Source organism: Aptenodytes patagonicus, chromosome 1, assembly GCF_965638725.1.
Source record: "Aptenodytes patagonicus chromosome 1, bAptPat1.pri.cur, whole genome shotgun sequence".
NCBI classification, from domain to species: domain Eukaryota; kingdom Metazoa; phylum Chordata; class Aves; order Sphenisciformes; family Spheniscidae; genus Aptenodytes; species Aptenodytes patagonicus.
The window spans coordinates 78,682,447-78,970,804 of NC_134949.1; the positions used below are offsets into that span (position 1 = coordinate 78,682,447).

A 288,358-nucleotide genomic window follows, 5' to 3' on the forward strand; every position below is an offset into this window, starting at 1 on the left:
ACCACCGGCCATCTGCGAAGACAAATTTGGTTTCTGAAAATAACATGGCATTTGAATTGAGGCTCCTTTCTAATGTGAATTTATATGTCTGGAAAAAAAAATCCCGGGATTACATTTGCCAGCCATTCGATTGATTTAGTTGAACTGGCGCAAGTGTTATCGCTCGGTGTCTGCTGGGGAGATCTTCCGTCCCCAATGCTGAACGCTTCATTTATGTTTGGTGACAGGCTGATAAACATCACTGGGCAGTTTCATTCTCTGCACCGGGGCAGAGGGATTAAAGTGCGCGAGTGGCTTAGAAAGATGAGACGTGGCAGGATTTCACTTTTTGAAAGGGGAGTCCTGGCTGATGGCTGCTCAGTGATGTCTAAAAAGTCTTTAGTGAGAATATGTAAAGAGACAAAGCTAATATATGAAGACCGTTCCTCTCTTATTTCTGTACAAGCCCTGTTATCATCCCAGGTGAAAACACAACCAGTTGCTTGGTGGTAAAGCGTCGGGCGGTGGGACTGCAGTATCCCCAGGAAGGCAGTGAAGTTTTTCTGCTAAGTGATGATGTATATAAAAGGAATAAGCTAACCGTCCTTTCTAATCCCAGGTGGAGCGCTGGTGGGTGGTAAATGACTTTCTGAATGATCCCACAGGCTCGAAAGAAAGCCCGGGTGCTGTGTGTGCTGGGCTGGGCGAGCACAGGAACAGCCAGCCTGGGGGGACGGAGGCTTCTCCCTGGCCGGGAGTTTGTCAGCGCAGGTCAGGCCAGTTCAGCAGCTGTTGGGGCAGGCTTGGTCCTGCCTTGTGCCCTGGACACAGATGAGGTGACCCACTGAGGTTCCTGCCAGCACTGTTTTCTGTGGGTCTGGGACTGGCTGTATTTAGACTTAAACTCTGCTTGTCTGCCGTGTGAGACGTATTTCAGTCCAGGAATTGGCTTTTTTTACCTCTATTTTGCTTTCGATAAGCTGGCGGAAAACTGGCAGTAAGAAGGGGATTTTTTGTTGTTTGTTTTTTTGTTCTCAGTATTTTTTCCTTTAGAAATGAAATGCTATTTAAAGGTGACATGCTGCTTTCAAAGTGTACTGTGTCTGCATTAAAAATTTTGTAAATACGGGCAGAATTGTGTTCAGCTTCGAGCTGTATTTAATCACCCATTAGCTATCATTAAGATATACTATTACAGCAATCCATGATCTGAGAGTTTATTAATGCTCCAGGTAATCCGGGCGTGCACAGTGGATGGGACGGAGGGGCAGAAGTAGGGTTTCTCTGTCTGTGGCTTTTCCTGCGCGCAAGCTTGCTGGAGTCTGATTGTGTTACAGTGGAAACAGAAGAAAGGAAATAGGCCGCAACGGGGGAATGTAACTCTCCTTTAACGCTGCTAGAGGACAAATCCATTCTTTTTGGGCAAGTGTTTTAGAAGCTGCAGCTGATCTGTATTGTGTTGCTTATTAGTATTCCAGGACAATACTAATTGATATGTCTTTAGCCTGATGCCTTACTTTTCTTTATACATGTAATGTAATCCTTAAAAAGCTTTGAATATTGATACAGTTATGCAATTGAGAAAAGAAGGCAATAAAGGGGAAAAGAAAAAAAAGATTGTAAATAAAAAAAAAGTAAAGGAAAAATAAAGTGGATAGGAAAGAGAGGACCATTTCCTAATACTGTCAGCAATCTGGTATGGAAAGTCACAGGCGATGGTTATGACTCCACGGCAAACGGAAACCCTGGGGCCACGTGGAGGATGCTGGGCCGCAGCAGGGTGCAGGGCACCTGTTGACATCTCTGCATCCCTTGGAGGTTTTGAAAATCCCAGTGATCTGGGGTGCTGCTTCACACCCAAGTGATTTCAGTGTGCTTCTGTGCCACTAGCAAACCCTTGGAGGACATGGATGACGGGAGGCAGAGGATGGCTGCTGCTGCTGCAGCTGAGATCCCAGCATTGGGCCCGGCCAAAATTGTTTATCGCTGAAGGTAAGGGGCACTGCATGGGTTCTGCTCTTCCCCTGCGGTCTGTGGTGCTGCCAAGCCTGCGTGCAGCCTGCTTGGGGCCAGCTGGGTCCCCGCCAGCGCTGGGACTCGATCGCGGAGCTGGTACAGCATGGCACGGCCGATGTCACAGCCCAAGCGACATGGGGACGAGGGGGAGACGGCTGCACCACACACTGCCAGCTTTGCATACACGCGCAGTCTCAAATGTTTGCTTGTTCGCCAGCATCTTATTTTCATGATTTGTTGTTTTTGCTGTGCAAGTGAGCACCAAATCAGACTAAAAAGCGAGCACTGCAGAATGCTCTGTATGTTGCTGGAAAACAGCCCGATAAAATAAACAGATGCTGCCATAAAAAATAAAGCAGAAAGTCTGTTAAATGCAGCTTCCCTTGAAGAAAAGGAAAACATTTCATGCAGCACACATTGAATTTTCTGGGGTTTATTTTGGTTATTTTGACCTGTGCAGTTGCTGAAGCCTCAGCTGGGTGTGCGTGTTGCCATGAGGCTGCATGTGCTTGGAAGGGGTCCGCACCCAACACTGAGAAACTGCAGTGGCTGAATTTTTCAGCGATACCTCGACGTCGGCACATTGTGTGCTCTGGCTTTTCAGAGGAGCTAGCTATTGAGTTTTACTTGCAAAGAAAAATAGTTGAGGAGTATCTAGTTTGAACTCAGAGGACGCTGACTAGTTTTTTAATTTTTTTTTTTTTATATTTTACGAGAAGACTGCTTCTTGCAGTCTGCTTTCCTGCAGAAAACCTGCCAAGATGAAATTGGTAGAAGATGTTGTGAGGAGTAGGCCAGTTGCAGGGGGGATGCTGAAATGGAAACCCCGCTGCTTCGGGGTAGCCTCGGCTCTCTGGAAGTAGGAAAAGATGAAGACAGCATCAGCCTGTGATACTTCCTGAGGATAAATTTTACAACACTTCAGAGGATGCTGCAGAAGAGCCTCAACAGATTTGGGAGCAGTGTCTCGAGGAAGCCTAGAAGATTGGGAATCCTCTTTTTCTCAGTGGTCTACTGATACAACCCAGACTTTGACATTGTTGAGAAGATGTCCGATGATTTAACCCGTACTAAACCTTCCAGTTTTATGGATACGTGTCTTTGATATATGGCTGAATTACTGCACTCTGAGGCAAAAGCAGCAGCAACTATTAATAAGCAGAAAAGGAGGAGGTAGAAGTGGTATTGTAACAGTGATCCAGGAATAGCACCGATATCTGAGCCTCTTTTCAACCACCTCATATCATGTCATTACTAGTTTTAGCTTCGTTGACACGTTATTTTGTCCAAGACGTTCCCATTTTAAGGTCTTGCACTCTGTGATTGCTTTTTTTTTTTTAATTGGATTTTTTGGTACAGCCTAAAACATGTTTGTTATAACTTAGCTATAGTACGGTTAGCAGTCCATTGAGGTGCTTGGATATTGCAGTGTCCTGGCACACCTGGGAATGTGTTTCTCTCTTTATGTAGCATTTTTTAATACTTCCTTAGGGGAGGCTGGTTTGGATGTGGTTAGGCTTGTGCTCTCACAGTTGCCCTCCAGGGAAACTCCATCAGGCCTGAAAAACCAAGTAAACAAATTCATGTTTCAAGATTTCTCTGATAATTGTTTTTACACATGGTAGAGGAATTAATTCAAGAACTTCTGTGATGTTTGAATTTCCCATTCCTTGTCAGCACTTCAACATCCTCAGAAGTTTTTGATCATCCTGAAGAATTTTCCTAGTAAATTGATGTTGGAAAATCTTTCCCTTGTTATTTAAAAAAAAAAAAATAATAAACAAAAGTGGTGTAAGTTATAACATTTAAGGCTGATCTTTTTACGACCCCACAAAAGTAAGGTGATGGAAAGTGTCAGTCCATCCTCGTTCATGTGCTAGTTACTGAGAGGGAGAACTCACAACCTGAAAGCATGAACTTCTTCAGCTCCAATTAAACTCCCCTTTAGCTGTAACAGATATGTGTTTTCTGTGGCTCAGCAGAGAAGGACTTGTGTAGTATCTAAAGGTATATATCTAGTAGTGTTAATGAGAGAAGAGATTGTTTCACTCTGCAAAAAAGTTGAGATTTGGGGGGGAGCTCCCCCTCCTCACTCCAAGTTAAGCATTTGCAGAGACTGTGTGCAAGAATTCATTTTATTTCCATTTTAAACTTTAGAAGAAAATGTAATATAGTACATATGGCTTGAAATTGTTTTTTTTTTAAAAAATCCATTTTGGAATACATCTTTCTGAAACATTTGTGATAGAATAAGGACCAACTTCATTTTCATGAGATTGTTTCACTCTGTTTTCTTCTAATTTTGGTAGAATTGAAGCAGCATTTTCCACTGAAAAAACTGTCAGTGAAGAAATGTCTGGATTCTGGCCACCTCCTGTGTGTACCCACCTACACATGGATGTCATGATGTGGTAGCAGTGCTCTTTGGTCAATGGACTTCTCTTTGGTCCATGGACTTAACCTTATCCATACATCTTGGGCAGGCCAGCGTTTCTGCACAGCCTTCATTTAACCTCCCACCACACCGCAGATTTTCTCTGCTATTCTGTGGTGCTCTTCTGGAAAGTTATCCTTGCCTCTGTTTACATTTTTTCCATAGAGTTGGAAACAGGTTCCTCATAATCTCAAAAAGAAAAATACGTTTTATCACAGGGCTTATGCAGAGATTGTGACTATTGTAAATCAAAAAGTTGTTGTTGGTTAATTAAATGTGGAGGTACAGTAACTCTGCTTTAAAAAGTATATTGTTTCTTTTTGGTAAGGAAGGGTGATACTTACAGTTACCAGTGTCTAGCTGTGTACTATGAAATGACAGCAACTTTTTTTGCACTGAAAAAAAATTCCATATGGTGAGTACGTAAATGAAAGGTTAGAAGTAAAAAATAGTAAGTTAAACCACCCAGGCTGTATTTGGCAATGTATCAAGGAATCCAGTAAGGCCTAGAAAGGTGCCTTAAAAACTGGCATGTCAAGACCAGATCAAAGTATGCTTGTTGGTGCCATCTTGGTTGTTTTTTTCTCTCTGTTCTGGTTAAGGATGTTCATCCTTAACTTTTCAGCTTTGATACATGCATTTGTATGTTTGGTTTTTGCTTTGTGGTGTTTTGGTGAATAATTTTTTTTGCCAAACTAGTTAGGCTTTTTTGTTCTAGACTTTTGTCTTTAACCTTCTACAAGGGCCCCTTCCTCCAGTGCAGCTCAAGGGATAGAAACCAGCTGTGTCTTGTTCCTTGGAGCTGATGGTGGGGCTCCTTGTCTATGACACCCACAGACAGAAGAGAGTGCCACCAGAATCTCACTTTTCATCTCAGTCTGTTATTGGGATATAAATCATGTTTACTGTTACTGCTTTATATGCTTTAGCAGATGGCCTTGCTGAAGCATACCATGGGGATCAAGTTAATTTTTTTTTTTCTTTAAGTTGCTGTGGGATTTTGGCAAGTTGTTTTGATTGTCTAGTCCCCTGATTCAACACCAAACCACCCAGGGCAGAGGTGGCACCTCAGCAGCTGTGAGCAAGCCCACTGCGACTGGCTGCAGACAGCTGCGTGCCCTGCTGCTGCATCAGGGCTGCTGGAGTCCCCAGCTCTATGGGGCTCTGTTGGCAGAGGGGTGGCCGCTTGACGCTGTTTGTCCTTATGTGTTGGGCCCCCTGGCCAGGACCGCTGTGATGGCATGTCTCCTCTGTGCACTGGAGGTGGGTGGCTTGTTTTGGCAGTGGGCAGCATGTCGGGATCCCCAGATCCACCATGTTTCCTCCAGCTGCCTGGCAGGTCTTGCAAGTGAAACTTTGATGCCAGAGCCAGCTGTGGTGGAGCCGTGCTTTGCCTGTTCCCATTTTCTGTTTGAGAGTAGAAGGCCTGGCATGATGACGCTGGGGAGATGCCCCATTACCGACATGCCAAACCCATGCTGAGCAGTCTGGGACAGGGAAGCCCAGCCCAAGGTCCCACTCCGCATCTCTGGGGCTGTGAGCAATGCCTGTTTGACAGCTTGACCTCCCCGCCCCAGTTGCCTGAAGGATAAAATACATCTAACCAAAGGCTTGGCTTGCTTTGGCAAACTGATGAGTTAATTCAGATATGCTGAAGCACCTTCCCCGCCACCTCTTGTGAGGTGGTACAGAGATGCCAGGGCAGGGAGAGCTGCCAAGCCAGGTGCTGGGGAGGGATCCCTGTGCTACGTGGGGGGCAAGCACTTGCTCAATAAACGTCCTTCCCCAGGGGCACAGGGATCGGCTGGGGTAAGGAGGGCACAGGCTGAATCGAGCGGGTTTGCTCTGCCACACCACACCACGTCCCACTATCACAGCCCCTCGGGAGGCAGCCAGGGGCGAGGGTGTCCTCAGAGGGATGAGGTGCATGGGGTGGCAGGGCCAAAGGCGAGCATGTGGCACAGTGTCTCTCAGTCATGTGGGAGCTTAAAAGAACTGGCAAGGTCGAAAGAAATTTTAGCCCTGCCTCAGGACTCGCTCATCACAAACGCAAGCCCAATGATTCAACAGAGCCTAGTGAAGGGTGTATTTTTCTGCAAAAGGTTTTAAGGGGTTTGCTGGTATGAGGTGAAACCATTAATGTCATTGGTAGCATCACTTACCATGCTGACATTATCACTACCCGTACCACGCAGGCGATCGGCAACTTTAAGCTTCCAGCTATTAATCCCTTTAATCTCCTTGTGTTCTAAGCAATGCTATAAATTAGCAGAGTACCTTTTTTCACCCCCCCTTTGTTTTTTTCCTTTGGAAAACAAATTCAATTCACTTTATTCTTCCAGAATTAAAGGCAATGTTGTAGGAATTGTGTCCGAATTGAAATGTTCCTTTTTTTGCTGATATGTTATTGCCAATAGTTGTTTGTTTGGTGTGTGTTAATTTTTGGATAAAAAAGAAAAGTCCAGAGACAGCTGGATATACATTAATCTTAGCTAAAAGCTTTTCAGCAGATTAACCCTGGAAGGCAAAAAGGATGTGAACACAGCTGGAATGAATGATTGTTTTCTATTTCAAAGGAATATCCCTAAAGCTCTTTATTTTGGAGATTCACACCGAGTATTACAAAATTATCTCTTTCTGCCTTCCTTCAGACTTCCCTTTACAAGTGTCCCAAGAGTGACTTACTATATAAGTTTATTTCTGTTGAGCTGCTGAAATACGTTGCCCGAGTCCTTCCCACATCTGTTCTAGGCTATCGGTGGTAGCTCTGATTTCTTAGGGATTTTATCTATTTATGGTAAATTTGCTGGGAATTCATTAGCAGTAAGACCAAAATCAAGGATCATGGGGCATAACGCATAGCTTGGTGCTTGTGCCACACTATTGTAGTAAGGCACCTGTTGTGTATGGTAGTTTCCTAAAAAGTGCATTTTTTACTATTTGGTCCTGGAGGGCAGCCAAAGCCCTTACTGGGGCATGGGGTTTAACTACTGAGCATCCACCACCAGCCCAAAAAAAAGAGTCAGAAATGAAATGTCAGAGTTTCATTTTGGAGGCAGAAACTGAGAACAGGAAGAATATAGGGGGGAACTGAAACGAAACTTCCATCTTGGACTTGGAGCGAAACCTTTTGCTCTCCAAGTGCTGCAATAGGCATGTGCGGGTGTGCCGGCGCACACAGGCAATGAAGATGAGAAGAGTTTTGATTCCTCTGCCATGGGGTGTTTGCCCAATGCCCTGCCTCCACGAGGGAGGAGGAGACAATCTTGCGTTCATGTTGGCTTTGTTCTGGCAAATTTGACCAGAAAACCAAGCCCAGATGCAGTCAACCCCAAGCTACCTTCATGTTTGGTTGGTTTTGGCAAATAAACGTGTGAAGGAAAGGGGGAGAAAGGTATGTGCAAGCCACCGCCTGAGGGCTGGCTTCTTTCATTGAAATGCTGGATGTGCAGCTCATGCTTGCGCTGAAGTCGGTGCTGTGCTTGCGGGCAGATGATCTCTCCCCCTGTGCTCAGGCTGTAATGTTGGAGGCAGCGATGCTTCTGACTCCCTGATATCACAACTTGCACCATGCCCAGTGCTAACAAACTGAGTTCTGGGTGGGAAAGGTGAAGAGTTCCTTGAGTAAAATCGATGGGCACATGTGAACATGCAACTCCGCCGAGACTGCCGCACACTCCAAATCCCCCTGGGCACTTGGGACCTTTCAGTACTTTGCCCCTCTTCTGCTTTCAATTAACAATGCCAGACAGATCCCACTATCACTGTGCTGCTAAACGACAAAGCAAAACAAAGCAAAAACCCAAAGAAACCCCCAACCCTAACCCAGAAAGCAAACAAAAACCCCCATTGCTTTGATCCTGAATGTTTCTACCTCCTCTTTACAGATCGGTGACTTCTGCATTTCAGCTGGCTTCCAAAAAGGCTCATTGCAAAGTAGGCTGTTACAGCAATTCCAGTTGCCTAGAAAAGGCAGTTTTCATGTGTCAGCTGATGATGACGGACTCTAGCTGCTGCGATGCAAGCAAAGAGTGCCCGGTACTGCTGTGATGACGCATGACCCGTGGGGTACGTCTGCAGTGATTGATGGATGCAGCACTGAAACCTGAATGTCGCAGCTGGGCTTGGGGGACTTTGCACGTGGAAAGGAAGCAGACACTTGAAAAGGGCACGTAGTTTACAGAGATGGTGTAATGGCTCCTTTCACAACTTCATCATGTGGTGCAAGGAGCAGATTTGGTATCCCTAGAGTGTGGAAAGGAGGTCTGGACAAATGCACTTTAACTTAAATTACTGCAAAATTTATTTTTTTTAAACCAATGTCTGCCTGCAAAGTCTGTATGGACTGTTTGCCTCTCTCTGTCGTCTTCATCACAGCATCTGAAAACTTTGTAAAGATTTCCAGGTTGTGCCCTTGCAATGCCGGACTCAGACACGCGCCTTTTGTTAGGGACCTGAGATGGTGTGAGAGAGATGAATTGCGCAGCCCAAGGGCTTACAGAGAGCTTCTGACAGCAAAAACCCACCCGACCTCTAGTCGTGGTCTGGTGTGGGGGCCATAAAACCTGTCTGCAACATTCATGATGACAGATTGCATCCTGAGGAAACATTGCCAGGCAGATTTGGAGAGAGGGTATTTTAGATAAAAGCGATATTAAGAAGTACTCTGAGGCAAACATCCAGGGGTGACTGGATCTGTAGTTTGTTTTCCTACAGTTTATTGGAAAAACAAAGGATAATAATAAAAAAAAAAAATTAAAACTTTTACTGCCCGTATGACATCATATTTCCTGTTGAGCTAAGTGTTTTGATGAGAAATATAGCAATTAGGTTTTAGTTGATTCTTTAGTGTTGTTTTTGTAGGGATTAACCATTGCAGCTGACTGAGGATGCGTGTGCTTGAGCTCCCACTGCTTTCTGCTGGAGCTGCGGCTGCTGGGGCTGGCAGGGGAGGAAAAGTTCCTCTGCTTGACAGACAGTCTATAAAAATCGGAGAGCTCTTCACTATTCTAGAGCTGGAAAATGATAAGAAAAATGCTATGACACCTACCTAACCTGCAGATCCTTTTAGTCACCTCTGAGGAAGCTGGAGACCTTTCCTCGTGCTTTTCTCTCCCTCCTGCGCGGAGCACATGGGCTATTGCACACCTGCTCCCTGGCACCTGGTCACACCATCACGGATGTCCAGGCAGTGTCCGGGCCATGTCCACGTGGTGTCCAGGCAGTGTCCAGGCGCTGCTTCAGAAGGACAGGTCTCTGACCCACCCTCCTGCTGCACCGGCCAGAGAGCGCTGGGACCTTTAACTTGCTGCCGGGACCCAAAAGCACATGGGGTGCAAACTGCTTACTGAATTTCCAGTGAAGAAAGAAGCTTTCCCTATTGTTCATTTATCAACATTATAAGAAATGCTTTGAGCTCCTTGGGGAGGGGGACCTCAATATGTTCCTACAATAGGGCAAGCCCATAACAAAATTTTGGCTTCAGTTTCACCGTAGGCATTTATCTCCTTTATGCATTTCAGTCTGAGGGAAACGGGGAAGAAAAAACTTAGACCATCTCTTTTATTCTTTCCTGGGGTTTATTAATCACCAGAAAGCAAGCAACACTTCCTGTAGAGTGTGGTTATTATTGCTTTGTTCTTGCTTCTAATATAAACATTTTTGAGATGTCCTGCTCTTCTAACTGAATATGCTTGTGTTAAATCAGTAGTTCCATTTTGTTTATTAAAATCAAACTTTCCCTTATTGAGTATTGTTGTAGAATTAATTACCACCTTTTTACTGAGTTCCTTTCTTTTTCAACAAGGGAGAATTAAAGCAGCAGACACTGGAAGTTTTCATAAAGCTCTGACTGAGGCCTTGAATTTGCTGTTTTGTTACACACGTGTCTTGACCTAGAGATTTTCTGCATCAATGCATTAGAAGAAATCCCTCATATTTACATCCAAGAAGGCCCTACTAGGAGGCCCTGAAAAGAAGACCATGCAATATTCTGCAGGGTGGGCATTTTCTTGGTTTCCTCCCTCTGATACAGTCTATGGCAAGAAGGAGCTCAACTACTTCTTTATACTTGCTTTATACTCTCTTCTGTGAATGCCCTATAAACTTCAGGGCCCATGCTGACTTGTGAAGAACCAGTTGCCACCAAATGTAGTCCACCCAAGCTCTGTGCATGTTTGTCACACCCTGCTTTCATGCCTTGGAGCCGGCCAGCACGTGGAAACCCATGGGTAGGTCTGCTAAAGCCAATGGCTTCAGGTATGCCCAGGTAAGTTTTTTGGCTGAGAAACCTGGCTACTTGCCTGAAATGGCAAATCCTGCAGTTGCTTTGGCAAAAGCTTCATGTTTTTGCAGAAGCCCCACCCGTGCCATTCAATTTTATATTGTCCTGTGAGTTCTGACATTTTCTATGTGTATTTCAGTGAGTAGCCATTTTCCTATAGCAGTTCTGGAGGAATTAGAGATATAACTTACGCAGGCTTGAACAGGATGGCCGAGCCGATGGCTTGAGCTGGGAGATGGCACAGCGAAGGCGAGCCAAAGTCCAGCAGACCTCAGCCAAGCAGGCTGAAACCTTCTGGGTTTGGGTCAGACCATTCTTAATGCTTTCAGACACATCCTTGGTATGTGCTCGCACGTACTGGGTGAGTGGCTACTTCTTTTGATCTGAGGCAGTCTCTGGATGTTTGACTTTGCAGTGGAAAAGGAGGCTGGCTGAGGTATGCAGCTGCTACGTGGATACGTGCAAACAGCTGTGCAGACAACAAGAGGAGTTTGGGTTCCTTCTGGCTTAGAGGGGTCTCGGCTCACATTAGCAGGCACGCAGCTTGGCCTTCCTTCAGACTCTGCTATTTTTACCCTACTCTGCTCCAAAGTTTATTTGCTGGTTGCCAGCTCACCGAGGTTTGTCTCCTCAATTCATCTCAGCGGAGCCTGGGCAGCAGCAAAGCCAAAGCCCAACCCTGCGGTACAAACTGGATAGCAGAGCGTGGTTTCAAATCGCAAATGCAAAGCACTCACTTAAAAGTGTTTTTAGTTTTAACAACCGCTTCCTTCCTCAGTACAGGTGATGTTTCTGGCTCACGGGATAAAGGAGGAAAGTGCCTCACCTGCGACAAGGGAAGACCTGGCAAAGGCAATGGCAGTGTTTCAGGAGTTGGGCCCTGGAGGAGAGGACAGCATGAGGGACCCTGGATCAAACCTCGGGAAGTGGCCACAAGCAGTGTAGAAATCTGCCCGTAGCGCCAGGCTGCAGGAGTTTATCACAGTTCTGACAGAGTCTCTTGGGAGCAGGCCTTGGTCCAGAGCACGCTGGACCTCCAGATGGGCCCTACGATGGGATCTCGTCTAGGAGGTCTGAACCTCTAGTGACTACAAATGTGGGGCTGCATGGATTGCAGGGGAGAACAGGTATTTTGCACCAACTGGAGAGAGACGGTTGAGTAAAGACCATGGTCCAGCCAAAATATCCTTCATTTAACTGTCAGGGAGGAGAAATGAAATGGAAAACTGGATTTGCCCAATTTGTCCGTTCCTGCCAGCAAGAAATGTGTGTCTCTGCAAAAGGATGCTGGAAGCTTTAGTGCAGAGAGGTGATAAGTAAGGAGATTTCTTAATATTGGTGATTCTCCCCTGTAATAGCATGGCCTGATTTCCTATTTTTTGAGCATTGGGAAATGGGAGGAGGAGTTAAAAGAGGAAGACACCGTGTTCAAGTAGTCCAAGTATTCCTATTTTATTTCAGTCCTGAGTCAGTTCCAGTTTTGGGCACTTCTTCTGAATGTCTGTGGTACCCCTTCTGTTGCTGTGAGGCTGAAGTACCAGCGAAAAAGGAGCAGGCCCCCAGCCGAAGCCATCAGCTGATGATGTCTTGGCTGAAAAGAAAAGCATTCACGTGCAGACTAGGAGGGACAATGGTTTTAGAAGGTGAAGTGGTTGGTCCTTGCAGCTAGGTGTCTGCTTGCTCAGTGCCAGGAGGCATGGCTGGGTCTTCGGGAGGGTGGGGAGGAGCACCTGCAGGTGTGTGAAAAAGCACTGCCTGCTACAGTTTGAACGGTAGCTCGTTGTCTATGGGCAGTGCTGGAAAAAGATATGAAATGGAGGACTGATGACTACACAGCACAAACAACAGAAGTCACCTCCTGTGCTGCTTGCCTGCAGCCCAGGAACTCAATAAAGATTTGTCTGTGGGCTTAAGCGGTGCTTTTTATTCACGTGGCATTTTTATGGGTAGTATAACAAAACATAAAATCTGTGAGACTCACAGTATTGCATGATTTCTTTTCCTAGGGTTTGGGGCTTTTTACTTTTTTTATTAGCTAGAGATAAGTTGCTTTAACAAACATCCATGCGGTTAGCGAAGAGAAAAGGGAAAGGCTGTGAAATGTCTTTGAGCTCCTGTATCTACTTAATAATAGCAGATATAGCACAGGGATGCTGTGTCTCCTTGTTAGATAAATTCCCAACTGGCTTTTTCTAGTAGCTGCTTAGAGCGTGTTCATTCAGGGAAAGAGAAGGTGTACTGTGTGGTTAAAATGATAATGGAGTTTATACAGCAAATCCCAGCTATCACTTACTCACCAGAGGTGGTACTTCCCACTGCACTACCACCTACCCCAGCAGCATTTTGTGACATAAAATCTTCTAACAAAATCCGGGCATGCTAGAGAAAGGTGGCTTTGCAGTGAACAGTTTGATATTGCACAATACTAGTTCTCAATGATATAATATTCTTGATTCCCGGGCCAGCAAATACTGGAGAAAGGAGCTGTTAGATCCTATGCTGGGGAGCAAAAAACTCGAGGTCAAATGCAACATACCTTTTTAGATGCTTCTAAGATTTGAATTGTTTTCAGTAGTCCTACATGGAAAAAAGGCATTTTTCAGCAGTAACTGTAAGGCAGTTAAAACCAAAATTAATTAAAAAAAAATTTATTTGGGAGAATGCCTTAAATTAAAACTGGAGCTTAGCTGGCCAATAGGAGAGTATTCTCAAATATTACCTAGATCAAGCTTTTTTTGTTTGTTTGTTGTCAAAGCTAAGGATTTAAACCCATTTGTCACTGGTAGTTCTCACGGTGACAAAGCAGCTATTCGTGTTCAAGTGCTGTCACTTGAACACGCCCAGAACATGTCCTGAGACTCCCAGCAGCTCTTATCAAAAACTTTCCTGACGCACGCAGCCTCTTCCTTTTAAGTCTGCCCTGCCTTATGGGCTGGTTGTTCTGGATTGTGAAAGACTCAACAGTGAGACGAATAGCTCATTCCAGTGGGACAGCACTGCGAGTGATAAGGAGGCAGAGAGACGACTGAGAAATGTTACGTTAATATTCCCTAGCTTAAAAAAAAAAAAAAAAATAGAAAAATAAAGCAGGCTTGCACGATAGCAGAGGTAACTATACAGGCACACACCTCATATTAGAGTATGTTGCTTTAGTTTTCGCGATGAGCACAAGACACTGGGGAGGTGTGGACTGTGTTCCCACTGGAAAGCTGGGAGGGCGCGTGCTTCAGGAGGGATTTATCCTCCAGATTGCCGTCCTCTACAGTAGGGGTGCAATAGGGAAGTACAGGCATCTCTAACGGGACGCTTTGTTTCCACTTTGTATTTTGTTGGAAAAATATAAAAAAGAAAGATGCAAAGGCTAGCTGATGAAAGTATAGTGAAGAGAGGCAGAAGAGTTTCCCTCTCTTTAGATGACTTTTCAGCAATTTATAAAACCTTACTGATTCCTCATAATCCTTACAAATAAACACCAAGGATGAAATGATGAACTCAAATTTGAGAAGAGCTTGAGGCTTTGTATGGTTCAGCTGTTCGAAGAAGAGAGTTAAAATTCTGATTGCGAAATTCAAGCCATTATATGCTTACACATTGTAACTCCATGCAACACACGACCTCTCCTGTCCTGAGTAATGACCATAACAGATGGAGCCCAAAGTCATGGACTAAATGAACTCAGTGGACATTTCGTGGACGTTTGTGGACATTTATGGACATCTTACAGACATTTCACAGGGGTGGTCCATAGGCTAAGAGAATGATATCTGTGTATTATATCAAAGGATGGGAAGGGTGGTGTGGTTAATGAGGATGTATTGGACAGTGTGAGACCTGAGCATGATGTAAATGGAATGGAATAAGGGGTGGAGAATGTGCTGGTTTTGGCTGGGGTAGAGTTAATTTTCTTCCTAGTAGCTAGGATGGGGCTATGTTTTGGATTTGTGCTGGCAACAGTGTTGATAACACAGGGATGTTTTCATTACTGCTGAGCAGTGCTGACACAGAGTCAAGGCCTTTTCTGCTTCTCACCCCACCCCACTAGCCAGTAGGCTGGGGGTGCACAAGAAGTTGGAGGGGACACAGCCGGGACAGCTGACCCCAACTGACCAAAGGCATATTCCACACCATGTGACGTCATGCTCAGCATATAAAGCTGGGGGAAGATGGAAGGGGGAGACGCTCTGAGTGATGGCATTTGTCTTCTCAAGTAACAGTTACGCGTGATGGAGCCCTGCTTTCCTGGAGATGGCTGAACACCTGCCTGGCAATGGGAAGCAGTGAATGAATTCCTTGTTTTGCTTTGCTTGCATGCACGGCTTTTGCCTTCCCTATTAAACTGTCTTTATCTCAACCCATGAGTTTTCTCTCTTTTACCCTTCTGATTCTCTCCCCCATCCCACTGGGCGGGGGGAGTGAGCGAGTGGCTGTGGGGTGCTTAGTTGTCGGCTGGGGTTAAACCACAACACACATCAATGCCCATACATACCTAATATATTAGTATGTTTTTCCCCCCCAGTCTCTATTTTCTGCACAAATTAAATTAACTGTTGAGAATAACTTGGGTGAGAGGGACAGGGTTTTGTTTTCTTGGAAGTAAATATCAAAACTGAGATACCTTTTCTCTCCTTGTCCTTCTGTACGTGTGAACGACAAGCAGATCAACACACTCTCTGCTTTCCAGTAAGACCAAACACTTAATTTAAAGGAACTGGCTGTAATGCTCCTGTTTGTTTATGATTTGGTGATAATAGCTTGGTAATGGCAGTCTGTAAGTCACTATCAGCATTTTAACATCTTCTATGGAAATTCCAGAGATATTTAATTTGCTCACTTGGTATATAAAAGCTCTTCCTGCTGAGTATAATGTGTTGAATATAATCCTTACTCAATTACTAGAAGTGCGCTGTAAAATGGTTGAAACTTGGTAAGGGAGCCGTAACACACCCAATATGTCAGTTTACAGTTTCTGTTCTCATTTGTCTTGTAAATTTAGCTGTTTTCATAATTGCAAGTGCAGTTTGAGAAGGGGAGTGGGTTGTGATTATTTCTATTTGTACATATTTATGTGTTTTTAAAACTGTCTTTTGTCCTCTCTTTCTTTCTGCAATATGTCCCCGTAAGTCTTAGCACAGTGGGATGTAATTGTAGCCTCTTACAAGTTGCAAAAAACCTAAGAATTATTGAGGTGTTGCTTTAATGAAAATGATCCTTTTCCATTTTTGAGCTAATGTGCATAGTTATAGAAGCTGCAGGAATGAACTATGTTACATGAAATAACTGACATTACAAAGGATTTCTCATCTTTTTTTTTTAAATTTGGCTTTAAAATTTCTGTATTTTTGACTGTTTAGGTGTATTCCTGCAGCACAGTCTCTAGTCTGGGGTTAGCAATCTCATATTGAAAGCATAATTTCTAATGTGAAAAGGTACATTCTGTGTTTGTAAATGCCAGCGTTTCACTCGGACATCAAAGATTCGGGATGAGCCAAGGAGGACAACAAGTGCTGGACAGGACAACAGATGAGGAAAACTTATGCTTGGGAGCCGCAGGACAGAGAAGAGCAAGAACTGTTTCTGTCTCGGGAAGTCACCCGTACTGAGAGGCGAGAAGCCCCCCAGGACTCTCCCTCCTGCCCGTGCACTGTGTTAGGACCTAAGACTCCCCGTGTATCTTACTGACATTTTCTTGAGGAGTGGGTGGATGGAGGAGAAGCTTTAAGTATAAGCAAAGCTACCAACAGAAAACAGCAACTGTTTTTTGGTTGGGTTTGTGTTTGTGTGTGTGTGTGTTTAACCCAGTTGTCAAAAATGTTCCCTTTTACTAGTCCGAAAGCCAAAATTTCAGCTCAGCATGCTTAATATTTTTGGAATGTGGGCAATGATGCCTCCTAAACGATAGGTGACAAAGCGACCTGAGAGAGCACAGTGCATTTATAAAGTCTAAACCTTTCTGGAAAAACTGTCCAAATCCTTCAGCCTGGCAGGAAAAAGAACCCCCAAAACTCTTGCCTTTGTGAATTGTTGGTCCTGCCTTTTTGTACAGAGCAAGTTAAACTGTATTCGCCCCTGCCTCAGCTGGGTAGGTGGACCTACCATAACATCCTTGTGGGACAGAGTACTTTGTGTGTGGGAATCAAAAATGTTGCTTTCTTTCTGCTCAGCTGCATGTTTGGCCTTCTCAGCTAGCCTTGAGTAGTGGAAAGATTATGTTTATTTCTTAGCAGTCTCTGTTCAGTATCCCACACTTCCCTCTTAAGTATCTGGAATTAGCAACTGCTGGAAATGTGATGCAGACTAAATGGACCATGTATTTATTTATGCAATGGCCTTAGCCATTTTTTTTTTGGTGTGGTTTGGTTTTTTGGGGGCCTTTTTTTTTTTCTTCTCCAAATCCAAGCATCATTCTTTCCATTAAATACACTCTTTTCATTTCCCCGTGTATAAACCACTTGTATAAACTATGGAGTATTGGTATCTGGGGATTTCCCTGCAGACGGAAAGGAAGCCATGAAGTTTGAAGCTACTGGAAAAAGTGGAAACTCAAATCTCTACAGCTATTCCAGACAGTCTTTGAAACATTAAAGCAAGTTTTATTACAGAGATTAGTTTACGTTACACTCATTTATTAAAACCTAAGGACATCTTTATAAAAACTACCGTATATAAAGACAAGAGCAGTGCAATAGCAGTGTAAAACACATTTTTGGTTTACTTGGCAATCACTTTAGAAAGACAACATGATTCATAACATGAAGTTAGAGAATGCTGCAAAAAATAGGACAGGATTTGATCAAAAACTAGATTAGCAAATCACTGGACACTGGCACATATTGATTTCAAACATTGAGTGTTATGTAAACAGTATTATTGTCAGTGTATTAATAAAGAGTGAGAAATCACTGTAACCCTAGAATTTCTAGTTAGCTTAATTAGCCTAAAATTTGACTGCAGACTATTAAAATAGACTATTGTACTGTATATATTATCTTCTTAGTGATTTACTATTTATGTAAAAGGAGGACTAGAAGAAATGCCTGTCTTGTACAAGAGAATTTTCAAGGCTGAGAAAAGATGTTTCTTCCTGGCGAGTGGGTGAGGTTTTGTTTTTGTTGCTTTACTTTTCATACGCCATCACTGGTGGCTAAATAGAACTGACTTTAAAAATCAGTTTGACATGTTACTTCATCACTTCTTCAAGTGGACAGTCCTCATATACAAATTACAGCCATAATAAAACTATTAAAAACAGTTATCTAAAATAGCTGCTACAATGTGCTGAAGTATGCATTAAGAGGCCAGATTGTTTTCACTCTGTGTTTTTGTAAGATCGATAACCAGGCACGAAAGATGGTTAATTACAACACCAAGTCCGGCACAAGCTTTATAACTTATCTTTTTATGTCCTACATTATACACAGCAATTATTAAGAAGTTGGACACTCAGTAAAACTGAAGAGAGAAAATGAGTGGGACAAGGAAGGAGGCTTCTGGAGCACGAAGGTCGTTAATAGCCACTGAGACAGACAGCTGCCATTGTTAATAGGGTGTACAAGGGAATTATACACTTCTGTAAATGTTAATTTTATATCCTTTATTTTTCCAACTATATGAGGATGAACATAGAGGAAAATATATTTCTTTTGGTCCAGGTCTTTTCTTTTAGAGAGATACTGTGTTTGAACCAGTCTCTTTCTGCAGAAATAATTGAAGAATTCATTGCAGTTTATCTGGTTCACCATAATTTTAATCAGTTAAGTGCAGAGGGATATCAGAGCACTGCTACACAGATGGCTGAGATGTTCAGGTGACTGTTTGTCTAGCCAGTGCTATTCTACAATGTCCCAAACGCTAAGGGAGAAGGGCCGATAGCGATGGTGGTAGGGAAACATGTGTGGTGCTCTATCTCCCTTTAGTTGAAGGCCCAACAAGCATTAGTCTTATTCAGGATCCTATATTCTGCTAAACTAGAGAGGCTATCAGATGATTATAACAACACAATCGATGAACAATTGTTCATCAGCTACGACATGGATTTATCCATAAATTAATTGGTAGGCAAAATCAGACTTTCAGCCAGAGAGTATCTACCTTATATTAACTGGCTCTGTATAGAGAATAAAAGAAAACAAACAAAAAACCAAAAAGCACATCAATTACAAGGTATACATGTACTAGAAGTAAAGCATAAAACTGCTCATTAATAACGCACAATTCCCAAAGGGAAAAAAACCCTTACAAAATACAGTAAGTCACACAAACCAGTATCTAATACAAATTTCTTCATGAACATAAGCTTTTTACAAAGCTCTCTGTGGCGGTCATCACCTCACAATGAAAGTAGGTGCTGGTAGAAGGTAAAAGGAGCAAACAGTTACTGCAAAGCGCCGAGGTAAGACTGATTACTGTAGATATGTACTTTGTTGGGTGTCTGCAGGGGTTATGGATCTTGGAGCCGATGTGGGAGTGTGAAGAAGACGTGATGCTGGCAGAGGCATGGATGGCGCTGCTTCCAGCTACTTGGTTTCCTTTGCTTTTCTTCCAAGTTGGCACTAATAGCACCGCCTTACATCTCATAGGGTTAGCTCTCCCACCACCAGGAGCACTGACCCTTTCCCTGCCGAAGCTCTCATCATCAAGGAGAGAGCAGTTTGGACTGTCTGCCAGTATCTGCAAGCTACTTACAGCGTGTCTTTGCTGGAGGTCCTTTTTGTTCCCAGCTGAAGTGTTTTGAATGGTTCTGCAATGCTCTGATGAAATATTCTTTTTGGAAAACTAGAATCTCTTAGGTTTAGTGTGAAACAAGGTTTAAAAAATACTAACTCAATTTTATTTGAAGTGCTACGTTTCTCACAGCGTAAACCACCCCAGTTGCACTGTGGCAGCTCTGTTACAGCCCTACAAGCTGAGCTGCACGCAGAGATGCGTACGCAGGAGCTTCTGTGAAGAGTGAGAATGGGCCAGGCCTTAAGCTTACCTCGGACAGGATGGAGTCTAATGCCTGCAGGGTGGCACTCCCACCTGTGGCATTTGAATTCTTTCTTATTAGTTGTTGCCCGCCCTTACTCAGTGATACTCGGCATTTTTTACCAGTTGCTTTGCAAAGAAAAGGGGCATGCGCATATTGGTATCCTACTCAGATTGGGCCTTCTTTGAAGACTGGGCACTCCAGTGGTCTCCAGCCTTGTTGGGTCCCCCAGCACTATTTATTCCTGCATGGCGTTAGTTCACGTACCATCAAGCACTCCGATAGCCGTGAATTAGCTCAAATCACTCAGTAGTCTATCCCTTTTGAGTTCAACAGAAGACTAAAACTCACTCAAAGCAAAGAGGTACAAAAGGAAAACTTGATTGTTCATTGACAAGGTGTTCCTCATGTTGGTTATACAGTAAAATATATGGTTATTTTAAAGTTATTCAGATTTGCAGGACAAAATATTAGGCATGAAGGATTAATTTGACATTATCGTGGCTTTGTGTTATGATTTCTAGATGAACTCCTCTGGTTGTCATTGCCAGGTTCTCTATGTATACATCTTAAATAATTGAATTTCACAGGATTTGCTCATGTAATTGATACTGTATGATTTTAAAATAAACCTGTCCTGTGGAAAGTTAAGTCAAGCTATTGCAACCTAGTCATCAAGTACTCCACATGCTTCTGTGGTAGCATCATTGCCCTTCTGGCTTACAAATGAATTCTTAGATTTGTGAGGGGTAAACTCTGAAGCCAGTCGGTGGCTGAAGGAATTGGATTATTGCCTTGTAAAGCAAAGGGACAACGGTATTATTGCTTTTGAAATATATAGTTTGTCGATTTTCTTCTGTTTCTCTTTCAGCTTCAAGGAGTATGGGGGTGGAATGGGGTGTCTGTGTTGCTTCTTAATAAAGTTCCCCTCTTCAGGAGGGTGTGTGAAGCTGAAGCCAAGATGTGCTCAGATGTTTGATGTCTTAGCAGAATCATTGCCAATGATCTTAAAATGTGAATTAAGGTTGAAACGACTGCTACCCTGCAGTTTGACTTGATGAAAGGGCTTCACTTACCTTGTAATGCATATGACAATACAGTTAATAGTGATGGGGATTGCCAGCATCTACCTTATTGTGACAAAATATTCACCAGAGAACTTTGGAAAAACTCACATTCAGTATTCTGACACTTAGATTAGGCTCAAATGGCAATAGATGGATGGGGAGGCAAAGAAAAGTTATCTACCAAAGGTTTGTCTTGTGATCTTTTTCCACCTTTGTGTGGATTTGCCAGAGCAACTTAATTTTCTTCCTATTGAGCATTTTCTCAAATATGATGCTTCCTTTCAGAGATAATATTGTCGATCTAGAATTAAAATATTGCTTACAGACTACTTTCTTCTGGAGACTCTTTCTATATCGTTTGCCTATAGAAGTTGTCTGAATGGTGTTTCTCTTCAGGTGACTTGCTCAGTCTCCCTCTTGTAGCCTTTGTCTCTCCTGCTTATCCGTCATTTTTTCAGCTCTTGTCATTTAGTTGATTTTCTTGAAGGCTGCTCCTTGAAGTCTGATCTTACCTCTCCCATCTTGAGGCACATCAATATAATTTTCTGGAAGACATAAACCACAAATGTTCCCATAATGTTTCACAAGCACACAATATCAAAGTATTTCCTGTAAAGAAAAACCTGTAGTTTTCCCAGTTGTGGATTTAATTTGGGGAGGCAAGAAAGAGGAAGGAAAAGTGTTAGAAAGAAAGCAGAGGTGTTAGGAGGCCTCCGCCTTCCCTCATTAGCTCCGTTTGGCCCAGTGTGATCTTGTGTGATATGGATGGTTGCATTCTCCTCTTTTTTTCTACATAGTCAGAGCGGGAGGCTAACCTTGTTTCTCCCTGTTCTTATTAAACTGGTCCTGGTTCTGCAAAATATTAATCACACAGTAGGTGTGCAAGTTGCTTATTCTTACCTGTAACCTGGGGGAACACGGGGTGCTGCCTAGCTCCTGGGTCTGGGCGCATACCTGAGGTGCTGATGATGTGCCAGGCCAGCCCCTGGGTGAGCATCATCAAGAGGGAACCCTGGGAATGTAGCAGGGAGGGAGATGGGATGCTTTCCTGCAGGTCATGGAGCTTTGGCTGCTGAAGACAGCAAGGCTGTATGCTACATGACAAAAATCAGATTTCACCCCAAATCCCTCTTTCTGTATGCAAACCAGTGTACCTGTTCCACATTGTTGTGTTGTCTACTACCTGTGAGATGAAAAGATCAAATACTTGCCTGAAAAGGTGAAAGAGGAAATGCAAAGAACTGCTAAACTCTTCATTTCTACTGCTTGTAGTCTAGTCTGAAAGTACAAAGTGCAGAGGGCTTCCTTCTGCAACCATAAATTTACTTTGAAGTAAATCTCATTTCCGTGGACAATCTCACCGGAGCTGTTTACATGAGGAAAGTGTGCCTGTGACCATACGGTAAATGCCTTTATCAAATGGCATGGCGTCTTCCTATTGCACTCATTACCAGGGTATGCATCAGACGAAGCATAGGCTCCTTACTCTAACCCCTGTTCCTTTCATATGATGAGAAAATGCACTTCTATTTCCACATATGTAAATCAGTAAATATTATGTTCATGTGCTTTCCTCACATAAGTGGTGTGAGTATTCATCATTTTTTGCTTGCAGTGCCTCCTGGACGTAACAAATGCTTTAAATCTGCCCATTTTCACCTTGTGCAGTGTGTGTGCGTGTAACTGGCTATGTGATCCGTCCATATATGAACTATGGCAGCGTGTAGGTAAATTGGCTGAAAACCCAACTAGGGAAGGTTTTGAGGTAGACCAAGATTACTAATCATACTAATAAATTAAAGCAATCCATCTGTTTGCTCAGGCAGGCAAGCATAATGGTACGAATATAAGCTGTTGGAGGCACAATTTGGTATTCTAGTAGCAACAATACTTAATTAACTTCTCCCACCAGACAGAGTTCTTTGCATATTGGGTATTCCCAAGTCTACGTGCTACATTATACATATTGCATTCCATTAATGTATAAAATATAAAGAAACATCTGGTTCAGACAGCAGAATATCTGTGGGAATCAGCAAGTTTGAGGTTATTTAGTGTTTTACCCATCAAATCTATTCAGTATACAAGTCTTCAGTCTCAACTTTCACATTGAAGTTGCAGTGGTGACTCTGCTCAGAAGTGCAAGGTCGGGTAGGCAGCCACCTGAGCTGTAGCTCAACTGTATTATCTTAATTCAGATTTAGGCATTTCTCACAATACTGTTAGCCAGGGAGGACCTCTGAGCAGAAATACACAATTCTCTTGTAACTAACTCTGAGGATTTAAGCCTTCACCCAAAACTCAATCAAATGAAACCTATGTCAAGGTTTGACAGTTAATTGCTTTCTAATAATCAAATAGCCTAGACAGCCTTATTCGTGTTAGAAATACCAAAAAATTACTTTGCATTGTTTTGTTCTGTCACTGTCCTTTTTTGACGTTGGTACAAATGGATACTAACAAAACATGAAAACCTGCCTCTTGTGAGGTCTGCAGGCAGACGAAGTTTAAAACAAGTTGTTTGTATCCAGAAGAGAGTCTCCTGAGACTTAGTTATAACTAATTTAAAAAATACCTGGGGAGAGAGAAACTGAAGAGTATGAGCACATATCACGGCTTGGAGCCACCTACGTCCTTCGCAGCACCTTCAGTTGTTTCTTTTCACTCTTCTGTAGAGTGCTATGTGTGCTTTAGCTCAGATGAAACGCTTTACTGATCTACAATCTGCATAATTTAAATCACTAGATTGTTTGACAGGATGCAGTTTCTTTTAGTTATTTATTTATTTTTAAAGAAATGTTTAGAGATGGAGCAGGTAGAGCAGGCATTTGTGTGCTCCAGGACAGAATGCAATTTTAAATGTGTCAGACCCACCAGCCAGTTACTCTTTTCCTGTACCTGAGAGTCCCAAAGTTGCTCCTGGCCAGATGCTTCTTCCGAGGTTAATGTAAAATCAAGAGTGTCACCAAGGTGGTGTAAAATGAGAGTTCCCACATCCAAAGACCATAGGAAAGTTTATGAATATTTGTATGCAGCACAGAAGATAAAATATCACTCGTGCGAGTAGCTTCAATTCTCTGCCAGTTCCCCTAACGTGTGTATAAAGCTATGGGAGAACGAGTGGGAGGATGTGAACAGCAGAGCCAGCAACACACAGACCACACTCAGCTCTGAAAGCCTCTTACATCAAGTGTGAAGTATTCACACTGCGTTTTCCGAGCTCCGGGCTGAGCCTGGTGCCGAATCAATAGCTTCTGCCTGAAACTGAGCCCTGACAGGACAGATGCCAGGCTAAAAGGTCTTCTTCCTCTAGTGAGAAGTGAAGTGGGGTGTGTGACTGACTTATTGATGGCTGGACCAGTAAAGTTGAGAGGTACTGCTTCAGATCGTTTTGCAGTAGTGGGATCGTTGAAAATACTTGCATTTTCCTAAGAAAGACGAATGCTAATTTCCATGTGCAGTTAGCCAGAGTATTATATCCAGGCCTCTCAACACAGCATGCTTGGCAACAGAAACCCCATATTTGTCACTTCTGGTCCCTTCTACAGGATTTTAATGTATTTAGAGCCGAAGCATGTGCTCTGGAGGTGGCTCAGGTTGCTCCTACTCACTAGCAAAGGTTACCGTCATTGTGTAGGACCCCAGATTGCCATCGCTGCTCTACCTGACTGCTCAGTGAACAGCAACCAGTTAAGCCGCATGGATTTTCATTGCCTGGCAAGGAAGTAGCTAACTAAAAGATTGCCCTCTCTTCCACAGCAATGACTTTGCACAGCGGCTTATTTCCGCTGGAAAAAAAATGACATCCGTTAATAATGAAAGAATGATTCAGAGCCTCTGGAGACAAGTTTTTTTCAGGGACTTTTGTCATTTTCTGACAAATTAAGTAAACAGTTGCCGCATTCACCGTTCCAGGGCCTCTTGCTAAGTTAGTGTTCACATAAAAATGCCATCAATCACCACAAACCCTTCAGACCTCAGATAACAAAGCAAATGGTCTCCGCAAATGTCCAGATCTCGCTCTGGCATAAAATTGTATTACACTGATGTAAGCAGACCTGCACAGATCTCCGCCTGTTGAGGTTCTGCTGCAATGCCTTCAAATCTGGTCATGCTGGGAGTGGAAGAAAAGCTTTCGCTCACTCTGTTCATAGGAAGAGCTTGGATACCAGGCTACCAAACAGCTTTCTGCAATAAGAAGCCCTTGGCGGATACACTGATTATTATAGGCAATAGGAATGTCCTCCTTCCCCATAAATGGAAGGACAAGGGAGGACAAAGCACAATGCACTAGATTTTGAAAAAAGCCTCACAAGATTGAAAGGAAGGATATGAGAAATGAATTGCAGGACAAGCACCAAATGAAAAGCCATTCAGTTGTATAAATATATTACAAACCAGAAAGAAATAGAACATAATCTAATCCCTCTGCCTGTGGAGTCTGCCAAAGATCAGGGAAATAATTTTCATAGCTTGGCATCTGTACACTTCTATGGCTATATTATACATAGCATATAACATTATATCCAAAATGCATGCTGAAAGGCTGCTCGGGTTACCAAGTCTAATTCTTAAAAGTTATGAAATGCCAGAATGAACGCTGCTGATGCAATCTCAATTTGGCCCTCTTGTTTGCATGAAAGAAAGCGGAAAGTCTCAGACTTTTTAGGTGGGGCTCATAATCTTTTTTTCTTTGGGAGAAGATCAAAATAGGTGAATGATTCGGGTTTTTCCGATGTAGGGGAAACTTCAACAGTAACTTAAATTTGCTTCTGGTTGGCTCAGTTCTGAAGAGGTCGAATATTTCAGTTTTTTGAATTTACTAGGAACACTTCAACATTAAGCAGTGGCATTGGATGTTGCCACCTTGCCATAAAGGAGCAGTGGTTTGGCCCCCATTTTCATCCCCAGGCTGAGTGATCTTTTACTGGGTTACATCACCTTTGATGCAGCACAAATTCTCCTCTGGTCTAGCTGTGAAATGCATCACGGCACCTGCATGAGGTCAGATGAGAGGACCGCCTTAAATGGTGGCAAATCAATTTTGTCGCAGCCATTATGTAAAATGACCACCATCACCGGTAGGCATGAAGACAGACATCTGGTGCTTAAGAGTTTAAAAAAACCCCAGGCACTGGAAATTTTCAACTTGAAAAACCGACTCCGAATTTTCAACTCAAGTGTTATTTCTACCGTAGCTGACAATTCTGCAAAGGTGGAGAGAAACGTCAAAATATGTTTGAAAGCGAATACCTCAGGAAGGTGTTAGGACTTAAACAGAATAAATGTGCAACACATGCCAGATTCATCAGAGTTAAGCAATCCCTTACCTGCAGATCTAAGAAAAGATGACGGAAATACCTGGGATGTGTTAAGAACGAAACCAGAAGCTTGTGCCCTGGTAGGTGTGCTCTTGGTGGTTGGAGGACGCACAAATGGGGCCAACTGAGAGAATCCCTTTGCTAAGTAGTCAGAAACGTCTGGGACACTTCTATCCATCAGTTGTTAAGAAACACCGTAACAGGCCTGTAAGCCCCAGGGAGGCACAGGACAGATGGGCTTGTTAAATCTTGATATTCCATGGGGACATTTTGCAGCGGTTCTTATTTCAGGGCAGGTACCAACTGTATTAAGCTGGCGGCCCGTAACTTACCTAGTGCAGGTGTGAATGGCAACTAGAAAGGTTATTACGTGCTCTGGATTAAGCATAGATGGAGAACTGTGAACCACAACTCGTGTGAGTCATGGATCCAGGGTGTAGCACCAGGATGTGCTACAGGAGATTAAGCAGTTCCCTGTCAGTTCAAGAGAAGACTTTCTCAGCAGGATTTCTCTGCCCTGCTGCTCTTTTGGAGGACATAACCTACCGTTTTGCTGTCATAGCTTGTGAATCACTGTCCTTATTTAAGAGCATCAGGCAAAAGATAGGTCAGTTGTAACAATGAGTGGAAGAACATGCATGTAGCTGGTGTCTTCTGGAAAGATGAGGCCTACTTACAAGTCTTCTGCGACGTGCCCTGAGCAGTGCTGGGATGTGCTATGTATTTCAACATACTCAAGGCTATCAGGAGAGAAAGGTTTTGCTGGGGTGGGTTAAAGATTTTACTAAGTTCTTAGCAGTCCTACTGAAGCACCAGAAAGCCTGCTTTCTGTAATTGATGCTGGAAAAGCCACGATCACGTGAGAGATGCTGTCTGCTCACATTGTTGCTTTGCAGGTGGGAAGAAACCATTTGGATTGTATGAGTTTCCTTTGGATTGTGCTTACAGCAATGTATTTGCTCATGCTGCAGTGCATTAGCATCAGTACGATGCGTACTTGATGAGGAACAAGTCAGACATAAGGCATGAATGGGACCAACTCAAAAGTGCAGGTGGAATAGGTCCTACCTACCAGTCACTGGAAATGGGGCTGCATGTCACCTGTCAGACTGTTCTCCTCCCTTCCACCTGGGAAATATAGGTGGGAAATAGACATGTGCTTACTTCCCTTGCGCTTTCAGAGCAGAATAGCCTGTCCGTATTATGGAAGCTAATCATCACCTGAAGGCTTAATATGTTCCAAAAGTGAATGCTGTCAGCTGTCTGTGATATTGGAGCATTGTAGAAATATATTCAGGAGTAGCAACGAGTGTTTACAATGCTTGAGAAAGGGTTACTAGAAAAAGTTCAAGTGCACAATTATGAAGCAGTGCAACTTTTAAGAAATTTCCATTTTAATAATTTGTTGTGAGTGTTGGTAAATCTGCCTTTTAAATTGCTCGCTCCATTTCTTAAGAATCTTACCTCTTTTAGCCTGGATTAAGCTTGTTTAACACCCATAAGGACTGGGGGATATAAAACAAACTGCACTTCACAGCACCGGTGAGAGCTGCTCACTGGCTTTAAAGGAGCTTTAGAAACTGGGAAGATCTTGCATTCCCAGGGGACAGGCTGGCTTGGGCACTTGTATGGGAGAAGGAGCTGCTGGTGGACGGCAGGTACCTGCTGGCCAGGTCCTTGGTTGTACTGCTGTCCTGCAGAGGAAAGGTTGGTGGGTAAGATGAGGTGCAGGGGTACTCTCCACACCAGAGAGACATACAGCAACTTGAAGGATTTACACTCTACTGGTATCTATTTCCTAGCTAAATCTGAACCCAATGCTAAGACCTGCTAATTAATGACAGACAATTAATGACAGTCACATATGAGATAAGGTTAGTCACACCAGTGGAGGGTCTTTGCCTCTTTAAATTACTTTTTAATTTGATTCCATGACTTCTTGTTGCTAATATAGAGTTCAAAAATGGTTTTCAGAGGAACACTTCGTCTATAGCACGTGTTTGGGTTTCCTACTGGTGGGTCCACTGGTTTGGACTGGCATCTAGGGCAGCGCTCTGAGCTGGTAGCCAGAGAGCTGGGAAACAAATTGCAACCAGTTAGAAATTGCCTGCCAGCTCTCCCTTGCAATGAAGGGGAGGGCCCTGCACCAGCGCTGTTTTTGGCACGGCGTATGGTCTCGTTACCGATGGTCTGGCTGCTTTTTTGGTAAGTGAAGCTTGGGATCCGCTCGGATCCCAGGCCTGTCTCACAGATGGATGCGGGAGGAGACTTGGCACTTGGAGTGAGCCTGGAGAGCTGCTGCAGGCGAGGACTTGTCTTCCCCACCTCCTCCACCAGAATTGCGGGTGTTAAAACAGCAGCTGGCTTAACTTTTGTTATTAATATGGCTGCCTGGCTAACAGATCAAAGCTAAGAGAGAAAACGGGTTTCCTGTAGAGTTTCTGGAATATCTATAATTGTACAAATTAAAAAAGTCTTTTGTCCCATCAACTGGGTTGGGTGGGAGAGGAGTGAAACCACACAGGATACAATTTTCTCTATTTTTTACTAAAGGCCATATTTTACAATTCTCACTTACAAAGAGCAGTGATGTGAAACCATTAGGGTTGCTAACATAAATAAATATTACTTACTGTGAATAATGGTTTCTGAAGTAATCCTATGCTTCTGAAGTCAAGTATTTTTCAATTAGTAGCAATGTTTTTCATTTGATAGTTCCTGAAATGGTTGATACTCCTGAACACAATTCTGGAAAGTAAAACTACCCAGTTCTCTTGGAGAATTTCTGAGGGTTGTTTTTAAAGGAAATATGAAGCATTCAAAGTTCTGATTTATGAGTGTTGAATAGACGAACAGATGAAGGTTTGAGGACATAAATTGAAAGATGATCGCTGAAAAGCTGCATGCGTCTTCCCTCACTGTAGCGTTGCAGTCTGATTTTTAATGACCTGAAGTGTTTTCTTCCTCCTTTTAAGGTTATTTCAGAAAAATACTCAAAACACCCTGGGCCTTCCAAAGCATCTTAAAAGTGTGGATGGTGAATTACAAGTAAAACTAAAAGTGAGCTGGACTTACTAATTTGCCAGACATCTACGAAACCCTCGAGTCACTACCAGGGTGCCTGAATCAGATGCATCACTTGAGGCTGAAATTCATCCGGCTGATTGTTGCCAAATTTTCCTGTAGGTTAATGTGTGGCAACCATTAAATAACTGATACACCTGAAGGCAAATTAATCTGCATGGTTCACAAAAAAAACCCCTGGTTTCATTATGCATACAGTTTGAACTGCCTTCATTTTTTTTCAAGACCTCAACGAATCACGATGCCAAACTGAGTAGGGCTATCATGTAACAAACTCAGATGTCTTGTTCCACTTGAGACCGTGCTAATTTTCACATATTTTCAGCTAACTGGAGTGACCAAATAGCTTTAATTGCATTCCTGTCATAGAGGAAGATGACTTGAGATATTTAGACACGGAGAAGCCAAGAGGAACTATTGCTAGAGGCAAGATAGTATTTTTTGCCTGCTTCTTTAAGGTCTGGGGTAGGCATGTTGCTTTGGAAAGGAGATTATTGCTATGTGGAATTTAACAGCATAGATACTATAAGTGGCTTCCATCTCACCTAACTTTAGACATCAAAATGGTTAGACATCTTCATTTCCGAAGAGTCACCTCAGGCTCCTTTATTGTCAACAGAAAGCAACAGGCACCTCTGCAGAGCTACTCTCCTCCTCCCGGGGTAGGCGTCAAGTTGGGTGAGTGATGCTGCGGGGACTCCCCTTTGTCCATACTGGCTCCAAAAGAAGCCGATGGGTAATCAGTTCAGGTGCAGGTGCCTAAAAGTCCCATGCCTAACTTAGGGAATGAGTAGTCCCACTGCCCCCAAAAACTGATTTATAAAAATGTGTAACGGTAGGATGGATTTCTGTTACCATCATGTTCAGTCTCATACTGCCACATGTAAATATATAATCTTCTATGTAAATATATCCAACTCTGTGCTATTCACAATCCAATACCACTAAGTGGAAGTTGTTCTGCAGTCTCCATGTTCGGGTTAGAAACCTTCCTCCCTCATGTTTATTCATAAGCAGATTTGATTCATGTGTTCAAGACCTATAACATACTAAAAGATTTTGATGGAAAAACCAAGGCCTGTAGGTATTTCCTCACATACAGCTACCTCTGGAAAGAAAAGCAGCTTCTTACCCTACATGTGCATGTGCAGTCCCAAAGATGATACTTTTTTTTCCCCTTCTCTCACGAACTTCCATTGGCTGAGTGGCAGGAAAGGTGCATCCCTGAGGCTTGTGACTGTAGCACCCCAAGAGGTGCTGCATGCTCCTGTGGATGGGGTAATAGATGGGCACTCTTTGGAGCAGGGCTTGATACTCAATTTTTTTTGCACAGTGAAATCTCTTGGTACTGCTGTAAAAGCTTTTAAAAAAAATCAGTGAACCTTTGAATATTTCTGCATCAGTGGTAAGGACTGAATTATCTGAATGTCTCTGATTTCAGCTCATCCCAATTTCCCAAAAGCTGATGTTACCAGCTTTCAAAACCTGTTCCCACAAAGGGGCTTTGACATACCTAAGACACTCAAGTATTCTTCATGTTTGCTGAGCTCTTACACAGCAGAGTCAACCCATATGTCTAAGATCCAAGAGAGCACAACGAAAAGTACAAGAGGCTTCACAAGAGCATGCCCTTCTATGTAAAATTCAGGTTCATGATATGAGAAAAAGGCCTCCTTTCATGCTGGTTGACAATTTGAATTTAACAGGTCCGCTACAAATTGAAAGCCATGTTTAAAAAGCAAGCAGTAAAACTTGCCATGTTATTTATGACGTAGCTTGCTAGGACACTGCCATTCCCTGCTTACGCCATCTCCTAACGCACGCAAAAACTTTACTAGGGATATTTTAAAAACAAAACCACCAAAACTTTGGTATAACAGTAGTGCCTGATTCAGAAAGAAGAGCAGCTATAGAGTGTATTCTTTTATTAAGTCTAGCAACTTTTAATTTTTTTGTAATTCCTTTGCCATACAGTGACCAATAATTTATTTATAAGTGAAGGACATAATTTAAAAGGATGTTTATGCAAGCTATACTCAGCGTAGAGTATCTTTACTCATGTGGATGGTCAATTCTAAGTGTTGTGACAGGTCTTTGCAACTTACAGCTGAGGTTAAATGCAGCTTTACTATACAGGATGATGTATGTGGTTTGTACCTTGACGTTAATTGAGCTGTACAGAAAAGTTAGTAAGTGAAGGAGAAATGTGGCCATATGTAAGGAACTATGTGGATATTTGTATAGTGATATGAGTGCACATGCACGTGTTTATGTATATGTGTATATATGTATCTATTATTTACTTATCTGGCCCACAGTTTCTGTATATAATCTGCCACATTTTATATATAACTGTAGCTTAGTTTCTTCGTAAAATTCAAGAATGAACCACTGAGCTAAGCAAAAGTAGGCCAACCTACATCAGGTGAATATCCTGCTCCTTTTATTATCTCTTTTTGCCTTGGCGCTCTTTGCCACCTTGGCATCAGCAAAATTCAATCTATTAAAATTGCTGCCTAGCATGTCCTGAAGTCTAGCAGAGGATAAAAACAAACACGTTCGTGGAAATTGAACTGTTGAAACATGCTGAAAGGGGGAAAAGGGGTTAGCCAAACATTAGATTTGAGTGTTTTGGTACCATTTCAGAGCTTCAAGGTACTGACTTCTTTCAAGGCCCATGGAAGTCAGTAAAACCGAATGCCACTGAGATTTCAGGGGATTTATGTTAGAAGCAGAAGAAGAATTTTTTCTAGATTCCATTTGAAAGAAGGCGGCAAAGTTGGTTTCCAAAGCAGATCAAATTAATATATTGCTTGAACCAGATCCCAGCTGGATCACCCACAATTCCTAATAACACTATGAAATACTCCAGGCTCTTCACTCCCTTGGTAGCAAGGTGGGTGTTGCAGGGGCAGAGGGGACAGAGCAGTGGCTCTGAAGAGGAAGGTGGCCGGTTCCTGTGCCTGTATCTAACAACTGCCCAGCAGCAAGGTAGGTGGTGAGCCCCTCTGGACGCTGCAGCTGCTCCTCAGTCCCCACCTAGCCTCTGCATTTCATTTGACTTACTAAGTTACTCCCCTTTCTTTCTCCCGTTTCCATTTTTCTCTCCTGCACATTAAAACCTTCTATAATAACTGCTGCTTCCTCCAGGAGAGCTGAAACAAGATGCGTGTGCTGCTTCCCTTAGCCTCACCAGAGGCTGAACTTGCTCCAACTGCAGAACAGTCTATTTAGGAGGGAGGAATCTGTTTCAGCACTTGAATTTTGATCCCCAAACCTGTGGTTTAGCCCAGAGTTGTATACTTACTCGCAGTTAAATCAGCTTTTTTATTTACTGCCACACAATACAGGAAATTCTTCCATTTCTGGAAATAAAATGCATATTAATGGCATATGGAAAAAATTGTATTTCTTGAAATAGTTATTTCTTTTACCAAAGAGCCCTATTTTCTACTTTCACTTTTCAGTATTAAGAGGGCTAGTCTTCTGAGTCAGAGCTCAAGAAAAAATACATAGTAATTACTGTGTTGCGAGCTAGATTTCAATGTAGGATGAAACAGTCATTGTGTTTCCTGTAACTGTTCTTTCTGTGCATGATTTTTTTTTCCTCAACTGAATTTGTGTGGCTTTTCTAGCAGTATGAAATCTGAAACTATTTCTTTTAAAATAAATTTCTGAAGATCCTTCCAAAAAAAGCACAGAACAGCTATTTAACATTAACAAAATTATCAACAATTAAAAAAACAGGAGTAAAGCTGTTGCAATTTAATCTGGTTACTGTTTGACTTCCTGTTGTAGATCCAGTGTATGTTTCTTTGCACGTAACCATCTGAGCAATAAATAATCTTTAACTTTGTTTATTTGTAGTTAGGAGCAGAAGGGTAACACCCGCAACACCATCACTGGAAACAGCACTACATGCTGGAAAAGATGTTAGAAAGACAATTTTATGCAGAAATGTCTCTTCCCTCTTTCCTCCCTGCCTTTGCCATGTAAAAAAACATAGGAAAAGTTGAGGTGTGTTGAGATATGGAAAGAGAAGAGGCCGAGCACCCTGGGCAATTTCAGCAGAGTGCAAGAGGCAAGAAAACAATTTCTCTTTCGTGGTTATCTGAGCTGTATTGCCAGCATTACAAAGAAACATGCTTTGACGCCAGTGGTGGAACTGTGGCTGGTTTATTATTTTTAAATTGTCTCACAGCTGCATCTAGATATTGGTCTGCTGGGGTGTAAAACATCCTTTGGCTGCACTAGGATCTTTGCGCATGGCTCAATGACAGTGTATGACCCCTGCTGAGTAGCATTTCTTGAGTCACAGAGAAAGAAAAACAGTGCTTGCTTGGTGTCATTGAGCTGAGGTATTCCGCTTGGTATGGCTTGGTTTGAATGATAATTTATGAAGCATGGAAATTTTTGTTTTGAACAATTATGACTGTCAGCTGGTGGGTTATTCTCTGTTTGTTCTACGTTATTCTTCATTATTTACTCATTTTTTTGCATGTGTGTGCACATTTTGTATTGTGCATCTGTTGTATGCTCATTTTTTCATGACAGACATTCAGGCTTCTTGCAGTTGCCCAGTGATGACTGCGGTTTTCAGGTATGCACCTTAATATTAGATGAGGCAGAAAGACCATAATAATTCAGAATGAATAATTCAACAACAGCTATCACATGCACGCACTGTAACAGAGAATCCTGCTGTGCTGTGTCAATGTTCTTGTGTCCACTATAATCTTACAGCACTTCCAAACAAAAAATTGGAAGCCAGTTACTTACACACAAAAACAATCTTCACCTCTTCAGCTCTGCTACCACCACTGGCTTTCTGTGCCCGCAGAACATGAAAGACAAGGATTTGGCAGGTGGTACCGAGATGAGACTTTGCCCAGAGATTTCCATTCTTTGGTGTGATTAGGCAATCACCGTGCAGTCCCTCTGGCATCAGCAGCTATTATAAAGCAGCTGCATAATCAGGCCTTTATTGGAAGAGGTGGGGAGGAAGGCCACATGTTTGTCCCCTATGTTCCCTAATGGTAGAGGATGAAACAATTGGAAAAAGAATTGTGTGATTTTTGATGTGCAGCTGTTGGCCCGTTTTTTCTGACTCCTCTGTAAGTCCGATGAGAATGTGATGCAAGGAAAATGTGATGCTTGGGTCACAACAACCCCATGCAGCGCTACGGACTTGGGGAAGAGTGGCTGGAAAGCTGCCTGGCAGAAAAGGACCTGGGGGTGTTGGTCGACAGCCGGCTGAACATGAGCCGGCAGTGTGCCCAGGCGGCCAAGAAGGCCAATGGCATCCTGGCCTGTATCAGAAATAGTGTGGCCAGCAGGAGTAGGGAAGTGATCGTGCCCCTCTACTCGGCACTGGTGAGGCCGCACCTCAAATACTGTGATCAGTTTTGGGCCCCTCACTACAAGAAGGACATTGAGGTGCTGGAGCGTGTCCAGAGAAGGGCAACGAAGCTGGTGAGGGGTCTGGAGAACAAGTCTTATGAGGAGCGTCTGAGGGAACTGGGGTGGTTTAGCCTGGAGAAAAGGAGGCTGAGGGGAGACCTTCTCGCTCTCTACAACTACCTGAAAGGAGGTTGTAGCGAGGTGGGTGTCGGTCTCTTCTCCGAAGTAACAAGCGATAGGACGAGAGGAAACGGCCTCAAGTTGCACCAGGGGAGGTTTAGATGGGATATTAGGAAAAATGTTTTCACTGAAAGGGTTATCAAACATTGGAACAGGCTGCCCAGGGAAGTGGTTGAGTCACCATCCCTGGAGGTATTTAAAAGAGGTGTAGACGTGGTACTTAGCGACATGGTTTAGTGGTGGACTTGGCAGTGTTAGGTTTACAGCTGGACTCGATGATCTCAAGGGCCTTTTCCAACCTAAATGATTCTATGATTCTATGAAAACTGATGTTGGTGTGAGTCTTCTGGGAACACAGCCTCACACATTCCCCTGATAAATCACATTTTAAAGAGCCATTCTCCTTGGGGTCCTCAGTTTGGCCTCCTGTGCAGACCTAGTTTCCCGTCCAGTGACTCTTGACTATATTCCATGAGCCCCCTTGCCAGTTTTAAAATCACAAGTAATGGGTATTCTGCTGCATCTCAAGACATTTCCTTAGTGAATTGCCAACTTTGAAAAGAAATGTACACTTAGGTGAGATGAATCTCACTGTCAAACTTCAGCTGGTTAAATGTTAGTGACTTGTATAAGCTCATCTTCCAGCACAATGTCAAAAAATCAATGAAGAGAAGCTTCCAAGTGATTCAGTCCATCCTAAGAGAGGTGGGATGAATAGCCCTCTGGAAATGCCTCTTTCAATGTGTTAGTGAGGATGCCTAAACAACTAGTAGATGCTCGACTTTTAGATGGCTAAACTGACCGAGGTTAATCCTGCTCTTTATTGCCAGTCAAGATTTGTATAAATTGATCTTCCAGGTATTAGATCTTTTTCTGTCTTTGTTTGCTACAGTACTCTATTATCTGAAATCTCCTTGCCATGAAGAATTTACAGACTGGGATCAAATTGCCTTTTAATGTTCTTTTAGCCTTGAGCTTCTTAAAACTTCTTACAGTTTGACAGACTTGCCAAAAGTCAGATAAGCTCTGCAGCTCTTTCTGAATGCTTTCCCATCTGCCATTACAATTTTTTCTGCTACAGGCCCTAGTGAAGGTGACGTTTCCCTCTAGCACTCACCACTGCTAGTGAGATAACAGCTCCCTACTTCTAACTGGCATCTCCTCTTCATATACTGAAGAATTTCATTAGCTTGCTTAGCCATCATACTGTATAGGAAACTGATGGTGGGTAGTTACCTATTGTATTACTGAATATTTCAAATGGTTCCAGGATACTCTATGTCAGTGATGCCTACAACAGAACAGTAGAGAGTGAGTTGTGCCATTACCCGAAACTTATGTCCCTATTTCTACTATATAATGTAAAATGTGCAGTCTTAGAGTTGTGAGGCAGGAACTTTGTTGCTCAGATAGGTGTGCTAAGTTTCAGATACCAAAGCAGAGCACGGTATAATCAGTCTTTAAGAGCTAGATTACAGCCTGTTGTATATTTGATCTTTGTAGTGCATTTGCAAATTTTTATAGAACTACGGGAGACTTATGTAGAAACTGGATGCAGTGCCAAAAGTTTGCGAATCCTTTAATGACCCCTTCATCTTCTCTTAGACAGTCTACTAGAACCTTGCCAAAGCACTAGATTACGTGCTGCACTGTGCGAGCAAATCTGCTCATGTCCTTCCATGTGGTCTCCTCATAGTATGTCAGGTAAGGTGCAAAACCCAACTAGAAGAATCAGTGTTCACATATGTTTGTGTGTAGAGCAGGCTGAACCTGGGACTGTCGGAGTCCAAACCCACAGACTTCTACGTGCCTCCACAGTCCCAGGATTACTGCCTCCTAGATATGAAGGAGGTACGATCCTCTGGAAACTGCAGTATGAGACTGGGGGTGGGGGGCAATTTCTTGCTCTTACAGTATTACAAAATTTACAAAATTTTACACAAATTACAATAATGGAAGTATTGTCAAGTACTTTCAGTGTGGCCCTCAGTAACCAGATAAGCTTTTCTGTCTCATCTGTCAAATGGAAGTAACAAAACTTGACTAGCTCACATAAGCACTGTGTGGACAAATACGCCACAGCCTATTAAGTACTCATTTACTTCTGTAGTATATAGGAGCAGCACTAACTCCAGCTATAGCCAGTGGTCATGAGAACTGCCTTCAAGAAAGATAGGGAAATGCTAGCCAATCCCTAGCTAATTTTTACTAATTTTGTTTTTTAAACACTCTAGACCATGTTTGCACTAATCTAAATAGAATAAAGGAAAAAAGAAAATGCAGAGATTGCCCTCACAGGTGAAATTTATTAGTGTAACAAACACTGGAAGATTAGGACTTAAAGTGGGAAGATGTGGATTACTCGTCACTATCCTAATGCTTAAAAAGCTCTTTTTTCTGTTATCTCACTTGTCTCTAACTCCTCTGAAACGTGCCCCTTACAGCCAGCATCATCTTGTGGACTTAAGTCTTATGTATGGTTGTTGGACTGGTTCAGGTATTTTTACTTTTGCTTTAGGTATTCCCAGGGAAAAGACAGGAAGAGTCAACCAGAGCAAGAGTTGGCAAATGCCGAAACAAGATTTTTTTTTTCCAATAGCATCACAATTAGGCTGTATTTTTAACACATCCACAAAAATGCATCCACATTTTTGTCTTCTTTTAGTTATTCATGCAAACAGTGGGGCTCTTTTTAATTGGGATGCCTTTTTTTCGTTGTGAGCTCTGAGAGGCTTCAGTGAATAGTAAAAAAATAAAAAGTCAACTCCCAGCCCCTCATGTAATGTTCTTTAAAATGTCTTAAAATGCAAATTAAGCAGGCGTTTTTCTAGTTGATTTCAGTTGTTAACTTCAGCAGCATAAGAGAAGTTTGGGAGGTTTTTAGTGATCCAAAAGGGTGAACTCTGGCTGCTTTCCAATCACAATTTCTTTAGAACTTTTTAGGTGAAATTGTGCTGGAGATGAGCTGTTAGCATGAGAATGATAAAAGGTGCTGGGTTCAGCAGCTCTCTGTGACTCATCACTTTTCAGAGATGAGAAGTTGGGAATGCGATAGAAAATAACTTGCCTCCCTCATCTGTGTGACTGATTAAAAACTGTATCACTAATCAACGTAGAATATAGTTAATGGCTGTTTAATTAATTTACTGTAATTTTTGATGAAGCTTGCTGCAATTATTTTTCCACATGCTAGTAATGGTTTTCAACAGAAAGAAGGCAGCCTGTAGCATGTGTCAGCTCTCAGAGCAGCATCACGTTAATGACTGCAAGGAATTGCTGTAATACAGAATTCAGCTCAGAGATATGTTTAGCTAGTTAATACACACAATTCCCGTAACTACAAAGGCTCCTTTGTGCATAAACTACCCCAACTATGTACTAGAGCACCAGTCCTTCAGAAAGGAAAATTGTGGCTGGACCTTGTCCCCCTTTAGATTTGAGCCCAGCAGTCATTGTTCTGCCACGTGATCGCATGAACTGCTGTACAAACACCTTTCCATCGCTGCTTTTAACACTTACTGTAAATGGTTATGTCTCCACAATCATTCCAATTTGAGATTCTTTTGAGCCTAAGGTTACCGGTACATACAAACACCAGGAAAGAGATTACCCTGTTGGGAAGTAAAGTGAGGTAGCTTATTTCTTTCACACATAACCACTTTTTACAGTTATTTTTACCCTCCTGTATGTTATGATGGGTCTCCAGTTTCCACCATTTATTCCTTTGATGCTGCTCTGTGGAGGCTTCATAGTGCTGCGCTGATTAAACTCATTTCTCTGATGTTTAAAGTAATGTGTCCCACTTGTTCTGTTTTGGGATCACGTTATCACCTGACATGGGACTAACATTAGCAGCATTTCTAATTGTGTTCCATTGACATTTGTCATATTCCTGGCATTTAATGTCTTAAACTCATTTTATCTCTTTAGCATTTCCGAATTCCAAGAAACTTTTTATAGTGGATTTCAAAGTTTTTTCAGAGGCATGTTTTTTCTGCAGTGAATAGATTTTCTTCACAATTACGGTTGTAGATATCTGTGTATATGTATTTATGACAGTGTTGATCATGTAACTTCTCCAAAACCTTTTAAGTTCTTGAAAATTGTTTGCTGATTGACATCAGTGTTCTCTCATGACTTAATGAACAGTAAAATGACTCTAATGTTTCTCAAATTTCAACGCTTTGATCTGTTTTCCTTTTGAGACTTAAGCAGCCATATATCTGATATCTTCCTAATGATGAACAAACTGACTGTGTCTAATTGCTGGCCTTTTCTTGAACTGTGCAGTGAAACATCATTATAAAACCAAGGTCATACAAACATGTTTTATCACTTTTCTGATGAAATGCCTAATTGCTTGCTAATCAGGGAAGAGTGACAATAAAAGTAATGGTGTGGTAGATCCTTGACCTCAGCTCTCACTGCAAATAATTGTCTGATGTTACCATTTATGGTCATGCATTCAGCATTATCACATAAGCTTTTGATGATTTCATTACTGTCTGGTATTCCATAGTATGCCATTATTTCATGTAGAAATTTTAGCATACTGCAAAAGATCTTCTGCAACCCCATAAAAGGATTATTTATTACATATGGCTTTCTGTTTAATAACAACTCTGAAAATAATAAATTGGTCTGTACACGATCTTCAGCTCTACTACCTGCTTGTTCCTCCTTGCTTTAGGGACATCCAAAATATATGTTGGGAGTCGATTTTCCAAGACACTGAAAGCAATGGGATTTTACTTCAGAGACTCTTAGGTTTTTTTCTTCTTCTTCATTCTCACTTCTGTTAAAAGCACCAAGTGTACATAGATAGTTGTTTTGCAGGTGTTTCTAGAAGTTCTCTGGGTCATAGCCTACTTAAGATGGACAGTATTCTGTCCATGATTTTCTTTCTTTTTTTTTTCCCCCCTTTTTTTTGAAAAGTGCTTTCTTTCAGTTCAGAACTCTGAGTTACACTAAATCTCCTACTTAGAAATCCTGTTGCAACTTTGCATAAACATGGGAAGGCTTGCCTGTTTAGATCATTAACTCCAGCTCCTTAAGACCTCCCCTTTTACTTCTTCTACCACTTGCAATATCTCTGGTGTTTATTCTCCCTGTTGTTTGCTTGTCCATCTGCCTTATTTAGTCTCCAGAAAACTAAAAGCAATCAGTTGAATTTTATCAATGTAATAAAAGCTTTGGTCCCTGCCAGTTAAAGCTTAATACAGCTAAGTGCATAATTCAATACAAGGTATGGAAGCTACTCACTGCTTCATACCTTTGCCTTCGCTACTCTAGATCCAGCTACTCTTAAAGGCATGTCAGAAACAACTAGGCTGATTTTCAGTTACATTTGTATTTACAGATCTAAATCAGGAGTGACTGTGAGCGCCTGACTTAGCTTTTTAAATGCAAACGTGAAAGTTAAATCAGCCAGCCTGGACACCTTTGATGTGCTATTGAGAGAAATGGCCAAACTGCATGGATGTATGTATGAGGTATGTATTCAGGTATTCATGATGTATGAAGCTCAGCTGTTGCGCTCAGCTGTATTTGCAAAGTGGCTGGGGCTGTTTTGAAGTTTCTCTGTGATACTTCAGAATCTAAGTGAGGAGTTTTAGAATAACCTTGCTATTTTATTTTTCAGTGCATATATAAAATGCGTAAAATGTGTGTGTGCTATTACAACTTCTATTGAGCATCTGGCACCTAAGAGGATGTAAGGGGTAGGAGTTTTGTAACTACTAAAATAACTACAGAGTCTTTTAAAATTAAGTGGTTTCTATTGTGACAGAGAAGATGGAATTGGTTGATAAAACTTGGGATGTCACCCTCATTCCTGTGTGTGATGCTGTAGTGTTGTGACATTATGCAGTGCAATTGTGGGCTTAACTGGAGTCTTCTGATTTTACATGAATTTTACTCTGCTATCTGCTACTTCAGTAGTGTTATTCCGGATTTGTTATAATGTAGTTGTGGCAACAATCTCGCTGCGAAAAATTCTACTCAAAATATATGAGAAAATTTAAATATGGAAGAAGTTCAGAACTAGCTTTCATTTCTCAGTGTGCAGAGTTCATTTAGCAATAGTCTTCAGATAACCTTTTAACTACTCACTTTTGTTCTAATTGCTATTTTCTGACAATTCATTACCACATTTAAGTTAAGTTAAATCACTTCAACTGTACAGTCCATTTACAAGAAAGACTTTCCTGAAGCTGATGAATGTGACAGTGCCAATTTGATGGAAAGGCTGAGAAACAGTTAAAATAGCGAATATCAGTCAGCTCGTAACCAATGAATCTGCAGTTAACAAGAATGCAGAGAAATAAATGTTGCAATATGGGGTCTGTAATTTACAGAGCAAAAGGAAAAGGAGAATAAGGCATGAAATGAACAATATGTATTACATATGCATCAACAAAAGATGCAGTGTCTATCAATATACACAAAGATTGCCTATATTCAGATTGAGGGGGACAGAAACCTTGCATATTGGCTTAACTTTACACGCTAATAGTGAATTTCTAAATACAAGGAAGAAAAAAAGTACTCGGTAACATATATTTTGAATTATTTAAATGCAAATGATAAAAATCAAAACTAAATCTTCCCATTTTTTTGCATGATTATAGCACTGAGGCAAGTAAACAAGACTCATTGCAGATTTTGAGGTGTTCGGTTCCAAGCCCACTGCCTGTTTTTGCTGTTGGTCTCCTGCCCTGACATCAGATAGGAGGCCAGGCAGGAGAAGGGATATGCAGCGCAAAACAAGTTTCAGCATCTGGCTCTTCTAGGAGCAGAAAGTGATTTCCTTAGCTGTGCTTTTGTTTTTAAGCAATTTCTATTTTTACAGTTATGCAGTTCCTAGCAAACAGACAAGAATATTTAGAAGAAAATATATTCAACAATATCTGTTATTATAACACAATATATTTTGAAGGGAATGGAGGCACACATATAATGGTAGATGTGGCTCAACACACCAACGTCTGTAACCAGACGGGTTCTCCGGATGATGTTAATTCCCAGACACTTCTTTCATAAAAGCACTATGTAAGTATTCAATTTTATTTCTTTCCATCTTTTTTAAAAAATACTGTTGGTGCTCTGGTTTGCCATATTTAGTCTGAGTATAATATAAAAATCTAGGTAGGGGCTGTAAATAAAACCTATGCTTTGCCTTATGATGCAAAATTTTGCATCTTTAAAATAATATAATCGTATTCCTGTTTAATGTAGCAATTTTGCAAATGTAAATTTGGGATCTTTCTTATTTTCAAAACGCTTTACTTAAAATGGAAGGAGGCAGATTTTGTTCACTTTTTTACTGTAAATATCTTGTATCAAGAGCAGCCTCTGCACAAAACCCTCCCACCACCCCAGCACCTAATGTTTTTGGTGGACTATGGCCATGTTCACACTGCACAGCTGACCCACTTCAGTGCCAACGTCCCAAGCTAGGTGATGCAGGCAAGACTGTATGCGCAGGTCTGAGAAATTATTGAAGCAGAGGACCTGCTGAATGTGGATATTTCACTCCACTGATAGTCTGCATCCTCTTTCAAAATTTGGTATCAAAGGGAATTCTTTCACGTAGCCTTTTTAGCCACCAGCAAAGTATTTATTCCCTATGTTTTTTGCACAGTTGCTGTGGACTTGCCCAGTTACCTGCTGGCTTCTAAACTTTGCCAATATTTCTATAGGCTTTTTTCTCTCTTTGTTTATAAGTGCTTTGGTAGTCATTTGAAGAGGTGTCAAGTAGCAGGTGAATAGCAGCAGGCTAAAAACTGTTCTGTTTGTTGTCTGAAAGACAATGTGACTCAGAGGAATTCACAGCAAAAGCAGATTGCAACATCTAATAAGGGGAAGTAAAACAGACTTGCCTTTGTCTAGCCCATTCCAACTGCATAAATGAAATAAGCACGGGCTTATCCTGCTGGGCTGATACTTTTCCTGATTCTGGATAACCAGCAAGTTTCCAAAACCGTGAGTCATGTAGCATAACGTATATGATCACATACAGAGCAGACATTGCCTCTGCGTGCTGTTGCGCAGAAAGGCGGGGAAGAGAGAGGCAAAAGTTAGACTTCAAGACAGTATTCCCTGTGATTTGCATCCTTGATGGAGGTGGGGAAGAGTTTAACATCACCAGAGCAAGGCAGAGAGATCACATTCATCTGTTCCCCTCTCACATCTGGAACACAGCACAGCAACGGAGAATCTGGAGAAACTCTGCCAGGCTGCCCTGGCCCACATTTCCTCTTAAGTGATCTTCCTTGCTAGTCTGACCTTTTTTAGTCATTATTAATTAACAATATTCCCATGGTTGTGAGAACAAGTTTTTTCAGTAGTCAGGATTTTGATTCCTCAACTTACAATATTTCATTTTATCGCCTCCCTGGCTTGTACTTTGTTGAGCAGTAGTAACAATTTGCCTGCTGCTTGTTGCTGTTTGATCTCCTCCTGTTAAAAGCTCGCTCAGGCTAACCAGACTGCAGATTCTTACATGGACCAGTGAGCGTGGGAGGGCCCAGCTCATGTACCTCAGCCACGAGCTGGAGGAACCGCTGTGAGGCAAGCCACAACCATTTAAGCTCATTCACTTGCAGTCTGTGACGGTGTTTGGGTTGCAGAAGGTACATCCACCAGGACCTGCAGACCACACAGGCCTTTGGACAGCCTTCAGATGGTTTCCGTACTAAAGAAGAAATCAACATTAGTGGGGCCGCAAAATCCGTACACTACACAATGAAGCAACATTATTCTAAATCGGGCCCAATGTTTCTGAGATTAATGATTTTCCTTTCTGTCCCTGCACAACACTGCAAGCTCTCCGCAGAGCAGCCAGCAGCATGTATAATGGATTCCAGACTTCTTTAGCGATAATAATATTATGGCTATACATGGTCCTCTTTGTCTCAAGTAAATAATAAAGTGATGTGCTACAACAAAATGTTTAAACATCTTGAGGATGGTTCTACCCACTATATACTATGACTTGCTTGATTTTTCTCTCTGACATATCTGTTTCAGTCATTGGTTTCATTGCCAATTTATAGCATTTAAACTAGGAAAAGAAAAGAAATTATAAAATCAAAGGCACTTACATATTTTTTTTAAGCCAGGAAGATCCCAAACTGCTTTACAAACTATAGGTTAATCCTGCCGTCTTTCTTGGGATAGTTTCTTAAACCGTCAGTTCTCTGCAATAAGGATACCTAAGTCTTTGGTGTTGCTGAGATTCTTGATGTGCAAAAATCACTTTCCTATTATCATCACCTAGTGTCTTCTAGAATGGGCATGTTTTTTAACTGTATTAGGATAAATGTAGTACAGGAAAGTAACAAGTTCAACAACATCTGTCAACATGAAAACTTGCAAACTGTTTTTAACAGTATTTAAGTTTTTATGCCCTGGGATATATGCATATCTCACAGGATTAAAAAAATCTATTTTGTATTTTCAAAAAGCTCATCTGTAAGCATGAACTGTTTTTATGGTATGATACCACCAATATATATAAAAAATAAGTGTGTTTGTGAGGTGCTAAAGAAAAATGCTTATTTTCTCTATGGAGGGAAAAGCCAGGATAAGTTTAGGACATGTTAAAAATGCCAACACAAACTGAAAAGTTGATTTTATAGACTGGAAACCCGCTGTTACCAAAGCATCTAAGAGGTTGGTGTCATCATCTAGAATAATGGAAATTCAGGTATAAAGTACAAAAAGTTATTAATAGATTAGGCAACTTTAAAATCAGTAACGGAAATTATAAATCCAGTAACTCCATCGCACTTCTTCACTGATAGCATGATTACATTTTGAGAAGACAGTACTGAGGTCATTCACCAAATACAGACTGCAGCAGAACCGGACTCTGAAACTAAGCTTAATTTCTAGATGGCAAAATTACCGTATTTTCATGTATATAACCTGCAGAATATCTAACGGAGAAATAAACAGCCAGGCAACCTCCTCTTACTCCCCACTGTCTTAGCAATTGCTGTAGTACACAAGTCTGTCATTTTCTGAGGGAGCTGTTTACTCAAAAACCTCTTTCACATGCTAAACACCTTGCCTGTGATCACCAGTGCCTACTACCTTTTTCTTGGTATTTTTTATGTATCCAACTCAGTCTGAGTCATCTATGCACTTAGTTAAGGGCCTGTGAGTTTCAAAAGTTGCAGGTTATAAGTTTGAAAATATGGCATCTCTTGCAGTGTTTTACATGCTGAAATAAAAGGGATAAATGTGGTAGTTTTGCTAAGGAAACATCTACTTATTTCTTCCATTGAACAATGAAAGGATTAGAAAAAAAAAGAAACAATTTTGTGGGAACTGAGGGGAGCACAGACAGACGGTTCACTGGGGAAGGGGTGAAGGTTACTGGAGTGATGACTTATCAGTGCTCATCTCCTGCAAACACAGGAGAAGGAGCATATGGGATATGCTCACCTGATCCTAACACACATTCCCCGCTTAATGCTTAAAAAAAACCAAAGAAACAAAAGAAACAGAAGAGAAAAAAAAAGAAAAAAAGAAAAAAAAAAAAAGAAGAAAAAAACAAAGAAACCAAAGAAACAGAACAACAAAAGTCAGTGATGGAAAGTGACCAAGAATCTTTCAAGAATTATTGAATACTTTCCTTTAATTTGTAATGGTATGGTGGAATTACCAAGTGGTATAACCAGGCTAATATTTTTTATATATAGACACATATTCATGCAGTCATTACATTTTTATATACACACACACACGTATTAAGCTAGAATACAATTATTGTACTCCAAATGTTGGTCTTAACCTGTATGGCAATTCTGACTGAAGACTGGGAAATCAACGTGCAAAAAAGCTGAAGGAATTAGAAGAAGAAAAATGGAGAGAAGAGGAAGAAGAAGTGAAAAGAAGAGTGCTCACAACTAAGCACAAGCAAGTCTCTATCTTAAGTAGCACTGTTAGATTCTTCTGTTTGGACAAGGCCTGCTAGAATGGTCCTTAAGTCTGATCCGCACCGGGTACATCCAGTATCGACCTCTATGCCAAACGACCTCCTCTTTCACTGATACTTGTCCTTGGGTCAAACTATCACTACCTTTTCTATTAAGAAAAATCTTCAACCCTATTTGCTCCAGATTTACACTTAAAATTAAAGGGCAAATTATGAAATAAAAGGACTATCCCTGGAGGTATTTAAAAGACGTGTGGATGAGGCGCTTAGGGACATGGTTTAGTGGGCATGGTGGTGTTGGGTTGACGGTTGGACTCGATGATCTTAGAGGTCTTTTCCAACCTCAATGATTCTATGATTCTATGATTCTATGATTCTATGACTACTGCTATCATCATCCCACCTACAACACAATGCTACCCAAAGGTTTCAGACCAAGCTCAACATTGTGGCTTTACATGCTCTACAGCTTCAGGAACTGCTGTCATCTTTTTCACCCTACTCATTCTTAGACCACTTTATTTGCCAAAACTCAGCACTCGGCCTTCTAGAACACTTCTAAAATACACTGGTGACTCTGTACCCTCTCTGCCCCCTTCCAAATCTTTATGCTCTCTTGCCAAGAAAAAAGTCCCCGCCTTTCTTGACACCTTATTCAGAACATCGTTTTATTCAGCTCTCTTCCTTTGCTTCTGTTTTCATTGTCCAGAATCATTCTGGCTATCAGTATTCAGTTTCTTCTATTTATACTGCATGTTCTGCGTGCTCCTGAAGTATGTGTCTCCCATTTGGTCTGGGGTTTTCAGGGAGTTTTGTTTTGTTTTTGTAGCATTTAACTTTACAGTAGCCTACTTGTGTCACTCTGTCAAATGAGATCAAGCTATGCTTTTTTGGCTATGCATATGAAAAAACTAACCTGGTTTTTATGTTGTTTCTGTGTCTCATGCCACAAATAGTGGCATCAATGTGACATCTCACATTGAAGCTATTTCAGTGTTGCTATTTATACAATCTTTTAAAACCAGACCAACAGATACATAGATACACACAGCAATTAGTCTTTGAACCAGATTAAAATTAATTTTATAACGGTCGATGTAGAACAAAGATTTGTAGTTTATTTGTACCACAGAGTAGTAAAATTATTTAGCACTGAAAAATGGCAGCATCTATTTCTCTGAGAACAATATTAAAAGATGACTTAATATATTCCAGAGTAAGAAATCACTCCTAAGCAGTAATTCTGTAAGACAGTTCATGATATAAATAATTATGTGCTAGAAATGGTGCCGTTCAGCCTGAATTTACAGGCACTTCCAAATACAGGTGATTGTTCACACCACAAAACAACAGAGTCAAAAAATATATCACAATATGGCTTAACTTACTTACCAGGCAGATGTACTCTGAAAAGACATCAGGGGTGGGCTTAAAGCATCTCCTTTTAAAGTATGTACTGTCTGTGATGTTTGAGGCTGTGGCTGGGTTTGAGGCTGTGTCTCTGGCTGAGGCTGTGTCTGTACTTGGCTTGGATCCTGAGCAGGGTTAATCCATCGGCTCTGTCCCTGTGTCATCCACTTTCCCTGGATTCCCCACCGTGCCAGGTAAAATTTGCAAATATCATAGTTCATTGAAGAGTAATATAAAAGGTCCAGTACCAGCAAGATCACCACAAAAAAGCCGTAGATCCACACTCCTAACAGTGCACTGTAGTTGCTGTGAAAGAAAAAAAGGGAAAACAAAAAAGGTATCTCATGTATCAGTAATGGTCATCATGCTAGTTTATCAAGGTTGTTTGTTTCATTACTTATATAAATATAATATATAGATGGATGAAACAAAAATTTTGTTCTAAAGCACGCGTCCGTAAAAATTATTTAGTATTTCAATCTAAATACTGCTATATGCATGACATGGGAGGTTTTTAAAAACTAAGGCTCCATGTCTTACAAACATTTTTATTTCTCCTTCTCATCTGTGTATTTATATCAGCACGTAAATTTGGTGTACAATTCACTTCAATGCTTTAAGTGAGACCACTGATATGTACATGGTTGATGGCTCATATGTCTTATTCTGCAAATTCTCACTCCCAGAGAGTCACCATACTGAAAGTGACAGGGCATTTATGAGAGTGAGGGTTAAACATATGAAAATATGCTGTAATAGGGACCGAGGAGTGTCTATACTATTGAAAACATTCACTGCTGACACGCATTATAAACCACTTGTCTTAAAAGATATTTAATGTGTTTGGATTTGCTCTGAATTTAGTAACTAATTATTGCTGTATACAGAAGATACTAGTAGAAGTATAGGCTTTCAAGAGCAACTGCTAAAGATCCCCTAGTTTGCTGGTAATAAATTTAGGAAGGAAGAACATTGACAAGATCATATTATACAATGCATTCCACAGGAACGAAAATATGTACTACATTTATACGTATATGTTGGTGTAGTTATAATGTGTATATATAGGTAAAGGCCATGAAAATTATCAGCTGCTGACATGGTGCACAGAGCTGTAAAGCTATGACAGGTGACTAAAGATATTAAAAGAAAGGGGGGGTGGGGAAGGAGGAAAAGGTATAAAGGGTCAAGAATTTGGAGATCAAAATGGGGAAGAAGTGCTAAAGCGCTGCTGGAGATGCAATATTATTAAAAGAAAAATGACTGTCAGGTGTAAATGCAGTTAGGATTGGAAACTGCAAGTGGGGAGGAACAGAGAACAGAGAAGGAAAGAAATGGGTAAGAATGAGATTGTTAGGTATACAGCACAGAAGGCTTATCTAGACCTATGAGCTAATGTGGAAGTATGTGTACCAGAGACTGTAAAAACAAGAGCAGGCAGAAGGGATACTAGTAAAAAATGTCACTAGGAAGACAGTCTTGGAGAAAAATTATATCAAAGTAATAGGTGGGCAACCCACATCTACATGAACCTGAATTTATACGAATAAAATTGAACACACACTTAACCATGCTCTTTCACAGACATTCAGAGAAACTTTGAGGGAACTTTATTTTATCAGAACATTGATCAAAATGGAAGTGCTGTGAGAAGAAAAAAGGCTGAGAAGACATATTATAGATGCAAGCCAGAAAGATATTTTGATATTTTAAAAACATGTCCCAAGCCTTTTCGGATCTAAAACATGTCAAGTCTCTGCTTTGAACTTCATTTTCATTTCAACTTTTGTACGACTCTTTCATTTTATACTTTAAAAAAATCAGGATTTGAAACAAGAAATTAGATAAGAAATCAGAATTTTAATTTCTGTGTTGCTGCCCATCAGCACTTAAGAAGACTGATTCTCCTCTCCAGGGAATGACTTTTCCACTACACAGATATAACGCGCTTAGATTAAATGAGGTTTCATAGCAAATAACTGTAAGTAACAAGACGAAGGTCAGAGCTGTTAATGGGTCCCTTCCTGTGTAACTTTAGGATTATGCAAGGCTAGGATTTAAAAAAAATTTCAGTAAACTTCCAGGAGGATTGGAAGCAGACAAAATATAGTGCCTCTGAAAACCCTTAACTCAAGAGTCTTTACCTCTACTAAAGACTTACACATGCATGCCTAACTTCACACAACAGTGGGTAGACCTTTGTAATGCATTAAAATCTTTGCAGTCCAGGCTCCTGCAAGTATCACGGGATCTGGTTAATCCAGGCTTCTCAGCAGTGCTACTCTTGACTTTCAGTGAATTTATTCCTATTGGGGTAAACTCTTCTATTTTCTGCTGATATAAATAAAAGGGAAGTGAAGGCTGGAGAAGTCAGGAAGAAATCCACTGTAACAAATTCTGTTCTCCTTCATCACTAATGCCAATAGGATCCATTTTACAAATAGGTGGGCTGTGTTTGATCCATAGTAAGAATGGAAATATTAGAAAACGTGTTGTCTTTGTTTTGGCAACAGTGTGAGGGGCAGGAACATTTCTTATAGTTAAGTCAAAAGAATTTGTTTGTATTTTAGGTATTTAGTTTCACCCATCAAAATTTTGGTTAGTGAAAATCAGAGCTATTTTGAGTGTTCCAATTTAAAGCAACAATTTATTAATCACGCCATATGTGAGTTACCCATCTGCTCCTTCTAAATAACATCTGTTTCTCACAAGTACAAAAATGAAAGACTGCTTTATTTTAATTAACAGACAGTGGGACAACAGCACTATCAAAAGGGCCTTGTGAAAAATCACAAGCAAAATTAATAAGTAGCATGTTTTGAACACAGAGGGAAATTCCATACTTTGATGTTTTCTGTTTCTCAAACTATTAAGATGGTAGAAAATGTTAATTTTGCTGATGGCTACTAATTACAGTCAAAATTAAAACTTCCCTACAAACTAAGAAGATATCTTAATTAGAAAATAAACAATCTTACTTACACTGAATAACAGTAAGGCCAGAGACACAGAAAAGATCTGAGAATCAAAAAACTCCTAGGACTTGCTCTCATTTCATTGAACTGAACAATTGTAAAAATTTCATCTTGCAATCTGATTTTCCTGTACTTTTGTGCAGAAGTTTCATTTCAATTAAAAATAAAGTGTGAACAGATTCCAAATTTACTGAGATTCAAATTATAGGGGTTTGTCCCTTCACAGGGACAATCAAGTATATTAAGTTGTCTTGGTGTGGTGGTATCTCCTCTCCCCTTCCCCTGGAAAGCTTGCCCTGCCCCTCCCAATCAGTCACTTTGGAGGTTTCTGTTTAGGTTCAACACAAGGTTTAGCAATATAACACTGAAAAGGACTTCTAAAGCTATGTTGCCCAGCCCTCTGCTGCTGCTGGCACACAAATACAAAAGCTAAATCTAGAGTAAAAGTTACAAGACAATTTCCTTTTAGCTTCTCTGTGAAACAGGGTAATTCATGGACCTATCAGAAAAGCTTAGTAGCTCATTATTTTAAGATACTTTGTCTTTTATAGAAATACAATGTATATATGGTATAGCCTTGATACAGAGCCCACTTGTGTAAATGGAAAGATTTGCTCTGACTTCAGGGAGCCTTGAATTGGGCTCTCTGAGAACAATAAATACTTTTACCACCATCTCCTCCTATTCCATCTACAGAATCTTGCTTAGATTTTTCTAACATCCCTGTACACAAATGAAAAGACAGGTTCTTTTATTATTATTCTTACCCATGTGATTCCTTCCACCTAATTCATTAACTTTTTGAGACAGATGACAAGCAGGTTAGGACGAGGCTGTATTTTTTTAGAAGAGTTTGTTGTTTTTTATGTGCAGCACATGAACAGAAAATAATTCATTTGAGAATTTAGGCTTGAAAAACCAACAAATCAAAACAATTGTGAGCAGAATTCTACAGCTGCAGTTTAAATGTGGACAGATGGCCATGGAAACTGTTTCTTTCCCTATTCTCCTTAAACAGGGCTGTTACTTGCAGTAGTAATACTTTTTAAGTGTTGCCCCAAGGAAAAGCAACCTTACATCCTAGCAAATGCCTTGGTACTTCTAACACTGAGGAAATCTGTGCAGTTTTTGCATGTACACTTTAAATGGGGGGGGTGTGTGTTCCTATTTTGTTTTTAATATTATCTCAAGGCCTTTGCCCAATCCTGTGTTTTCCTGTAGAATCTGTTACTGCAGTACCTAAAAGGTCTTCCCAGCTATATTACATCTTTTTGCAACAGCTGGTAGTGGAATTGATTTTTTTTTTTTTTTTCTTTCTTGTAAAGATGACTTTCTGGGAGATATTTAAGCAAATGCCAGCTCTGCAGGGGACATGGTGTACATGGAGAAAGATAGTGCTATTCTATCCTTATATTGCTTTTGGTGCAATGTTGTAGTGTGGTGTGCAAAAGCCACTCAACCCTGAAAAACTGGAATAAGAGATAAGGAAAACCACGGATGCATTACAGACTGCCATAACACTGTTCCAGTATCAGATTAAGGACTCCTAGCACAGTAGCACTGCTGATAATCCACCAAAACATGTGTAATAGAAAATCTGGGAGACTATGAATACTGGATTCAAGTTAATACTATTTTTAAGAATAGTTAAACAACTTATTAGACCAAGTTTTATGGAAAAATACTTAGGATGGCAGAACTTTTCTTGTCTGTTAGACATCATTGGAATTTCTATATTTAATACGAAATGAATTGTTCACATTCAAAAATATTATAGACTGATTAATCTGCGGGATCGCAAAGATATAATAGCCCGGTATTCTGCACTTATAAAAACATATAAATCTTTTGTTATAGTAATGGAAAAATGTAAATAAACCTGGCTATAGTTATATTGTGTGACTAGAGAAGACAAATGTGTTTTTTCAGCTGTGCCATGACAAAGAAGTTACAAGTCACTTCATTAATTTTTTCCCTCAAGTGTATTATAAAACAAGAAATTTTGTTTTGACAATCACAAGAATGGCTAAGGGGAAAAATAAACCAAATAATAATATTGAAATAAACCAAATAATAATATTGAATCACTCTTCCCTGAAAACTATAATCCTTTTTTTCAGTTCATTGCTATTCCCATATCCTAAATCATTCTCCCCAGCCACAGTACAATAGGTTTCATCAGAATTTTTTTCAGTGGTGTGTGAAATTAGATCTAAACAAAGAGCTGACTTTGTTATTGTAAAGCGAACCCTGGATGTATTAGAATCCAAATAAAGTTAAATTATCATATACGTTAAATAAAGTCAGAGTGTATTAAGATGCTTTTTACAATGTTTTTAATGTAGACATCTAGGCTTCACTTCTTTCTGCCCCTCCACAGCATACTAAAATTATCAGGAAATTTTCTACCAACCTCAGTGAGCTCAGGGTGAGGAGATCTCTCTCCCTCTGTCTCACTACATTGGTGGAGTTTTACACAGAAAGTTAGCGTCTCTTCATTTTCCTGGCCCTGACTGATTTATCAGAAGTGATGTTTCAGAAAGTTACAAAAAGGCAATACCGGTTCCATTCTTGCACTTCTCTAAGCTACATCTCCAGAAGCTTTTTACTGTATTTAGCATGATTTCACATACCTTTGCAAAAGATCAGCACATAGCTAATGTCCACAGGAAATTCTGGACTGAAGACATACACGGTAAAGAGCCTGCAGGTGGTTCTCAACCATGAATCTTACCAAAGACTACAGAGGTAGCTCTTTCCCCATCACAACTGAATGAGGTGACTTAAAAAAAAAATGATTGCTAAATGAAAACTAATATAATACTTGCACTATGCTCTAAATATTTTCATTAAAATAAATACTGTAGTTCATAGAATACCAAATTACCTTCTTCCCATTGAGGAACTGCTCACACACACAACAGCCCTACAATATGAACAGCCCTATGTTTATTTCTGTGGGTGTGTGTGCATGTGTGTGTACATGTACAGATATGAGCAGGCATGCAAACAGAGAATGCAGGAGGCAGAGAAATGTTCTACATCCCAGGGCATATTTTGCAATCAGACTGTTCCTCTGTGCATGTCTGCTTTGGAAAGTGACTGATTTCCCTGTCCATTTCAGGTTGTTGGTGAAAGGAAGAACAGAAGGGCCTTCCCTTGGTAAGCTCTGGCCATGACTACACGGAGTAGCTGCTGAGATATTGGAAAAAGCCTGAAGCATTGGCTTTCTACTTGGCTGAACGACAACTGGCCAGTAACATCCCAACCTCTGTGATGTAGCTGCCTGTTAGGCAGACTTGGTTGCTCAGCAGTGTTGGTGCAGGGTTTACAGAACAGTAAGAGAAGAAATAAAGCAAATATGCTGTGTGCAAGACAAAGAACTGGGAAAGCGTGGGGGCAATAGCCACATTAGTCCATTCTTGAGACTCTCTTTTTATCACTGAGTATGAACCAGTTTCTGGCTCTGTCTGCGACTACGCACACAGCCCTTCTGTACTGAGAGTCCTGTGAGGACCTCTCTTCAGGCAGGCATCCAGTTGCTGCTGTGGTAGCATGGTCATCCCAGTAAACAAAGGGGGAGCACATCCTACTTTTACTACGGAGCATATGTAGAGTATGCATTGCATGGGGGCACTGGGGCATACTGTGGTATGAACTCCACCAGGTTGCCTGGAGGCATATACGTTGGCAGAGTTGGGTAGCCCCAGCTGAGGGTGCTACAGTTTCTAGATTGTCCAGACTGCACAAAGGGTGGAGAAAATGGATGGTCTTTAATGGGCCCGTTAGACTTGAAGTGTCTTCCCAGCGTTCTGTGTGATATGTTCTCATGATGTTCCCAGATGCACTACAAGGCCAAGGCAAGGAAATTCCACCTCAAGGACACAGCTGCACATGCAGTAACAAGACAGTATAGATCCACATTGATTTAAAGGTATCTTATATGGGTGGAGTCTATTTTTGTCTTTCTTTTACGCTACACAGTAGACAGACTTCTTTGTAGTAGGTGGTTGTCACTTTAACACCTGTAAAGTTAGAGTATGCAACTTCTACATCTATGCAAGATTCAAACTTCTCTAGGCAGAGCTGTACGAGGAGTGGTTGTTAAGCAAGATGACACTTTGCTGACTCCATGAGCTGGCTGTTGCTGGACACAGCTGCACACAGTGAGTTAAAAGAGCCGACATCAGTATTCCAGCACCATAGTCTCCTAGCAGCCTTGCGCCTGCTTCCATAGGAATGAATGACAACACACCCACTGACTTTTGCACCACAGAAGAAAACACTAAAATCCCTGTTGTAAACAAAAACCAATAGACTGGAATTCCAGTTGTCTTTAATCTGCCCTTTCCTTGCCCTGGAGGGGCTGGATACCAGAATAAAATGGCAGGGGAAAGCAGATAGACCAGAATTCGACCTTGGGGTTTTACATCAGCTGAAAGTTGCCCTCTGCACCGAGAGAAATTGCAGCAGATTACTGTGGCCAGAATGTCAAATACTAAATAAGAGACAGACCACAAGTGAAGATTTTGTCATCGTAAATAGGTAATCAGTATAAAAGATCTACTTGCTACTTATTGGTTCTTTGGAGAAAAAGTTACTGACATTTATCTTGGGGGATAGGCCCCAGCAGTACGTGGAAGTATCCCAGGTAACAGGCAAGGAGACCACACAATGTTGGTGTATAAGCAAATACATTCTGTTCCCCAAGGTCAGTGATTACAAGAGATTTATATTCAAAACATCAGAGATTCAAAACAGTGCATTTGGGTTGATATGGAAAATGTCAACTCACTCCTTCTCTCCCCTACCGACAGCTTTGGGGTTTATTTTTACTGATATACATTTAAACATAGTTTGGATCAGATTGGGGTCAGGGAAGAGACTTTTGTAACTTTTACATGTAACTTTATATTTGTTACATTTATATGCAACTTTTACATATATGCTCTCCTAGCAATGTTTATAGCCCATGTCAAAGCAAAGAAAGCAAAGCTAAAATATCCTTTCTTTTAGGAGCTCTGTAACAGCAAAAACCCTCTAGTAATCTTTTTCAGTATGTGCAATTATTCTAATTGCTTCCATCATTAAGTACACCTCAGACTATGTTATTAGACCAGGAACAGTTTGGTGAAGAGTACTTTAAAACTCATTTACTTACTTATGCATATATCCATCTGCGTTCCCTGTTAAGTTCATCTGCATAACAGTCTGAAATTCTGTCTCATTGCAGCAGTATTTAAATACTGTGTTGTTATGGTGACAGCAAAAGATGTAAGATTTATTGTCAGAAAGACGGGGGCAGTGAAAACCAAAGTGGTAGCGACCTTTGTAGTCCGTATATGGCTCGCAGACCCGAAAATGTGCGGACAACGCTGCAAAACAAAGAACAATATTGGCTTTGTAAGTCACTTGTGTTATCTGTATGTTATGAACTATATTTTTGCACTGTTTAAGCTTAAACAATTGTTGTCTGATTTCTGAAAAACATTAATATTTCAGAACTTTCAACGTCATAACATTTAGTACTAAAAGATTACAATAGTTAGCCTCTTGTTGTATTTTGACTTTTATTGTTACTATGTTTCTGATTACTATTATTACTTTTAAGGGAAGAGAGGAAATGCCCTCCATGCCAAGAAGCACAAAAATATTCAGGGAAATGTTTCCGTACTGCTGTTCTAAATATATGAATAGCCATAAACACCCAACAATGTTCATGTTTGATTCTCTTGGGATGACTTCATAAAAACAAAAAGTCTATGTAAAAACAGCAATAGAAGTTTGGCGGCACTTGATTTACAGTCACTGTTCTTGACAGAAAATCTCTACTGTAAAGGTCACTCTTTGATAAGGTTTATTCTGCTAGAAATAGCAATTACAAACAGTATAACAGATCTGAACAACTTGGAATTTGCAAATAGATAGAACTAATAGAAATACAGCTATTCCTGGGAGTTCTTACATTTCTCCTTTATTAAATCCTCATGTAAAGTATTTATTACATCTCTGAGAACATTTTTTATAGGAATATGTCACACTGATTTCACCAGTGCTTTTTCTGGGAAAGAAAAAAGAAAAAGAAATGCTCTCCATGTATATCCTTTGAATGCAGACTTGAGGCTGATCGTTGTGTGGTGAGAGGCACACTGTGGTTACATCTACATGGTAAGACTGTGGGCAGATGCAAGCTCTCTGACCATGTTCTAAGCCTACTGGTTGCAAACAGCTCCAAACTGGAAGCTGTGCAACCATCTTAGTTTCCCTGAGCTAATCAACTGTTCAGAGGGGCAGGATATAGATCCCTTGCAGCATGGTCATAAGCAACCACACGCGACTCCTTAGTCGATCTGAAAAGTCTTCTAAGAGACAATATTTGGTTCCACACACTGCCAACATTTTAACTGATTCATAGTTTGCATTATGGTAGGCCTTATGGCATCATTTAAGATTACATATACCGTACAGACCGCCCAAAGGCCTTACACTCTAAGGAAAGTGAAATGTAGAAGTCAAGAGTCTGAATACTCTTAGCAGTGAAATGTTTTTTACTCTGATTAGAGAACAAAGGCACAGTGATGCAGTGGGTAGCTGCACTTCATAAGGTTACACCAATTAATAAAGGATATTCACTTTAGACTGACAGAATTAACCCTTGTAACTTGGTGTATGATTTTTGCATCAGTTACCAGTACAAGAGGTTACAGATAATGACTTGCATGGATTTAGCTTAACTGTATTTTATCTCTCTGCGCATTGTCCCTGTTGATCTGTAATTGCATCTGTGCACCTTATCTATCTAATCCTCATTTCTTTCTATGTTTCTTAAAAAAAGCCTATTCCTAACACTTTTGTTTCTCAATTTTAGAAACTATATTAATTTCAAGAATCTCTCACTCTCTTTCTGTAGGTCTAGTAACATTTTAAGGATTGTGACAGTGGAGATTACTTCTTTATTTGTGTGTATAAAGGAAGCCTAGAACAAAAAACAGAGTACTAAACTGAAGAGAAAACAAGGTAGCTTGTACTGCCCTCTGAGTGAAGGAAAACCACTCTAAACATTTTACTTTTTTTTATATATATACACACACTGGCACGCGTGCACCTCTCCCCCCCCCCATCATCACTACTTTAACAAAAGAGAAAATCCTTTTGTAGATTAATTCAGTCGGGAACTGAAAGTGCTAGAAGAATGCTATTTCTGAAGGAACATAGATATTGAGAAAGCTAATTACATATCTGTTCTTGCCCTGCCTGGGAAAAATGTGTGTTCCAAATCTGAGGATGCTATAATCAGTAAAGAAATTGTCTTTCTTTAGACTTAGGTTTTCAAAACCCTCTGTAATTCTTGCAACAAATCTCCATGTTCAAATTCCGTTGCAAAATCCACAAAGCATGTAATTGCATGAACATATATTTGTTTGAACAAGTACTTACTTCCCTGCAACCTCCCTTAATTAACGCAGCAATAATGAAAGTGTTCCAGGACTGATTGAGTTTTGAAAAAATTCAATGGTTGCGGTTGGAAGGGACCTCTGGAGGTCATCTGGTGCAACTCCTCTGCTCAAGCAGGGCCACCTACAGCCTGTTGCCCAGAACCGCATCCAGATGGCTCTTGAGTATCTCCAAAGATGGAGACTCTACAACCTCCCCGGGCAACCTGTGGCAGTGCTCAGTCACCCTCACAAGGAAAAAGTGTTTCTTGATGTTCAGAGAGAACCTTCTTTGTTTCAGTTTGTGCCGATTGCCTCTGGTCCTGTCAACTGGGCACCACCCAAAAGAGCCTGGCTCTGTCTTCTTTACACCCCCCTTCAGGTATTTATATACATTGATAAGATCCCCCTGAGCCTTCTCTTCCTCAGACTGAACAGTCGCAGCTCTCTCAGCCTTTCCTCGTATGAGAGATACTCCAGCCACATTCATCATTCAGTGGCCCTTTGCCGAACTCTCTCCAGTAGCTTCGTCTCTCTCTTGTACTGGGAAGCCCAGAAATGGACACAGCACTCCAGGTGTGGCCTCACCAGCGCTGAGTAGAGGGGAAGGATCACCTCCCTCGACCTGCTGGCAGCACTCCTATTAATGGAGCCACAAGGACAAAGAGCTTTCCAGCCAGCTGGCCCCCAGCATATACTGATGCCTGAGGCTGTTCCTCCCTAGGAAGGTGCAGGACTTAGCACTTCCCCTTGTTGAACTTCATGAGGTTCCTGTTAGCCTATTTCTCCAGCCTGTCCAGGTCCCTCTGGATAGCAGCACAACCCTAGGCATATCAGCCACTCCTCCCACTTCTGTATCAACAGGAAACTTGCTGAGGTTGCACTCTGTCCCGTCATCATTTTAGTTTTAACTACGTATCATTTGTTTTTGGAAAAGTTAAATCTAGAAAATAATGGAAAAGACATGTGGCATGGGAGAAATTCACAAACCAAATAGAACTTTTAACTAAGTATTTGATTTCTAACAAGAACAGGAGCTTGATTCAGTTACTTAAATACAGGTCTCCAGTGCCAGCTAAGATTTCCCTAGGCTGTTCTGTCTGGTCTCCAGCTTTCGTTGGAGGAGACGCAGGTCTCTTGTAGGTCCGGTGCACACATGGATGATCTGGGGCAAGTCAAATGGCATTAGATGCATATAGTTAGGCACCTAAAAAGGTCCCTAAGTGTTTTGTAAATGTTTGATATCAGTTTGCAAGGGTGCATTACATGCATTACAATGTGTGTAGTTCCACTAGTCATCATTACCAGGAAAAAAGGTGAGTTCGTACCTGATGTCAACAAACAGAAAGTAAGTCTTATTATTGGACCTAATAAATGCAGGTGAAGGGGTAGCCTTCACGGTGTAGCACTGCACTTCCAATAGTGATGTTTATCCACGGTATTTTTATTTACTGTATCCAGCAGAAGAGCACCCATCTAATCCTTCTCTGATAAGTGGCCAGCTTCAGATGCTTCAAAGGAAGATACATATGTGCTGTATTGAAAAAGCTGTGCAATAAACTCTCTAGTAAGAAAAATGTCTTTCCATTCTTCTCCTTTAGGGGTTGCTTATGTCCTGAACATTTGTGTTTGGGTTTTTTCTCCCCACCTTGTCCAGTGTTCTCCCTATCCAGCTGAAGGATAACTTTCACTGAACCTACAGATTTCTTATCAGAATTAGATGGCTTAATGTATGTACTACTTCAGTTGCAGCCGTAGAGAAAATGTAACTGATCTGAACTCAGTTTGACAGTTCTCACTTTTTAGCCATCCTGACGTACTCCTCCTTAGTTGGAATATCTGCACTTTGATTATATCAGCTGCTCCAAGGAAACAAAATTTTCTTCTTTGGTACCTGCAAAGCCTCGGAGTGCAACACAAAATTTTGTTTATCATGCGTTATCAACAGGATCACCTTTTTTTTTTTTTTCCCCAAAATGCAGGTATAATGCCTTTTATGGCTAAAGATATATTAACTTATTTTTCTTTTTAAAAGTTACATTATTACAACTACTTACATATTAGTAGTTTTTGAAGCCTCCAGTACAGATGGTGGTTTCAAGTTTGGGACATTTTAATGGAAGATATTTATTGCTAGAACTAGCTTTGCAAATAACAGGATAGTAAAAATGCCATTTTTCGTATGTTATTACTACAACTTAGCTTTGGTGAATTACACCCGTGTTAAGCTACCACAAGTGAACAGCAGCCCTGCAAGGTTATACCTTACTTGTATATACATCCAGTGCATGTTGTAAGAATTAAAACTAGTTCTTTATGTTTCATAAGCAATCGAATACTTCCATGCTTCTGAAATTATTCAGTGCTCCGAGAGAGACACTGCTTTGTGAGAATGCACTAGAGGGCTATAGGACCCTAAGTAGTTTAGCTTGCTCATCACTGCAAAGTGGTTTACTTAACAGCACATGTGAAAGCATCCCCTGATTCCTAGACAGGCCCTTTGCCCATTTTGAAAGGAAAACAACCCCCAAACTTCTTTGGGGATGAAAACCGGGGGAAGGATGACTACAGAATGAAGGAAGAATGAAGATAACATCAGGTCAGAGGAGGAGTGATGTCTGTAATAAAATGTAGTCCTAAGCAAATCCTTAAATAGTAAAATGTGTGTCAGTGATTAAAATAAATGCACAAGTAAGAGCATAACATGATGATTGAATTACAATCTGAATTTGGTAGTCAGTGTGTGGTGGATTAACCCTGGTAGGCAGCTAAGCACCACACAGCTGCTTGCTCACTCCCTCTCCCCAGTGGGATGGGCAAGAGAATCAGAAGGGCAAAGCGAGGAAATCTGTGGGTCGAGATAAAGACCGTTTAATGAATGAATAAGAAAAAAACCCACAACAACAACAAACAACCGACAAGTGATGCTAAAGCAATCACTCACTACCAGCAGACTGATGCCCAGCCAGCCCCCGAGCACTTTTTGGATAAACTCCCACCCCAGCTTTATTGCTGAGCGTGCCGTTATATGGTATGGAATATCACTCTGGCCAGTTCAGGTCAGCTGTGCCTGCTGTGTCCCCAGCCAGGCTCTAGCCCACCCCAGCCTCCTCACTGGGGTGCACAATGAGAAACAGAAGCGGCCTTGACCCTGTGTGAGGGCTGTTCAGCAACAGCTAAAATACTGGTGTGTTACCAACACTGTTTTGGTCACCAACCTAAAAGACAGCACCATACGGGCTGCTGTGAAGAAAATTAACCCCATCCCAGCCAGACCTAGTACACAGTGAAAAAACTGTATCAATTTATTGTAATCTGTGTAATTTTACTTGCTGTCTTTGCTTCTCTGAGAATCAGAGATCCAATAAACAAAGTGCAATTTTTTTTTTTTTAAGTATTTTTCCTGAAAATAACTTTGCTTAAATCCTGAGGATTAGAGCGCCTTGTTTCTACAGAAATACTTCAGATAAAAGTATTGTACCTGAAAGGCTCTTAAGTTGTCTGTTGCAAAGATGTCAGCTGTTTCTGAAGTGGAGTTGCATGTGGAAATTCTCATACTATTTTTGAAAAGTATTGTTGAACCGGTAAGTGATATAGATGCTCATATCTCTGTTCCTACTAATTTCAAGAGGAGAATAGTCTGTCATGCTTCAAATGACTGATTTAAGCTCATCTTAAGATTTATCTACCCTACCTTAAAAAGTAAACAGCCGGTGTACATCAAACTGTTACTTCCCTATCTGTTCACAGTTAGAGATCTGTGTAATGCTGATTAAATTTTTAATTTAGCTACTAATTTTTTAAAGCCCCAAGGCTTTCAGAATGGCTGGTCTTTATAAGCTTTTCATATGGATCCACAGAAATATTCACATGTATGCATTTTACTTAGCACAATGCCAATCATTTGAGATCCTCTGATAATTTTGCTATATGGACATTCATTTCCTACTTCAAAGAAAAAATACTGTAATGCGCAAATCATCTGTCAATTTTTGCTTGTTAATATAAGCCCTGCTGTCATCCCTGATTTTATAAATGTGTTTCAATCCATTAAATGAATATAAGTATCAACATTACTGCAAAGCAAATCTAAGAGTTAGTGGTCAGAAAGGGTATTATTCTGGCATGACTGCATGCTGCTCCTCCCTTTATTATGCATTACTTGTGCGGCTAGTACAACTAGTAAGTGTTCACAAATCCTAAAATTGCATGCCATTGTGATCTTGATAGCATTGAAATAAAGCCAGTCTGAAGTTTCAGTATTCTCAATCCAATTTCATCCTTTTTTTAAATGGAGCCATGTCCTACCTACTCTGAACTGGAGCCTCTCTTTTCAGTGTTATTTGTCCCTGCCCTGAGAGCATTTTGCCCATGTTAGGCAACTGCATCTCCTTCCTAACCACACAGCTAAAGCTGCCAAACTTCATCCTCATTCTGAGCCACAGCCTTGGTATCTGACCACACCTCTGCTCCACTGCCACTGTCACTGCTTCTCTCCTTTTCTGACACAACGAAGACCGAGCTCTGAGAACAGCTGCTCCTGTTACTCGTGCCCTTACTTTCATTCTGCCTGTGGAGCCAGTGAAAGTTACGCTTCCAATTGTTAAGTGCAGTTTTCAACCATGCATACAGATTTTAGAAATTTAGTACTAAGATTGTGAATCTTCGTATATCAAAGACTTGGAAGTAAAGCATGATCTTACAGACAGAAGTCTGTAAATCTAGGGAACTCAAAAGGAATCTTGCCATTAGATTTTCATTTCAGCTTAGTTGAAAAATGATGTTCATATCATTCCAGTGAGAGTAGCATCCTTTTTTTCCCCTGTCACTCTCACTGCATAAAGCCAGTAGTTTTCCTTTATGGAAGCTGACCTGTCTTGGACAAAAAAAAAATTTACATTCACGCTGGCTGCAAAATAATAAATAATAAATTTAATCCTGTAAAATGTGTTAGCAATGACCTAAACCCACTCCTACAGATGTCAGTAGTAAAATTCCCCAAGGAGCAAAGTTAGGCTGGCATGAAAGGCTTGTGATGATTTCAAATTAAGCCTGTACTCTAAATGCTAATAATGGATGTCAGCTAGTAAAATACTAGCAGCCAAGGAGCAACAAGAAGATAAGGTACACATTTACAAAGCCAATACTTTGTGACATTAATAGATAAATTATGTAAGAAGTAAAAGCTATATGTAATTAGTTTCAAATAAAAACATCATACTTCAGAGGCAGTACTTTCTTCTAAGAGAAAAAAAATATTAGAACACTGGCTTTATGTCTGGGTTTGAGGGAATAAGTGTGTATGTATTCCAGTGGCTGACTACTTCTATTTGCACACATGGTGTAATCACAGCATCCCATTCAACTGAAACATAGGTATTTATATCATCTTGAGGAAAATGGTTGGAGAAGTGGGATCTCAGGAGGTTTCTAGTAGAAGTCCCCTATAAAGAGTGGTAAAGATATGAAAACTTAATGAAAATCAACAGAAGAGACTGGAGCAGCTGGAAAAGTTTTGTGATGTTTGATCACTGGGATACATTCACTGAAGTCTTCTTGAATAATTGGCTTCATTCATGCACCAGGGAAATAGCTCTCTGAAATGACTTTAACCTGGAAAACAACAAGGAAGCTGCTACAACCCCTGTGCCTGATTCTAGTGCATAGGAGGAGGGGAGTTACATAACTAGGGATGCAGCGCCATACATAGGGATATCAGTGGAAGGACTCTACAGGAAAACAGTGTTTTAAGATGAGGCAGAGAAGTAGTCTAGTCGATATTATAACACTGTTAGCAAAAGGACTGTGTCAGTTATAGCTAAATAATGAACTATCATTAGCAAGAATCAACTTGAACGCTTGCAAACAAGCAATGAGAGTGTGGGCAACAAAACGCACACTTGAACTAATTGATCTATTTAGAGGATCTAACAGTGAGTATTATAGGCATTACGCAAACAGAGTAGTAACAACTCTTACTGGAGCACAAGGATACTTTAAGGTATGTAATGCCTGGTAAAGTTTTAAGTATGGTGGTTAGGGATGTGATGTAGTACAATGGAATAAGGAGCAGTGATGGAAAAAAAAAATCTTTTTGGATTACAAAAGTGCTTCAAGAATGGAGGATAAAAGAGGTTGTACTGAGAGTTAAACACTCGTAGGATCAAATCTATTTGGACTAAGAACCTTTTTAATTTTTTTTTTTTTAAATATTCATTCATAATTACAGAAAACCTTAATGTCATAAATAACTCCTGAAGAACAAATGCAACTAACAATCATAGCATTCAACTAATTCTCAATCTAACAACTGACAGATTTCTGCACAAATCCTTTCTGTGTGCTGGTAGCAAACATCTAGGGCAGATCTACCAAGCATCAGGACAAAAATCTCTGGAACCACTCCCTGGTCCAATAAATTCTTTAGATTCAGGAAAATAACATAGTATTTGCATACCACGATGTCATGCAATTTTCTTTCAAATACATATAAGACAAGTTACATTGTATCTAACATATTCATCTCAAGAATAGCTGAAGTTCCAAGTTCAATCCTTCACATGCTTACGTACTCTTGTGTGCACATATAAAAACACACAATTGGAACCCAACTTGCTCTGCTTCCAATAGATGGTTATTTAGCAAAATGGTTGGATTGTATGGTGGTGTAGAGCTTGCTTTTTTCTTTTAGATGAGCTGAAAAACCAGCATATCAAAACAGTAGCTTTGTTTCTTTTAAATTTTCAGCCTGCTTTACCATGTCGCTGTTCCACCACCTTTTCCTTCTTAAACTGAATTTTCAATTGCATTTCGAATTCCAGCTTCCAGTTCTTAAATACAAAGAGGCTTTATTTATTTATTACTCAATTAACAATCCATTTGATCTTGTTTGTTTTGCAGGAAACCAGTAGTAAACTGCAACTAATTTTTCCCTGTGGCATACATCAGTGAAAGCTAAATTCAGAGTACAAAAGTTACCTGCTGACAAGAGTAATGAAAGCAGAACCATCAGCACATTCAAGGACTGTTGACCACAACTTGTCATCGTTGGCTTTCATTGGTCCATTAGAGAATTACCTGTTTGACAAGACGCAACATCATGGTTAAGTGTCTGTTTCATCTCTTTCATTGTTCAAACTTTTACTTTCCCACAAAGCTTTGGTAAAATGAGATGGCTTCACACAATAAGAAAAAAGAAATCATACTTTTTTCTGGACTTAGAAGTGAAATAAATTCTTTCTATGATTTCATTAAAATTCCTTTCTCATTTCACCATGAATGTAGACAGCTATTTACATACTTTTCATTAACCCAGAGTAGAGACGAATCATATAAAGTCTTTATTGGATAGTCACACCTCCCCTGTAATCCACATTCAGCAAAACTGTGCTTGTTTTACTGTCACAAGAATGGGCTGTTGTATTATGCCTATAAGGACTAGAAGGATACAAACAATATAAAAATAAATTGGCTGCTTTGAAAGTCAATCTGTTTTACCCCATTAGAGGGTGCAGTCGTTCAGAAAGTGGGTCGAGCAACTGAGATGGTTGGAAACATTTCAAAAAACGTCTTTTCATTAGAATCAGAGCATTTCCTGGGATGATTACTGCTTGTTTTCCTAGAAATGAGGGTGAGATGTGATGCAGTCTGACTGGCAGTCATCATAAAAAGGCTATCCTAGTTTTTTGCAGAACAGCCCCACAACTGGATGAGTCCAAATGCATCTTATATCCACATTGATTCAATGTCACCAGCTGCACCTTCTACAGCTCTAGCAGAGGCTCTGTCCCAACGCAAGTGTTGTCATCAACATCAGTAGGAACATCTGGTACCCTATCTTGTCACTGCTAATGCAGACTAACACTGGACATGTAAGGTCTTCAGCATCCTGAACTCACGTTGAGAGTAGAGAATAATAGAAGTAATTTATTGGTTTGTACACCACCACTGGGAGCTTGGGCTATAAATCAGAAAGCCTAGGTGGTGCTACTGAAAGCTGGTGGGGTGAGTCTAATTCTTGGGTTGTTAAAAAAATTGTTCTAAGGTGCTTATAAAGGGGCAACTTGGAAAAAAGAAAAGAAAATGGCAATTTATGTCAAAAATTACACTGTTTCTGACAGCTCAAGAGCAACATGATGCCAAATGTTTATGAAATCAGTGCTGTATCATACAAATACTAGGTAGTTTACTAATAGTTGTCTACTACAATCTACTGAATCAAATTAAAATCCCAAGACAATTGCACCTACATGTAACAAAAGGGGAGGGGGTGAAAATCAACATTATCATGAATAACTAAATTCTGAGTAACATGTGTGGGCACAGGAGGGGAGACACAGTGCTATCTACAAAGTGTTTAGAGACAAAAGATTCTCACTAACAAAAAATGTTGTGTGTGGCACAAGCAGATTCTCTAAGAAGTCATCTTAGTATATGAAAAACAACAGATTACAAACCTAAAAATCAGTGTAGCTTTTGTACAAGAAATCATGATACTTTATACTGTTATCTGCAAGCATGATTAACATCCAAACCACTGTATTTGTAGTTTTAAAATAAGTCAGTTCTTCCAAGGGAAAAACAATTAGAAACCATAACACCATGAGGGAAAAAAAAAGTGCAGAAAACTATGAATGCTAATTAAGACTATTTCTCTAAGCATCAATCCTGTTTGAAAAAGCCGCCACCTTTTTTTTGGAAGGAATATCATATTAATTAAAACACCAAGCAGACTTAAAGTTAGAATTGCATAAAAAAGAATAATACTGAATATAAGCCTTAAGAAGGTATGAGTTTAATCAAGAAAAACAGATACAAAGAACAAGCTATTGCCAATATTGTTAGGAATAAAAGGAATAAGTTTTCCTGAGTAAACCAAAGCTGCAGGAATTCTGATAGTGATTCGTTACTAGAAGGAAATCTTGGCTTTAGTAACAGTTAATTAAAAAAAGAGATCAATAAGCACTTCTGTTGTGTATCTAGTAAGAGACAGGTGTTTGGTATAGCTGAGACTATTAAATATTTCCATATCAAGAATAATTTAGGATGACATTAATGAGTTGATACTTGGGTTCATAATTTGATATTTGCAATTCTGTGTAATTTTTATCCAGTTATTTTAGAAGAACTGGCTGGGGGACATATATATCCTTTTTTCAGTTTGTTGGGAAACTATGGCAGCTTTCAGAGGACCTGAAGAAACGTAAGGACATTTTTAGAAATAAATGAGATAATCCAGGTAATTACAAGCTTGTGAGCGTGGTGTGGATCTAGAGAAAGTTAATGGAATGGTTAATATAGAATCCAATTAATCAATAATTAAGGAGAGTAATATAATTAATGCATATCACTGTGGGCTTATGGTAAAGTAAATTTAATTTCTCTCTGTTGTTGTTGATGAAGGTAGCTTAAAGGTAGTAATAATATAGTAGATTTCTGTAAAATATCTCACTTAGTAGCATGCAATTTGACTAGGCAGTGAGAATAATGAAAAAAAAGACCCCAAAAAACCCAACCATATCGGTTATGGAAGACTAACTCAGACTGGAAATAAGATGCATGTTTTTTGAAAAGTACAGTCTTGCTAGTAATTGAGTACATACAGCCTTACTGGTAATTTTTTAGTCAGTACTGTATGTAGAAATCTAGAAGCTTTTCAGGGAGCGGAAGATTTATTCAATCATGTCCAATAGAACTGGCAACAATGAAATTGGCATTTTAATCCAAGTCTTGTGATGCTTGTATTTTTTGTTATGCGCCAGCTGGGAAGATCAGAGCGAGGAGACTAGAACACTAGAGCCACACATCAAAGGCCAAGAAAGTGACAGAATCCATGTGTATGTATACATATATACATCTTTGTGATGATAGGGAAATGCTCCGATTTTATAACTACTGATCATTAAACCAAATATGACCATTTTTAGGACAGAGATACAACTAACTATTCACTACTTGACCATTTTAAAATTTTTTTTTACATGCTGTTGTCTGACTAAAGCAGTCATATTTAGTGCAGTATCATGAGAATGTCTCTGAGCTATTAGAGCTCAATCAGCCAGATGGAAGAGATGGGCAGGAGAACAGGTGACACGCTAGAAGAAAGTGCCTAGATCATACAAAGTATTTCCTAATGCTAGGCCACAGAATAGAGATGACAGAAACATGGTAATTAGCAGTGATCTAGCTGAATAATTTATTATTATTATTATTAGTCAAGACTGATAGGGCATTTTAAAATTAGAGAATTACATTTGAAGGAAAAAGGAAAGGTAGTTTTGGTTGTGGTTTCTTTTTTAAATAAAATTTGAGGGCCTGGAGGCTAAGAGATTAGGTTTTCTTCCTAGTTCTGTAAATCAGTGATCAGAAGGGTGGTCTAATGCACCAATTTTAATTTTTAATGCACCACTTTAAGCATATTTGTGGTCACTGTGGTGGGAAGGAGAATGCCCATCCTTTTCCATATCCTTTGAGACTCCTAGCTTCAAATCACCTCCTCCCTTCTGCTAGCAATCACAAGTATCTCTGCAGCTACACCATAAAGTAGACTAAAGAAGTGGTTGAGGAATCACAGTTTTTCACTCTGTGCTTCAACGTGTCTACTATGAAATAGAAGAAATGGTCCTTACTCATGTTTTTTAAGTGCTTTGCTATCTCTTTTCACAGACTAAGGATTATGTTAGGAATATTGCTTTCCCTTGCAGAAGATCCAGCAATGAATGAGTCAGAGAGCAACATTCAAAGGAAAGGTGCTGTAATGTTATGATTAATATGAGACACAGCAGGTGCATGGCTTTTTGTTTCTGCCGACAAAGAGCCTGCAATTCCACTGTAACTTCTAATCTCACCACTACTACAGAAACTGAACTCATTTGCCTTTAACGTCCCTCCTCACCATGGACTTTCGGTGCAGAGACCAGATATATGTATCAGATCATTATGCCAGATTTTACTTTTTACTTACACACCGTGACATTTTAGCTCTTACTCTGCTGCTACGTACATTGCTTTGGTTATCCTTACAGTTTTATCTAGCTGTCTTGAAGGGAATCAGTGAATCATTGAAAAGAACAGCTGCCAAGAGAAATAACCATTTCATGTGGCAAGATTTTTATGTAGAAATAATTTTCCCCTCACTTTGAAGGAAAAGAAAAGCTATATTTAGAAGAGATGTTTGAAAAACATTGCACATTTTGCTTTTGGTTATTAGAAAGAACAAAAGGAGCTAGCAAGAGAATTTATTAAATACATCAGCACTGCCTCACAAGTTAGCTCTCTGTATAGAATAACAGAAAATAAGGTGATTCAAGAGATCATCTACTCCATCTTTCTGTCACAGGATTAAGTACATCTAAACCGTTCTTAGCAGAAGTTCACAGAACCTCCACCACCAGAGGGGTTTTCCAGCCTTCTCAGGCAATTCCCTTCCAGTGTTTCTCTAACCTCATGGCTAGAAAGGTTTTCCTATGTCTAACTGGACAGCAGCTCCTTTGCTTTTATTCAAGCCCATCCTATCCCCAGTGGAGCTGGAGAACTATTTACCTACAGATACATTGGTTACACCTCTCTTTGCATCAGTCTTTAATTAATACATACAAAAAGTGCTATCATATCTTCACTTAGCCTTTTCTTAGGCTAACAACTTCCACTTCTCACGATCTTTCCTTAAAAAACATATTTGCTATACCTCCTATACCTCCTCTTAAATCTGTCTCTACACTTTACAGCAAGGTTGTGCGTGTAACTTTACTGTCATTTTGGTTTCAGTTATTTATATTTTCTTAGTGCCTAGAAGGTCCTAATAAATACCCCAATAGCTGCCAACTCTTCCAAGATAAATAAAATTACAGCATTTCAAAAGTGCAGAGAGCCACAGAGCTTCTGCTAATTCTCATAGTTAATCAAAAGATACATAGGTATATCACTGTTATACCAAGGTAGGTACATCTATATACAGACATAACTATATAGGTGAAAACATACCACCACATGTGACATAATTGAGGATGACTCCCTCTTTTCACACTCACGTCCAGCAGGCCTTCCAATCTCAGTGAGTACCAGTGACCTGGCCCTGGGAAATCATGCCATAGCAGCAGCTGCAGCGACGGGCTTCCCTCCACTTCTTCCTCCATTCTCTTGGGACATGGTCATCTTTCACAGTTATGATTAAACGATACCTAGAAAAGTTCTAGTTTCCATAATCTCTTATTCCCCAGTCTCCTTCTGGAAAACACCCTCACTAACCTCAAACACATACTAGCTTTGCTGCACTTCCCGCATTGTTGGGACAAGGAGGATCACCAGCAGGGAAACGGCCTCCTCTCAACCTATTTGCTCATCAGAAGACAACACTGGTTGCATTGTGGCAGCAGAAAGGGGATAAATAATGCGGCCGAGACAATCACAGTGGTTGAGAAAGCTGTTTAAAATTACATGGAAAGGAGAAGGCTGTGATCCAAACCTAACTCCTAGTCCAGCTCTGTTCACTTCTCACACTAAAATAGGCTTAAAAATGCATCTAGTATGAGTTCATGAACGCTATTACAATGAAATTACAGTCTTATTACAAAGGCAGCAATGTAACTGGCATGAAAGAAAAACTGATTATTACGAAAACATGTGGTTTTACACTGCAATAACCTCACGAAAACGTTTATGAAAAACAGATACTAGTTTTCAGTTGACAGTTGTCTTACTTGAAACAGTTGATAAAACCTATGAAAAGGAACTGCTGGTAGAAAACCTTTTGGATTATAGTGCAGCATTAACATTACCTGGTGTCTCTTCCCTAAAAACATCTTACTACACATACGCTTGAAATTAAGCATGTATGAGTCTCTACACAACTGCAGATAAAGCATTGCAGTTAGGGTTTTAGTATTGCTAAAGATGAGCAAATTTATATTACACTAACTTGGTCATGAAATTCTTCCCCCTTATTTTATAAATTTTAAAATCGAAAATATGAACTACTTTGTTTTATTTCACCCCCCCGTATTTATTATTTCCCCCAGCTATCCTCCAAACAGTTATGAAGAGACAACATGCATGAGCCATAAAAAATAAAGCTATTAAGTACAGCTTGAAGACCATCTTGTGAACTTCAAGCAGTCTATAGCTGTTATTAATAGGACAAGGCCAAGAAACCTGTACATGCTACAACTGTCAATGCTGCTCATTCATCTCCTGCCTTTTTTACCCTTTTCACCAACACATTTAGTTAGCTGTTGCGACCTGTCCTACACCTACATCCTGAGAGACACATTATACGCATGCAAGTTGGAAATGGATTTTAGCAGTTCCTACCCTAACTACACAGTACATTGTGCAGTACAATCTGATACAGAAGTTAAAGGATTCCTTTATTACGAGACAATTATTTGGAGAGAATCAGTGGTACATTCAGACCTTTTATTCACAACATTTACTGATGAGAAACTTCCCTAAGATAGCACAAAATCTTTTTTGACAGAGAAATTCCTCACTGTCTCCATAGTAAAACTAAAGATATTACTATAATGTAGCTGTAGTGCAAATAAACTTTAGCTAATCAATTTCTTGGTGCAATTCATTACATATTTGCATTTGGTAGGATAAATACCTGATTTCCTGGATTTACTGCTGCTGAAGGCCAGAAAACTTTAGATTGTTGTCTTTCCTACAACTGGCCCTTCACTGTATAAATTAGATCTCATTTTGGGGAAAAATACCTAAATTACTTTGGGGAGACGGTCAGCTATGTAAAAATAACAGCTGCAGTTGTGATGATTTACTGACACTGATAACTAACTTCAGCTACAAGTTAGTGGCAACTTTCTCACTTCTCATAAGCAAAATTCCTTCTGCAGCCAAGAGCTGCAACCTTTTCTAATGCTCTGAACACCACTTAGTTTTGTTAAGAGACTGAAATATTCATATATTCTCATTTGCATGTACTGTATCAGCATGAGTGTAGGCAGCTGACAAAGATTTGTTGTAGTCATCCAGAATCCTTATTTTTAATGAACTAAACTCAGTTCAGATGTCTACCTGGATTATTGAGTTAAACAAGGCAGCTGAGCGATTTTGTGCAGCCGACTTCTAAGATTAGCCAGCTGTGTGAGCTGAAACAAGTGCTTCATTAATGAATTAATAAATAAATCTAGTAAGATGAAACTATCAAGTCTGGTCTATTCATGGAACAAAGTAATCTGAAACAACTGAATTTTGACTCTGAAATGATGAATGCTCTTGGTCTTCCATTAGGCAGGAATGATAAGGAAACATACACAGTTTTGTAATAATTTTCTAAGAGAGCTTGAGAGCAGGACAGGATTCATTTTAAAGTGATTAAAAATCTCTATTGTTAATCAAGTTATCATTTCAGCTTTTAAGAAATGCAAAGCTCTTCTCTAGGGAAACTTAAGCTTGTGTTTTTGAGCTACTTTCAGTACAGAACCAGTGCAAAAGTACTTTAATTTAAAATATTACAATTTCCAAGTCTTAAATTAATAATGTAAATTCTACTAGTTTATTGGAAACAGTTTGTCCATGTAATTTTAAAAATGTTATTGAGAAATAAAAGAAGTTATGAAGGTAAGATTAGAGGTTTTAACAGGCATGTTTCAAACTTCTCCCCAATCTAATAGACAGACAAATATCGCTCATCTCTGTATTACAGCATAGCTCTAAAACCTGAGAATATGTCTATCTATAAACATGGCGGCAAACCTGGCTAGTGTTTTTTATTATCCATTTGAGAAAAAAAAGTAATATGTCAACAATTTATCTAGTGAAAAATAAGTGTGAATAAGAGTAAATTTTTGGTTTCACCAATATGTTGTCAGCTGTATACATACAGAAATTAAGAACTGCCTATAGTCTCTATGGGAACATTTTTGATACATTTTCCTTTCAAAACGGCCTATTCTGAAAAATAAACCTTCCTGTGAAAAGTCTGTTGACATCTAAATTTTATTTCATTCTCACGTTCTTGAACATTGTTAATCATTATCTGTATCTAAACAGATTGGTTTCTAACCTTCTGTCACTCTGGGTTTGTAAAACAGTTTCAGAAATTTTTTTGCTCCAAACTGAAAAAATATGAGGAGTAAGTTAAACAAAAGTTAAAGTGGACTCAGAAAAAAGGATTAATTAAACATGTCAGATTCAAAGGAATTCAGAATTCTTATTAATACTTTTTTCCTCTTTCCATCAACTTTAGAAAGGATGTTTCCTTTTACAAACACAAGTTATTACTCCATTCCTTTACAATCTAATTAAACACTCCAAGCCCCTGTATGGGTACCAAGTTGTACTTTAACCCTGGCTAACCACTAGGCATTAATCCTTGCAAAGTTATTACCTTAAGCATGCCCTGTCTTAGAGCACTAGAGCTAGTGCTTTCTAAAAGGCTCTAAAATGGTTTTCTGGCCAGCAAGTATTGAAATGATAACTTGTGTTCCTGCTCAAAAATGTCACTATGCTATTTAACACATTTTAAAACCAGGACACATTGCAATGGGAAAACCAGCTAAATTTTGCTGGCACAGTTAGCTAAGTCAGGAAAGGGTGCAACCCCTGATTAAAATTAACCACAACTGCCAGTTGTGGTTAAACTAGCAAAAATACTTTTTTTTTTTCCCCCCTCATGAGGATCATTTTACTATGCCAACGCAACATGTAGCTTATCTGACATAGATGGATCCACACTACAAGTATTTTGGCAGTATTATTCCAACTTTCCTAAGGAAAACATCTCAACACGCACTGCATGCCAGTTCTAAATGTGAACTGAAAGCACACTAGCTGCCCTAGTTCAGACCTATGTGTAGGCTCGTCTACCCTGTGAAGAAATATAGGTTGCTTCCAGTATTTAAGTTGGTTCATCTAGAACCACCTCAGCTGTCTTTATACTACAGAGTAGTGTTGATATACCCTTAGTGCTGGCAGCAACACAGCTTATGAGAAATAAAATGGCCCAGGTAGTCACCTGGGGTGAACTGGCAAAATTCTGCACTTAATCTACCATGTGTGTGGTGGTGGTTCTGGGATGGGTTGGCTCTTGTATGAATTTGTTCAAAGGGCAAGACTTTTTCACTTTTGAAATGTGAAACTAGCCATCAGTGTTCCCTTAAGAGGCAAATAGCTCTTTGGATTCCAGGAAACATTTTGGTCAAATCTTGCTCACCCTCTCATTAAAGATAACAATGAGAAACACCCATCAGAGTAAACTGAGAAAGAACTGTCCTTCCTCTTTAAAACATCTGTGATGGTATATTCAAATGTTTCATACACTGAAATGTTTCTCAGTAACATCACAAATTAAGGCTGTTCTTAAAGCAGGCTAGAACAGGATAAGGAGCTGTCACTGCACCAGCTAAGGAAAAAGGAAACTGTGTGGGAGCCTTGAACCAACAAGCGTTGAAGAGAAAAATTGTATGGTAGAAGATGGGAGTAACTTCCTTTCAGCGGTTCTTTTGCCTCATTCCTGTTAAACACACCAGCCTCACACTGCAGCAGAAAATGCCGTTTTTCACTGCTACACACTTAAAACCAGCTTTTTAATGTATTCTTTAAGAGCAGTATGTGCCTCTGCTACTGCAACCATCCTAGCTCATAGCCATTCTAATTAAAAACCCCTAAATTTTGGAGCCCCAAGAACACTGAATTGTTAACAAGAACTTCATTTTGAAAGTTACAAGGCAGCAGAACCAAGAAAAATGCTAGTGAATCCTTTGTCCTCTCCTCTTAGGCAGAAATACTTGCAGGACAAAAGAAAGGACAATTTTTAGTAGTCAGAACAGCAGGTGTGGAGGTTGCCAAGCAGAAGGAAAAAGGCATGCAGAGCAACAGAAAAGTGGCTTTCAACAATTTATCTTTTTTTTTTTTTTTAAGCATGCATTTTTGGAACTGAAAAAACAGGTAAAAAAAAAGCTGTGCTGCTGGTGGTGACATCATGACATCACAGGCCTCAAACTTTGTTTCACGTCCTTTGTTTTACAGGATGTAAAAAGTGCTTATATTATGTCTAGCTTGGGGTTTCTGCAGATTTTTTGCTGTGCACAGAAGTAGGTGTGAGAGAAGCTACTTGAAAAGACTCGCATAGAATTCCACAGAAATCCTGGTTCTTGACCTCACATGGATCAATCATTGAACACCCCCTCCCCATTGAACCCAGTGGAGTTGAGCAAAAATACAGGAATGTACCAGAAGTATTAACTGCAGATTGAAACCACAATTCATTTAGAAGTGGCTTCCTTTGTTTAATATTTAATTGTATATGCTTAGTGGGCAGGCATACATCATACACACAGAGTGTACTCCGTAGTGTTCCAAGTACTACAATAGTACCTGTGAAACCTAGTCATGAGCCACTGACATCAACACTGTACTTTGCTCCATGCAGCCACGTACCTAAGAAATGGCTTCCACCCGAGACACTTGCCATTTTTGTGTCTATAATTACAGTAGTACACAGAGAACAATCTGTACGGAAGAGATGCTGGAAAGAGGCTCTGAAATCCTCATGTATAGGCAGGGAGGGAGTGAAGCTCAGCTCATACCTGAAACAGGTTCTGGCATGGTATTCTGGGTCATTCCAGCACAAAGCTGGCACCGATTGCATGTGACCTATATGTACACTTCTCTCTGCATAGTTACTAGAATAGTTTACTTTGTTGAAAAATTCCAAGATTGATAGGGAGAAGTTTTACATTTTTAAACAGTGAAGCTTAAAGGCAAAAATTAAATGCCTCAAGAATATAACTGCACTAAGTGCTATTATGAAGACTGATGAATATACTTGATTTCAATCATGGGGCTAAGTCCCATTGGGTTCAGCCAGGTGCGAAATTATGTCACTACTGAAATAAGGTTTTGCTGTCAACTATGCTCAAAACACAATTTCACCTTTGCCTGGCACATGTGCAAGTCTGGTAGGAAGTCGATGGGCTCACACTATATACTGGGGACTGTAGAAAATCACCCCACATCCCAATCAACAGTAAATGACCCTGAACACAGGCTCATGACTGCAAAGCAACTGACTGAGGAATTACCACCCTAGTGGATGTGTCAGCCCCTGAGCGGACAATTGTGTTCTATGGTGGGAAACAAAGTATTCCTAAAGAAACATTTACCCGTCTTTCTGTAAGCCAGTATTATGTTTCCAGTTTCAGCATCCTTCTAAATCCAACTTACCTCAGCATGCACTAACAGTAAGCACCTTATAACTTGCAGATGGAAAGTACACCGAGTCATGCATAAAATAAGCATGACCCAGCCATATATTTTTATTCAGCTCAATTGGTTTATGCTACATAGGTGTCCTCTACACAGAGAGGGGCATTTATTTGTGCATCTCGTGCAAAGTAACTTTACCATAGTGTTTTGATTAGCTCCTTAGCTAACATTAAGTTTCAGGGTAAAATACCACTTTTACTGAGGTCAGTGGGAGTTTTGCCTTGAAGTCAACAGAATCAGCTTGTGCCATTGGATGCTCACATCCATAGCAACAAACCACTACTTGTCTTCCGGTTGCAATACCCAATAGTTCCATTTGACAGAACTTTCCGAAATTGTTCCTCTGACAGTGACATTCATTTCCTATTTCTTACAGACCAGTATATAGAACATCATCAACAGAACATATCAAGTCCAAACAATTCATATGTAGGGAAGAAAGTACGGCATTCATCATATACGTCACACAGCAAAGATATTACTAGCAAGCAATACTGCAGTCATGCAGTCCATTTCTTCTCCCAGATATTTTAGAGTCTAAACAAATGAAAAAAGACAAGTGGAGAGGTGGTACTATTTCTATTTTACAGAAGCTGATGCACAGAGCAGTTACAGTCATAAAGAAAGAATACATCAGATTTGAGAACTGTATATCAAGTTTCTAGGTCTAACGCCTTAAACAGAAAACACTGATTAAAAATGCCATGCTCCTGTGAAAACTGACCAGGTTGGGGGGGGGGGGGGGAAGAAAAGAAAAAGAAAAAAAAAACCCAAGTCCCATTACCTATGAGAATATAAACTCACTTGACATTTAAATGATTTTCATAAAGTTTACATAAAAAAAGTGAGCATGGCGAGGTAATTCTGCTGTACCCTATTTAGTAATGGTCAACTTTGAAGTCATTATAAGCCATAGTGATGCATTCTGGACTAGTAAAGTTGGAAAGTGGCAGTCAGAAGTCTAACTTATGACTTTCTGATGGGAAATAGATGCCAGCCACTGTATCTTTGAGATATTCCTACAAAGTCTCTGACCTAAAGAACTTCAAAGAGAATTATGTAGCCTGTGTATAATTAAATACACACCTCAATTTATTGAAAGATTGTGAGTAAAGGATACAGGGATACCAATATCACTTTAAACCATCCTTGCAGAAAACAAGCTTAGATATCTTTGAAGGGTCATACTTAACCTCCACATTCAGAGATAGGGAGGAACAGGACACAACCTGGACATGTTAAAGAAGCGAAATAAGAATGTAAAGTTTTAAATCACAAGAATGATTTTAAAAATGAGACGCTTTGTTTCTGGAAATTCTGGCTGAATTTCCTGTCTGCAGTAATACCATATCATAAGCATTACCTCAAAGTCTATGTAAAGAATCCCTTATTGGCACAGGGAACAATTTCTCACAGTCTGGTCCCAGTGGCCCATTCTTTTGGGTATTTTAGCAATATGAAATTAGTTACATTTGTTAAGGGACAACTTTATAATCCTGTAATACAGATAGTTTTAGCTATTTTGCTTGAACGGGGAACACAGAAAACTTACCATAAAACCTGATCGTAAAATATATGACAAAAAAACCCGGGTGCTACAGCATCTAAGGCAGGGGGGCACAATATGCATGCAAATTTTGTGAGCAGAGTATTATTTTAATCCTAGTATCTCAATGCATTTTCAAGGTCTCTTCCCAAACATCATATCTGTTGTAACAAAATATTTTTGACCCTCTTGTCTAATAAAAATATAATCCTTTTGGCAGCTGTCACAGATGCTCATTCACCAGCGATCTTCTTTTCACTGACCATAAGGACTTTGATGCCCACTATATAATATATTTATCAGTATGGACCAAGTCATATACCCCAGACAATCAATTGTGTCTTGAGACAGTAAATTACATCCAAAATATACCAAATTATTCAATCTTTAGAACTCAAATGTAGCTGAACTGAATCTAATGGAGTCTGCGAAGAGCAGAGTGGCTTTATTATATTTAGGATTAACCCACTTCAGCTACTGGTTCCAAATCTGAATTCCAGTCTTCCCCCAAATAAAGAGGTCTGATATGGAGAAAGAAGGATTGAAATCTGCCTTCCTTATTTTACCTGGAATGACAACTCACAGAGACATCTCTGGAAAACTCTGGGGGAAAGACTGCTAATATTTCAAGAGGCAAAGGAGGGGATGAGACAGGAACTAAATGACAGTGTACAAGAAAATGGGGTCATCCAAGTAAGGAAACAGGAGCCAGATGCAGAAGTGATTTCTCCCCTCCTGTATAACCTTATTCTACTCCTTCCCATCTTCTACTTCCTTCAGCTGCTTAAATCATGATTTAGTCCCTTCAGCCAAAATGGTGGGAATAGAAATGGCCAGATGACTTCTGAAGAACCCTTCCTGTTCTTGAATTTTATTCTGCTTTCTAGTTGCCTCTAAAATCCTCCTCTACCTCCCCATCACCTCTAAGGTCATTGACACATGATCTTTTCTAGCCAAAAATCAAAGTCGGCAGTCCATTCCTCAGCTTCCTTGGTAATCAACTGTCTTCTACACTAGTAAACATATTGCTTTAGTTTGTGGTATTTGAGCAAAGGTCATATATTACTCTGTATTCTCCTTGTTGTCCTATTTTCTCTCTCAAAAAAAAAAAAAAATCCTTGTCTTGGTTAACCCCCTTGCCCCGAATCCTCATGTTTTAATACCTAGACTTCAACATCAGTTAAAAGGGTAAGCATAGACCGCGGCATGTTTTGGTGTAATTTGTGTCATGTAATTACCATCTAGGATTACTGTCCTATTCAGGCACCACAACAATGGTAAAGGAGGCTTTTCAGCCTTTTCCAAGGGCTTTTGAATAGTCAGTGCTTCAGCTGTTGTAGCTACTGTAGGTCTTAAATGTAACCATAAGTCAAACAAACTTTTAAATATGTTGTCAAGAAGTTCTGCTTTAAGAAAATAATCTAGATTTGTGGTTATAGCAAAATGTAGCAAATAAACACAGCCCTCCTAAGAAGGCTTAGCCAATCCAAGGTCTTTCACGCAAAGATATAATTTATTCCTATTTAGCATCTTATCTATACTACATTAGTACAATGGAAAAATTTTAATTGTTCTGGCCACAATACTGAAACATTTCTAAGCATTGAAATCTTACTGATTACAGGAAATCATCTGCCCAAAGAATGGTTTACATAGTTTTCAAAAGCCAGAATAATACCTTAGTCCATGTGCATGAATTTTGAGGGTTTCTTCTGCCTCTTCTTTGCATTGAGACACTGTTGCCCTTGCTGCCTCATCCTAAAATGTGTATTCATGACAGATTTAAACACAGCAGAAGTAAAACATTAGACTAATCGCTGGAACTGTAACAGGGTTTGTTTGGGGTTTTTTGTATTTGTTTTTTTTGTTTGTTTGTTCACTTGTTTGTTTGTTTTCCTTCCAGCTACACCTTGCTACAACTGCTAGAACTAGTTTAATCATCCTAGTTTTCTGCTTACTGGCCAGGCTGGTAGGACTATCAGATGGCTATACTCTAGATAGTTAAGTTCCGCTCTGTTCTTCTAAGCCAGTTTTCTAAATTTCTTTCACATGTAGTTTAACTTATAAGAATTTACACAAGTTCTTCTTCTTAAGCAGTCGTCTTTGAGGAAAAGAGCTGATTTCCTGCTTGTTCATGGTGTAAATCAAAATAGGACATTTTGATTATACTGCATGCTTCAAAAAATAAGTTTTATAACAAGAATAATCATTTATGAAGTCAGCTAAAAATGACTATTTTTTTTAAATAAGAAATGTTTCATATTCTAGATGTAGACATTTGAGAACACAGAAAAAAACACAAAATTTTATTCTAGAAACATCCAAAAGCTTATTTTATTTCTCTCTAATTTATAGAGCAAGATAAATACACACTGTCCTGGGTCAAATGAAACATTCTGGGTTGATTTAACAGTTGTGGGGTTTTTTCCTCCTTGAAAAGGCAAAAACATTTCTGTTTAACTCTATTTAATGTCACTCCATTCCTCATACAATATGCTTTAATTTTTCCATATGGCCACTAACTCAGAAATCTAATTCTAATGCCAACTTCATTACACTGAAGTCAATGACAGAAGTTTCAATGTAAAAACACAAAATGGAAGTTTCGATTCTTAACAGTAGATTTTTAGAGGTATTTCATTAGGTTAGAAGAAGCTACAGTGAAATTCCTACAGAAAATTTGGGTGTCACATCAGTCATAGGTCAAACCCAGTCTTCCTTCTGCAGAACAGACTGCTAGATATTTGAAAGTGGACGTGAGCAAAAGTTTGTCTTAGAGGTAAATTTCTTCTATATCCCTTTCATTGGAGTCTTACAAAGTTTTGAAGAAAAAATTTACTCCTGAAAACTCTTTATGTATTTATCATAACAGTGAAATACTACACAGTTATTTCATTGTTTCTATAAATGTCTGCTCTTCTCTGGAGCTCTTATCAGCATGGATATCTTTTAGCTCAATTACTTCTATTGATTAGTTGTAAATAAATAGTAAATGCTATTGGACCAGTTTAACATTCTCTTATTCTTACACTGCAAAAGGGCTGATCTTCTCTTGCTGTATCACTTCTAATTTTGTATGTCCTTTTGCATCCCACCTTCCAATAAACAGTTTCAATCTTCTCAGTATTCTCTCTGGAGCAAGTCTTGTATCACTTGTCATGTGAGAAATATGGGAGAAACTTAAGAGTCCTTCATTAGGAAGCTAGAATTATCTTTTAATAAGGCTTGGATCACAATGCTTATTTCAAAGATGTACTTAGAAAATGGAAGAGTACTGAAAGACCAATTAATTTGAAGAAGTAAGGAAATGGTTTCAAAATCTTTTCGATTAGACTGGTGTTTACATAGCTTAAAAATTGTGTTTTCTTCGAGAAGGTACATCACAGTAGTTCAGAAACCCTATCAATTAGAAACACCATCCGGTGAACAACAAAAGGTCGGTTTAAAGGAGGCCTTGTTCTTAACCTGATATACTTCTAGCTAAGAGCTATTTACTCTCACAGGATGCTTTTGGGTCATATCTTTTTTTTTCCCTGCTACTGTCTTTAGAATCATAGAATCATTAAGGTTGGAAAAGACCTCTAAGACCATCGAGTCCAACCGTCAACCCAACACCACCAGGCCCACTAAACCATGTCCCTAAGTGCCTCATCTACACGTCTTTTAAATACCTCCAGGGATGGGGACTCAACCACTTCCCTGGCAGCCTGTTCCAATGTTTCACCACTCTTTCAGTAAAGACATTTTTCCTCACGTCCAATCTAAACCTCCCCTGGCACAACTTGAGGCCATTTCCTCTCGTCCTATCGCTAGTTATTTGGGAGAAGAGACCGACACCCACCTTGCTACAACCTCCTTTCAGGTAGTTGTAGAGAGCGAGAAGGTCTCCCCTCAGCCTCCTTTTCTCCAGGCTAAACAACCCCAGTTCCCTCAGACGCTCCTCAGAAGACTTGTGCTCCAGACCCCTCACCAGCCTCGTTGCCCTTCTCTGGACACGCTCCAGCACCTCAATGTCCTTCTTGTAGTGAGGGGCCCAAAACTGATCACAGTATTCGAGGTGCGGCCTCACCAGGGCCGAGTACAGGGGCACGATCACTTCCCTACTCCTGCTGGCCACACTATTTCTGATATAGGCCAGGATGCCATTGGCCTTCTTGGCCGCCTGGGCACACTGCCGGCTCATGTTCAGCCGGCTGTCGACCAACACCCCCAGGTCCTTTTCCGACAGGCAGCTTTCCAGCCACTCTTCCCCAAGCCTGTAGCGCTGCATGGGGTTGTTGCGGCCGAAGTGCAGGACCCAGCACTTGGCCTTGTTGAACCTCATACAGTTGGCCTCGGCCTGTTGATCCAGCCTGTCCAGGTCCCTCTGCAGAGCCTTCCTACCCTCGAGCAGATCAACACTCCCGCCCAACTTGGTGTCGTCTGCAAACTGACTGAGGGAGCACTCGATCCCCTCATCCAGGTCATCGATAAAGATATTGAACAAGACCGGCCCCAGTACTGAGCCCTGGGGAACACTGCTCGTGACCGGCCGCCAACTGGATTTGACTCCATTCACCACAACTCTCTGGGCCCGGCCGTCCAGCCAGTTTTTGACCCAGCGCAGAGTACACCTGTCTAAGCCGTGAGCCGCCAGCTTCTCTAGGAGAATGCTGTGGGAGACGGTGTCAAAGGCCTTGCTGAAGTCCAGGTAGACCAAATCCACAGCCTTTCCCTCATCCACTAGGCGGGTCCCCTGGTCATAGAAGGAGATCAGGTTGGTCAAGCAGGACCTGCCTTTCATGAACCCGTGCTGGCTGGGCCTGATCCCCTGTTTGTCCCGCACAAGCCTTGTGAGCGCCCTCAAGATGAGCCGCTCCATAATCTTCCCCGGCACCAAGGTCAGGCTGACAGGCCTGTAGTTCCCCGGATCCTCCTTCCGGCCCTTCTTGTAGATGGGCGTCACATTGGCAAGCCTCCAGTCGCCCGGGACCTCCCCCGTTAACCAGGAATTACCTCAATTGTATACTGAAAATGCCAAACAAAAAGGGTAAAACCGCAATTTCATCTTGCTCATAAGCTCTAAGCATAGCAGCTTCTGAATGCAATTGTGAACAGATGGATTTCCAAAGCAAGTCATGCAATTCATCATCTTCCTCATATTATAAGGTAATTAACAATAACTGGGAAGGCCACTCTAACTTACATAAATCTCTCTCGCTCAGTCTAAAAAGAAAACTCACCTTGAAGTACAGCACTGATGAAGAAAGAATTTAAGAAAAACAACACTTAGGAAAACACTTCTCAGTTAATCAGGCTTGCAGCTTGAAACTGCAATACCGTGGGCACCCAGTTCCACTTAATCCTTCACAGAAAGATTCATAACCAGGCTAGGCATCTGCACTGTAACTGCCTTCCAGTGTCATAAACCTTGTCACAAAGGGGCTCTTCAAATGAAGACTATTGGAAAACATGCTCAGAGATGAGACCAAAGTTCATCTGAAGAAGTGATAATCTTCTTCAGGGAAGTCAAGAGGTAAGAACTAGAACTTAAACATCACAGTTTCCTTCCTTGCAGGGCACAGTCATTTGATAATTAATAAAGGTAAAAGTTGCAAAAAGCACACATCTAAGAATCAGTGATGCGTATGAAAGAGTAAGCCTATTTGTCTATCTAGTAGAAAAATACCTGGGATCTTCAAGTAGATAAAGCAAGTCATAAAGAAATCCAGAAGGCATTGTTTGTTAAAGTAAGCAGAAAGGAAAACTGGCTAGGAATGAAGACAAATATGACAATTAATGTTTACAACCCAACAAGCAATGAGAAAAGCCAAAGCAGCCAGGTATGTGATAGCAATACATAGACTTTTGAACTAAAGATCTCTGACTGACTGCTAAATGCGTGCAATACAAGACAAAAAGATGCACTTAAGAAGAGACCTGTGGGGATATCAGCTCAATGAACTTCAAACAAGCTGTTAATAAAGCACTGTCTCAAATGCCACTGTATAATACAGCCAGTTCAGAAGAATACCCACGTGAAGGGCTAACAAATCATTTGCAATTAAAACCATTCATTTAAAAATCCAGGCAGCGGTATTGGTGTGACTACCCACAGACATTTTCAAACTTTCTGTGGGAACAGCAATCAGCATGTTTTTTTGAAGGCCAATATTACTATTAAAATGGTAGATCTCCCACAGAAGTATATATACAAAGTTTCAGAGCAAATCAGTGCTTGCAAGTGCTGCCAGTTAACCTGAGGCAAGTGTTTGGATTCTCTTGTTTGTCTTATAGGTGGAGGAGAACAAGAGCCAACTGAATTCAGCCTTAGTCAGCATACGAGCATGTCAGTGGGTCTCTGAAACTACTCACATAGAGCAAACATCAGTACCACCAGGAACATTAGTGAAAACTTCCATCTTGGTCTCATAACAAGGGAAAAGTATCCCAGTTATCCATCTTTTCTCCAGTCAGGCTTCCCATTGTACTAATAAGCTAGCAGGAAAGCAGTATTTCCAGGATGACGACAGAAAAACAGAATAGGGAGCCAGCTGAGACATGCATGGTACATGAAAACACAAACCCCTTGAACATCCGGGCCTCCTACAGCACGTCTCCTGGCTACAAAGGTAGGTCTTCAGCATGCGAGGAAGTTTCTGGCAAAGCATGAGCAGAGGTAGACAAAGGAAAATGTGTGTGTGTGTCTGTGTATTTAAGAGAGAGAATGCAATGCGAGAAGTCTAAAAGTAATTTGGTTTTATTACAAGCAGTTACATAGTGGGCACTACAGCAAAAGCATTTCCACTATAATGGATCTATCAACCTGTCAACACCACACCGCGGCACCTAATTAGCCTGCTACTTTTTTATCCACCTTGCATCATGTTTCAATTTGCCTTTGTAGTTGGAGCATGAAAAACATTCTGGAAAGGATTGTTGTACCCTAAGAAAAAAAACAAAATCATGAGCCTTAAGTATTTACATTATACCACATATATTTATGTCACCTATTTTACTACTAAAATCCAGACTAAAGCTTCTTTGCTTTTAATAAAATTTATTACTGAAAATAAAACCTCTTTGTATATTCTGTATAATTTATATTGTTCTGTCATGCAAACACATAGTTCAGATTGTTCATTCGCATGAACATAAACATGTTTATTCTTCCATTGGCTCAATGCTATGAGAAAATTAACACACTCTAAAGCTACCCATAATATAACTCAAAAAATGGATACTTCAATCCTTCAGAACTTTCTTACTGGAGAAAGGTAATCAGATAATTAGAGAGATCTGGTTTTCATCAGGAAAATCAGCAGGTTTATAGCACAAAATAACTCCTGGTGTAAACATTAGTATTTTCTCCACTGTTACAAACCTGATTCAATTTGAAAGTGTGCATACAGATAATTTCCATATATTTAAGCACAATCTGCAGATAGCACCTAACAGCCTCCAGTGGTACTCTCTCTTTTTCAGCTATGCACAGGCTAAAAATCTATCCAGTTGCTTCAGCACTCCATGACCAACTGACAACTTAGGTCTCAAGTGTGACAATCAAGTATAACAGAAATATATAATAACCACTACAGCGCTGACATGTCATTGTAAGCACAGCCTCTCCCCCCTATACAAGCGTAGTTCTGTCATAGTATTGCAATACATGAGTATCAATTCAATCTGCTTTGTTCAGGGTTTGCAGAGCAGGAGCCAGATTGAAAAAAATCAAAGATCCGACTTCTCTTAATGGACTCAGACCTTTTTGATGTCTCACTCTTTTAAGAATAAGCTTTTTAAAGATAAAAATGGTTCTGTCATTAATTACAAGCAGCATGACTTCTTTTCAAACACTAGGAAGTTTTACTTCTGGAGAACAAGTGATGTGAAAGTGATTTCCCCCCTGTTACTTGAAAGATTTCTGTAGTGTTTTCGGACAATGTATTTTCAGGCATTCATCTTAAGTGACAAAGAATATTCTTGGATATTAATACTCTTTTTCTTCTGAAGTATTTCTGAAGGGTTTTAAAATCTAACAGCTATAGTCATACTGCCTTAACAAAAAGACTCCCCATTTGTGTGTAGCAGCTTGACTTTCACGCTTTGGATTTTGTGAAGTCATCACTATGCTAGTCCTTTTGGTCACCAAGAAGGATTCTATACTGGAGAAAGTCAGACTACTTCATGTAAGCAACGGGGGAGCAGAAATGGATGCCAAAGATTTGGAAACATTCTTGGTTTTAATTTAATTACAGAAAACTTGTCTCTAAAAGTTTATTGTTACATGTACTTCACAGTGCAACTGAAATGGTATTTCAGGCTTTGTCCTCAGTTTTTTGTGCTAAAAGTGATTGAAAAATCAAAGTTACCTGTTTTTTTTAAATGATTACCGCTTTGAGCAAGCCATAACGCTGGGAACTCATATCCTCTTTCGAGCAGCGCCACACCTGCACCGGTAATGCGGAGCAGGTGCCCAGAACTCATCCTGCAGCTTTCCCCTGTAATTTGCCAAAGCAGGAGACATACTGCCCTGCATGATGTGGTATGTGTGATATATGATATATACAATATGTGATATATATGATAGACATGATATGTGATATAGACATGATACATACAATATATGATATATACACACACTATATATACAATATGTGATATATACACTATATACATGTGATATATATATGTGATATAGCCATGATATATATGATATGTGATATAGCCATGATATATATGATATGTGATATATACACTATATATACATGTGATATATAGACGATGTGATATATATACACTACATTACTATGTGATATAGACACAATATATGCGATGTGATATATATACACACTATATATACGATACATGATATATACACGATATGTGATATATACACGATATACACAATATAAGATGTATACAATATATGATATTATGTGATATATGATACTATGTGATTGATATATGATATATAACGGGACCTTGTTTTTTGATAGATCCTCATGAGATTAGTCGCGTGGACTCTCTGTACTTTTTGTGTGTTCGAAGAAGGGCACAGAACAGGTTTAGAGAAAGAGGAGCAAGTCAGAACCTTGTGCAGTCCTGAACCTTGGATGACCAGCCAAGCAATGATTTTCATTACCACAATGCACACTGTGTGTTCAGTGTAATAAAAACTTTAACTATTGGTGAGTTCATGAAGGTGTTTCCACTTAATAGCTTGATCTTTTGGAATCTGCCTGAATTAAGCCAGAAATCATAGCACATTGTCTCAAGCTGCTAAATGTAACAAACCAGGTTTTCAAACCCACTAAAATATGTTTTAAAGCCTATTGCAAAAGCCTTTTTACTGTCTTTCAGTAAAAATCACCTATTAACTATGCTGAAACATAGTGCACTACATAAATGGAAACAAGAAACTAATGAGAGATAGGACACTGTAGTGGTTAAGAGTTTGATGCCTTAAATACACTTTGAAACTAAAACCAGTTGTGCAGAATGAAAATTCAAAGCCTGTTCCAATTCCTTTAAGAATCAATGCAGCTAAGGAAGGACTTAAGTGAAAACAACAGGAAGAGTAGTATTTTTTATTTCCATAGTAATCACCATATAATACTTCATCATTAAGCAATGTTTTACATTAAGTCACTTTACAAACTACCTGAAAAGAACAATTCCTTCAGCACTTGAAACACCGTCCGTTGTTACCCAGCGTCTCAGATCCAAACGACTCTGCTCCGAATGGCTGCTTCATTTTAGCCCACATCTATTTAATTGGTACCATGCAACAGGCACCCTCGTGTGATTTTCACTGACTCGCATCCCCTCTCCCCAGTCTCCCATCTCCAAAGAATTTAAATGTTAACAACCATGAGCAACCAATGAGAACAAGCTACAGATTTTAAGACACTTAAAGTCAAGAAACAAAATATTAATTTATTAGATTAACTAGCTAAACGATGCTGCACATACCTGAAGGGCCTTATTTGAAATGTCAGCCTTGCTATTGTCAGGCAGTAGTGAATACACAAGGCTTGAGTTTTCTGTGCACTAAAGCTCTGTTGTTTCAGCTTGCTTTGCTTGTGCAAGATCAACTTCATCAAAAGGATGGACCGAGTATTTATCCAGTAACAGATATTAAGAAGAGAGGGATATTGGGAACAAGTCTTCTGGGTAAGCTTACATTACCTAAAAGTAGGGACTGCCTACTGGCCCATGACAATGGATTGACTAGCTGTGATCATTGCTCTTGCTTCCCATCTGTAGACACAACCTTGTAAAGGGCCCAGCTCTTGCTGAAAAGACTGCTGTGCCCCATGCTTCGTTTCTAAAAATCAAGTACAGAATGGTATTCCGGGAAGAAAAAACAAAACAAAACAAGCCACACCAAAATTACACTAGGACAAGAAATCTGTTGTCTATTCAATGCCTCTAGTAGCAGAGGGGTAAGTTAAGGGTCCCTAAGCAGAAATTCCCCTGGCAGATATTTAGACATTCCTGGGATGTATCTCACCTATCTTTAAAAACTTCCTGCAGCATACAGATCTATATCTATACTCAGTTCAATGGAGAAGGAAGCACTTTCCACATGCAAATCAATATGAACATCTGCATTTGGAAGATAAGGAATATGCTGTTGACTCCACTGAATGGCAACAGGTGGAGAGAACTCCATTGTGCATGAATACATCCAGTTTAATGAATCACGTCCTATCTACTAGCACTGGGCACCAGCTAAGTGTGAAACGGTTTTAAGAAACCTTATTTCTGACAGCAGTTGATTGTCTTTTAGTCAAATCCAGCAGAGAGCCAACTATGGAATATCCTTAGAGATAAATGAGGAATACTGCACTGACAAGAGACCAGGCTGTAATTACAATATACAACAGAAACAGAGAAAGACCACTGGAAGATGCAGACTTGAACTGTCTTGAGGAAATGAGGATGTCCCCAGTGAAGTAAATCCAAGTATATGCAAACTGCAAAGAACCCAAACTATTACGAGCAAAAGAAATCTGATACAGAAAGTTGTCCATAGACCTATGCTGAACTGATAGCAACATAACTTCTTGCCATATGAAGAATGGATGCAGTGACTACAAGGGGATTATGTCACTTAAGCAAGAGCATATAAGAACCAGAGCTTGCGTAACATGAATGAGAACCATGTCAATAACATAATTAATTCAAAAGCATTCTATTTAGTTATGTACAGGGTTTTAGAAGAAGATAAGCAAGACTATCAGCCTGAAATCAAATGGGCTGTTTATCACTTTTGTATTTGGCGTGGAAAAGTTGGCATGATTAGCCAAATTTTGATATCAAAACTTTAAAAAAAAACCCAAACCTTCATGGAAAGAAGTTAAACTGAGGTTCAAGAGTACTTTGTTTTCACAATGGGAGAATATAGAATAAAATGCTTAAGTAAATGAACTGAGAAAGGTACAACGCACAGCAATATGGTGGAGGAGGAATTATCCATCACTGAGTTTAACCACATTGCTCGCTAGACAGGCCATTCCTGTATATATAAAACTGCTAATGCAGGGTCCAAGGACAATGTTAATGTGATACGGGAAGGGACAGAACAGAGCTCAGAAAGTTCAAGCACTCCACAGTCTGTGCCTTAAGACACAGATTACAAGAGGAGTCTTTTGTCATATGGCTATTGGAACAACATGCAAAAGCAAAGAGTGAATGCATCTGCAGTAGAAAAGAAGGTAGAACTTAGACATTGGCTGAGAAGAACCAATCAAATACATAAAAAGAGAATGAGGGGAGAAACCTGGAGAGAAATTATTCCAAATATTTCCTATACCTCAGGCAGCCCAAGGTTATGCCTAAAGCAGTTAGAAAAACAGGATACCTTTATGGTACCCCTTAAGGGAACGTATTCTGTAGATTACTTTCCCGGCAAACAAGGTAATTAAAGGAAAATCATAGCTATTTTGATGATATAAAAGGTTAATGATGACAATGCTGATGCCTTAATCTAAAAGAAATAGCAAAAGAGCACGACTAGAGGGTCTAAACAGCTCTGGAAAGAACTAGAATTCACAGAGTATATCAAAGCAAGAAGGTAAATCCCCTAAAAATAAAAATAACATTAATACCATATTTGGAAATGGAGGCACCTTGAACTGTTCAGGTGACCACAAGGATGCCATGACAAAGGGCTATTGCAAAAATAACTCAATTTTCTTCAATATCTGATCTGAGCTGCTATTGTTTGCTGTTGATGATGTTCAACGATTGTTCTGTCTCCTTGAGATAAACTCATGGGAAGACTAGCTAGATAGTAGTCCCCTCAAGTATTTTGTCTAGGCACACTCTGTGACTCCACAATGAACCAAATTCTTTTGCAACACCAATAACTGAAATTTGCTTTCCCAAAGAGGTAATCATTACCTTGGCTAGGGCATGGGTAAAGACACAGGGTGGGAAAAACCCTAAACATCTGGTGACTCACTGAAGACATTGCTAGTTTCCACATAAGCAAAACTTACGATTTATAGGGGAAGGAAGATTTGACAACCTTAAAGATTTTTCTTCTTGTTTTGTATTTTGTGAGGAGACACATCTTAAGATTGCCTTACACAAGAAGCCCAAGTACTGCATCCCCGAGGACACATAATCTAGTTTTAAAGCAGTCTGGATAAGCATGGGGAATTCAGAGCACTTTGAAGGTCCCTCCTCTCAGCACCAAGGAGTCTAATTCCTACTGCTGACCAAAACACTGCATAGTGAGAAAAAAGACAAGTACCACTTCTGTCTCAGAAGTGACTCACTCTCTTTCTGTGCAAGAAACATAGCGTAAAGCCATGGTGGAGAACTGCTTCACTGTCGCCAGTTGAGGAAAACCAAAAATCTACAGAACCACGATGATCACAGTGCATGTACTCCATGAATGTTTCTGCTTTCAACTGATCAAGTACCTGACCACAGCGTTATCCTGCTATCAAGATGCTGTGTTTCTAAGTTAACAGATTTCTGGTGGAGACCAACCTTTATCTCTTTTTTGTGATTCCAGGTCTCTTTCCCTCTCCTTGTCAACTTATCTTCTGGAACTGTGTGTTCTGCTCCTCCCGCCGCTGCCCTTGATCCTAAAAACTAGTAAGGCAGACCTTCCACATTCCTGCTGTCACTATTCCTCCATAACCTCATTTGGCTGTCAGGTTTTGCCCACTAAGTCCTTCAAAGACTCTGTGGCAGAAGGCAAAGAAATGCGCAGGCTTAATCGGAGAATTTATTGACTGAATTTATTTTAGAGAACTTAGGCATTCCAGTTCTACAAAACTATGACAAGCCCCGAGACATACATTCCCTTATACTAAGCTGATTCCCGCTTCAAAGCATCCACAGCATGGCAGAACACTTCCTTACCTTCACCCAGAAATCATTCCAGTAGAATCCATCACTCACGATACGGAGTAACCAGGGGATAAAATGGCAAATGAAATTCACATTGGTAAATGCTAAGTAATGCAGGGAGGAAACCCCCTCCCCTCACTAACTTTGCACAGTGGTGGGCTCCAACACTGGGTGGGCTACTGCAGCTTAGAGAGATATGAAAGCTATAATAAAAATATTTTATGCACGTCAATTCTATGCAGATGGTGATTTAGTACTCGGTAGCAGTCAGAAAGCAGATAGAATTTCAGAAGCTGCTGAGAAAAAAAAAGGGAACAAAAGAAAAGCTCGTTATGTCATGGTACTAGTTTATGGTTTATCTACCACTCTAGAGCGGGAAAGGGAACAGGAGGGAATGAGAAGGACAGTAAGAGGTGTAGAACGTTTTCTGTATGCAAGCATTTAAACAGACTAGGAAGATTCAGCTGGGAAGGAATCTCATAAAAGTCTATAAAAATCTACAAGTGGCATGGACAAACTGAACAGGCAACAATCATGCATCACTTCTCATAATACAAGAACTACAGCATTATCAGATAGCAGTTCCAAAACAAACAAAAGGAGGCGGTTTTTTCCACACAGCATGCCGTTTAACTGGATTTTTTAATGACAAAAGTCTTACTTATATTTTAAGAACAATTAAACAAATTTTATGGATAAAAACATCTACCAACAGCTATTAAACACAAAACTATGACCTCTAATGCAGAAAGTACCTGCAATGCAGATGGCCAGAAGCTGAGAGGGTATATCTGGGGAAATATGTTTGCCCTACACTTACATGATAGGATATTTAGCCCAGCCAGTATCAGAGATACGGCAGCAAGCTAGATGGATGCTTAACCTGACCCAAAACATCCACTCTTACATCCTTATTCTGTGTCATCTGCCCAATCCAAAAGAGCCACATCAGAGCCCGGTCTCCTTGCCCTGTCCCCCATCCCTGCAGAATGCCTATACAAAAACAAACAAAGCATTACTCTACAAGAACAGATCATGACTTCAAAGTCACCTTTTGATGGCTGCAAAGATCACATTTTTTCTGAAGCCTCTTGGTACTAGAAGGCGTTCTCCAGGCTGTCTGAAAGTCTGCTTCTGGGCAAATACAAATTACCATAGCCTCAAGTTCTAACGTTCAGCTACAGGAACAAAAACTTCACAATTTGATACTTCTAACCCACCCTTCACTGTGTCTTACTGAAGAGCTGACCCAGCTTCGGATCCTCTAAAACCACAGAATATAACGAAGTCACAACTCAGGGTCAGAGCATGCAAGAAAACTCTTCAAACAGACTTTTTTACATCTTGAAAGCATATTGCTGTTAAAGGACAAAGCCACTGTACTGATGTGCAGTTATTATTGTGTATAGATAACTACTGTCTAGATATTCAGCTTAAAATTGCTCTGGACCCTGCACAGGGTATACAGCAGAAAAAAGCTTCAGTCTGCACACTGCTTAGTTTTTGGCCTCTGCAGAATAAGGTCTTCAGAAAAACCAGACCCATGCAGTCCTTCAGTTGTTTCTAGGAAAGCAGCTAATCCCTTTTGTTGTCATAATGAGACAGGAATAAGAATCTTCCCAGGGGTTCTTTTGGTCAGAATCTAATATTGTATAGATATTTATGCCTTACTTGTGTCCTACTGATCACCTGTGTTTTGAAGATTTTACTTTCTATTGTATTGTGCTTTATATGGTGAAAAATAATGTAGGGTTTGTGTCCTGGTGAACTTCGGTTTTGACCAAAAACTGATACAGCACACAACTAAGAAAACAGACCCTGCAGAAAGAACTTTTTGGTTTTTAAATTTTAAGTGGTACTTTACTACTTCTGTCTTAAAGCAGCATGTTCTTCAGGCATTTTTTCATCCTTCTAACGTGGGAGATCTGCTGCTACCTACCTGTATCATTACATTTTTAGAGATCCTTCATTCTTGTCATAAGCACTACTGAAGTTTGTTCTAGGTGCTTGTTTATGTATTTTAAATCATTGACATTTCTGCTTAGTCTTGCTGGAAAGTCTGGATCTCTTTCACAGGAGAAGGAAGGCCAGAGAATCTGCCATCCTGATGAATTTCAGCTGCATCCATCATCACTTGGTGCTTCAAAATTCAGGCTCTGTATTTGTTATATCATTACATTTGTTAGCAGTAGCAAGCCATATAACACATGGCTTGCTTTATTGGGTCTGCTTTGCTACTAATAGCTAGACAATTTAATTTAGGTGACATCCTTCCCCCCGAAATGAGCAAAACCATCATACTGATGGATTGCATTCAGCATGGATATAGAGGTGACATGTGAGATAATTCCACCATATGACCCAACAGGTATCTATCAAAATATATTTTTACATTTCATATTAACAGCATTTTTTGAAACTGGAATAAAAAAGTTTGTGATTCTATGATAAGCATAGCGAGTATGGGCTTAAGAATTGAAGATACCAAGTTCCTTGATGACCATGTCTTAGCTTTGTTTTCAAGAAAAGGACATAGGTAATTTACTCCCTTAAAACAAGCTTTGGGTTTTTTTTAGTGGTTTCCTAAACTCTTCAAACTCTGTGAGTCTCTGGCTTTTCAATCATGGAAAATACTTTTGTGCAAGAAGACAGGACTTCTCTTCCAGGAAAGAGGACTTGCAATGATAACGACTCTGGAAACAAACTGATCTTATCATGTGCTCAGCGTCTCAATTCACAGGAAAACTCATGTTCTTTTGGGGGGGCTGCTCTGTGCCAGATATAAATTCTCCAATAAGGATATGCAACTGACTGGTACTTTTTGTTGTTTTGGCAGCTGAATTGGAAAAAACTAGAAAAGACATTCATGTTTAAATGGGATAAACATTTGTTTGGTTTTGATGCTTGAAACTAAACCACCAGAACATTTACTTCATACCAGACAGAAAGGAAAAAGCAAAGGAAATAGGGATTAGGCTCATGAAACAGGAAAAGGATTTTCCTGGTTCTGATCAGTATTGCATGAAACAAAACCACTGCCGCTGTTCCTAGTACCATTTCCTGTGCAAGATACGAAGCGGAAGAAGGCACAATAAATACCTTTTGAGATAGAAGTCTGGCAAATTTTGGAAGTTTGTAGGCAGCTGCTGGACACCCAAGCTTTATTACCCCAGCCCACGCCACCAGTATACTGCAAACACAGTCAGTCCTGACTTTGGTAATTAAATTAAATGGCAAGAGTTCCATTACTCTCCACTATGTGCCTGCGTAAGCCCCCCTAAAGAGGGATACATGACTGACAAGGCAGACAGAACAGAAAAGGAAGAGCAAGTTCAGAAACTAAAGGAAGAGAAATCTCAGCTTTGATCGTGAAGAGTGACAGCACTACAGTTTCATTTACATTATTTATTTTATACAGGGTTTTTAATTGTTTGTTGTAATATAGCTATTATGCAGAAGGTTGCAAAAATAATGCTTGCTTTTAAAGCCTAATTATCCAAACAGACACCAATATAAACACACCCTGCTTAAGAAAGGTGCTGACTTCCTTGAGAATACTGCTCCTCTTTCATCTATCCTTACAAAGCACCTAGCATCAAGATTCTTGACTAGGGCTTACTGTGAGACAGATGCAGTACAGGATGCTTCTGAAAGGCATGCCTGTGTTGTTGGAGGTTGGACTGTAATTACCTTGATTTAAGACTATTGGATTAAATTTCATACTTCAGAGAAGCATAAAAGAAAATAGAAAAATAATCTCTTAAATGTTTAAAACTCTGAAGCCTTGTGAACATGTTTATTCCATATTTCATTTCCATCACTGCAGTAAGTTTAGAAGGATGTTACTGATGTTCAATAGGTGAAGTATTAATTTTTGTTCTTATCAGTTCTCAATCATTTGGACTCATGTTCATGCTACTGCAAATCTTCCACTGCAGTCCAAACTCAGAAGATTTAGGGAGAAGCTAGGTGGGGTTAGAAAATATTTATAAGGGTTACAAAGTCTGGACCAAAATTTGCCATAAGCATTAACCTTGTTGCACCCCTCCTATTATCACTGAGAGATTAGGCCAATTACAAAAGCATAAAATGAACACGTTATGCAAATTAATTTTAATGAGAGCTATGCATGTATGCCTATATGTGTGCATGTGGATACATATTAATTTCTCTTATGTATAATAGATTCTAGGGAAAAAAAAAAATGGAAGCAGTCTTTGGACTATGGCCTTAGGGCTTAAATGACTAATGACGGCTAGAACTTTCCCTGCTATGAATATGTTACTATGAGAAATAAGATAGAGACTGTCTTAATTAATGGACCGAACAGCTCTCCGCTAAGAATGACCCAAAAGTGTGGGAAGCTAACAATAAAGAGCAGAAAGGCAAAGAAGTATTATTACTGTCAATTCCTTTCCTCATAAATTTCACATTGTTATATTTAGATTACTGGCCAGGAATGCATCCCGATTCCTGCAGAGGGGGCTCAACGAGGGTTGGCTTTCACAATAGCATCCCTCTAACACATGGGGCTTGACCCTGCTTCCATTCAAATAAATAGGAATTTGCCCATGGACTTCTAAAAGTAGGATCCATGTCTAGAAAACAGTTATTTCACATTAAAGAAATATTTGAGCCCTGTTTGGTAACTCTTCACCTGTGCTGTTCTACTCTGAAATAAAGGTGAATTGTTTCTTTGTTGCAAGATAGGCTTTAATTTTTAAATATAGTTCTACGCGTGAGGCTCCTAAAAAGTAATTATCATCAGCAACATATGATGTGAGCTGGTTTCTTATGTAAAATTATACACCTCGAGTTTCAAGGGAGCTGCTTTTGACTGACACTAGTCAAGAGATGAACAGTGAAGGTCACCCTGAGTGAAAAGGAAGGGAACAGAAATGGCAAGAAGTTAAAGAGCCACTGAGCCTGATCTTTGCAGCAAAAATGCTGACCGCATAGTGATTTGTACACCCTGCTGCTCTTCTAGCAATAGAACAATGTGAAGACTGTCACAAATCACAGGTTAGAAGCAGAAAAGCACCAAGCCTGCAGGACCCTTTCCCTTTGCCACCAGTCATTGAAGGGCTAAGGGACGGGATGTGGCTCAGTAACCATTGCACATGCCCTTGCACTAGGGCGATCCCTCTACGGCCAGTTACACGGCTACTGAGTTACTTCACATAGGAATTCACAGATTTGCCCAAACACAGACGAGAGAGGCTGCAACAGAACGTAATAATTAACAGTCTCCAACTTGTGTGTATAGAATCTCCTTGCATAGTTGGCTTCAGTGATTGTTTATTTTCTGGCTAGAGTCCAAGTTTCTAAATCCCTGCCAATAGTATTTCTAAAAATGAAAATTCAGCAATATCTTAATCAAGGAAATGCTGCCATGTCACAATGCTTCACAACAGGATCACAATGAATTACTCTTAAAACTCCACACAATCAAAAAAAGATAACAAGCATGATTATATTGAATTTGCTTCATAAAAATGGTTTCAATATTGAGAACAGCCACTCACTGATTTCTCTCATGACTTTTCAATTCTAGCCCAATCTGTCAGTGAGCAACTCTTCCAAGAAGCCAGATACGCAACCAGTGTTTTATTCAGGCCAGGGCTCCTGCACTGCCTATCTAGAAGGGGAATATAATTACTGGTGTAATTAACAATATGATATTAGAAGAATGAAAGTCATAATTTATCCCCCCCCAAATAGCAATGAAGACCATCCTGCGAAGATGTTGTTCAGTTTCCATTCACACATGCTCGACATTTCCCTCATTTTGGATAGTGTTAAGTTCTTCATGACTATAAAAGTCTGGCCTGACACTGTTTCTGGCTATAGTCTTATGATGTCTTTTACAGCTTGCAAGTAAACCAGTCAAACAGCTTTGTATTCAATTTCTGCATTTTGGGGTATTTTGTACCTTTGGAAATAGAAATATTTTGTATCTTCAGAATAGAAAGTTTGGTCTATTACCTTGGCAAAACAATATGTTTGGTCTATTATCTTGGCAGCTTTCTGTCCAAATGACGTGACACGGTTATACTGAAAAAACAAGACAGGAACAAAGAACCCAACCTTAACTGCATAAGACAATGCCAGTACTCTGGATTTTAATGTGTATTGAACATTCATATTTGCCATTCAAGATAAAGTGTCTGAAGTGGACACAATTTCCTTGGCAAAGTTTACCTCTGTAGAATTTTGCCTATGTTTTTGAATGTTAAAATATGAATTACCTGGGAAGCGACATAATGGGAAAGCATGTCAGCCACATGCTTTACTAGACAAAGCTTTTTTTCTTTGGCTTTTTTTTTTTTTACAAGTGTAAGAATTGTTGGGCAGGGGAGTAGGTAAAGAAGAATTTAATAGATGTTGATGCTGTTAGGACACTACAGGGAAAAGAATGCGATCTCCCAAATATTCACCACAAAACTAAACCAGTCCAAGATGGGAGATAACCATGCTTCACCTGGTAATCAGAGAAAATGGCATTCTGACTACCAGAAGCTGAAAATTGTGTGAAAAAGCAGCCCTGGAGCTCTCATGTTTGGGAATGCAAAGCAAGTGGCAAATGCATAATCTATATGACTCAAGTGACTACCTTCCCACCGCTTCCTTGCACCTTGACAGCTTTATTTGGACAGAACAGTTGCTTTCTAGTGGCAAAGTTAATGGACTACAGGGATTTTGGAAACCAAGCAAGGAACTGCAGATATCTATGAGCTACATTTTGGAATCCCCTACCTCCAACAGGCTCTAGGTACTTCATTTCAACCCCTCTTAAAGGAAAAGCCTGTAACTGAAAAGGTTCCTCTATTACATGAAACATAGGAATGGCAGTAAGGGTAAGATGAGGGGTGGAGAGGGGGAGAAAAAATTAATACCCAAAGGAAGGGGGGGGGAGTTTTCGTTAGGAACCGGTCTGACTAAAGTATAACAACTCAAAGCAGCAGAATTGCAGTCCAAAGTTTTCCTTGGTGACTTCCAACAGTCTCCACATCAGTGTGGGAAAGGGCCTTTTGCTTCTTCAGGTAAACTGAAATCCCACTGCCTTTTCTGCTTGACATAGTAAATCCTTTGTGTAACAGCTATTATGTCACACTTCACTGCTTCTAGAATTCCATTCCTGATACAATCTAAGGGGCCTGAATAGCGTCCATTAGAATAAGTAGGATTTTATCAGTAACATGATCAAGCCTCAATTGTTTCTCAGGGCAGAATGAGAGCTGGTAATTCTCCACAGTCCTGCCAGGAATGCCCTGAGATTTGTTGTTTGCAGTGCTTGGTCTGCAAGCATGTTACTGTTAGGAGCTTTGAAGTCTAGAACAATGCTTGATGTTTTGTGTAATGTTACAGTCTGGTTCTTTATTAGGAAGTTTCTTTCTAGCTACTGAAGTATGTTTAGGAACACATCTTGTTCCTATGGAAATCAGTGAGAATTCTGCCCTTGACTCCAAATAGAGCAGGAACAGAATCCCTGTCTGGAAGATCAGACATCCCGGCATAAAGTGACAAAATTGGGTGGGCCTGCTAAGCTTCACCCATGTGAAAAGGTCAGCCTACAAATCAAGAGACTCAGAAGGAGAAGCATGCAGGCTGTTGCTGGGACTGCTGCACACACAGAGGCGAGGTCTCTCCCTGCCTTATCCCTAGAGAACATCACAGATCTGCACCTTGGCTTCCACCCTGCACAGACAGCCAGGCAGACCTGTCAACTGCTGTGCTCAGAGCGTATCTCCTGCAAGTGAAACAGCCTAGGCAAACCAGTCCTACCATAAAAGCAATGCTGTGTTATGCCAGCTGAAGAGAAAAGGCAGTTCAGAAGCAGCATCTAATGGTTGAGATGCCACCTGAACTCACGTAAGTATTCAGTGGCTCCTCTCTGGAGGCATTATATATTGACAGAGGGTACTGAGCTGTAAGTGGGGAACATGCTATCTGTTTTTCCTGCCCTGCATTGATTTCTTGGGGGTGGGGTGTTCCTTTACATTTTGGCAAGCAGTATATGCACATCTGGGGTACCAATCAAAGCAGAAATCTATCCTCTGTCCTACGAACCGCTAGCAGATAAATTTGCCTACATTTTTCCAGTTATCAGAAAGAAAAGGAAATAAAAAAATCATTTTTTCCTCCAGTGCTTTAAATCTGAACTGTTCCAAAGGCTGCACTATGCTGTTCTTAGCTTTTCAAGGATTCTCCCGAGAGCAAAGGCTTCTGAAGTCTACTGGATATTATCCAGATGCCAGAGCAAAGACACGATATGGCAAAGACAAACTGTTTGCCACGTGTTTTTTGCCTGTATCTCTAGACACTAGTCAGCGTCTTTGAATCAGAATTACACCACTGATACTTCCCATCACCAGTGGATGAACTCTTTACAATCAAGGCAAAGGCACAGAAGTAATGAAGACTTCATACTGCAGAATCTATAGAGGCCAGCAAAGAGCTCTGTCTTTGTTTTCACGGCCTTTGAAACTAATCCTTTTGTTTGGTGTTTCTGAAGCAGTAAGGCAGTCTGGTCTGCTGGCTCTCAAATTTGATCTACTCTAACATCTGTGATTTGGCTTCTGCTCTTACTGGGCTTCTGGTGACTATTAACACCACTAACTATTACTACCCAATTCACCAGTATCTGGATAACTCTTTTGTAATGCCTGTCTTTACTGAGTGCCATATTTCGTACCTAATTTTTAAGTCCTTGTAAAAACTTTCATGCATTCTATTCCTTCATGCAGGAGACCACACTATGTTCAGTGGGACTCTGCGAGAAGAAAGATTTACTTTGCTCTTCAGACTTCCTGTAGTCTATATTGCAGTGGTGTACAAATCGATCACTGACAGAGCTCTACAACTACTGAACTCCATTACTGGTTTGAGCAATAAAAAGATTTAGAAGTAACTTGAATTTTGAAGTAATTTGAGCTGATGTCTCTTTTCACCTATTTTGTAAGTAGAAAACACACCCAGGTTCAAAACTTCCAAAGTGACTAGGGAGTTTGTGCATGTCAACTTGCAGGTGTGCAACATTAGGCGTTTTGAAGACTTGGGGGAGGTTTCCGTCCAGAATACATTTTTAAAAAAACAGATTTTTGTGGGTTGTTTCAAATTCGGGCCTTAAACGTCTCAGTCATTTTGAAATCATTGTACACAGTTCATTAAAAATACGGCAAGTAAATGAAAGGTCAGAAAGGAGCTTTTCTACATCTTCATATTTAAGAGATCTCATCTTTAAGAAGAATAAAATTACTAAACAGAAGAGTTTTACTTTACCTTCCACTGGTATGCGAAAATACATTCTCTGTTTTATCTTAATTTTGCCAGCTAAATTCTGATGAAAGACAGAAGTAAATCTAGCATATATAAAAGAAAAGAGATCACTTTAAAAGTCAGTTCTTCATCTGTAAACCTTTCATAGGAAATAACCCTGCCTCAATCTAAAAACCTAGTTTATCAGAAAGCATCAGTATCAATTAGCATAGTGATTTTGAAAAGTAAGACCAAACAAAAAAACATAGCTGAACCAAGTATGTCATATTTTGAAGTGTAAACATTTCATAGTAGTTTATGAAGAACGTAATTAAGCTTCCAACTGGAATAATACAGAAACAGCTCTTATACCTTCCTAACGTCATTACTCACTCCTATTAAATGAAGCTGTGCGTTTTATAAGCTCAAAAATTATACTTGGAAACTCATCTGCCTTTCTGCCTCCTAAAAACACGGGGGGGCGGGGCAGAAATCAAGATTCCACTTTGGATCTTTAGTGCTGATTTCTGCCCTTGATGAGCCCCTTGCCACTAATATGCATATTTTAAATTCATTATTGCTTTATTTTTACATCCAGAAAACTAGTATGTTCAAACTGACAGCAAACGTAGGTGTTCAGGAAAAGCAGGAATGAGCCATTATTTACTGTCTAGTCCTTGCAGGATAGAGCTGTGACCTTTTTCTCCGAAAACTGTTTTCTTCAAATACATTTAGCAAAAGGAATTTTAAGGAACTAGCACTAAAAGCAATTCCTCCATTACATCTTCACACTGATCTGCAACAATCTTACTGCCTCTCAGACAGTAACTAGTGATCACGCAAAGACCACGGTGACCGATACAGGAAAAACGTTTGCTATCATTTCTTGTTATTGCACTGCAGTAACACTTTGCTACTCCAACAGAGATCTGTCTGGGCACAATATATGCCCATAACAAGACTACACTGAAAATCCTACACTCCAAATAAGCAAGACTGAATGATAAATAGGGGGAGGATGACTAGGGAAAAGATGAAATAGAGGGGTAAAGTGACTTGTCCAGAGTAGATCAGTTACAGAGAAAGTAGCTCAACCACCTCCACTAAATACTGGTCCAGTACGTTATTCACCAAACCAGTTGAGGGACTTCCAACACCACAGAAACAAACAATACTAAGTTTATTTCCACATGCCAGCAAAGTTTAAGCAATACACAGCTTGAGCAATATGTGGCTTCAATATGAACACCGTTAGAAGCATTTTTGTTTATGAAAACCAGTGTACATTATATCTAAGTTACTTCGGTACAATACTGAGTAAAATACAATATAAACCAGTATCATCATCCATACCTCTGGATTTAGCTTTCACATCTATGTACTTTTTTTCCACTCCCTCAAACAAAACACCTTTATCAGCGACAGATCATATACTGAGATGTCTTCTTACAATCTTAAGTGATTATTGTTCTGAAAAATAACTATAAAAGTAATACAGGCTTTTTATGAATTATCTTTCTTGCTGCCCTGTTATCAGTCTTAAAAAACAAAATGAAGAATTTTTTTTCTTCCTCTCATGGCCACTAGGGTTCTAGAATTGAACTGGAATATCTGTTGTTCTTACTATCCCCAGTAATAAAAGACTGAGCTTTGCAGAGGACGTAAAGCACAGAGTAAGAGCTAGATCACTTTCTCTCTACCTGTATTGACTGTGCAGCACTAAGTAGTAAAAATTTAACAGTTCAGTATGGAAATTTAAGTCAATGACATCCAAAGGAGATGAGATGCTGACTAAAATGTCATTTCTTTTTCTTTCTTTCTCTTCATGGGATTGTCATAAAATTACTTCACTGGTAACTAAGGGCTGGTAATGGTCAGACGGTCCTCAATTCCAAGAAATATTTTCAGACAGATGTCTCACTACTAAGCTGCTAAAAAAACCTAGAATATGAAAGTCAAGGTCACAGGCCTTGCTTCTTTGGAACATTTAAGTAAAAGCTTGAAGTGCGATTTGCCTACTGATATTAGAGAACACTAATACATTTGGAATGAGGCATATGTTTTAGCACTTTGCTGAACTGAGCTGAGGATAGACTTCCTCACAGTATGAAAGAGATACTTATTTTATAATAGATATAGTTTATTCACTTAAAAGGAGCATTTCAAGAAAGAAGAAAAATATATGCTTCTTACTGAAGTTCCTCTACTATTATAATTTACTACTCCTGTCATCTAAAATGGTGACAAGTGAACATCTCTCGGGCAGTATTTTGGTTTAGAACTGTATATTCGAAAACATTTCTTACACACTCCCAATGCTTCTCAACAGAACACTATGTATGAAAATGTTTCTTGGAAAACGATGAAAATTGGTAGACCAGTTTCAGATGTTTAACTTGACATATAGTTGAGCTAAAAATGCACGCTTGCTTGCTCTCTCCCTTTCTCAAAAAAAGCATTTAAGTCCCTCTCAGATTGCGATGCTAAGGCAAGTGATCAAGACTGTCATTCAATTTTACAGTCTTTTCTTTCTTTACTATTGTATCTTCTTGCTGGATGTATACTCTGTCATAGTAGATATTCCTACAAATTTAAGACTGCTAAAGACTCTCCTTTTTACTCTGGTGAAGTTAACTCTGATGAAGTTAACCCAGGAAAGCAGTGACTGGTAGTTAGCATAAATGGGATTAGAATCACTGATTTCCACTGGATGATAACAGTACACATCATTTGAAGAGCTAACGCAACTGTGCTATGTTAAATAAAGACCGACGTTAAAAAGGGGGATTTTCACCTCTATCATTAGGGAAAAGGGATGTATAAAATATGTTTACTCCTCATAACAGAAAACAATGTATTCAGTTTTAACAGTACTCCATCTTAGAAGAATCTTAGAAGAAATCTTAGAAGATTTGCTTGATTAGCTCAGAGCACTTCACAGGTACAAGTGGGCAACATTTCCTTTTGCTGAGACATGGTGGGATACAAAGAAGTTAAGAGACCCGTCAAGGTCACACCACAAGAAGGTGACAAAGTTACACAAGTCACTCCCGATTCCCAGCTCTGCTGTAGCAATAAAACTACAGCGACTGCAATTCAATGCCTCTTCAGAGGGTTCTGTGCTACTAAATTGTACGCAAACAAAAAGATAACAAGCATCGCACTTTTCAGTACTAACACGTCTAAGGAGTACTTCGAACAAAAGACAAGTGAAACCATATCTTAGCCTGAGCTTTATAGCTAAAGGAGATAAGGCAATAAAACAAGTACTAAGAAATCTTGTATAACTCACACACTTGCTTAGTCCCATCCATATATCATTAATTAAGGCTGGGGAAATAACTGAGCGCTAGAGGAACGCTGAATAGGGGCCACAGGATCACGCACGTTTTATCTGCTTGTTTTTCTCCTCGGTGACAAAACACGATACTAGTACGAATACGCTTCATGAAAAGAAAAAAATGAAATCGGGCAAATAGATAACCCCGAAGACTCAGAGGGGTCCTGTTGTCATGGAAACAAGTCACCACTAATGAGCTTTCTAAGACATGAGTGATTAATACCCGAGTCCTGTAAATAAATATTGATTCAAAACCCAAACACACACATAATAAACCTACTGCCAGCAGCCTAGATAACGGGCAAACAAACAAGATAGCCATCCCGCAGCTTGCGCTCTCCACCGGGTCCCCGAGCCGCGCTCTTTACATACCGCCTTGGCTTCCTTGCACACCGGGAGGCACACAAAGTTTCCGAAAGGCGAGCCGCCGGCGTGCTGCGCGGGGGAAAGGCGGCGGCCGCCCAGCCCAACGCGGGCCGCTGCTCTGCTCCCGGCCGGCGAGGCCGCAGCAGCGCGGCCGGGAACCGGGGCACGGCGCCTGCAGGTCCCCTCTTAGGTAGCGCCCGGGAGCGAACAGAAAAGCGCGATCCGCGCCCCCCCCGCCCTCCACAAGCCCCATACGAGCCAACCCCTAACCTTGCGCTAAGTCGCTCTCGGAGCGCAGCCACTTTTCCCAACAGTTGCGCGGCGAAGCCCCGAAGGAAAACTCGCCGCCGACGCGGGGCCGGGGGCAGCAGCGGTTCCCGGGGCGGCGGCACCGCCGACCTCAGGGAGCAGAGCGCGGTGCTTCAGTCCACCAGCCGGGGGACGAGGCGCCGGCGCTCAGGAGCTGCCACCTCCTTCCCCATCTCCCCGCTCTGCGGCTCCCCCGTCCCCTCCTGTCCCCGCCTGCTTCCCCACCTTCTCCTTTCCTCCCCCCGCCTCCGCTCCAACCAGCTGCTCTCCCTCCACCTGGGGCCGGCTCTCCAGGTGCCTCCCTACTCCCACGCGCGTCCCCTCTACAACAGATGGAGCGCAGGAGCGGGCGCGCTGCCTCTCCCCGCCCCGGCTACCGGCTTTGTTGTCCCGCACGCAAACTTCCCCGCCCGGGCACCAGGCGTTCCTTTCCTGCCGTGGGCCACCGCGGGGCGGCGGGGCACGGAGCGGGCTGCTCGGCTCGTCTAGGGGTATTGCTACACGGAGCCCTGCCCCGGCTCGGGGAAGGGCAGAGCCGCCCGGAGGTAGCCACTCACCTCAGGAAAAGTCCGGCGGCGTCCTCCGGGGGTGGGGGCTAAAGGCAGCGCCGGCGGCCGCCGCGGCATCACCGATGGAGGTGAAACCTAGCGGGTGCGCGGGGCGCACCCCATGCCCCCCTCCTCTTGCGGGGCTCGCTGAGGAGCGACGCGCCGCTCGGCCGCTGCCGACACTGGCCGCCCCGCCGAGGAGCCGGGCCGCCGCGGCGCCTCTGCGGCTCGCCGCGGCCGCCCCCCGCCCTCCTGCGGGAGGGAGCGCGCTGAGGGGGAAGAGAAGGAGGGGGTCAGGTGCGGCCGGAGCGGGTGGCGTGCGGTGCCGCTCGCCGGTGCCCGCGGGGCGGCTTCCCCTAGTGAAGTTGGTCTCTGTCGCCAGCGAGCGGGCGGCTCGGCCCCTCTCACGGGGACCAGGAGACGAGAGCGCGGCGGCTTCCCCGCGCCGAGCTCTCCCCGCCCGGGCTCCCCGGCGGGCCGGCGCCCCCGGGCGGGCAGCAGCGAGGCGTTGCCCCTGCCCGGCTCCTAACGGCCAGCGCGCGGGGGTAACGGGCGGAGCCCGCTCCGCTCCGCTCCGCTCCCGCCGCCCCGTTACGAGGGCACCGGGGATTAAGTGTACTTTCAATTTTAAGAGCATTACATTAATAAATAGTGATTCGGTGATTTTAAATTACTCCGGGAGCACTCAGCAGCCCGTTAAGAAGCAATCCTCTCCGGGGACGTTTTAATCGGAGGGATCAAAGCCTGGGCGCCGCGTCCTCCGGTGGCTCTGGTGCGGCTCGCCCGCTCGGGGGCCGGGAGAGCCTCGGCAATAAGTCTGTCCGCTTCGGATTCCTTAAGAAAATGCATTATAAGAGAGTTGCCAGGCCGGGGCTGGCGTGCCTCCGAGGCGGCGGCCCTGCCCTCCGCACCTGTGCGTCCATCCGGCCTTCCCGGCCGGAGCGAGGGCGCGGCGGCTGCGGTGAAGGCTGTGTGTGTTTGCACAGGGGCCGGCGAGCAGCCGTGGGCGCCGGTACACGCCACGGCAGGCGCGATGGGAGGGTGCTACGAGGACGTGTGAAGGCACTGGCACAGCATCTCCTAGGAGCAGCGTGACGCAAGCCCCAGCCTGGTACCACTGCGGGCAAGCCCCAGCCTCTGCTCAGAAACAGCGTAAGAGTTTGAGTCCTACGTCTCACTACGAATTAAAATAGCCGAAGCTAGGCAGTGGTCCGGCCGCTCAGCAGGAGTTTAGGCACTGGAGTAAGTGCACATCTTACAGCAGTCGAAGCCTGATTATTTTTTTTTACGGTGTGACTCCAGCAGACGCACACATGCACAGGCAGAGCAACGCGAGCCCTCCTGGTTCCGCGCTGAGGGGCGATTCAAAAGCACGTCTGCACACCCAGTACGCCCTTGCTGCTGCAACAGCAGAACCTGCCCCTGTAAGACAAAGACTAAAGCAACTCGGAGAGGAAGAGGTACACTGATTTACGGGCTCACTTTTCTAAAAATGGCTAAAGCTTCCTCTCCTCTCCCTCCCTCCTCTTGCGCCACAGCTCTGTAGTCCAACAGGTTGTCGTGACCTCAGAGAAGGAGACTGCTCTAAACCAATGCCTATAAATGATATCTCTCTTATGAATTCAAATTACAATAAAAACTATTTTTCATTAACATTTTAATGCATAAATCGTGCAAAGCAGGGAGCTCCACAGACACTGTTGCAAGAGTGATGACTCATGCCCACCACATGTACATTATTTACTGTTTGGGGATGGAGCTATGTTTAAATTAGGCTGCTTGATAACATAATCTGGATGTTCTAAACTGCTTCCCTATAATTATGATCTGGAGGAAGTAAAGCATCATTTCTTAAACCCAGTCTCTCTCCCTGACATGCTTTAATTCACAGTCTTGTGTGAAACTACATGTTTTGAATATTCAAGCAGGTGAAGTGCACTTTCTGCACAGGTGTTGCACATGGAAAGGAGCGATTGCAGATGCACTTCTCAGACCAGGCAAGAATATAAACTATGACTTTCTTCACATTTGCAAATACAGTCAGTTGTTTAAAAACTGTGGAGTTGAATGATTTCAAACAGAAACCAAGGTCCCCTGTCAGCTTGTGCCAATTTCTTATAGTAGGATGTCTTATTACACAGCCACGTAAAACTAGGCTACACTGTCCCATTGGGACTAATTCTGTTACAGACACCAGATAAAACTCCTTATGACTAGGTGGGCTGCTGTTATTTTTTCGTACAATAATTACAGAGCACAGGAATGGTGGACCACCAGTTCATCCGTTTGTTTTTTTCCTTACAATTCTGTAGTATTTCTGATTCCTCAACTTCACTAAACCCTGAAAGGACAAGGGCAATAAGCTGTTCTATTCCCTATTTTTCCTTTTTTTTTTTTTTTTCTTTTTAAGCGGATGGTATCAAGGAAGCTCTTCCCACATGGACACAAAGATTCAAAGCCATTCTTGTGAGGTACTCAGGCTTCAGCCACTCCTTTTTTCCTGGGCTTCTCTTTCAATTAGTGACACACTCTCACCCTCGTGCATTTCATTGTTGTGAGTGACCAAAGGAAAAGCTATGGCCAGAGTCTCCTTTAAATAAGACACAAATGATTCTGTATTACTCATGCCTATTTCCTGAGGAGCAGACATTGTCGAGTGGGTATATGTGTGAGGGGAAAGAGCAGGAGGGAGGGTGTTTATTTTTGTTCGACTCTTTTTGGAGGAGAGAAAGAAATGCTGGACTTTTTTGGGTTGAGCTGTCAATTGGCTTTTGGTCAGATCCCAAACCCACAGGGCTGAAACGCAACAAACAGTAATAGGAAATGCAAATTAGGACAAGAAATGAAAATTAAATCCTGATCAGTGATTCTGCCATCCCATGCTAATGCCAGATGCAGCAACCAAATGCTTGTGTCCCAACAGCCTCATCATCATCTGCTTGATGTTGTATGGCCTTTTTGCAGTAAATATAAAATAAAACCAATCTTGTATTTTAGGTAGTTAGTAGACACTTCTTATTTTTTTAAATAGGTACAAGTCTTCCTGCTCTAGCACTCCTGTCTCATATAATAAAAGCTGTTTAAAATCATGACTTCTATCACTGTGTAAACTTCAAGTACTTATCTTGGTATGGAGAGTGACACTGAACAGAAGACAAGCGAGTGATTTATATATCGCTCCTGCCTAAACCAGTGCTGGAACTGGTATTAGGACCAGGTTTGCCAAGTGCTCCTGATTAAGCCTATACTACTTCGAAGTTTCAAATTTAAAGTTCTATATAAAAATACAAAAGATGGTTAGAATCCAGGCAGTGATTGCTTGCATAATTGTGGTATAAAGAAGCCTTGAATGGGAACCTCATTTGGGCCTTGGGACGATACCACAGTAAATAATATAATCATGAAAAATAGCATAGAGCCACTATTCAAAGATTCCTTTTTTTCCCTCTGAAGTTAGAGGAAAGAACTATTTTAAAGGTCACAGCATCTGAGCAGCTAATTTACTATTTTAGCTACTTATGGGCCAGCTCTGCTGGCTCACATAAATACTTTTGCTCACACGGAAAGTCCCACTGACTTCAGTAAGGACAAGATCACACCCTAGGCTTTACAGTACGGAACTCTGCTGAAGCAGCCATATCAGAGGCCAAATGCTGTAACAATTTGCACGCATGAGTTATGCATAAAGATAAGCATATGTGTAAGCCTTTGTGGGACTGACCCCAAATTTCTCAGGTTTTCATCACTAAGGATTGTACTTTGCCAAAGCCAACAAGGCTGTATTGTTCCATCCTTGGAATTCCACGCACTTTCACCCTCTGTCTAACTGTTAACATACAGCTTTTTTCCTAGGCCATGTCAGGAAATCTTAATAATGCATTATAAGCGCAGAAGTATAGCACATGTCAGTATCAGATTCATTTTCAAAATGGCTAATTCAACTTTCTTAGTATTTTATCTAGTTTTCATTGGACTCTTATGATATGAAATGCACAGTTTCCACATAGTATTTGCAAAAGAGAGTGTTTTCAAGTATTGTTTAATCCATCTTTCATAACTCATCTTTAAATATTATCTAAGAGGAACTTGCATGGATTTTTTTTGCGAGGGACTTGCATGCTAACAAGGTACACCCAAGGCATTACATCCTTCCAGATGAGAAGTGTTGACATCTGTAGTGAATTAACAATCAAAGTGCTGACTCCAAACAGCGAAGTCCAAACTCAGGTGGTTTGGACATGGCCCTGGCTACCACATGGTCGTGAAAGATTGCCAAAGATGGTTTTTCAGAACTAAATGTCAAGGAAATGACTCAGGGACAGGCCTTACTATTGCTGTCCAGGCTGTATATGTACATATTTATATGGTGTATCATTTACAAGAAGAAACTGATATTTAAAAAGTGGATGAGAACCAACACCACTGGCATATACTTCTGTAGACATTACTGGAGCCATGACTTTGGAAAGGACTAGCTATAGCATAAACATTTTGTTATTGTTTTAATTAGCCAGGGTTTCCAAAAAGAAACAAAGAAAATAACAGAGGTAAAACAGTAGTTCATGATAGTATTGCAAGGACATCTAGCTGTGTGATTTACACTCACACATAGGCACATATACACAAATATACACGTTCACTTTCAAGCCCACATTTAGGGAAGCAGAATGGGTCACAACATTACACAGTGCAGCTGCCTCTGCCATGCTAGCTTGTGGTAAGGGATAAGGAACTGGTTGGATGGCCGCACTCAAAGAGTTGTGGTCAATGGCTCGATGTCCAAGTGGACACCAGTGACGAGTGGTGTTCTTCAGGGGTCGGTATTGGGACCAGCGCTGTTTAACATCTTTGTCAACGACATGGACGGTGGGATTGAGTGCACCCTCAGCAAGTTTGCCGATGACACCAAGCTGAGTGGTGCGGTCAACATGCTGGAGGGAAGGGATGCCATCCAGAGGGACCTTGACAAGCTTGAGAGGTGGGCCCATGTGAACCTCATGAAGTTCAACAAGGCCAAGTGCAAGATCCTGCACATGGGTCAGGGCAATCCCAAGCACAAACACAGGCTGGGCAGAGAATGGATTGAGAGCAGCCCTGAGAAGAACACCTGGGGGGTGTTGGTTGATGGGGAGCTCAACATGACCTGACAACGTGCGCTTGCAGCCCAGAAAGCCAACCGTATCCTGGGCTGCATCAAAAGAAGTGTCACCAGCACACTGAGGGAGGTGATTCTGCCCCTCTACTCTGCTCTTGTGAGACCCCACCTGGAGTACTGCGTTCACCTCTGGGGCCCCCAACACAAGAAGGACATGGACCTGTTGGAGTGAATCCAGAGGAGGGCCACGAAGATAATCAGAGGGCTGGAACACCTCTCCTATGAAGACAGGCTGAGAGAGTTGGGGTTGTTCAGCCTGGAGAAGAGAAGGCTCCAGGGACACCTTATAACAGCCTTCTAGTACCTGAAGGGGGCCTCCAAGAAAGCTGGAGAAGGACTTTTTACAAGGGCATGTAGGGATAGGACAAGCGTTAATGGCTTTAAACTGAAAGAGGGTAGATTTAGATTAGATATAAGGAAGAAATTCTTCACTACGAGGGTGGTGAGGCACTGGAACAGGTTGCCCAGAGAAGTTGTGGATGCTCCATCCCTGGAAGTGTTCAAGGCCAGGTTGGATGGAGCTTTTAGCAACCTGGTCTAGTGGAAGGTGTCCCTGCCCATGGCATGGGGGTTGGAACTAGGTGATCTTTAAGGTCCCTTCCAACCCAAACCATTCTATGATTCTACGATTCTACGATTCTATGATTCTATGAAGGGCTTGTACCGATAAATCCACCTCAGAACACACACAAATGTGTGGGATTGGCCTTAATCCAGTTATCAAGGAGGGAAGGACATTCACTCCTCCTCCCACAGAGCAGCCTACTGTGAATTCAGGATGCTCTCTCCTCCACTTGATTGCTGAGCAGGTCAGACTGCAGCACCTCTCTCCCACTCACATGCACCCCAGCCAGCTGCTGTTCAGAAGGGAAAGACAGGAAGGTAACTATTTTTGTGTAAGCAAATAAAAAGTATTGGTTACTTCTTTGCGTAGACAGTGGGTTATGCTACAACAGCTGACATTTAAAACCCATTAACACTTGTTGTAGAAATACTACGCAATGGGTGGATTATCCCTCAATAGCTCAGTGAGGCCATCCCTAGCCCCTCTTCAGCCCCTCTTTCTCTTTTCTATCTTTTAGATATTTTTTGCTCTTTCACTTTCTACTGATTGCCTAGGAGAAAATGGATGATTCCTATTGTTCCCAGAAGGTTAATAGATCTGTGCTTTTAGATTGTATTACAATGGACTTCTAAAGCAGAGGGTGGAGAGCCAGAGCGGCGTTCCTGACTGACATTAAAAGCAAAGGCATCTTTATAGTTTCCTGTAAGGGCACCATTTTTTCAAAGACAACCCACCATTCTGAATCATTCTGCACGTGGCAGAGAAGTTACCAGTTCCAGAACAGTCAGAGTTGGATGGGACTGTATAACTTTGTAGTGATGGAGAGAGGAGGGAGGAAGTGGAGAGAAAGAAAGAGGATTTGGCTCTACGAAATCCAAGTAGGTCTTTGTGGCCACAGTGTCCAGCCAAACCCTCCAGTTAGTTACAAAAAAAGAGATGCAGTATTTGGACCTGGATGTGGAATCCTTAATAAGAAAAAAAGTGATGGAAGAACAACTGCAAAGTAAGTGTAGTTATGCAAAACAAATGAGAAGTGTGAAGAGAAAAGAGAGCAAATGCTGGGACAAGTTTTATATTCTCCACAATTTACGGTTTAAATTATTGTACAATGCATATCAGCTAATAGTTTTTCCACAAGTTTAATTTTGTCACTGTTCACTTTCTGTCAGAAATTATTACACAGAGGTGGATTGTTGAACAGTGGCTACATTTCATTCCAAATATGGCTATGCTTAAGGGGTGGGATTGTTATTGCTGAATTGTATCTTTCACAATTTTTAATGAAGTCCGAGATCCTTGACATGGAAAGAGCTACACAGATGTGCGATGACTATATTTTACTGGGAAATACTAAACCAAAGCAGGGAGGATAGCAAATAGCGCGGGTTTTCTTGTGGTTACAGCACAAGATTCTTGGGAATCAGGGTTTTTTTTGAGGCCTTTGATTCTCTGGGTACCCTGGGTAAGTGGACAACGTTTTAGTTTAGCTATCCATAACATAAACACAAAAATATCTGGTCTCCCAGATGTGCTGGGTGACATATTGTTTGTAAAGTATTTTAAGGATCTCCAAATGAGAAGGAATTTGTATTGTTGTATTTTGCTTACTATAAACCAGCAGGAGCTCTTCTACAGCTAACTCCCTCGCTGCGTGCTCACTTTATGGGGTTTGGAGGGTGGTGCACGTGAGAGACACATGGGACCGACTCATATTCGTATTTCGTAGCTGGCATAAGTGACCTTTGCAGGATAGATTGTTTAGAATTTTGCTGGCAATATAGGTTAGCTTCGGGTTCACCTGTCTCTTTCAGTCCTCTTATAGCTGTAGGACATTTAAGGGTCTGGTCCAATGAGGGAGAAAAGGAAGGCTGCTTTTCTTTGAGTCAGATAAGGTTTTATTTTGATGGGTGCGCAAAATGAGATTTTCCCCTAATCTCCTGTGTAATTCATTCACATAATCTCTTTGTAGGCACGTTATATTAATCCTTGTTATTACAGGGAGAACCTAAAACATTGAAAGTGCCCCAAACATACTGCTCAACAGAAGAGGCCATGTTGGATCTCCCTACTCTTTATACTATAATAAAGATTTACATCATTTACGTCTTAGCATTTCATGGGAAATCTTCCCTGAAGTTAGTATTCACAGAAAAAAAAAGAGAAAGTATTTGAATGAGAAACATGCAGGGCAACATTGAGCAATGCCAGTAAAGGGATTTTTCTACTGTATGGTAATGAACTGCAAAAGCTGGGTGAAAGTGTTTTTAACATGAGCTGAACCCAGAGACTGAAGCATACTTTGCAGAGTTGCTCATGTTTTCCTTCATAGTCAATCTCCATGGAACCTGTCGGTGCGGTGCAGAGCAGACACACAGAGAAAATAAACTATAAAACCATGTGCTGGTTTTGGCTGGGGTAGAGTTAATTTTCTTCCTAGTAGCTAGGATGGGGCTATGTTTTGGATTTGTGCTGGGAGCAGTGTTGATAACACAGGGATGTTTTCGTTACTGCTGAGCAGTGCTGACACGGAGTCAAGGCCTTTTCTGCTTCTCACCCCACCCCACCAGCGAGCAGGCTGGGGGTGCACAAGAAGCTGGGAGGGGACACAGCTGGGACAGCTGACACCAACTGACCAAAGGCATATTCCACACCATGTGACGTCATGCTCAGCATATAAAGCTGGGGGAAGAAGAAGGAAGGGGGGGACGTTCGGAGTTACCGTGTTTGTCTTCCCAAGTAACGGTTACGCGTGATGGAGCCCTGCTTTCCTGGGGGTGGCTGAACACCTGCCTGCCGATGGGAAGGAGTGAATGAATTCCTTGTTTTGCTTTGCTTGTGCACGCGGCTTTTGCTTTCCCTATTAAACTGTCTTTATCTCAACCCACGAGTTTTCTCACTTTTACCCTTCTGATTCTCTCCCCATACCACTGGGGGGAGTGAGCGAGCAGCTGTGGGGTGCTTAGTTGCCGGCTGGGGTTAAACCATGACAAACCATCATGTAAATAGGTTTCTCTTGCACAATATTCCATGTTCACAGGTTTTAGATTGCCATCCTTGGGCTAGGATTTGCATACAATAAATATGCCTTTACTATTAATGGGTGTGGCTCATCATCAAAAATCCCCTGTATACTAATAAGTGATTACATCCAGAACGGTATTCCATCCTCCTGTTTAGGATTTCTTACTGATGGATTGGAAAAGGAAAGTTTTAACTCCACTGTAAAATTCTTCTCCTGCCTGAAATGGCAACTGGGATGGTCACCTCCCCTGTGATGGTATGCTTCTCCCTCCCTGTACTGCTTTATCGTCCCTTCTGCACTTAACTTACTGCAAGCGTTCACAGAAGAGCCAGTGCTTTCACCAGTGTCCAGGTATTTTCTAGAAACTCTCATGAGCTCATACAGCATTTTAATTTCTCTGCTATGCACTGTATTATATTCTTTTCAGTATTTTCTCCTTTGCAAGCCTTTGCAAAAATGGACACACCAACCACAGGCGATTTGGAGGACAGTTATTTAAGTGTCCTTCTAAATCACCTGTGCCCATACCCTTAAAATTATTTAACCATCAGAGTAAAACAGCTACCTATCCTTGAGGATCTGGGTCACAGATGTATTAGAAGACGTTATGTTCACTTCAAAGTGCAACTTCCATACAAATATGCTGCTCCTTCTGTTCTTGCTTATTTATACCAGACAGCTTTTTGTTAATGAAAGAAGCAGAATAGGTTACTTTGTATTTCAGTCCCTTAACCATGCGTTCTTGGGCCACTGTTCAGTTGGAGGAAAAAAATAATTTTTTTTGGGGTGGCACACCTACATTAAGACACCACATATCACTGACAGAAAATGGAAGAAACCATTTTGACTGATGGGCTGGTAGCCAAACCCAGGAAGAAAGCAAGTGGAGGTGAGCTGAGTACATTAGAAATTCCTCCTCTTTCTGGAAGCATAGGCTGAAACTTGTCCAGTTCTGTCTGAGCTAGATAAATACTGCTCTGTGTGTCTTCCTACAGGAAGGGATTATAAGTGAGACTTCTAAAATGAAGGTCCTTTGCTGTTCAACACAAACCTAATAAGATGATGTGGTTTTGCTGTCCTTTGCTGAATGATGGCTGCGTATCTATGGTGTTCTGTGAGCAATGACTGATGGGATTTTTTTCAGGATGAAATACATTAAACAGTATCAATGTCTGTAAGTAGTAATTACTAGCCATTTGATGTCATAATATTAAGCTCGTATTTCCATAATTTTCATAAAAATAGATGACTGTTTTTCATGCTGCTTTTTGGGGAGATTTCAATTTATCTTGCCTAAAGTATTTCTTTTCCCTTCTCACATAATAAACTATATTTTGCCAGAAAGCATATCAGTCAGTATTGAGTCATACTTGGGTTGCCTAACTCACCAAGTAATGTCCATTATGCTGAGTTGCTCACTGTGCATAAACAGGGAGAGCAATCTGGACTTCGGGGCACTACGTGGTAGGGGAGAGGCTCAGGGAAAGAGAGAAATGTTAGTCTTCGGGGTTAGTGGAGAACAGAGGTTGGAAAGATAAGGTGTTTCAGAGTGTCAAAAGAGAAGCGAGTAAGAAGGGGTTGCAGAAGAAAAGGGAAGAAATATAGAAATATAGGAAGAATCAAAGAAGGAGGAAGAGAAGCAACTCAACAAAGAACACCCAGGGAACCATAAGGGATGAAAGAGAAACCAGTTCACTATAAGGATCTAAGGGCTCCCGTATAAAGTGTGTGCAGAATTGGAGGGCTGGAGGTCTTTAACGCCAACCATGGTAACAGTGACGGTGGTTGCTTCTTACCCAAATGCATGGTGGCATTTACATGTCAGGGTTTCTGAATCCTGTTGTGTTGATTCTCATACTAAAGCCCTTTCAAGGCAGCCAGGGAATGCTACCAGCATGACTGGTCACGCCCATTGGAATTCTGGACACTCTCTTGAGGCAAAAACACTTGCAAAGAAAAACGTACAAATGAGTAAATAAAAAGAAGTCACAAATATTTTCAGAGCTATTTCTCAGTTTTGAAGGCAAACATTCACAAATACATCCTCCTCATCCCTCCTGCATGTCAAGAGCTTGTCCCAGCCTCCTGAGGACCAGAAATGAATGTGAGAGGAATTGCAGAGAATCCAGGTGGAACATAATAATAATATTTGTTTTAATTTTTGTCTTTATTTTACACAGTTCCAATAACTTTTTCTAACTCTTCTTATATTTTTATAGTACTCCTGTATGCATTTAAAAGGATATTGTTTAATCAGTAGCTGTCACTGCTTTAATCATAATAGCAATATTCACTCTACAAAGTTATGTACATCAGGCACACTCACATTCTAATCTAGTATTTCCACATTCCATTTATTTGCAATATTCTTAAGAATCTTGCAAGAATTATTTAAACTGTCTCTGGTCTCCTCTGCTGAAGAATCACATTTGGCTGGATTTCTCCTGCAATTGAAGCCAGCCTGGCCGCCCTCTCTTGGACTGTTCACAGCCCAGTTAGCGATGGGAACAAGAACATAAGATTTTCTGGGAAACTGTATCTACCTGTTCATTTTTGCTGCACACTGGTAGGAAAAAAATTACACATTATTTTGTGCTTTTTCCTTCATTGCCAAGACTTGCCCAGAGTTTGAATGGACTAGGCAGAGCTGCTAACAGAAGTAACAGACTCACTTGACAATGCCTGCTGTGATTGGAATCAGCCAGTAAAGACAGAGGAAGGGCCTTTTTTAATTTGTTCAAGTGGCAAACACGAAGATAACTATTAATAGCAGATTCTAATAAACCTTCACACAACCAGAAACAATATGCAACTGTTGCAGCCTTTTAAGCACATGCAGTTGCGGCAAATCTTGCAGTCTTCACACAGAGAAAATTCCCGCTACAGTTAATAGGAATTTGCCTGAACAAGGATTGAATGACTGCAGACTTGCAGCCCAGCCCTACAAGCCTTTTCTCATGACAGCATCCAATTAAAATTAATCAAGTAACTTGTTCAGGAGCACCCAGGGAAATGACGGGAGAGGCAGCGGGGGGAACTCAGATTACATAAGTCACTGCCAAGTTCCTTGACGTTACAAAGTCAAAAATACTTAGAAAACAGAAATGCTGAAGAATAGTGTGACATGCTATACTCCATTCAAACTCTATTTGAATGGAGTTACATCCAGTTGGCGGCCAGTCACGAGCGGTGTTCCCCAGGGCTCAGTACTGGGGCCGGTCTTGTTCAATATCTTTATCGATGATCTGGATGAGGGGATTGAGTGCACCCTCAGTCAGTTTGCAGACGACACCAAGTTGGGCAGGAGTGTTGATCTGCTCGAGGGTAGGAAGGCTCTGCAGAGGGACCTGGACAGGCTGGATCGATGGGCCCAGGCCAACTGTATGAAATGTCAACAAGGCCAAGTGCCGGGTCCTGCACTTCGGCCACAACAACCCCATGCAGCGCTACAGGCTTGGGGAAGAGTGGCTGGAAAGCTGCCTGGCAGAAAAGGACCTGGGGGTGTTGGTCGACAGCCGGCTGAACATGAGCCGGCAGTGTGCCCAGGCGGCCAAGAAGGCCAATGGCATCCTGGCCTGTATCAGAAATAGTGTGGCCAGCAGGAGTAGGGAAGTGATCGTGCCCCTGTACTCGGCACTGGTGAGGCCGCACCTCAAATACTGTGTTCAGTTTTGGGCCCCTCACTACAAGAAGGACATTGAGGTGCTGGAGTGTGTCCAGAGAAGGGCAACGAAGCTGGTGAGGGGTCTGGAGAACAAGTCTTATGAGGAGCGGCTGAGGGAACTGGGGTTGTTTAGCCTGCAGAAAAGGAGGCTGAGGGGAGACCTCATCGCTCTCTACAACTACCTGAAAGGAGGTTGTAGCGAGGTGGGTGTCGGTCTCTTCTCCCAAGTAACAAGCGATAGGACGAGAGGAAATGGCCTCAAGTTGTGCCAGGGGAGGTTTAGATTGGATGTGAGGAAAAATTTCTTTACTGAAAGAGTGGTGAAACATTGGAACAGGCTGCCCAGGGAAGTGGTGGAGTCCCCATCCCTGGAGGTATTTAAAAGACGAGTAGATGAGGCACTTAGGGACATGGTTTAGTGGACATGGTGGTGTTGGGTCAACGGTTGGACTCGATGATCTTAGAGGTCTTTTCCAACCTCAATGATTCTATGATTCTATGCTAGCCATTAGTTAAAGTGGCTCCCAGGCAATCTGTCTGGGGTGATCAATCTGCATATATATCACTACTGAGGTATAAAGTCCTGCTTTCTGGCAATATTTCTAACCTCTCTCTCATGCAATCAGGTATTATGATTAAAATGTGAGAGTATCTTGTATTTTCTGAAGGAAAAGAATAATGTCTTAACATGCCAGGTGGACTCGATCTCTGTTCTCTTCACCTACACCGTATTTCAGCTCCCCCTTGACATTTCAGAGCAGCCCAGAGACGGTGCTCTTTCACATGCAGCTGGCTGTGCCTGATTTTGCCCCTTGCCCAGCTCAAACCAGTAAATTATAGTCTGTCTGTGACCAACCCTCCTCCTCCCTCTAGCTCACCCTCCACACTGGATGCAGCTGAAGGGAGATGACATCCCTTTGCAGGCTGGCTGAGAAAGCAGCTGTTAAATCAACTTATCATCACCTATGGTGTTAGAATGGCATGAGGGGAACGTGGATTTGGCCTGCTATTTATAAAATAAACAAGTTTGCTTGCTTGTGTTGCAAATGCCACATGGGAATCACTAAAAACAGGAAGAGTTTCAGAAATCTAATTTGCTTTTCATTGTGTATGCTGTTTGATTACCTTGTACATTTCTTTCTGTTTGCAATAAAAATAGCTACTTTCCAGTCATTTTCATTTTAGGTCTCTCTCTAGCACTCAAACACCAATATAACATTTGAATTGCAAATACTGTAAGAAATAGAATCATAGAATCATTAAGGTTGGAAAAGACCTCTAAGATCATCGAGTCCAACCGTCAACCCAACCAAAATAATATATAAATAAATATTTATTAAAGATAGTCACTTCCTCTGGAATTTTATGTATATATGCATCTATACCTTCCTAATGTTTTCAATTACTATGAGGGTTTATTCTATCTGTCTTCTAGCAAGCGGCTTTTAACTAGCTCTGTGTCTCTAAGTGAGGAAGAAGGGAGGAGCAGTATATTTAATGTACTTCCTCAGAAAACTGTTCAATCACAGTTTTTGAAAGAAACATCTGAGTATTGTGCGAGAACTTCAATGTGCAGAGAAAATTTCAAAGGAAGATCCTATAATGAAATTGCATCCTCTCCTATTTTTCCAGCTGCTTCCCCCTCTCCCAGCTTACCTAACTCAAAATGAGCAGCTTGCCTGCTGCGATGCATTATACTCCAAAAGGCACAAGAAAGAGTGTCTGAACCAAAAATATAAAACATGTCAACACATGTCTACAAACACCATGATGGTGCCATTCAAATCCCTGAACCCCAGAATGCAATATATTTTCTCCGGTAAGCTAGCTGCTCATGGAAACAGTACAAGAGGCATTAAAAAAACCCCAACTCCCTAACATGCAGCAGAACAAATTCACACAGGCCATTGATAAAGGCAAAATGGGTAAGTCAGTCCCCCATGGGACAAACACTTCTCCCAGGCTTCTTCCAGGGAGAATGTGAAGCATTTTCCCATTAGTGGGGACACTGTTAACCTTTTCTGAAAAGGAACAAAGGCCACACTGGATTTTCACTCCCTTGAGCTGAAGTTGCAGAAGTCTGTGTGGCTGTGCAGGTGCAAAAAAAAAAAAAAGATCCCCTGATCATAATGAAACACCATGTTACCAAAATAAGACAGTCTTAGCTTTCTGCTCAGCATTATGACCAGCATTTCAAAACAACTTATATTTGCTGCTCAGTAGATATTATTTCTTTTGGAAGCCTGTATATACTTATTAGACTTCCGCAGCAGAAACAGTTGTTAAGGTAATACAGCAGTAGGCTAGTGATTTGTGTCGGTCCATAGGGTCTGGCTTACCTTCCATGGAAGTCAGTTGTAGATGCATAAAGTTGGCATAACCTTAGGACCTTTCTCACTTTCATAAGATCAACGATTATGGTGGCATTGCCTGTGATATGGCCAGGCAGTGAAACCATCTGAAGCCATGTAAGTCACACACCAATTTCATACAGAAGTATACCACTAAACTGGTGCTTAAGGGTGTGCGAAGATCCCCAACTAGCTAGCTATCCTTCTCCGCTCTGTGACCCTCCTTCACCCTTTCTTACTATCAGCTTGTCTCTCTGGTTTCAGCAGTTACTCATGACATACATCAACATAGATCAGATTAGAAGGCGGCCCCTTGATTTCTCTCCATCTCTGTATTTTCCCTCTATTGCTTTGACAAACAAAGAGGTTCCACCTTTTTTTTCCTCCTTAAATAAGTTGGTAGAATGTTGTCAATTTAGGTACTTTATGCTTGGTGAGCTGTAAACAATCACCTAAGAGGGAAAAGGTCAAGAATCCAGATTTTTTTTGTCTTAATGTGCCTAGATCCATGTGTCCAAGTGATATAACACACCATAGATCCATTGCTCTCAGCCAGTGCCTTGAGAAAGGACTTTCTAATTTCAAATCCAAAGGATTGTGCTCCTTCCACCGAAACCCGTGAGAATACTGGTTTGAACAGGTGCAGGATATAGGGCTTGAAGAGTCTGATTTTCAGAAATTCTGGGCTCCAGCTTTTCTCATGGGCCTCAGCTGAAATGGAAGAAGACAAGAAATGCTGGTCCTAAGATAGCAGGTGACCAATGCTTTGCATGGATCATTTGCAGTGATGGAAAGGGGGTTTCCACCCATCACAGCTATCCCACACTGGCTACAGAGGGCACGAGCACCAGGCTTATATTCTACAGGAAATACTCATGTTGCTGTCAGCTCAGCTCATGCGTCCTGGCTTTCAAAGTGCACAGCTTTTTACATTGCATGGTGGGCTGCCCTCTATATTAAATAGCATTGTACCACAGTGTAAAACAGCAGAAAACTAAATGATAAGTTCTATTAAATGTTATTTGAGATTGTTCACAGTGATGCACAAAATAAGAGCTACAGATTAAAGTGAACAGAATACGCTACTGTCATAAAGTCAATGCATGTAGCACATGCCACATTGCAACTTGTAATTAACTCTGGCCATATTTAGGGAATATGGCATGACAGTGCATGGATCATGAAGCCAAACAAAATTCCAAGTGTCTTCAATTTCCTGACAAGTGTTATTTTAGCAGCAGGATACCCCATTCTCCTACTGTCTTACTGCATTCACAAACTGAAATCAATATTTTCAGTGCTATTTGCAGTCTAAATGATGACAGATGTTTTAATTTTGAGGTTGCTGTATTAAATTGTCATTAATTGGATTTTCTCCCTCTGTCTCCCCTAAATGATGTCCCTATTTTCCCTTCAAGATAAGTCTCCTGACTACATTTTCAACAACACCAGACAGAAGGAAGCTTCTATCGTTTATTACAAAATGTATTTTTAAGGTTAATTTCTTTCCTTTTTATAATAGATACACGTATAAAGCTGTTTCAGAGCAGCACCAATTGAAATACTATTTGAGTTTGGAAAGATATAATTACTAATGTAGAATCAACAGGGAGACCTACAGGCTCCACAAAATCATTATTTGTGATAAGTCATACTCATAGTTCAGTGAGTCTGGTGGTTTATCTCTAGGAGGAACTTACACCATGTACTTCATCTACAGGCAAATCTCGTTGCTGATCTCATTCTTTTTGCTCTTGCGGCAGCTTAAACTGGCATCACAGTGAAAACTGAGATGTGCATTCAAGAAACAGCCATAGCTGGTGTTGGGCCTTTCTTCCTCTGAAGAATGTACACATTGTTCATGATAAATTCAAGTTTGTAGCTCACCTTGACTACCTATGACAAAAAGCTGCTAAGGCGTCCAATTCCTTCCTTCATAAGAAAAAAATTGCTTTGCCAAAATGTCAGCTTACTACAGTCTGGAAGAACAAATGCTCTGTGCATTACCAGGCAAGCATAAACCTCAGTGGCAGTCAATGAAGAGAGAAGGGACAGTTGCGGGTTTTGTTGAGACCACAAGGTGAGCACACAGTATTTAAAACAACATTCCATTTTCATTCTTCCACATAAGACCGGTTAGAGAGAAGAAAGAAGAAGTTAGGCTAGGTTGGTGATGCTTCAGTCTCAATGAATTGAACTTTCCTTTCACTTACAGAGACAAAATAATAGGATTGACTTAATTCACTCATTTATGTAAGAAAGATGTACGTGCACAGTACCTCAGCCTCTAGCAGAAACTGGATGATTTATGCGGAGAGAGTATCTGTGTTGTATCATTGTCAGAGCACAGAGGAGGACATTACTTCAAGACATAGCCAACGAAGCCTTTGTGCTTGCCCAGGAAATAAGACACCAAAAAAGATGTATTGGGAGAATCGTCTCTCTGGCCATGCTGTCTTCTCCTACATAACATTTCTGTAATTTCTGCTGACTAGCATTCAGTAATGTCTTCTGCCCTTATGATCAATATGAGCCCATTAAAATTTATGGGGATATGTTTGGCAATAGAAGGAGCTTGTTACCTGGTCAAAGTGAACTGAGCCGTTCAATTCCGCTTGAATGGCAGTATTACTTGATACACTTGGCATTGTCAAACATAATCAGACTCCGAAAGAGAAATACTAAATAATACAGGAATATGAAAATAAACTGCAATATTATGTTATTACCACGTTGTCTAAGGAACATGACACCGTATTAAATGAGAATCCAATTCATCCTTGATATTAAAAAAATGTTGAAAAAAGCCCATTGAATTGTAAACATGGACAATAGCACAGCTCCTTATACATTTCGAGACACTCTGTTGTTTATTTGAGAAAGCTGACTCTGTTCTTGACATTTGCTCTTATATTCATGGCAATAAAGCTCTGGAAATCTGTAGAGGCAGTTTCTTAATAGTTTGGCTTATAAAAAAAATCCAAGAACATCCAGCCAGCTAAATAGTAAAACCAACAACATATGCCAACTTCACTGCTAATTGCCTGTTTAAGCCAGACAAGCTGAGTGTCTGCTACCTTACATTTTTACTGGGCTACTCAACATTTTTTTTTTTTCAGTAACACAGATTGTAAAAGAAATAATTCAGAATTACTGAGTATTTTGGCTGACCAGAACAGAAGTGTTGTCTTTCATTCTTTAATCCCTTTTTTTTAAATTAAATGTTGGCAACTTTAAAATAATTTTAAAGGCAAAAATTGAAAAATCTTGTTTGAAAACAATGAATTGCAGCATATTGATATTTCCAATATTTTTTCCATTTTTAAACTATCAGCCAAATCAGTGAAGAATTGTGATTGTTGAACAAATGCGTTTTTGGTAAATAAATCATTAGCAAAATTTATGAGTCTGAGTTACTCCACTCCAGATACTGTATGTCATAATTTTCTAAGATCGTTCTTTGGTTAGAAATATGTCTCACTTTCATCTATTTGTAAAGCACTGAGTGTATCTCTAACCTTGAATTACACAATTGATTGATGAATAATCACTAACATTTCCATAATTTCTACTACAGCACAGCCTAACATCCCCACTGGTACTGGACTCCCATTGGGTTAGACTCTGGGCAAACAAAGCTAATCTCCCCGTTTAGAAACACTCATAATACGAGTGCATAAAAAAGATCAGAGTAGAAGAAGAAAACGCCAATCTGCTTTTTAGACGTTTAGTGCTGAGACAAAGGCAGAGTGAATGATTTCTCTCAAGTTTTGCAAGAAATCTTTAGAAGAGATCAGAAACTGAACCAACATCTCCCAAAGCCCTCTGTGGTGCCTTACTGCAAAACAATCCTTCCTGGTAAGAAAAGACAAACCACGCTTATTATTTCATCATTTGCTGAGCTCCAAATGTGGTGAAGCTGCTAGGCCAAGGATCACCTCTGTCTCCATGAGCATGATGCTAACTGCTCAGATGCTGGTACGGAATAGGGCGAGAGTCTTCAGTCTCAAGTGAACTGAGTGGTTTTCTCACTCAAACAAACACATAATTTGTTATGTGTTTTGGTATATCATCCTTGAGTCTAAGCCACAGATCCACATCAGGCTGTGGTAGGCACTGTACAATCACAGACCAAATAAAACAGCACTGTTCTCAAAGAGCTCATAGTTTAAGCACTGCTGGTACTTCCAGTACCTGAAGTGCTTATGGTTGCAGATGAAATCAGGAGTGTATAGCCATGAAATATGTAAGGCTGCATTATTTTTATAAATAATGACAGGCTCAGAGACATATGAGGATCTGAGTTTTAATATGCTGATGAAAGGTTCTGTGTTTATATCCTTATAAAAAGAAATCTCTTTGGAAGATGTTTATCATAACAAGTTCTTCTTTTTTCCTATTCGGAATGTTATGTTCTTTGGGAGATTTCAAGTATTGATTTGCAATAAAATTTCCAGGAAGAAAGACACAAAGGGAGAAAAAATTATTTTTAAGAAGAGAAATTACATGGAAATATCAGAGGAAGGAGAGCTATTTTTCTTCTAACCGGCATGCAAATGAAATTGATATAGTTCTCTTTAACAATATTTATTTGCTAAAAGTAATCCAGCTATTTATGAGAAAAGGAAAAATAAGAGAAGATCATGAGGAAAAAATGAAGGAAAGGTGATTTAGCTAAATTCTTACCTTTCATTTTAATTAACAAGAAAATAATCTGGTAAGATAATGGTCTTTGGATTCTGAATCCAAGGACACCCCCCCAAAAAAAAATCTGAAATTGTTGCTGGCAGCACAGATTGTGTACAAATAAATTTAAATTAGAACATGTTTAGCTCTTTCTTAAGCAAACTAACTTTTATTCTATTTATTTATTATCATTAGCTAACGATAATGAGCTGAGCCATACCACATATAGAGTCACACAGAGAGAGTGTGTTGAAAAGCTGTTTGAAGAAAGCAGATACTGTTCTGTTAGGTAGCATCTCACACTTTATGCAACAACTTACTTGAGCAACAACTGTACCTCACTAGCAAAACAAGATCTGCAGCAAGAGACACATTTCAGTACAGCAAGAGCCTTTTTCCAGGAAGAAGCAGGAGACTGGTCCATTTAATTAATATTTGACACTACAGATCAACTTTGTTTCCAGTTTTTTTAAATGCTTTGTGGAAAGTTTCTTGCTCATTGAGTATTAAAAGGGCAGTAGCGTCTTAGGCAAATGGACGGGAAAAACCCTTCGCTTTCCATTATTCTAGCAAAGCCTGCTTACTTTCCCATGGGAAGTTTCTCTACGTGATTGCAACAGAGCACTTAGGTTTCTAAAGAAGGGAAGAAAGTGGGTGAGATAGGAGCTTCAGAATAGCCAGGGTCTGAGAGTTTTCAACATCCTGTTCAGCTTCCATTAAAACCCCTGGTTTTGATCATTCTAAAACATAAAAGTTCCTTAACAATAAAATTGCCATTTTCATCTCACTAACCTGAATGCACATTTGTCTGCTGTTATAGAAAAAGTGTTTGAAGGAAAACGCTTAAAGAGCCAGCAGCTCATTGGTGCTCAATTCACCACACTGCAATAATCACTGGGTTTCAATCTGTATTCACAATGCTAAGAGATTTCAAAGAAAGTTTCCAGAATGTAGGAAGGCAGGCTGTATGCTTGAAACCACCACTGGAAGTTTTTCCCAACATGTTGTACCACCATTTGTTTTGAATGAGGTAGATACAGTTGATTCTTCCTTGGGCAAAGTGATAAACTAAATGACATCCTGAGGTTTTTTGCAGCTCTATTTTTGTGATTTATGATTAGTCTTTGCTGGTGAGTCTTCCTTCCGGGAGCTGTACAAGAACATGTGTTTCTCTTGGTGTTCACATGCAGTTCCAAGGCATGCTAAGAGGAGCTGGCATTACTCCCAGGCCATGGCTGAGCTGCCATCAGGCCTTCCAACTAAAGCTGAGTAAAGCCGAGTCGGTGCTGGAATAGAAGACCTTTGGAGAATACCAAGTTGCTGAGAAACAGTGGAAAAGCTGGACAATGACAGAACTGCTGTCTTCAGCGTGAGACAGAACACGATGGTTCCAGTCACTTCCGATTATTGTTCAGGGTATCATCATCCTGGCCATACTCACAATTAGCCAAACATTTTTTGCTCCCTAAGCTCCCTTTGTGATTTAATGGATAAAAAGACTGTTCACCCTTTCTGTCCCAGCTTTATGCTCAGTACATGACTGAGAACCGACTGCTGGGAAGGAAGGTCCACAAACAGCTCTGGGGCAATCAGAGCTGTTCCTGGTTTTTGTGGCTTTCTAGGAGAGGATTTTTCTGTTGACAGGTTGGAGTTGTAACACACAACACCGTGTAGACATGCCTCAGCTGTCTCCAAATGAACCGATAAAGTGCCCAAGTGAAGTACCAGGCTAAGGAAACTACATTGCTTGTAGCACAGAGACAGGTATCTAGTTCAGGTATCTCTTTATACTACTGCACTGATATATATCAACTTATGCAATGAACAGTCAAGGTTGGGATCTATTGATCTTGTGTTGGAGCCCACTGTTAAACTGAGGCTGTGCCCCATTTCATGACAGGTTACTTCTGGGATGAAAAGTCACTACTACACATTAAAAAAGTTTATTTTGGAGGGACTGGAATGGACCCTAACATGGTCTTCCCAGATAATTGTTACAGTATTTCTATGAAGACCTGTGCCAGTTGGTGCTTTGTGACAATCTCAAGAGAAATGGCCAATATCAATGAAGAAACAGAGATGAGCCTCAATGTCTAAATCTGAGGATACGCGAACAGGAATCTTCTCATCTGCAAAATGAGAATACTTAAACATTCCAGACAAAAAAAAAACATGAAAGCATCACTGAGAAAAATCCCTTTTGGATAAACCACCTATGAAAACACTGTATAAAGTATATATGAATCATCCCTTCATAAATCTGAATTGGTAAAATCTTGAGAAACAGCATTTAACTCTCATACTCTCTGTGTGGATATTGCTAAAACTGAGAACTCAAAACCGCTCTTGCTCATCTAATGAAATTCTTGAGAAGTAAAATTCATAATAACGGTTTCTAGAGTTCTGCTGCTTGTGGTAGAAGCAACACTGTAAATTCTTGCATGCTTCCAAAAGGAAAGCTACAGTAACTGCGTGTCTCTGTGTGCACTACAAGTAAGAATTGCTAAGTGCTCAGTTTTAAGAATCACATTCTGTCAGATTGCTTACAGGAAACCTCATTTATGCATCTGCTTTTTCTTTCCTAGGAAAATGCAAAATTAAGTTATCATGACAACATTTTATTGTGTACAAAATTAGCTTGGTTACTAAATTAGAAAAGAATTCCAATAGAAACAGATATAACAATAGTATGGCAAATAAAATCCTTATGGCTCCTTCTTCCTGTACTTAGAAAATGAAGAATGATTAGCCACATATTATAGTAGGTCCTGTGTTGTTGGCTATATAGTGCAAAAATGTTGATTTTATGTGGTATTATGTATGCTTTATTCTGCCTATTAAACTTGTTGTGTTTTATCCTGATAATATTCTTTGTATATTAAAACTATCTGGAAATGGAGGATCCCCAAGCATCTGTCCTTCATTTTCTTTTATTGTAGATTTTGATTTTATATTCATGTCACAACAGCTGTGACATGGTTTCTGTGGATTAGAAGTTTGAAAGAGCTGATGACTTTTCACGACACATGCAGATAATAAATCTCTAAAAGGATATAAGGTACAAGGATAGTAAGTTCTGTTCCTACCTAACTCGAGGCCTTGACAAGTTAGACACTTAGCTGATGTGCTTAAATTAGAAACAAGGTCATGTTAGGCTTCCTACATAGTTAATTCATGCTTCCTGAGGGAGATGCAGCCCACCTGTGATGTGAATCACCCACTGGAGGTGCCTAGCATTCTTCATTGACTGCAAAGGTCACCTCAATACGGTGACCTTGATCCAAATATAGATTCTTTACCTAGGTAACTGAAGTTAGTTTAAAGGAATCCATGACTCTTTAGTTAGTTAGGTAAGTTTAGATTAGAGAGGGAAAAAAGGCAAGATGAAATGGGAAAACATGCTGAGTTTAAAGAACCCAAGCACATTTGGTATTTGAAGTTTTGATAAGAAAAAAAACCCAACACCTTACAGAAGAACTTCTGTCCCTCATTCTTTATGTCCTCTGACATAAAGGCCTCTGACCTTCCATCCCAGAAAAGAACCCAAGCCAAAAATAAACACCCCATCCTCCCACTCTGGTTAAGATGATTACTTGCTCAGGAACGTAAGACCACCTGTCCTGGGTCAGACCAAAGGTCCATCTCTGCCAGTACCCAGTCTCCAACAATAGCCAGAAATACCTGTCTGTGGGGGTGCACAAGTATTGGAACAAACACGGTGTGACATTTTCCTGCAATATTCTTCCAACTTCTAACAGTCTGTGGCTCAGGGGCATCCTTTGTAACAGCCTTCAATTGTATTTCTTTTATATTAACCTGCCAGATATCCTCTTTAAGCTGTGTAAACTGTCATCATCCACAATTTCCTGGGGCAAGAAATTCCACTGCTGAACTGCAGTGGAAGACTTCCCTTTGTGTATTCTGATTTTGTGGTGTTTTCTGTACCATATCCTTTTGCACTCAGCACCAGTAATCCTTGACCGTCCTTCCCTCCTTCGAAATCTCTGAAGGGTGAGTAGGTAATTGTTTGGTGCAAGCTCACAAGTGACTGAAAAGACTTGTGGAATAGTGCCTCCTTTTGCTCTTTCCAGGCTCAAGAGGACACAATTGCCCAGCTAGAAGAAGCGGCTAAAACACAAAAGGCCTCGTAAACACCAATACTATGGAAGAACGACATCAAAGGGAGAATACTGAGGATGGATCAAGTGCAAGAGCTTTGTAGCCAGCTGAAGAGAAACATTCAGAGCTATGTTAAATCCAACATATGGAAGAACTTCAAAAGAGGTCATTCTGCAATTGTAAGAGTTCCTGAGAGGACAGAGAAAAGCAGCCTCTGAAACTATACCACCACCCCCCCCGAAGAAGTTTTTACCCTGGATAAAAAATAAAATTAATTTTGATAGGTTACTGTCTTCTAAACCAACATTGAATGCTAAACCTCAGGAACTGATTGGAACATTTTTCAAATTCCCCTTAAAAAAAAGAATGCAGTTAGCCTGTGATAAAAAAAGAAACTATGTTAGGGAACACAGTGTATTAAGACAGTATTAAGACAATTATTTTTAAAGATTTAGGCAAAAGACAAGCAAGAAGAGAGATCAGACTTTTCAAGGAAATATGCTAAGTAGGAGAGACCATGTTTCTCCATGAACTTTTCAGCCCAGCTTTAATTCAAAGTTGGTTACAAAGTGCATCCTTTGTAGAAACCAGAAAAAAGTTTTAGTATTTCTACTATTTTTGTTTGTTTGTTTCACACCGAGTTCCTTCTAGTTGTTACAGTTGTCTACCCTATTCGTATATAAAAACTTAACCAGTGGCTGTGACTAACACATCTAGTAACCTTTTCCACTCCAAACGCATGCTTTATTATCTCCTGGAATATGTATAGCAAGTTTACTACATGGTTGAATTTGAAATGGTCCAGGAAGAGAGTAAAAGGAGTATCAAATTCCACAGGGTTCTTAGGGGAATGAAATATTGGTATGAAGGATGCATTTAAATCATGTTATCAGTTACATGAGGTGTCTTTGGTTCCTCTAGCTGTAGCAGGGAGTTAATGACATGTTGGCAGGCACACCTAACTGGACAGATCAATACAGATAATTTGTTTGTAGATAGTGCAATGTTATCTCAGCACTGAAGTACACCAAAGACATGGTTTCCCTGCAGGAAAGCACTAACTTTGCTTTTGAAAAGGAGTGCCTGCAGAAACCCCCTCTGTGCCATCCTGTCTGGTTTCTCGGAGTCCCCAGAGGCTCGCAAGTCCACCTGTTGGAAGCATAGAATTTGCAAAATGGCACCATGTGATGTGTGAATAACCTGAATGATGCACTGATGGGGGGGCTGAAAGTAAATAAAGGTAATACAGGTTGCTGAGCCATGGAGTACTGTGATTTCTATCCATCTAGAGCTTTTCTCTGTCTTTCTTTCATTACCTTTTTTTTTTTTCACCTCAAATGCTCCCCCTTTGCTCCTACCGGTCCCCTCTCTTCCACAGGCCCAGCCCCTTCCCCTGTTTTCCCACCCCCTCTCACCCAGTCAGAGCTCCTCAAAAACGCTCAGACCTTGAGTATAACAATGAGGCACACGGAACGCACTAACAGGAGCCTCAATACAAAAGTTTACAATTTGTGGCCATAGGCTTATTTTTCTTCAGTCATTTCTATCTGGCTTTTATATGGGAAAGGAAATAATCTTTGCATGCAAAGTCTCATTGTCACGAGATACAGCTCCCACAGTATCAAATACCTCAGTTCAAGCCCAAGTCTCTGTTACAAGTACTTATGTGCTGTTCGGCAAACGTATTATGAGGAAGCGACAATAGGCGGGAATATTTTGACATCAGTTAAAAACCACCAATTTTTCTAAGTCTGCATTTTCCACGTCCCTACAAAGTGCTTGTTATCCTCCCATGAAAGAAATACCAAATGATCAGAGAAGGTGCTATGTGTTGGAAAAAATCCTGACCAGGTTGTCACATCTTCTCACCATGTCCCACCCCTGCCTCCATCTCAAATACATGTTAGTTCGCTTGTTTGAGATGCTAAGTTTTGCTTTTTCATTGCAATGTGATATTTAGCAGATGAATGAAGAGATATTACCAAATGTCAAGCAGCAGCAAGGTCAGGCTGCAGGGAGCTGAGGGCAACTGCAAGACAGGCTGGGGCAGTGTCCTCACCAACAAAGGGTCAGAACCACGGTACCAGTGCGAGGGGAGCCGAGAGGGCCTGCTCATGTTAACCGGGGTCAGCCAAGAGTCCCGTGATTTCCAGACACGTCCACAATGGCGGGGCAGCTCCGTGGCACCAAGCCGGGAAGTCAAGTCACGAAGACAAAGTCAGGATCAGCGAGGTGCACGGCCAGGCAGGGCGCTCCTGCCGTATAGCTCAAACAAGGACCAAGGCTGAGGCTTGAGCTAAATTTGGCTCCCAAGCTAAAGGGGGAAGCCCCCAGCAAGGCTTCTCACAGCTCTTTCTCCCAAGCTAGCTGCTTTCCCAGCAGCCTGACCCAACATCACTTGCCTGTGTCACAACAGCCAAAATCCCAGGGTGGGAGAAGAGGTTGCAGAGCTTGGTGGTGCCTGCAGGGCCCTGACATCAAGGTGAAAATGGATCTAATGGATCATTGCTGATCTATATGTATATTATGTATATGCCTTTCCAGCTTTTTTTATATATATATATACACAAAAAATTATACACATGGCTGTTGTGGTTGCTTTGGTAGTTTGATTCCCTTTATGGGCACATTTAGCCCCCAAACTTGTAAGCCAGCCAAAACCACGATGGTGCTGGAATTACATTTCAAAGATGTACAGGTAAGTAATACCTGGAAGTTCATATATCCAATAGATGAAGATTATTCATACTTTTGCCATTATCTGGGTTCTGTACTCGTGCAGATTTCTTTCTGCTTTGCAATAGCTTGTTAATTTTCTAGCTGCCTCCTGTATTGCTACAACTATTTTCTCTAATTGAGCATCTGTAACGCTCTGAATGGAAACACATCCAAGGAATAGACACTCTGGGAATTACACATTTCTGTTAGACACATATTTAAAAAATTTTATGGAGGAAAATAAACTTGCTAGTGAAAACTAAAGAAGCAACCCCCCTTCAACCTGTAACACAGACTACCAAATATGCCCTACTGAAAAGTTAAATTAGCATTATGGAGACATTTTAAGTGAACTTGAGAAAAAAATACAAATGCCTGTGATCTAACTGATATTGCAGGCTCTATTTCCAGATAAGTAGCAAGCTCTGGCTAATAGCAATATGATTTCCAAAAAGTACATTCATGTCAGGCTGAATTCCTCCTTTACGGACAGGCATTATTTCTAGGAATTAGTTGAAAAAGCAGGCATTTCTCAGCTGATTAAGGTTGAAAGGCCTGATTAAACAGCCCTTTTGGGTAGAACAGTAGCCCTCTATAATAAAAAATGGTGAATTATTAACATTGTCCAAAGATTTCTGATGAAATGAAAGAATCTTTTCAATTCTCAGAACACAAGGACCTGCTGGGTATGAGCACACGAGTGTGGTGGGGCTACTTACTCAAACATTGCCAGGAGCTATGGTAGCACAGCACAGAAGCTTTCATCATCGTAGGAAAGGGCACTATGTTAAGAATTTGAAAGTAGGGAAAGCCTGGAGGACATTGTCACAGGGATCTACATGCCATTCTGTAAACTTTTTTTCTTAAAAAGGCACTTGGACAGTTTAAGAGTTATTTTTGGAGAGTGACATTGAGGAAAGCCCTAATATTGTTATGCTCCCTGACTAAAGCAGGGATGCTATGCTACGTTTTAACTTCAAATTGATACCTCTTTTCACAGTGCTGGCAGACAACTAGTTAGAAACTGATACAGACAGAATAAGTCCTAGCAATGAGCCTGAAAAATGCTTTCGGGTTCTGTTTCGCATCCAAATCAAGTTGGATTTGTTAACAATTTGACAGCCATCGACAACTTATTTGTACCACTGCATGCAATCCAGTGATCATAATGTGATATTTTAGGTTTACATGGAGAAAAGGAGGTTTATCTTCCACCATCTACAAACTTTTGGGTTTCAGCCTGTGTTTAATTCCAGCATTCAGACCTTGTATTCTCACCACCTTCTCACATCATGAGCTAAAGAGTCTCTGACACTTTCATTATCTTCAGAGGCATTAAGCCATCATCACATTATTCCTTTCGATTTGCTTCTGAAGCAAGAACTTTGAGAGTTCATCTAGACAGCAAACATTACAGGGTCATCCAATGGGGCATAAATTAATAGTATATAGAATCATAGAATCATAGAATAGTTGGGTTGGAAGGGACCTCTAAAGGTCATCTAGTCCAACCCCCCTGCCGTGGGCAGGCACACCTTCCACTACATCAGGTTGCTCAGAGCCCCATCCAACCTGACCTGGAATGTTTCCAGGGATGGGGCATCCACCACCTCTCTGGGCAACCTGCTCCAGTGTTTCACCACCCACATTGTAAAAAATTTCTTCCTTATATCTAGTCTAAACCTACCCCCCTTTAGTTTAAAGCCATTCCCCCTTGTCCTGTCACAACAGGCCCTGCTAAGAAGTTTGCCGCCATCTTTTTTATAGGCCCCCTTTAAGTACTGATAGGCTGCAATAAGGTCTCCCCGAAGCCTTCTCTTCTCTAGGCTGAACAACCCCAACTCTCTCAGCCTTTCTTCACAGGAGAGGTGTTCCATCCCCCTGATCATTTTCGTGGCCCTCCTCTGGACCTGCTCCAACAGGTCCGTGTCTTTCTTATGCTGAGGGCTCCAGAGCTGGACGCAGTACGCCAGGTGGGGTCTCACCAGAGCAGAGTAGAGGGGCAGAATCACCTCCCTCGACCTGCTGGCCACGCTTCTTTTGATGCAGCCCAGGATACGGTTGGCCTTCTGGGCTGTGAGCGCACATTGCTGGCTCATGTCCAGCTTTTCATCCTCCAGTACCCCCAAGTCCTTGGCAGGGCTGCTCTCAATCCCTTCGTCCCCCGGCCTGTATTGATACCGGGGGTTGCCCCCACCCAGCTGCAGGACCTTGCACTTGGCCTTGTTGAACCTCATGAGGTTCACACAGGCCCACTTCTCCAGCTTGTCCAGGTCCCTCTGGATGGCATCCCGTCCCTCTGGCGTGTCAACTGCACCACTCAGCTTGGTGTCATCTGCAAACATGCTGAGGGTGCACTCGATCCCACTGTCTATGTCATTGATGAAGACATTCAACAGTACCAGTCCCAATACGGACCCCTGCGGGATGCCACTCATCACCAATCTCCATCTGGACACTGAGCTGTTGACCACTACCCTCTGGATGCGACCATCTAACCAATTACTCACCCACCGGGCAGTCCAGCCATCAAATCCATACCTCTCCAGTTTAGAGAGAAGGATGTTGTGGGGGACTGTGTCAAAGGCCTTACAGAGGTCCAGAGAGGTGACATCTGTAGCCCTTCCCATGTCCACTGATGTAGTCACTCCAACATAGAAGGCCACTAGGTTAGTCAGGCAGGACTTGCCCTACTGATTAATACCCCATAGTACATATATCCAACTCTCCAAACCAGAAATTCAGTCCTGTTATCACTTCATTCCCAAAATGAGTCAATATTTGAGTCTGAAATTAATGGGGAAAAATGTGAATTGTTGGAAATCTCCCAGCAGCCATGTAATGGAGAATCTTTCTCAAAGGAATCTCCACAGGGAAATGAATGCAATTAAGGACCAAGGTAATAAACTGCCAAGAAATTTTAACTAGCTAGAGAAGCCTTATTTAAACCCTGAGTTCCTCCAGTGAGGTGAACAGGGAGTGTCATCTGTCCCTGAGCTGCTGCAGAAAGATTAAGTACAAAAACGAATATTCTACATAAATATCTCTATATTTTCTGATGCCTCTCTGCATATACCCTCCTAACTTATTAAACAGAAATTAATAGCATTTGTAGAGGTCTCCTGTGCGACTCTGGTTAGCACCCTGTCTATCATTTGAAGAAATCCAAATTATTATAGGCAAAATGGCAAATGTGTTCTCCTTTTCCCAATGCTAAACAGTGTTCTGACTTGCTGCCTTTACTACTGTAGCGATAATTAAAAATAAGAAACTAGATCAGATACTCCTGGACTGTCACAGGTCCCAGAATGCCCTACAACACTTTGCTAATGAACAACTGCACCAGCCTGAAGCTCTTTATGAAAGCAGGTCACCCCTTGAAAGGGTCCCAGTGGCAGAGCGCATGTTGTAATAAGAGACTTCTTTATGTCTTGCAGACAGCTTCATACAAAAATATAAATATCAACTTTATCAGACACGCTATGGAGTTTGAGCTGGCAAAGGCCTTTTTCTCTATTGCCTGAGAGTGCCATAATAAAGAAAACAGGGCACTGGTAAGTATTGCCTGGGACTGTCCAGCAGTCAGGCAGCTGAAGGAACAGAGAGAGACCAAAGAATTAAAGTGGTCTTTAGTAGACAAACTTCTGCCGAAAAATCACATTCACTGTGCTTTTTTGCTGAAATGTATTACATCAGGCCACAATGACTGGGTTTTAATGGCTGCAGAAATCATGCCTGCATCGAGTGTATGAATTTACAGAAAAGAGTAAACTAAGCCTGAGAAAAAAGGGTGTTTGGCTGTTCTGAAGGAACAGCACAGAAAGAGCAGCTTTCCACCCTAGAGAGCAATGAGACAAATTCAAAAACACTTGGAGCAGGCAGCTAGATACAATTGTTTAAGAACCACTGAGACTGCTGAAGGAATTTCAGCCCTCCATTTCCCCCCCTGCCCTCGATTCACTCCTTTCCCTATTATGCACATCTCCTCTTATTTTACAACTGTAACACTCACTCTAATGTGTTATGTCTATGCTGTATTGTCTGGCCTTGTATTGTCTGCAGCTTTGACAAGCTTTAAAATTGCCTAATTGCATAGTTCTATCTGAGATCCTGGGAAGCATGCAGCATTTGGGAACATGCAAAAAAAAAAAGGTACTTTTCATTTGTTTTTCTGATTTTGTAGAAAAAATAATTTAAAAGGCTTCCCCAAACAGGCTAGAATACAAGTTCTCCAAAGAGAATGTGATAAACCTTGTCATTTAAAAAAATTAGTGTATGCTTTTACACTGCTGTGGCCGGGAGATACCTTGCTTCTGCTGAATGTGATGGTGAACAGCGAGTAGCAGCATAAACAAGCAGCACGGCAAAGGCTGGTGCTGGAACAGAGAGGCAAGCACAGCTCTGATTCTGCAGGAGAACCTATACAGGGAGGGAGCTATATTTGACAGTAACAAGAGAAAGAATACTTTAAAAAGAAAAAGGCAAGGAAAAGATGTATGTGCCTGGAAGCAGTGGGATAAGTGCCAGGTAGAGACTAAAGACAATAGCACTGGACTAAGTAAGAATTGAGAAGAGAAGCTGCTAGCTTGCAAACAGGGTCGTGGGAGACAGAAGTTTTTGGGAAGACAATGCTCTGGAAACTGCGTGACCGAATAAAGGGAAGATTGAGAGTGCGATGGGCAGCATAGTACAGAATGTAACACACAAAGTCCTTGTGTAAAAATAGATGGGTTAGGGGAACAGAAATAGAATTGATGGTTTGGATGAAAGATGAAATCAGGCCAAAGTGCACAGTTAAGGAATTCATAGAAGATTTTGCCAACCCAATGGATTATAAATCTGAGATTGAAAAAACCTTTCTACATATTTAAAAGTCACATATGTGGCAAGAAAAAGTTTCTTGTCAAATTAACCGTGGAAAGGTATTCTAAAGCAGAAGTTCCTAAGTCTTCTGCTCAGTAAAGCCTCTCAACCATCTGAATTCCTTGTGGGTCACCGTCTGAACTGAAAACACACTTTATCTGAAAATGAAATTATTTCCTAGACTACTTACCATTGCTTCATGGACCAGGAGTTTGAGAATTAAACCATTTTTAGAGACTCCAGAGGGCACGAGACTGAAGGAAGAGGCGGCAGCAGGAGCTGGGCAGTAAGTTTGGGATAAGGAGAGGCAGCTGTGTCCTGTCAGGGGGAAGGAGTAAGATCTGGGACTAGAAACATGGGGAAGAGGAGATGAAAGCAGGATAGTGGGCTGTTTTGATTTGAGAAACTGAGTTGGTAGGCCTAAAATGCATACAAAGGACAAGGAACAAGGGATGGGGAAAGTTGGGTCTAGATCAGAGACAGGTAGGAACAGCTCAGAATAAGAAGGGTTTGTCTCCAGAGACTATAGTGGTCTGAATCTCAATATTGATGCCAACAAACAAGAAATTGGATTGAAAACTTCCATATTTGGTAATGAAACATGCTGAGTCAGTAACTCTATATCTTTGATTATTCTCTTGGACACATTCCTTCATTTGGATATTTTACTGAAGTTAACTGTATCAAAGCAGGTTTTAAGAAAGTACTCGCAGCAAATCCAAGATGCTTTTCCAAATTTCCCCCCTTTAAAATCTCAAAGCATTTGGATGCTTGCGTCAGTGTTATACTGAGAATGGTATGCTTACACTATGCTGGGAACGACAGCCCTGAGAGGGCACTGGCTGGCAGACAGATTTGCACTTGGTATATCTCTAGCATGAGTTGAGGGTCTGGCTTGTGCTCTGCATTTGTTTTCTCCTTTCCAGATCTGTGTTTTTATTGAAGTTCCCTTTAGCGTGCTTACAGAAAACTACAAGTCAGGACAACAAAGAAGAGACCACCACAGAGAAATAATACATTATATGCTACAGAAAAGATTCATTAGGATCTGGCATTGTGAAATAAGAAATCTAGTATTGCCCTGCAGTACAGTTATGAAATAATGAGTGTGTACAAAATTAACTGCTATTAGATGTTTGAATTACTCCAGATCAAATGGGTGTGAAAGGCCACACCACTACTAATTTTTCTTTAGCTTAGCATCCCCATGCTCCTACTGAATTTCTTACTGGTGTGCAGGACGCGTGACACCGATGAGCACAACACGAGCAGCAGCGTTACTGTAGCTGTATTGTCTACGGCTACAAGCCAGGTAAAGTCTGCAGGGAGTGGTAATAGCTTTTATTAGAATAACTGGCATATTTAGGAAAAAAAAGTCTAGACAAAATCATAGGTACCTATTCGTTTTTTTTATATATGGCTCTCATGGATGTAAATTTGTGATTTTCAGATAAGACTTCAGGAACTGGGGATACGCAAATCTGAACTTTTCCTTTCTTGCTGCCTTTTGAAGGTATTCACCAAAATGAATCACATGTATAAGAAACGCTTATGAACTCTGGATAGGAAAACAAAACTCAGTTCACTAAAGGATAAACATATGCACGAGGATGAATTAATCTTTACACAATTTTCAGAAGTACAAATGGTTGGAGCTATAATCCTAGAACTAATGTTGTTATTTAATCAGGACCAATCTGAAGACCGCTGTCATCTGAAGCCATAAATTCATGGAAGCATCAATTTCCTAGATATGATGGAAACCCTACCAGAACATCCTGACTAGACAATACATGGCCATTTGTTCTAATTGAATTTAAAATTTTCCTTGTTTGTGTGTTCATAAATCAAACTGAAAAGCTAGACTATTATGTTAAGAACATAACTGCTGATATGAGGAGCCTATGCTACTTCTGGCAGGACAAAAACATAGGGTGAAATCCTGTTTGGATTAAATTAATCAGATTACTCTCAAAAAAAAAATCCCAACCCATTTGGCAAGACAAATGCATGGGTTAAATCTCACTGAGGGAGGAACATGGCTTCATGCAAGAAAATTTATTAGCCAAATTCATAACAAGACCAAGAATTCAGGTTGATGTTCAACAGTGCAGCTGCAGAGCTATGCTGGCTATTCAATATGTATGCCAGAAGAGTTCTAGTTCCAAATAAATCAACGTAATATAGGCTTTGCCTGCAAAAGAAAATGGCAGTGGTTTCACTACGATTGTTTCTTTAAATCAATTTCATTAAACATGAAGCAAATCCACATGCGGACACAGTTAAATTGATTTACAACTGGCTTGTGTTCATTTAGCTTAATTCAAAGGGTGGAATTTTATATGGCAGCTATACATTGATTTAAGCGCATCTACACAAGACTGCAATGGTTCAATTTAAATAGACTTAAAACAAGACTTCAGTTAAGCCACTTTTGCAACACTTTAAATGGCAGGTTAGGCCTTACTAAATAAACACACACACAGGTAGATGACAGCCACTTTTCAAAGAACAGGTGATTCAAATCAATCTGAGTTAAATTTTATGGAACAGACCTGAGGTTGTCTATTTGTACAACACTACCAAGGATGAACTAAGATGCTGAAAATTTTCTTTTTTGACGTATGATCATTGTATTATAAAATTGACCCTACTTTTAAAGGGATTTGATGTCTTCCATCAATCCTTTTTTTGTCTTTATTTACTTATTTTTTACACAACATCTCAATGTTCAACATCCTCCCATTGCCACAATGACTTTTCATTCATACTTACGGTGTATTCAATATTCAGTATTCCAGCAGCACTGATCATCTTAGCCTGTGAAGGACACTTAAAACCCACCAGTTTTGATCATCAGAATGCTTTCCTACAGTGCACAGAAGAAAAAAATGAGAGAGTTTGATACAATACTAAGTATCTTTTCTCATTACTATGTTCAAGTCATGCTCCAGAGTCAGTTTTTTTGTTGCATTCCCAGTGGAGGATCTAGGCCATGCAGCAGGGAACAGATCGTTGATTCTCATCTGCTTGTAATTCTGCAGTCAAGTTGCCAATCCTCATTTTATTTCATACCTGAACATAAGGGGAAGAAAATACCAAAGAGAAAAGGTGAGCTCTACAATATCTTTTTTGATAAGCTGGGGTTTTGTTACTTTTTTTACTCAAAGTCTTTTTGCAATGTCTTTGACAGATGTGAAAAGAAAAAAGTGAACAATGCTTATTTGGGATAAATATTCACTGGTCTGTGTAGGTTAGAATGAGCTACAGTGACTGTTCATTGGAATGGTCTCATCAGCACCAGCTGGTAAGTACTCAATGCTTTTGAAAATTAGGCTATTTATTTCAGGGCCTAAATGGGCACATGAGAGCCTAACTTCAAGTATGCGTTTCTCAGTGCCATGCCTGCTAGCCTCTAAGATGCACAATCCCTGAGCAGAGACCCAAACTAAATCTCAATGTTTTACCCTTCTGAAGTCAGTGGAATTTTTAACACTTCCAGTGGCTCCAGTGGGACCAGGATTTCATCCTGTATCTTCTCTTTGCTTAGTTTAATGTTCAGCATGCCATCAGTGGTTAATCAGTACAAATGGGATTCATTTATTTGGTGAAAACAGGACTCTGGTGATAGTGATTACCCCATTTATTAGCTTTAATAATAGAAATTTTTTGTCATCTCTCTGCCACAATCAATGAAGAAAACACCACCAATCTGCAATCATTTTACGGGTGAAAATACTCTTCATTTTGATGGTGTTCTTGATGGACCAATTTGTGACAGTAGACATGAGGGATAGGGGACTTTACCTGGGGAATCAGCAATGTTAATGTTCTTGGGAAGTACTCAATTGGATTCCTTTCACTGAGAATTTTTCTGTGTCATATCACTTCCTTTTTTTTTCTTTCTTTTTTTAAAAAACAATGTAATATATGTCAGAAGTCAAAATATTTTTATTAGCCTCAGAGACAAGTCATCTTTCATAGCCATGATTAAATGATACGTGGAAACGGACTGATCTCTGAGGCAAAGAAATTTTCACTTATAAAAGTGATATTTTAACAAGATGTTCTTGCGAGCCCCTTTCCAGCACGTGTCTGGAAAAGGCTCCTTATGTCATTACCAGTCCCCCAAGCTAACCACTTCTGCACTAAAGAGGCTGATGCAGAACAGTTTTTAGCTGCCAGCCAAGGCACAGTGCTATTGCTGCTCCTTCATGGATCTCGGATGACCCCAGGGCTACTCCAGACTCCACATCCAAACACAAAAAGAACAATATATTTACTGTCTGCTCAGAAGAAAAGAAGTCTGTAATTACTGCGTGAACAGTAACAGGATGCATGGAGTTGGTCTATAAAGATAAGAAAATAAATAAAGGCTAGCTGAGAAGCGTTATACTGAAATTTAAAAAACACTCAGAGAAAAAGAGAGGAAGAACAGCAATACTAACAAGAGCAGAGTATGTTGGATTTCTGTCAATCTTCTATGCTGTCTAGTGGTGTAAATATGAAAAAACCATAATAAAAAAACCCAAACATAAATCCTGATTCCACTGAAGTCAATGGTAAAACTCCCATTAACCTGAACAAGACCAGAATTACTTCCACAACAGTCTTGTGTACTTGTCACTGTACAAGATGCTAGTCAGTATTATACTCTGCTGTAATCATCATTAAAATGTAACTGATCCTGGAAATATTTTGCTGTTACCCTTCTTACTTTCACTCTGATTTCCAGAGATGTGGTTCCACTTCCCGCAGCAGCACACATACTTAACCTGATTCAGACCAAGGGAGTACAGATTTGCTTGAAAATCAAAAGACGCAAAAAAATTCTACCTAAATATTATAGAATGTTGTTCAGACTTTAGCTGATAATAGTTTCAAGATGTGGCTGAATATAAACACAATATAATCCAACGGAGTAAAAAGGGCGAGTTTAGAGTAGCCATTTCTACCTGTGGCCTGCAAACTGCTACAGCACCATCAACTATTCCTAAAAACCTAGAAAAGGCAATGAGGAAAAGAATTTTTATTGCCAGTAAACATAAATTCACTCTGCAGATGCCTGCACTGCCCATGGCAGTTTTTGAGAATCCAAAAATTCAAAGAAGTTGAAAAATCAAATATGCTAAACCAGTGATATTGCTAAACTTGCTAACAAGGTGTCATAAGTGGACTTAGAAAATGAGAATTATCAATATTTATGCAAAATACTTATCACAAAAAACTGAGTAGCAAACCACTTTAACGAGGGGTTAGAATGTGGATGCAAACCTATTCATGCAAGGTACCTTCCTCAGGCTGAAATCCGTGTACATTTGATAGACAGGGAACCTATACAAGAACAGATTCTTTGTGGTTACTAAGATTTTAGGCTGGTTCCCTAAGGAGAAGAAACTTCTTTACTCATAGTTTTTGTGTGCTTGTTTATCTTATCTTTCCACCAGTAGCTTCTGAGCAGTCCAAGTTCAGCCAAACTTGACCAATAATTAAGTTCCTACAAGTTTTGTAAGCGCAGACAGGTAAAAAGAGCAAGACAGTACAGCACCTTGGCAAGGGGGAGAAGCTGCAGTGTGAGTTTTACTTTGCTTGACACCAAAGAATCCACAGAGAAAGCAAACCCGCTAAGTGACATTGTCTTCAGTCAGACCTCAAAATCACTGCAGGACACTAGCCCATAAAAATGCAGTTTTTATTACCTCTGGCAGTCCCAGAACGATTTGTTCTGAGAACAGATATAACAATAGATGTATTACTGATTAGGAGTTTTGCTACTGTCTCAAGAGTATTCAGGACTTCAACCTCCCACCCAGAGGGCAAAATCCACAGTGCACTTGAACTAGTGTTATGCTTCCATTAAGAGCAGATGACGTAGCCCAGAATTCTTGATCTGTAATCAGGCTGGGTGACAAAGTACACAGTCCTGCATTTGTAATGATTTCAGTACTTGTTGATTTACCCAAAGGTTGCAAGTTCCCCAATAGCCTTGTTTTTGATTAGGATACCAGGCTGCAAAATATGTGGTAATTTATTGGAAAATCTCAGGCTCAGTTCTGTAAAGCATACTTACTGCAGTGACTGGATAGATGTTTATCCCGTTTCAGACTTACGTGATGTCAATGCTTATGTTTACTTATTACAATAATACTTTAAAATCATAAAAGCCAATCAGCTCATCTCAAGTAGGAATGACAGATTTAAACATCTAAAATGAATGGATATTAACTGAACAGATCAGTTTTAGCGTACAGATGAACTTTATACTCGGAATAATTTTTAATCAACTGGAGCCAAATTACAAAATAGTTACTTTTGTTAGGTGAGCTTAGTTAGACTGTAGGATCTGAGGAAGTGAGCTAAGTTTTCAGAGCACTTCCCTGCTGCACTGTGCAGGGAGGGAGCTGGACCACAGGCATCATGTGGCGGCAGAAGTGGCTGGTGGCTGAGCTGATGCCAGGGCCCAGCAATGTTGCTTAGCAACTTCCCAGGGCTGACTCTGGCAATTAACTCTTTTGTGTGTCGGCTGTGCACCACCGCTTCGTTCAGAACGGGAAAAGAGAGAGCAAATAGCCCTCCAGAAGAGAGACCAGTAAAGCTGCATGTGCCCATCTGCTGCAGGACTTCGGCCAAAGAGCCGCTGTGAAAGAAGCCCTTGTGTAGTAGCTGTTTCTTAACTAGCTCCTTTTCTGGATACCCTCGTTCTTTCCATGCAAATATAATATACTTTTGAAAAGGGATTAATCAATATCAAAATGTGTACACCTGTTACAGAACAAAAGCATCTGCACAGGGCATTGCTTCAAAAATGGCCTTTTCCTTTTACATTCCCACTTGAATCTGAAATTACTTTCAAGTGCGAAAAGCCCTGGTTTAACCTGAACTACAGACCCATCCACAAAAACATTTTGTTTTGCAGACTACATACTATTTTTGCTCTTTCTTTGAAACCACATTTAAGTTGTGCCTTAGTCTGAGTTAAGGTGAATGAATGAAGAAAATGACGAGTCAATGTTCTTGTCTTCAAGATGGTACCGGTTGCTCCAGAGCTGGGCCATGATTACAGTCCTCTCTCTAGCTTCCCCTCTCTCAGTTCCCAGGGACAATGACCCGTGTCCCAGTCTGTGCCCAGCTTACTCTTTACGGTCCCCTTAGCTCTGCAGGGAGCTCAGGCCCTGCTCTTCAGTGAAGGGAAGAGCAGCTGCCCCCCAGAGAGGGAATAAAGAAGCTCAGAGTAGCTTTTTATTTCCTTAGGTGGTGGCGAAAGGCAGGTCACAGGCGAGCCCTGCTCTGGAAGCGCTGAACAGCAACGTTCCCCGTCCGGCGGGTCTGACAGCAGCCGGCACATTTGCATCGTTCTTACCAAGCGCCCATAGAGCTTGACCCACACATTTACTTTGCCCTGGAACATGGAGGTGGAAGCAATGCTGGAAGCGTTTGGGTACATCTGATTAACTTCTCTTAAGCTTTTATGTAAACACATACAACTGAATTATTTATGAATTGCTACCTTTTCCCCTACCATGACAAAACAACTTGTTAAAAAAGGCCCCAAAACGGTGGCAGATCTTTTATAAGGAAGAAAAAAGCATTTCCTCTGCGCTTGCAATACAGTTCCTTAAGAACGCTGAAAGCTAAAATTTTGCATGTTATTGCAGTGAAGGAAAACTTGGAAGTAAATTTACATTTTTTGCAGTTTTAAAAAAATCTCTGAAGGACAACTTTCCTTCCTTCAGTAATTAAGGGAAACTACAGTTCTCTTTCAATCAGGATGCAATGGTTTTAATATACTTTACATATGAACTGTGGAAAGAATTTGATAATACACCTCAAAAAACAAACCAGCTTGTTTTGTAACGGTCAAAAATAGCCACAGTCTTTTCTGCAATTCAAAATTCAATCATTTAAAACATTACAGAGCTCTTGCCTTTAGACTTTCCAATCAGCTCTTGCAACACAAACGGTGCCTTATTACTGCAACTGCTTCTTTTGTCTACTGAGTCAAGTCATCTGAAAAATGATTTCATGGTGGGAAAACTGCCCTAATAACAATGAATATAATTTTGAAAATTATTTCATTGCATGAAGGATTTTACATAATTTACATTAACTGATTTTTAACATGCCAGTGATTTATGATCTGCCAAACAAAAAAAATACCCAGCAAATGAAAATGCCCTATGAAGAGTGTGTGTTTACATAGCGAGTTTACATTTAATCATTAGTTGAATATGCATAACCACAGCCTTTTTCACAGGCTGAGCTCTGCCCAAATATGTCAACTATCAGCTGTAGTGACCACTACAGACGTGCCATATACATGCCAGCTATCTAGGGGTTACATGGCTCTCAGTCCACTGCCACTGCCCTGCAACAGCACAGAGCAACACTACTCAGCTGTTCAGGGCATGGACCCTATGATTTGAACCCACCAGGGGACCAGAAGTCCTTTTACTTTGGGGTTTGGCAAGTACAGCAGCACCACTGATCTCCTTATCATCATGAATAGGCGCAGAGAGAGAGAGAGAGAGAGAGGAGAAAATATACAGCCCTAAACTACGGCTGATCTGATCATTAAACATCAGGAAAGAACAATTTGACAGAACAGCTATGAGAGGTAAGGTATAAGCGGGAAACACCCCGCACGCCTGGAGCTTTCTGCTACCAGTGTCAAGCTGACAGGAATCCCACAGCCTTCACTTCCTTACTTCTGTACTTTTTATTTGCTTGGTAAACATCTTTGGTTTTTTTCACCATCTTTGGCAATGAGATTTTATCATCTATCAGAAATAAATTGACCAAAAACATGTAATCTCTCTTGTGGAAGTTTCAGCTATTGAGGAAGAGTGAGTGGGTACGGGGGAGTGCCAGGAAGTGGGTGCCTCTGTGGATGCACTCTGAATATTCACATTTGGTTTCCAGGCAGTGGCACTAAAGACAGAAACTACCGTAAGCTTTGGGCTGCAGATATTTGACCCAAGCTATGTTGAACAAAATTGATTGTGAAGTTAGTTTTTCAGCTATTGTTAATGTTCTTGTTTTCTAAAATATTAATTCAAACAGATATGAAAAGCTATGTCATTGCCACATATCCATCTTCCCACCCACACACTGTCTATCTAGGTATTATGTTATCTGCCTGAAAATTGAGTTAGTTCTCAGATTGAACAAAGTTCGTAAAACTTTCAGCAAAACTGGACTGAATTTTATGAGCATGAAACCACATTACAGCTTGGGAAAGAGATCAGGGTAAGCTCCCTGGAATTGCATGCTTTCATTGGAAATCATGCAAAATTTTGCAGGTTCAGCTGTGTCTTGCTTTGAATTTATGAATTTTCTCAACTTCTAAATTAAATCTAGGGTGGAAATTTGCCTGAATTCAGTAGGAGAGCAACGTATCCATGAGCTACTCCTCAGTCCCTCATAGCCCAATGAACGCTGCTTTACACTTGAGATCCGACTATGTTTACAAGTAACAGAGAACACTGTATCAGCAGCTATTGTAATTTTAAACAATCTTGTCCCATTTACAGAAAACTTCTAGTAGTGAGGAATCTGCTATCTTCCATCCTTCAAAGCACAAGCATTGCCTTTTACTGTACTGTTATTTGTGGAGCTACCTAGAGTGCAGCATTGGAAAGGTGCTGCAATGTTCTTTGGCCCCTCAATTTATAACCAAGCTCCACGCCAGCTGTCACCACTGGCACTGTGAGAGGCATTTTAATGACATTGTGGAACTGAAGGAAGATCCAGGGAACAACAAGCCAGTCAGCCCCACCTCAGTCCCTAGGAAGATGATGGAGCAAATCCTCCTGGAAGTCATTTCAAGACAAGGACAGGACAAGAAGATGGTTAGGAGTAGTCAGTGTGGGTTTATGAAGGGGAAATCAAGAGACAATGGGTATAAATTGAAACAGAAGAAATCCTGTTTAAACCTAAGAAAAAGTTTTTTTACTGTGAGGGTGACTGAGCACTGCCACAGGTTTCCCAGAAAGGTTGTAGAGTCTCCGGTCCTTGGAGGTATTAAAAACCCAACAGGACTTGGTCCTGAGAAAACTGCTCTAGCTGTCCCCACTTGAGCAGGGGCGCTGGACCAGATAATCTCCAGGGGTGCCTTCCAACCTCAGCCATTCTGTGAATTGCTATAAGGTGGTTTGTTCTGGGATCAAACAACTGGAGCCTATTGCTGCCGTTACTGAGCTATATCAGATGTAACTTCACCACGCTTGTTACAAACATAGTACAAAACCAGCCAACTGCAGGGCATCAATACTATCTCTTTCTTTAAAGGAAAGGTCGGTGGTTATGAGAAGTAACTTTTCTAGAAGCATTTCTGGAGGAGGACAAGATGTGTATCTGTTACTGAGTTTATCTCCAGGTAACTGACTGGTAGGTGGAACACAAGAACCCTTTTGTACATCAGCACCAACAGCACTGGAAGTGCGCCATAGCTGTCAACTGCACCTTGTACAGCTTTTTATTGCAACACAGCTTCCAGTCTCAGACTGTTGATTTCAACAAAAATACTCCAAACATCTTTAAGACTCCTCTTCACCTCTGCTAATCAGATTAGGAGGCGTGTAATTAAGTATCAGCTCTTACTAAGATAGAAGATTGAAGACCCCTTCTCAAGCATTGATAGGATAAGGAGCTGGAAAACTTTTTTTAAATTAATTTGGTGGAAGGGAGTAAAAGGATGAGGTTGAGGGATTATACAATATCACACTGAATTATAGGAAAGAAACTCAGGCACATACCATTAAAATCAAACAAAGGATTATGCTAAGGGAAATAGCAAACTCTTTTTCCAGGCCTCTCAAATAGCAAAAATACTCAGGACTGCATTTAGGATGCACGCGAAATACTTACTCTCCTTGCAAATGATGCCCTTTGGGTGAGAACCGCAGCATATTGGCAAGACAAGAAAAAGCTCATACTGTATGTACCAGTGTATGATGTTACTCTCCCATGAATGAGAGGGCTTGGTCTGCACTGCTATCAATTTGGCAGACACCTCACACAGCAAGCCCTGCTGTACTGTCTGCAGAAGAGGATCTTTTCTATTGCTTTCAATAGCTACCAGGCCCAATTCTTGCAAAATAAACCCAGGAATCAATACAGTCTCTGAAGTAGCTTTCACCTCTGACTTCATCTGGCTCTGTGTCAGGGGTTCTCAAACTATGGCATACAAACCATTTCGAAGTGCTGTGCCTGTACAGTGCTGCAGCTGTGGTAGCTGGAATTGAACCCCGATTCATTTAACAGCACAAAGTGAAAAGCATTAAGTGCTCAGGCAGCTTGGTGAGGCTGAGCATCCCTGCAAGAGATGTCCTAGAAAGAGCAAGATGTAGTGCGAATCAGGGTTGGGATAGGTCCCAACTCTGTGCTATGCCCAAGCACAGAGCTTAGGATGAAGAAGTTCAGACAGAGCTTCCCTTTCCTCTGCTCATCTGTACAGCTGCTGCCACTGCTGACAATGATACCTGTTGCTGTTGGGAATGACAAAATCTGGTCAAAGAAAGTTTGGTTAATATTAGTTATGACCAGCGATACAAAATGAGGCAGCACGGAGAAGTAGAAAATGAACAGTGAGTCTTAGTGAATTTCCTCTGAGCAGCTTTCATCTCATATATCACACCTTAATGCAGCATTTAAAATTTTATTTAAGTCAGTAATAGAAAAATTAAATTATGCATTATTAATAAAGTAACTTACAGAGAAGCTAAAGCCTTCCAAGAAGGTGAACACAGTTTTCAGAGGCTCTATTGCAGAAGTTGAGATGGTGGTGCTACCCACAGAGGAAAGTATTTGGGACCCTTTCTAAAACCTCTCAGAAGTGTTTCTGGACACTATCAGCTGCAAAGGATTCACCACTGGGATGGCAACTGTCAAAGCTGGTGAGAGACTAAAACTGGGCATAAAGTTGGCTTTGCTGTTCAGGACTGGTTAGTGAGCACTCCTCAGTCACAGTGCATGTTATGCATAGATGTGGCTTATATGGTACCATTTAGGTGAAATGGAGTTCTGTGGGATTCATCAGTCTAAAGACAATTAGGCCTCATAAAAACTAATTGTCACACAAAGCACCTTGCTCCACAGCAAAGACATGGAGCTGTGACTCCATGCCTGTCAGGAAGACCGTTAGTAGATGGAAAAAGCTCCACAAGTCGCTATGTCGCTGTTAACAGATATGTGTGAGCTTAAAACCATGTATGTGTGATATCCAATACGTGTAAGGTTAAACATCGAACTGGATACTAATCAGTCTCCATTTTTAGAGACCTCAAGCCCACAGAAACAGTAAAAATAAAAAACACAAACCAGGTTTCACAAAGCTCTGTAGTGAGAAATGGTGTGGACTCGGGAGACCTGATCTGCTGCCCAGCCTTGCCACTAGCTTGTAGATGCTTTCAGCATCCACCCCGCTCATCCCCACCCCAACTTCCCCCTCTGGGGCATGGGCAGAGCCACGCTCCTCTGCTTTGCAAAGACCTGCAGGGTCTTCCCACCAAGGGGCTAGTGCTGCTCTAACAGTCAAGCTTCTGCTTTAAAAAGCATGACTTCTGTTCCCATTTAAATAGCTTGTTCCCACGCTCGCACATGTTGCACCCGCTTTCACTACAAAGTAATACATGAAGCAGATTCCTTCCTATAGCACGGCTACCTGGACATATAGATGTTTTTTCAATTATTACTATTATCTGTAGGGTGAAGGAAGAAGTATTGGCAAATACTGAAAAGATCCATAGTAAGGTTTGTATCAGTATAACCACGCACATGTAATTATAATAGCCACAGAGGGCTAGAATAGTTACACCAGCACAAAAACTGCGCTCAGACAAGTGTAAGCCTTGGTCATATAATCCATGAAGTACTGGAATTTATGTTACTGTATGTCAGCTGGGTACCATGATAATTCATAGCCTTTTACATATACTTACTAATATGAGTGCTTAGTTTCTTCAAGCTAATTTTACTTCTCAGTTCAGATGGATTAAAAAGAGCATGAGCACAGTTGCAAGCAGAAATTTGCAAAGCTGTGGTAATTTAATAATTGCAAGTCATAAAGCAATATCCCACTTTTCTTAGCCTGTCAGAGCTGGGGTGAAGTGACAGTAGTGCAAAAGAAAGAAGATTGCTTTTGCAGACTTCCTGGGGTAGGGACAGGGCCTTTCAGTGGGGTATACCAAGTCGAACAAAACCAAGCCTCCTCCCTTACTGCAGTAATAAATAATTACTGAACCAAAACAGATAAGGGCAATTACCAATGATCTTGAGAAAGATTATTTTAATACAGAACAGAGCACTGTTAAGGCAATTAAACTGCTTGTAAAAAAACCCAAAACTCAGCAGGATTTTAACATGTGTAGGTAGGCAAATCTATCAACACTACTGCTGTGTTTTCAGCGAGGCACAGCTTATAGCGTGGTCCTAATCTGTTCCATGGTGCTGCTTTTTCTGCCGTGCTTTGCTACTCCTTCTTTCCATAGAACTGTACGTGCTTTAGTAGTGGGAGGAAGCGATCCCTGCCTACCGTAGTGATAGTTTATGCAGCCCTTTTGTTTGCTGTTACCAAAGTCCCTTCACACCCTGCCACACACACGAAGGGGAAGTCTGCCTCAAATTCAGAAATGTTTCCTTTCAGACAGGAATGGAGGCGAAGAACGGAAGTGTGTGACAGAGGTCTGGGAGGGAAACTTCTCCGCAAATCACGACATGAGAAATATAAAAATAATTTCGAAGTGGCAAACCCAGAATCCAATTCACAACACTTACCCTGGTATCAACATTCTAAAAAAAGACATTACATAATCTGAATGCAACAAAGTAATAAAAATACAGCTTGTTTTTGTGCTAGTAAGGCCTTAACTCACTTATTCAGATTAGAAGCATCTGGTATTGAACTGAATTTCCTTTACTATGTGAGATATGTTTCCTCTCATATGAGCTACATCATGGAAACATTTGTGAACATTTTTCAGTACCTATTGTGTGAAGCGTCCCTTCTTTTTCTTTCAAAATATTGCATATTTGGGTGGGATAACAAGAGATAATACCCAGACCTGCATGTAAAATATTCACTCCAGTTGAGTCTCCACAGCATTCAGGGCTTCCCAAACACAGGGACCAAAAAGGATGCTCTGTTTCTTCTCTTCTCTTTGCATCTATTTCTGGAAGGGGCATCTTGCTGAGGGTTAACTAATACTCAAACATGGGTAAATTGATATGCAGAGGAGCACCCAAAGTGTCCAGACATTTCCAAAGAGGTGGCGACGGAAGTGATTTCCTCTCAGGTGGATTTGCTACCCACGTTCAGCTCATACGGAGAGACACAGGTTCTATAGGTGGTTTTACATTATCAGCATCTTTCTAATTAAATTTCAATAGCTTTAAAAGGCTATTACTGCTTATAAGATTCACTTCCAAACCCTGGAACTTTGCTCTTCTTAACTGTCCTCTCTCTCATACTTCTTTAGAGAATTACACTACTAATGATGGGATTAATATTAAGCCATTTCATTATAAATGGGTTGGATGTACTGTTAATATCTTGAATTAATCTGCACTTGGCAAGCACATCTCTGCCCTTGTCCTTCTTTCCAAAAGAAATTTAGAATGACAGATTTGTTAGATGTCATAAATAACATGTCTGTGAGGTTAACCTGTGAGATAGGACTGGATACCTTTTATAAGAAGGGGAAACTAAGCATACTTTTCCAAGAATCACAGAAATTAGACAAAGCTACAGGGTTTTTTGTTTGCTTGTTTTTTCCCCACTTTCTAGTAACTGTAACAGCTGCTTTAATCCTGAGGGCTTGGCTCTGTTTTTTTGTCAGGTGCAGTATGGACAGTAAAAGTGCAAATGCTCACACGTTTCCCTTTGAGCTTGTCAAATCTAGTGAGTAGTTCGCTTTTGAGAAGGCCTTAGTCTCCTGGCTTGTCTTGTCTTGGCCACTGCTCAGGCTGGGACTCCACTGACCCTGGCAACACTGCTGAGCGTGCTAGCAGTCGGTCACCTGCATCTTTCCCAGAGCCAGTCACCTTCCAGACTTCCACTGCACATGCAGCAGAGCTCAGCCTGAACCAAATCATGTTTTGCTTTCTGTAAAAGGGTTAGGGAATTGGGCAGCACTAAAAGGAGGAAAAAAAAAAAGACTTCCTGAATCATCTTCCCCTTTGCAACACAGCCAGCTAAACGCAGTCTCCAGCCTTCTACTTGGCATGGAGGCATCTGCCGTTGGATCCTGCTTTATGTGAGAGCAGATGGAGACGTCGAAGGGATAAGAAGTGCTCCTTCCAAGGAAGAAACTCGCCCTCTGAGGGGAGGTCGGGGACAGGATGATTACCATGACTCACCTTTTGATAATGGTACAAAAGTAGTCTTTGGGGAGTCATTATTATCAACCATGTTATTGGCCACATAAATCAACAAGACTTCCTAGAACAATTAAGGGCCTGACCTATTGCAGCAGGTATTGCACTGTCTGAACAGGGGCACGGGAAATAAGGGACATTACTTCAGGCTTCTGCTTAGCTTTGAAGAGAACTATTACAGACAAGGGGAAAAAAGAGAAGAAAAGAAAAAAAGATTGATTTTCCTTTTGGCAAATATTTGGCTACGAGGATCTGCTCATCTGTCATTTGTCTTGCCTTGAGAATTAGCCTTTGCAGAATGAAACAAACAAACACTGCTACACTGTATGGCATTTTGTATTGACATAAAAGCCTCGCTGAGGATAACAGACATTTATAGAGCAATTCATATGACTTTAAAATTATCCACCTTTGCCTTCGCTTAGCATTGTTTAATCTAATAGTTTGCATTTGTTATTTGAAATGTACGCAGAGTAGATTGTGTCGCTGATAGCTACGTGAAAAGCCTGCTGTCTGTTAAGAAGACTTATCATTTGTGTGCGTACTAATGTCCTCTCTTGAGAGCAGGATTTCATGTGGACAATTACAGGCAGACTATGTTCCCCACCTATTCCTTAGAGGGGGCAGAGACTGGCTGCACCAGCACAGATTCCCCAGAAGACCCGTATAATTCCCCAGAAGACCCATATACGCGATAGTACGATCTTCCACTGTATGGGGTGGATTGGAAATAGAAAATATAAATGGCTATATTTGCTCTGATTATGCTCAGCTTGCTCCTGTTCCCTTGAGGGTCATTGCCAATTGCCAAAGGTTGGCATAATGCTGCAGCTTCTATAAAGCTGCTGTGTGGACAAGCAAAATGCAGGGACATGAAGGCAGCTCACTCATACCGAACTCCCTGACAGCTCATCCTTCACATTTCCTACCACCCACTCACACATAACACTCCCTGCTTTGTGAGCACAGGCATGGTGAAACAGGGAATTGGGCTTTAATTGCCATAAGTCTTATCCTGTGGGTACTTTCTGGGAGATAACAACTTCACAGCCAACTCCTGTGATGCACAGCTAGGACTTGGTCACCGCAAAGAGAGAGAAAATTTCCTGTATCTGTTGGAATAATTTAATTCTTGGTGAATCTTCAGTTAAAGTCCATTATCCTTGAGGAAGAGTGAATTTGGATCATTAATGTCCACATTCTGATCTTCACCATCCCCTGTCTTGCTTTGCTTTAGCATCATAAAACAAATATGTGGATAATTTAATTGTCTAGCTGACAACGCACAGAAGAAAGCTCCAGGGACAGACAGTTATTTATGCCTGAATGTAAGGCTCACATTCATATTTATGTAGCTGGATAAGCATTCTGACTATCAGGGTTATTATCACATCAAGATTTTTAAAGGCAGCTGATCCAAACAGCTTCTACAGAGATGCCACTCAACCCCAGCTCTTTTGTCTTCTTCTGGGGCCCAGGAAGCATATACAATGTATACCTTTGTGTAAGCTAAATCTTAGAAGCTTTGTTTGATACTGAAGCAACATGTTTTACTGACAACCAGTGAAAAGCGTAAGATTCTGTGCTGGTTTTGGCTGGGGTAGAGTTAATTTTCTTCCTAGTAGCTAGGATGGGGCTATGTTTTGGATTTGTGCTGGGAGCAGTGTTGATAACACAGGGATGTTTTCGTTACTGCTGAGCAGTGCTGACACAGAGTCAAGACCTTTTCTGCTTCTCACACCACCCCACCAGCGAGCAGGCTGGGGGTGCACAAGAAGCTGGGAGGGGACACAGCCGGGACAGCTGACCCCAACTGACCAAAGGCATATTCCACACCATGTGACGTCATGCTCAGCATATAAAGCTGGGGGAAGAAGAAGGAAGGGGGGGACGTTTGGAGTTACGGTGTTTGCCTTCCCAAGTAACGGTTACGCGTGATGGAGCCCTGCTTTCCTGGGGGTGGCTGAACACCTGCCTGCCCATGGGAAGGAGGGAATGAATTCCTTGTTTTGCTTTGCTTGTGTGCATGGCTTTTGTTTTCCCTATTAAACTGTCTTTATCTCAACCCATGAGTTTTCTCTCTTTTATTCTTCTGATTCTCTCCTCCATCCCACTGAGAGGGAGTGAGCGAGCAGCTGTGGGGTGCTTAGTTGCTGGCTGGGGTTAAACCATGACAGATTCAGAAAGCATATTACTATTTTCACACAAGTTCTAGGCTTTTTCTTCCAAGCAGTATTAACTTTTGAAGCACATTAAAAAACAGTGCAAAGCTGGGAATACCCTGACAATCAAAGCTCTCGTGACCATACCCAATAATTCTATTAAAGCTACATCTGAGTGTTATCTGAAATAGTATCTTCAGTGAAGTTAGAGAAGACAAACAGGGACTTTGACTGAATACCAGTGAAGCACAGTAAAATCTGCTTTTCAGTTGCCTTGTCATCACCCAACACCATGGGAACGGGCCGATTCTTCAGGGATCCTCGCTACAACTGTGACACAACACTGTTGTTGCTACAATCAAAAATTGTACTTTAGCCTGGGCCCCCTGCTGATGGGGTCACTGTAACACATCAACTATGACTCGAGCTTAAAGTACACATACAGAACTCACTCTGTCCTCAGAGGAAGCAGCCAGCAGCAGAGACACCCCTGACCCCCAGGATCACAGCCCTACAACGGCTCCGATCCAAGTCCCACCCAGGACTCGCTGTCACGCATGTTTACGGGCAGCACGCCACGTGCGCCCCTGTTCCGCAACGTGGGTCATTCTGATTATCCCGGGCACCTGGGACCCCTTTAAAGGCGAAGTGGGTACATGACCAGCTCACACTCGGCAAATGGCTGCCTGTCCCACAAGATGGCGCATCAGGGGCTATAGGCGTAGGAGGCCCGGGTCATACTTGTCTAATGTACTTCAAGGTTTCAAAGAGAAGACTTTGTATTGTGGTGTGAGTACAAGCTCAGGCTTATGGTTAGGTTTTGGTGAACACTGTACGTGTACTTGCTGGCAGATACATTTACTGTATGACTTAGTGGTGATGTCTGCCCTCAATGGGGAGGTGAAAACATAACCCAGCAATGCTATACTGAAAATGGAAACAATTTCTTTGGCTTCAGATAGCCCTTTTCAGTAAAGACAGAACAGTTGTTTCAGTAAATAATGACAGATATTCTTAAAAGAGCTGTTTTCTAGATTTTTGGTAGTAAAAATAGCTCGAACGCTACTTGAAGAGCAGTTTAGGTTTTCTCCTTAGGGTGTGGGGGCAAAGCAATATGCAATACTACAAAGCCAAAGATAAGTTTGTTTTGGGTGATGTTAAATGGACTCCACTCTATGAAAACACTAGCGCTAACAGAGGTACAAAAACTAGACAAGCTTTTGTGCCCAAAAGCTCTTCCTAAATTCAGAGGTGGAAGTAACAGCCTCTAAAGCTAAATGCAACTGAATACAAATGCAAGTTAGCAGACTTCTGTGTGCTAGACTGGGTATGTTAATTGTTTAGACATTCTGAAAGAAAAGGTAGTTGGTACCTGTGAAACGACATTAAGAAGGGCTGAAGTGTTAAGCTGGGTAAGGCTGCCGGGACAGGGAAGCATCACAGCCTCACCAGCAATGAGACTGCTAATGGCAATTCATTGCTCACCTGAGCCAGGCTTCAAGCAGCGGTTCTTCCTTTTCTGTATTGCAATGCTGTGGATGCCAGAGATTCAAGGATTAGGATATGTGACATTTTCACAGCATGAGCCTCAAGCCAGCAGGCTCTTAAATCACCAAGTGTCCAAATGGTTTTCATTGTGCTTTCATCCATTCCCTGCTAAGTCAGATCAGCAGGGGAAAAAACTGCCTCCATATATGAAACGAGAATAGCACAACACCTGCTGGGTCGGAAACTGTATTCATGAGCTACGTAAATGAGTTGACAACAGGAGGACGCTGTAACTGGTCCTGCAGCATAAACTCTGCTGCAGCTAACACAGCTTCCTTAAGATATATGGGTTTTATGAACTAAAACCTGGCTATTACAGAAGGAAGCAGTGTGTGTTGTTCAGAAAGCCTACAAAACGCAGGAAAATTAGCCTCATCTCAGGGAAAACAAATAAAAAAGATGAAAGCAACAATTCCAGACTATCAAGAAGGCCTAAGAGGCTTGCAGATGCCCATCCACAGAAGCTATAAAAAGTGTCCAAACCTACAAAGATCAGCCAGTACCAGCCTTTCCCAGCCAAATGAACATTGCTTCACAGGTCCAGTAACATATTTTTACCCACAGTGTTAAGTATGATATTTGTTACTGGGAGGAGACACTGCAGAGTCAGGTGTGCTGAGCAGTGTCTCCACCAGCATCTCCTGGGAGTTCCTCTTCACAGTGCATGGCTGCACTGGGCTGAGGTGCCTAAGCTAGCTCTCAGTCAGAAGCAACAGAGCCACATTAACGTAATACTCCTTTTCAGCCAGGCTAATGAACCTGGGCAAGGTACCACGTTAATTCAGCTTCCAGCACAAAGGTTAGATTTGTCTCTGCCTGACACTCTGCTGTGAAGACATGCCCCGAGACCTCAGAGCTGACCCTGAGCAGGAGGCTGGCCAGAGACCTCCCGAACTCCTTTGCAACTTGAATTATCCTATGATACTGTGAAACAACCCATTCTGAAATCAGGTGATGAAAATGCAAAATTACTTGCTACCAGTAAAAACCACGTGCCCGATTTCTGCTATTTTTTTCCTCTGAAGAGAACACTTCTTCTCACAGGTACAGGGCAAACTAAAGCCTTTTTATCTAGAAGTCAGATTTTGTAATATACTGTAAACAAGTTGCCTCCATGGGGAATTAATGTCATTTCGGTGGGTTACTGAAGTAAATAAATGCTTATCCAATGGAAGTGAGCATGTTTGTGACCAGTAGTTTCAAAATGACTAGGAGAAAAAGATCTAGTCATGGATCATATCAGCCAGTGACTAGATACAAGCTACATATCAACAAAATGGTAAAGGATTTTCACCGCCAGAAGTAATTTCTGGTTCTAATTAACTTTTTTCCTCCCATCTTCTTTTTAAAATTTTGTCTGTATGTGAACTGGCATATTGATAATGAAACTTGTCATTAGTCCTTTTCTAGGACATTTTTCAATTAAACTAAATATAGCCATAAAAATCCTCTGTTAGATAAGATAATAGAGTACTGCAGCAATAATCTGCCAGCTGTTAACAAGAGCTGTTAACTCCCGAAGAGAGTCAGAGGGGCTGGGACTGCTGCTATTGATGAACTGTTAAACCCTTCAATGGCAGTAATATATATGTAGACCCAATTAAGGGTGGGGCTAGAGCAATATGAAAGTATACGGTGTAACACCTGCACAAACTTCTGGAGGCCAACATAGCTCAGATGTGGTTTTAGAAAACATGCAGGGTTTAACTGGAATGAAACCAGATCGCAGCTTATATCCCATAATGGAAATGAACAAAGTAGTTTTATTACTGTTTGAACAGTGCTGAAAGTATTTTTGTTTATGCTGTTAAATTCCTGAATCAAGTTAAATGTCCGATTTAGCTAATAGGAGATGATACTTGTTTGTCTTTGGGAAAGGGTGAACACGACCGATAAGACACAACTTTTTCTCTCAAGAAAAGGCCCAGACATTGTGGTGGAGGAGAGTGAGTGGGTTAACTCACAGCACTCAGGCTGCTATTATGGCCTTGTCTACACAGCCAATGTTTTCTGTTGTAGCATTATAATTATACTGCTCTCATTATATGTAATGATGTGGTATGTACACATAATAGACTGAACACAGTCTATTCACAAGCATGAACATAGTGTGAAGGTGACAAAAAGAGAAAGAAAAATAGAGGAAAAGAAAGAGAAAGAGAAAAGAAAATTAAAAAGAATAGGAAAAGGAAAAAATGGAAAGGGAAGAGGAAGGGAAGAGGAATCTTCCAGCAGAATGAGGATGCCCATGTAGGGGATTACAAAGGTATACATCTTCCGAGTATGCATTTCTGAACAGGCAAGGACCTCAGCAGCTCTGGTTCCAGAGAGGCGGGGGTCAGTTCTGTCAGTAGGCTGGACAGGGAGATGTACTCCCTCCCTTGTACCACAGTCTATTCCAGCCATACTAAGCCACTGTAATTACCTCAGTATAATGACAGCATTTTAATTTCCCATTCTAATTTGTAACAGTATAGCTTTATACAGACCAGTATTGAACTGATAAATTTGGTCACATTGGATGTCTTTGGGTATGAAACATCTAACCACCTAGGCAGAGTTTTAGCCTGGACACAGTAAGTAGGAAAAATTCAACACTGAGAAAATCAAATCCTCTAGGGTGCTTCTTCTGAAAAGATGTCAACTGACTATGCAGGACTTCTTTCTCCAACACTGAGGAATTCGACTTGACCATTGCGTTACGTTGCAGGGACTTTTGAGGCAAAATGGTCCGAATCTTACACTGTAGCTCTGAAGGATCATGGGAGAAGCTGGGGATGCTGCAGACCTGAGCAGAGAAGTCCATGGAAAAGATTACACAATCTGAGCGCATAGAATCATAGAATCATAGAATCATTGAGGTTGGAAAAGACCTCTAAGACCATCGAGTCCAACCATCAACCCAACACCACCATGCCCACTAAACCATGTCCCTAAGCGCCTCATCTACTCGTCTTTTAAATACCTCCAGGGATGGGGACTCCACCACTTCCCTGGGCAGCCTGTTCCAATGTTTCACCACTCTTTCAGTAAAGAAATTTTTCCTCACGTCCAATCTAAACCTCTCCTGGCGCAACTTGAGGCCATTTCCTCTCGTCCTATCACTAGGAACCTCCTAGACTGCTTCCTCTCTGCCGTGTTGTATTTCCAGCAGACGTCCAGGAAGTTGAAGTCCCCCAAGAGAACAAGGGCTAGCGATTGAGAGACTTCTGCCAGCCGCTTGTAGAACGCTTCATCCGCCTCTTCATCCTGGTTGGGTGGTCTATAACAGACTCCCAGCAGGATATCTGCCTCGTTGGCCTTCCCCCTCATCCTTACCCATAAACATTCGACCTCATCATCATCACAATCGTTGACCTCTAGACAATCGAAACACTCGCTAACACACAGGGCCACCCCACCGCCTCTCCTTCCTCACCTGTCCCTTCTGAAGAGTCTATAGCCATCCATTGCAGCACTCCAATCGTGGGAGTCACCCCACCATGTTTCTGTGATGGCGACTAAGTCATATCTATCTCACTGCACAATGGCTTCCAGCTCCTCCTGTTTGCCGCCCATGCTGCATGCATTGGTGTAGGTGCACTTGAGCTGGGCTATCGATTTCGCTCCCAGCATCGGCATGCCACCCCTAGGCTCACCTCTAGCGAGCCTGGTTTTATCCCCTTCCTCCTTCAAACCTAGTTTAAAGCCCTCTCAATGAGCCCTGCCAATTCATGAGCAAAAGGACATTTGCCAGGCAGATATAATGGATCTATGTGGATGGGTGTAAAAACAGACAAAGGATTATGTGCTGCTTAGCCTGAAAAAGAGCCGACAAACCCATAATTGTGCCAACTTTTCTTTTTTCAACTCAGATCGTTTCACTTATCTGGGAAGAATGGTAGTAGGAATTGCCTACAGAAGAAGCAAGGAAAAGGTGGTAAGCGTTGTACCTGTTTATAAATTGGATGAGTCACCAGTACAACAGTTTGTGTAACCATGCTTTGTTATGCTGATAGATAAACGGAAGGCTTTAGCCTTACTCATGGTTAATGCAGTTACTGTTAAGGAAGATGCCACTTGCTGCAAGGTGGCCTTTCATTTGGTGAAGGATAGAAATTCATCTTTGACCCCTCCTTTTCTTTAGAAAGGGGGAAGAAATAAAGTGGGAGAGTTGGGTATGCAATTAGTGATTTATTTGCTAGGACTTCACTGTTTGCTGCTATAAACTTATTCTGAGATGGGACTCCAAGTTTAACAAGCCAGAATACCTATCTATCTGAAGTGCCCAGATGTATCATGCTTGATTTATAATCTCATTGGGCCAGTACTTGCATTGACGCTGTATCCCAGTATGACTATGAGCATATCTGCACAGTGTAGTTCAAGCACGTTGGCACAAATCACCTCAGTCCTATAGATGTGTCACTGCATTAGTCTGGGACTGTGTCCAGATAAGAGGCAAGAGCGCTCTCAAAAGATCACATTTCTAAACTGCTTTAAACGTGCATAGACCTCAGGCAATCTGTGGTGACCTTGTTTCTAATAAGGCCAATGCGTAAGGATGAAATACGGGCATGTCAGAGAGATGCGAGTAACCGATGTGAGGAAGAAGAGCTAGGGCAGAATGAGAATTAGGGGAAGGAAGAACAGGATGGCCGTGGGCTGCCATGGCTTGCCAGTTCAAAACTGGAAAGCCTGAAGCACTCTGGCAATTTCCTTCAGGTAACTTTAACTTCCCTCTGTCTACACAGTCGGGGAAAGCTCCCCACATGGTTCCCTTGAAGGAGTCTTCCAAGGAGGGCTGTAATGGCATGCACAGATATCTTTGCCACGACCACTGTAAATGAAAAAGGAGACTCTCCAGGTCTCAGAGGTAGCATCATGTGTATCTGGTTTAGAAGTACATTGCCTGCAGGATTGTGACTTCAAGAGCTGCTGCCAAAATGCCCTGTGTGATGACTCATACCCTCTAGGTGCACCCTGCTGCATTAATGGTGCAGCAAAAGGCAGTAAAAGTGCTTTGCGCTGTGTTGCATCCAAGGTTTGGCAGCCATGGGAACAGATGGTAGGGAGGCATGAGCACAGCTGGGAGCATTTGCAGTTTGCAAGGCTGTTGTGTCAAGGATATCTCTGAACAGAGCGCCAGGTACCCTAGGAGTTGGTGCCTAGAGCATCCCCACTTCATAGAGAGCTGAGCGCCTTGCTCTGCACTTCCAGGTGGCCCAGCCGTTAGCATGGGTGGCCTACTGCCCTCTCACATCTCATTGCGGTACAGCTCTGGAGGGTGGAAAAGGCAGCTTCGGCCGAGTCAGATGCTCATTCCTGCTCTCCCATGCTCAATTTCACACTGTAGCAAAGACAGTATAACAAAGTCATTATGAAGTTGTGTCGTGGTTTAACCTCAGCCGGCAACTAAACACCCCACAGCCGCTCGCTCACTCCCCCCCGGTGGGATGGGGGAGAGAATCGGAAGGGTAAAAGTGAGAAAACTCATGGGTTGAGATAAAGGCAGTTTAATAGGTAAAGCAAAAACCACACACGCAAGCAAAGCAAAACAAGGAATTCATTCACTACTTCCCATGGGCAGGCAGGTGTTCAGCCACCTCCAGGAAAGCAGGGCTCCATCACGCGTAACGGTTACTTGGGAAGACAAACGCCATCACTCCAAACGTCCCCCCCTTCCTTCTTCTTCCCCCAGCTTTATATACTGAGCATGACGTCACATGGTATGGAATATCCCTTTGGCCAGTTTCGGTCAGCTGTCCTGGCTGTGCCCCCTCCCAGCTTCTTGTGCACCTCCAGCCTTCTCAGTCAGTAGAGCATGGGAAGCTGAAAAGTCCTTGACTAGTGTAAACACTACCTAGCAACAACTAAAACATTGGTGTGTTATCAACATTGTTCTCACCCTAAATCCAAAACAAAGCACTGTACCAGCTACAAGGAAGGAAATTAACTCTATCCCTGCTGAAACCAGGACAAGTTGATGCAGGAAGAAGGTTTAATATTTGAACTGACTGATGCTTTTCTACTCAAAAGATTTCTTTGTATTTCTTGAAGCAAAAAGAATGGGGTAAACAGAATACAAGACCTCAAGACAGCTAGAACCCTTTTAGGGATAACTTTCTCACACTAATTGCTCTTCCCAGGCTTTGGACAGGACGTGACTCCTGCAGACATCTTACAGATGAGCTGGAGAATATTCCACACAATATACATGCCAGATTTAAATTGCCTTCTTAAAAGAATAAATCCTCTTTTGTACAGTCGGGTTCAATAATCTCGGCTGAATGTCTCCTCATTTATTTGAATTTTGAGAAATCATGCCTAGATACTTTCCATGCCTGACTTTAGAGAGTCTTTGGAACATTTTGGATAGAAATTGCAGTGAAACAATCCTCAATTTTTATGTCATTGTTAAAAATAACAATGCCGACTTACGAATGCACTGAGTGGCTATGATGAGAGATGTCTACTATTTACAAAACATTTTTGTAGTTATCTGATAGTTCAAGATTCTGAAATCACTCGAGAATCTCTGGGAAATAAAGTTTAATTCGGCCTCTTGGCATGTGCAATTAGTTGGTTGCCTTAGCTACTCCTCAGGTGAATCTGTTACATCCAAATTAAGCTTAAGCCAACACATCTGTGTTGGGTTGTTGGTTAAAAATGAGGTTGAGAGGCCTGTACATACAGGGTTTAAGCAATATAAAAGCATTCTGGTAATTCTACTCACTTACTCTACTCATGATAGTGGGAGCTTTATAATTGTGTTTAATACATTCAACAGTATGAAGATTTTACTCTCTAGCTTTATTTGCATTCAGGAATATCAGCTTTTTTTTAATGATCTAGTAGAAGTTGATATTTAAATTCAAGACATATTGAGGTATGTCTGCTTGGACAGATTCAGCAATGCCAATTCACTCTGTCCAAAGCAGTTTGAGGCTTAGCATGGAGAGTCTGTTTTGAAGATGATGATAAAAGAATGGGAGATTGGTCCTTCTCATTCAGTCTAACATTGAAATTATTCAGATACAGAAGGTTCAATCCAATTGCGCACATGTAAGTCTTCAGAGCCCTTGAAATGCCCTGAGGCATCCTGCCTGGCCACCAGCTGCCATACCAGAAGAGCACAGGTCTCCTGCAGGTCCTGTGTCACATCTGCCACACGGATGTCCTAGACACACTATGGCATCACAAATGCACTAGAGGCTTGGGATGACACATTTGATATTTTTCTTTCGTGCTACAAGGGGCAGCTAGTATATTATTAGATAAGTAAGTCAAATAGCTCATGCGCATTAACAAAGCTCAGCAGAAGGCATTGCTGACCTGCATAAGCTGAACATCTGGAGCAAGTCTTACATGGTCAAGTAACAGTGAACACTGAAAACGTTCCAGGGCAGTCCTTGCTCACTAAGAGAGCTATACAGTCTACAAAATACTTTGATTTGGATTTTTTTTTTTTAAGGTAACTGAAAAGTGTGTAATAACAAAGAAGTTGATTGTGTTGAGCATCAGAGTTTGAGCACTTTATGAGGATCAAATATGTTGGAATGTCCGCAGTTAATTACTTTTAAATACCTTTCAAAGTGAGTGTGCTCAGAATGACTGTCCATCTGCCTCTCCCCTACCCATACACACACACATACACACTCCTCCACTCACCCATACTATGAGTTTACTTTGCTGAAACTCAGATTCCAGTTCTAGCAGATACTCGTGGATAAACCTGGCCACAGAATTGTGAGTAACTCTACCCAGTTCAGTGGAAGTACCATGTACTCAGTTTTGATGTGCGTATGATTTAGCTCCTCTGCTTGAGGACAAGTGTGAGCTAGATATTTCTCTGCTGACTCACACCGTATGAAATCCGCAGGTTCTCGACCACACTGCTTGCAGTGCCTTCACTCTTGTCTCAATTGTCTTCAACTATGCATAAAGACCTATCTGTAACTGAGAGAAGAATGGGTGTGAGACTCAGTATTTCCGCTTATACTATGAGAAAAGCTATACCTCTCTCTCATAGAATCATTGAGGTTGGAAAAGACCTCTAAGATCATCGAGTCCAACCATCAACCCAACACCACCATGCCCACTAAACCATGTCCCTAAGCACCGCATCTACACGTCTTTTAAATACCTCCAGGGATGGTGACTCAACCACTTCCCTGGGCAGCCTGTTCCAATGTTTAACCACTCTTTCAGTAAAGACATTTTTCCTCATGTCCAATCTAAACCTCCCCTGGCACAACTTGAGGCCATTTCCTCTCGTCCTATCGCTTGTTACTTGGGAGAAGAGACCGACACCCACCTCGCTACAACCTCCTTTCAGGTAGTTGTAGAGAGCGATGAGGTCTCCCCTCAGCCTCCTTTTCTCCAGGCTAAACAACCCCAGTTCCCTCAGACGCTCCTCAGAAGACTTGTGCTCCAGACCCCTCACCAGCCTCGTTGCCCTTCTCTGGACACGCTCCAGCACCTCAACGTCCTTCTTGTAGTGAGGGGCCCAAAACTGAACACAGTACTCGAGGTGCGGCCTCACCAGGGCCGAGTACAGGGGCACGATCACTTCCCTACTCCTGCTGGCCACACTATTTCTGATACAGGCCAGGATGCCATTGGCCTTCTTGGCCGCCTGGGCACACTGCCGGCTCACGTTCAGCCGGCTGTCGACCAACACCCCCAGGTCCTTTTCCGACAGGCAGCTTTCCAGCCACTCTTCCCCAAGCCTGTAGCGTTGCATGGGGTTGTTGTGACCCAAGTGCAGGACCCAGCACTTGGCCTTGTTGAATCTCATACAGTTGGCCTGGGCCCATCGATCCAGCCTGTCCAGGTCCCTCTGCAGAGTCTTCCTACCCTCGAGCAGATCAACACTCCCGCCCAACTTGGTGTCGTCTGCAAACTGACTGAGGGAGCACTCAATCCCCTCATCCAGGTCATTGATAAAGGTATGGAACAAGACCGGCCCCAGTACTGAGCCCTGGGGAACACCGCTCGTGACCGGCCGCCAACTGGATGTAACTCCATTCACCACAACTCTCTGGGCCCGGCCGTCCAGCCAGTTTTTGACCCAGCGCAGAGTACACCTGTCTAAGCCGTGAGCCGCCAGCTTCTCTCATAGCCATATTATTTACATTAGCTTTGATCGGGGCTTTTTTGTCACTTCAGTTATACTAATTGATAAGATATAGATAATACACATTTGCATATATTTATGTATGCAAAGGTAGATATAACAGCAGGAAAATATTAGGGCTTCAACTGACACTGCTTAGTTAGGTATACTCTTATTTATTAAAACACTCTTACTCTTATTAAAACACTGAGTATATTTCTTGAATTATACGTTAGGGAAAAAAGATATATTTAAAGTGACGCAAAAATTACACATAGCTTCGGTCTAAATCAGGACAGGACTCTGAATGAGTCTGAATAGCAGAACTCTTCAGTCAGATCATGACTTTTCCCAAAGTCACTTCTCAGAGTGTAATTGTACTTTAAGTACTATTCAATCCACTTATGTTTCACAGTTATAAATTGTCTCTTTTTTTTCCTTATTGTGTAACATTTTGCGGCTTCCAGCTTACATTTCTCCTTGACAGACTGAACTTAAATCAAAAGGACCAGATACTTATTTTTTTTCTGTGGGAAGCTTAGCAGTAAAGTGTGCTTGCTTCTTAAGCTCTGTCACTGACAATTACTGGAAAACAAAATCAGGAAAATTTTGACTAGTCCAAAGTTCTTTTTCAAAACTGCTGTCTGCAGTCAAGAGGTAATTAACTTGCTATATTGATTCTGAGTTCCGGGGGGGGGCGGAATCAGAGTAAGTTATCAGCAAGGCTGTTAATGCAGATTTCTTATTTACCAACACTGCTTGCTAAGAAGTACCGCATACTATTAGCGAAATGAAAAATGTGTTGCTTACAACTTTGAAATGTTTTCATTTAGAGTTGGCTTTAATGGCTCCTTATTTCTCAGCATCATTATTAATATGCAAATAGGAAAGCAATCTTGTATAAGCAGTGACCATGATTTATGCTACCTGAGCACATTTTCCGATAGGAACAATGGAATTTGTTATAATGAAAAAATAATGTAAGTGGAGGTAGGGAAGAGAAACTAGCAGAAAGGGGATATATTGTGTTTCGGATGTGTAGGGTTGAAGTTTCTGTAATGACAATGAACAGTATAGAATTTTTTCAAGAAGATGTCACAGACTCAGTAGCTATTACTGTATCCTGGAGATCTAACTTTGTGAGATGGTCCAACTCAGGGGTTTGCAGGGAGGCATACTCATAAATATCTTGCTAAGATAGGTGATCTTGCTTGCATGCTGCTGTGTACTGGGCTCCCACTGAACAGCAGGGCTCTCTGTTTCCTGGAAACATGCCAGAGCACCACCCTGGAAGTTTCTGTGGCAGCTTAAGTTTCTTTTAATGAAACTTTTTGCTGCCTGAGTGGATAGAGGCCAGTTCAAGAACAGAGATCCAAATTTGCGTTTTCCTAGTGATTGAGCGGTTCATGTCATCTTTACTGGTTACAAGTTTCTAGAACACCATTTTGGTGAGTGCCTGACTGAATACTTAGGAAAGGCAAGGCGTGTAAGACCCTTATCTTACAAAAACGTATAGGACATATTTAAATTTACTCACTGCAATCAGTTTCACTCATTTTGGTGAGACTTTTCTTTCATATTAGACTGGAAGACTTTATACAGCAAAGGAAAATTGGTATAACACATATCAGATAACAGAGACTGAATGAAGCATTTCCTCTACTTCCCTAAATCATTTTTGATACACCCAACTGCTTGATAAAAATAAAAAGCCTTGAGAATTGCGTATCTATAGTGTGTGTGAGCACTAGACTGAAACAAAACCTAGCACTTTGAGGGACAAAATACCTCCCATATCTGGGATAATTGTTAAAGAGTTAATTTGAGAAAGCTGGTACTGAAACCATTATTCCTTTTTGGTATTAAGACCCTTATTGCTGTCCTGGGATCTTGCAGGTGGCTCGCTGCATATTTGAGTGTCTCCATTTAATTAAGCGCTGCACAGTGTTGGTACAACTGAGATGGAGTCTCAGGACCCACAATCCTGACTCAGAGCACATTAACGTCAATGCAAAGACTCCCATCAACTCTGATGGTTTTGGGTCAGGCTATAAATGAGTTGAAAATCTTGAAAACACCTTCCTGAACTTGTCAGGGAATTTCAAAGGCATGAGACAGACGTATTTTTGCCCTTTACAACCCAAAAGTGGCTTTTCATTGAAATTAAATCCATCATTCTGCTTATAATATATGTCTCAAGACTTTCCACTTTCCTTTATTTTGAATAACTACTGAAACAACTGAAATATTGAAGAGAAGTATATCTGCAAGGAAAAGAAAGCAGTTATAAACTGTCATGTGTCATAATTGAATGCAACACATCTTCACCACTTAGAAAAGCTTTTTCACTAAAATACCATCTAAAAAAAAAAAGTGGCAAAGGAAATAAACTAAATGAAAAGGTGAACTTAGCCTCTCATATTCACCCCTCTGCCTCCCTCCTATCATCTTCTTTTGTCCCTTTCCTGTACGTAAGGCATCCTAGACTTTATCTTCTGTTTTGGTTTCCCAAAGCGTTGTTTTTCCTTTCCATGGTATTCCAGACACTACTTGATCCATGTGGCTTGACTTTCTAGAGAGGGAAGGGAGATCACCTCGCCTCTGAGAGCAATCAGTCGTGCGCAGCCATGCCCTCAGGAAGAGCAGTCATCGGGAAAGGCGTGAGAAGAGCAGGTCACAATAGCAACTGTCAGATGAGAGATGCTCTCCACAGGGATCCTTGGGGGTGGCGACGTGGAGTTTGCTGTAGCCTACAAGCCACAGAAAGCTGGTGGACAGCGAGCAGGACTGGAGGAAAGGACCTGGCTTGCAGGACATAGTAGGCGAAGGAGAATACTTGGTTACAAAGTCCTTTTTTTCATCTACTTCAGTTTGAGTTTTCTCTCTTTTTTTTTTTTTAAGTTCTTTTGTTCATGGTCTCAGAGCTTTAGCTAGTTTGGGGTTTCATAAGTTCTTCTATGAATTTCTTTTTTAAAGTCATATAAAAAAAATGAATAATTGATTACATGCTTTTGCCAAGAATAACGAACAAAAGTTAAGATTTTACATTTGTTCCTCTCTTCCTCCTTTCCCTTAACCTTCTATCTTTTGTAAGCATAGAAAATAGGGGGTCAAGGAGAAAAGAAAAAAAGAACTGAAACTCAGACAGGGAAAATTATTTTTGTCACTTGTGTAGGAAAATGAAAAGTGGTTAAAAATTTTCCATCAAATGACATTGAACACTTCAGTTAAAATGCAGTTATCATTTGTCATGAGCTCTAGTTTGGGAGCATCTTTTTGATTTATGAACTGCAAAGTTATTCATGGAAATAATATGCAAATTTCTATGCTCTGAAAACAGAAAAGTGAGCAAAAATTTAAAATTCAGCTCATCAGTTTGTTGAGTGTTATTTACTCAATTACAACGCTGGTAACTCACTTTTGATTCTGGGCAGTGACCCCTAGTGTCTTGCTTTTACGGATTCTCTGGTGATAAGAGACTTGAGCTGCTGCGCTAGAAGAAGACAACATGATCCAGAGGGTCTGGTGACACTGCAGTTACTGCTGCCGGTTATCACACTGGACTGGTCCAACACAGCGTGCGGAAAATTGCTCAGTGTGCTGAACTGGCCAGAGAGGGAACTGGTAGGAACTGCTGATCCTCTGTAAAGATAACAGTGATTTATTGGGTTAAGTAACAAGGCTTATTCTGCTGACACCAACCATCTCAGCGACTGCACACGGAGACAGAAAGCATTAATCATCAGGACAACAAGGTAAAGCCATTTGTAACTCTTGTGTACACCAAGCTGGAGGTATTTTTCCAGGTAGTGATTGGAGCAAACACTCAGTTGTAGTTCTTGGCTTCTCGTCTTTTGATTTAACTGGGGTTCACGATGACAAAAAGAAATGCCAAGTTTGGCCACCGTTTCAGGAAGTTACGTGCTGTACACGTTCCATACAGTCTTTTCAGCTCACTGATACAGTGAACATAAATGAGATACAAATCTGTCAAGAAAAAGCTCCTAAGCAGCACTGCCTTACTGATGGCCATTTCACATTTTTTGAGCTCTTCAACTTTGTTCAGTTCTGCAGAGCATAAGCAGAAGACTTGTCTGTCTTTCCGAAGGGGCTCCTTAATTAAGTTAGATGGATAGACAGTGCGATACAGACACAGAAGAGGCTTTCTGAAGGATATTAGTCAAAGATAATGCAAAGTTCTCAATGTATACGTGAACAGTTGCTATTGGGGAATCACTCCTCACCCCCTCAACAAAATCACTGTGATTGCAAATACAAAGTACTGAGAGAAAAAAGACAAAAAGGTGGGAAGATTTGGGAGTAATGAATATGATTAACGTAAACATCGTTATTATTTACAATACTGATGATATACAACATTAAGTAGATAACAAGGTCTGGTGCATGTAAACAAAGCATACTGTCCCTATAGCGTTATCTCTGAACACTCTGCAGAGGAGGAACATATAAATGTCATCATTTTACAGACAGGGGAATGGGCGCCCGGTGAGATGAAGTTGTTTATCAAGCTGTTCAGCAGACAACCCAAGCACTAGTAATTAGAGCTCATGCTTCTTAAGGCAAATTTGACTTTCTATTCACTATCCACTTTACTTCAGTAAGGCCTTTGACACCGTCACCCACAGCATTCTCCTAGAGAAGCTGGCGGCTCACGGCTTAGACAGGTGGACTCTGCACTGGGTCAAAAACTGGCTGGACGGCCGGGCCCAGAGAGTTGTGGTGAATGGAGTTACATCCAGTTGGCGGCCGGTCACGAGCGGTGTTCCCCAGGGCTCAGTTTTGGGGTCAGTCTTGTTCAATATCTTTATCGATGACCTGGATGAGGGGATCGAGTGCTCCCTCAGTCAGTTTGCAGACGACACCAAGTTGGGCGGGAGTGTTGATCTGCTCGAGGGTAGGAAGGCTCTGCAGAGGGACCTGGACAGGCTGGATCGATGGGCCCAGGCCAACTGTATGAGATTCAACAAGGCCAAGTGCTGGGTCCTGCACTTGGGTCACAACAACCCCATGCAGCGCTACAGGCTTGGGGAAGAGTGGCTGGAAAGCTGCCTGTCGGAAAAGGACCTGGGGGTGTTGGTCGACAGCCGGCTGAACGTGAGCCGGCAGTGTGCCCAGGTGGCCAAGAAGGCCAATGGCATCCTGGCCTGTATCAGAAATAGCGTGGCCAGCAGGAGTAGGGAAGTGATCGTGTCCCTGTACTCGGCACTGGTGAGGCCGCACCTCGAATACTGTGTTCAGTTTTGGGCCCCTCACTACAAGAAGGATGTTGAGGTGCTGGAGCGTGTCCAGAGAAGGGCAACGAGGCTGGTGAGGGGTCTGGAGCACAAGTCTTCTGAGGAGCGTCTGAGGGAACTGGGACTGTTTAGCCTGGAGAAAAGGAGGCTGAGGGGAGACCTCATCGCTCTCTACAACTACCTGAAAGGAGGTTGTAGCGAGGTGGGCGTCGGTCTCTTCTCCCAAGTAACAAGCGATAGGACGAGAGGAAATGGCCTCAAGTTGTGCCAGGAGAGGTTTAGATTGGATGTGAGGAAAATTGTCTTTAGTGAAAGAGTGGTTAAACATTGGAACAGGCTGCCCAGGGAAGTGGTGGAGTCCCCATCCCTGGAGGTATTTAAAAGACGTGTAGATGAGGCTCTTAGGGACGTGGTTTAGCGGACATGGTGGTGTTGGGTCGACGGTTGGACTCGATGGTCTTAGAGGTCTTTTCCAACCTGAATGATTCTATTCTATTCTATCCTATCCAGGTATTTTATTCTCCATTTAAGTATATTCCTCCATAAAACATCCATTGTACAGAAAAATCTGTATTAGGTCAGAAGAATGAATTTAGGGAAAACACTTTTAAGAGGGATATTGCTTATTCTGTCACTTAATATCCTGGAACTGCAGAAAGCTTGCGAGGCATAGCCTTCTCTTGGTACATACAAACGCTAATGGCTTTCATTAAACACACGCACTGAGAGGGAGAGTCACAGCCCATTGAAATAAGTGGAAAAGGCAACCCTTGATTTTCATAAGCTTTGTATTCAGTTCTGAGATGAGACGGGTTGGGCAAAATCTCCTTTCTTTTCTGACTGATGCACAGAGGTAGCTGAGGAGAACCGCTAACATAGTAAAATTGTATCAAGCAAAACATCATAAGGAACCAGGCTGAGCAGTAATGCCTAAAAGGTTTCTTTTACAAATACGAACCTTGTTTCACTTGTGAAATTCACCATTTGCCTACAAAACAAGATTTTTTAAAAGGGAAGAAGTAACAAAAAGCAGGTATGGCTTATGATAAATCAGACCCAAAGTTCACATATCTGATCTGATGAACTTTGCTTTAGGGATTTGAAAATGCCCAGATCTCGTTGTTTTGCTTAAAAGCTACTGTCTAAGCTGTGTCCTGTTGTGTTAGGTTATTTTGCTGCAAGGTAAATGATTCAATACGAAGACATTCTGCAAAAGGCTCCTTACCTCAGCACAGAGCAAACTATGTCTTCAGCAGTTTACTATTCATAGCTCCTGACCACATCAGGAAAAGTCAAGGGCTGAGATGCTAAGATCAGGTTCCACTGACACAAGCCAGCAGGTGTGGATTCACGGATGAACATTTATCACTCAGGTTTGATGGACCAGTTTGTTTCATAAGAAACTGGGATTTTTTTTTTTCCCTTTTGAGGGTTAACAGGTGTTTATATATCAAAAGTACCCTAAATCTGGTTACTGCTGAATGTCTTCAAAATAAGTCAAGCAGCCATTCTAGCTGTAGCAATATGTTGACGTTGTAAAAGGCTGTAGGTATTTATGAACAAAAGAAAAAAGGGAGGCGCTTGCTGCACTGCAGACAGATGACAATTAAATAATTTTAAATACTAGCTTGGTATGCTATGGGTAGGCTAGATGGCATTTAACATGCTATGCCTATCATGCTAAATACTAATTTAATACTTGTATTTCATATGGTTCTCTCATCGTGCACTACTTTACCAACCCTTTTCGGCCTTTCAATAACAATTTAACACCCTCATGCCAAGCTGTGGAAAATTATCTTGCAGTTGCAGCATCTGCTCCCAAGCTAACTTTGTAGCTAGCTGTGTTTATGGCATTAAAGCCGTGCCTTCGTACACTGCTTTGTTAGGCAGCTAAAGGACTGTGGGATCTCTCATGTCCTCCCCAGTTTTCAAATGAGAGGTGTATGGTTAGGATAAATGCGTGCTTGTATTATCTTAATGAAAGAAAAACCCACAATGACGTTCCTAACTTGTCCTCTTATAGGAAATATTATCCTTTGCTGCACGGACGAGAATGAAAGCATGTGCTCGTTTTGGGAGAGAGAAACTGTGGGAAAAGAAGAGCAACGTCATCTTTTTGCTGGTGGTTACAATTTATTACATGTGATACTCTGCTCTTCGCTCATACTGATGTAAACAATTTGCTGTGGATACTTTTCAATTAGAAAGAGCCTAGAAAACAAGGCTGTATGCTACTCTTCACATTGTTTTTAAGCCTGGAATATAATTTTTCCAAAGCAACTAATAATGTTTGGTGTCCATCTACTAGTACCTTGAAAGAATATATTTTTCCAAGACTAAAAAGTTAGACTACTTCAGGCAATCTTAGGTTGGCAGAGTTCCTAATCACCTATTTTTTTAAAACAAGCAAACAAACCAGAGTAGCCGGCACATGTGGCTCCCAACAAGAAAAACACATACGTGCGCTGTGCAGAACATCTACTTATCCTCGGATAAGAAGTCACATACTGACAAAATGCTGAGACGTGGCTTCCAGGTGATGAGATTACCGGCCTTTTGTGTCCCTGCTGTGCACTCAACACCGCTTTCATTTTCAGATACTGCCTTTAATAATTCATTATTTCTGTTGCTTCTAATGACAGAGATCTCTTCCTGAAAGAAAACCTACCCTGATATTTTTTGGTGATAATTTCTTAAAATCTTAGCATTTATGGCCTCCTAAAAGAAAACCGTTATTCGTTAGGGAGGTGATTAATTATGAATGCATTAACTACTCTTATTCTAACCAACAGTTGTCCTAACCAAGAACAAGGGTAATAGCCAAAGCCTAAATCTTTGGCAAAATTTGTACAAAGAATGATCATCTTAGCAGGAAAAAAATGAGAATAACGTTTTGCTTTTATGTCAGATTGGATTTGGATTTTGTGAGTAAGAGGTAGGATGGCCTTTAACAACAACTGCAGTGTTTTTTTCAACATTCCACAGATTTTATTTTTCTGGCCTTTCTTAAATAAGGGTGAAAAAAAAAGTAGATTAAGAACTACTCTTCACAGCTTGTTTTCTCTTAAATTCATATAAAATCACTCACAGATGCCCTGATCCTTCAAAAGAAATCCACGTGTAGATAATCTTGTAATAAATTATGTCCCATTATGATGTTATTTTCTGTATCTGTAGTCATTAGGAAAACATAGCTATAAATAGGTATAGCAAATTAGAGCTGGTTAGGCATCATCCATCTTTTCCTCTCCCCCTACAATGTTGTTTGTGCAAGCCTGAATGCTTCAATGAGAGAATTTTGATTTTGCAAAAAAGGAACAAAAATCCTTAAATATTTAAAAACAAATGCCCTGGTGAATGGTGAGTAGCTGATCAACTGAAATCAATATTTCCGGGAATTGTGTCACTTAAAGAAAAAAAATAATCTATTTTTGGCTTTTCTTTCATCAGTCCAGGAAGTTGATTACCTGTTTGTTTTTCAAAGACTTGCATTTTTTGCAAAATATAATTCCAGAATTTTTGATCACCTTTAGTTGCAACAGAACTCTTATCATTGGCTGATTTTCTTTATTCAGGACTACTATTACAATACTTTTCATGTTATCATAAAAAAATACTGGAAGAGGCTCCCAAAGAAAGCTGATTATAGTCAGCTTCATCCTTCCTAAGATACAGAGATGTTTAAAATATTCTTTACTTATCCACTCCCAAGCCAATTTCATTTGATAGTATTGTTCCTATTTTATGATCACATACTGAAAACCTATTATTATTTTTCATGATCTCATTTTAAGACTATTACATTTATCTTTGCTGTTCTACATTACTAATATGAATACACTGCACCTACAGCCTGTAATTAGTTCTTTTATATTTCTCATCATATTAAGAAGGCAATATAGAAATCAGTATAACAAAAATAAGTTGCTGCCGCTAACATATCTAGATGTTTTCAACACACATATTTTTGAGTAATTGTTAAACTAGGAAGCCAGGTAGAGATAGATGTTGGGATGTTATGTTTTAATTGCCTTTCTCCAAAATTGCTGCTATCCCAAAGATATTCCCATAAGAATGGGAATAGGATTCTGTTTGCATGAGACCTTGGTGATGAAAGGCAGATATAGTGGAGCCGGCTATAGAAATGAATGGCATCTTGGCATTGGTTAGACATTGATTTCCCCACAAATCTCAGCTCTCCAGAGTCTCAAAGGCTCTGGCTTTGTCCCCTATTTTCAGTCTGATCATGTGTCCGTAGTGGAGTTTTGGGGTGTTCAGTGCGTGCAGACTCAGGCATTAGCATATGAGATTTAGTAAATCGGTTGTATCAGATTTTCAATAATGCTCCCTGGTGACAAAATTCACTTCTTCTCAGGAAGCCCACAAAGTTTCAGAAGGTAGTCTGAATCTTTGAGTCTGGTTTCAAAACATACATCGGCGCTAACATTTCAGTACTAACATAAAATTACATCTAGAGTAGACAAGGTGGATGAGGACCCTTGATGATCAGAAGACACGGCATTTATAGGAGAGCTGCATTTCTCTCTATAGTCTATTCAGATGACTTTTCAACGGGAGTTCTTGAGAACGCCGGGGCACCTACGGGTACACCACAGCCCCGTGCAGGTGCAGTTTGTGTAGAGGGGTGGTTGTGTACAGAGGAAGGTTGCTGTCTGTGACCTGGTCATGGAGAGCAGTGGAGCTACTGGACAAGATACATAATGCCACAGCGAAGACAGATTGGAGCCAGATAACATAAAGTGAAATATACTCCCAGTCCTCCTTTCTTTGCTACTGGCTATACGTTTTCCTTGACAACGGTGTATCTCATTGCTTATTCAACAGCCTGTGTTTCCTGCCCCCCCTTTTTATTGAAATCTTCCTCCCCTCTCAAATTGCCCTAAGCAGTACGTTTTTAAAGGACTCAGCCTAGCATCAGCATGATTTTATTTTTAAAACTGCTTCTTCTGTGTGGTTTAGGATTTTCAAGACAATGTGCTCGAGGGAGGTCGGCTGAGCCAGGCACTTCCATTTTTCTCTCGTGCAACATTGCCATAAGAATGATTTTGGTTCATCTGATCTTGCTTCTCAAATTCATGATTTTTAAGACAGCCACTCAGCTGGTATAAATTGAAATCATTTTACCAGTGGCCAGCTCAACCTGTGCCTGGGGAAAACCTGCCCCTTTATTAATGAGTCAGCAAACTTTCCAGCTAGTCTGCGAAGGAACTTTTTCTACCCTAAAGCAGCTATACTTTGTCTGCTCTGTAGCAACAGATGTATGTTGTAACAGTAGTTACTAAAAAGACTAAAGCACCTATAACCCTGTTTATTTGACACTGAAGTGTAAAGATACCAGGAATCAATCCAGCACATATAGCAAATTCAATTAAGAAATTTACAGCAATAGTCAGAACAATTAACTATTGAAATGCAGCTAGGATTTTTTCTTGGAATTGAAATTGATACAGATACTTTAAATGTTAAAGGTGCCAAATAGCAGTGCAACGTTAACAAGACTCATATTTGACTTTCATTACGTCAGTAAGTTGAATGGTGGGACCATTTGTTCAGTGGGGCAATTCCGATGCCACAAGAGGGTGGCAAGAAGAAAAGATACATTACAGCTATGGAAGGAAAAGGCTTGACAACATCTTTAGTATTGGATATGGTTGCATGTTAATCAACTGTATGATCACAGCACCATGACAAAATGTTTTTATTCTTTAAAGAGTGGTAGGAGGCCCTGGCTGGCTGCAGAGCCCACTGAGCTCAGTCCTGCCGGGAACACGCTGCATGGGAGAGCTCCTGCCCCAAAGGGTTTGAACTTAAGCAGATGGAGGGGCTGTCCTAGTATCATCTTCAGTTTCATCAGAAGTGAGGCGCACAGAAAGGAGATGCCGAATTTCTGTTCAGCTAGAAGTTGATTTCAGGGCAGCCAAATGCCCCAAACAGGTGTAATCTTCAAAGGTTTGGGCCAAAGCGGGTGACGGCAGGTCATGCAGAAACATGCAGCAGAGGCCAGGGCTGAGTGAAACCTGCTGGGTCCCAGCCTAGTGCACTAAATGTAATGTCACAGTCATTTAGCCATTCTCATGTGTTTTGTCCTTGCTCCCTAGAGTGAAATTATTTCCCCCCTGTTTTTTTCCCCTCTCAAATATTTGTATCGTATTATATCCCCTTCACATTGTTTTCCCATTTACAGTAATTAAATGTACAATCTGACAGATTCATCTCATAGATCACATTTTAAGATCTCATAAATTTGAGTTGGACCTTTCCCCTGTAAAACATTAAAGTAAATTCCCTCTCACAGACGCAACTCTCCAGGATATATGCATAAAGAGAGATGGTAGATGTTTCTCCTTTTGGTACACTATCATTATTCTGACAATTTAATTTAGCTTCTTGTAATTTGTCTCTTTCTTTACTGCCAGTTTCTAAATGCGCAATTCATTTTTCTCCAGTAGACATCAGTGTGGGGACCATCGCTTCCTTCATCCCGCACACAGGGGCACCTTTCTACACCACACCATTGTGCAGCCTTAGGCTCTCTTCCCATCAGCTATCAACTAGCCCCAGCTGGGAAAGCACAGCACTTGGCCACAGCACTCACCCATTAAACCAATAAACTTTTTTTAACGGGTCCTTCAATTGCCCTGCTCAGGACGAATGAATGAACGAGCAGCCAGGCATATTTGTCTGACATCCTAAAATCCCTGCAGAAAGGATATTGGGCTCTGAGAGGCTCCCAGGCGCAGCGAGGTCCCACACAGCAGATCAGTGGCTGCCACTGCCCCCACCGACCATCCCACCCTGCTGGAAGATGCTGTCTATCCTCACGCCGGGCTAACTTGATCTGCTCCTCAACCAGCACCTGAGCTGAGGCTGTTTTCAGCTTCTGTTATGATAAACTGAGATGAAAATGCCCTGTGGTAGGTTTGCAAGTTGGTGGTTCTTCCTCCCACAGAAAGAGCTGCGGCTGCTGGGAGCCTGGGTGCTGGTGCTCACCGCTTCCCGCAGTTGCCCAGTTTCCCTGCAAGGCATGCAGAAACCCAGCAAGGTCACAAGCTAGAGCTAGCTTCACCTCATGGGGGCTGACATACCAACTCTGCTTTTTAAAGGGGCTGTTTTAAATAGGTGGGAGGCAAATAGAAAACCACTGTCAAAGCTTCCCTCACCTGATGTCATCCTGTAATAACCACAGGGGACCTCAACTGCATTTAGTTATTTAACATTAAGCACACTTTCTTGTCCATCCCTCTTTAACCAACTACATGAATGTGCGTTTTGGCAGTTTAAAAGTAGCCAGATGTATAAATATGTGATCCGCTGGCACTCTTGACTGACTTGATTACTAAAATTGAGTTTTTAAAATACCAAGGTGGTGTGGGGGGAAGGCACCTCAAAAAGTAATTTGTAACAAGCCAGACCATGTTTATTTTGTACGTACAGCTGTTTGTGGCCACCAGAAGAGTTATCCCTACAAAATGTTTTGCAAACAGACAATGCAGATGCTCTTTTTGCCATGCTCCTCTGAAGCAGACCTTCCCGACGCAGCGGCACTCAGCTCCCCATCCCTCTCCCACCTCCACTATCAGTTTTTCCTCATTTATAGATGGTCTCAGCAAGTCCACAATCCTTTTTCAATTTATTAGATTCTTTAATTGGCTTTGTATGTTGTCACGGAATTCTGCAACTTTGTGATACAGGGCCAGCTTCCAAAAGGCACAGTCCCAGGGGAGGGTTGTTAGTGCTATACACCACTCACTATTTGGGTCAAAGCTGCTCGACCGTTATAATCCTGTTTCTACAAAGTACAACGTTCCCAGCTCTTACTTAAATGAGCATTCCTTTGCTGGGCCAGTGTGCTTTAATACCTTCTCTCCTTGCACAGCAGCTTTAGGGACATGCCATAAATGAAAAGCAGATACAACATATCAAAATACAAAGAGTTCTTTAAAAAATAAATAGAGGACTCCATAAAAAGGACCAAAACACTGAATTCAATATATATGCTGCAATATTAGCTCCATGCTTAAAGGTCCTTCCAGAATTAGGGTCATTTTTGCAAGCGTTTGGCAGGATGTTTAACAGCTATTCAAAAACACCCTTTGTATCCTCAGTTACAAACATTTAGTAGTTCCTCTCAGCTACATGATTAGCACTTCTTTTAGGATGGAAAAAGGGGAACTCCCGGCACTCAGGCCAGGCACAGCCTGCACGCATTTCATACTGCTTGCAGCTGCTGAATGGTGGAGGGAAGGTGTGGTACAAAAAAGATTAGCCATAATTATTTTATACGCTGCTGGATAGTGGCACTAAGCGACCTACCTGAGATATTTCAAAGTCCCAATTGACCCTTATCCTGGAAGTATTACCTCAAGTAAGATGAGTAGCTGAGCATGTCTGAGAAATAACCTGAAAGAGTGTGTGAAGGTGATACTGCATGAGACTTTTGTAAAAGGTTCCCTTCAGCACTGAGACTAAACTTGCATGCAAAGCACGGCTTCTGTAAGGGTCTTAAGAGCTGCTTAATAATAACTCTTGCTTCTGCTATATATCCATTTACAAGGCTCTTAAAGAAAGCTTGTAGTTCATTATTCCCAGGCATGCTATTTATGTAAACAGTGGGCAGATAGAGCCAGTACTACATGCATCTTGTTAAAAGCTTTTAATAATACATGACAAACCAGACGGAAAAAAGGTCAAGTAAATAGTTATAACAAGACTGTATAAATATGTTGCATTAAACATTAAAACTAGTTGTTTTCCTAGTACTTAAAACTGTTTCTTTGTTTTGTGTAGTTCCTTTGCAATATTTTAGAAACAAATTTGCCTTGTGTTCTTCTAGATAACACACTGCAGATGTGCTAAGAGTAGCCATGCAGAGTGGAAACAGTGGAAACCCTGGTGGTGATCTGTCAGCTGGCATTACACAGTTACCTAGCATTTGTCATCTTTTTGTAAGACATAGATGCATTACAGCGATGCCATATACAGAGGTTAATACTTTATGTGTTCAACATTAAGTGACACCAACAAAAGGAACACAAGTGCTTTGCAACCAGAAAGGGAATTTTCAGAGGCCAAAGATGAAAGAGAGTTCATTTCTCTTCATTTCTGGCTTTACTTTAATGTTGAAACCAGTGGGGAGTCCCAACCATTTACTCTTACTATTCCCTTAAAACATTTAATGACAAATAAGAAAACATTGAGTAAAGAGGTCTCTGAATTCAATTACTGTTTTTTGTTTTCTCTTGTCACTAGGTAACATCACCAAAGTCATGGTGACCATCTTGCCATTTATTCAACAAAAATCCTAATATTTCTAAGGTAACAAACGTTTCCCCCCCACTCAAATTCTGGGGGAAAAAAAAACTTAATAATTGTAAGCTGAAGATTTTTACTATCTTAATTGTTACATCACCTCAAGATCTGGATATCACAAATTTATGTTATTTTTTGTATGTATCAATGTTGGGCTCATGGTATCCAGCACGGACAGAAAACTCACTCTGCACCAGGAAAACGTAGGGTAAAAATGGAAGACGTTGCCTCAAAGAGGTTATAAACTTGCAGCTACATTGTTTAACCTTATTTATGGCAGTGTGCATTTTGTCCTGGCCTGATTGGGGGTTGGTTATTAAATTTAAACAGATGGTTCAACAAATGGGTTGGAAGAGAAGGAAAATTGCACAAAAGTTATATAACCGCATTTCTGAAAAGTCTGTCATATAATCTACTTTGCAATTAGTCTGCCATCATCATTAGCATCAGGTGGGTTATTTTGCTTTATCCTATCTGTGTATTTCCGTATAGGAACTCTGACATCCAATTTTAATTACCTCAGCCTAAGAACTATGCCACTAGATAAGCAGGTACAGCTGTATTCAATTTAACTCACTACCAGGTTGTTCTATATGTCTTATAACAAATTTGGATTTTGAAGTTACAAATATTAATGTCACAAAAAGGGAAAACTTGTACAAAATTTACCATACAGGCCTCAAATGTTCAATATCCATCAGTTTTCCAAAATGACATTTCTTGCAGCTAGCAAAACCAGACAATATTATTCAATTGAGTCCTGACCCAACCCTCCAAAAATGACTGAAATGACCGAGTTTTGGACCAAGCTCTTGAAATTCATTCGGCTATACTTTTGGCATATGTATACAAATATATACAAATATACAAAAATGTATTTGAATAGTATTATGTACATTTACACCAGGATTACAAATACTTCAGCAGATACTGAATAACTACAGTGCCAAAGAATTAAGCATTTCAGGTTAAACGCTTCCATAAGCAGCTAAGGAAGCAGAGCCCCAAATCCTACTTCATAATTGATTTGGACATTCAAGTGACCGAGGCTCACTGAAAATCAGTGGGACCCAGATTCCTTACTGCATGTCAAAATATGTAGCAGTTGCTTCTGGGAAGGATGAAGGAGGAAAGTTATTATATACATTTTGAAGAAGTCAGAAACCCAAAGAATAGTTTACTGCAAGCTCCCTTCATTCAGAGAAACTACAGTAACATCAACAGAAGCAAATGACTTGAAACGGTTCCAGGTTGTATCTCGTGATCCGATAACAGATAATGTCATGTGTTCGTCCTTACTGTGTGTGATGGCTGCCTAAGTGCTGCATCCAGCTTCCAGCTGTGCTAACATCACCTGCTCATCATAACAGAATTTCATAAGGGGGCCAAATTTTGCTCTCTGTAAAGACAAACTGTCCTTAATTCCGCACCCCCCCCATTTGAATGGTTAACCGGGACCACAGCTAGGGATGCATGAACTTTCTTAGCTCAAACAAGTTCCCTGAATTTTTGTCAAGTCTGTAAATAGAACTTAAACTTTTGCTAAGTGCTTAACCTCGGGTTTTCATTTCTATCCTTTTTTCTGCTCTATTTCTTCATGGTGGCAAAGGCTATGGGTGTGCGCAAGAAAGACAGAAAGAAGCCATGTGACACACACAGCTTGGACAAATGAGCTCTGTCAAATCCTGCTGTCAGTCGTTCAAGGTAACACTAGTCCTAGCTGCCTGCCTAGCCCTCTTGGTGGGGGTTGCTGCAAGGTAAAGTCAGCAGAAATTAACCAGTTGCTCCTGTTAAGAGCCTGGTATCTTAGTACGTACTCACTGGCCGAAGGCAAAATGTTGAAATCTGCCTGGGAACTGCATGGCTGAAGGTGCAGGTTTCCTTGCAGGCTGCATTAGAGGGCTGGTAACCTCTGGCACTGAGACTGGAGAGAAAGCTGGATAACATCTTAAACCTCAACAGTGAGATCTGCCAAGGCTCATGAGTCAAAGCCTGCATTTTCCTCTTTTTCTGCACTGAATTGGAGGCTGGAAAAAAAGGGGATTGCTAGTTTTAGGCCAATAAATCCCATTCTTGTCTAATGCAGCTGGATTAAATGCTCTTTGAGGCTTTATGATCCAGAATTACTGTCGCCTAGCTATGGAATATATGTCTTGATAATAATTCCACAAATTTTATAAGCCTATATCTAGCTGGGCCTCCAACCAGAATGAGAATTATAACCTCATCTGAAAAAAGGATTACGACTACACCCCCCCACCATCACAGAGAAGTTGTTCCCTGAGGACTCACAAGACAGGGCTCATGGATGCTTAATTTCATGAAAGAAGTAAGTCATAGTGACACAGGTGCCAAAAGGAAGAATTACACCAGTTTTTCAGCTGCATGTAGAACATACTTGAAAACAGCTTCTTCCTAATTACCAAAAAGGATCCACAGAACAATGCCAGACTGCAAAGTCTTCCTCCATTTTCACGTGGCTCACACCGCCCTACTTACCACTGTAGACAATGATCAGCTCATATACCAACTCCTGGGGGCTCATTAACTCATTCCTAGGTGATGCACACCTGAACTATTTTAAAAAAGTAGAAATAAAGCCCTTTCTGTGACTATGTTACCATAAGATGGTTACTCATAAATTTCCGGAAAGCCATGAAAACACTCCTCAGGGACAAAATAATTGCTGATGATTCAGTCAGAAAAGTGATAGTAAAGGTTAACTGTCTAGAAAAGAACATTTCTCTAATAGAGATGCAGTATGAGGAAACTAAAGTCAGAATTCTGTAATTTCTAGAGCATGTCAGAATTGAATCAGGCAACTTTCTAAAAAGGTCAATATAAACCAAAACCACATCTATTAAAAATGTTGGAAATAGAAGAACACAAACACAAATATTCCTTTTTTTAACAGGTAAAACAAAAGACACTGATGTATGGGGTGGAAAAGGACTTCAGTAAGGACCTTAGGACCTTCACGAATAAATTCACAACCATTTAAAAGAAGCCTGCACAGTGGTTTAGTTTTGCTTTCTAATGGTTTTTTAATAATGTAAAATATTCAATTTACTTTTTGATTGTCTCTGAGCAGTCATGTTCCTAGGAGTTCTGTAACACCTCTATGATCTCTTTCCTACATGGAAATAGTTATTTTAGAGTCCACCACTATCTGTGTAAAATTAAGATTGCAGCCCTTTGCTGGCAGCAAAATAGATCTTATTGGATTAGGACCTCTCAAAAAGAACTGATAATTCTCCAAAGAGACATACCGACCAGAACTCTAACTATGTGTATCCTGTATTTAGATTAAACCATAAAGTGTTCAAAAAAAAGTACCGTCATACTGATATTGACATCTTTAACCTACTCATAATTCAAAATCAAGTACAAGACTGAAAAAAACCTGTATTTTATTTACCGAACTAAGTGACTGTTTCCTTAAAGCCTTAGACTCCATAGCCATCCCTTCATCCTAGTGTTGGATGGAGAAAAAGCATGGAAAATGGATCCATAATCTTAGGATTATCACAGAGGAATCCAAGGATTATTCATATAGCGATATAAATCAGCAGCAGCAGGTCAGGATCACTCCTCAGCACTTGAGATAAAAGACTTCCTTCAGAACTGTGCTGGATAGAGGTGGATTGGAAGAGGCAACTTGACTGATTAGCCTGCAGCGACATGGCTTCAGTAACCAATATCTACCAAGCAGTCCTAAGGTTAGAGTAATGGTTTTAAGTGGCTGTGGAGTTTTGTGTGGGGAAATTGCATTCCCACCAAAAGTGTTAAAAACCCATCTTAAAAGCCACCCTTCAATTGCTTGTGAGTTCCACCACCTTGGTCAAAATCCTGCCCTCGTAGCCTTTATTCAGGCACCAGCAAACACACAGAAAGCAAGGTTTGGACTTCCTTTCGTGTATTTAAAACATACATTTGTCTGAAAAGACTTCTGAAGCCCTACCTAAATTGCTTCAAGACATCACTCTTTTAGTAAATACAGCTATGTTCACCATATTTGAGTATGGACATGTCTCATGAACATCTCAGGTCATTAGAAATCAAGCATGGCCAATCTGAGTGCAAGACAATTCCAAACATCGATAGCACTGTAAGCAGACACTGAATCTCTTCACTATCCTTCCCTACCCATACATTTGAATTTTGAATACTACTTTTTCCTGCCCAGTATACAAAATGCTGAAGAATGACAGTAGATGCTGAAGAATTATGTTAGACACAACTAGAAGGCAGCAGACAGAAGGCAATGGTAAGGTGTGGTGATTGGGAGACTGAAAAAGATATTAGAATATGAAATTGTAGACTTCAGTAAGATGGATGAGGTGAAAGATTTGGGTTAATTAGGACCTAACAAAACCTAGTATTGATATTCACTACTAGATTTTCAAAACTGTGATCAAATCAAATTTCTGGAACCAGAGACATGGGCTTCTTGTGTGAGTCCTAGCAAAAAAAAAACCCCTTAATTTTTGATGCAGTCCCTTATGTTTACATGTTTAAACACTGCTACTGGTTACCATTTAAAATATTTATTACAGTTATTGACTTTAAATGCTTACATACATTCCCAACTACCTTAACTAAAATGAAATAATATTAAATCCGTGTCTTTAGTTGCTAGGCATAACCTCTACAAAATATAGTGAAAACTTTCAATACTGAAGTAATATTTGCTGCTTAAGAAAAGTGAAATTGGAACGTGCTAATTTATGGTTTTTGTAAGCAGGGAATCCCATAGAAAGAGATGCTTTGATGTGGCTCAAATGAGAAAAAAAGGGAACAACTTCAAGTCAAGTACATCAGAAGTTTCATTAAGGCACTAGAAAATTCATGGATATTATTAATTTACTTCATTTATACCTCCTCCCTCTCTTCTTCCCCCTCCTGCCACCTTCATCCCCAGCGCACTCCCACATACACATCAATATTGTGTGTGGAATTAAAACATCTTTCATCCCTGGACAAAAAGGAGAAGTAATTTTCCTGCTATTCTTTGCTATCATTGTTTTGCTGTTACCACTTTGCAGTAACGTGCTGTGGTGCTGTCAGCTCAGCCAGTGGAGCTTTCCCATTGTCCTAGTAAAAGTGAAAAATGTGAGTAGCAAGTAGAGGCAGGACCAGCTTGTGCAAGAAATTGGCATCCCGCTCTATTTCTGGGGTTCCCGTGTTGGGACCCAAGGTTTTAATTCAGGCCCATCTCTATTTCTAGATCTCGAGGTGCTTTCCAGCTGCAACCATGTGCTCCCTCCACCCTCCTCTCTCCCCCTCAGGACAGCTAGTGTAGGACAGAGTGCAGCCACTCTCCAGGTGTTCACCGTGCAGGAGCCGATCACCATCCTCCTTTGGGTCAAGTTCTAACACAACTTGAAAGGCTGTGGTACACCACCAACGTGCTCCACACCTCCTCCATCCCCAGCCTCGCTGCAGCTGCAAGAAGGTTGTCAGATGCTTGGAGACACGTACTTAAATGCTTTGTTTCTTTGAATTAACAGTGTGTTGGAGACTGTCTTGCAGTTCAGGATCAGATCCTCTGTACACAGAAAGAACCCAGCAGATGAATCACTGTTGGAAAAGAGGGGACATGCATTCAGGAACACCGCCCCCCCCCAAGTTTTTCTGGAAAAAGCGTGGGGGTCAGACATTTTGTAATGATGCACAAATAGCATCATAATTTTCCAAGGCTGTAAGGGGACCTTCTCTCTGTGCTAGCCAAAGTGACTGATGCTAAGCTCAGGGAGAGGCCTTGCTTCAGATCTATTTTAGATTAGACAGTGTGTTTTTAAGCACACACCGCTCAGCCTCTCTATCACAAATGCTGTCCTTCACTGATAACGCTGCCCCTATGCCCACATACCTTCTGTGTTTCATTGGAATGATCAAACGGCTCAAAATTATACTTCTAATTAAAAAAAAAGTGTTGATAAATGGCTTCCCTGCCTTTGGAGCATGCGCCCAGGTGCTGAAGCCACCTGTGCCACTTGTATTGTCCCTTGCAGCAGACCCACTTGAGGGAAGCAGCACCATAACGCCCTGAATCTCAGCCCACGCAGAAGTGAGCAACGAGCTCTTAGGAAAAGCAAATTTGCTTTTGTTAAGGAACAATTCCCAAAGAAGGGCCCAGCGTTAAGTGCCCGGTGCTGTCTGAGTGAGCCTGCAGGCCTGTTTCCAAAGAAACAAGGAAGCTTTCGTAGCTGCTGTCCTGCTGCTTGAGGTTCTCACACAACGCATGCTCTTCAATACATTTAAATCCTATCGCGTACACCTGCCATTAACAGGCATCCAACACGACACGTACTCTGAGACAGCAAAGACACATCCCAAAGTTAAGTGAATCCAGACTCCAGGACTGAAATAGGGAGATTAAAAAATGACCTTGCTGTTGCGTGCCATTGAACCACCTGCCTTTTCATTTCACCGATACTTGGCAGTTAAGAAAACTAGTGCAAATAAAGCATGCTGCATCACCCATGAGGGTGACTTTCTTTGTGCTACAGGGATTATGTCAGGTAGTATTTCTTGAGGCTGAGACTGTGCTGTTTAATTATTAAGTTGATATTTTCAAGAATTTCAGCAAGTAGCCCTGCCTGGTCAGTGCCAGCATGGAAGTCGCCGACTTCACTAGGAGCAGAGATGGGCTAATGGTGCATTTAAAAAAAAACCTCACCATATTTATATTTCCTTTCTCTTCTGACAACCTCTCTATGCAATCAAAATATTTTAAAGCTGGTGCAGCACACATTTTTTATTTCAGGTATTTTTACACAGAGCCTACCACAATGGGAAACTGAGAAAGCTCCACCAGAGTCTTTGTTAATCCATGGAAAGATAAACTCTGTGCAGACTTCAGACATTAAGTATTAAAATATTGACTCACATACTAGCATGAGAGAGTAAAGAAGTATTCATGCTTCTTTTCCTATGGCAATAAACATACAAAGTCAGTCACTGATCAAAAGCCTACGTACTATTTCTGTGAAAGATGTTACATATACTAGGATATGAGCACTGTTTATTTAGGCTAGATAGTCTTCGAGTTTATTTAGGCTCTAGTCTTTGATAATACCTCATTGCAGATTTTATGTCCTGATCTTATATATATAAATTTCAGATTGATCAAGTAGAAAAAGCCATAGAAAGTCTTACAATGAAGAGGACTATAACTACTTCTGCCGTTTCCTATCCCTGCTATTTGCACCCAAATGGTTGGTTTAGATCTTTTGGCCCATATTTCTGTACTCACACCTGCCAAAACAGTATAAGTAAATCTGCAGAAAAGTCCCTGTGGTGAAGGCAGTGGTCTGGGGGCCACCAAAATCAATGGAATCTTTTTTGTTTGTCCAGAACTGGATCCAAATTTCATTGCAATTTTACTCGCTCAGTAAGCTTGGGGTGAAACTGGACACAGCTTAACTTCATTCAGATGTTTCACTTATATTCTTGGGTCAATTCGTACCGTCATTTCAGTTCTCAGAGCAGGAGAGAATCCCATAGATAAACTGGAATTATAAAGTGTAACGTGCTCTGATGGCTTTTTTTTCAGTCAAATTGGTTTATTTTCTCTTTCATGTATAATGAGTGGGTATGTAAAAAACTTACCATATTTTTCAAGCAAATGACTATCTCAGGCTAATACTAGACATTTACATTATTTGAATCAAATGTTCAATATTGATGAGGTGATTGTTTTGCATTGCATATTATCCTATTTCACAGAAAAATAAATTAACTCCCTTAATACAAACAAATCTGGTAAGAAATCTTCTATAAGAAATGTTTTCCAGCAGAAAGTATCCAATCATCAAAGCCAAGGTTTTTCAGAAAGGAGCAGATCTGAACAAAAACATCTGGAAAATATATCTTTTTACCAAAACTGTTAAAATGCCTTGTTTAAACATTTTTCTAAATTAAACCTTTTAAATTTTGTTTCACAATTGTAGCATCTGTGACTGGTATATGGATTACAAATGTGAAAATAAGGTATTTGTCTTTTAAAGGACTTATATTTGAAAATAAATCTTCAGATAACCGTAACAAAATCAGAGCATGAGCAGGCAACTTTTGGGATTTGAGAGAAAAGGCTGCTGAGGATCAGAGAGATGGGAATCTGGTACAAATTTCCCCTCATGTTACCTGTGCACAAACAGCCACCATGACTGCAGAATCACAGCAGGGGAGGTTGTTTGTTTATACACATTAAACACAGGTTCTTTTTGTGAAAACATGCTATCAGATACAAAGGATATCAAGCTTTTGCTCAGAAGACCAAAGTCAAAACAAAACCTTCTAATGGATCTAATTGCATATGATTTTTTAAAGCATTTTTTACAGTTTTCTTTCCTTTTAAAGACAGAAAGAATGTCTCTCAGTTCTAACTATTAGATCTTGCTATGTGTTCATTCGTCATCATTTGCCCGTGAAACATCTCATGAAGTCCATATTTTGACTAAAGACTGCCTACTCTTTTCATTCCTGCTAGCTTAAGAAAGAAGAAAAAAGATAGGATAGGAAGAGAGGGGGAAAAAAGGCAACCCCTTTCTACATATCCCACCAGCATCCTCATCTGGAAATTCCCAGGAGATCAGAAGTTTGGCCTCGCCAGGAACAAGATAAAAACAGCAATGACAGTGTCTTTGGCACACGCTGGAACTTTTGTGCTACCAACATAAAAACTGCATAGCACAGCATGTAACGTTTCCTATTTTTGCATCGTATTTTCATCCTGAAGAATACCGTGCCTTTGGAAACTAGGTTGGAGGGTGGCAACCACTGAGCGCATAACATGCTGAATAATAGGAGGAGGAGGTGAACGCCAACCCTTCCTCTCCTCTCCTGACATAGAGCAGAAGGAAACCCAACTCTGAATGCTAAACAACTATGCAGTATAATTAGGACTTCAGATTTTAATTCCAGTTTGCACAATTAACTCCTTCGCAGTCTTAGGGGGTCATTCAGGTGTATAGAGATGCCCTGTGCCATTTTAAATGCCCCAGGGTATCTGAGAAATCTGTAAAGGCCTGGCAGATACCAGGCAGGAGCCATGGGAGACGTCTTGCTGGAGGCCAGGCATCTAGCCTAGTGCACCAAAAATAGCACTACGTATCTATGGTTGGGCATCTAAATCCCTCTTCTGTTCTCTATTTAGAAAAGTGGACTAATTAATCCATTGAAATAAACTGATCTTTCTAGGTAGTCTAGCAGTTTTCTGCTACCTGATGCTGGCTATGCATTAGCAACTAAGTTTTCATCCAGACTTCCCACAGCACTTTTAGGAATTACTGCACAGATGGGGTACTGGGGCAAAGGAAGAAGCTGCAGCTTTTTGGATGTCACACAACTGTGACTATAACAATAATATAATAACTATAGTTATTAACATCATTTTAGTATTAACTATGATGTTAAACTATTACAGTCCAATTGAATGAAATTTCAACATTTTCCATAACCTTCAGATATTCCCCTAAAAGAAACAATACACGTCTGCACCTCCAGTCCTTTGGATATATCTGCCAGTACAGTCACAGTACAGACGCTGGTGTCCTCATCTCTGCAATACCTGCCATTCCTTACTTCACACATTCCCTAGAATAATGAGGCCCATCATCTTTTGATGAGACTGTGGGAGTTGATATTCCCAAAATACAACATTACACTATCAGATAATCACTACTACTTAATACTGCTCTAGGAAGACTATTTCTGTGAAAGCTACTGGGAATACAATAGCAACATGGGAAAGTCAATACAAGAAAGTATCTCTCTGTTTCTGCAGGGAATAGAAAATGTAGTTAGGGACAAACTCAGACAGCTAGAAACATTAAATACTTTTAAGTCTGCTTTTGTAAGACTTTATAAATCTACAGACCTGGAGTAGGGACAGAAGCCAAGACAAAGAATAACTTACCCTACTACACGTGCAACAAAACCACTTACGGAGAAAGGCCCAGCCTTGTTGGCAAGGATCGGTATCTTTGGACAAACTGGACATTCCAGCAGCATTAGAAAATATGCTTGAGTATCTTATAGCAGCACAGAAATGGGGGCAACATTGTGTCTGGCAATGCTTTGAGAAAGGATGTGGCTAGCAGCATATATGGAGAAGATAAAAAGAATCAAGAAGTACTCCTCCTTTCTTGAATTAGCATCATAATTATTTTTCCAACAACGGAAAAATATAATTGATAAGCAGCTTTAGAGATCATTGGAAAAAGTAAAAAAAAAAAAAAAAAGAAAAGAAAAAGTGGTTCAATTTCTCCTGGCAAGATTTTATCATTTTTATTCTGCTTGTCACATACCACTACTGACCTAGGCTGATCTGCAGACAAACAGTGACGTAAAAAGATGCAAATGTAGAATCCTCAAAGCTTCCATGGGGAGGAGGAGGACTCAGAGTTCTCTGTGTTAATGCATTGTGGAAGACAGCTAAGCATGTTTAATTAATCTTTATGAACTGCCAAGGTTTTATGTTCTGACTCAATCTTCTGTTAAGAAATTTGGTGAGTGTTTATTCTTACTGCTTTTAGTTAGAGGGCAATTCAACAGCCAAAACAGACCCTCCAACTGCTGTAAAGTGCCAGTGATTGCTAGCCCATTTCACCTTGGTAAAAGGTCGGTATTTGTTTGGTAGGTTCTGCAGCTTTGCTGAGACCTAACCTGATATTACACCTGTATGTGAAGGGGGTGGAAATGGTTGCATGGAAGCAGAGTTGTAAGCTTAATTTTAGGCTGAGCAACCCTGAAGGAGGAACCTGTCGAACCCAGAGGGGAGAAAAAGGAACAGAGAGTTTTGGGTCAATTTTTATTATCTCATCATTCTTCTTGGTTGCTACAACTGAGCTCAATGAAAGCAGACTTTTACAAAGCACGTAGGTTGTACTTACAATGGAAGGCGGTATCGGTAGGGCTCGGAGAGTAACAAGAGCAGCAGTGGATCTTGCTGCAGCTTCCAGCATTGCTGTCAGCACTGACCTCAGCTACAGAACTAGTGAGGGCCTACTCATTTTTAACACAGCTGCTTTACAGGCTTGTCAGTAGTCACAAACATGACTGGCAGTTATCACCAGAGCTGGCCTGTCCAGAACGAGATCTTCCAGGTCAGTGTAAGATTTCCAGGACCTCATTTGGATATGTGGAAAAGGGAGACTCATCCTTTTCAATGGGATAATTACTTACTACTTGGTGGACATAGTCAAGCCTAGCCTTCTCAGTCACTCAGACACACTCATTTGGGTTGAAAATAATAGGTGAAGGGAGGTCCATCTATCCCAGATATTACTAAACTATCAGTGTACCATTGCCCAGCAGTTGCTCGACTAGGTCACCTGACAGCCCCAGCTAGAGTCAGGAGCTGCAGTAAAATCAGCTTTTGGCTCCAGGCACCTGGCTTGAAGCACTCCTACTGGAGAACGTTCACCTGGGAGACCAGTCTGCAGCACAGGTGGTAGCTGGTGTGTGACTGCTCCTCTCCAACCCTGCCGTTAACCACTAGAGTTTCCATTATCTGAAGGAGCCCTCTTAAACTGGGAGCCACAACAGCTAGCTGAAGGATGGGACTGCTCTTCTACTTGTGGCTTGCCACTGAGGAGGTTGGGTATGCGTAACACCATCACTCCAAATGGGTCCTACACTTCTGAACTCATTTAGAACCTTTCAACATCAAAGGATAGAGCAGCACAGAGCTCTCCCACCTCCCTCCCAGGGTTTGTGGCCTAACTTTGGGTAGTTATACGGAGAAGCTTAAAACCAAGGAACCTTCCCTTCAAGTCTCCCAGATTCAGATAGCTTGCAACTATGAATACTAGAAATCAGGAAAAAAAATGGACCTCACTTCAAGACTCACATCTGTGAAGTCAAGCAGCTCCCTCCAATTTCTTTTGCAGGGTAAAAAGGATTAGAGACAGAAATCATTAGCAGCCTTTGAGCCTATTAACACTACAGCAGCAGAACTATTGACTGTCAGCTTGGGGGGGAAAATGGTATAGACTTGCCTGTTCTCTCAAGCACACATGTAAGATGGAGTCCATTGATTTGTTGAGGTTTTGTAGAAATTCAGTTTAAATGTAACAGAATGGGATGTTTCCTTGCTGCAGTGTAATAACAGAACACAAGCTACTGTGAATTCCAGTGCGTTTCAGAAACCTGCTGAATATTAACTCTAATAGTGTATTGAACAGACTAAGTCTAATACACGAAAACTGAACTACACAAGCACAACTAAATCCTACCAGAATCTAAGATCAGCCTTGATAAGCTCTTAGGCTCACCTATTTGCATATTTCTGCAAATCCAGAAAGTGTCTGTTAAAATTTTTAAGCCATTGATAAAACTGTAAATTTCTCCTTGATTTTTTTTTTTGAGTAAAGGAGATGCATTAAATTCCTGTAGTACTTACAAGTGTAAAAGGCACAGAACTCTGAACATCTTGGATTTTCTAAAGTCTCTGAATCAAACATCTGACAAAGAAATCACCTTATTCTCACAGTAAAACCTTGGATTACTTTAACTAAGTCTCTGCAATTATGAGTTCCTTGATAGATAAGACAACTTGGGAATTTTAAACTTGTTGTCATAGAACCCTGGAATATTCTTTAATATTTTGGCTGACATCTGCTTGTTCATAAAGACAGACATCTACCGTCTGCTTTCCAATTTAAAGCTTGGATTATAATACCCTTTTCTCAAACAAAAAGAAAATTCAATAATCCTTAGCTTTCTTCAGTTTTTGTCTAGCAGAACTGTAATGATTTGTTGTTCCTACTTATATATAAACTCAACACTTGACTTGGCCAGGGACATTAGACAGAAAAAGTTTGAAGACGGCTGAAATTTTAATAAGTTCAACTCCCTAATGGCTAGGTTTTTGTCTCTATCTGAAGAAATAAGTTAGTGCAAGGTGTTTCACTTTCTTTAAGATATGTTTATATTTTACTACTTGTAAGCATAGCTTATGGTTTTCCTCTGAAGTAGAGGAAATATCGCTTTCCAGGTAATTTTGTTTGTAATACTGACTATAAAAGGGACATTGCAAAGATTGTGCTGGAAAAAAATATGTTCTGTTAAAAGCCAATGTCATTTACAAAAGATTAAGTGCTGCAGGTGAAAGGTAAAGAAAATGGGACTTAAGAGACAGGCTAGCTCATATAGAGCATTATTTTAAAAATTATCTGTACAGCTACTCTATTGAAATGGGGAAAGCCAATTTCATCATGTTGAACTATTTAGGAGACAACTCTCCTAAACAAAGCTCACATGTTAGTTTAAGGCCACTTTTTTCCTAAGGAAGGTTGGGCATGTTCTCATCCAGGCTACAGACTCTCTTGCTTGCAGGGAAGCAAGGAACAAGTATCAGTAATACTTCAAGGAATCAGGGTGTGCAGGATGTTCTCCAAACCCATCAGTATGGTGGGAGCTGAGGATCAAGCTCATCTTTCAAGTAAGTTAGTGCTTGTGATATTGCACTTACTGTCGCAGAGATGTAGCTCCTCTTTATCCATATATAAGCTATGCTATCTTAGATAAGCTAACCAGCTGAAGCCTGAGCATCCCAATGAGATGTCCCACAATGACCACTGGAAACTGCATTTGGAGGGAATGGGAGGGGAGTTCAGCTCTCCTTTGAAGCAAATCCTCTTAGCAAGTCCTTTGAAGGCCTGACTATTCTGCTGAAACTGTTATTAAGTGCAGTACTGTTTGTATGGCACTTGATTATGCTTCTGCTAAGAAACAGGCTGAACCAGGAGCTCTCATTTGTTTTGTGGGCAGGGGGAGGAAGATAACGATGACTTATGGTTAGTACTTAAAAAAAAAAAAAAGATAAAAAGACAATGAACTGTGAGCCAGCTAGATGAGGAAATGCAAGAGGGAGGAACTGCTCTTTCCAAGTAATTAATTGCTGCAATTGCTGTCTCCCCACACAAATCCTCTCAGGTCAATTTTATTAAAAACCAAGTGCAATTTTAGGCCTTCGGAACAAAATTTTTCTTCAGGAAAGACAGAATTCTGTAGTGCAGGCTTATAGGTGAAGTAAGATCACCTAATTATAAATTATTTTAACCAATATTTGTGAGTGCACTTAGGAGAACTATCAACAGTTCAGAACATAAAATGGTGGGATGTATTCACTGATGCACTCCAGCTGCTTTGCCTTTCTCTGGCAATACTCAGAGGCTGTAAAACTGCCTTAGCCTGGCTGGTATAAGTTTACAGCTCTCCTGCATAACCAAGGCTGCACAAAACAACAAGAGTATGCTGGTAAATTCAGCCCAGTATATTAGCTTTAAAGCTTAATAAACGGAACGTAGAAATGAAAAAGCTGCGAGGCTGATGCAAAGATTTAAAGAGAAGGAGACAAGGACAATAATCATGCTTTGCTTCAAGGTCAACTTGTTAAGCAATAGAGGTATCAGAGCGGATTTTTTTATACACCCTATCATAGCAGTGATTTAAAAGCACTAGGAAAGCATCAGTACCATATGCATGGCTGTAGCCAAAGCAAGGTGCAGGAGATGCTTTTTCCTCCTACTTCTGTCCAATTTTGTCAGAAAATGTAGTTTGAGGACTAATTTGCCTTGTGCCTTATTAGCACTTATTCAAAATCAGCTTACAGACATCACATAAACAGGACAACTTCACAGGTCTGTATCCACCTTTCAAGAATCCTTTTAGAAACATTACATTTAATACCTCTGTAATAGATTACTGGTAAATACATGCTATCTCTGAGACCACTGTAAGACAGGGCCAGAACTCGTTAAACCTTCATTTTGAAACCTGTGCTCTAAGCTGTGCATCACTCACCAAGGGTATCAGAGATTACTTCCCTCTCTCCTTTACTTTTTATAGCTTGCTAATTAATTTCAAAAGTAAAAGAGCAGATGTTTGAGAATCCTGGCTCTAAAAAGCAACATAAAAAAAATCAAAACTGTCTCTGCAGCTACAGAAAACATTGGTAACCTTCTAATACAAAATTACCGAGGAAAACTCTCCCTTCATTTTTACCACAGACCACACACAAAAAAAGAGAAGAATTTAGACCGAGTTACGCTGCTCAAAGGGAGGGTGAGGGAGAGACACTGGCTGGTGTCAAACACCAGGTTAAGAGAGGGCTGGGCTCCACCACCTGCTTCTGGAGCAGCAGCAGAAGGAGGCAGAGTTACCTTACTGGCTTTGGGTCATCAGAAGAAAAACATAGTTTTGACTCGATTCTGCACAGTGAAAACAACAGAGTTTGATTTTGTGTGTCCTGTGACACGTGGACATCTGCTACTACAGTTTGTCACTGAAGTGTATTTACTCAGCAGTGAGTCTCTGTGGCAGCAAGGTCAATAGGCAAAGCCAGCGTACATCACTCCTACTTTGCTTTAGCCTGGAAACATAGATCTTCAGGGCTGGGAGGGACATTTAGTAAAGAGTCCTTTAATATACCTTTCTCTCCCCAGGGCAAGATCAACTCTCTTCTGTCATTTCTGACAGAAATTTGTTAAGCTACCTTCAAAGGCTCATAGTAGTGGAGACTCCATAACCTTTGTACCTCGTGTTTCAGCATATTACTGTCTTGACTATTAAACTGAATCTTCCTTGCATGCCTGTTAATGCAAGCCTGTTAATTTGCAGCTGTCCAGTGCCGGTGATACTACGTTCCATTTATATGGTACAAGAAAATCTAGTCACTGACTCTTTCCTACCACCAGGTATATATTAAATTCTATCAAGTGTCCCATGGGCAATAGCATATTCCTGAGAAAACTAAAGTGAGAAAGGAGGTTGTGTTAATGCCTCTGCCAGTGAAGCATCAGCAATCAACCTTCCCCCCCCCCCCCCAAAGCTACCACTGCTAATTTGATCTGGCTTAAGCTGTAGGACTGTATAAACTGTTAGCAATAAGTATTGATGAACTGCAGCTCTTCAGAAATCTCTCTGCCATTCAAAAGTTATAGGCACGGGAATTAAAATGTGTTTGATTGCTTACTCAAAAGTTCACCATTTAATAAAAGGAGGAATGAAAGATAAGGCAGTCGACAGTGGCTTGAGGGTTCTCACCTTGAGATTTGATGTTGAAAGACGCTTAGTTCCCCCCAGTGCCTTGGCTTCGGTAAAGGCCTAATAAAGAGCCTTTGCTGATTCCACTGCTTACCGTAAAATATCCTGGCTTCCTGCAGGTTTGGAGAGAGGAGGGTTCTTTTACAAACATGAGTTTATGTCAGACAATATTTGAGCTAGCACAGGTTTGTAAGATTAGGCAGATGGAAAAATTTACCTTTGCAGGCAACAAGGAATATAACTTGTTCCTTTTAATTGGCAAAATATGCAATGAATAGCAACATGGATCTGTGAACAGTAAATCTTGTGACAACACTGCTTTTATATGGAAAAGGCCTCAGGATGGGTTTTAATGCACAACTTTAAATGTCAGCCTTTTATTTTCTGTCCAGTACTGCTTTACCTATATCAATAACCTACTACCTGCTTTAATAACATGAAGATATGCACGAAGGAAGAAGTGTTTGAGAAACACTGATTCAAATCTAAATTTCAAAAAAATCTTTCACTGGGGATTTTCCGTGGTCCAAGGTAGAACCTCTGCTGAAACCAAGAGTAGCAGAGGACCAGCCCTCCTAGCTCAAGAATATAACGTCTGAAGACAGTTGTGTCTCCATTCGGGTGCAGAACAGACAAAACGTCCTGCTTTTTGTTGTTTTGGGGGGGGGGGTTGAGCTAGCTCTCTGAATAATCAGTTGTAGCTACAAGGATATATGTACTTTTATCTCTTGGGGAGAGGAAGCTGAAAAATTACTTTTGACTGTGGAGTTTTTGGTACCATACATCCACAGGGGATCGATGTGGGAGACTTCTGCAGCTCTTGACTGTCTGGCCACACCTGAAACCATGCTTGCTAAACTAGAAAAGCCAAGGTGATGTGCTCCTCTCCGAGATCAGAAGCCCAGTCCCAGGAAGAAGCCCAAATCAACTGAGCTGTCAGACAGAGTCCAGTATAATTTCCAAATTCTTTTCATCAACTACTTGTAGGTTATACCACTGGACATTTCAAGCAGTCTTAATAAAATTCACTTCCAAATCTTCAGCTTATCACATCTAGATCTATGCTCTCAGATTGATTTTAATTTGTAGCTCCTTGAATTATTGTTGCTGTTATTGCAAGAGTGTGTCTGAAATAGTCACTTTGCCACTCTAGAATGTTTTTACTATAAATTTTCATACAGGACTCCAAACATTTAAAGGTAATTTTACTCTTCCTTGAATCCAGCAGACACCGCAAAGTTTGTTGAAATTCCAAATCCTATCAAGTATCTACTTTTTTGACTCTTAATAAATAGCTAATTTCCATTTCACTGATCCTCCATCCTTTTTCACAGGTTCAAGTCTTCATCTGTCTGGCAGGTCTCACAGAATTATTGCAGATCAAAGGACACATGGTCCAGACTTACAGTGCACTTGTAAATTTAGCTCTCAAGTTTTCTGAATTTGTAAAAGGCTCACAGTTTTTATCCAAGGCCTTTTAATGAAGCCACAAGGAAACTTGTACTTGGTACTCCCCATGACTTGAAAAAGAGCGTATGTACTCTTGGCATGTTACCTTCCAGGATAACTTTATGGAGCAGTGCATAAGAAGCCAGTCCTCTGCCCTCTATCCGTTTTTAACTGGCTTGTCCTTAATCATCATGAATCCATGCAAAGCAGGATCTACTAAGCATCAAGACTGGAGCCAGATATCGTAAGTTGCCCACATAAGGAAGTCACTCTGTCCCTTTGTAGAAGTTCTTGTCACAGGCTTAATACTCAGAAGTCTGGCTGATTTCAGGGGAATCTCAAGATAGGCTTTTTCAAAGCAGAGATTTTCATCCTTTTCACAGGATTGGTGTATTCACCACACCATGGAGGAAAGCAGTGGTAGAGCAGTTCTCCAGCTGCCAAGGCAGTTCTCAGTTCCCAGCTGCCTTACCACTTCGAGCTCGCTCTCTTATTTACCCTGGCTCTCTGTGGGCAAATGCCTGACAGGTTTATCTTCAGTAGCTATAACTCCTGTGGTAACATTAGCTTCACTCTTCTCTCAGACAAATGAGGCTTTGCAAGTTTGTCATTTATTTCACACTTGCATTAGGGTCTGCTTCAGCTTTTGAACATCAGATCAATGGATAGACTGCTTTACTAAAGCCCAGACAACCAGCTCTGGTTCCTTGTTCTCACCAACTGTCATATCAAGTCAGACCAGCGGTTCCTTCTCATCTCCAGCAGGGACCTACAGTGATACTTTCCAGAGCAAGGTACTTGAGCAATTATTCTGGAACGTGCTCCGTGGTGGAGTTTCACTCTCACCTTCCTGCAATTCATGGCAGAGCTGAGTTCTGACAGCATGGATAGTGCTCCATGGATAGATGATTAAATTGTAGAGGTATTTTTCTCATGAAAAGCAGTTTACTCTTTATTTCTGCTAATTGTTTCAGTACTCATTTTGATCTGCTTTTAGGACCCTTCATAATTATTACAGATGGGGCACGACTGATCTGGTTTATATTTGTTAGACTATGCTAGAATCATGTTCCAATACCAGCATCACTTAAGGTTTCATCCAAAGGCCACTGGTCTTTTGCACACCTCTGAGTAGGCACATACGTTCATATACATAATTAAACTACTATGCAAATGTGCTCTTTTCCTATAAAATGGTGCTTCTTTAATACCAATATCAGACAAATGATTGCTATTCAGCTATTTAATCCCTAACCTTAGGTTTCAATTCACAGAAATAATACGTGACCATTTACTAATTTGTTTTCAAGTACTCATTTGTTTATTCAGTAGGGTCAATATTTCTAAGACCTTAAACCTGGAATCAATTTCCTGTGGGCTTACATTTGCACTCAGGCAAAGCCTGACTGATTTTGTACTCATCCCTCTTGGAAGAAATTTCTACATCATGTTTTCTCAGCACTGTGAGAGGTAGTTTTGGGGTTTGAAGGTTTTTTTTGGTGGGGGTTTTTTGTTTGTTTGTGGGTTTGTCTTTTGGGTTTTTTTTTTTACTATTAGCCTCCTAAGTTTACATCTAATTTGGACATGTAGAAATGAAGCAGTATTATTTTTCACTCACATATAAAAACATAATGAACAAGTGCAGGTTTTAAACTCCATGGCCCAGGATCAAATACAAATGGATTGCTGCGCACTCTCCCCTAGCTGAATTATTGCTGCAGCACTAGCTAACAATAACAAAATGGTGATTTGTTCTGTTGAGAAATCAAAAGCTGCAGATAAAACTTGGAGTCCATATAGGAAAGAGGTTTTTGTTTTATATCTAATATTCTGTACTATGAGGAATACAACCCGAGACCGGTTGTCTGGTACACTCAGTATCTTTGGAACTGTGCAAAATTGCTCATCAAACTGATTTTACTGGTTTGTTTCCAGCCAATTTACATAACCAGGCTGGTATAACATTGTCAGCACACACTGGTGGGTCTGGCCCTAAATCTCAATAAAGAAGTTATTCTTGATGAAGTCAAAGTTTTTGCAAATCGTAGATTTGCCTTGGATAGAAAGCAAAACATTCCAAAACTAAATTATGGGTGACTAAGATTCATAAAAAAACCTATTCAAGATGCAATAATTAGAGCAATCAATGCATTTTGATTAACTGATTACCACCTTTCGACTGCCAGTGGCAGAAATAACCTCCTTCTATAAAATCACAAACTCATTCAGATGAAATTGGGAGCAGATGGAAAGTTGTTTGTTATTGACATTTCAGTTCCTGAATACCCTTCAAAAGCATGCGGTACTGCTACATTGTAGTGTAATTAGAATAAAGCAACAAAATCAATCTCTTTTCACTCCACAAATACAAAGATTATCATCCAAAAGGTCAGCCTGGCATACAACAAATATTGACAACAAGGAGTGCATAGCTTTCTAAATGCCCTTTTGCAGTGTTCTCTGCACATACAATTGAGACTGGATACAATTTCATTCAGAAAATAATTCTTAGTATGGAGAGACTTACTAGGATTTCTATATGGAGAGATCAAATAGAATCAGATGGTGTAAGCTCATGCATCTCGAAGTAGTTTCAGCAGGCTTTTACCTAGCCTTTACAACAGAATCTGGACCACAAACAACTTTTGAAAGAAGGTAAGGCAGCTATCACTCATTTATGTTTGTGTACGTTGCTCTGAATAGATTCTTCAGCCTTTAAGAAGTTGAATTTAGATTTTGCACATTTAATTTATATTGACCTATCCTGTTTTCACTGAAATGCCAACTAACATCCTTTTGTTTTGGGAAATATGTTAATGTGAGCGTAGCATCTATTGTTTTTAAATGTTCTGTTTTCTCCACACATGGAGGAAGAAAAGTAACTTTTCTTCTAGAACTATTTACGTTACTTGGAAGACAGTTATTTGTCTACATACGGATGCAGTGCCCGCAAAGAAACTGCAGTAGTTTTGAGTTTTCAGCAGAACTACCTGCCTACCAGTTTCAAAAACTTCTCAAACTCGAGCTGAGTTTCAAGTGGCATTAAGCACAGACGTGGATTTTGACCTGAAGCTCATCTGTTTTAACTGGTCCCCATTTAAAGTCACTTCCTTTAGATCTAGAGTTCTAACTCTGGAAAGGATGTATATCAGTTCAGACATATCTGCTATATGGATAGTCCTCCTGCAAAATTCACACAAAGGAGCATCCTGAACCCTGTTTCCATATTAATGTATGTATAACAGCGCTATTAAAATGGTGATTATATACATGATTTTGCATCCTAATAAATCTGGAGAAGCATTTTGCATTAAGTGGGCAGATACTTTATACAAAGGCTTAAAGTTCAAGGCTTTAAAATGACAGGATTGTTTGTTATAGAGCCATGCTGTGTGAAAATGCTGTTTAGTGGCAGTATAATCTCATTGAAGTCCATGCAGTGTCATTTGGACTCAGCATGGCCAGTGGTTCTAAGTGGGAAACATAGAGACATTGTTAAATTCTAAAAAAAAATGGCACTGAAGGATTGAGATGAGGTGTAATCTCAAACACATTGCAGTGCAAAACAGTTTAACCATTTGTTTTAGAAACATAAATAAACAATAGTACAAATCGACCTTCAAATGTCTTTTGAATTCATCCTGTTTCTTAGGACAAAACCATTTTTAAAATGCACTCCATTATAAGAAGCTTATGAACGCTAATTTTTTTATTTATTTATTTACTGATTAATCCAAGAAGATTGTTACTAGTTTCTGGGTTTTGAGAGTGCTTTCTGAGCCCTTTCATCACCTGTTGCTTTAGGATGCTTTCTACAATAGAGATAACGCCATGTCTCAAAAGGTAAATATTTAATCAAGGGATTGTTTATCTTATCAACCCTCTGATAATATTGATTCAATATATTATTTTGTTTGAGCAGCAATATAGAGAATTTTCTCTAAGTTGTCTTGCATCTGTAACCTTGCTTTAAAGTAATACAAACCCCTGTAGTATTTACTGTGTAAGAAACAGGTACGTTAATCAAAGTATGACAAACAAACCATTTGCAGCATTATTGTTCAGCACAGTACAATACCAAATCGATATGAAAGATTTACATTTATCTTGCTCTAGTACCCTGGCATTGGTACTGGACTGGAACATATTTACCCAAGTACTGCCTTTTTACTTAATTTTACAGGCTTCATTGTCTGAGAGGCAAGAAAACCTGACTTGAGGTCACTTTGATCTTGTTTGGGAGAGAGAGAGCGCATGTTCAACAAGGCCAAGTGCAAGGTCCTGCCCCTGGGTCAGGGCAACCCCCGGTATCAATACAGGCTGGGGGATGAAGGGATTGAGAGCAGCCCTGCCGAGAAGGACTTGGGGGTACTGGTGGGTGAAAAGCTGGACGTGAGCCAGCAATGTGCGCTCACAGCCCAGAAGGCCAACCGTATCCTGGGCCGCATCAAAAGCAGTGTGGCCAGCAGGTCGAGGGAGGTGATTCTGCCCCTCTACTCTGCTCTGGTCAGACCCCACCTGGAGTACTGCGTCCAGCTCTGGAGCCCTCAGCATAAGAAAAACACAGACCTGTTGGAGCGGGTCCAGAAGAGGGCCACGAAAATGATCAGGGGGATGGAACACCTCTCCTATGAAGAAAGGAGTTGGAAGACAACTTCCTGACGCAGCTGGTAAGTGAGCCTACCAGGGGAGGTGCCTCGCTCGACCTGCTGTTTACAAACAGAGAAGGACTGGTGGGAGATGTGGTGGTTGGAGGCCGTCTTGGGCTTAGTGACCATGAAATGGCAGAATTCTCGGTTCTCAGTGAAGTAAGGAGGGGGGCCAGCAAAACCGCAACCATGGACTTCAGGAGGGCGGACTTTGGCCTGTTCAGGATGCTGGTTGAGAGAGTCCCTTGGGAGACAGTCCTGAAGGGCAAAAGGGTCCAGGAAGGCTGGACGTTCTTCAAGAAGGAAGTCTTAAAGGCGCAGGAGCAGGCTGTCCCTGTACGCCGTAAGAAGAACGGGCGGGGAAGACGACCGGCCTGGCTGAACGGGGAGCTTTTGCTGGGACTCAGGAAAAAAAGGAGAGTTTACCGCTTGTGGAAGAAGGGGCAGGCGACTCAAGAAGAGTATAGGGATCTCGTTAGGTCGTGCAGAGAAGAAATGAGAAAGGCAAAAGCCCAGCTAGAACGCAATCTGGCTGCTGTCGTTAGAGACAACAAAAAATGTTTTTACAAATATATTAATGACAAGAAGAGAGCCAAGGAGAATCTCCATCCTTTATTGGATGCGGGGGGGAACATCGTCACCGAGGATGAGGAAAAGGCTGAGGTACTTAATGCCTTCTTCGCCTCAGTCTTTATAACAGACAGACCAGTTATTCTCAGGGTATTCAGCCCCCTGAGCTGGAGGACAGGGACGGCGAGGAGGATGAACCCCCCATAATCCAAGAGGAAGCAGTTGACGACCTGCTACGCCACCTGGATGCTCACAAGTCTATGGGGCCGGATGGGATCCACCCGAGAGTGCTGAGGGAGCTGGCGGAGGAGCTCGCCAAGCCACTCTCCATCATTTATCAGCAGTCCTGGTTAACGGGGGAGGTCCCGGGCGACTGGAGGCTTGCCAATGTGACGCCCATCTACAAGAAGGGCCGGAAGGAGGATCCGGGGAACTACAGGCCTGTCAGCCTGACCTCGGTGCCGGGGAAGATTATGGAGCGGTTCATCTTGAGGGCGCTCACAAGGCATGAGCGGGACAACCAGGGGATCAGGCCCAGCCAGCACGGGTTCATGAAAGGCAGGTCCTGCTTGACCAACCTGATCTCCTTCTATGACCAGGGGACCCGCCTAGTGGATGAGGGAAAGGCTGTGGATGTGGTCTACCTGGACTTCAGTAAGGCCTTTGACACCGTCTCCCACAGCATTCTCCTCGAGAAGCTGGCGGCTCACGGCTTAGACAGGTGTACTCTGCACTGGGTCAAAAACTGGCTGGACGGCCGGGCCCAGAGAGTTGTGGTGAATGGAGTTACATCCAGTTGGCGGCCAGTCACGAGTGCTGTTCCCCAGGGCTCAGTTTTGGGGCCGGTCTTGTTCAATATCTATCAATGATCTGGATGAGGGGATTGAGTGCTCCCTCAGTCAGTTTGCAGATGACACCAAGTTGGGCGGGAGCGTTGATCTGCTCGAGGGTAGGAAGGCTCTGCAGAGGGACCTGGACAGGCTGGATCGATGGGCCAAGGCCAACTGTACGAAATGTCAACAAGGCCAAGTGCCGGGTCCTGCACTTTGGCCACAACAACCCCATACAGCGCTACAGGCTTGGGGAAGAGTGGCTGGAAAGCTGCCCAGCAGAGAAGGACCTGGGGGTGCTGGTTGACAGCCGGCTGAACATGAGCCGGCAGTGTGCCCAGGTAGCCAAGAAGGCCAATGGCATCCTGGCCTGTATCAGAAATAGTGTGGCCAGCAGGAGTAGGGATGTGATCGTGCCCCTGTACTCGGCACTGGTGAGGCTGCACCTCGACTACTGCGTTCAGTTTTGGGCCCCTCACTACAAGAAGGATGTTGAGGTGCTGGAGCGTGTCCAGAGAAGGGCAACGAGGCTGGTGAAGGGTCTAGAGCACAGGTCTGATGAGGAGCAGCTGAGGGAACTGGGACTGTTTAGCCTGCAGAAAAGGAGGCTGAGGGGAGACCTCATCGCTCTCTACAACTACCTGAAAGGAGGTTGTAGCGAGGTGGGTGTCGGTCTCTTCTCCCACGTAACTAGCGATAGGACGAGAGGAAATGGCCTCAAGTTGTGCCAGGGGAGGTTTAGATTGAGACGTGAGGAAAAATTTCTTTACTGAAAGAGTGGTTAAACATTGGAACAGGCTGCCCAGGGAAGTGGTTGAGTCCCCATCCCTGGAGGTATTTAAAAGATGTGTAGATGAGGCGCTTAGGGACATGGTTTAGTGGGCATGGTGGTGTTGGGTCAACGGTTGGACTCGATGGTCTTAGAGGTCTTTTCCAACCTTAATGATTCTGTGATTCTATGAAAGGCTGAGAGAGTTGGGGTTGTTCAGCCTGGAGAGGAGAAGGCTTTAGGGAGACCTTATTGCAGCCTATCAGTACTTAAAGGGGGCTTATAAGAAAGATGGGGACAAACTTTTTAGCAGGGCCTGTTGCAACAGGACAAGGGGGAATGGTTTTAAACTAAAAGAGGGTAGATTCAGACTAGATATAAGGAAGAAATTTTTTACAGTGCGGGTGGTGAAATGCTCAAACAGGTTGCCCAGAGAGGTGGTGGATGCCCCATCCCTGGAAACCTTCAAGGTCAGGTTGGACGGGGCTCTGAGCAACCTGATCTAGCTGAAGATGTCCCTGCCCACAGCAGGGGGGTTGGACTAGGTGACCTTTAAAGGTCCCTTCCAACCCAAACTATTCTATGATTCTATGTTCCTACACACAGACTTTAAGCTTCTCTTTGCTGTCTGGGTCTCACATATCCATTAGGTGTTTATGTGTGGAGGAACAGAGCACTGTTCTCCTCTGGACAGAGAGGAGCTTGTTTAGAGGGATGGCTAAGAGAGCCAGAAGACACACAGGGCTGCACGGCAGGGCAGGCTGCATGACCAGAGACCCTTGAGGAACCATGGCACTGATTTTGCAACTGTCTCCAGCATTTTCAGAAAGGGCTGCAGAATTAAAGCTTACATTGGCTCAATGTTAGGAGATGCTGTTTTGCTGATCTAGTCACCGGGTGTTCAGAACAGCACGGGACCAGCTTGATATTTGTTTTACACACAGAAACTTTCTACAGACTTTAATAGGCTGAAACAGGTATTCAGGATATCTAAAGGACCTCTCTGGTCCTCACGTCCTGGTCTATGAAAGGAGGATTTCCCAGCTAGGACAACAAATACCAAACTGAAACTATCTTGGAGGTTTTATACTTGTTCTAGCAGACAAGGATAAAAGATTGCTTAATTACAGTGAATGCAAATATTTACTGTTAATAGCAGTTTCTAGGGAAAGTCTATGTATCTCAATTAAGATGTGCAGTTTGAAAAAAGAGAGATTGGCTCTATTCTTACAATACTTCCCTTCTCCTCTGTGGACTGCACAAGTGAGCTGCTCCAGTGGGGGCTGGCCTTGCCTAGACCTGCAGACACCTACACATGCTGGGGAAATTTTGCTTCAGCAGATCCTATTGCCAGGCATCCCACAGGACATGGTGGGGAGAGAAAATGATGAACGAGATTCTTCTGACCCTTCCCAAAAGTTTCGTCCCTCAGGCAGGGGAGTAAGGGATCACAAGAGGCAAGGGCTTTGCTCTCTCTCTTCCTCCACAGGGATAAATACGACATTCACATCCTCACCCTCCGCCCAGCACCAGTGCACAAGAGTCTGAAAGAGCTCACCGCAAGTCTTCACCATGAAGTTTCATTTTTAGCTCAAGTGCCTCCAGGCTCTTCAGAGTGAAACGCAGCTGGATTGCACGTCAAATTGCACATCCCCTCATAGCACAGGTAAAGGCAGACAAGGTTACGGAAAACTCAGTTACGCAGCTTCCAGGTGAACCTGAGCCTGGTCCAAAACCCAGTGCCTTGTCCTTGCAAGGTTTGTGTGGAACCACTGGGGAAATAACACACGCTGCTGTTAGCTCTTTTGTACATCAGAAAGGCAGGGGATGCAATCACTCTGGAAACCTAGTGCAAGCTTCAGGTAGATTTACATATGAAATTAATAAAATAAATGTCTACTCCATTTGTTAGTAAACTGGTGGCACTCTGTAGCCACAAAGTCAGAGGCTGCAAATAATAAGAAAGCTCTTTTGAAATTGGCTGCCATATTATCTCTTACTGATTTCTGGAAAGGACCGCTCTGAAATTAATGAAGAGCCTGGCCAAGACTGTAACAAGAAGCACTTTTAGGAATTTCACAGGCCTTTTAAGCTGAGATGCTGCAAGCATGAAATACAGGTAGGAATGAAGAAATTGTGGAAGTGTTGGATCACACTATGACCGATGCTCAGGAACAGCACACAGCTAAACTGTAGGATCCATGCAATTTATCAGCTTTATTATTTTGCAACCCCTCCCTTCATATAACGCAAGCTTATGTCAGTTAAACCAATGCAGCTTCTACTACTATAGAATACACTTCTATAAAAGCCACTTTAACTACAGTTTTGTCCTCCAACATATTTTGTGGCCCTTGAGAAACAAACAAGTCCCTGCAGTCAGTAAGAATAATTCTTGTTCCTGTCTCCATGGACCTCATCAGGTACACAGGGAGTAACATGCAGAATGTGGGATTTACCAGTTTGGAAGGAACAGGGTTATCTGCTTTTTATATAATATATTTTTTTATATATATATAGCAGGCATTATCCCTATTTTAATGAGTTTTCCACTATTTGATTGTTTCTGGATATTTCTACCACATTAAGATACAGAAGCCCGCAGAGGTACTGAAACAGGCCACAGTAGGCAAAGGTTTCTTGTGTTCCTGGAATGTAATTTTCTGAGCACAGATATGATCTCTTAGCTTAGAAAATCTGAACAGAGCGAGCCTGCTCCAACACTTTCTTCTGCCACCCACACTGGCCCAGCAAATAGCAGGGAGCCTCCAGCGACCAGCCAAGCCAAGGAGCCTCTCCTCTTTGCGGGCTCAGCCATTCATTGAGACAGCTGACTAAATGAAAAAGAAAATGTTTAAGCGTAAAGCAAAGGCCCTGAAGCGCACAGATGAGTTTAAGCATGAGCTGAACAGCTTTGCTGAACCAAGACTTTCTACAGGATGTACATTTAGGTACACAATAAGGTACACCAACGAAGAGGACGGACATACAGCCTCAGGCAATAAGGCTAACATCCAAAGCTCAGTGGAACTTGTAAGAGTTTTTCCACTAGTTTGCAGACTAACTAGTACTGTTGGATTGGATCCTAGCATAAAATAGTTTAACAATTTAATTAAAGCTGAAGACTATTTGTTCATTCTGCAAAAGCTCTCTAATAGGCAGCACTGAAATGTCAATAACCAATGCTAGGGAATTCTTTCCCACGTTGATATGCACTAATAACACCCATTAATTTCAACAACTAATCATTTGAGACCAAAGAGTAGTTACACTTCTAGTTTTAGATTGCGCAATTTGAAATTTTCTTCACTAGGTGTCAAGAATAATTTGTTTTATACAAAAGCCTGAGAGGCAGGAATGGAGATAGACTTGTTCACTACCTAAATGATGTTTTTTTTTAATTTTTTTAATTTCTAAACCAATCTGCTTTTTGCAAAGCCATTTACAATTGACTATTAATTTGCATACTCAAAAAAGCTATTAATGAAAGCAATGTAATTTCTTCTTCTCCAGTGACCTAGCTGAGTGCCTAATTCAGTGTTTTGAATAAATTGAACGTTGGGGTGATTTATGAGTGCAGAGAATACATTTTCTTTTTTTACTCAACTAGCATTAAGCTGAGTTTCCCACCAATGTATTTAAATTAAAATGACAACAGCCGTATTTAAATTTTATCAACACATAACTGCGTTGAATTAAATGAATATTGCATTTTATAGGATGTGTTAGTTAAAATGTCTATGAACAGAGACAAATAGTGAAGACTGAGTATTTCTTCTTTACTTGAGTGGTCTTGTTTATTAATTCTAAAGTCACTTTACAGGAAAGTGATCAACACAGTTTCAGCTAAGGTAATTTCACTGGAAAAGTAAGATTTCCTCTTTCAGTTACAAGACCCCAGAGATGTTTCATGAATAGTTATGCAGGGTTTTTTTAATACCATCTTGTTTTTCCCCACTGCTTTAAATAAGAGAGATGCTGTTTTTACATGCAACATAGGGTAGACAAAGAGAAGAAACGTGAAAACATACCTAACATTAATGCAAGCTCTTTCTGAAGAAAGGAAATCAATTTCCCTATAAATGTCTGTATTGATGGAGCAGTAAGAGTTAAAATCCAAGCTTCACACTAATACATAGGAAAGCAAACTTCATTACTTACACTTGACTTATACCAGCATAACTGAGACCACAATCTCATTCTCCATTTGAAAGTGTAAATGAAAGGACGATTCCCAAGTTGTGCTGTATTTTCTCATTTTCGCAAACACTACTAAAGAACTTACACAGAAAAAATGCTTTCAGGAAGGCTGGACAAATGACTATTCATTATTTACAAGCCGCAGCCATTTTGCCGAGAGTTTAGTGGGGAAGATTCCTCAGATACTGTTACTTACAAAAACAGGCCCACCTCTGGGATTTGAGAGTAAGATGCTGCTAGTAAGTATGCATCTTACTCGAATACAAAACGTACTTGAATATGTCTTTTGATTTCCTGCTAGAAGAAACCTGGATATGCCTGTAAACTGTTTTCCTTGCCTCTTTCTTGCTGAAGAACAAAAAGAAAGAATTCTCACAGATGCCAGAAAGGTGGGATACCAAAATGACTGTAAATTGCCATCCTCCCTATATCTTTTTTTTTTGCCTAGAGTTTTAAATAATGCTACAGGTATAGTTAGAGACCTACAGACCACTTTCCCTTAATAGCAGATTAAATTTTGGATATGTGTATTCTGATATAGATGCCTACATTACCTTTAAATGAAAAATAAGGTGAGCCCATTGACCCCCATCCCCTGCTTCATACCTGTTTTTTATTGGAAAGAGTGTGTTCACATAATATGGATACAATTATTTATTTTGGAATCGGCTCATAAGCTTAAAGCTGAAATACTTTCCATGCAGATGAATCCTAGAACAATTAATGTTTATTTTCGGCAGTTTTGTCAGTTTTAGCTGCAGTTTTCATAGATGAATAAGAAGTTCACATTCCTTGGGAGATACTCTCTTAGCATCCTCCGTTAACTATCCGAACCCGTTACATTTGATTCATGTTTTTTAGCCTTTCTGTAAAACCTTAATAGCCAGAGACCTACATAAACCAAAAATATAAGGACGAAGATCATGGGAAACAAAGTAGCTTCAATTTGATGTATGAGCACATAGCATCTATTTCTGAGACTTGCTGATAAATGAAGGTTACAACAATGACTTGGCAAAAAAATTATTAGGTAGTTCTTTTTAAAGTTACAAAGGTTCCTTAAAACTGGGACATCTTTCTCTATGGCATTTGTACAGCACTTTACAAAACACTGTACAAAACCAGTACTGCTTTAAAACTAGCAAGTGAAACACAGACAGCTCTTCCAAACAAAGAAAAACATGAAAGCAACACAGTGCACATTTAAACACTCATATTAAAGACTGAACATTAGGATGCAAATGCACAAGCCACCTAGAGAAGAACAAGCCACATATTACTCATTTCATTCAAGTTACATTAAAATACCAGTTTTCTACTGTTGCAAATGAAGCTGTTTCCAATAATTAGCATAGTATTTCTCGGGAAGTGTTACAGGAATGTTCTTTTCTGTACTTTCTGCTGCTCCGAAGACAATGAAGCATCCAGCTCAAGGATTAAAAGGTAGACAAGGGCTAGCTCCCAGCTTGGCTGCACAAGGCTGTTTCTTTCAAACAGCTCTCTAAAATGGCTCATCCACCTGAGAGTTATTTGGAGCACAACAGGGAGTTGGTGTGCCAGGGAGATCCAAGAAGAGACACGTAAGAAAAACAGGCAAGTAGCAAACAAAATGAGAGTGGTACTAGGTCCTCCTTCCCCCACAGTTAACTTGTGGCACAGGTGAGCTGCTGGACAGGGGAGTGGAGAAGTCCTTCCCTTATTTTCTCCTCTGAGATGAGATCACAAAATACTCTGTCCTCAAACAGTGGAGAACAGGTCTTTGCAGGATGATGCCTCCCAGTCCGATGCCAAAATGCACCCAAGGAGCACATAAACCAGCATGTTCTGACTGCTGGTCATGATAAGTCACATTGCCTGAAGCCTCACATTATTTTAGAATATCTTCTACTGCTTTTTACTGCTGTCTTTCAGGGGTCATTTGGCTTATGAATAACCAAACCATTCATTCTGCTTCATCTGTCATCTGCCATTGCCCATACTATTTTATTGCAAACTCCAGTCGACCTTGTTTTCTAGTAGATGGCCATAAATTCCCTTGTGATGATTTGTAATGGCTATCATACCAGGGTAAAACATAGAAGCAAACACAACACACTGTCACCTCTAATGTACTGACGACACTATCCAAGTATTTAATAAAGCCAAGTAGTCTGGTAGAGCCTAGTCAATTCCCTTATAACTTCCTTTCCCTCTGTCTCTGTTCTCTCCAGTGTATACGTATAGAATCATATCTGCCCACAGATGATGCATACATGGCCCTGAATAGGGAACACAACCTTTGCAAAATACAGCAGAGCCCCTTCCTCATTTGGGGACCTCCTACATCACTGCTGAAAAATAAGAAGCAATGCACCCTTGGACAGGGAAAGGCATCTGCTGGAGGACACTCACCCAAGACAAGCACATTGTCTCCTCCCAGAACTACCTCCTTGAGCTCAGTGCAGAGCACCAGTTGAGAGGATTCAAAACAATTACATGGGTGTCATTTGATAGCAGGCTAAGCCTTCACACGCACAGCTACCCTGGCTCTCAGCTTTCCTGCAGAACCAGCTAGACCTGGACCCAAGGGCTAGTTAACAGTGCCAATATTTTAACCCAACGCAGTCTCAGGCACAAAGACTGTATGGGCCAAATAGGCCACTACACATGGAGAAATGTCCAAAATTGCATGGGCACCTACAGCCGGTAGGAGGAAAGCATCTGTTGGTTTGCCTAGAGCAACAAATCCTGTTAGAGTTAGCCTGCGTCAGAAACAAATCACAGTTTGGGGCTCTAAACTCACAGTCTCTGACTGAGACATTTCATCGTCTGTACCAGATCAAACCAGTAAACCACGAGCAAGCAGGATTCAATTCATCCTTACTCTCTCCAACATCAAAGAGGGGGAATATTAAACTAGATGAAATGAATCTGATTGCGTTCAACCATTCCTATATCTTGCTTACTTTGAGAAAAATATTTAAGAACATGAAGAATGATGGTTGGCATATGCAAACACAAATGATCACAACAGCCTTCAGTTGTGAACTGAGAGCAATGATTTATCACAAGGGTGTTTGACAGCAAGAAGTTTAATTTTATCATTAGAAAATTCAAACTGAATTTTCAAAAATGAATTCAAATGGAATTAACTAAAGAGAATTTTTTAGCCTTTTAGATGTCATAGCGGTGCGTGAGGGGCAAGAGATTATGAAATATAGCCCTGCAGAAGGTTAAATGATTCTGCAAACAATGTTTGCTTCTCATGGAAACCCACCTAAAGCAGAAATCTAATCAAACAAACCACCTCTGATAATGTAAAGCTGAAGAACCGTCTGACAAAGTTCATACACATAACCTTCTTTTTTCCTTGGTAAGCATGCTGCATTTACACTGTAAACCCTCAGGTAATCATCTAGCACATTTCAAAGAATGAGAGCAATGTCCTCTGCAAGCATGTGAACATTGGATAGTCCTGAGGGCCCAGATTTAAGCAGTAGGTAAGTGGCAGCAGCAAACCAGGTCCCAGTAGTTGGACTCATGGTTATAGTTGACTGTTCACTGAATAGGATGACCTTCTTTGTGAAGAGTGCAAGAGTGAGTCAACTATTTAGGCATATCCTGAATTAATTTATAGTATGAATCCACTGGCAATGAGTCCATCTACTGCTACGTCTGTGCACCTCTACCACTTACGTGCCTCTGTTCCTGCCCTCAAGCAGGCAGAGGTCTCCTGAGGGCAACTTACCTTTGCAAAATCTAGAGCCCTGGGCTCCACTTCCCCTACCTCCTATTGTTTATTTACAGCCTGCCAAATACAATTCACATTTGTCTGAGATTCATTTTGCAGCACAGTGCTGAAATCTTTTGTTTTATTTCTTCCTGGGCCACGATGGAGAAGTGTTTTCATGCAATGTAGTGTTCCATTTAGACCAATACCTGTGAGTACTTTGAAGAGCAGAGGAAATGGCAGCAGTTGTCTAAAAAAATAATACCCTAAAAACGCCGGAGGATGCACCCCTCCACCTGGCACTCCCTTGTTATTTATGACTGCCTACTCATTTCAGGACCAGGATCTGTATTTCCATCTCTCCTGCAGAGGAGTGCTGTAACTTATGCCCTCTTTTCAGAACTATTTCACTTTATATGGCAAATGCCTGTAAGTATTATCCAGAGAGCATAAGGTTAACTTTCTAGCAAAACAATTAAGGCACTTACCTGTGGGCAAGTGACCCAAGTTTCAGTCCCTGCCCAAGTGAATGTAATTATTCATACAAAATCTTGACTGTGTAGTCTCTGTTCCTGGAGGCTTTCAAGATATGACTGGATAAAGCCCCAAATAGTTCTGACCTCATTTCGAGCAGGAGTTTGGGCTAGAGACCTCCTGAGGTTACTCTCACCCTCCATTATTGTGTGACTATCAAGTTACAAGATGAGCAAGAGGTTTAACTTTCGGCTCACGGCTTAGACAGGTGTACTCTGCACTGGGTCAAAAACTGGCTGGACGGCCGGGCCCAGAGAGTTGTGGTGAATGGAGTTACATCCAGTTGGTGGCCGGTCACGAGCGGTGTTCCCCAGGGCTCAGTTTTGGGGCCAGTCTTGTTCAATATCTTTATCGATGATCTGGATGAGGGGATCGAGTGCTCCCTCAGTCAGTTTGCAGACGACACCAAGTTGGGCAGGAGTGTTGATCTGCTCGAGGGTAGGAAGGCTCTGCAGAGGGACCTGGACAGGCTGGATCGATGGGCCCAGGCCAACTGTATGAAATGTCAACAAGGCCAAGTGCCGGGTCCTGCACTTTGGCCACAACAACCCCATGCAGCGCTACAGGCTTGGGGAAGAGTGGCTGGAAAGCTGCCCAGCAGAGAAGGACCTGGGGATGCTGGTTGACAGCCAGCTGAACATGAGCCAGCAGTGTACCCAGGTGGCCAAGAAGGCCAATGGCATCCTGGCCTGTATCAGAAATCGTGTGGCCAGCAGGAGTAGGGAAGTGATCGTGCCCCTGTACTCGGCCCTGGTGAGGCCGCACCTCGAGTACTGTGTTCAGTTTTGGGCCCCTCACTACAAGAAGGACATTGAGGTGCTGGAGCGTGTCCAGAGAAGGGCAACGAGGCTGATGAGGGGTCTGGAGCATGAGTCTTCTGAGGAGCGTCTGAGGGAACTGGGGTTGTTTAGCCTGCAGAAAAGGAGGCTGAGGGGAGACCTTCTCGCTCTCTACAACTACCTGAAAGGAGGTTGTAGCGAGGTGGGTGTCGGTCTCTTCTCTTAAGTAACCAGCGATAGGACGAGAGGAAATGGCCTCAAGTTGCGCCAGGGGAGGTTTAGATTGGACATGAGGAAAAATTTCTTTACTGAAAGAGTGGTTAAACATTGGAACAGGCTGCCCAGGGAAGTGGTTGAGTCACCATCCCTGGAGGTATTTAAAAGACGTGTAGATGCGGCACTTAGGGACATGGTTTAGTGGGCATGGTGGTGTTGGGTCGACGGTTGGACTCGATGATCTTAGAGGTCTTTTCCAACCTTAATGATTCTATGATTTATTGGTTATTAGGGCACTCCATCCTGGGAAATCAATAATACAAGTTCTTTAAGTAGGAGTTTAATACAGCTTAGCAAAACACATAAGCTCTAGGCTATGAGGCAGAGATACAGATGAACACTTTTCTTTCTCCAGCTCTTCTGTGACTATCACCCTAGACATCTCACCCTGATATTTTGGAAAGTACAATTAAAAGCTTGTAACACATTTCAGGATGAATACAACCCACAATTTTCAACAATTTTATTATTTGCTAAAACCCTCTGCCCAGTTCTATCTCACTGAAGCTTCATTGGTCCCAACACCTCTACTGAGGATGTTGAAGGACCACTTCCCTCCATCAGGAACTCCTGGGATGTACAAATATAATTTTCCATTTACTCCCTACTCAGAGTTGGAAGCAGTACCAGGGACGAGGGACCACTAATTTCCTTGAACCCCTGGAGCTCTCCGTACTTGAGGGCTATATCGTACTCCTCATTCCTTTAGTACAGGAAGTCTCCAGTTGAACAAGAATTTTACTTAAGAAATATACTAAGTGCTTATTTCTGATCTCTGCAGGAAAATATCCTGTATTTCCCAGAGTAGGACGTTTATGCTCATACCATTTTAGAAGAGCTTATTTAAGGAAAACAGCAAGAACGTGGGGGAAGACATTTAATATACTACTGCTTTTTCCAATTAAATATTGTGAATATCCTTCAGTTAAATGCCTTTTTTCAGTTACATACCCAAGTGGGATGGTGAAAGCAGTAGCAATTCTTAAAGAGCTAGTACTTTCTAAAATGTGTGAAAAGAGAATAAAATATAAGAAAAAAATCATTTTGCAATAGGTGAAATTATTTTACAGATGAAACATGACTCCTTACAGAGCTTTTCCTACTTGTACTTTATATTGGACGCAAGTAACAGAGGTCTTGGGAATGAACTACTCATCATTATTAACAACTTAAATGGGAGTTTAAAGGGCTTGTCTGCAATGAATTATTCAAGAGCTTCAGGAATTAACTACTGAACTTTTCATGCTTTTTTACCACAACATTGTTCCACATTGGGCCTTCCAGTCAGGTAAAACAATTTAAATATTACTAGTAAGAAAAGTTAGCTATTATGGCAAAATTGGTTTCGATGAGAATATGAAGGGCCAGCTTTCTGAAAGCATGGTGTTAGGCCAGATAAATAAGGGGTAGAGAAGCAAAACTCCTAAGAATTTAAATGTGAATAGTGTTACTCTCTGCAAATGCATTGTTGCACTGGGCAGGGGGGAAGAGCTGCTGTTGCACTGGGGGAGGGAGAGCTGCTGTTGCACTGGAAGCGAGAGAAAAAAATCTTAATGCATTTATGCTGAGGTTTCTTCCCAGCTAAAAACCCCTTCAACTTGCTCTTGAAAGCATGTATGAAGCAGCTATCAGACACAGTGCTGCCAGCACAAGTACAAGCTGCCAGGTGAAGAACAGAGCAGTTTGAAGGTGCCTGTATTACCTTGCCTTGCTGGTAATAGGCGTCACCATGTAATGTTGAAGTTGTGTTCCTCCACTAACGCCTGGCCACCACCTCTAGGAGAAAGAAGTTGTTTTTCATTCTTCTTGGCCCATTCAGTGTTTGGTCTGAGGTTGGAGAGTATTTCTTTCAATATGTAAATTCTTACTTTAAGTAAAAATTATAGGGATTGTTCCTAAATCTACTGTGCCACGGTCCCCATGTACTTTAAGACCTCTGTGTGAGTTTAGAGTGAAAACCCTGGCCCAAGTAGAAGGCAATTATAATGCAATCCCAGTAGATACCCTCCCTTCTGCACAGTACTTTTCCCTTACGTGTATACTCAGAGATGCCACACTAGTAAGAGAGCAAAAGGAAAAATCACAGAAAATCTACCTCCTCTATTTACTGATGTAGCAGGGCTTCACATATCTTATCAACATGCTGGCCATCACTTAAATGCTTTCATTCAATTTTTTTCTCCAAGTTAGAGAAGGCATTTAGAATACTCACGTATAGCAATTACACACTGAAGCAATGACCTGATAATAGAAAATGAGATATTTCCTTACATACAACAAACAACTGGCAAATTTGTATGTTATGAATCCTTTAAATCACTTTTCAGGCAAGCTATTGGTGATACAGGATGCATGTAGACACAAATACTGCTGTTTGCAATGTAAGCCTCTCATACAACACAACTGTTTGAATAAATTGTGTAGAATATATTCAACTCCTGCTTGCCGTCAAAGCATTTTATTAGCAGTGATTTACAATCCTAACTCTTCCCTCCATTAAATGCAACGTACTCCATTCCTTAAGCCTCAGTTACTAGCAAGGCAAGTAACTCAGCCACTTTATCATGAGATAATAAGTCATAGACAGGAAGGGAGAGGTGTTTCAGTTAGAGACAAATATGCCAAGTATTGCGTCCAAAAATGTTCATAGATGGGCATTTCATATGGGAAAGATGCTCCTGCAAATAGATGATGCAAGATGAATTCTGTGCTAAGCATTAAGAAACACACTTGTTCTTGTTATCCTTGTGTGTCCAACATAATATGAAAAGGAACAGCTTCCTAGGGGTGGGGCACTATGCCACTGTCACTGCAATACAGGCTTTAGACTGTATTTCAAAAGGTAGGTTTTTTTTACTGCTTACAGTTTTAGTTTTTGAAAAATACGTATTTAATTAAAAATTGAGTTTGCTAAGTTTCAGTGGAGCTACGTACACTAAGAGCTTGTAAAAAAATTAGGTAGGGTGCTATGCAATATTTAATGAACTCATGAAAAACTTTGCATTATTGGGCAGGGAGAGGGGATTTTTTTATGGTATTGGTTCACTTTCTTGAACTCTAGAATTAAATGACTTTGAAATGAAATAGTCCAACTGCTTTGATCTTTAACATGTGGACTAAAATGGCTTTAATTATAAAGGTGATTGCTGTATAGTAGTCAAGTAGCAATGGAGAAGAGATGAAAGATGATTCATTTAAACAAAATTAGATTGAAAAAGTTACCTTTTAGCAAACTAAGACCATTGTTCTAGACTATCAGTATTTGAACAGCTTTGTTCCATATTCTGCAATATGAGAAAAACGTAATTCAGCAAAACACCCAGCATCACTATACATAACAGTGATATAATTTCTGAAGAACGGTCCTGCTTAAGTGAGCCAGTCTATACTACTGAAGTAATTTATATGTAGCATGCAACACCAGGACCAAAATGATGTTACCATATCTGTAAATAAAGGAGGACACAGTATATTTAGGTAATAAAATAAGTATCTTATTCAATACACGAATCAAGTGCCTGTATGTGGCTTATAATAGATGCATATCTCCCAATATCTATAAAAGCCTCATTTGTTTGATGGAAGAGTAATTCTGACACAAAGATAAATAGCAAAAAGCTGAGTGCCATATTTGTATCACATATCTTCAGATACAGCCTGCCTATTATAACTTATCTGTTATTAACATAAAAGGATTCACTTTCTATATTAATGGCTAAGATTCTTTCTTCCCTAAATTGATAATGTGACATTTGAGATCTGATTTAATATTTTAGAGCTAGTGCACGCACATACACATAGGAAGCAAAAGGAAAAAGTTTGAGTATATGAAAAAGGTCACAGATGAGAGCAACATACACTAAAGACCACACCAAGGCTCTTACTGGTTTTTCCCTCCCCACCCCTGGCAGAATTAGAGTGAAAGCGCAAGTTCCATTTGTCTTGAGTAAACATAATAAATGGCAACATAACCCAGTGCCAAGACCAAGTTTCAGAGCTAAATGAATGCAGTGTTATATTCTTTTGGAAGACATGGAGACATCTCTGTAGATGGAAAACATAGAATCATAGAATCATTGAGGTTGGAAAAGACCTCTAAGATCATCGAGTCCAACCGTCAACCCAACACCACCATGTCCACTAAACCATGTCCCTAAGTGCCTCATCTACTCGCCTTTTAAATACTTCCAGGGATGGGGACTCCACCACTTCCCTGGGCAGCCTGTTCCAATGCTTCACCACTCTTTCAGTAAAGAAATTTTTCCTCATGTCCAATCTAAACCTCCCCTGGCGCAACTTGAGGCCATTTCCTCTCGTCCTATCGCTTGTTACTTGGGAGAAGAGACCAACACCCACCTCGCTACAACCTCCTTTCAGGTAGTTGTAGGGAGCGATGAGGTCTCCCCTCAGCCTCCTTTTCTGCAGGCTAAACAACCCCAGTTCCCTCAGACGCTCCTCAGAAGACTCATGCTCCAGACCCCTCATCAGCCTCGTTGCCCTTCTCTGGACACGCTCCAGCACCTCAATGTCCTTCTTGTAGTGAGGGGCCCAAAACTGAACACAGTACTCGAGGTGCGGCCTCACCAGTGCCGAGTACAGGGGCACGATCACTTCCCTACTCCTGCTGGCCACACTATTTCTGATACAGGCCAGGATGCCATTGGCCTTCTTGGCCACCTGGGCACACTGCCGGCTCATGTTCAGCCGGCTGTCGACCAACACCCCCAGGTCCTTCTCTGCTGGGCAGCTTTCCAGCCACTCTTCCCCAAGCCTGTAGCGCTGCATGGGGTTGTTGTGGCCGAAGTGCAGGACCGCCAACTGGATTTGACTCCATTCACCACAACTCTCTGGGCCCGGCCGTCCAGCCAGTTTTTGACCCAGCGCAGAGTACACCTGTCTAAGCCGTGAGCCGCCAGCTTCTCGAGGAGAATGCTGTGGGAGACGGTGTCAAAGGCCTTGCTGAAGTCCAGGTAGACCACATCCACAGCCTTTCCCTCATCCACTAGGCGGGTCACCTGGTCATAGAAGGACATCTCTGTGGAAGAGGAGACACAGAAGGGAAGTCCTAGCTTCACAAAGGGTTTACCATGAAAGCAGATGCGATTTTGCTTTAGAAATGTCCTATTTAGAGCAGAGAGAACAGGATGTTGAATGTCTCCTCAGAGCTGAGCTTGTTAACTTGTTATAAACAGAATTGGCTTCAGTGACTCAATAGTCACAGACGAGTAGATTCTCATGACTCACAAAATTCCCCAAACTGTAAATTCTCTGTAGAAAGTGAGAATACTAGAAATTACAAGATTAAAAGGAGTAGCATTTTTAAAAGACACCTGAGCAGTAGTACCATTTCCCATAGCAATGGGTTTGTGGAACATTGCACAGGCCAAATGCAAACAAGTCAGTCTGAGTAACAGGAAAAACAGTTTCAACAGCAACAGAACTAACTGAATTATTCTAAGAGATACAGTTGGCTGTATGATTTCTATTCTCATGCTGTTAAGAGATATCAAAAGCTTTTGGTACCTAATCATACCTCTGCAGGCCAGGTCTGAACTGCTGTCACTTGAAATTAGTGGAAGGAGCTGTATCTGCCTCAAAGCCTGAATGCTCAAGTAGACTAGTCCCTTTGCTTTAAAAGGAATTTGCATGCTGCAACTATGGTGGGTTTATGATTCAATCTAATTAACAAGAAATCTTAAAAGAAAAATAGTATCAGAAAGGCTCTAAACTAGCAACACTATACTAAAATGAGAAGCAGCAATTTGAAATAGAAATCACTTTAGAACTATTGCTCAGACCACCTTTTAAAAATCTACAGGAAACTGAAAATCTAAGTATCTAGTAAGATTTTTTTAAGGACTCTTAGAAGATTTAGCACTAGGTCTAGAAAGATAGACAGTTCTCCTTTCCACAATAAGGCATTTTTACATTAGCATTAAAATTAAGATATTTTAGCAGCTGCCTAATAATCCACCCTAGTGTTTGTAGTGTTTGAACTTGCTTTAAGTATTTTAGGAGTGTCACATCCTAACAGCTAAGCTGTGTCTATGTTTGCTTTGGGTGTTTGTTTTGGGTTTGGGTTGTTTTTTTTTACAGCTTCTCTATAGACACCAAAAAAGAAATTACTTATCCCTCCCTCACTTCAGAGGGGGCCAATAAAATTAAACATAGTTATCATATAATACCTTCCTCTAACAAGTGGGGAGATTTAAGGCTGTTTCTGACTTGTAGACCCAGTAACTAAACAAAAGCACAGGGGAGATCAGAGAAGTTGGAAGAGACAAATCTTCTTTGAGGTACTCCAACAACTTCATGTAGCTGAGGCTGCCATTCCAGCTTAATTAAGGCCATTTTTCAGGCAAGGGGAAGGAAAAAGGAGTTTCAGACATACTAAACCCCGCCCCTGCCCATTCCCCAACTCATTTCTAACTCAGTGTTAATAGTCACGAGTTTGGTGCACAGACTTCAACCCCACCTTGGAGCATGTGGAGCCTATGCAGACCATCACCCCTGGCTGTTTCCTTCCCATCCAGGAAGGAGGAACAATCAGGAGCAGAACCTGTCAGTGCTGGCAACCCAGGAAATTCCTCCTGTGAGCAGCAAGAGGGACAAGGGTGCAAAGCAATTTGAATTAAGTGCTCTGTGCCTAAATCTGACATTTGTTTTTATTACTGTCACTTGGCCTTTGATAAAAGGCAGCAATATTAGAAATGATACTATCAGCACCATCATATTGCTGCTATTTGTCTTATAAGCGATTGCAATATGGGACAACATCAAGAAAAAATTAGAGAGTTTTAATTTGATTTCAGCTGAAAGAATTGAGAATTGTACATCATGCTATCTGGGAAAGGAGAAACTGGTAAACATACAACTTGGGAGACTTCCAAGCAGAAAGGGAAGCAAGGCTAGGAAGAGAGTGTCTTCATATTATAAAGGTCATAAGCTTCAGACAGCTTCATTTGCAGTCACTGTGCTTTCACACAGTCTCTAAAAGCCCAAGAGAAACACAATGCAATAGCTTTCTTAAAAAGGAAAGAGTTTCTCCATGCAGTCCCATTCAGTTACTTTGATGTTGCATTTGTTTTGAATGGAAACCAGACATACAAGGCCAGCTATAGATACCTTTTAAAGATAGTTTAAGAAAATCTTAGCGATTCACTTCATTGTTTGATCTTGTCTCCAACTTTGTTAAAGACAATCTTTCGCTTTATCAGAATAAACTTTTAGTACAGTCACCTTGTCCAGGTTAAAAACAAGTATGGGTTAGGTTAATAAAAATCAGTTATCAGAATTGCTCTGGATTTAGTGGATTTATCACTGGCACTCCCCATCTTCTGCCCCAACAAGAGCACCAAAATGCCAACAGAGCTGAGATTAATCACCATGGGATCTGATATAACCATGGGCCAAGTGTTGTGGAGAAATCTTTTCTGACAGAAACTCCAGCTGTGCAACTTTCTTTCCAGTAAGAAGTAATATAATTTGGACTTCTGAAAAATTACTTGCCAGACCATGTTTTATGAAGGCCCATTTACAGTGTTATAGCACAATAGAAAGGATCTAAAATATGCTGTAAAACAACTTTCATTTCAAGTCATTCTTCAGTGCTTTGCTAGTATAAATCAGGCCCAGTACGTAGTAATGAGGTCCACTAAATGTCAAGTACAGCAAAGACTGCTTATCTCCTTTTAAGCAGTGGGATCATAACTATTCCATCATACTTTTCCACTGGACACATTTAATCATTAATAGCACTAATACCACCTTTGAAGTTGTGATTAATTAGAGCACCTCTTAAGAGGTATAACCGCCACTTAACTTCTGTGCTGCAAATAGCTAAGTATTTTACATATAACAGTTCTCATGGCATATCTTCAAGTAACTCTTACCAAGCTCTCCTGAGGCTTTGATTTTATGCTGAGTGACTACATTTGCAAGTGGTCAGATAGTATCAACTTTCAGATTACAAAGTAATTTGGAATTTAGATGAGCTCAAGTTGCCTGAAAGTCCTTAGTTATTTACAGGTAGTAGGTTTGCTTCCTTGTTGAACACACCTAGAAAATAATTTGTTACAATGGTTATGGGATCATTAGGAGAACAGTTGCTGTTTTGCTTACAGCTAACCAAAACGGTTTTGATGGTTACTTCCAAGGAAAGTAGAGCTTAAGACAACGATGTAGGATTTGCAGACTGACATGGAAAGAACAGGTTTGACTGGACTGTAATGACCACTTAGTCACAAAGCTACTGACCATGAAATCATATGTACGTAACATTTGAAGTTGGTGTGTGGGCTCTGCAATAACATACTGCATGAAATTGTGCAGTTTTATTCCCATTACTCCATCATACAACATGTTAAGAGAGGAGCTGTATTGTGGCTGCATGTCATGAATTCATATTTCAATTAGAATAATTTTACTTCACTGTTTGCAACTCACAGCAAAGTTAAGGTTGAAGTATAACATTGCATATCAGCTAAAGAAATAGGTTGTCCTTGAAACATACAGAAAGCTACCTTGGAAACAAAGCAAGTTGATTCCCAACTAGCAATTTGAGCCCCGCTGTGGACTAAGTGTAAGTGAAGTCAATGGTATTATGCCATCCTAACCAGTTTAACCAGCCTCTTCATCATCTTAGGTATCAGGAACATCAAAAACAATTTATCATAGACTAGAAATACTGCAGTTAGGCATTTTTGTTGCTGTAAAAATGTATTAAATTTATCTGCAGCTCCACAATTAAAACCTAGGCTTTAGAGGATCTGTGAATGTTAGTACATATTCAAAGCACTTTACAGATCAATCCTTTTCAGCATCACTCCAAGAGTGGAAAGAATTACCTTTATTTCATGGAGAAACAAGCTGCAGCACAAAGACACAGTGACTCATCTGCCAGTTAAGTGCCTAGATACCGTGGGAATGATGCAAGAGCAGAGAACAGAGTGTCCAGAGCATATCACATCATCTGCAGCTAGTTTCCAGTACATTAATCTCATCTCCTTTCTATATTTAATCTTTCATATATTTGTTCTGTTAACCATTTTCCATGCCTATGCTACACTGCTGCTACTGCACTGCTATTCAGTCACTTCCCATAAACATGCATCTTCCATCTGCTTCCCTCCCTTATATATGACACTTAGTTCCCCTGCTATCCATTATTTGTCTTATACTGGTGGTACCTGAAAGCTGCAAACATTTTCAGCTCCCTGTATCCCTGTGAGCATCCTTTCTCAGTGTATCCAGGCAGCCAGGCTCCTTTTCATTTCCAGTAGCTCTTAGGAAATCACAGTGGAAGAAGGCTAAACATTGAAAACGGGCTGTGCAATTTCTTTGGTCCTGAAGGATGTCTACTTTCCACTAAGCCTATAAGGACACAAATCTGAAGCAGAGCTCTGTTCTTCATCGGCTTGTATTGATTTCTCAAAACTTTCACATATTAGCAATCTTCAAAATACTTTCTTTAGTGTAGTCAAGAATTCAACATTTTCTAAGTACTCCTGCTAAACCTACTGTTCATTTCACATAACCTTTTCCCTTAGCCTCTAAAAATTTACACCAACTATATGCATAGCTCAAATTCTGTACTTAAATACCTAAAAGATGGCCACTGTTTAATGGTACAGAGTGACACTGAATACCATCAAAATCAATGAGACCTTCATATGCAAATACTGTGAAAAGCAACCATTAATATTTATTTCTGTTTCCAAGTATGTATTTCAGAGTCTTAAGTTAGGCACTCAGGGAGATGGGATGAAGACAGAAGTCAGCTTAGAGAATGTACACCAAATCCCCTGTGCTTCATAGCACCTTACCAAGACCAATCTCATTGAGCAACTCTAATTGCCACCTATTCTACTTAAATCTAGTTGTGATTGCTACATTTGTTAAGGACAGTTTGGAACAGACTCGGGCAGATTCCCCTGCCTTTTTCAGTTCTTGAACAGAAAAAGCCCTTTTGTTCTGATGGATAATCAGATCTGAAGTTCCACATGGTATGTACTTCCTACATGAAATACACATTAAACTGCCCTCCACTACCCAGTTGCATATCTACTTAAATTCTATAAAAGCACCCTGACACCCAGAGAATGCAGGGGTAAGTATATGCTCAAAATATGTTAGTTCCTCCTCCTCAGATGCCTTAGTTCCTTGCCTGCAAAGTACTGTGGTATCAGTAAGATCACAACAAACCTGTTGTTTAGACTTACTGGCTCCTTGTATCTTTTTTTGAAGGGCTCTTCCTTCTGGATATTAAGTTCTTTGAAACTCTGCAAGACACCTTTTTCTCTGCGAGGATAACGTGACCCTAAGGTTTAACTAGCTGAGATGTTACTTTAACACATGGTTTTATCTAACAAGTATTATCTAGACCAACTTGTTTTCCTTTGATAGAAGTCTGCAACTCTTTCAGCATATGTTTTTAGTCCTGTTTGACTTCAGAAAAACAGTAAATGTATGAAATGTTTATTAACATTCTACAGATGCTGGTTTTGTACACTTTTTTCCTAAGCATCTGGTCCAACATTGTCTGGAACAAGCCTACATGGATCTTTGCTGTGTCATTGTTCATAGGACAGTTCCTAGGATTTCAGTCAGATTATAAGCAACAGATCAAACACCAGACTGAAAAGACTAGTCCCATGTGCTGTACGGATACCTCGGTAAATTTAGCAAAGCAACAGAAATTCAGAACGGCTCATGATCCAGATGACCACTGAGGAAGACCCATGCAACCAGAAATATATTATGGCAGCAGCACTATTAACTTGCTCTTAAGCTTTTATTTAAACTTAAAATGGTAGCAACATCCAGCATGATAGCAGGAAAAAAAAAAAAAATCACTGTATGTGGAACAACTATAAATTCATTCCAAAAACATCTATTGTATCACCATGAAAATGTCACACCTCTTCTAATTTTAAAATACTTCCCTGCAGCTTTACATTTCATTACACTGCAGTGAAGAAATCCCCTCCTGCAGTAACTGTAATAGTTATTAGTATGTTATTTGGGCAGCTACTAATATAATGGTGTCATGGTTCTTAAATCAGGCTTCTGAAACTATGAACAATGCACAGCAATAACTTACACCCTCCCTCAGCACAGTATCAGGTAGTTATCGAAAAATTCATGGAGATAAGTGGCAGTGAAATCACTCATGTATACTACAGTCACATACACACCTGTGATTTTGAAAGATATCTGTAACCATGAGTGTGTTGTTATAGAGAACACGGACAAAACGCTTGCCTTAGAAAACCTTACAACCAGTGGCCATCAAGCAGATTTCACTAAAACCAGGTGAATACTCCAGTCTTTTTCCTGTGGTTAGGCAGATTTGTCCTCTCACCCTAAAGCACCTATCCCAGTCTGACCCCTGGTTAAGGGGAGTCCTTATACAGTTGGCTGAGAAACTGCTCATTTGCAAGGCCTGCAGTGACACTTCCAGCTCCCAGTCCTAGAGCTAACTGGAAAACACTGGATACTCTTCTATGCCCCACCTCAATTTTACACAGGCATTCTTTGATCAACACTTTTTAAACCGGTTGCCTGCACTCTGCGCTATTTTTGGTCAGTTGCGGCTTCAATGTTTAAGTGTTTGATTGCACTACCTGCAGAAGGGGAGTATGGGATTATCACTCACTGGTAAGAAAACAGGCCATCATTAAACACAAGAAAGGATTCAATCCCAGCAGTATCCTGATTCAAGAATATTTTCTACATGGCTAGAATTGTGCAAGGCAATTTTCTTTCAGGATAAGTTACCAGATTACTTCATCCACATGCAAAAAAGATAGGCTAACGCCCACACAGAAAGGGAACGTGTCGTCTAAATCATCATAAATAATTTTTCGCATGAAGCTAACTTACGTGTCATCAACTAAACACTTATTGCAGCATTAAATAGATGACTTACTAACCTTTCTTGGACTCTCCAGTAAGACCTGGGGGAGCTCGTCCCTCCCTGCTGCAGCTGCACATGCCAGTCCTGGCCAGGCCCATCTGCTGCTGACTCAGAGGACGAGCAGGAGGGAACGACGCCTTTGAAGCTGGCACAAGTCAATCTGCTCAGCTGAGACGGCAAAAAGCCATGGAGAAGCAAATTTGTTTTTGCTGGCATTACTGCAATATTTCAACATGCTTTAAGTTGCTTAAGCATGTTACCTACTGAGGCCAAGTACTAGACATACAGACACAGAAAGTAAAGCCTTTCCAAGAGGAAGGAGAACCCCACAGTCGAGACGTTGACCTGTGACTGCAACTCAGAAGTTGTTGAATTTGAGTTTACTGACTGGGTTCAACGTCATTCTTCTTGCAGACCTCCGAGATGTTTAGGATAAGCTGGAGTTTTTCAGTTCCTCAGCTCCTTTACCATACTCCCCTTTTCTCCTACTCTCTACCTTCTGAGAAAGTTACCTCCTGCCGCTAACATACTTCAACCTTGGCTCATGCCCTACCATACCCTACCTACTAACAGGGGGAATACACAGGTTCACAGGAGGCAATATGGTATGCAGATTTCATATTTAGCTGATCCTTTACAGCCTCACAATGGCCACATGATTAACACACCCCACCATTTTGAATTGGCTGGACCCCAAAGCCTAAAGTCACTTTCACAGTGGCCATGCCTTAACTTTATACTCTGAAGTACAGAAAGCATAATGAATCCATACTGTGAGCTGGCTTGCTAATGTAGCTGTCAGAATAATGATTTTTCACTTATTCATCTTCAGAGCCAGATAGTTCAAACCTGAGTTAGAAGAACCCACTTGCAATTGATTCCAGCTATCATCAGTTTAGGGAGTAGTTCAGCAGAGAAAAAGCGTATCACATTTGCACCCTAGGCACAGAAATAGTCCTGGATGCCCCAAGTACTTCAATAAAATTATCTGCTCTTTCGCAAGAAAATTTGGATCAAGAATAATGCTTTTGCCTTAAATATTCTTTATGCAGATTAGGCAAAGAATCCATTTAGACAGTAATTAATATTTGGATATGTCTGTATACCATAGGATAAGCAAGCTCCCGAAGCATTAAGTGAATCTTTTCCATCAACCAAGACAAAAAAGGTTTATTAGAAAAGTCGTGTCAGTTTACACAGTTCATGCAGAATATCGTCATCTGCAAAGATAACTCCCTTCAAAAACCGGGAAAGCATTGATCTGATTTCAATGAAACACTATATGGTGACATGGCAGAGGTAGCCATTTCCTCTTGCCCACAGCTTGCCCGTTCTCCTTTTCAGCATGCTGAGAGAGAGCAGAAAGCCACCTTCCTGGGTGACACCATGGTACAGACCTGTGGAGACTGGAAGTATAAGTTGCATTTGTCTGTGCATTCATTTTGTTGTCAACCTAGATAATACTGGTCTTCCAGGAGTTAAAGCTCTTTAGGAGCTCACATTTGGTATGCTGAATACTCTTCTTTTATAAACTCTAACCTTCCAGCAGCTTATTTTTTTCAGCTCGCAAATTTCTCACCTCCCATATCATAATTTCAGTTGCTTTATGAAGAGTACATCTTAAACTAGCAGTAGTTCCTTAAATATTCATAGTATCATTATTATGTGGTAGTAGAAATACATTACAGTAGAAATCCTAGGGAGATGGCACTTGCTGTCTTTTCAGAAAGAATCTGTCATTTGAGACCATGCAGATGGCTTCCTGACAGGGAAATCTAAATTAATTTGCTAGTTGGATTAAAAAAATTAAGTCTAACTTAACACCAGCAACTTTTCTGTACATCTCTTACAAGTTTGATTTTTTTGGCATGTATTAAAGCTTTCAAGAGAAGTCGCTAGAGTAACAACTCAAAACCTATTTTGTTTTAATACAAATTCCAAAATTCTGTCAAAAGGCTTCTCTTTGGCAACGAGCATTAGCTAAAGCATTACACGTTAAAGAATTGCTGATGAACTGAAAGGGAAAATGCGTTGCCAAGTATTTAAGAATGAGCAATATTAGTACCTTAACTAAGACCAAAATTAATGATAAGCAATTTTTTATACCTACAAGAAGGACTATAAATAACATTACCTGTTAGCAAGTCAGTTGTCACCACTGATGCGTCTAAGAAACAAATAATAATGGGTTTCAAAGTAGCTGCTTACTGATCAACTTATTCCAAGCTCCATGTACATTCAGATGAACTGCAGATCTGAATGAGCATCACTTCATCTGAGAGCAGATTCCCTTGGATGCCAGTTCTGTAACACAGTCCAAAATAAAGTCTTTCTCCATCCTCACCCTGCCAAAAAGTGAAGTGTCAGATGTCCTCTAAAGCCACCTGTCTCCAAGTCACCTAAGGCACCGCTCCAACTCAAAAACAGATTAAGTCTTAAATGCTGGTTGAACTGATAGAAAGCATTTGGTAATCTGCCATCGCAATATCAGTTCATAGGTTTTTTCTTTCCTAACCATGAGCTCCCTGACTGTTTCTCTTCTTAGGTTGTCTGAAAAGGTTTATATTTAGCATACGACCCTTTTTTACACAGGAATTACAGGAGAGGTTTATGAAGACTTTAAAATTCAGAATTGCAGCCTGTCAGTTTTTCTTCACACAGCTCTGAGCCCAGTTGTGAATTTGTGGAGGTGAAGGTGGATGTGTGGGGGAGTTGCAGGCTTCTTTCTCCTTCTTGCTGATGGGAAAAGATAGGCAGCAGAAAAGGATATCAGGTTTACAACGTTAAGACAGATAGAAAAGGCAACTCTAACATGCATATCACCATGGAGCACAGCAAGCAGAAGGTGATGTCTCTAAGGGAGAGCCCGTACATCACAATGACGTCACTCAACAACCCAAGGGTTGTCTACAACTACATGCAACTTTAAACACCAGTGTTGATGAGTATGAGATGTGCTTATTTTTTAAAACAAGAAATGGGTCAGAGCTCATCAGCTCACGGATATTTTTATGATCCATCCAATCAGGAATTCTGAAAACAGAAGAGCTTCTCCTGAGTGTACAAAACAAAGGAGCATTTTAAGCATAAACTCTTAGTATGTTTCATGAAAGGCTGCACATAATGAACACGAACATGTAAGAGGCAGTTAAAAGATGCCTGTTTTTAAAAGCCTAAACAGGTGGTTCTGGAGCATGACAGATTTATATCCTACATTTGCATTGTAACTCCTAGTTCACTCTGGTATTTTCAGGATGACTAGACCCAATGTTTCATTGAATCAGAAGGTCTGATACGAGCTTTTAACTACAGAATCTCTCCTGTATTTCTTTAATTTAGCAGATAAAGTTCTCCTGAGATCCAGTGGAAGAAGCTGAAGCTAGATATATTCAGAGTAGTTTTTCTTCCATTTTAGTTACAGTAAGGAAAGTTAGCCATTGAACTATCTTACCAAGGGACAGTGCATTCTTCATTGCCCAACATCTTGAAAGCCAGAATGTCTTTTTACAGCACATTTTAGTCGCTGAGGGAAGGGCACGGAGGCCAGGTGCTGCTCTCTTTCAACACCAACAGGATTTTGGCTTCTAAAACCAAGAGATACTTTTTGGGTAGCAAAGCTGACTGGGGAGAGATGAGATCTACCTGATGAAGTGGGACAAGAGCATCTTCACCAACAGGTTTGCTAACTTAGCAAGGAAGACTTTAAACTAGGTTTACTGGTGCATGAAGATCAAAGACGAAAAAGAAATAAGAAATGGAGGCAATGGGGGTGGTACCCACCCAACAGCATAGCAGGGGAGGCTCTCACTCTCCCTGCAAAAGTGGTGCAACCAGGAAGCCATCTGAAGTGCCCGTACATGACTGCATGCAGCTCATGAAACAGAGGATGAGTCAGATCTGCATGAACCTGCAAAGCTAAGATGTAACTGGAATGACATGAAACAGGTGGGATAGCTCACAGAGCCCCATAATGGGTGGATACAGGCTCTTTAGGAAGAACAGACTGGAAATACAAGGGGTTGTGCTCAGCATCAATACTCAGTGTGTACAGCTTTGCTACAGGATTGGTGGCAGGGGGGCTGGGAGCTTATGGACCAAAATTAGAGAGGATGCCAAAAGGGGTAGCCTTGGTGGAGGTCTCCTACAGACCCCAGTCAAAATCCCCTTTGAACAAAAGGAAAAAGCCTCATGACATAGGCCTTGGTTCTCACGAGAAATTTCAACTACCTAACGCTTGTGGAAAGGGCAATCCAGGAGATTTATGGAGCATGTCTGGGAAAGCTTATGCTGCAGATGCCAGACAGGCAGCTAGAGGTGGTGCTTTGCTGGACCTGCTACTCGTTACTAAAGAACTTGCTGGGGATGTTAGACAATGATTTGTGACTCAGCAGTTTGAGACCCTAAGGGAGCGAGGCAGGCAAGGAGCAGAGCAAAGACCCTGGTTTTCAGGAGAATGGAGTTTTGTTTATAGAGGTGAGTGGGACCCTGTGAAGCATTGCCTTTGGAGGCAAAAGGGCCCAGGAGAGCTGGCTGATCTTCAGTGACAACCTCCCCAAAGCACAGGAACAGTCTATTCCAGTGTGCTAAGAAGTGGGCAAACAAGCCAGCAGGCCAGCTTGACTTAAGAGGGAACTCCTGAGTAACTCAAGTACAAAAGAGCATATGGAATTTGGAAGCTGAGACAGGCTATCTGGGAGGCATAGAGAAGATTGCCTGGGCAGGCAAAGATGTCGCTAGAGAAGACAAAGTTAGACTGAAGCTGAAACCAGTGAGGAACGTGAAGGACAAAGGCTAGTAGCAGAATTTGGTTGTGAAGAATACTACAAGAAGGGCCAAATTGTGGACCACTTAATCAACTGGATGTACCCAGATCAATGGAACCAGAAGGGATGCATCTAAAACTGGCTAACATAATTGTAAGGCCACTCTACCATCTTTGAAGAGCCATGGCATCTGGGGGCTGTTCCCAGTGACTGGAGAAAGACAAATACCATGTCTGTCTTCAAATAGGGCAAGAAGAAGGCTCCAAGATACTACAGGCCAGTCAGTCTCACTTCACTCCCTGGGAAGACTTTGGAACAAATCCTCCTAGAAGCCATTTTCAGGCACTTGAAGAATAAGCCAGTGATTTGGAACAGCCAATGTGAATTTAGTAAGGGGAAATCACACCTGACCAACCTGTGATGAGATGACTAGCTCTGAACCAGGAAAGAGCAGTAAGATACAAGTGGTCTTGAGTTCAGCAAGTCTCCAATGTTGTCTCCCATAATAACCTTGTAGACAAACTGAGGATGGAAGGATGGGATGGATGGACTACAAGATGCATAAAACCTGACTGGACGGGCAGGTTCAAAGTGTAATGAAGTTACAGTTCAAAGTTGCACTTGAAGCCAGTTAGTTACCATTGGTGTTCCTCGGGGGTCAATGCTGCGGTTGATGCAGTTCAACATTTTCATCGATGCCCTGAACAATGGGATGGAAGGCACCCTCAAGCAAGTTCAGAAATGAGGTGTAACTGGGTGCATGATTGATGCAGTGGGGGATAGGCTGCCAAAGGGATCTAAAAAAGCTGCAGGACTAGCAGAAACCTCATGAAGTTCAAAGACATATGTAAAGACTTTCACATGAGCTAGAATAAGCCCAGTTAAAAATAAAATTCAAAACAAAAGCCAATTAAAAAAGGGGAAACCTCACTAGCAAGCTGTACCTTGCTGTAAGAAATAAATGGAGTTTAATACATTGAAGAGGACAACTGCTTCCCATTGAAGAGGACAACTGCTTCCACCAGAGAATCATCTGGCTTCCTAACTAGAAGGCTGCAGATGCAGTAAGGAATGCATCTCCCAAAATTGTTCCCTTCATGTGAAGAAATATTTTTGTCAATATCTGCTAGATGCAAATATTGTTTCACAGTGTTTCCAAGCTTTAAGTGACCTGACTGTACATTGCTTAAGTTTAAGACCATTTCCCTACCTATGGCAAGTACTGCATTCTTCCAACTCTTTCTTACTTTCTTCCCTCATAACTCTAGAGCCTAGACAGGAACTCCTATAGTCCTGTCACTTCTGTATAGTCTTTCATTTTCTACGTGCTACCATGCATAGAAATCTTTCCCGTCATTTTCAAGCCATTAAGCTGCCACTACAGTGATTCAAAGTATTGCTTTAAAATCCTGTTAAAGGATTATGCAAAAGCCTTTTGGCAATGCTATAAGGACAATAAATTAGGCTGCGATATGAACGTGTATATATGCGCAGGGGAAAAGGGGGCAGCAAAGCAGGGGGAAGATTTTATGAAATTGCCTGATGCTAAACGTGAAGGAGGAAAAGCTGCTGTTCTCAAAGCTTAAGCAGAGGGTCAGTGTAAATAAACACACACATGAATGAAACTGCTCCCAACTGAAAGTGGAGGGTCCTGAATAATCTCAGTGGGTGGTCCCATTAGTTTCAGTGGTTCCTCCCACCTGCAAGCTGCATCACAGAACTGGTTGCCTCATTTTAACCCAGCACTGCTAGAATTGTTAAAAGGCAAGATTGAAAATGATAAAACTGAAAAATACGCATAGTGTATTTTCAGCCTAACCACTCTGCAGCTTACATGTGGCCAAGACATTGGAAGTAAATGACACAAACAAAAGGAGGAAAGAAAAGGCTGTTGAGAAATACTTCCATTGATAACAGAGTTAAAAAACAAACAAAAAATCACTTTTAAGTGCCAGTCTCTGAGAAGTATCTACATAGCTCAAATCTAGTAAGTGACATTTTGCTTAGCAAGTGAACATTTGTATCATAAAACACTAATTTCCTTCCTCATCAGGAATCATTTTTATGTCTAGGTTAGTGGAAGTTGCACTTTTGAGTATGATTTTAAAAAGCCACAGCAACGGTCTACCTCATCATTAAGTTCTTCCTCTAATATTTGTAACTGTGAGGAATTAAATAAGAGCAATACTGAAGAAATATAGTTGTGAATTATAACGCCAAGGTTTTCCCTATACAAGGAAAGACATACTAGATCTATGTGCATCTTCCTGCATGTATATAGCTTTATGTAACCTACATATAACATGGAAGATCTTTTCCCTTGCTATAAAAGGTTTATAAGCCAACTTCTGCTTTTAGCCAGGTTTCTCTACATTAGATATTCAGGCTGCTGGTTCATAGGACAATAAATCCTTTTTCAGCACCTACTTCTCACCTAAAGTGCCAGGACCAGCTAAAGCAAACCAACAGAAACTCAGTTTGCCAAGGCCAATCTGATCATAAATTTTTGAATGGCTGTATCTTTGTCCTCCCCAGACCTTTTGCTGTACCACCTAGTGTTGCCTGCTCGTTTGTAGCCAGCATATGGCTGGCATAAGTGTTACAAGAAACATGGATTCAGGTTATTATAACACCCTGACCTAGACGAAATTCCTACTTCCATACTACATAGAGGAGCCAGATCTGGTATCAGCGATTATGCAATCCCAGACAATATTTTCAAGTTAAGTGCAAACCTGTCTTAGTTCATAAGGAATACTTTCCCTGAAAGTATTGTTTCTATTTGCAAACATTTATAATAACTACAATCTGACTGTATCAGCTATAGACACAAGTCACTAAAAGTGTTCTCATAAAAGTGAGAAGTCCTGTCACACCATACGCATGTGTATCTAAGCACTCACTTTAGTTAGTAGATTACTTTTCTTTGTGGTTTTAAACTTGAGCTCTGAGCTAACATGAGTATGTTCACAGCTCGCCTCTGCATTGTTACCTGCAAGACACCAACTTACAATGAATAGCAAAGCCAGGTGGCAAATTGACAGCAATTTCCAATGGTCCCTATTCTTTTTTCCCTAACCCTTAGGGAATCCTTTTGTTCCTGTCACTTATCACCATGAGCTATGCTTCCACCCCTCCCAACAGCAACAAGACTGTGTCAGTCTCATCCCAGCTTCTCTGCTATATGTGCATTTGCATACACAAACAGTCCTTCTATCCTCTAGACCAAACCTTCCTGTTCCAATAAGAACCTGTGCTAGATTTAGCCACTAACTAGCCAGGACAACAGCTAAACCAGGAAACTTGCTCTAGCACTCAAAACTCTTAAAGCTGGATCTGATTTTCTAAGCAATATTCTCTAGCGTGGACACAATCTTACTAGGCTTGATCAGGCATCCTTAGAAAAAATTTATCACCTGTGTTATATAGGAATTCAGACTAGAGAAGGGTCCTCCAAACCAAAATCCAGATGAATAAATTCTTAATATTACTATCAAAATGCTAGTTTTAGTCATTTTACTTATGTCATATAGCAAACTCAGAGCTTGTACTCTGAAGCTTTTCAGTACTAGGTAAAACAAGACTCACTTAAATGCCATTGTCTGCCTCTGTCTTGGTCTAACACAACACAAGACTGTCATTATGCCTGCCTTTTCTTTTAAGAAACCTACCAACTCTCCAGCTGTTGGCAACAACGTCTAAAAGGAACCAAGATGTTAAAGATGTTGCTTGATGACAATGTTGAAATAGATAGCTAGTAGAAGTGGACCTGTTCTGTTAGAAGTGGCAATGCATACAGTGGCTAACTTGTTAAATGCAGCTTGTCATCTTTTAACTACAGCAGGGTTAATTCCTTCTTTACCAATAACCAAGAATTTTGACACTCTTTCTGTAAAAATATGTAAACTGGTTTAGATAGTTTTCACTGAGTATACACAGGTGAGTTGGTTACTAAAATTTTTCCATCTCAGACCACAGAATTCAAGATGATCAGGAAGGACAAGAAGTGGGGAAAAGCTAATTTATGGAGGACGCTTGCAGACAACCTTCTTTTAAAAGATCTTTTTATTAAAAAGAATAATAAGTTTCAGAATGAAGGGGCTTCACAGCTTTTTATAAGGAACAACTGCTCTTACTTGAAATGCAGTTGTACTGTTTCTATTAAATGGAAAAGTAGAAAATCCACTACTTCAAAGTTCCCCTTTTTTTTGTCTTCCAAGGAATTAACTTCCATTCACGTCCAGAACCGGGTGAACCAGCCAGGAAATCACTTCCCTTCCTACTCAAGCCAAGTTTCAAAACCATACTCAGTCTGAATCCCTGTGAAGGGGCCATTAAATCCACCTTTCCATATCCAAAGGGCCTAATCATTTTATACTAACTTAAGAATACCTGTCAAGAATAACGTAGGGCTTTATCTCCCTTGGAAACAAACTGTATAAACTTGCAAGAAATATACCTTAAATGACAGCTGATAATAAAGGCCTGATAAAGGTACTGTACTGGGCCTTGGGCAATCGAGGTTCATTTTCCAACTCTTTACAGGGTCCCAGCTAGACTTTGGGCAAATTGTTTTCTTTGTCACAGTTTTTACAGGAAGGCATATAAAATCCACCCTTTGCCTGCCCTCTGTCTTGTCCATGAGACCTTCCAGGACTCTGTTTAAAGTTTTGTGGTGCTATCATAATAAGAGCAAATAGCAAAGTGTGGGAGACCTGGCCTTTCTGGTCTAAAGCAAGCATAGCAATAGGAGATTAACCTTCCATTCATTTAAAGGTGATACTTCCAAGTTTGGTTTTTGGCTTTGTACGCTCAGAGGGGTTGCAGGGTCTATGTGCAGACTTAAGATGAATACTCTCATTCCCTTGGAAACATTTCTGTACTGAGAAGAACCATGCACAAAATGAAAATTCAGACCAAAACAATCTTTCAAATAACTTGAGTTTTCTTTTATGGCATGCAATAGGAAGAGAAAAAAAACACCACAAGTGTGTCTCCATGCAGTGTCATTTGTGATGCTTTCATTAGAAGTTAAAACTATAAAACAGAAAGTCTTGCTTTCTGTATGTAAACAACCAGCATTTCTTCTAAGAGTCACTTTCAAATTAAATACACTGTCCCAGCTGTCATTTCTAGCTATTTAATCAGAAAGGTTTCCTAGGAACATAAAGCAGGAGGTGATTAAGTTAAGTTAGAGCCTATATTCACAAGCATCCGCTTAAGCAAGCAGATTTCTGCAGCATATATATTCCTAAGGGTTGTTCAATCATGGTATCTGAATAAATGAGACTGCTAATGGATGAAGCGCACAGTATTAATCCCATTTCTAGACACCCTGCTCCCTTTTTAGCAACACAAGTGTTACAGGTTGATCAGCAGTATAACTAAAGTGCCTAGGGGCAGCTGGCCTAGCACTTTCTGGTTTCTTTCCTCTTATCCCTTTCCATCCAATTCTAGTTACAAAACAAACACATTTTTAAACACAGCTTGAGGCACCGGAGGTGACAGCTCCTTCCTGCATCTGTCAGCCTCACTAGTTAGGACACTCACTCCAGATAGCCTCACTGCCTTCTCAGAAGAAGGAAGGGGAAATCAAAGCATGTTGCCTCTGGAAGAGGGGAGAGTTTCTCTTTCCCAGTGAGGCAGTTCCACCACAGAAACTGCAGGAGGGTTAACAGGAGCAGGACCTACACTGAGCAGGTCCAAGCACTGAGCCCCATCATTGTTCATTCACCATCTCTCAACAAATCTGATTAAAATGCACGTGCTTTCCACATTGAACTAAACCACAACACTGAGAAGATTTAAAGACAATTTGAAGACTCCGAAGCAATTGGCTGCAGCAAAGGAAAATCTTACAGGTAAGTCAGATATTGAAATTATATTCCTAATTTTTCATAAAAGTCTTGCCAAAAAGGAGAACAAAACTCCATGTTGTCTTATTTTCAGTTCTGCTCTCTCCCACCAAAACTATCCTCCACCTCATGAATCATCCTCACGGTATTCTGTTTACTGGATAAAACAACAGAGGAAGACGTTTTGTTTAAAACTAGATACTTGCAGTAATTTCTTTTTCAGATTCTATTATATTCTACATACAGTACTGAATATACAAGGAGAAATTGTAAATAGAAATATCTGTTTTAAGAAAAACATCTAGCATATTAAAATTCTCCTAAATAAACATGAAAATTCCATAAAGATACCGACAGGTAACATGCTAAACTAGATGGTATGAAATCCTTAACTCTCGGGCAAATGAGAGAATAACACCATTCATGATCTGCAGGCTAAGGGAGTCCATCCATATTACATCATCTGGAGATCTCAAGATATAGAAGGGAGTAGTAAAGCAGGAAGAGCCTACACACAGATCTAGTTCCCACGTTAATAGTGAAGCAGTGAAGACAACCCTACCTTGTGATGGAGAGGCACATATCACATTGGCTACTGTTGGGGAGCTGAGGGAAAAGGGGGTGCTAAGATCCCTTTTCTGCCAACCCACCCCTCTTCCTCGCAAACTGCCAGCTGATTCCATGCCAAACATTGTTCTTCCAGAGGTCTCACAGGTTTCTCTTTCCTTTTCTTGCTTTAGGGTTTTACGTGAATCAAAATGTTCATTTTCATGACACTAAATGGCATATGGTATTGGGTCACTTGAGCACACTGTTAGGAGAACAACTGTTTTCAGAGGAGAGGGTCTGTTGTCAAATTGGCAGGCAGATATTTAATTCCCAAAGTCCAGGGACAGTTATTCAGTATTTATGATCATTTTGGTAATACACAGCCTGGGAATGATTTCACAGAGCCTGAATCCCCAGTTTGCCTGTTGTATCTGATAGCTGGAGGACAGATGCAAGGGAAAATATCTGATTAGCAGCTGGGTCCAACACCCCCCAAAATTCCTCACTCATATGGGACTGCACATTGCTGCAGGTAAGACCTGTGCTGGCAGCAGAGTGGCATGAAGATGTCAGCCCAGCTGAGAAGGAGCTAGCCTGCTGTTAGGCCCACGGGAAACATGCCACATTTGACTGAACCAAAAGTCACTCTTTGTAGCAAACATGCAAATTAAGAGCTCAGTGGTTCCAGTGTTCCCATAATGCAAACCCTTTGGTATAACCTTTGCTTACATTCACCAGCTGCCCAGTTAATACACCTGTGAAGCTATACATCCAAAGTACAGGCCACAGCCCTGTATCCCTTACCTTCTGGGTTACAATGCCCCAAGCTTCTCACATGCTCCTATATCATATCAATTGAATGTTCGTAAGTCCATGGGACCTGATGGGATTCATCCCAGAGTACTGAAGGAGCTAGCGGCTATTACATCAGGGGCCCTCAGTCATCTACCAAAGGTCTTGGGAGTCTGGAGAGGTCCCTGCTGACTGGAAGCTCACCAACATTATTCCAATTTACAAGAAGGGCATGAGGGAACGAAAATACAGACCTGTTAAACTAACAGGTTTGGAAAGTTATGGACAAAGTCATACTGGATGCTACAGAAATGCATTTAAAGGACAATGCAATCATCAGGCACAGTCAACAGAGGTTCATGAAGGGAGAGTCCTAACTAATTTCATACGCTTCTACAATAAGGTCACCCACCTAGCGGATGAAGAGAAAGCAGTTTTCTGGATTTTAGTAAGGCTTTTGATAACTGTCCCTCACAGTATCCTTCTGGACAAGTTGTCTGTGAGATGAACAGGTAGATGGTGTGCTGGGTGAAGAACTGGCTGAAGGGTAGAGCTCAAAGGGTTGTAGTGAATGGTGCTACATCTGGCTGGCAGCCAGTCACTAGCAGCGTTCCTCAGGGCTCAATTCTAGAGACAATTCTGTTCAATACAGGAATGGATGGAAGCCCTTACAGATAAGCCCACATAGCCATGGGCTGGGAACCAACACCAAGTACATTCCTTCCTTGTTTCAATAAACATTCAGAGAATTTTTACACATCAAGACTACTCCCTCAGTGGAGACCAAGGGATGATCTACCCTAACCTGCATTACAGCCCAGTGGATGCTACTGCTCAACCCCCTGCTCCCAGTCAAGCAGATACTAGAGCTGAACTTAATCCTCCCACAACGTGGGACATCCTCCTGACTACGGGAGCACTGTTTTTCTTCCTTTTGTTACGGACACTCAAATGTGAAACAAAATGTTTCCCTTATGCCCAAGCACCAAAAGTTGAACATTAGGTTCAACCCAAGAGGCATTTTTAAGCTTTTCATTTCCATAAGAAAACAAGCGTACTTGCAAACAAGTTCAAAAAAAAAAATCAGTTTGATCTAAAGTATTATTTCTACAGGTATTTTGAGCTGGTCTCACCCAGGACTTGCTCACATCAAATATCCTGACTTACACATTAGGACAAGGTGTTCAGATGAGAGACAGAAGCAAACACTTAAGTTTTCTTGAATTGACTGCCTCCAAGTGTTTTACATTTAGTATCTCTCTGGCATTTGTACCAGTTCCAGGCATAAGTGTGTGGAGAAACAAAATTAATCTCAGCATGGCAGAAACATACATAAAATTTGTTCCTGATTACCATTCCTAATATGTTCCTAAGAAGTTCCTGATATGTACAGACATAAAGAGTTTATTTCCCCCATCAATGTGTTATCTTTATAGCTCTAACATTTATACATAAGCAGTGAAACCCCAGTATAATTTCTTACTAGGCTATATTCTACACTTCTATCCACTGGAAGAGAACTTTGCTTGCCTATATGCTGGTGTTAGTTTTTGACCAGCATCAATCCACTCATGGCCATATTCTCACCTGTATCAAGACCGATGGTAGCTTTAATAACCAGGCTTAAGGGAAGGTAGAAATTTATTCAAGAATTTCAGAATATCCAGATTAAGCAAGTAGTGACAATTGCAGTGCGTACCATCTCCTTCCCAGTCCTGAGCATTGACAGATGTTATTTTGATTCCTGTGTCCACAAGACAGTGCCATGTACATTTACTGTATTCCTACTAATAGTATCAATCCACCTAAAATATACTGCTTTTTAAAGGTTGCTTCATGAGTTGGTAGCACAACTAAGATGCATTTAACTGGTTGGCACACATTACCTGTTAAGACAGATTGAAAAAGGTTTTACTATGCCTGCTGTAGGGCTGTGCCTGTACTTCCTGGCTTGTGGAGGAAGTTAAAGAGATTGAGCACCAAAATGTGGCAACACTGCTAGTATTTAGAGGTGATGGCAGGCTTTAGGGATGAACCAACTGAAGTTAATATTCAGTCTGTGGTTTAAGATAACTTGTGGGACAGCTGAAACTTACTGTTGGACTTTTTGGTATTTTAAATAGCAAGATGACATTGATGATACCTTTTCCAAGGGCTCAGAACATGCACCCACTAACCCTCAAACAGCTTTCCTCAACAGTAGAGCTAGCAAAGGTCTTAGGAAACTTTTTTCCCCAATGCTATCCAAGTGTAGTTCAAAAATCTAAACTGACAAGGACAGGAAGAAATGTGACTGAGCCAGCTCTACTGAGGAAGAAGTAGCTGTTCCCTAAATACAGGTTATGCCTACTCCAGAGCTGGAGAACTACATCAGATGTAAAGGTTTACTGTGTTCTGTCATCCATTATTTGCCTTGCCTCTGTACAATGTTCCTTTTAGCATGTATCTAATGTTGGGATAAACATTCAGCAAATATAGCATTCTTTTCTTCCCTGACTTTTCTCCCTCCTAGCTGTTTGTTGTGGTTTAACCTCAGCCACAAACTGAGCACCAAACAGCTACTCACTCACTCCACACTCCCCACAGTGGGATGGGGGAGAGAATCAGAAGAATAAAAGTGAGAAAACTCATGGGATGAGATAAAAACAGTTTAATAATTGAAATAAAATGGTAATAATAGAATACACAGAGCAAGTGATGCACAATGCAATTGCTCACCACCCACTGACCAATGCCCAGCCAGTCCCCGAGCAGCAGCCCCCCCAGCCAGCTTTCCCCCAGTTTATATATGTGAGCATGACGTCACATGGTATGGAATGTCCCTTTGGCCAGTTTGGGTCAGCTGTCCTGGCTGTGCCCCCTCCCAGCTTCTTGTGCACCTCCAGCCTTCTCAGTCAGCAGAGCATGGGAAGCTGAAAAGTCCTTGGCTAGTGCAAGCACTACTTAGCAACAACTGAAACATCGGTGCGTTATCAACTTTGTTCTCATCCTAAATCCAAAACACAGCACTGTACCAGCTACTAGGAAGGAAATTAACTCTATCCCTGCTGAAACCAGGACATCATCCACCCCTTATTCTATACCATCTACATCATGCCCAGGTCCCCCACTTTCCAATACATTCCCATTAATCACCACCCCTTTTCCTATCTTTTGATATACACACACAGAGATATCATTCCCTTAGCCTGTGGGCCATCCCTCTAAAACATTCGCTGAGTTCATTTAGTCCATGACTTTGGGCTCCATCTGTCATAATAATCTTTCAGGGCAGGAAAAATGGAGATGGTATGTGGTGTTGGATTGTTTCATGTTGAAGTCAGTTCTGGGTCCACCATCACTGTGCTTTGCTCGGTTTCAAAGTTCATTCATTAATCTGGGTGATTCTTATTGTAATACCATTGGTATGGCATATAATACTACATAGCAATTAACATCACATAATTCAGATCATTGGCTATTCTCACCCAAAATCAAATCCCCTTGAGGTACACATCGGACTTCCCCATCCTTCTGCATTATCCACCAAGTGCATCCAGGTCCTTGAGCAAAAGCAATCCCATGGATGGGTTTGCCTTTGCCCAAGGCAGGAATAACCCAGACTGTCTTCCCCAACATTTTTTTATGTGCACTACAGGGACTTTATTCCCATCTACAGTACATAAAAGTTTTGACTGGGCAGGGCCAGCTCAATTGGCAGATCCCCTAGTGTTGACTAACCAGGTGGCCTTTGCTAAATGTGTATCCCAATGTTTGAACGTCTCGCCACCCATTGCTCTCAGTGTAGTCTTTAACAGTCCATTGTATCATTCGATTTTCCCAGAGGCTGGTGCATGATAGGGGATATAATATACCCACTCAATGCCGTGCTCTTTGGCCCAGGTGTCTATGAGGTTGTTTTGATGTTCTTCAGTGGCTCAACTCTTGAGTACACGAGCATCTACGTGATGGACTTCTACAATGAGGTTCTCCACCTGGGCAGCAGTATCTTGCCACAATGCGGCAGCCCAGACGGGTTTGCCTCTGCCCTGCCAGTTGCTCTGCTTCCATTGCTGCAACCACCCCCACAGGGCATTTGCCACCATCCATGAGGCAGTATAGAGATAGAGCACTGGCCACTTTTCTCAGTCAGCAATGCCTAAAGCCAGCTGGATGGCCTTTACTTCTGCAAGTTGGCTCGATTCACCTTCTCCTTCAGCCGTTTCTACAACTTGTCACATAGGACTCCATACAGCAGCTTTCCACCTCCGATGCTTTCCCACAAGACGACAGGACCCATCAGTGAACAGGGCATATTGCTTCTCATTTTCTGGTAGTTCATTATACATTGGGGCCTCCTCAGCACGCGTTACCTCCTCCTCTGGCAATATTCCAAAATCTTTGCCCTCTGGCCAATCCATGATCACTTCCAGGATTCCTGGGCGACTGGGGTTTCCTATTTGAGCCCATTGTGTGATCAGCGCAGCCCACTTACTCCACGTAGCATCAGTTGCATGATGTGTACAGGGGATGCTCCCTCTGAACATCCAGCCCAGCACCAGCAGTCAGGGTGCCAGGAGGAGCTGTGCTTCAGTGCCGATCACTTCTGAAGCAGCTTGAACCCCTTCATAGGCTGCCAGTATCTCTTTTTCAGTTGGAGTATAGCGGGCCTCAGATCCTCTGTATCCCCGACTCCAAAACCCTAGGGGTCAACCTCGAGTCTCCCCAGGTGCTTTCTGCCAGAGGCTCCAGGTAGGGCCATTCTCCCCGGCTGTGGTGTAGAGCACATTTTTTACCTCTTGTCCTGCCCGGACTGGCCCCAGGGCTACTGCATGAACTATCTCCCATTTAATTTGTTCAAAAGCTTGTCATTGCTCTGGGCCCCATTTGAAATCATTCTTCTTTCAGGTCACTTGATAGAGAGGGTTTACAATCAGACTGTAATTTGGAATATATGTTCTCCAAAAACCCACAACACCTAAGAAAGCTTGTGTTTCCTTTCTGCTGGTTGGTGGAGACACAGCTGTTATTTTGTTGATCACATCCATTGGGATTTGATGACCATCTTGCCATTTTATTCCTAAAAACTAGATGTCTGTGCAGGTCCCTTGACCTTACTTTGTTTTATGGCAAATCCAGCCTTCAGCAGGATTTGGACTATTTTCTTCCTTTTTTCAAAAAAACTCCCCCTGCTGTGTTGCCCCACACAATGATGTCAATGTATTGCAGGTGATCTGGAGCTCCACCCTGTTCCAGTGCAGCCTGGATCAGTCCATGGCAAGTGGTGGGGCTGTGTTTCCACCCCTGGGGCAGCCGGTTCCAGGTGTACTGGACGCCCCTCCAAGTGAAAGCAAATTGTGGCCTGCACTCTGCTGCCAAAGGGATTGAGAAAAATGCATTAGCAATATCAACTTGGCATACCACTTGGCTGCCTTTGACTCCAGTTCGTATTGAAGTTCTAGCATGCCCGGCACAGCAGCACTCAGCAGTGGCGTGACTTCATTTAGGCCACGATAGTCTACTGTTAGTCTCCACTCTCCATTAGACTTTCGCACTGGCCGTAGGGGACTGTTAAAGGGTGAGCAAGTCTTGCTGATCACTCCTTGGCTCTCCAGTCAAAGAATCAGCTCATGAATGGGAATCAGGGAGTCTCGGTGCGATATTGCCACCAGTGCACCGTGGTGGTAGCAATTGGCACTTGTTGGTCTTCGACCTTCAGCAACCCCACAACAGAGGGGTCCTCTGAGAGACCAGGCAAGGTGGACAGCTGTTTAATTTCTTCCATCTGCAAGGCAGCTATACCAGAAGCCCAGCAGTACCCTTTTGGGTCCTTGAAATACCCTCTCCTGAGGTAGTCTATGTCAAGGATGCACGGAGCATCTGGGCCAGTCACAATGGGGTGCTTCTGCCACTCATTCCCAGTTAGACTCACTTTGGCTTCCAATACAGTTAGCTGTTGGGATCCCCCGTCACCCCAGAAATACAGATGGGTTCTGCCCCTGTATAGCTTGATAGCATTAGGGTACACTGTGCACCGGTGTCTGCTAGAGCCTTATAGACCTGTGGGTCCGATGTGCCAGGCCACCGAATCCACACAGTCCAGTAAACCCGGTTGTCCCTTTCTTCCATCTGGCTGGAGGCAGGGCCCCTCTAGTCCTGGTCATAGTATTCGTTTCTCATTTCCTGTAAATACGAGTCAGAAGTCTCTTCATTAAGATCAGAAGTAAAAATCAGCCCTTCTACTCTGCCTGGGGAACTGCCCGCTGGAAAGTGGAGCAGCAGTTTTCCTGGAAGAACCCCCCTGTGTGATTGTTTTTCCTTGCAACTCACATACCCGTGCCCCTAGGGCTGCGGTAGGTTTTCCATCCCACTTCCTCACGTCCTCTCTGTGGTCACACAGGTAAAACCATAGGGTGCCCCATGGTGTGTACCCTTTATATCCTCTTGAGGAAGAGAACGCTGACTCCTAATAGCCAAGATATTGGTCTGTACAGGTGAGGAGTAGGACCCATCCTCTCCGAGTTGCTGGACCTCCCAGGACAGTTTCTCCACAGCCAAGACGAGGGAGGAAGAGATACTTTCTTTGTATTGCCAGAGTTGGCCAGCAAATTCACCCACCATTTGTCCCTCTCTTTCCAGGTCATCACTGCCAATAAGTTGGCATATAACAATGGCACACTCCAAACAAACTTCCGCCACATGGGTCATGTGCACTTGACTTCATCCGGATTTTGGATAGCTGCTCATTGCTCAGGTCAGCATAAATCACCTCCAGCACAGCTAATTCTCTCAGGAACTGGATACCTCTCTCCATGGTGATCCACTTGCCTGGGTGACATATGACATCTTCCTTGAAGGGATACCTTTCCTTCACACTTAACAAGAGTCGCCTCCAAAGGCTGAGGATACATGTCCCTTTTCCAATTGCTTTGTCAATGCCCCCTTCCCTGGAAAGGGATCCCAGCTGCTTGGCTTCCCTACCCTCTAATTCCAGGCTACTGGCCCCATTATCCCAGCATCAGAGCAGCCAGGTGACAACGTGCTCACCTGGATGACAGCTGAAATCTTTTTGTATATCTCACAGCTCACTCAGGGATAGAGATCAGGTGGTTACTGCCTCGTTTATGAGTTCTTCTTCTTCCTCCCCAGGCAGCAGCCAGCTCTCCTCCTCCCATTCTTGTGATAGCCCTACTCCAGGTTAGTCTGTCTCACACTTCTTCCCCTGGATCCCTTTTAGAAGTTTCTTCCTCCCTTACTAAGCGAGCCAACTTCCACTTCCAAGATTTCTTCTCACATATAGCAGCAACTGATAGCAGCATAAGCTGGTTCTTTGGTTCAGCCGCAGGGCCTGTTGCCAGGGTTAGAGTGGCCACAGGGCCTGTCGTTTTAACATCAGATCCAGAGACCTTCTCTTCCCTTTGAGGGTACTGAATGGTGTTGAACAGGGCTCGGTAGGCATGGGCCAGGCCCCAGCACATTGCAGTGATCTGTGTCTCTCTGGAGTTGCCAGGGTGACAGCATACTTTTTCCAAATATTCTACTAACTTTTCAGGATTCTGCACTTGCTCAGGGGTGAAGTTCCAAAACACTGGGGGTGCCCACTGGCCTAGATACTTGCCCATGCTATCCCACACACCCTGCCACTCATAACTATCCAGCCTTGGGGCAGATCTCTGGACGATATTCTTAAATTGCTTATTAACCTTAGACAAAACCAAAACAATATTCCCAAGAAGTACCAACAGAAGTATCTTAACTACCCAAGGATGTTCAAGATACTGAAGAATTACTGTAACGAAGGAGGAAACATCATAGAAGAAGGTAGCAATGCTGCCATTCTGTATTTCCTCCATAAAAACCTCTCAGAGGAGGAACTAGAATTGCTAATTGTCTCCATGAAGTGGTACCCACAGTACAGTAATGGCTTCAGTACAAAGCTCAAATACCAGATTAAGCTCAAGGCCAGTGTTTTAATAACAAACCCCCCAGGCAAAACATCACTAATCACTGCAGACCACAGCAAACTGCAAAAACCAACACTAGCCTTTAACATGTACAGCAAAAAAAGCATGATGCAGATCAGAAACTAATATCGAGAACAGATGAATCAATATTGCGACCTGCAACTATTAACAGATATAAATTCCTTAATGCGCTCTGGTTAATCTGTTATCTCAAATGCTTTGTGCCCCACACTGGGCATCAAAAAGGACTGTTGTGGTTTAACCTCAGCCAGCAACTGAGCACCACACAGCCGCTCACTCACTCTCCCCCCCACAGTGGGATGGGGGAGAGAATCAGAAGCCTTCTCAGTTGGTAGAGCATGGGAAGCTGAAAAGTCCTTGACTGGTGTAAGTGCTACTTAGCAACAACTAAAACATCAGTGTGTTATCAACTTTGTTCTCCTAAATCCAAAACACAGCACTGTACCAGCTACTAGGAAGGAAATTAACTCCATCCCAGCTGAAACCAGGACACTGTTCTTTCAATAAAAAATTATTTTGCCATAGTGTTTTAAGCAGGAACCTATTACTCCTTTTCCTATCACTGATATGTGCCTTTCCCCCCAGTTTTGTGTTTTAGTTATTTTGGGCTCATGTAACAGCTTTTCTTGGGTGCTACAAAGCTCAAAGCTTTCCAATTCATTCCTCAAGAGTTAGAGGGGAAATCATTGGACCCTCTTCCACCTCAGACACCCCTTTCTTTCACATTTTATGTCAGACTAATTGAGTTGCCAGCATCTCAAGGGGATAAGGATAGCAGATAAGTTGTGCAAGATCTACCTGGATGTGGATCAGACTCTTCCTTGAAGAATTACACCTATTGCAGAAGGAGTTTCAAATTTACACTGTCAATTGCTCACTATCAGAACTGGAATCGACTAATTCTCAGGGCACAGAGCAACTTTGCCTTTAGTGGGAGATCATTTTTAAAACACTCCTAAACTAAACAGAAGCTTGGGAAGGATGTCCTTCACATTTGAGTTTCAAAATTGCAACAGCAATTCTTACACATTCTCATGTAATTTCCACAAAAGCTCTATTTAAGTCATTGGAACATCCACATCACTCTTCCCTTTACATCACTGAATTTGTTATTTCTCCTGATTTAATCAGAGCCAAGACCCTGCCATTGCTACCCACCAAGTCCATTGACTATCCCGGTCTAAAAGGCTGTGAATCATTCTAGATAAATTAAGTCCTACATCCTCCTTCATAAAGGAAACTTCAGGCTTACTGAACTTTCAGGGGCTTCACTTGCTGTACAGTACATGGCACAGATACCTTAGAACATCATTTAATCACCATAAAGATAACTTCTCACAAATGATTTCGGCTTGAAATTTAGCTTATATCTCTCCAGATCAAAAGAGGTTCTAAAGATGCCAATTAAGCTCACAGAATAATGAAACAAAGCTACAGTTATATATCCAGCCATAGCTCTGGTCATGACTATTTTTCCATATGACCTTTTGGAAAACCACACTATTCTCCACTTAAAAGGAAAAGAACTTCATCTACTCTTTCAGGTAAAGGTCTATCAGGATGGCAGCATCTATGATGGACATTACTCACCTAGCAGGTTTCAAGGCTCATGGGACAAAGTTTCTTACCCCAGAGGTACACAAATTATTCATCTCTTGATATGTCAGGAGAGGCTTAGTTCAATCTCTAAAGGAGCTGAAATCCCTCCAAGCCAGTTTTGTAGCAATGTAGGCTGTTAGCTTCAGCCAGCCTCGCCTTATCCTATATACAAAAAAGTCAATGTGAAATCTCCACCTGACTTTCAGCAGGGCATCAATGCCAAAAGCTTAACCCTACACTTAATTTGCACTTCTACTGCTGCATGTCCAAGTTTCTGGCCTGAAGACACCTTGATAGAGGAAGATACTGTTTACTTAAGACTCAAATTCATGTAATAAATCAAAGATCAAACTTCCAAATAGAAGTTCCTCATCACTGATCTGTGAAACTATAAAAGCCTACAAACAGCTACAACCTCTTGTGCTAACTTGCAAGTCCCCCTACCTTTCTGCTTCAGAAATAATTTTCTCCTTGTCTTATCATATTTAGCCAATATTTCCTTTCTGTCAGAACCCTGTGGCAATAGATCTTATGCATTTACTATCAAACCAAGTATAAAATATTAATATCTTATTAAAGATTTAGTGAGTCAGACATGTTTTCTGCTTCCCTTCGTTTAAGGGATTGGTGGGAAAGGGTGTTTTGTTTTTTCAATGCCAATATCCACAGGGTATAAAGCAGTACAGACATCTTCTGCTTTCCACTGCTGACAATAATTAGTTAGTCAATCTTACTTTCATTTAATGTTCAGAGATTGAGTACTTGTCTGGAAAGGGCCTTGAGTTGTGAAGATTCAAGGGATTCTTTTTCCCTGCAGGACAGTGAAGTAATAGGGTCTTCCCAGCTTTCAAGGTTCTTTACTAGCTCAGAGAACTAATTGGTAAAATAAGCACGAAGCACACCTTGAACTGGACCATTTAGTGCTGTGGTAGGACAGGTGTTCTTTGTTCTCACAGGTTTTCTTGTGGGGAGAAAGGTGGCAATCAGGAGATAATTGCAGTATGATGGTACAGTATTTATACACAGCAGGGATCCTTTGGACTAGGGCTGCCAAAACCAGAAAGGCAGAAGACTTTCCCTCCCCTGCAAGGCCCTTTGCTAGTTTTGCCATTCTTAGAGCTTTACCTTGGACCACGGGGAGGGGAAGATAAGTAGGCAAGTACAACACAAGCCAAACAAAATTATTCCTTTTCCTTCTCCTAGGGCTGCTGAGCATTGAGGCTTTTAGCTGCTGCAGAGATAAAGACTTATCCAACCTCTTTCCCATTTTTACCCTGTTAGGCAAGCTTCAGAAAAAAATCTGATTTTCCAGGTTTCTTTTGTCTGAGGTAGGAATAGGAACTGCCTTTCTTTCAGGGTAATTCAGAGCCTGCAACAGCAAAGAAAGCAGCCCCTCAATAAGAGTAGAGGTAAAAAACCAAATACAGGCTAATGAAAAGAATACAGATGGGCAATCAATAGATACCAGAAAGGTTGTATCACAAGTTCTGTTTACCTAAAACCTTAATATTGCAATATCTGCCCTACAAACCCTCCTCCTGTAACCCTAGAGAAGGAAATGAAATAGGCTGGCCTGAAGCACAGCATTGATAGGAAGCAAAATGCAAATGCCCTCAGTTGCTTCCATATCTGGAACCTAGTTAGAAGTGCAAGATGCTTCAGTTCTTGTTCTTTTTAGTAAAAAGGGCCACACATGCAGGGGAATTGCTTATAGCCAATTCATCTGAGTCAGAGTGAGCCACTAGATAGAGTTACAGTTTTTCTGTAGAAGGGGAAAGGGCAGCTATTTGAAGTAAAGCCTTAGGGGTTCATGTGTTTTTACTTCTGACCCAAAGGACAGTCACTTCTTCATAAGCCTCTAGCATGATATAACAAGACAACAAGTGTTAAGACGCCATGTAGCTTGTGTTGATGCATGCAAGACAAAAATAATGTGTTTGGTGAATAGCTTCTGTGTGACAGAGGCAGATAACAGAAGCAAGTAATGCATGTAAGTGATGTCTATGCCTTGTGATCTTACCATAGCGCATATACACACAAAGCTGAAAAAGAAGTATCCATCTATGACAGTTCAGGCCTACATGAGTCTATAGAAGACAGCCAACAAACCTTTACGCATGGAAATACACAACTCAGCAGGAAGGATCTCTTGCCTATAACTGCAGTTTTGCAAACACATCTGCAAGGAAGTAATCTTACTTGATTTCAAGGGTACTTCTGAAGGCAGGACAGATACATACCTAAGGTTGTTCAGGATGAGTGCACAGATGTGTGCACAGAGTCTGTATTTATTTCCCTATCTTAATACAGACAAGGACACTATTCCTTCTCAATAGGCTGTTTCCATTTTTGCTTTAGAGGATTCCCAGGAAATACATGAAGACTGAACACAATATTCAGGCATCATAGCAAAGAGACATATGGAGAGAAGCAGTGTTACTTTAGGAGCTACTTTAACCAGAGAAATATGGCAGCTACTTTAAAACAGTTCATAGGTTTTAAGTGCTGCAAACAGTCTTGAGATACAACTCTTAAAGGGAGTGTGAGCAGGTGGTCAAGGTTCAGGAAAAACTGCATTTGATCCTTCAGCATGTATCACCTGCTTATTTCCATGGATGTGAATACCAAAACATGCACAGTATTACAAATAATTGAAAGCGCACCACATTTATAGTTCTTCTGTATCTGGAGTCAGAGTTCCCAGGATTAGGTTTGAATTAGTCAAAAGAAAAATTAGCCATTTATACAATTTATGAGACTACTGACACGTAGACAGTTTTTAGAAACGGAACAGAGTTCTGCAGAAAAAAATCTCTACATGACAGATAGCAGCCATTATCACCTAATGTGCTTCTCCAAGGCACTTTGCTGAGCATGGTACAGGGATATAAATAAAATGAGGACTAAGTGAAGTAGATAGAAAACCTGCTAGTACAGACAAATTAAGGCCATGGACGCTACTTTTGGCCACAAAATGCCCAGGCATTTAGTAACAGTAGATACATGCAGTTTCTACATCTACTGGTGAGTGGGGATGAAAGCTCCATGTTGTCATTGCAGTAAACAAAGACACTCATTTGATGTGTACTACCATAAACCCCCCAAAATGTCAGAAGTGGCAGGAAACTAAACAGCTTAGCAGGACACACAAGAAGCAAACAGACAAGTAGTATTAAAATTAAAGTATAACCTAAAATTGTCTAGTAAGAATAGTCCAAAAGGAACAGTGATCAATAGCAAAAGCGAGGTGCTCTGCTCAGAAAAGGAATCCAGAAAATAGCAAGTTACCCATTTCTTCGCTGCAATGAAAAAGGACATACTAGAACTTGAAACAAAGAGCCCATTACTGTGTATTAAACTGGGCAGAGAATGACTATTTCTGCTAGCTGGGTATACATAAGTGAAAAGTTTCAATGATGATTAAATACCAAAGTGCAGATGACCATGTTATCAGGGTGGGGGTGTTCAGAGATACATGTAATAAGGTAACACTTGCAGGAACATTATGGCACACAGTGGCTGTCTGAGAAGACATGGTCATCTTCTGCCCCAATAACAGGCATCCAAAGAGGGAGTGCACCCATGCCTCAGTTTTGGCCTGGGCATGGCTGCAGTATTTATATGTTCCAAACCATGCTATGAGGTAGATGAAATGTGGCACTATCTGCTTTTATTCCTACTTTGGGACAGTTACCTTTAGACAGACAACTACTGATAGTAAAATCTGCAATCACTGCTCCTCACATCACTCAAGCCTGCCTGTCATGTCCTTTGCATTAGCAGTGTGACTGAGACAAATACAGGAGTCTCCTCCCTGTGAAGCTTTCCCTTACTGATCATGAACATCCATCCCTGTTCCCCTCAAAGCATGTTAATCTGACTGTAGCAGCACACACAAATTCAGACACCTCATTACAATCCATCAGGGAACACAAAAACGACAATCCACATCTTCCAAGAAGGTAGGGTTCAGCTTACAAAATGAAGTAGTGTGATCTTTGCATCAGGGGGCTCTCTCAGATGGGGATTACTTCACCACTGTCCTTCCCACTTGACTCTCAGTAGCTTGCTCCCACTGCTTCAGAGAGACCTCATCTTCTCATGAAATAGCTGCTGTAGTGTCAGAAGTTACCATGCTATAGGGAAAAATGAAGTCATAGCAAATTTACCTGCATACCAGCTGTAAGCTACAGCAGTTCAGCAGCTATGCCTGCAGAGGGGGCAGGATTTTTTTTAAAGGATGGGAGAACAGCAATTCATCTTGAAAGGGTACACCTGCTATTATTAATAGGCCAAGAGTCACAAGAAGAAGATTAGGCAGAAATTCCCTTTTGTCCCCTTAAAGTAAATTCTGTGAATATAACAATGCAATTATGAAGCATTATTATTCAATTACATGAGATCTGTAATAAATTAGATACTGTAGACATCCTGAAAATTGCACAGGAATTAAATGCTATTTATAAGTCACTTTGAGTCTTATGTCTTATCTCTTAAAAGAGACAAGATGGAGAAAATCCAATTGTTGGTGAAAGCTGGTAATAATTCCACATGAGATGGAGATCCAAGCCCCAGATGGTTCTCTAGATTCATGGAAAACTGAAAGCTGTTTTTAATTCAAGAAGGAGCTTTCAGTGGCAATGCTTACTGAAGTTATTCCCACTCCATGCATCTTACTTGTACCCCTTGGCACAACACAGCGCCTGCCTTGCTTGAGCAGCCACATCATGAACAGGGTCAAGGAACTGATCCAGAAAAACAGACAAATGTCAAAACATTATTTCTGATACCAACTTTGTCAAGTGCAATCACTGAACACCCTCCAGTTTTGGAGAAATCAGGCTGTTAACTGTGATAGTCAAGCCTCTCAACACAACCAGACAACTCAAAATCCTAATATTTTACTTCAAGTGAAAGAGGGTATTTGAGAACTATCCTCTTGTAAGGTTAGAGGTTAAATTCTAGCCTGATCCAGACCAGTGGGAAATATCCTGACTTTAGAGCCAAGAGTTCACCCTCACATTTACTGGAACCATTTGTGGTACATCAGAAGTAGATCCACATGGATTCCCTCTTGAGCTTTGAGAGAAACTCAAAAGCATCCAGAATCTCAGAAGGGGATAAAACAAAAACAGGAAGTTCTGAAAGTTTATTTCAACATTTAAGTCATTCAGTTAATGAATCATAGAAGTTTCCTAAGTGCATTGATGTAGTTTTGTTTAGGTTCTTGCTTTCCCAAAAGGATATTTGGGTACAATGTCACAATCACACATAGTTTCAATTTAGACAGAACAGGAATAGTTCACAAGAAAATTCTTTAAACTCTAATCAGAAGATAGTAACTTCAGAAAAATATTCAGATTACTATAGGAGATAACTTATTAAAACATCCTTGTCACTTCCCATAATGAAGCTTCCTTGGACACCATACTTTAAGGAATCTTAACTAATTTTCAGCTACCGTAGCTTGGATGAACAATTTTCAAATTATTTTTTTCTATGAAAAATTAATATTGAGTTTCTGGGGTTTCTCCAGTTTGAATATGCATTGTAAAGCTGTTGGTTAAACAGTATTTTGAAAAGTTATGACATGCTGTGTACTACTAGCTAGAACAAATAGACCTAGACATTAAGATCACTTTCCATCTAGCCAAGAGTCAAGTTAACATTCCTGCTTTACATTTTGGTTTAATTCATACTCCCCAGCAGCAGGTGCTTCAATATGAAGTCAGAAGTTGACTTCACTGAAATTTAAGCCACTGAAATACAGGCTTAATAAAAAAGCAAATAGTCAAAGAAATCTGATAAACAGAAGATTTGAAACAAAAAACCACCAAATGAGCTAGTTCACTGCTTCTAGCTAAGCCACCAGGGTGCCCATAGCTCTGCCCCTGACTCCAGAGAGGTTCTTCAGAGCACCCAGATTAGACCCAAAGATCCCTCCTGTGCACCCTGAGCCACCCAGTACATTGTATGTTAACAGGAGACACAATAGGCTCCTCTATTCAAGATTTAGAGCACAGGTTTCTAAAATGCCTCAGTGATCAAAGGTTCATTTGCCCCCGAAAATATAGAAGCAACCACCTACATATTGGCACCACTGCCAGGAAGTAGTTGTACAGGTTTGAGGCCCTTCTCATCTTGAAAACCTTAATTCACCAGCCTCTCACCCTCTTCCTTTCTCATAGAAAAGGTGTTTACACATTTTCTTGCCTCCACCCCAGCCCACATGGCAAGCAAGTGTGACACTGCAGAGCCACTTGAACAAGAACAGCTGTCCCAAGCCAGTCCTACTCAGCAAATGTGCTGGTGAGGAGGTCTTCTCCTCAGAGATGCAGGTGTAACTTCACTCAGGCAGAGGTTACATCTGCAACCAAGTTCATATCTTCCATGCCCTTACTGAGCACTGTATTTACCTAGCTACTATTTTAAAAGCACATCTCTCCCCTCCCCACCCCGAGTTTAAGAAAGGACTGATACCTGCTCAGTGTCCAAAAGTAAGGCCTACAAAAGAAAATGCAGATACCAGAGCATGGTGCCCCTATATTTCCCTAAAGCAACCAAGCACTTGTCCTCAGACGATAAGATAATTAGTTTTCAGATTTTTTTTTGTTTACTACCTTAGTTAAATCAATACTCAGGGTGCTTCTTACTGCCCTTAATTTTTGAAAACACTGGTGCTGTGGGTCTCTATTCACCATGAACAGTCCTATTACAAGGAACTCCCACTTCCAAAAACCCAAAGCCACACAGCAGGTACAACTGAGAGGATACTGTGCAGGCAGTTGCCAACTCTTTGCTTTGAAAAAGTTCTCTGGAATACCACACATAAGCTAGATGCTTAGTGAAACTGAAGCTAAATTGCATATCCTAACATAATGGTAAATTACTATGTGGACAGTAAAGAACTGAAATTTAAAGGTAACAGATCCAAATGACAGTTTGCCAGGCATTCCCACTATGTTTGCTTTTATGGAAGCTGAACTGCATGCAGCTCAAAATAACTAAGATACTTGATCCACCATTCACATGTACACAGCTGCTGGAAATAAAGGACAGTAAATGTAACAGGGAGGAGAAATGAATAGGAGCCAGAAAAGCCAACACTGTTCTTAGTAAGATTTCCAGCTAAATGTTTATTTACATTATGTTAGACAGTGACTAGACTTCTGCAACTGACCTTTTGTTGCCTGTAAATGCTCTGCTTGTGCAAGTGCAGTGTGTATTATTTCAGCTGTGAAATCCACTCAACTCCAAGTACTTTCCCAGATGAAAAACATCTTGCTAGGCTGCTTACAGTGTCTAAGGATATGGTAGGTTTCCTAAATGTATCAACTGAACATGGTATCAGGAAGCCACATGTCCTCCTGGCTTGCCCAATAGCCAAAAGAACCCATCCCAGGCATCCTTGGTAGTTCAAATAGAAAAAAGTGAGGGGACAGACTTTGATGTTTCTCCCAACCTACTTCCTGTAATTCTGAAAGGGACAGATCCTAATTCTGGTAGCATTTACAATCTAAAGATGGAGGGCATGGCCAGAAACAGCCCTTGACATCTACCCCAGAAGATCTCAACCCTAACTGTTTCATGCCATAAGCCTCCATTCCTCCATGCAGCTGACACGTTAGCAACAGGTTGGCAATACCTAGCCGATCTTCAGCCATGGAATCGCTCCAGAAAAATCACAGGACTAAAAGATGCAAAGGCCTATTGCATGTCACTGAGGCAACAGTCATCTCCCTTAGCATTTATTTCCCCAGTTAGGTTAAGCAGTTTCCCCCTTTGCTATGGGGCAAGAATCCCATGGAGAAGCCTGAGCACCTACTGGCACAGGTACTTCCACTAGGAAGCAGCATGGAAGAGCTGGGTGCTGCAACATGCAGGTACTCCAAACAGCTGCATGTTCAAGACTTCATTTACCACTAATCTGCAGCAGGTTCAGTGAACCAGAAAATTGGGCCAGGTATTGACTGGATTAGTGTGCCACCTGAATATTTTTTCAGGGAATAGCAGCTGGGGGAATGCCTATCAAAAGGAGCAGCTGAAGGTGGATTTATACTTGGTCATAATTTTGGGACATTCAGAATCTAGGAACTTCATTCAGGCTCATATCCTTTTGAATTGGATACTTTGAAGAAGCACTCAGGTTAAGGAAAGCTCCAGAACAAGAGTTACATACATAAATTTAATGTGGTTCCTTTGTGCCCAGTTATTTGTGACACAGCAGGTACTGTTTCTTCCAGGGGATCCCCAAGACTGAGCATAGTGGATGGCTGGTGCTTAACAGGTGAGCAGCCATCCAGAATTCCCCCCCCCCAATTGAATTAACAGGCCAAGATTTGTTTATTGCACAGGATTTGGATGACTAAATAATTTCCTGACAAGCTCTCCCAAGGACTCAGCAGATACTAATTTGTCTTCACAAAACCCCTGCAAAAGTAATTTTAACCACAGGCTTCATATAGAGCTGAGGAACAGATAAATTTAGAAGTCCAACCTGAGATAGACAGTACTTTTTCAGTACTACCACCTCAGAAGAGTAGAGCTTGCATGAACTCCTCCAAGAAGTAGCCAAATCTTGGCCCTATCTGACTTCACATCCTATCCATCTTGCCAGTTAACTCCCCACACCTCTTCTCCTGTAAACACACTTGCTCTTCTGCTCCTACCTCTTTCTTGAGGCTTCTTTCTTGCCTAATCCTAGTTTTGACCTTCAATGCTTTATTGAGCAATCCCTGATCTTCCCCATTACCCTTCTCAGACTGGTCTGGACTCCTTCCTACCTGCACAGGATGTCCTCATTGCAGGATCCATGTTCAGCAAGTCCCAGCAGCCTGCTCCCTGGCTTTGATCTTGTGCCTGCCTCTTCCCATAGCAATCTCAGTTCTTGCTGGCTCTCCAGTGTTTACTACCTCAAACCACAGCTTCTACCCCAGGTGCCAGCTGTGTTCCTCAGCACCCAGCTCATGGCTTTCTCCCCTGCACCAACAGCCAAGGTTCAGGGTGAAGAAAGTCACTCAGGTACACTGACACGCTATGTACTAGCCCAGATCCAAGCCCTCACCTAGGCTTGCAACCTGTGCTGCTTCCTGGAGTCAATAGCATGAGACTATGGCAGGAGAAATTTGTCCCTTTCTAATTAAGAGGTTTGTCTAAAGGTAATCTGCTCCACATATCCTCATTTTCATGTTACAGTCACATAGTCGCACTGATAGAGAGACTGAGAATTGTCAACAAAATCCATGACACAGCTGTCTTTGTACCATATGAAGCCTCACAAACACTTACCAGCCACTTTAAGTTATCAAACAACTACTGAAGCACTAAAACCACAAAGCATCTGTAGGGCTTTGCATTGCTAACACAGCTCAAGACTAGCAGCCACATGTTTAGGCTTACCTTTGCAGGCATCAGGACACTGAACTGGTGAGCTGCTCCCCAAGGGAAGGGAAGGCAAGCCAGCAGCCAAGGGCAGCCCCAGGACAGGCTGGGCCCTCACTGATGGGCACAGTCCTACAGAGGCTGAAGACAGCAGCCAGAGCTAGGTGCTGGTAACAGGGTCTGCCAACAGCCCCAGACACCATAAGGGAATGAAGCACATCCAGGGAGTCCAGCCAAGAACAAAGGAGATAAGTCCAGAAACAAGACTGGAGACAAGTCCACATGAAGGGTCCATCCAGGAGATACACCACCCACAGCAAAGGCACAAAGTCCATCCAGGAGGACAGCACTAGAAACAAGCACATCTACAACAAAGCTCAGGCTAGGGCAGAAGACCCAGGGTGGAGCTTAAATAGGGCTTCTGGGCCCATGGATGTGGGCGGGGGTCCCAGGTGAAGCTGATCAAGGCTATTAAGGCCATTAAGACCTGTTAAAGCCCACAAGGCCCTGACACCAAAATGCACTGAAACGTTTTAGCTCTCCAGGTGAGAGTTTGGGGCAGTTCTGCAGCCTCCCCCAGGTGGCCCCTGCAGTGTACAGGGCGGCCATCGGCACTGTTTGCATGCCTCTGTGCATTGGTTTTTGTGCCGGGTGGAGGATTTGTCCTATCCCAGTGTCCCCCCCCCAGGTGGTTCCTGCTGCAGTGCTTACCACAATGTACACAGATAAAATACTTGCATGTAGTCAGGAGAAAAGATGCAGAAACAGTTGCACAGGACAGGATTTTGTATCCACGTGAGGCAGTTAGGACATGTTTTGTACATATTTTAAGAAGATGGGTAGCCATGGGCCATGCATGTGCTGGGGTGGTCACAGAGGACAGTAGGACAGCTGGGTGTAAGTACTCTGTGGTTCAGGGGTCTCACCAAGCCCAGCTGAAGATCTGCTGCGGGGACCCCTGCACCCAAGACCCCTGTCGGTGCCTGGACAGTGACCCACCATCCTGCTCAAGAGGTTTGATTTCCCATGTGAGCACTGCTCTACTCAAAAGGTTACAGATAGTTTGTTGCTTTCTTTAAAGAAAAAACTAGCTCTCTGTCCACGAGTGTCAGTGCAACATCTCCCTCCCTCACCTCTGTCAGCCGTACGATCGCTGGCTGTCCCCGCTCAGTCAGCTGTCTGCTAACAGACACATGAGGAGAAGTGCAGACGCTACCCACGTTTATCTCCTACTGATAAATGATTAGTGCTTTCCCAAGTGATATTGCTCAGTAACTGTAATCACACAAACAATGGATGCTAGCAAAGCAGCTTTGCATAAGTTTAATGCAGATTTTAGTGCACGGTGACCGTACCTTAGGAGTGCTTAGCAGGTGCCAAGGGTTCCTGCTTTTGTGTTTGGCTTCTCCTTGGTTTGGAGTCGCCTGTCCAGATACCCACCACTGGTCCCTTGCAGTCAGTCTGTGAGGATGGTACATGCAGAGCAGAGCTCACCCAGGTCTTGAACATGCTTGCAGGAGCCAGAAACTTTTGATTTTTAGAAGTGGAGCTCCTAAAATTAACAAAGTCCCTTACCGAGCATACACAAATTATGGTTGCTTAAGGATTTATTATTTGGCCGACTAGGACAGTGCTTGCACAAAGAAAAAAGTCACATCTTTATCATTGCTTGTAACCATCTGTCACAGAACAATTGTACATGCTTAGTCCAAAACCTAGAAGGACTAGAAGGAATCTCTCAATTCCTTGACTGACATTTTCCTCGGAAACGGATCAATAGTTTTGGTTGAAATGTTCTGTATGCTCATCCTTTCCTTCCCCTGCACATAAATTTAGTCCAGGCTGATATTTTTGGCACAAATAGTCAAAATGTTCAAAGTTTTTAAGCAACTGGAAACAATACGTTAATGGAAAGAGTCACCTTAATATTAGACTGTTAGCCCTACCTGTATCAAAAACATTTTACATGTGCTCTGATATCAGAATGAGCTCTCGCATGCAGTGGTTTCTTCTGGTTCAACTTCTTTTTATAAATACACAAAATATGCACCGATCTATATTCTCTTTAAGTGCACCACAGATATGCAATTTCAGAATTTAAAGAAGAGGAAAAGAGACTGAGTGAGCTACTACATTATTTTCTCTTGACTTCTCATTTTGTGCCCTTCTGGTAACATGGACAGCTTTATTCTCACTGAAATTAGATGTGCACTGGGTTAATGAAAAGAGCACTCTCTGGTTCCGCTGCAACCAGTTTCATTCCCACACTCTGATACGGAAGAATGAAATAATTGTGGGACTTTGTGGGGTTTTATACCACTAATAAAGAGAGATACAGTAATTCTTTTCCTTAGAATCCCATGGTTTTGCGTATATAACCTGGTTACTATCTATTGATCACTGTGTAATTGTCTCTCTTGACACTAACAGCACACTTATGACCACAATGTCTGAAAACCTTACGCTTTTTAAATGTAAGCAAAAATGTTTATGTTCTTTAATCTGTACCTTATGCTGGTGCATAAAGTCAGGAGTAGCTATTCATTTCCTCGCATGTTGTCTCCTGCTGCACGAAGAGCTAAATTCTTCTTAATTTTTCTGGTATGTTTTTTTACTTCATGTTCAGCTGTAAGGCTATTCTTTATGGGGTTTAGAATCCCTGAAATTAATACTGTTGCCTGGGACACACGCTGGCAGATAGTTCTGCCCTTTGATTTTAAAAGGCTGAGTCAAGGCATTCAGTCAAGAGATGAAAAATCTGGTTTTGTTCCTGAACAGAGCAAAGAAAAGTATTGAAAGAGAAACCTACAGAGGATGGTGTTTCCATGCACCATGAAACCTGACATCTATTTTTTTTTAAAGGTGCGAGCACCAGAATTTGGAGGAGTCCTAATCCTTTACATTTTCACGGAAGCTGACAAACCAAATGAAAGGAAACACTTCATTTCACAGATGAACTCCAACAGGAGACACCATGTCTACCATGCATTATTAATTGCCTGCTAATGAAGTATGAAACAGTATTTATGGCACCACATCACTTAAGACAAAACTGTTAGCACAGCCTCTGCTTCAGATCGCTCCTATTATGACTTTTGTAATTTGGAAAGTGGTTCAACCAAAATTAATTTTTTAGCTGACCCAAATAATTTTCCAAGGATGTCTGAGTGCCCTTATAAATAATACTAACATCAGTAAAGAAATTAAGCTGGAAAGACAACATTACTCAAGTACAGACCTACCTGGCTGATAGATCATTAGTCACTAAAAAAGGTAAAACACATTACACCTACATTGGCTTGGTTTTCTCTTAAGTGTAATTAAAAATAATCAGGAAATAGATATTTCATGTCTGTCATTCCATTCATCACTTCATTCCCTCAGTGTGTGGTGCACAGTCATCATTTGGAGTATGGTATTAATTTTTAACAGTGCAAAGTGTAAAGGTACTGTCAAAGCTTCTGCCATATTTTAATGGTTTCATGGCAGCCTCTGAGCTAGTGGCTGCATTGATTTGTGGGAGAAATTTCTCCTGCAGGTGTTAGGAAATGTTGAAGACCTGAGCGCCTAGACCTGCTGTGTCTCTTTCTTCCATTCAGTCTATTCTTGTTCTGCGTATCTAAAGAGGCTCAGAAAGACAGAAGAAACAGAAAAAAGTAGCTACCATATTTCCCCAACCTACTCAGCAGCAGCAGCACATCAGCTCCCCCAAACCTTACAAGGGAAAGGAAGGTTAACGCTCTGACAAATGCATACAGCACGGGTGTAGGGCTAAGCTGGCGGCAGGGCAGAGTCTCAGACCCACACCCCGCTCACAGGGCGCCCATTGCCTGCCTCCTGCAGACCATCAGAAAACCTGTTGCGATAAATCAGGCACTCTGCTAAACCGTCAACAGCAAAGTACCTCAAGGTTCTCTGCATGGACAGTGCGGCAGCATTAAATGCTGTTGACAGCTTCCTTCCCAGAGGCAGGGGGAAGATATTTTCAGAATGTGAGACAGTTTTATTATGCCTTTCTCCTAAATAATGTTGAAATACTTTTGTCATTTTTGTAAATTATTCATGCCTTGGGAGCATAATCCTGTTAAAAACAGAAGGGTGGCTTAGGCGCATGGGCTGCCGATATTTTAAAAGGCAGCTGAAGAACCGAGATTGCTCAGGAAATAAAAATGAGAAACACAACTTCCTGAACTACAGGACAGCTCTTATTTCCTAACATTCCCTGAAAAAAATCATAATATTGTAAAATATACAGACATTCTTCCTTAAAAGTAATCTCGGAGACTATTTATTACCAGAAGAGATTTTAGAGACACCTACCAAATTTCCTAGAGTCCTGGCGAACCTGACTGAGAGACCCTTAAGAAAGTCCCATGAGGAAAAAAAAAACCCCAAGCATGTTCTTCCCAGCAGGGTTACGGGGGTACATGGCTGTGCTGGTTTTGGCTGGGGTAGAGTTAATTTTCTTCCTAGTAGCTAGGATGGGGCTATGTTTTGGATTTGTGCTGGGAGCAGTGTTGATAACACCGGGATGTTTTCGTTACTGCTGAGCAGTGCTGACACGGAGTCAAGGCCTTTTCTGCTTCTCACCCCACCCCACCAGCCAGTAGGCTGGGGGTGCACAAGAAGTTGGGAGGGGACACAGCCAGGACAGCTGACCCCAACTGACCAAAGGCATATTCCACACCATATGACGTCATGCTCAGCATATAAAGCTGGAAGAAGAAGAAGGAAGGGGGGGACGTTCGGAGTGATGGCGTTTGTCTTCCCAAGTCACCGTTACGCGTGATGGAGCCCTGCTTTCCTGGGGGTGGCTGAACACCTGCCTGCCGATGGGAAGCAGTGAATGAATTCCTTGTTTTGCTTTGCTTGCGTGTGCAGCTTTTCTTTCCCTATTAAACTGTCTTTATCTCAACCCATGAGTTTTCTCACTGTTAGTCTTCTCATTCTCTCCCCCATCCCACTGAGGGGGAGTGAGCGAGCGGCTGTGGGGTGCTTAGTTGCCGGCTGGGGTTAAACCACGACAATGGCAAATCCCAAGCATGCAGTTGTGTACCTGGTCCTGATTCAGGCTCCTAAGGTTTACTGCACAACAAGTAATAAATAATGACTTTACTGTTTCTGATCTCCATTTCCAATTTCTTTTTTGAAAAGTGTACTGAACAAGGAAAGGCCAAATCTCTATGGGTTAATTTCTTTGGTTTCTGTCTTCTGTGTGCATATTAGCATTAAAAAAAGACTGACTGCCCTACACCTCCCAAACTTGCAAAACAAAATAGAACAATTCTTTTCAAAGGGAGAAATGCTTTTGATTTTATTCAGGAGAGTCAGCAAATAGCCTACAAGGCCTTAATTACAGTTAATGACCCATATGCTTCTCTAGCATTAGGCTGAAATCCAATATTTATATTTTTATGAGCTTACAGAATTGATCTAGATGGAATCAGAGTAGCTGGAAATGATCTAGAATGTAAATAGCTGATGTTCCTGGGAAATTGCATCAACATTCGTAGCCATTTTGGGAGAAATACTAATTAAATTGTCATACCTCTGGCTGGGGAGGGGATACAATTTTCCTAGTTTTCTCCTAATATACTTTCAAAGTTTAGACTGTCCATTTTTCTTATTTGTTAGGAAATCTGTTACCCCACAATAAACAACTGCAAATTGGTGGTTTAGCTGCTACTCATACTTAAGTGCGTCCTAGATTTGTTAGTGAGTTACACTGGACATTACAGAAGGAATTTTGATCAATTATTCTTAGCAGATGCACAGAAAGACAAACCTGCTGAATTTCTTTCTAACTTTCCTCTTCTTAGTTATGGCTGATCTACTGAAGTGGAACTAGCTACCAGTAGTAATACCTTGCTTTCATATAGTACCTTTGTCCTTCAAAGTCAAAGCATTAAAATATATATATATAAAGCGAAATGAAACTATTTGACCAAGGTCACAGTGCATATCACTGGCAGGCTAAGGAAAAGGATTTCTGAGTCCCAGAGCATCACACGCTTTGGAGCAGAAATGGAAATCATCAGTTCAAAAGGAAATATCAATCACTCAGTGCTGAATTAACTTAAAGGGGAACTCCCATCTCTTTCTCACATAGATCTGTTGAATCTCCTAGCCTTTACAACACTAGATATTTTCATTTACTTTGAACTTTGTCCATTCTATTAATGTATGTGTAGTCTCAAAGACAATAGCGATGGTGAAAAGTGTATGCCTGGGAAGTTCATAAAGGCTCACCAAACTCTTCAGAGTTTCTAGGCATAAGCACAGTGCTAAAGTAATACTTTGCAAACAAAGCAAGAAGTAGAATTCCTTTTAGATTTGCTTTCAGACATTACCTGGATTAACACCTCAACCTCTCTGCCACCCCCTTGGGAAATTTTCTCACATACTTCAGACTTAATTGAAAGCCTTTGCCTGGAACCATTTGGGAGCATAATCGAAGTAAATGAGAATCTCGACCCCAAAAAAGTGTCTAATATAGTCTAGGAGCTACTCCAAGTAATATAATAAAAGTAGGCTTTTATTTTTTTTTTTAGTTTACAAGCCTGGCCTGGAAATTAAGACCAAAATTATGCTGTGGCTGTGTTACTGACTCCAGTGTAGGACTCTGGATTAATCACCCGATCTTGTTTCTTTCTAGCTTGTTTCCCTAGCTTGAATGCTATTCAGGGCAGAGACCATCTCTTCTTTCCTGTAGAGCACCTAACTCAACAGGACCTTGGACTACATTTGGGATACTAGGCTTCACAAAAGAACACGATGAGTTTGGTCATGTGTTTTTTGACATCATGGCCTCTGTTTGTCATGTAGGCACTCTTCCTGAACCCAGCTTTAAAAATGCATTAGGAAGAACTATTGAAGTTAACCTCGTTTGTTCTGCCTGTTAATTCAAGTCATGGTCATTAGCATTCAGCTAAGAGCTTTTAAACACAGCACTAGGCAAAGATACAGTACTGCGACTGGCAGGTGGAGGCTAGCCATGCAGCTGGGAATTGTAACCAGTGCTAATTCCCAACAGAAAGACTTTCATATTTCATTTTTCATCCATAGAAGTTGAATGATTTATTGTGTCAGAGTCCTGCAATGCTATTCACAACATCAATTCCATTGCAATTTCTTCTTATGAAGGACTGCTTTTTCTCAAGCTTGCTTATTCTTGCAAAATGTTGCTGGTGCCAATAAATGACAGGTTGTTTTAAGTAGATACAACTGCTCTTGTGGGGGCCTCCTGCAAGTACACCAATGAATATTGAATTTCACACCTCTGACATGACTAATCCTTGGGATTGCTTTATGATGCCTGACACATATTTACAGAACAGGCACTCGTAGACAATTAACTTAAGCTGTACAGTATTTCCAGATAACCCGACTACTTTAAAAGGTTCCAGCTTAAGGTTGAGTATCGAAAGCAGGGACAGGTGGTACTTGTAGTAGTTCATTCTGTTAGCAATTGCTTTTTCTATTAGGTTTGTATCTCAATGTCAGGACTCAAGGACAAACAAATATATCAAGGTAATACACTTAAAGACAAGATGACACTTGAATATGCGTGTATACTTCACAGGCATACCTATATTTGTAAAGTTTGATTTTTCTCAGGTCCTCTCTTGGCAGCACTCTAAACATCTGATTTAGTAGAATACATGTTTTGCCTTTATTTTAGTGCTATGTTTCATACCAGATTCAGCTAATACTTTAGCAAAACTAGGTCGTATAATAAGAGAATTACCAGGGCTTATCCTCTTCTAGTATCAGTGCATACAGTAGCATACACCAGCGAAATACTGTTCATATCAGGGGACTTAATCCTTATATGCACCTGTGCAAATGAAAGAAAAGTCAAGTTCCCTATGTAGGAGTAGGAAGTTAGAATCCCAGTCCCTTGCTAATGTGGGAGGCAGCTTAGCCAGAGTGATAGTTTTTATGGCACGAAGTTCTCAGGCTGTGAGACCAAACTCTGTAGATTGAGCAGCTAGGTCTGAGTTAGCCTAAAGTAATCCTAATTTGCATTTAAAACCAGCACCACCAGGAATAAAAGAAGTGGTTTAAATCCAACTTTTTGGTCCCCCTACCTGTCCAGTCCTACTCTCAACATCCTCATTCACCCCTTAAAAATGGTGATGGAGGTGACTGAATAAACGAGGTGCACAAGATGAGAAAAAAATTAAAGCAATAAATGAATAAACGTAAGAAGCTAAAAGTGTACATAGAGAAGACAGCTGCATAGCGTCAGTCTGAAGAACTGCCAGGGACAATAGGAATAAGAGATTCTCAGTAGCTGAGGATGCAGACACGAAGGAGTAACAAAACAGTTATTTTTAGTCATGTCTGCTAGTTGCTTATGTAAGTGATCTTGTAACAAACAGGAAAGGCGCTTTGAAGTAGAATTCCACATAAAAGATTGTAAAGATTGCCAGAATAATGGCATACCTAGTTATTGCTCCCCTTTTTGTCTTTGCTAATTGGTGTACTGTACAGGGCTGAAGCTAATTTGGGTTACAGTATTACTAGCATTGATCTAATAGCATTAGTTTTTTAAATTTTTTATAACTTTGCAGGGGGAAATAAAAATTCTGCAAGACCTATGTGTCTTGCTTTCTCTAGTTTTGGAAAACAGTGCAAAACCAATAGCGAAACCACAGGGCACCTGGGATCAAGCTGAAGATTCAAGACATTCAGGATAATACAGCATCCCAGAAATGGGGGTAGTGAGGCATTCCTAAAGACAGCCAATAATGGGGTGCCATAGTTTTGAGATTAATTTATCCCTGATTTGTGTCAAGATTTTTCTTACACTGTAAGTCTGAAGACCTGCAGTCAAAACATATGAATGTCATGAAAGGACATTGACAAAGACATGAAAAGAGAAAGCGTTTTCATTCTTGATTGAAGCTTATCTGTGCTTCTTTCAGTTGTACCTAGGTAAAATAGTCTCAGTTTTCTATGTTGATACTTAATCATCCATTAATTTCAATAGGTAACTGGAGATCTAAATGGGACAAAAATGCCTGGACATTATTTTGGACTTTGTCACGGGGAGACTGTCTACTTGTGAATGTGTTGAACATTTTGCAATCCAGACATCACAGTATGAGAGTCCCATAAACACAGCTGTTTCATTGCGAAAATCATTAGGAGCAGCTGAGACTACTAGAAACTGAAGAAGCCAGGGGAAAAAGTGTGCTCTGGCAATTTAGAAAACGATCTTTAACATTTCGTATAAGCATATCTTCTCACTATGTTCTTTTAAAATAGAGGTACATGCGTGTACACACACACACACACACTTCCCATCTATATGAAGCCTCCACAGAAGTCTTTTTGTGTAATTATGCCTGAATATGTTTTTCTTAACATGTATTCAGTGACATTTAATGCCTTATGCAATACAGTAGAAAAATTTTATACAATAAAGTGACTCAGGTAGATCTAGTGGCAGCCATTAAACACATTCATTCAACTCAGAATGTCCCTCAACTGGAAATGCATACATGGGGAAGGATCACTTTGTACATATTGTACATACTGTACATATTAATTTTTTTTTTTTTTTAAATTGGGGGTGTGTGTCAAAACTCTGCAAGACCTGTGTGTCTTGCTTTCTCTAATTTTGGAAAACACTACAAAACCAATATTGAAACCAGGGGGCACCTGGGACTAAGCATGAAGATTCAAGACATTCAGGATAATACAGCATCGCAGAAACGGGGGATAGTGGGGCATTCCAAAATCCCTTGTCCATGTTGAGATCAACTGCTGGCAAAGGTGCCCCAATGACCGACCGCAGAAAGCAGCACCGCTGGTCATGGGAATAGCTTTGACTCTGGCTGTTTTCTTTGACTTTCAGTAAATTGCTCCTCTGGACCACAGTCCTCTTATCTTTGAACAAGAGTTAAAACTCTTCTGTGAAAGAAGTTGTGAGGATTAGTTAAAAGTTTGCAGAATACTTTGAAGACGAGCTTCCATATGAAATGGTTGCTAAATTGCTAAAGCAGTCTATATGGAGATCATACAATAACCTGCTTTAGATTTTCTTGCTTGTCTCTGGGCAAGGAAGCAGCTTCATATTTTTTCAGAGATAAGATTTTCCTGATTATTAAGTCTCTTACCTTGCTCATATGGCTCTTTTCTCCTTCAAGGTAGAATCATTGTTATTGTTCTTTAAGTACTAACAATATACTTGGCATCAGATGAGATACGCTGTCCTATGCAGCTAGGAATTTGAATAGGTAGACTACATAAATCATGTACAAAGTGCGATGAAATATCTGCCCTGGGGGATGCCAGAATAAAGAGGTAAAGTGACCTTAGCTGGAATCAACACCAGAATTAAATTTTTACAGCACTGCAAGCATTGTATGTCAAAAAGTATTTAAAATACTACCTATTTCTTTCTTTTTTTTTTTTTTGCCTTGAAACCAGTAACCCTGTGTAAAAATACAAGATTCAAGCATTTTTAAAGAAATGTAGTACTTGGTATCAGCCAGACTCCTGCATAATTCATAATCACTGATTTTCACAAAATGACTCTTGTATCAAGCTTATAACTTCTGCATGAAGCTCTAGTCTGTCATTACAATTTAGGAACACTGAAAGGAACAGAGACAAAAGAGGCAAAAGAAGGCATCTGAGTCAAGGATATGCCTCTATGCTATCCCAGCAGAGCAGTTTGTTTAGTAAATAAGCATAGAGGTAAGCTAAGAAGCATCTCTAGTAGAAGATATATAATGCTTTTCTGTGAGCATAGTTTGCAGCACAGTAAGGTTCCTTCCCTGCCAGTATTGCTCAAGAAATGTTGGTTTTTTTGTGGAAGAGTTGCTGCATACAAGCAAAAGTGAAGCATTGCACAACCAACATGCATGGGAGAGGAGAGAAGAAAAATCACCAGACTGTCTTACAAAGATTTCCTTTGAAAACAGACCCCATTCAAACTGAAAACAACCAATCTAAATTCAAAAATAAAGCTGTCAGACTTTATTGGACTAACTGATGAATAGAAGCAGACTTCTAGCGACAAGTGGACGTACGCATCTGCTCACACACCTGAGGTAAGAGCTCCCTTTGGTGACACTTCACCTGCCTATCGTGTGCAACTATGGGGTATTTGATGACTACATTTTCCTCATACGAAACAGACCTGCCCACAATTCTGGAAGTTTCCACCCCTGTGCTCGGCCTGTTCCTTCCTCCACCTTTGCCTTGTGTAAACCTCTCCATTAGGTCCTCATAGTTTTTTCATTTCATCTTGAATGTTGTTGGTAGGTTTTATGGAATGTACCAAGTCTTATCACATGTCCTATCTCAAACAAAGCACATTCATTTTGAATTAGGAATTATTTAAATAAAAAGCACCCCAGCAGCTTTGCTCCAAAGTAATCAGAAGAAGGAAAACCAGCTGACAAAATGGAAACCGCAGTATGTTCCCTGAAATGAGTAGATGGGGAACAGATGTCATTGCTGAAAGTGAGAGGTTAACCTGACATAAATAACGAAAGGACAGCGACAGGGAGTCCAATCAAGGCTGAATCAATGCTCTGATCTTGCACAGCCTGACAAATCTTTCTTGCTATTTATGGCTTCATTCCTCCTCTGCTCTCTGGGATTGCAGGTGGCAATTATGGGAGAAATTGTCAGGCTTTTTTTTTTCCTTTTTTCTCACTGTCCAGCTTGTGAAACCTGTCAGAGATTGCCACTGAATGAGGAAACGGAGTTTGTCAGCTGGGATTTGAACATCATGTCAACAACTGCACAACTCAGGTTTTGCATTGCCTTTGACATTCCCTATTAGCTCCTATAAAGGGCAAAAGACGTTTATACCCTTTTTAGGGAAAAAGACTAGTATCATCCAGAAACTTTATTCTTGCTACTTAATAAATCACATCTTTGTGCCATGAGAACAAAGCTGTGATTTCACTACCATGTAAAAATAAGAAAACTGAACATGGGCAAAGCTTTCCTCTATCTGTAGATAAGTACTTTTGCTGTAAAATCCTAAATACAGTATTCACAACAGAAACCAAATAGAGCAAAAAAAATAAAATCTTATGAGATCATCTAGTTCTCCCCACTAATGGGAGATCACACAAGGCCTTGCCTGACACTATAAATCAGAAAAGCAAAGCAAAGCACAAAAGACAAATTTTACTCAGAGTTAAAAAGCCTTTTGGCATAAATGAAATTTTTTTCTGTGTCAGGCCTGAGAAAAAACTGTTTCCTCAACCCTGTTTGGAGACACTGGAGTCAAATGTCATCATGGAGGGACTTTTTTCTTCTCTTCCTAGAAGGCATCTGCATGTCATTTCCCAGTTCAGCCTCACTGACCCACAGGGAAAATTTCTGTGACCTTATTCACGATTTCGAAGCGTGCCAACATTTTTCCTGAACACAAAGACATAGCCTCTGCACAGACTTTTCAGGAAGTAGTATGCGGACAGGGGTGACACTGCATCATCTCCTGCTGGAAAAATACCTCTGCAGAGGGGGAAAGCTATAACACACTACTAACAAGTCAACATTTTCCCCTGCATACGTCTGCATCCTTAGCAGAAATACACCTTTTAAAGGGTAAGCGCTTGTGCACGCTTCAGTGAACAGCAGTGAGCAGCAAAAGGTAAAAACTGTAAGGCAACATACTGAACATGTTTGCAGGTGGCCGAATTGTTTTACTTTCAGTTCTGTGTAATGGCTTTGTCCACCATAGATAAGCACAGGCCTTCAAAGATCTGTGGGAGCCTGGAAGAGAAAGACAAAGTGAGTATGTGTATGTGTATGAATATGTGTATGTGTATGTGCGTGTCAGGGGGGAGGTGTTTCACATGGGTGGGGGGGATAGAGAGCGGGGGAAAGCACTCAGATGTCTGGCAGAAACAGAAGCTGAATTCAGCGTGCAGGATCTGAATAAGGCTCCCGTTATATGTATATCACCATAGCTTTTACGCTTGTAACTGCTCAGAGCAAAAAGCATTTTCTAATTTCTCTTATCAACTGCCGAACTACAGCATCCTCCCAGAGCACATACCCTCCCCCCTTAATTTTGTTTGTCTAAAAATACAACCACGATCATCTGGAATGTAGCTGCAAAGCATAAATAAATGTATTTCCATAGCATCAAAGAGCGAGACACGCACAACAGAAGGATGATCTGTGTGTACTAGTTAGAGGCAGCTGCTGCTCCAGCCTGTTCCAATGGCTGGGCTGGCACAGGCATCAGCGACTACTGTGGACACGTCTGTAAGGGGTGGTTTTTACCAGGTGAAGGATGCATGGCTTAAAAGGCAGGTCAGACCAACACAGAAAATAAGAGCAAACAACTTCTGGGAGCCAGAAGCCAAAGAAAGAACCACCTTTGGGCTCTCGTCCTATAATAAATGCCACTTGTCTGGTTACAGAGCTTTAGCCTGCAGTATCGCTCTGCACAACGGTGCAATCATATTCTGCACTGTGGATGCTATTACAGGTTCAGTATAGACTTTCCGTATTGATTACATGTTATTTCTCAATGCTTTTTTCCCCTCGCACTTAGGTCGTGTCAGTAGGAATACAAGGCTGCCACATTCTGAAGGTCAAGGCTTTTTACACAGCTCTTTCCTCTCTAAAATATTTAAATTTTTGATCATAATTTCCAACCTCCATTCACCACATTTACTGCCAGTGAACCCCATATCATTACTTCCACAGTTTCTTTCAGTTTTACTCATGCCATCTCCCTTACTGAGCCTTACCTCCAATGCAACAGATATTCTCCAATATTTTAAATAGATATTTCTGCATAGCACACAAACACTGACCCATTTCAGTAAAATGCTCCTTCCTCTTCCCCATCAGGAACCTCTGAATAAACTCTAGCTAGTGGGTCTCCCTGTGTGCATACTTCAGTTGCGAAATCCTTTTTTACCGCAAGCATGTAAGAATAAATTGTGCGAGGTATGCCTCCTTAGGTATATAGATCCCCATGGTTCTTCTCTTTTTCCCAGATTTCCTTTGAAGAAACCTGCAATTAAATACCTTTGTTCTACTCTTTTCAGGAATTCCCCACCCATTTACTTTCTGATTCTCCTTATGCTAGACTGCTTATGTAACACTCTCTTTTTTCTGAAGGGGGGGAAAAAAACCCTAAAAGCCTTGGAAGAAGCTTGTTTAACACCATTTATACCCCTTCTACAAATCCTTATTTAAAAACGAGCCTAAACCAAATTAGACTGAGAGAAAAATCAAAGCAGCATCTTTAAACTCCTCTGATTTTAATGATCAAACTAGCTATGGCATGTTGCTGGAGCGCGGAAAAAAGAAAGATCTAATTGCTGTATGAGGCTAGTGAGACAGGCAAATCAGGGCAAATTAAGGGAAAGAAATGACAGAACTAAAGAAAATAAAAATGAATGAGTTGGGCTGAAAGGGAAGTGGGGATGGATGGAAAGCTAAGACGACTGGCATGGTATCAGGGAGAAAACCTCAAAGTTCAGACATGTTTAAACATTTTTGGGCTTGCTGAAACCTAAACATCCAAATCCACCGAGTTAAGTATTCTAAGAGAAGACATATTCCCTGCATAATTGCAAGTGACACGTGGAGAAAACGTGACTTTCAAAGTAATAGCTCTTGTAAACCATTTAATCTTTGCTTTATTAAAGGCAAAAAGGGGAAAAAGTAAAATGACTGTCAGAGAAGGAGCACTGTTGTAGATGGCATTTAAACATCATGAGCCTCATGGATGAGTAATGCGTGTATTCAAGAACCACTGCTGAATACAGTACAAAGGCTATTTCACACTTCTGTGACCTTTTTGCCGAGGGAGTTGCTATTTTACTTCTCAATAATGAGATTTCTTTAGTGCTTAGAAATTCAGATTGAATTGGGAAAGCCACAGGAGCCCTGATGCAAGGTGTTTTTACTAAAAGAATTATCCTTGCATTTTATAAGTGAAAAATCAATATTAAATTAGCTTTTGCATTGAAAGAATGGTGCTGTTTCTTTGCAGCAGGCTATCACTTCATGTCACACAAATCAATAGAGTACCATCAAGCAAGCCCCTGATAGCTATAAAAGCAGCTTGAAAAAAAATTCCCAAATGATCCTTGGTTGTTTTAGCTTTCCAGCAAATAAGTGAAAGAAATGTACTTTATCCAATAAATAAACTACAGTCAGATGGGAACACTGACTTCATTTCTGGCTCTGCAACTTCAGCCTAAACACAAACCGACAAAACCACCTGGAAGTATGAAATTATGTCAGTGGACAGTATGTCAGTATGAAATGATGTCAGTGGAAGTATGAAATGATGTCAGTGGACAGTGTCATTGAACATGCACTGACATCAGAAACTGCCATCAGATACCCCCTGGTACTTTGTTGGCAACCTCAGTAGGAATGGTCTCTTCTCCTGACTCTCCGTTAGGATTTGAAGTACACAGGCAAAGTTACATGCAGAAATGTGTGTTGTGTCTGCACATGCATTATCTTCATTTTCCTGGTACCTCTGCTGTACACTGGGCTCGAAAACAAGCTGTAATAAAGGTATTAGTGAAAATAACACCTATTACTGCATGATATTGAGGTCATTTGCTGTAGGGAATTTACAATTAATCTACCATGTTTCCCATCTGTAGAAAGGGAATTACACTTTCTTAATTCCTGTAGGTTTTGTTAAGATTTAGTTCTGGAGGGATTGGGAAGTACTCAGATACTCTTATGAGAAGACCCATGTAAATTCCAAAACAGGCTGCATTTGACACATTTCTGATTCTTGCTGTTCAGAAAAAGTATGTTTGTTCTGCCCATTTCTCTGAAAAATTTATTACTTAAATATACTTTTAAGCATGAATTTCTTTAAAACTACCTTCTATGAGTTTGTATGATAGGCTTTAGGAACTGATAAGGGTGCCAACCGTTGCACTCTCCTGGGTGCCACTTGCCCCCTCTTTGCTCACCTCTCAGCATGCACTCGTGGGGACAGGGATATCACCAAAGCATGGGGAAGCTGGGCAGCTCAGCACCTGCGCTGGCAGAAGTGAGGAACGGGCAGCAATGCCAACGCGCTGTCTCCATTTCACAAAACAGTATTTCTTACAAACTCTATCAGCGCAAGTTTTGAATAAGGGAGTCTGCGTCTGCCCGAACCACACTGGAAACATGTTCAGAACAAGGTGCAGAAGCCAATTGCCAGAGCGGCCCCAGGGGATAACGTCCCCTGACTCACCATTACATCAGTGACACAGTCAGCCAGGTCATAGGTGGTCACCACTAAAATGTTTGCCAATGCGTTTTAATTTAAGTCTCTGTTAGACTCTCCTGAATATTTTATGAAGGGAGCGGAAAAGTTTTAATTATCTCTCAAAAGCAACATTCACTTTCTGACTTTCTCTCTAACAGCTACTGTTACAGTGGACTCCCGAAACATGGCTGAGTATGAGCCGGCAGTGTGCCCAGGCGGCCAAGAAGGCCAATGGCATCCTGGCCTGTATCAGAAATAGTGTGGCCAGCAGGAGTAGGGAAGTGATCGTGCCCCTGTACTCGGCCCTGGTGAGGCCGCACCTCGACTACTGTGTTCAGTTTTGGGCCCCTCACTACAAGAAGGACGTTGAGGTGCTGGAGCGTGTCCAGAGAAGGGCAACGAGGCTGGTGAGGGGTCTGGAGCACAAGTCTTATGAGGAGCGGCTGAGGGAACTGGGGTTGTTTAGCCTGGAGAAAAGGAGGCTGAGGGGAGACTTTATCGCTCTCTACAACTACCTGAAAGGAGGTTGTAGCGAGGTGGGTGTCGGTCTCTTCTCCCAGGTAACAAGCGATAGGACAAGAGGAAACGGCCTCAAGTTGCGCCAGGGGAGGTTTAGATGGGATATTAGGAAAAATTTATTCACCGAAAGGGTTATCAAGCATTGGAACAGGCTGCCCAGGGAAGTGGTTGAGTCACCATCCCTGGAGGTGACTTGTGTCACGTGTAGATGTGGTGCTTAGGGACATGGTGTAGTGGTGGACTTGGCAGTGTTAGGTTTACGGTTGGACTCGATGAACTTAAAGGTCTTTTTCAACCTAAATGATTCTATGATTCTATGAGAGCTCCTGACAGCTTGAATTACCTACCGGGTTTGTAAAATCATAAGCTTCAGCAGTTAACAAGTGCTACAGAAAGTTCTTGGATATGGATCTAAAGGTTATGTTTTAATACGGGATTTGGCTTGGTAGGCCTAATTGGGAGTAGAGTTAAACCACAGCTTAATTCTTATGAAATTCACCCATCTTGGGTGACGCCTTGTGTGATAAACTAATGACTGTGTGCAGGTTTGGAATCTGATCTCATGGCTAACACGCAGAGCTGACCCAGGAACGAGAAATTAATGCCCAAAGTCAGAACATGAATCTGCAAGGTCTGGGCCAAGATCCACACAAACAGTGTGTGTTGGTTCCCCCAACGTAAGCAAGCAGCTTCCAAGGAATTGGTCTTGGGTACCTCAAGGATAACCTCTCTGTCGCAGAGACAAAGTGCAGATCACCTCATCCAGAAACACCTTACTGACATCCCCCAGGGGAGAAATTCCTGAATACACATGAACTGAGCTAACTCCACACCTTTGTGTAGGACGTGGGCTAACAAGCCCTGCTGAAGGCACAGCTATGTGGGCCAAGGAAGGCAGAGGGGCTTCCCCCATAGTGTACCAACACCTCCACATGGTACAGTGCAGGGCCACACATCTGTATGATGAAGTATCATGATGTGCCATGAAGGCAGTCCGGCCACATTTAGGCTGTGCCATGTCTCAGTTAAGAAGCCCTGAAGGAAGGCAAGATCTGGCTGCCTCCAGCTGGGGAACTACGGCAGTCATTGCTAGCTGAGGGATTTTTGCACTACCTACAGTATGTGCATGCTCTTTGAGGCAAGGCTAATTAGTCTAAGTAGAGTACCATGTTAATTCAGCTGTGCTGCTCTGGGACCTGAAAATGCACCTCCACCCAGCATGGGACCTGAGCATAGATCCTGATTCAGGGCCTTGCAAGGTGAATAAAAGGACTGATTTAAAACTATTTCGTATCTATGCATTTGACATAGGTAGATATATCTATTTGCACTGAGAAAAACTTCAACACTCACATTTCTGCTGATTGCTGATGTTTTTCAAGACTTTGTGTTTGCCTATATTGGATTTCAGCTCCCCAGTAACCAACTAAAAAAACCTGAAAAGACCTTCCATTTCTGAAGAAACAATCTCAGATCAAAGTGGTGGAAGTAAAAATTCAACAGAATTATCATCCAGAAAATCTTGCCTAGCAAAAGGAAGTAACCCTAATTAGTAAGTTTAAGCTACAAATCCTGCGCTTGGTTTCCTGTCATATGACCTTTTTTAGCTTCAAAATATCACTGTCAAGGAAAACCTTCAAAGCTGACACCTTCATGAATCTCAGAGGAGGAGATCTGAAAATGCCGTGAGTCTTGTGCCACTTGCTCCCTGGATATTGCTCCAGCACAGGTCTTGAGTGATCTCATGAATCTTCTCTCATGCCATCCTTCCACTGGTGGAAGCCCTTGTCTTTAAGGTACTACTGATGAAAGCAATGTAAATGTGCATTCAGCAAGACCCAAGAGCCTTTTCAAGGATGACTTACTATTACAATATTAATTCAGTGTTGAAGAATTTCTTCCAAGAGGGGCTAGGTACGAAGTGGACAGGAAAAGGAGGCTCAGTGATGATCCCTTATACTGCCTCTTCATTAATGCTGTACATGAATTGGCATATATGAATAAGCCGCTGCTCACAGGCTGCTTACCACACCGCCAGACACCTACTGAAGAAATGCCGCAACAAATCATATGCACATGCAGGACACTGTTAAATATTATCTGCTCCTGCGAAGGAGGCTCCGGGACAAAGCTACATGCAGTGATCAGACAGATCAGCGCTGTGGATTCGAGCTTTCTAACTGAATCAACGTTTCTAAGAAAAAAAATAACCCAAGCAAGGATGCATTCAAAAGCCAGTGAAATCCAGCTCCCACCTGGAAGAATCCAGCACTGCTGCCTTTACACCTCGTGTCCAAACTTTGAAGCCTGTTTATATGCAAAGCTCCTATCAATGTGAAAAGCCACCAGCACCAAAGATGCACGAGAATGAACTTTAATGCAATTTTGATTAGCAGAAAGCACTGCCTGTCAACTTGAATAATTTTTAAAATTGTTTTCCACTTAACAAATGTTATGAAAGACATAGAAGTGGACAAGCCGCTGATAGCAGAAACTAGCCTCAGCCTGGCTTGCATGCTAAAATGACAAAGATGTATCAGAAATGAGTGCAGAAAATTAAAGAAAGGGCAGTTTAATGAAGCCAAGACCCACCGAGGGTCAGCCATTCAGCTCATACGCATTGGTGTGACGCTAGTGCCTGGACTGGGTGACACTACTTCATAACCAGACAAGAGATTTAGCTTCATGTTTACGTCTGTGCTTTTTCCAACTTTCAATATTAAAGCAGAAAAGAAAAGCTTGCAAGCAAAATGCACAATTTCTCATTGTAAAGGTCAACATTTCAGTTGGGTATGAATGTGTCGAAGTGTTCAGTCTAGTAAACAATGTCTTTTTCACCTATTCTACACTTTGACAATGGAGAAGTTTGCTGTGTAAAATGACAAAATATTGTGGACTGAGGTTTCTCTCATATAAATTTAAGAAGGAAAAATTGTTTACAAATGTACATATGACAGAGTTGTAATGCCTTTACTAGAGTTCATTAATCTTTTTTCCTAGCACATATGTATTAAATACCCACAAGCATGAGGCATTTAACCGAGATGTCTAGGGCAGATGTGGCCTAGACTCACACTATGGCCCTTGTCCAGTGAGTTAAGAGGTAGAGAAATACCTGTCTCTCTGGATTCAGATACGTGAACTTCAGAGAAAGCCCTAGCCAATTAAACTCCCCATGTGATCACCCCGACTAGGTGAAGAACCTCAGACCTACTCCCAGCCTCAGGTGAACCTCATCCAAGCAGCCATGTGCACAGCACAAATGGAAATGATGCAGAGTGGCAGCGGACCTTGCACACACGTCTGGTTTATCGGATACTGGCATAACTGAGTTCATATACAACATGGAAGAGAAGAATGCACAGAGGATGCTGAGACCAGTGGTTGCCTAGCCAAAGCTACAGTTTTTATGGCTTCAGAGGCTGCACCGAAGCAGCAGAGAGTGCTCTTCACTAGCTGGGATTCCCTCTTGGCCAAGGAAACTCCCAGAGAGGGTTCTCTCTTCCATGGGGAGAGCTGATGCCATACCAGAGCTAATGTTTGGAGGAGAACTGGCTGGAACGGCTCTGGGAGGTGCTATTCCCATTTCATGTGAGCACATGCTGCACCCCAGCAGTGCTAAAGGGGCTACGGCACAGTTATCTCCACCCTGAGTATAAGATTATTCCAGCTTGGGCTGGAAAATGGTAAAATGGTGGATTCATTTAGGGCATAATCCATTATTCCGTGCTCCTGTAGATCTTGCAGAAACTCCCTGGGACTCCTGATCTGCAAATCTGTTTTACCACCGTTCATTTGGGCGCCTCTATGACTGACTGTCAGTCAGCCTATGACTAACTTCAGCAAAAATAATAAATCAATCAGATTTTTCATTTTTCTTCTATAAGAAAAAAGAAATATTTGTATGCATTAAGCACAAATTGTCTGTAAATTCCTTCAGTTCCAAATGTTTAATGATCTTAGAATCTGGCAACACTGGAAAGACATACCAGTAAAGGTAAACCTGGAATATTAGCTATCTGGCAGCAATGGTGGGGTTGGAAACTCTGCAAAATAAGCAAAACAACTAAAATGTAGAATATGTATCACATAAGAGGTTCATTTCAGAGACCTTCTGGATACCACATGGAGAGTTAGTGATTTTTAGCTCTGTCTGGTAAAAGTATTCCCTCTTCTAAATTTCTGCTTTAAAGTTCTAAACACCAGCTGGGGAGATAGATGTGACCAGCGCAGTAATCTATAGGAAAAATACCTGAGTACTAATAACCCTGAAATAACTGTTTCAGAACACACATAAAAAGGCAATTATACAGAGAGGAAGGAAACCTAAGTTATATCAGTCAGGTGTAGGCTAGATGGAACAGCTGATGCCATGAAATTTTATGTTTCTTTCCAAAACCCTCATGTGTGAGGAGCTGTGAATTATTCCTTTCCATCTCAGCATTTTACAGCTTTTTAGAAATGCCGCTGCTAGAGTGCTGTGACCAAAGCAAAGAAGGGCATGTCTGAAAGTGCTAAATGCTGTATTCTTTCCCAAGTGAAATACTGAGTGTCAGCATCCCTTGCTCACCTGCCTCTTCTTAGCCCCATAAAATATTTACCAAATCAAAATGTTGCTTTCGCTTGACCAGTCCACTTCCCTTCTTCGCTTCATTATACTGATACAGTCCTTTTGAGAGAGAGGGCAACACCCTTTACACACACAGTGGGTATGCCAAAGGAACATGATTCAGGTTGCAAAACCATTAATTTCTTTGGTGTTCATGCACTACAACACTGCTTTTAATCCCATGACCAGATAATATGTTTTAAAGGATGTGTTTGCTTTATTTGGTACAACAGTGAGCAGTACTCAATGAGCAGCTGTTCAATTTTTAATTTTATTTTCATGATGCAAAGTTCGGTGCAAGCCTTTTCCACTGAAAGGGAATACAGACTTCGTTCTGAAGACAGAACTATTCATTTCTTCCTGAGCATATTGATGCCCTTTATCGCCAGTATGTTGGGATTCACAAATTTTAATTGATCTTTACAAAACACCAGTGACATAAGAAAATATGATTGGTTTTGATTTCTAGATGAAGAAAAAAAAAAGCACAGATAATTAAGGTAAAAATAGCTATGCATCTTGGGTGCCCAGAGCACACTGTGAGCTGAAAAATTCCTTTATTGTGATCCGCTCTCAGCGGTACAAGTAAATAGCTGACCGTGATGGTTTGTGGGTCCATCAAAACACTACGAGTAAAAGTCTCACTGTCATGGATTTGACACGTTACACAGGGGGAGGATGCCCAAATGCTGAGAAAGAGCCTTTATCATGATTACGACAGTGCAGAAAAGAAGCATTCTTGTAAAAAGTCCCTCATCAATAATCTGAGGGCACATTTGACACAGTGCAACCCACTGGCCAATGCTGAAATAACAAGATGAGGAAAGACAGGTCTTTTTAAAAAGCCCCACAGAAAAACCAGGCAAGGCAAAGGTAAAGGTGATAAAGCAGCATGCAGGCTCAGATGTAAAATTTTGATGTATTCAGTGGGATAAAATGGGCTTGTGTGATCATCCAGGCATGACTCAGTCACTCCCACCTGAGCACTGGCATTGCAGGACACTGGGGATCCGCAGGGACCTCTAATAACATTTCCACTGGCCTTTAGTCATGCCCTACTTTTTTTTTCCGTTTGCAGAAATCTTAATATTTCTCATAGCAACTTCAAACCTAGATCCAGATATGAGTCTCCTGTAATATGATGGTATTCAGAACAAAGAATGAAATCACGGTGCTGGTGAAGTCAGCGGAAATATTTAAATTTCATTTCAGCCAGGATTTTATGTCACTGTCTGGGGCTGGCCTTGGCAAACTCCACACATGAACAGCTAATTAATGGAAGACCCCCTCCCTGACCAACACAGAAATTAAATGCAGATGGTAAAAGGAAGTTCTGTTGGACCTGGGAGAATAAAAAGATTTTCGTTAAGTAACCTCCTCATGGGAAAACAAAGGTAAATATAATGATGTCTATGGCTCTTTTATATTAATTTTCCAGTTATTTGCATGGTTTTGCTTTAACTCCAAATATATTAAGTTCAAACGTTCAGATATTTTCCAGCTTTTATTCCACTGCCATGATATTTTCAGTTCTAATAATTTAAATTCACTGTGTTTTGTCTGGACTTGCAAATAATCTAATTAGGGAAACACAAACAGCCCCAGTGACTTATATAACTTAGCAACCATCACCACTTCTGAAGTTCAACTATTCACAATGAATTACTCACAAGGCATTCACATGGAAAACTTGTTTTGAAGAAATACACAGATCATTTCAGACATCCAATCTCAGCGCTTCATAATCAGCTCATAACGGAAGCAGACACAATTAGACTAATTGTTTATTATAAATTATTCACTCAGCTCTACACTTGCTAATCTAATGTCAATTGATGTTTATGTGTGAAAGGAGGAAGAAATTGCACTTTGTAGACTGACTAGCTTCAGACATCATATACTGTTTGTTGTGATTTATGACAGCTTCACATCAGCAGTTGCCTGAACTATAAATTGAGCTGAATTCACAGTCCCTGACGCCTGGAGGTGATACAGCTATGACACACCGATAGAAACTCAAGATCCCAAACACATGATAGCTAAATAAAATGTGCATTACTATGTAACTTAAAGGATAAATTGGCTTCAAATAATATTCTCTCTTCTTCCTGCCAGTGATTAACAGCTACTTTTCTTTTTTTCCAAGTTGCTACTACTTTTTGAAATCTGATTTGAATTAAGAACTACCTCCCAGAGGGGATGAGGAGCAAAGCTGTCTTCTCTGGGAAGACAAGTTGTCAGAGTTCAAGCAACAAGTCCTGCAGGCACTCAAAACAGTAGAGAAAACAACAGATCAACTGGAAAGTACTGTGTGTAAACAGACTCAGTAGGCTATTTATTTTATTTATGCATATAAATAAATGCCTATGCATATGCATATGGAAATGAAAACAGTAGTCGGATCCCTCTGCAACATGATATTTAGCCTATCTTTCACAGAATCTTTCTACAAACAAACTGGGCTCTGTGAGTTTGGTTCCCAGTCACAGGGCTTCTTCACTTTTCCTCGAGATGTTGAAGATCATTATTAGAGACTGACACATTAAACTCCAAAGTTTTCTAGGAACACACCAAAAAACATTAAGAAAGAATGTCTTTATGAGTCGGCTTTATGAAACACCCAAGCCTACCTCATACATCTCATATTACCTATGGCTGGAACATGGAGTGGTGGGCAGCAGATAAGAGAATCCACCTCCAAGTTCAGAATGACCCCCCTCTCCTCTGACCTGGACAGCTGACAAAAGAAAATTTGAAACATCCTACTGAAGTTTGGTTTATCAGCTTAATGGCTATTTCGCCACCTGTAGAGTAATCCTGTCTCGCTTACTGCTCAGAAGGTTAACAACAGATAGATACCGTGCTTTGTAAAATAGAAAATATTCTTTATAAAAATTTGCTCTGTTTTTATCTCCCCGGCACAGAGAGTGGAGGGAGCCTAGAGGGTGCTGATAAAAAGGATTGTGCTAGACAAATGAATGGAAAGGTGCTCTGCCCAACCTTTAAAACTTGTCACTCAGACTAAGCAATTCATTGTGCAGATAAGCTATTTCTATGGAGGCCATTTAAAGGGGGGAATGCTTGAATACTCTTCTTTTTCAGGAAGGGTAGAGAAAAGAATTGAGGCACATTTGAGGAAGATGTGGACTGAATACTAACTGTGTGGCCAAAAGTCAAGTTATTGTTTGTATCATCACTACTCCCCTTTTTTAGCATAGACCTCATCTCTTAAATGAATTAATAATTTTTTAGTCACTTCATACCAAACTGAAATGCTCATTTCCTGAAAATACTATACATTTGTAGTGGCATGAGAAGTTCAACTGTGCCTTTCATAAAGAATATGCATCATATATTCTAAAGAACTTGTAAGACTTTCACAGATCTGCTGTGACCGCAGTATATAATTTTATTCACATAAATGAATTAAAGGTGTACATTGCAAACCCCTGCAGCGCAGCACCAGATTGTGCCCTTTGCCGGGCTCATCCACTGTATTCAAAGCACTAAGCAGAATTTGACTTGCCGTCTGTCTATAACATATGAAACTTGAACACTTATCTTCAATAATTGTAAAGTACCAATGCCAAGTCATTTCAGATCGTTGTTTGTTTTTCCACTCGAGTATCCAGATCCTCAGAAGGGTAAGTGCAACGAAGTTATTGAACACCAGCTATCACTAGAAAAGGATCTGACCTAAAATCTTACCAAGAACACCTAGGAGTCAAGAATATTTACAGCATCTATAAGATCTCTTTTAAATGCAGCCTTCCAGCAGATCTTTAAAGACATTTTTACTGTTCCTCTGAAGCTACCTCAGGTCCTTTACAAAAAAAGTGATTGTGCACATTCATATGTATTAAATGTCTCTTTGCTATACATTTGAATATTTTCTTTACTGTTCTCAACACCGTACTGCCTGTTCTGAATCTGCAAAGACCATGAGCACCTTCATTCAATCTCTGCTGTTTAGAGATATCCAAACCGCAGCCTCGCTCCATCCCCTTGAAGTCAATAGCAAAACACTGAATTACGGGGAGTGGATTTAGCCAGCCTTGTGCTGATGTGCTAACGCTCACAGGAAAAGGATATTCCTTAGGCAAAGAAGGCCTTCATCTTGTGAAAACCCAATACCATGTGGGACTCCACTTACTATAAATAGTGAGGCTATATACAAGCATAAGAATGTGCAAGGGTAAAGCCGGTTTCAAGACCAGAAAAGAAGTAACAAGATGCATGCTCTTTACTAGTTAAGTATTTTGAAGAGAGAAAATGGAGGGGCACGTGATTAACCTCTAAAGAGCTATCCTCTGCCTGACTTTGTAGTTAAAGCCGCATACTTACCTGACTTTGGATGTACTTGTTCAGCAATACCCCTGTCTGCACTTTCTTGTCTTCAACAGTCTGGTGAGCATAACCTGTTTCTTTCACATTTATTGTCAGTTCCACTTTCTGGCTTATATGGATGAACTACTTTATCCATTCTTGTAGTTCTCATCTGCTTTGCACAGAGAATAAGTGTGATCCAGGAACCTGAAATGATTCAGTTATATTATTTCTTCTACATTCTCTTTTTGCTTCTAAAACCTGCAACTCTTTGCAAGAAAAAATATTTCGTCCTTCAGTATTTTTTTCTATAGAAAGCAAAAAGTCTGAATTTAGCAGAACAGTTTCTAATATCGTAATACATTTTATGTCCAATAACAAAGAATTAATTTTAGATGCTGACAAGCAAATATACATACAGTGAGGGAGAGAAAGAGAGCTTATTAGGCGTTTTTCAGTGGTCCTACCATGACTGTATATAGGCACCTCCCAGTCTATTCTCACAATCTGTGAGGAAAATTAGTATTATTCCTACTTCACAGTCACTTTTCTTCCTAGTAGCTAGGATGGGGCTATGTTTTGGATTTGTGCTGGGAGCAGTGTTGATAACACCGGGATGTTTTCGTTACTGCTGAGCAGTGCTGACACAGAGTCAAGGCCTTTTCTGCTTCTCACCCCACCCCACCAGCGAGCAGGCTGGGGGTGCACAAGAAGTTGGGAGGGGACACAGCCGGGACAGCTGACCCCAACTGACCAAAGGCATATTCCACACCATATGACGTCATGCTCAGCATATAAAGCTGGAGGAAGAAGAAGGAAGGGGGGGACGTTTGGAGTGATGGCGTTTGTCTTCCCAAGTAACCGTTACGTGTGATGGAGCCCTGCTTTCCTGGAGATGGCCGAACACTTGCCGGCTGATGGGAAGTAGTGAATGAATTCCTTGTTTTGCTTTGCTTGCGTGCACAGCTTTTGCTTTCCCTATTAAACTGTCTTTATCTCAACCCATGAGTTTTCTCTCTTATTCTTCTGATTCTCTCCCCCATCCCACTGAGGGGGAGTGAGCGAACGGCTGTGGGGTGCTTAGTTGCTGGCTGGGGTTAAACCACGACAGTGACAAATAGATCTGGGCTGGTGAGCAGCCCCCCATCTCCAGTTCATACTTCTTCATTTAAAACTCTGCTTTGTCTCCCCTTCACCTTATTGGGATAAGAGACCTGGAATACAGAAACCAGAGCTGAGAAGAAGGGGGAAAGCTTCGTGAGCTTCCTCACATCTGGCTAGAGGCAGAGGATTTAACAGAGTAAGAAAACTGGGAGCTGCACTGTGCCTTTTGGAAACTCCCTACTTCTCCCATGCTTCAAAGAGCTCCTCCCTTCTGCTGGCCCCAGCCAGGACAGCCGATCTCCGTATCTCTGAACCAGATGGCTCAGCTGTGCCAGTGCTTCATTCGTTCCCATCCCTACGAGTACAACTGCAGAAAATAACAAACTAAGCTAAGTAGCTCTTTAACAACCATCCCAGGCACGAAATAGTGTCTAGAGTGCTTAATTCTTTTTCATTCCCTCCATTGCCAGACTAGAGCCAGGCATCACCCAACCCTCTGATAATTTCTAAATGTGTTCTGCTCCACTATAGAAGACTTTTTTTTAGAATTGAACCGTGTTGCTGATATTACTTTATGTATATTTGCTCCTGTTTCTGCTGGCCAAACTCCTGGTTGCTGCTTGCTAAGAAACACACATGAAAGCTGGCAGGAAATGGTCTTTTGAATAAACCAAACCTCATCTGAAATCACCCATGCTCTGTCCTTTTTGTCTGGTTGTGTAAAAGAAGACTGACAGAAAACACCTGAGCTGAGTTTCTTCTTTGTCTTTGGTGCCAATTAAATTAAATGAAGCCTATAATTCTGATAGTTGGGCAGGGATTATATTAATGGATCTGGAAAAATAAAGTGCCTTGTGCGAAGTCCACGAGCTTTTAGGCCCCAGCTGTGCTTAAAATGGATACATCATGATACAAACGTTAGATATACAGTTGACTTTCAGATGAAAGTCAGTCAAGAGGGTGGGGGTCCAAAATTCTTCATTATCTGCTCAGCGGTCAGTGCTACTGCATAATTAATTTTACATTCAGAGCACTACGTGGAATGGAAAAGGCATATTTCATAACACTCTTCAGTAGTTAATGGATGTGATTGAGAGACGTTTCTTCAGTGGGCCTTTCTGCCTTATCATACTTGCTCTACTCTTCCAGCACGTTGCGGGGGAATGTTTTTTGGCATTTGTCAGCGTAATTTCAAATATCTCTTTCCTACAGTTCAGTATCAGAGGACATGACTCAATTTCTTCATTATAATAAATCTCCATCTAACTGAAAAGCCTGGCAGGAATATATGGTACTTCCCTGCTCTAAACAAAGTGGGTGATTTTGAGCTCACCTCTCCTCATGATTTGCTTCTTATTATTCATCTGTATTATCTAGAGGAGAAAGATTTGAATAAAGCAAATTCAAGATCTTAAGATGCCTCACACATAAAAACAATTGCATCCAGCTGCAAACAGTCATTTGAGTTTCCTGGTATTTCAGGTTCCTGACTGATTAATTAGAACATCAATCGCTTGATATTTTTACCTGAGTGTGCCCTCCTAGTGTATTAGCACAGAACATACACCAGGGGTTAAACAGTGCTGGTGTTTAAAACTGACATACCTGCTCCTTCCTCCTCCTCACTGACTCCACTGATATTTTACCACCAGATCCAGTGAGTGCTCAGTAAAACCCATTAGCTACTGAATTTATCTCAGAAATTTAGTAATTTTCCATCTTTTATGATCACCATTTTCATTAGGGTTTCAAATGCTAGTTTCCATACGCATAAACAGAATTAGAAAGAATGGCTCCTTTTTGCACATCAACAGCATCAGACAGGAAAAAATACACGAAATGGAATAATTCAGCAGAGTTTGACTCCGACAGTAAAAAACAAAGTTGCTACAAAATTTATCAGTGATTGCGGGGTAATTTACTGTTGCCTAATCTATCTTTTTTAATGTATCTATCTTAGGTACTTCCACAGCTCCCACACCTATCTAGTGCCTTAGTTATCTGGCTACAGGTCAGTGCCTTGCTCAGGTAAATATGAGATCTCTCTACCAGTGAGGGTTAAGAGTCCACCCTGGGTATAGCTGCTGCAGAGAGCAAATCACGCTTTTAAAAGGCAACCAGCGTGACAGCCAGCAGGTTGGACTCAAACTCAGGCAGCAGCACTGGGAGACGTTCACCTTAAAGCAAAGAGAATATAAGCTCCTCTTTAAGTCTAACATAAGAGTATGTGTAACTCTGAGGCTACAGAAGAGGCTGGGGAAGTAAAACCTTTGTGCTAGAACTACGTTCTTCTCCAGGATTATTTGTATATTTTGTGCCAAGAAAGCAATTACTTTCCTGGAAAATAAACAGTGATGATTTTTCCTTTGAACAGGCAATTCCATGTATTCAAATGAATGACACATATTCCTTAAGCTATTAATTTCTAGCGAAATAAACGTATTTTTTTGCCTTGATCAGAAGTTCCTTAGCTCCATCTTCTGAGATAAGGGTTCAAATTATTCATGTTGCTTTGCCATATGGCTTTTCTGTGGGTGAAGCTTCAGTTAACCCTCATTTCCTCATGACCACATGTGGCCCTTCCTCTTCGTTCCTCCCTCTTCTTCCCCTGATTGCATACTTTTCAACACAATAATGTTAGAATTTCACCTGCTGGTGAATGGGCTTTCTTTGGTATTCATTTCTGGAAACGATTTATAACACAGGGTGCCAACGGTCACCTACCTGGTGATCATCCAGCTATTTATCTTGGCTATAACTTATAATAAAGGGTTGGAAGAATACCCACTCCGTTATATTTGAACTCTAGAAAAGGAGGAGTGGGGAAAAGTATGACTATGACAGAAAATGCTAAGCCACCAAGCCCTGTTTTATCTTTTCAAAGCCCCCATCGCAGATCCTTTCCTGATTGTGGTTTTGTTCAGCTCTGACTTTAGCTCCTAGGGCAGCAACAATGTATGTGAATTGTCGACCTGAGACCAAAACAAGGGAGCAACCTAATAGTGATACTAGATTCAGGCATTCTGCTTGCAAAAATTAAGGCTTTATCAAATATTAGGATACAATGCTGGATTTTTGTCAGAATTATAAACAGCTTGTCATGAATGTATTATTAAAAGCCATTTCCTGATGTCTGTTAGTAATGCACTAAGACAATCTGTTGCTCATACCACACAGGTTACAGCAAAAGGTTCATCATCCTAAGGCAGGGATAAAATCTTTTAGGAAAAGAGGAATGGGCACTATTTAAGTTTTTAGTTATAGGTGGGTGAAAAATGAATTTAATGTAAGCCTCTTCTTTCTGTGTTTGCCACTTGGCCATAGGAATAATTTGATTTCATTCCTAAAAAATATGCTGTCTGACATTGTTTAGAGAGGATTTTTTGTGATCATATTCTTGCCCATAGCTTGCTCATTAACTGTCTCAGGCCAGCCTTGCTTTTGGCATTCTTTACTTATAATTTGCTGTTTATGCAGTGCTGCTACCATCTCAAAATCCCAGGATATTCATTTGGCTGTCTCCACCACCCAATCACACTTATAAGAAAAAGGAAAAGGACTCGAGTAAGTTTTATGGAAGTGAAAATTCATGCAAACACAGTCATTTGAGAATTCACAACACTTTCAGGGCAAACACATATTGGCATGATTAATTTTAAAATTTTTAATTAATCTTATTGCTAAAAAAATTGCAGCTTGTATGAATATTCATGGGAGCAAATAAACTTCCAAATACCGGACTGAACTAATTTCATTAGAATGTATTTTCATAATGGCATTTTGAAGTAGTCTCACAGCTCTCATGTAAATTATTTAATTTTTTTTTAAGCATTATTAGTTCCCTCCCCATCTGCTAGTACAATGATCTATCACTATTACTCTGAATAATACTGAAAAAAGTTACCATACAACTCTTAAAATACATACAAATAAGAGACCTGCATATATTCTACAAGGCTAGGTATAGATTTGTATGGTATTTTGGGGAATGCAATTATAAAAAGTTACTTCTTTTATATTGGTTACTCAAAACGATGAGAGGGTGGATCATCTAATCCCAAGATAAAACTTGAGTTACAGGAGAACTGTACTGTCAGAGAACATCTCCCTTTACACTGAAGTTTTATTTGTGGGGTCTGAACTTGTTGACTGAGGCAAGCCAGCTGACGGTGCCTTAAGCACTTCAGCCAGCAGTCACAGCCTGCTTTGCCAGCAGAGCCGTGGGACGGCAGCCTCAAAGAGTGAGATGAAAACTAGCATCTGGGAGCTCCCACTGCCACCAGCACATCTGAATCCAGAGGAGGATATTTGTTAAGAGGCCGAGATGCTGAGGGGACTCTCCTTATACTATCGTATAAGGCAGCAGAGTTAAGATGGCAAAGCTTTTCAGCGGAGATCTGCATTAAGATTGAAACTGATTTGACATTTCTGTTAGAGCTTCGATAGCGTTAAGTCAGAAACAACTGAAAGGAGGCACACAGGACTGCATTTGCTGGCACTATTCTGTTGTTCACAATACTCCAAATGCCTATGCACACTCCTGTTTCCTAAAAATACAAATACAGCGTACAGGATTGCTCTAATGTGGCCATAATGATGGCTATGTGGTTTTGTAAGCCTGCACAGCACAGCTCTCTTGCTGCAGCCAGCAGAGCAAGCAGTGCCAATAGCATCCATTGCCCTATGTGCAGCCTGGCTGGAGGATGGTGATGGCTCTGACCCTTCCCATTGCCTTTGCAGCTGAGGTCTGCAGGCAGCAGGAGGGCTGGGTGGTGTGCTCTCACACCCTCACAGCCTGCTGCTATGAGCTGTCTCTTTTCAGCTGCTCTCCCTAGTCTACCTGCTCCACATTTTTTCCTGATCAATGTTCTCTATTCTTACCTTCAACTTGCTTTCCCCCTTCTTCTCAGCTCTGGTTTCTGTATTCCAGGTCTCTTATCCCAATAAGGTGAAGGGGAGACAAAGCAGAGTTTTAAATGAAGAAGTATGAACTGGAGATGGGGGGCTGCTCACCAGCCCAGATCTATTTGTCACTGTCGTGGTTTAACCCCAGCCAGCAACTAAGCACCCCACAGCCGTTCGCTCACTCCCCCTCAGTGGGATGGGGGAGAGAATCAGAAGAATAAGAGAGAAAACTCATGGGTTGAGATAAAGACAGTTTAATAGGGAAAGCAAAAGCTGTGCACGCAAGCAAAGCAAAACAAGGAATTCATTCACTGCTTCCCGTCGGCAGGCAGGTGTGCAGCCACCCCCAGGAAAGCAGGGCTCCATCACGCGTAACGGTGACTTGGGAAGACAAACACGGTAACTCCGAACGTCCCCCCTTTCCTTCTTCTTCCCCCAGCTTTATATGCTAAGCATGACGTCATATGGTGTGGAATATGCCTTTGGTCAGTTGGTGTCAGCTGTCCCGGCTGTGTCCCCTCCCAACTTCTTGTGCACCCCCAGCCTACTCGCTGGTGGGGTGGGGTGAGAAGCAGAAAAGGTCTTGACTCTGTGTCAGCACTGCTCAGCAGTAACGAAAACATCCCGGTGTTATCAACACTGCTCCCAGCACAAATCCAAAACATAGCCCCATCCTAGCTACTAGGAAGAAAATTAACTCTACCCCAGCCAAAACCAGCACAGTCACAAATTATGAACACTGCCAAAAGCAGGTATGTGTTATGAAACGACACGTCGGAACCCACTCCGAGCAGTACTAGTAAACCAGTCAGTTATCCATGTTAACTCTTATCAAATAACACCCTGTGATTTGGGGGATTTCTCTGTTGTTCAGAGTTAAAAGTACAGCCAGGTCTGTTATGATGCTACTTGTCCTGGTCTGATGATAAACTTCCATATGGTTATTCCTGGTTTGCGTATTTCTCTTGTGAGTCACATTTATTCCCTCTCTGAGCTCCTCTTACTGTATTGTAATCTTTATGTTTTCCCTATCCATACATAAGACAATTCTTTGCCAACTGTGATGGCTTCCTTAGTGAATGCGTCTATTTCATACATATAATTATAGATTGTATTTTGATCAGCATTTTTCTTATTGATCTGGAAATAGATTTACCTCCTTCTCAGAAAGCTGCTTATAATGTGTTTCTTAAAGAGCACGTGCATTGCTTCAACAAACAGCTCACAACTTTTCTGCCCCTGTTTCTCCTTTCCTTACTACTGCATCAAATTCTTCAGTGAAACCATCCTAGCTGCAAACAACAAACAGAAGGTGACTAGCTTTACTGTTAAGACAGCTGCAAGCTTTTTGGGAAACGCTGGAAGTGTGGAACAGAGTTTGTAACAGCTTTGTGGAAAAGTCTCACGATGTTTCTGTTGACAAAGGCCAGGCCAAGATAGTGTCCTCATAGACACTGGCTGCTACTGTAGGATTTTAGGTCATGGATTAGGCCAACAAGGTGAGCATCTACTTGCACGCTACCTAGCTCTCCATCCTCATCAGTTCCCTGCTCCCAGGCGATACTATGGCTATTGACATTCCAGCCATTTGGGCATTTATTTCTAGGCTGCCAACAGAGGACTGTTCAGCACTTTCAGATCTTGTTGCGAGTGTTGGTCAGAAAGAGGAACTTGAAGCC

At 41.2% G+C, this 288,358-nt stretch overlaps 1 protein-coding gene across 4 annotated transcripts; it reads right to left on the reverse strand.

Moving 5' to 3' along the window:
- Positions 1 to 17,314: 17,314 nt before the first annotated feature.
- Positions 17,315 to 226,600, reverse strand: SHISAL1 (shisa like 1). 4 transcript variants are annotated; one of them, XM_076344051.1, is made up of 5 exons: positions 226,220 to 226,600; positions 64,471 to 64,569; positions 55,221 to 55,434; positions 47,067 to 47,390; positions 17,315 to 21,289 (listed from the first exon to the last, which is right to left on the reverse strand). In XM_076344051.1, coding segments are annotated over exons 2-5 (606 nt in total). In that variant the 5' UTR covers positions 64,538 to 64,569; positions 226,220 to 226,600; the 3' UTR covers positions 17,315 to 21,288. The 4 variants fall into 4 exon arrangements, with proteins under 4 accessions (XP_076200166.1, XP_076200175.1, XP_076200156.1 ...); XM_076344060.1 differs by lacking the exon at positions 226,220 to 226,600 and adding an exon at positions 138,356 to 138,420; XM_076344041.1 differs by lacking the exon at positions 226,220 to 226,600 and adding an exon at positions 104,447 to 104,563.
- Between the last annotated feature and the right edge of the window lie 61,758 nt (positions 226,601 to 288,358).

Bases quoted from the DNA above. Each gene is read 5' to 3' on its own strand.
- SHISAL1 (XM_076344051.1), bottom strand. From the start codon at position 64,537: ATGACAAGTTGTGGTCAACAGTCCTTGAATGTGCTGATGGTTCTGCTT. The intron at 55,435-64,470 runs GTAACTTTTGTA...TTTGTTTTGCAG, and splicing joins TTCATTACTCTTGTCAGCAG to CGTTGTCCGCACATTTTCGG. The intron at 47,391-55,220 runs GTAAGTAAATGA...TTTCTTTCACAG, and splicing joins GCAGATGGATATATGCATAA to CAACTACAGTGCACTGTTAG.